This window comes from Streptopelia decaocto, assembly GCF_964273445.1.
Source record: "Streptopelia decaocto genome assembly, chromosome: Z".
In the NCBI taxonomy this organism is placed as follows: domain Eukaryota; kingdom Metazoa; phylum Chordata; class Aves; order Columbiformes; family Columbidae; genus Streptopelia; species Streptopelia decaocto.
In genome coordinates this window covers 46016333-46302193 of record NC_138657.1, presented here as the reverse complement: position 1 = coordinate 46302193, position 285861 = coordinate 46016333, and the positions used below count along the sequence as shown (strand labels likewise).

Here is a 285861-nt window from a genome sequence, read left to right as displayed (position 1 = left end):
TGCATCTGCACCAGGGTGTAGGTGGGAGATGCACAAGAAATTGCAAGAGGACACAACTGGGACAGCTGACCTCAACTGACCAAAGGTATATTCCATTCCAGATGGCATAATTCTCACCATATAAAGCTAAAGGAAGAAGAAGGAAGGGGGTAAATAGACAGTGATGGTGTTTGTCTCACCAAGTAACTGTTACATGTGATGATAGAGCCCGGCTGTCCTGGAGATGGCTGAACACCTGCCTGGCCATGGGAAGGAGTGAATGGATCTCTTGTTTTGCTTTGTGTGTGCAGCTTTTGCTTTACCTATGTGCTGCTTTGACTGAAAATGCGTTAACTTTCTTTGCGCAGTTAGAAACCTTTCTTTTTCGTAGCTAGCACAGTCATCATTTGGACTTAGTCTGAGAACACAAGATAACACCCCTGGACAGATCTAATGTTTTTAATTGCTCTGGTCTGAGAGCCAAGGACACTCTGATCACTCTGCCCACAGGTGTGAGCCATCAAGGAAGGGGGGCATGAATGGAGCAGAGCTTGACTGACATTCAGACTGATCAATAAGAGTATTCTATTCCATTGGCATCATGCTTCATATTTAAGGAGCGGGGAGATCTTCCAGTCTCTCTCTCTTGTGTGCTCTCACTCTTGCTCTGGCTCTCGAGCGCTTTCTCTTGCACGTCTTTTTTTTTTTCTTCACTCTTTTTTGCTGGAACTGGGGGAGTTTTGGTTCAGGGTGTTTAGTTTTACCATTTTGCAGAGGCCTCTGGGCTTTTCTGCCTTTTTCCTTTTTTTTTTTTTTTTTTTTTTTCCTCCCCCCCCCTTTTTTTTTTTCCTTCTCTTTTTGGGATCAGCTCTTGGGACCAGGGTACTGCTTCCTGGGACTGTCTGTGTGTGGACAGACTTCATGAGGAAATACACTGAGTATCTTTTATTTTATCTTCTATTTGTATTTTATATTTATTTTTACTAGCAGTGTATTAGTATTTTGTTATTTTATTAAACTGTGTTTATTTCAATCCAAGTTTCTCCCTTCTTTTTCGATTCTCTACCCTACGGGGAGGTGGGGGTGGGCGGGAGGGGATGTGTGAGCAGCTATCATGTTTGTATTGCTAGTTCAGGTTAAACCATGACAACCTATTAAATTGTCTTTATCTCAGCACATGAGTTTTCTCACTTTTACCGTTCCAGTTCTCTCCCCTATCCCACTGTGGGGGAAAGAGTGAGTGGTTGTGTGGGGCTTAGTTGCCAGCTGGAGTTAAACCATGACAGTCATAAAATTTAGCCCCTATAAAATCACATTTTTAACACTATCACAAAATTGGTTTAGCAATTCTTGAAATAAATATAACTTGTCTTTCTAAAATTTGTCTTACAAAAATTAAAAACCTGCAAATGGACAATCTAATACTCTAATATTTTCAAAAATCTGCAGAACATAGCAGGATCTTTCTAAATAAAATATACAGAAATAACTGATTTGTAGGATATACCTAACTGGACATATGTGCCAGGGCTTACAAACCTAGATATGCAAAAGATCTTCAAATTCTCTTGATACATGAGGAAAAATGATACACAATGCTCAAAATCAGGTTACACTTAACTCTACAGTACTTTAATATATTTTTCAGTGTTTGAGATGGGAAATTAAATGGAAACAAAAGTTCATTTTCATTTTACCTTATTTTCTAGCAGAGTGGTTCACTGTAATCTGAAAATGGTATTTACTATTGGCAACTGAACCACTTGATTTCAGTACCCCCCCCCCCTTTTTTTTCTCTGTTTCCCTAAAGCATTTTCATGTTTGTCTTGAAACAACAGAGCAATGAATATGTCTATGTCAGCACTTAGATATATGTTCAATCCTGCCAAAATACAGCAGATTGGAAAACACCATTACTTTATCTGTGTTTACAGTCAGGTGATACTCATGATGACTGTTAGATATTTAATGGCAGTTCCTCCAGAAAGTAAGGTGAAAACAAACATTGTACTTCACTGATGTAGTTTGAGGGATACCATTTGTCACTGGAAATCACAGATGGCTTACACCTTAATTTTGTACTGGTGTAAAATTTCTCTGGAGTGTGTTTTCCTATTGGTAATAGGGAATAGACACAGACTAGGCCTGTTGGTGTTGGTGAAGAAGGTTGCTGCCCATCAGCCTCTTCCAAGATGCTAGTTTCACCTGTCAGAACTGCTGGATGAACAACTTGTGTGCTTCCTAACCTGTCCCTGGTAAAGACCACTTAGGCAAACATGCAGGCGGGGAGGTGACACATTGCTGGAGGCAAAGCAGCGTGTGAGTTCTGGGAAAAGCGGTCCAGCTGCAGCCCTGGTGTGACAGCTGCTGACGGGGACATCGTTCTGCCAGCACGTGTAAGCTTCTGCTGCTAAAGCCTATGCTTCAGTGCAGAAATGGCATGGACGGAACTCAGCTTAAAATGAATTATTTCTTTGAAGATGAAGTGCCTGGATTGTACTGTTATTAAACCAATACAACTATGTGGCACACAAATTTGAAGGATTAACATGAGCATGCAATAGTAAATTAAGGAGACTAAGGCACATATTGAGTTTCAGTGTGTTGCAGGGGCTGAAAAAATGTGTAAAGTAAACTCATGTAGGGGGCCTACAAAGGAAAATAGTTCAACAGTGTAACAAAGGGGAAAGGAAATAATGGAGGAAGCAGAAAAGGCTGAAGCATTCAGCTATCTGTTTTGCTTCTCTCCTCACAGAAAAGCAATTAGGGTTTATTTATGATTGCTGCCTGAACAAAACATCGTTTTAACTAAGGGCTAAATAACTGGCAACAGAATGGAAGCACATTGAAAGAATACAGACATAAGTTAAGTGTATTCCAGTCAGCACTATATAAACCTCCGCAATTGTTTTAAAGATCTCTTCAAAGAAAAAGGAAGAGTAGGAGAAAGGCAACTGTGATACTTGTCTTTAAAAAAAGGCAAGTGGAAGGGGGAACACGAAGATTTGCAGAGCAGTCCCATAGTCATACCTGATACTGATTCTTGGGAAGATATAGGAACAAACTGTATGTTTCCATTTAAAAGCATTTGGATAATAGAGTAGTAAGACAGAGCCTGCATGGATTTATCAAGTACAAATGATGTAAAATCAATTGAATTTTATTCCAGACAGAGTGACAGTTATAGTAGACAAAATGGGAAACAGCTGTTGTGTATCTTGCCTTTTATGAAAAAGCTTTACTTCTGTAGCCTTTGACATTTTGTAAAGCACACTAGTAAAACATTTTCCAGATTGATTTACTAGCATGTTCATATACCACTAGTTGAAAGGCTGCTCTCAGAAATCAGCTATCAATGAGCTGCTGTTAGAGAGAGAGAATTTCAGGCTGGGCTGACAGGTTACTGTCCTGAATCATTTGCTTAACAATATTTCTACTAATAGTTGAATAAATATTTTACTTGTGCAGTTTCCAGATAATACTATGATAGGAAAGGTTGCAGTCATTCTGAGGGGCAGTATCAGATTTCAGACTTTAAACACTTTTTTGCATAGAAAAACTGAATGCCATTTTTTCTTATTTGTTTCAAACATTAGGCTGAAAAACACCAAATGTCTCGGCCAGTAGTACGGCAGTCATTCATAAAGTCATGGCTTAAATAAATTAACAACTCTTATTATAGTTGCATGAATCCTTATTTTATCAACTCAGACAGTAAATTGCTTTCTAACCCTGGCATACGTCTGATCCTTTCCTTTTAAAATCTAAAACATTGGGAACATGGGTGTAGTTGAGATTTTCCTATATTTCAGAGAAGGCTCAGATTATAATGGTATTAAAAGGCTGTCAGCTGCATGCAGCTGGTATTTTTTACTATTTCCCATTTTTGTTATCACTTACAATGCTGTAAACGAAAGCAAGAGAAGAAAACTAAAGAAAAAGTGTAAGCTTAAAAGCAGGCTTAGAAGACACAATTCATAATAAGGTCATTCCCTCAGTCTCAGTGTTGATATCACCCTTTGCTTTTATCTCATCCTTTTATTTCCCTCTCACTGCCCCCCCCCCCAGTTTTGCCTCAAAACAAAATCATCAAAATGGATATAAGTATTTCTATGTTGCAACCAATATTCATGAACAGAGAAGTGTGAAAAAATTCCTTTATATTTTTCCCCAATAATGTGTTTTCTGGGATATCAAAGGATCCCACAAAGTAAAGCAGGACCCCTTTTAATATGGTGGCTAACACATCAGGCACTTGTCTCCTCAGCATTTTTCATGCATGCTGTGTTTACTTTAAAAAACAAAACTAAACCAGAGGTAGTAAGATAGGTTGGATTTCATGGCAAGGACATGCTCAGTCAAAAGATCAAAGGTTAGAAATACCGTTTCAAAATCACTCTGTTCTAATATATTAACCCAATGGGATATAGAGGAAACTGTTGTATAATGATTCAATTGACTTAAGAAACAAGTAGTTTCATTTTTTTTCTACCTAGAGGGAATAGATGGAAGAGAATGGCAGCACAGTGGGGAGGAAAATTACAGTCTTCACAAGGTGGTATTGTAAGTCGCAGAGTCAGGACTTACTTGTTTTGATCTGTCACTGTTAAAACATCTAGGAATTTTGCAAGAGTTGATTTGCTTTTCCTAATAAGAGTTTTTTAGTGAGTCACAGTTTTTTTTCCTAAGCTACTACTGCTTTTGTAGAGAAACACATTGGAGTTGTAGATAGTTCAGACATATGATAGAATAATAAAATACCTGATATTCTATTCCTTTTTTTTCCGTGGTACTGTTGGCATATTAACATGCCTTCAAGCTCAAATCTTGCCTTCTCAGTGTATTGCTAAATTGGTGTATTTTGTTTTCCTCAAACTTCTCCACCTTTTCCTTTTTTTTTTTTTTTTTTTTTTTTTAAGATAAACTGATTTATAACTGAGTCAGATCAAAGCACTCAGAAAACTAAAAAGGTAATGGAACTATCCTAAGCTGAGGGTCATGGGGACACAGGTCTTAAGTATTCTGAGAAAGAACATTTTGAATGTGTATTTGCTACCTATAATCCTAAAATTCAATGTACCACTTCCTCCATATGAGCAGAGCTGAAAATTTTAGTAGCTTTGGGGAGGGTTGAGTAGGTGGACTGCTGTGTAATCTGCGAAAATCAAGCTAAACCCTGGTCTGCATGAGGATCCTCTTTTTCAGTATGACTGTCCTGGCATGTATTCCCAAGAGAAAGCACTCCTCTCTGGAGCCAGACATCACAGCTCTTCCCCATGTGACTGGAATCAAAATAAACTGAGTTTATTTGTGTGTCTTAATAAGGTTTGTTTGGCTGGGTCAAAGAAGAAACTACACAGCCTGAATTAGACAAAAAGGGAAAGTGGAGCTGAGCGTGATTACATGTATTAACAGAGCTGCAAAACGCGGTCCCACGTGGGATCTGCATCCACACCACGCAGAATCACAGTCCTGCAGTGACACAGAATCTAGCACAGGGGAGGCCTCTGACCTGAATTTCCTTTCCAGCTCTTCCCTTACTCACTCTCTGCCCCAAAAATGCCATTCAAAATAAAAGAGCTGTTGCCAGGTAACCTCTTGCCATATCTTGAAGCTGATTTTTCATATGAATGCTAGATGCTGGTGTCTGAGTGGATGTTTCAAGCACAAGATACCTGAACTGGTAACAAAAAAGAATGATCACACCTTTCCTAGTTATATGTGCACTAGATGACTAGTGTTCCCATCAACTTCTTTAATCTTTATAGAATATGAGTCTAAAGTGTAACAAATGAAATAAACTTTGTACTAATATGAGATCATATAACCATCCTGATGAATACTTAGAAAGGCAGAACAGCATTATAACTGAGATTTTTCACTGCAGTCTTCGGTCCTCCTGTTATTTGACTATCAACTGATAAGTATTTAAATAAGCTTACAGATATTTCCCCTTATAATGCATGTTTTAAACCAAATAGTTTTTTACAGTGCTATGGCTTTATTTCTTAATGTAAGTTTTTCATTTTAGTTCAATAATTTGATGTAACAGAGATCCCTGATTCCAGATGGAAATAGGAACTGATCCATGTAATTTCATTTTAATCTTGATAATGAGGAGTGGAGGGAAAAAAGAATAGGGAAGTCTAATTGATCACCCAGGGAGAAGGAGACTTTACTTCATTTCCTTTTTCCTCATTAAGTAATGTAATAATAGATGAGTTAAACATGTATATACTGGATACGGTCCTATCATCAGTGCAATATCAGTACAAAATTGATGTTTTCCTTCAGTTTAATTGCAAAATTGTGATGAGCACAGGAAGCATTTATTAAAACCTATATTAAACTGATCAGATTTGAAATAGCATGTTTATAAGTACTCTTTCATTTCACTTTTGATTTTGGTTTTGAAGGTGAAAACTGATGAAGACTTATGAAAAAGCTACTATTTAACCAGTTCTTCAGATTAAAGGTAAAATATATGGGAAAAGTGTTGCTTTGAGAATGTGACAGTGGTTGGACACATGGATATTCCATTCTATCAACATTTCTATTTTGGAAGCAGAAATGAGGAAAAAAGACCAGAAATATCACTGCATTGCCATAAACCGTCTACTTCTGTCACTGGTAATCTATTATACTTTTGTTGCTGGTTAAGACCCTGTATGAAGAAGTGAAATGGGTATTTAACAAGTCAGGAAGGAAAAAATTGGAAAGTTTTGTGAATTGTAACAAAGAACACTTTAACTTTTTCTTAGAAGCAGCAGTATGGTAGCAAAAATAAACAATGACCTGTTTCGAACAGCATTGAATTGCAAGCCAAGTCTCCTTGTAATTTGCTCATTCTCTTGTCTCTTAGATGCGTGTTCCTGGCTGTGTAGTGGCACTCTTCCAGCAGGGACAGCAGACAGTAAGTTTCTCAGGCACCTATGCAGGACAGTTTAGCCTTTAGCCTTATGACCAGCCACCAGTACTTAAAATACAACTGCATGAGAGGGGTTTAGCTAATGTTATAGCTTGTTGGCTAATTAGGCCTTCGTAAGACGATTTAATTCATTGACATGGTAAAAATAACCATAGGAAAAGGAGCTTGGGTGTTTGTTTTGATTTTTTTGTGTTGCCATGTCACTCACTTAAGGCATCTCTGTGAAGTCTGGCAAGTGCCAGGGCATATAAAAGGCCATGGGCAAGACCGTGTGGCAGGTGGAGAGAATGAGGTAGATGGTTGTCAGAGGGAATTTCACCTGCAGGTGGCATCAGAACTTTTGTAAAGCCACAGGCAAAACCCAGAGAGAATCGTTAGGATTTCCCTTGTACTCTAGGGTGCCACAAAGACAAACCTCCTGCTTCCTGCAGAACTCCTTTAGCAATTAGCCCGTTGCACAGAGGGTGACATCCTCTACCTCCTCTCTGACTGCACACAGACGGTGCTGTGACCAAGGCATGCCAACCTGGGCTGGAGGACCTGTGGCAGATGCTGGGGACTTGTTGCAGATGCACTCAAGCCCCCCCTAACCAAACCAGTAGCAGTTTGGTTCAGGCTCCAGAGGAGGTAAAAGCCTGAGCTGCAACCAGGACAAGAGCTCCTTTCAGGAAACCCACGAGGAAGCAGAATAGCAAATGAACACCGATAAGTTGTGGGTGCAGGTAGTCTCGTGCATACCTTTCCCACTGTATGCGATTTGACTACAAGTCAGCTACTTTGTTCTATAAATATGACAGCCTGGGTGAGCCTATTTTGAGCTGTCTCTGCTAAATAAGCTGGCTGTATGGCAATGGTTTTATTACTCACAGGTCTGTGGATGAGCCCAATTTGAGTTTCATATCAATCATTTAGCTTAAGTGAATGCATACTAAATATAATGAATCATCTAAAAGTATAAGGTTGTATGATTTTTAATATACTCTCTGCTGCATATTGCTTAGTAGGCTGGATTTGCTGAAATTTTAAGCTGTAAAATTCTGCTCATATTTACTAAAACAGCTACAGACTACACTGAACATCTGCAAGATAAGGTCCGGTTTGCACTTTGCTGAAAAGAATGGAATTGACTGGGGAGAAAATAATGACTTCAAGGCTAACACAAAGATGTCACAGGCATCTGCAAAATGGAGCCTGTTTTGCACCTTGCTGAGAACAAAAGGATTTTTTCAGACAAAACAGCACCTTCAAGGCTATGGACTATTAGCAATATCTACAACTAAGTAGAACAAAGGCCAGTCTGAGGTCAGTGAAAAGGATCCAGTGAGAAGCAAGAAGATCCCAAAGTCAAATATTGCTATTGGACTGAATCATGGTATGAATGGTCTGTGAAGATATGAAAGTCTGTGGTTTTCTATGCTTGACTGGACCTCTGCGCAGGTACCCAGCTCAAGCAAGCCCTACTGCTATTCTACTCCATTAAATTATTTATTTCTAACAAATTCTGTTGTCTGAAAGTTTGATGAGTGGATGGATATCGGGCCTCCGGAGAGAAGGAGAGCAGAACATTAAATCATTCCCCTGCAACAGGACCTACCTGCAGTGATACTGACCTACAGGGTGAGACCTGGGCTCAGTCAGAGAACAGGTGCCCAGATGACTAGGTGAGGTGGTGGTACCTGGTGGTACCAGTTGTATCTGAGAATGTTAAATGCACATAGGAGTAGCCTCCCTCCCTTCCTCCCTTCCTCCCATCCTCCCTTCCTCCCTTCCTCCCTTCCCTCCTTCCCTTTCCTCCCTTCCTCCCCCCAAAGAAAAATAGCTTTAGAGAGGATACTGAGGACACTGAGCCATCTCCCAATGATTGCAGAAGCATTTTGAATGCCTTCTTTTCAAAGAGATCGCTATACATTTAACAAGAAGATTATTAAGCAGTACTGTTCCGTCTAAAGTCTGAATTATGCATAGTAAAACAAATATATGCTGTGTGCTAAAATATCAATTTAATTTAGATAGAATTAGAGAGTATTTAACACTTTGAAATGTCTGTTACCATGTATTGTCAGTATTTGAAGTGATACCATGTTACACTGTGGCCAGTAACGTGATAAAATACGGAACTTCATGTCCAGCAGGCATTAAGCAACTTTAAAATAACTTAAGTAGCTGCTTGTGTTGCCACCCGTGTTGCTAGCACCAGGGGAACTGGATAAGAAATATTTGTAATGGTTTCTTTTGTTACCTCTGTCTCTCTCCATGTCTTTTTCCATTTGGTATAGGAGGCCCAGCCATCTTCTAAATTCTGTATATTTGCGAGCACTTTAATTCACCTTTAATCTTCACCTATATTCTGATCTGATCTTCAGTTTTGCCAGTATCCAAAGAACTGGAGCACACACGCATATACTTTGCACACTTTATAGAGGCACATATGTTTTCCTTACCTGCAGAACACGCACCCTCCAGTTCTCACAGCGGGGAAATTGGAGTGCGCTCTAGCTTTAGCTTACATTAGTAATGAATTTCTGCTTCTTTTTGCAACTGACATTGCATTCCACTGAGTCAAAGCACACATGCTTTTTTAGCTCTTTGTGGGTGACAGTGGTGAAGCATACACCTAGAAGGGATTGAAAAATTAATAGCCAGCTGCTTTAGTTCTAAAGCTCAGTACCTCTGAAAATCGGGTCTAAGTTACCACATCTTGAGATATCTTAATATGTTTTGTTATAGGCACTCCCAACTATATCACCCAACCTATTTCTCCTAAGGCTATGATTAGAGCCGTAACAAGGGTGAGGTACATGAATGCCTGACACAGGTGCAGCTATGTTTAATAAGGATCTGCACCGCTTTTATTTTGTGAAGACTCTATTCACATAACCCCTATCCCACTCAAGTTCCAGAACTTAGTGTTTCTTAGTGGGCAGCTGCCCTGCATTTGGTCAGTAGGAATGAAAGGAAAACAACAGAGTAGCGTAAGTAAACTTTTGACCCACAATATGATGTTAGTAATGCAATGATCATGGTTGAATAATATCTTACTTCAAGTATTGTGGGGCTGGATATCTGGATCACACCAAAATACAAGCATTTGTTGTAGACATATCAATCTCTGTAATAAAGCCCGTTACTCCCCACCCCACCCCACCTCATCCTGCCCCCCCGTCCCCCCTTTTTTTTTTTCAGGTTAACCTCTGGAGTTTGGTAGTTTTCTCTGTGATTGTTTACAAATCCACTTGTGATGTGGTACTCTTGTTTTATTTGATGTAAATTGTATTCTTGGCATCTCCTCCACTGAAGTTTCACTTTGAAAAAGAAGATACACAAAACATAAACAGCACACGTCTGTATGTGCTTAATAGTTTTCTTTAATCTTGTAAGAACAGGCCCAGAATAATACAAGGAGGAATTAAAGATGTTCTATACATCTGCTTGCTTTTTCTGTGTGTAAACGTATCTAAAATTCCAGTTCATTGGTTTCATTTTAAACAATGGGAATTGGAGAAGAAAGGCTAGCAGTGGAAAGGAAAGAACTAAGTGTTTTAAAGTGGACAGGCAGTAGGAAACACAATATATTGAAGTGTTACCACAGCCAGGCATAACTTCACAGATGATATGCACACAGACATCTGCTGCTGGATTTGTTGATGCATCAGTAAAATGTAGCATGTTGCATGGGAGATATGGGATGTTATAAAACCAAAATGCAGTAGCCTTACAATGAGCCTTAGACACTCCAGATGTTAGTGACAGAAGCAACAGAAACTCAGCAGAAGCAGAACATTTTCAGGAGCTGACCTGTCTTTTCAACTGTATCCCTGCAGTGGTGGTGATGGATGCAAAGTCTCTACAGGAACTCTATCAAGCTACTACAGTAATCTTCATGATAAGAAGGAATCATCCTTCCCCATCCACTGAAGGGACACTGATATACTCTCGTCCACCTCTCCAGCTAGTTCCTTCTTCTCTGGACTCTATGGCCTAGGTGTGTTTACAGTGATGCGTACCCTCACCAAAACATATTTCCCAGGATGAAACAGTATTTATCAGACTGAACAGGCACTGCTGCAGAAGAAGCACACTCTCTTTGCAGCACTGATAGGAACATGATTCTCTGCAAGAGATGGATCTTTCAGTGTTTAGTTACACAGTGTTAAAAATATTAAAAAATAAATATGTAGACAGCTACAAATGAAGAAATTGAATATTTAAGAGGGTGTGTTCCCTTGGTGTGTGAGATATATTGTGTATTTCCCCTTTAAGGAATGAAAATGCCGTTTCCATTTTGTGCCTGCCTTTTTCTTTTTCAAAGCTCTCTAACTTCTTCCCTCTTATCAATCAATTTAATCCACCATCTGTTCACTGAGGACTTAGTATTTTCAGCTGAGATATCAAAAGGAAGACCACATTAATCAAACATTAGTACTTTTGAAGCAAGTAGGTTCTAGAAGAAACAGACATATAAATCATGAAACCTAATTACTTATCACATTTTTCTTTAATGCTGCCTGTAGGAATGCATGTGCTTCACAGGTTTCTACATTATCCCAAGGTTTAAGGACTCAGGCTGCAGAGACAGGAGAATTAGATTTTCTTTTTGACATTAAGAGGATTCAGGTGTAACTCCTGCTCAAAGCTAATCAGCTGAAACCAGAATTAGTGCTGTGTCAGCACACTTGCAACAAATCCAAGTAAGGTTAATAAATACACACAGGGAATAGCAAAATCAGGTCAGAAAAGACATCACTGAGAGTCAAGCTATCAAAGAAAAAATGGCTATTGGTGAAAGTGTTGAGACAGTAGAGTTAATTATTGTCAAAAAAGGGCATTGTGAGATAACACAATAGGTCAGAATAGCTAAAGAATGACAAATACTAAACTGCAGATAAAAGAGATTATTGCATCCTGAGCAATTGTTTTTCACTGCAATTAACACAAACGTAATTTCTCTGACCTCGATGTTTCACTTGTCACCAAGAAGTTCAGAATCTTTTTCTGTAAAATGTCTAGCTAGGGGCTAGGTTGTACACGAGAGTTTTTGTCTAGCAAGAGGGTATAAAGAAAGTGCAATTTATGAAAAATTGCAGTTTAGTTTACTTTACACAGTTTTCTACATCTGCCACTCTTGGCCATGTGAGGAGCTGCCTTTACTGTTCACCACATCCTGAGTGCCCTTCACACCCTGAATCTAGTTCTGCTTTGTTGAGCTTTGCTGCTGCCTCCATTAAGCTTTGCATGAGTTTATGTGGCATGCTTGGCTCCCACTGAATCAGATGCTGAGGTCAGGACAGAATAGTTATTTGACTCTAGACAATGGTACCCCTATATTTACCCACTAAAAGACTTTAACTACAGACCTTGAAAATGGTGACTTGTCCAAAGCTTGTGACCTCTAGGTTCTCACTCTAATTTCAGTGGACTTGCTCCAGATTTATGTTGTTGTATGAGAGCAATTGCCTTTGTTGTCTGTCACCAGGACTGATCTCAGGTATTCTGTCCATGGTAAATACACTTCTAGGAAACAAACGTGGTAAGTCAGGCTTGCTGGCGGTTTGTTACTGTCTGCTGGCACTTAGAGACTGCAATTTGAGAATTTATTTCAAACATACTGTCATTTGCATAACAAACCCTTTAGTTTCTAGGGTCTGACTGGAGTTCATGCCTCACTGGATGTGCTGGCTGCCCAAGTACTTGCCTTTTACTCACATCCATTTTTCAGAAAATTATAACCATTTCTCAACTCATACTTGTCAAGAAACAACTTCAAACTGTGTCTTTTTTAGAACAAACTGAAAGGTGTATCATGCATGCAGGATCTTTGAGAATCCCCTGTGGCAGCATTAAGTTGGTACCACATTTAAATCTTGCACTGGTTAATGCAGAAATAAGCGTAAAGGATACACAGTAGTTTCTTTGTATGGGAACCTGGGACTTCTCAGCCAAAGCTGGGCTGTCTAGAAACCTCAGTCACACAGATGTCTCTTCTGAGCTGAGTCTCTTTGCAACGCAACACAATGTAATGTGACAGATTCATCTTTATGGGAGATGTTGGTTATGAAGGGAGATGTGTAATAATTTTCTGACTTCAAAGGCAAAGTGTAGGCCTTTTGAAATGGAAAAAAAAAAAACGGCTTTCATTCTGATGCAGTCAGAGGCAGTCTTGCTCAGACCAGCAAGAACCTGCGAATCCCACAGACCAGTTATGCATTTGACGCTCATCGAGGGGGTTAATTTATTAAAAAAAAAAGACTGCTCTCCATAGTTGCTAGGTAACAACCTAGTTCCCTCAGGCTTATGATCAGCAAATGGCTCTTTCAGATGATATACTGCTAGTAACTGCCTATCTTGCTGCTGGAACCAGCATAAAGGAGGACTTTTTCTGAAATTCTTCATAGTGGAACTAGTTTTATTGCCCTATGCATATAATTTTGACCCTAATGTAATTTGCAATGTTAATAAAAAGTTCATTTTCATAACTTACCCTGCATGCAATGTAGCTTTCCACTATTACATCTTGGACTAAACACCAGCAATTTTAAATTACAATTGCTGTGAAAGCTGAAACTTTCAATTTCTTGCCCCTTCTACATGTTAAATTTATATGTAAAACTGGTTCTATGTGTTATCCAATTAGCTTTCTAGCCAAGGGAAATAAAGAAAACAAGGAAGAAGATTACAAGTAGAAGTGAGTGGCAAAGAGAGAAGGCATAGCTGTAGTCAACAGATTTCATTTTCTTTGCAGTAGACATTGCACTGGAGCACAGGAGTGAAGGCTTTATCCTGTTTCTTAACAAGATGCACAGAATGAATTTCCACTATGGTCAAAAGATGACTGGGGAAGGTGCACAGGCTCATCCTCATGGCCTCATGAAGGATGCAAGCCTAGCAACAGACTCTGTAAAAGCAGAAAACAAAATTCTGCACCATACTCCATTTTCTAACTGTATGGAGTTCAGAATATTTAATCCCACCTGTCTTTACAATATCCTTCTTATCTTCTCCTTCTCATAATACCTATAATGAGCCATCATTTGAGTGAGAGGAAATAATGTTCAATTTTTGGGCCCAGCCATAAATTTTCACGTCTCTGAAGATGGCCTGCTTATACTAAGGCAATCTTCCTGCCCTGCAAGCCCATGCTGTGTTGTGCAGTGTAATGCAAATCAGTGAGTTCCTACTGTGTCACTGGATAAATTCTTCCTAGAAAGAAAAAATAACTGGCATGAAATTCTACAAACAGTTTCATTACAAGTTCCTGCTGTGTGGATTCCTTAATATTTTGTGTATTATTGGCACAAACTGGGTCTGCATGGGAAAAAAAAGCCTGTCAGTTGTATTTGTGTGAGAATTATTGCCTGTCCTGCAATAGCAATATCATTCTCTAAGAAAAGCTATTGTCAACTCAAACAAATGTTTTTCTATGAACAGACACTGTGAAAAAGTGGGTTGCTGTGTTACCATCAATGACAGCGAGGAGCAGTTCTAGAAGTAGTTTGAGGCTCTGGCGTTGTCATGGGTCTCTCTCCTAATAGCAGGTTACATCTGCTCATGCAGGGTGTGGTGGCTCTTTGACTGCCTTTCTCTGCAGCTGGCACTCAGTTACAGGATGAATGAAGGTGACATATATGCTCTGTGTTGAAGCTGCAAATAAAATTGTGCTAACATTAGGGGTTCAATAAGATGATACTCTGCAACATCTGCTGTCTATCAGTCACGGTTTGATTGTAATGGAGTAATTAATCCTTAAGAATTTGTATGCATCAAAGGAGAAAAATTACTCTAACCAGGAAGGGGGTATATTCAAATCTTTTGTCAGTTTGGGTAGAGGCAAACATTTTACTCAAAGAGAAGACACCCAAATTGACTTTATTCCACAAGTGTGTCAAGGGAGTGAGGGAGGGAGGGAGGGAGGGAGGAAGGAAGGGAGGAAGGGAGGAAGGAAGGAAAGGAGGAAGGGAGGAAGGAAGGGAGGAAGGAAGGAAGGGAGGAAGGAAGAGAGGGAGGAAGGGAGGAAGGGAGGAAGGGAGGAAGGGAGGAAGGGAGGAAAGGAGGGAGGAAGGGAGGAAGGGAGGAAGGGAGGAAGGGAGGAAGGGAGGAAGGAAGGGAGGAAGGGAGGAAGGAAGGGAGGAAGGGAGGAAGGAAGGGAGGAAGGGAGGAAGGGAGGAAGGGAGGAAGGGAGGAAGGGAGGAAGGGAGGAAGGGAGGGAGGAAGGGAGGGAGGAAGGAAGGGAGGAAGGGAGGAAGGAAGGGAGGAAGGGAGGAAGGAAGGGAGGAAGGAAGGGAGGAAGGAAGGGAGGAAGGAAGGGAGGAAGGAAGGGAGGAAGGAAGGGAGGAAGGAAGGGAGGAAGGGAGGAAGGGAGGAAGGGAGGAAGGGAGGAAGGGAGGAAGGGAGGAAGGGAGGAAGGGAGGAAGGGAGGAAGGGAGGAAGGAAGGAAGGAAGGAAGGAAGGAAGGAAGGAAGGAAGGAAGGAAGGAAGGAAGGAAGGAAGGAAGGAAGGAAGGAAGGAAGGAAGGAAGGAAGGAAGGAAGGAAGGAAGGAAGGAAGGAAGGAAGGAAGGAGGCAAAAAATGCCCAAGCTATTGAACAGTAATGTTGCGGTTGAGACGGACAAACAACATGGACCAAATTCTTTCAAGATGAAAGTAATAGGCGCCATTTATTGCTACAAGTGCATTTTTATACAATTCTACCAGTTCATGTGTCTTTTCACTATTGGTTACAAGTTCCAGCACTAACATCTCATTGGTTAATTTTTCTATCATCCATGTTATTCTTCTATTCCCTTCTCTCTCACGGGTACATCTCTCCTCTCTCCGGATACTCCTTTACTCCCATCCTTCTCAAGGGTAAATCTTAATATCTCAAGGCTGATCTCTACTCCCATATTTTCTGTCAAGGATTCCACAGACCCGCTGCAGTTTCCCACAATTCCCCCTTTTTTTATTTGTGCTAAAAATGCTGCCCTCATTGTCCACTGCAGGGCCCTTTGCAGCAGAGAAATCATGCATGGCAACATCAGTAACACAACCACAACAATCATCAAAATGATCAGTCCTGTTTTCACTACTGATAACAACCATCCTAAAAACCCTCAACCACTAAGCAATTTATTTAACAAATCCCATCAAAATCTTCACACCCATGTCCTTGAGCTAATAACAAAAAATCTATCGCAGCTCTACTCTGCCGTGTGGCATGTCTTACAGAATCTACATCTAAAAAAAGTCTACTTAAAGCCTTTGAAGTTCTGTTAGTTTGCTTAACTAGCCAGCATCCTAGTTTTCTAAAATATTTAAAGCTTTTAGCTGTGCCAACACCAGAGATCCTAAAACCCTTAACCTTGATCCCCAAAAATCTACATTGTCATCACATTTTGACTCATATACACGCAAAAAGTGTTTTTGTCGTCTTGCTCTTCTGTGATCTATTATCATAGATACATTGGGTGTTAAGAGAGTTAATAGTCCCAAAATACACAGTCCTCCAACAGCATTAGAAGGAATTCCTGGTCAGGCTCTATCTCCACAGATCAAGAATACACCATGCAGGAGGTTTTAGGGTCGCTGTCCCACATTATCAGTGACATCCCTTGGATTCTTCTATGAGGCATGACACCATCGAGTTTCATTTCTATAGTCACCAATGGTAGCATTAACATTTTGCAGTCTTATCCATTCATGCTTTAGCATATTGTCCTGGCACCTTTCACAAACCAGCTGGATACAAGCATCCATGGGCACAGATCCCAGCAATTCCAGTTCCTGTGGTTCAATGTCTATTTCCGGGAGGCAATTAATCCAAAGTGCCATGTTAGTGTTATTACAGTTTGTTGCAATGCCTTTGCATCGAACACTATTTGAAACAGTTGTGTGATGCTGCTGGAGTCATCAAGGGGGATGCCAACCAAGCATGTGTGGAACGGGTTTTCCGGAGGCATCGTCGTTAGACATAGAAAGTCCTGGTCAGTCATGTTGGCTAAAGTAATCCACATGTTAGTCTTTGTCTGTGTAGGCATCCAAAACACAGCAGCTGCAACAATCATTGTCAGGAGGATCACACAGGTTTCACGTTTCGTGCCAGCAACCATTGAGGCCCTTGATCTGTAAAGACACAAGCATAACCTCTCCCCCAGGTTATCAATTGATGTGGCCTTTTCCATTGACCATTAACTAGTGATTTGGCCATAACCAATGTAGGTTCTTTCTGATTTAGCATGGTTTTGGGTCACACTTGCAAAGTATTTCATCACATACAATGCTTTTGACAATTGGTTTTGTGGTGTTTTCCCTACTTCTCCCCCCTTTTTGTTTTAAAAAAGAACAAAACCAAAACAAAAACACAGTTCAGAATCAGATACGTGCATTGGACCTTGACTACATACTCAGAATCACAAATCAAATTTAGAGGTTCCTCCTTAAAAAGATCTAAGTAATGTAAAGCTGTGCCAAGTTCTGCTAATTGGGTTGAACCTTCAATAATTTTTACAGAATGATGCCAATTGTTATCTTCACACCAAACCACTACAGCTTTATGAGACTTCCCAGAACCATAAACAAAAACTTTGCAAGTATGTAGGATCAGACCAAATACAAGTATGGCCTATGACCTGATATTAAAGACTTGCAGGTTCTGCAGCAATTTACATTTTACATTTATGCATGCCAAAAGCTATGCTGTTAAGAAAACCAGCTAGCGCAATTTACAAAGACATAGATTACAAATAAAATAAAAAAATCAGAATTAAATTTCACAAATGGTACATATATGACAAAAGGATCATGGCCTATTGAAACTTAAATTCATTCCCTGCTTTTCTTGATCAGAGTAACAAGCAGTATATCAGTCTGCTAGCAATCTCATCATACTGTCCCACAATAGCCACAGGTTGTTTCGATGTTGTAGCTATAAATAGACAAATCTGCAAGTCCAATCGAATGCAGCCAGCCTGTAAGGTTGTCATAAATTTATTCCTCAAAGTTTCCAACTCCATTTTGGCTGTCATATTTATTGGATATTGTTTTCCCTTACCAGATCGAAGTCCTGTTTCAGATCAATCAGTGTAGTATTTGCTTTATCGAAACATTGGCTGTTAATACTAGTGGAGATACAGCATTTGAAATTTCCTTGGAGATTTCTCACTTGCAGCAAGCAGATCTGCACCATCCAAGCAGCTTCTTGTAGGCCATGCAACTAAACAGAATTCTCAGAAAACGTTATTTGAGCTTACAATTTACTTAACAAATCTTAACCTAAGAGAGGTATAGGAGTTTCTAACAACTATAAGAATTCATGTGTTTAAACTTTGTTCCAAATTTGTCATTCCATTGGTCTCAAAAAATGGCCTTTCTTTCGTTCTCTCCCCTGACCTCAAAAATTAGCATGGTGAATTTACTAAGAAGTCACTTACAACTAATTACCACAGAATAAGTCTATTAACAAATTTTTGGTTTAATTTTCCAGTTTCATTAGAACTATGGATCCACTGGTGATGCCTTTAAATTTCACCCTCAGACTCCTTCATGCAGTATTACAGCTCTCTAGCAGTAACATTGCTTGAGGGAGGGGCGCGGGGGGGAATAAAACTTCCCTCTCTCCCCCATCTGAGATGGCAAGACGTCCAGCCCAGCATGAAAACACATCAGTTCGAACTCCACATCAAACCAATCTGGCTCCACTCCACACTCAAATCAGTACCAGTCTGATCCAGAGAAGCACTGAACACTGTGACCCCCCAAAGCTGACCAGTGTGAAAAGACTGACTTCAGCGAGGAGGTAAAATTATGAGCTCTTTTCCCCAGATGTGCCAAAACCTAGGAAACAAGACAGAAGCAAAAATAAACAACACCAACAACCCCTGATTCAAAGCTGAAAAGCAACACAGTGCCACAACAAAAATGGATGACAATACTTCAGGGACAGAGGAGGGGGAGTAAAGCCCCCCTTTCTCTGCTTAGCAGTGGGAAAACAGTTTTTTTCCTTTTTTTTTTTTTCTTCTTCTTTCTCTTCTCGCCGCAGTTCAGATATAGTCAAGGCCATGCAGCTGGTATAATCACTGGTACGAAGCGGGAGGCTCTGGCAAACTCCTCAGTTACAATGAGCTGCACACAGGCCTGGGATATTTTGCTGTTTTGTTTTCCCATTTCATTCCAACTACACTTTATATGCAATTTCAAGTAGCTCAGAAATAGTTACATTCCTTAGCTCCATTTACCTTTTACAATTTAGAGATGTCAAAAAAACAGTATAAACCAGTATAATAAACATAAATCCATTAGTCTATTTTCCTAGATCCAAATCAGTTAATATTCTAGCAATTTTTAAATACAACCTCTTCCAAATTCACATCTATCATAGCATTTTAACAATTTAAATGCTTTTCTAACAATATAAGCTATTGGAGAATGGCCAAGAGAGAAAGGGCATGAGACCCTCTCTACGGAGAGGATCTCTTCTAGTTAGCATGAGTAGGCCTCAGTTAGCATGAGCTGAGCAAGGGTAAGTGAGAAGGTATTGCCTGGGAAAGGCCTGGACAAACAAGTCTCACAGTCTCAGGAGGCAGCTCCTGGGAAAAGGCCTGGATAAACAAGTACCAGGAGGCATCTCCGAGATAACGAGGGAATTCACATACCAGGGGGGCCACAGAAGGGGATGGACTCATTATGTATTTTGGGATGGGCTCATTACGTATGCTATCAAATCGGTGTTTGACAAGTAGGCATAATTAATAGAACCATTATAAAAGTCTGTGCTCTGTGTCAATAAAATGAAGCATGTTTATCATCCGCATCGGATGGCCGCATTTCTTCCTCCGTCGCCGCGGGCCAGAACCCATGCCGGGGTCTTGACCCCCGACAATAAGCAATTACCCTAATGTGTAAGGATGCATCCTAAGGGGAGGCAAGGTGTAATTTTAGCAGTGGAACCGGTTCCCATTTTGGAATTATCTCCCCAAACAAGATTCTTTTGGTACCAAATATGAATATGTAAACTAAAATACTGAGCTCAGATATGAAAACCATATACCAAGTTCAAATATGCAGATGGATCACAGTTACACTAATTTAAGACAATATCTCAATTTTTGCATTGCACCTTTGAACCACTTACTGCCCGGCCAGGCAGCAGTGCCTCTGGGTCTCCCTGACAAAACAGGTCAGTGCGCGCCGGAGCCCATCGGCACTCCCCCCCCGCCGTCGCAGTGAGCTGAACTAGGCAAGGCCTTTTTTTGTTTTGTTTTGGTTTGGTTTTTTTTTTAGTGTCTCATCTGGTGCGCTACAGCTGTTATTCCAAAACCAGGATTTTTTACATGATGTACATATGGAAAAACCAAATCCAGCACACCGAGATGAGACAGAGCCTGTCACAGAATTGCGCAAGTCTGAATGCCGGAATAAAGGTAGCATGCTAGAGAAAAAAAAAAAAATAACAGCTACTACACACAAAATTTTACCATCACATTTACGCACTAAAGAACTAAATTACTTATGATCTTCTGTATTATCACAAAACGCACATTTTGAGTCAACGGATTCTCATGATTTAACAGACTGTGAACTTATCGCACCATATAACAAAGATCTACCAAAATTGCAACATGCTTAAACCAATACCCACAAAGAAAACAGGTTAATGAGGAAAGCATCTTGCAGACTTTAGCAAGTTTACTGTCACCTGTGTGTTATCAGTTAACTCTCTCTCAGCTTGTTGACGTTCAAACCGTCCCAGCTGTAAAACTGTCTGAAATGATTTAATGATCTCTTGTAGAGATTTATTTTGTCCTGCTCTTCTCACCTTAAAAACAACATTAATTGCAACAAAATTCTGTTCTCCGGACAGTTTTCCCAATCATTTAACTTAAACAGCAGCAAACGCTGATTTCAATATTTAACAAGATCTTCCTTCCTTATAATTCTGAGTGCTTTCCTAAGTTTTAAAACGCCTCCCGATACTGATTTTTCAGGAACACAACTGAAAACAGTTATTCCTGACCCCATCTTGCCAGTAAAAACCTTGAGAAGGGGGAGGGAGGGGTAGAAAACACAGGCTGCTTGCAGCACGACTGGGAAAAATGGGGAGAGAGTTTTACGGCGCACTTAAAAACAACTAGTAAAACAATTAACTCACATTCCTGACAAGCTGCTTGATTTTTCAGAGAGGCAATACAGAGAAACACATAATATGTACTGTAAAACTCGCAGATAGCAAACATTAGCATTATCTACTGCTAATTTCAACACCAATGCTTCCTTAGCTTCTAAGTTTTCAACCTGCTTATTGATGGCCTCTTGAAGATGGTCAATAAATTGCATGTAATTCTCACTGGGACCCTGATTAATAGTTGCAAATGATTTGGCTGCATTGTTGGTTTCAGGCACTTTTATCATAGCTTGATATGTGAGGTCTGTTGACTGCCTCAGGATTTCAGAAAGTTATCATGCCTGTAGTTGTGGTGTGTCAACTAGTGTCTCTTCCAGAAATGCACAGGGTCCCGTGGTTTAACTGCAATCGAAACTGGGGGTAAATCCCAGCTTTTTGGTAAGTTCGGTTTATGCTCTGAAACTCTACGCTCACCCTCAGGAATTCAGTGTGGGAGGGAGGCGGGGGCAGGTTGGAGGGACCCAAATCTGTAGGAATTACCTTATTTGGCTCGGTCTGGCTCACCACGGGGGGGTCCTCCCCACCTAAATCTCCAGGCAAGGGGGGATAGGAAAAAAAAGTCCATTTTTTTCTTCCGTGACTGATAGCGGCGGGGCAGAGGGTTGAACTGTGATTAATGGCGGTGACGCAGACAGCGGAACCGTGGTTGATGACGGTAGAGGAGAGGTTCGAGCCGTGATCGATGACAGCGGAGCAGTCGGCCGAACGCACTGCTCTGACCGGTGCTCTGACCGGTGCTCTGAGGGCCCTTCCCAAGACCATGCATGACCCAATGCTGTTTTTTCATGTGAGTCTTTCATAGCTTTTGTCTGATCTCGGGACCACACATATGTATACGACTCTTTCATAGTTTTTTTCTGATCTCGGGGCCACACATATGTACGCTCCTCCTTTATTCCTTTTAACTTTCCAAGAAAGTGCCGCGGATCCTTATCCGTGTCAGATAATATGGACTTGGGCGGTTTTGACGAATCTTTAGTAACAGGGGGGATCGGAGTAGTACTTAATCTTGATTTTTTCTCCGAATCTGGCCCAGGAGAGCCAGGAAGACCATCCCCCTTCGCCGCCTCTGCCTGTTGCTGTTTTAACTCTTTCAGAGTATCTAATGACAAGCGCCACGTTGTTAACAGTTCAGTTGCTTCCTTGGACCCTTGGGTAGCACTATCAAACAGTTTATCTCCCAAGACCATCCATTGTGACACACTAAATGCTGTCACAGGATTAACCTCTAAACCTTGTGCTTTGCCCCATAGTAACATTTTTCTTAAAGTCAGTTCCGGGAGGCTAACACCCTGCTTCTTCAGAAGCAGCTTCCATGTGGATAATATAGTACCCTCTTCTTTAGATAAGTTTCACCCTCCCTGTTCCCGGTAGCTCACCTACTCCTTAGCGAGGTGTCTTTTCAACGATCCGGATCTTCGGCAGCTCTGCGCGGCTGCTCTCATCAGCTGTACCGGGCTCCTTCTCCACAGCTCTTCTTCGGCTCTTCACAGCTTTACACTGTCACCTTGTTAGGCGAGATCCTCTTCAGGCAGGATCACGTCGGGGTCACCATATGTCGCGGTTGAGACGGACAAACGACATGGACCAAATTCTTTCAAGATGAAAGTAATAGGCAGCATTTATTGCTACAAGTGCATTTTTATACAATTCTACCAGTTCATGTGTCTTTTCACTATTGGTTACAAGTTCCAGCACTAACATCTCATTGGTTAATTTTTCTGTCATCCATGTTATTCTTCTATTCCCTTCTCTCTCACGGGTACATTTCTCCTCTCTCCGGATACTCCTTTACTCCCATCCTTCTCAAGGGTAAATCTTAATATCTCAAGGCTGATCTCTACTCCCATATTTTCTGTCAAGGATTCCACAGACCCACTGCAGTTTCCCACACAGTAACAGCAGTAAAACAGCTTTTAAATGAAACATTGTGTTAGATGAATCTTGCTGTAACTAGCAACTAGGTCACATTGAAAGAATTATTCTACCAGCAAATGTTTTTTCCTGATTTGAGGTTAAACTGGCAGGTAAGCTCAGTAGGTCAGTAGGTTACTCTTGAGGGGGAATGCTGACCATCCAAAATGGTAATGGTCAACCTGATTTTCTAGAACTATGAAGAATAAATATCAAGGGATATTATTGAGAAAATCTGAAGGCTAGAGGTGACCAGAATTACTTCTAAGTTCACTGTTGATGTATTGACAGCTAGAGTCCACAGTCATAGAAATGCAGGGATAGGCTTCTTGCTGCTCCTAAGGATTTTCTTATGTCTGAAATTGCTTATATATCATTGATACTGTGACTGGATCTGCGTCAGCTCCAGCCCTATACCCAGCACATTTTAGATTATACTGCACAAAAATAGAGGGGCATAGTCAGAACTGTGTCAAAACAAAGACCATCCTGTAACTCATCTCAGGCAGTGTCCATTAGCAGTTAAAATTAGGAAATTATATTAAAATATTGAAAGTATGTAGTACTGAAGTAAGGAGTATCTGGCAATCAGTGATTAAGGAGCTTCCTGAACTGGAGGTTGAATCCTCTTTATTGTGTTTAATAGCCACCCTTGACTTTGTCTGCTGTTGATTTTTCTAATCTCACTTCAACTCTGACTGCTTGGTATTTGGGGATGATTAATTCCCCAGTTTAGCTGTATGCTATGTTCCTTTTACTTGTTTTAAGGTTGCTGTCCAATAATTTGATTTAAATTAATGAAATAATTAATTAAAATTTGATGAAATATAACAAGTGCAAATGTAGGGTCTTGCATCTGGGTAAGAACAACCCCAGGTTCCAGTATAAGTTGGGGAATGACCTGTTAGAGAGCAGGGTAGGGGAAAGGGACTTGGGGGTCCTGGTGGACAGCAGGATGACCATGAGCCAGTGCTGTGCCCTTGTGGCCAGGAAGGCCAATGGCATCCTAGGGTATATTAGAAGGGAGGTGGTTAGTAGGTCAAGGGAGGTTCTCCTTTCCCTCTACTCTGCCCTGGTGAGACCACATCTGGAATATTGTGTCCAGTTCTGGGCCCCTCAGTTCAAGAAGGACACGGAACTGCTGGAGAGAGTCCAGCGCAGGGCAACAAAGATGATGAAGGGAGTGGAGCATGTGCTTTACGACGAAAGGCTGAGGGAGCTGGGTCTCTTTAGCTTGGAGAAGAGGAGACTGAGGGGTGACCTCATGAGTGTTAATAAATATGTAAAGGGTGAGTGTCATGAGGATGGAGCCAGGCTCTTCTTGGTGACAACCGATGATAGGACAAGTGGCAGTGGGTACAAACTGGAACACAAGAGGTTCCACTTAAGTTTGAGAAGAAACTTCTTCTCGGTGAGGGTGAAAGAACACTGGAACAGACTGCCCAGGGACTTTGTGGAGTCTCCTTCTCTGGAGAATTTCAAAACCCGCCTGGACACCTTCCTGTGCACCCTCATCTAGGTGTTCCTGCTCCAGCATGGGGATTGGACTAGATGATCTTTCAAGGTCCCTTCCAATCCCTAACATTCTCTGATTCTGTAATTTATGATGTACTTGCACTGTGGGAAGACAGTAAGCAGCTGTCTCCTGCTCAGCTTCCCGTTGCCTTCTCTTCCAGTTTTTCAGACTGAAGGGTCCTGGTCTACTTGGATTAACCTCATATAAAAACATAAAGCTGTTGCACACTTTTGATCATGCCTGTTACCAAATCCTCTGTCTTTTGTACTTCCACTACATGCTTTAGGCCCACACACTATGCTCAAAACGTGTGAATGGCAGAGTTATATAATGTGATATAATGATATTTTCCGATTTATCCTCTATTCCTTTCTCAATATTGCTTAGATACCTATCCTTTTACATCCTGCTTACCTTTATAAGCACAACTGAACATGGTGCCGACGTTTTCAGAGAACAATGACACCAAGTTCTCTTTCACCTAGATGCTGTGATTTGGAGCCCACCACTGGGTATTTGTAACTATATTTCATTTTCCAGGACACTGGCACTGAATTTCACTTTGAATTTTATTACCCAGTCAACCAGCTTTAGATTGGACTACCCTGAATAGTTTAGTATCATCTGCAAATTTCCTTGTCTTTGTTTTTAATCTCTTTTTCAAATCCTTTTTGGGATTTATTTGAAAATATAGTCACCTGTGCCCAATGCTGGGGACCCTGCTTGTAATTTGCTTTCATTATGAAACTTTTTCACTTATAACTAGGGTGACAATCATAGAAAATAAATAAAACAATGCACCAGATTCTTTTTATGCTGTTTGAATTATTTCTGCTTGAGCCATTCCCTTTCTCCTTAAAAGAAAGAATCTATCTCCCTACAGTTGTTAGCTTAGTGTTTTTAGAGCACACTAAATTAATACATACAGAGACAAAGCTAGCTTTGAAGATTTTCATTATGCTTATTATCAGGAATAAAAATACTGAAGAAAGGGGCAGGTAAAAAGGATATGCCTGCAGCAGTTTTATAATGAATGACATTGCAGCAATGTCACTACAGCATGTCACATTTATTTATGGACTTGCAGCTATGTTTTTATGTCAGATAGAGGAGAACCAGCTCAGTGTAGGGAATTTGTTCTTCACTTCCTGAGTCAGACATCGGTGAAATGAATGCAACTCGCTCCAAATAGCCTTTTCAAAAAATTCCTTTTGATGCTCTCTTGTTACAATAAAAAAAAAAAAAAAAAAATTATTATAACCATGTACTTACAACATCACTGATAATTAAGACACTTTTAAAGTGTCTTTTAAAATTTATTTTTTAAAAGGTTTAAGTGAGAAAGTTCAGGCAAAATAAAGGTTGGCTTGGTAAGATCCTTCACAACAGTTCAAAGGCAGAAACAACAATCTTTCAATATAATTTCTTAACCAAACTGAAGAAGGTAGTCTAGAGTAGACTGGCTGGTAATAATTGAGCTTTATTCTATGCAAGTAAATGTAAGAAAAGAGAACTGAATTATATTTTCCAGAAAATTTACATATTTCTGAATGTAGTGATTCTATTAATGGCAACAGTAAAGAGAGAGACTTCTATGATGAGAATTGTTTTGAGTTTTCAAAAAGCAGTGAAAGATAATGTAGTTCAACAGCATTATATGAGAGAATGGAGAAACAAGAAGTAATGTCAGTTTGAGGAAGTCAAGTGTTATATTTTTAGAAAGAAACTTTCCTGAAGAAATTGAAGAGAGATGATGCAAATTGCTTTTGCCTGTGGACTTGGAACTTGCATTGCACGGATCAGACCAATAGTATTTTTGCTACTTCTCTTTACACGTTTATCATTATTTCTCTAAGACAAAACTGTTAAAGGAGGCACCCTTAAGTGTGTCCTAACCTTGGAAGGTGTTGAGATCCTGTTACTCTCTGTGAATCAGCAGAGGGTTACAGATGCTGTTTGCCACACTGGTCTTTATACAGAGTCAGTGCAACAGAGCCACTCATATACCGTGACTATTAGAATCTTTTACCTTTGTGTATATATAGCATTTTTTGAAAAGATATGGAGGTGAGTTGTCCAACTGGTCTAGAGAAGGCTATATAGATTTTCTTATTCTAGAAGTGCAGCTTAGTAAAATCAGGTAGTAAGATCAGCTATTCTTTACTGTGTCATGTGTCGAGCAATACAAATTGCTCTATAGGGGAACTGCCAAGTCCCAGAAGAGTATTAAGTCTGTAGGATTCTTTTTATTTTTTTTTTTACATCTACTTCAAATACCACTATTTCTTTTACAGTGTAGGATGTATCCCAATGCCATAGTAAATTAGGAGCGAACAAGACGGGCCCCAAAAATGAAGGTAAACGAACTTAATGCTGGCCTTCTGTTCTGCTGAGGAGTTGTTCTTTAACAGCAAAATTTCAAAAAGTTTCCGCATTATTTGGGAACCAAGCTTCTTTTATAAATAGATGTATAAACAGAGGTATGAAGGAGGTTGACTGTCACTATAGTCAAACTTCTAGACTTGCTGTCCTCTTGAAAGAGAGACATCTGTATTATACAATTTGGGTAGTTATGAGAACACCTTTTCCTCTTCAGGTCAGAGTAGTCTCCATGTAGAATAAGGCTCAAGAAGCTGTCCACTAGGAATGTCACAAAAAATTAAAGGTATACTTGCTGTGTATTTGATGAGCTAGACAGAGGCTGTAGCTGAATATGCTCTATCAAACAGGAGTTAGTGATTCGGAAAGTATTTGTAATCAGTTCCCTGTGGTTATAAAGTAATTTGGTTTGGCTTTAAAACCGGAGACTACTTTGTCAATCTATTTGAGAATGCCCTGCTAGCTCTTTATTTAGCAAATGCTTTAGCATTTGCTTAAAACATCTAGAATATTAATTACAGTCAGGGTTGGTGAAGTAATTTGAGCTGCAGATCTTTGGTAATTTCACTTGGCAGCTCTGCGTTACTATGGTAACTAGCAACTGTACGTTTTAGAGAAATGTTTTTTCACTGTGGCCGATGCTGCTCTGATGAGGTCTAGCAGGCACTGAACATGGCCTCGATACAGTGCAAACATGGCAGCTGCAGAGTGAGGTCTCTTAGCTCTCACAGGATCACCATCTTCAGAAAGCAGACCTTCCTTTCAGCCTTAAACTACATTTTATATCAAATACTAAGAGGAATCTTTGAAACTGTACACATCCAAGGAGCTGTGGAAAACAGTAGTTTGGGGGAAATCTGGGGAGAATAAGGATGTTTTGACAGCAATTGAGCTGACCGCTTTGACATCAAAAAAAAGTCTGTGTTTTCTGAGGCTGGACACCTTCAGATCACTATAGAGAAAAGGGAAAATTATAAGATTAATTTCTCATATCCTACCATGGCAAATGCTGATGTCTGTGCTTATGCTGAAGCAAATGACCCAGTAGGGGGACTTGAAATTACATATATGCACACGTGTGTCCATTTGTCCACAGCCCTGAGGCTGCAGATGGTGTATTTTATTCAGAGAAGGAGCATTGAAAAGTGAGTTTTCTGGCACTGTTTAAGAAGAAGCAATATTGTTGTTTTGGATTGGAAATAAAAATGGGAAAAAAAAACTGATTTCACAGTAAATAGCTTTGATTTAACCCTGGCACATATATTTTTACCATTTGATTTTAATGTCTTTTGAATCATAGAATCATAGAATGTCCTGAGTCAGAAGAGACTCACAAGGATCATAAAATTCAACTCCTGTCCCTGCATATGACAACCCCACAGTTCACACCATGTGTCTGAGGGTGTTGTCCAATCGCTTCTTGAACACTGGCAGGCTTGGGGTCATGACACCACCTTGGGGAGCTTGTTATATTTAACAAAATTCTTACTTAAATATAGTTTAATTATTAGAGGAAGGAATGAAAAGCAGTTTACCTATGAATTTTGTTGTTTTTCTTAATGGCAAATATTTGAAATAGTATTTCAAGTGACTAACAAATTCTGAAAAGGTTGAGAAACAGGCACATATTTAGTATCTATGCCATTTGATATAACTAACAAGATCTAGTCATTTGGGTTAGAATTATAAAAAAACGCTTAAAAATGTTGTTGCTGAAAGGCTGCCTGTCTCAGCCTTAGCTTCTAGAGGAAGCAAAACAAGGCCAAAACAAACAACTAATAAAATTGGTCCTAAATATTGTCTGGAAGTGTTCCAGTTACAAGCTCTGATGCTAAAGAAAGAATGTGAGTGAGATGCATAAATGATGTATTAGCTTGCTTAATTTACAATGAAATGAAAGTGGGAAGGACAGTGAGTAAGCTGGAGGATGGGTATAGAAATCAAAATTATTTTAGCAAATAAAATAATTAGGATGGCACTCAGAAGGAACAAGGGCAAGGTAGATAAATGTTATCACTAATAAAATATGATGGAAGGTGATAAGGCAGCAGTCCTTCAAAAAGAATATTTGAGAACACTGGACTACAAGATAAACTTCAGTAAAACAAAACAAAAAATAATGTTATTGTGAGAAAGGGAAACAGCATTCCAAGATGTGTACATGTGAGAATAGTAATGGGTGATAAATATGGCCAGTTGAGCAGCTCTGCACTATGGCAGCCAGTACCTGCACACACAGGTGTTACAGATACAATGCAGCTCTGCAGCACAGAGTTGTGAGCTACACAGCCTGAAGTTCTGGGAAGCTGAAGAGGGCCCATGCCAGAGGTCTGGGCACTACTGGAAGCATCTCCTTTAAGTTAAAGAGTCTATAAAGTGTTCACAGGTTCTTTGCAGTTTTCCAGTTCTTCATTTGCATGTCGTATTGCCTTCCCTCACCTCAGCTGCTCATTTATTTGGAGTCAGCTGGTGTTTTCCTTTCTGTACTCACCCATGGCCACTTTCTACAACTGTAGCGAATGAGGCACAGACTCTCTTTAAGGTGTGAAGAGAGACATTTATTAAAAATTCAGGCTTGCATTTATACTTGCTAAGATGCTTGCTCAAGCATTTGCTGATTTGCTACGTTAGGCATTACATAAGCAATATATTTCGCATTCCCATCAAAGCTGCTACCATAAAAACATTTTTTGGCCTATCACAAGTTACCCACCTGTCCTTGATGTATCAATCCTGTATCAATTCCTCTGTCCTTGATGTATCAATCAGTATACAGTCCTTGCTTCTTGTATTTTTCTGCCAACGCTTGTTCCCATGCAGTTGACTCTTGTAGTTTCTCACAGGCCTCATGTCAGAATACTGCCACATACAACCTTACTGATCTCTGTCAATTCTGCTTAGGTGCCAAATACTGTTCTCAGCCATGGGAGGGTGTTCAGCCACTGGGTACTCCTACTCACTGTTGCCCACGGCAACAATAGGATGTTTGGTGTATAATAGAACAATAATTTCTCTGCTCACCCTACCTTTGGTAAAGCTCAGCTGCAGTCTGTCCTGGGTTTAGGTATGGCCCTTAAAAAAGATAAGCAATTGGAGACAGTATGGAGAATACATGGAAAATTATAAAATATGACAAGGAAGATCAACGATCAGAGGATCTTGTGTTCTTTGGCCTGAGGAAGACTGATGTGGCGCATGATAATAATCTGCAGCTGAGTAAAAGGCTGCACAAAATCAAACACTACAATCAAACACTTTGCCATCTGTGCAAAGTGGGGAGGATAAAAAGTAAAGAGCTTAAATCAGAGCAAGAAAGATTTTAGCTGGATATTGGGGCAGATGTTCTAATGGGAAGCAAAGTACTGAGAGAGGGACTGTGAAAAGAGACAAGTATTTTTTACAGGCATGTGTTGCAGGGATTCCAAAGGATGAGATGATCTCTCAAGACGCCTCCCAATTGTGCTCTCTTTGATTCTGTGAATCTGCTGTTTGTGTTTCTCCTTATTTTACTTTATTTTAGAATAGTAACTTGTATTATAATATCATAAAGATTAGTGAGCTTTTTTTTAACAGCACATGTATATTTGTGATGATCCACGGGAAATTTCTTTTCCTATGGTCACTGTGTGGTGACATCTTTAAATAACGGAGAGGCTTGCTCCCAGTGAGACTTTCTTGCTGGAAAGTAGGATGGGTAATACCGTAATACATAACCAGGAGAAAACATAAAAACACATTGTGGCCTGCAGTCAAAGCTTCATTTTAAGCAAAGAGAAGGATGTTGGCTTGCAGCCATCTGGGTGAAACAGAGGCAGGAACAACACCTGGTGTTCAGAATTTCTTACAGAATTTCTTGGCTGGGATGGAGACCAGCCTGAGTAGGGAAGATGGGTACTAGGTTGTTGAAGAGAACAGGAGTATGACAAAAAACAAATGGTGGTTTAGGAATGCAACTTGGATAAATATACTTGAAGAAACAGAGAAGAGAATGTAAGGCCTGAGGGACAGAGAGCAGACAAATCTGTGTGTCCAAGTCCATGGCCCTGCCTAGTGTTGCACAGTTCCACCTCTGATACACATGAGCTTTGACAGATGTAAATGAGTTGACATGCACCTCTTGGCAGAATACTAGCTTGGATCTTGGAGCAGCAGCCACTTTGTTATGATGTTGCTCCTGGGCTGCTCAGTCCTGCATTGATGCAGCTAGACCTGGAACTAGTTCATACTGCTCGTGTGGGGATCTCTGTACCAGGTTGGACCACTTGTGCCCTGAATTTCACTATGCCTTTACAGCCAAAATACATCTGTGAACTCAAAGGCAAAACACTTTGTTCATTCCCTGGTCATATACTTTGTTTACCTTCTGTGGCAAGCAAGGCATCCTAATATTGAATGGATTAGTCAGTTAGCTCTGGTGACCGAGGTTTGTGCAATTGACTAAGAGCTTCCAGAAGTGCTACAGAGCTCTGTGGATTATCAGCAAGATAGTACTCACTTCACAAGTGCTTTAAGATTTTATTATTATTTGTGAAGTGACTGGATACTGTTGCAAGGAAACTCATAGAAAAGCCCATAATAATTCCCTTAAAGGAAGGGCTTTACAATTTGCAAAAAATCACCCTGAGGTCTATAGCCTGAACTTTTGACAGTGAGTAGAAAAAATAGCAATGTATTGAATGTTGCCTTTTCTATATGTTGCCTCAGGCATGGGGTTTGCAGAGACAAGGCAGATGTAACAGAAGTCTGTCTCAAACTAGGCATATACAAGCTAAACCTAATTCTGGCAGCTTCTGACATTCAAAAAATTCACAGCCTTAATCAAACAGAGACAGGGCTAACTCAAGGCAGCCACCAAGGACAACAGACTGCTGGGATAAACAAAATTGCCTTACCTTTTCAGCCTGTTCTGCAGACCAGTGTGGCAGTATACTGAGATCAGGCCTGTGAGAAACTACAAGGGTCAGCAAAGTGTGAGAAACAAGCACTGGGACTGTATGCTACGAGATACATCAAGGACAGAAGAATAATGTTTGATAGATAAAAAAGCATTTTTGGCAGTAACTTTGGTGGGAACACAAAACACATCGCTTATGTAATGACTAACTAAGCAAATCAGCAAATGCTTGAGCAAGCACTCTGGCAAGTATAAATGCAAGCCTGAGTTCGTAATAAATGTCTCTCATTACACCTTACTGAGAGTCTGTGCCTCATTCGCTATAAATGGTGCCCAAACAGGGACTTTCAGTGCGGTTGTAAAGGAAGCAGCTGTTCCAGTAGTGAAGCCCAATTGAACCAGGATGTAGAATTGGGAAACAGAACCAGAAAACAGGAATCACAGTGCACATGCATCACCAAGGAAAGGTGAGTGATTGGGAACCATGGGAAGGAAGTTAGCCCTTGAGCCAAAGCAAAGCTTAGATATCTTTCAACATTTGTTATGAGGGCAAAATCAGGACATACCAGGAGTCAGATTAGTGACTTTATTAGAATGGACTGATGATCATGTGCCAGACTTTCCTACAACTGGTACATTTCAGTTGGAGGCGTGGCACAAAGTTGGACGAGAATTATATGAACAGGCAGCGACTGGAGATAATGCTGCTTGTGAACATTTACCTACTTGGGGGAAAATTATGACTACTTTAAAAGTGGCTCAGAAGGAAGTAGCTGCGCGTGTGGCAGCTGACTATGAAACTTCTGCTCCTCCCTTGCCAGGGAAGGAGGGGCATCCTGTAAACGTATCGGACAAAAATGCACTAACCATGGATGCAGTAGCAGAGAAAGGGCTGGCTTATAACAAAGGCCCTGCTCATACGTTACACTGAACGCTTTTGACAGAAGATGGTTTGTGGAAGTTGCCCGACAACACCCTTGATCCTGGCCTGATGGACCTGAAGCGAGAGCCTGATTTATTCCCCCAAGATGATACTTCGCAACCGAAAGTGCACACTAATTTAACCATGTGGGATAAATGCAGAGAAGAGGCTCTGAAAGCAGGAGACTGGAAAGTGGTTATGGCATGCCCTGTGATCTATCGTGAACAGCAAACTCTGGGCTTTCGACAGCTATCGTATTATGTTGTAAAGGAATCATGGACATTAGCTGAAGAAAATGGAGTTATTTCATCATTTGTTATAAGTTTTTTTAGAAGCATTTATCTCCTCCTACATACTTACTTGGCATGACTGGCATTCTTTATTGAAAATGATTTTAACCACTACTCAATATACTGTATGGCTATCTGATTTTCAGGAGAACTGTACTATAGAGACATGCATGCTGTCGAAGAGGGATTGGTTACAGTGATTTAGCTGGGGAAGGTGCTCATGCTTTGCTGGAGAATCAAGTTGCATATCCCAGAGACATATATGGTGCAATAGCAAAACTAGCAACAAAAGCAATTTAGAAGTTACCGGAGACTGGGAGAGATGCTAATACGTCTTTTCCAAAAATCTTGCAGGGACCACAGGAACCTTATGAGCAGTTTTTAGACCACTTGCAAACTGTTTTGGAGTGACAAATTGATAACGATGCAGCTTGTGACAATTGGCTTTTGAGAATGTAATGCTGATTGTTGGTGGGCGTTACAGGGTGTTAGGAATAGAGAGAGGTGCAATTTAGTGGACATGGTGAGAGTGTGTCGAAACATAGGGCCAACTGAACATTATACTAGCTCACTAGCTGCCACTTTAGCATCACAGTTACAAGTAATGGGAGTAAAAATGAAATTGAGATGTTTTCATTGTGGAGCACTGGGTCATGTAAAGAAAGATTGCACGAAGTATCATGCCAGACTTCAGAGATTGTCCAAAATGTGGAAAAGGCAGGCACTGGACAAGTGAATGTCATTCAAGGGTTAATATAAAGGTGGAGTCAATTAACCCTTCCCAGGGAAACGGGGTGTGGGGGACACCGGAGCAGCCACTGTAATTATGCCAATGCTGGTGACAGTCATTTAGACTCTGGAAATAAATCAAGAGATGGTGAGCCCGTGTCAGCATCGGTTGCTGGTTGTAAGAGAGTCACAAAAAGGACTGCTCATGCTGCCGATGATGGCCAAGGGGCATAACCAACGCAAGAGACATCCTCATCAACACATGGAGGAGAGGAAGTGACCACTCAATCCTTATCTACAAGTGAGCTGAGAAATATGCGAAAATACTTCAGTCTTTGTGAAGGTGAGAATGTTGTAACCTGGCTGCCCAGACGCTGGGATAATGGAACTGATAGTCTGGAACTAGAAGGTGGGTAAGCCAAGCAGCTGTGGTCTCTGTCAAGGGATATCACCCTTGATAGGGCAATTTCAAGAGAGAATGACTCCTCCACCCTCTGCAGTAGACACCTGACAGCCATGAAGGCAAAGTTTCCCTTCAAAGAAGATGTTATATGTAATCCAGGGAAATGGAATACCATGAAGAGAGGTATCCAGTTCCTCAGAGAATTAGCTGTGTGGGAGATCATCTGTTTTGAGCCAAACAGCCAAGAGGGGACAGACCAGATAGAATCCTTTGTACATGACTTATGTAGTACAGGTTTGTACAAAGTACACCACCAGCATATTCTGAGTCATTGGCATCAATGACCTGGACAGCTGCAGCTGTACAAAACATTTCTGAAGTGATAAAGCAGCTTTGGGACTTTGAGGACAGCCTTGTTACCTCTCTGTGGGCTTGTGTCTTGACTCTGGAGAAACTGTGTGAAAAATCTGACAACTGTTTTGGAAAGCTGTTGCAAGAAATCAAAGCACTTAGTGAAGACAGGTTCCATTCACTATCTATACAAACCTATGTTTCGGCTATTAGGAGAAAGTGTTTCCAGTCTCAAGAGAGAGGACAAAAGAAGTCCACAAAGAGAGGCACACCGCAGTTTTTCCTACGTGACCAGGGAGAAAACATGAGGAGGTGGGATGGAAGACTTGCCTCAGAACTTCAGGAACGAGTACCTGAGTTAAAAGGAAAAACTCCTAGGAAAATGGCTACTCTAGTTTCCATAAGGGGCAGAAGAGATTCTGATCCTCTTGAAGGAAATTCTACTTCATACTTAGAGACTGTGCAAAACACAAATTAGAAAGGCCCTGTCTCCAGCCAGGAAGAGTAAAGTGACAGTATTGTTTACTGGACTGTGCAGATACAACACACTCCCAGGAGTACAAAGGTTTCGTAGATGCTGGTGCTCAGTGCACGATAATCCCTTCAAACTATAAAGGAACACAATCCATCAGTATTGTTGGAGTGACTGGGGGATCCCAGGAACTGACTCTAGTAGAGGCTGAAATGACCCTAACTGGGAAAGACTGGCAAAAGCATCCCGTTGTGACTGGCCCAGATGGTCCGTGCATCCTTAGAACAGAGTATCTCAGGAGAGAGTATTTTAAGTACTCAAAAGGGTAGCGGTGGGCATTTGGCATAGCAGCTGTGGACATTGAGAATATTGAATAGCTGTCTACTTTGCCTGGTCTTTCAGACAACCCTTCTGTTGTAGAACTGCTGATGGCTGACAACCAGCAGGTGCCAATTGCCACCATGGCATCACTGGCAATAGCACACTAATTGAGAGTCTTTGATTCCTATCCAGAAGTTGATTTGTCAACTGGAGAGCCAGGGTGTGATCAGTAAGACTCGCTCACCTTTTAACAGCCCAGTTTGGCCAGTGTGTAAGTCTAGTGAAGAGTGGAGACTAACAGTAGACTATCATGGCCTGAATGAAGTTACACCACCACTGAGTGCTGCTGTGCCTGATATGATAGAACTGCAATATGAACTGGAGTCAAAGGCAGCTGAGTGGTTTGCCACAACTGACAATACTAATGCATTTTTCTCTATTCCTTTAGCAACAGAGTGCAGGCCACAGTTCGCCTCCACCTGGAGGGGCATCCAGTACACATGGAATTGCTTGCCCCAGGGGTGGAAACAGAGCCCTATCATCCGCCATGGACTGATCCAAACCATACTGGAATAAGGTAAAGCTCCAGAACACTTGCAATATATTGATGGCATTAGCATGTGGCGTCACACAGCGAAAGAAGTCTTTGAGAAAGGTGAGAGAATAATTCCAATTCTTTTGAATGCCAGTTTTGCCATAAAACAAAGCAAGGTCAAGGGACCTGCATGAGACATCCATTTTTTAGGAATAAAATAGCAAGATGGGTGTCGTCAGATCCCAATGGATATGGTCAACAGAACTGCAGCTGTGTCTCCACCTACTAATAAAAAGGAGACACAGTCTTTCTTGGGCATTGTAGGCTTTTGGAGAATGCATATTCCTGACTACAGTCAAATTGTGAGCCCTTTCTACTGAGTGACTCAGAAAAAGAACCATTTTGAGTGGGGCACTGAACAACAACAAGCCTTTGAACAAACGAGGTGTGAGATTACTCATGCAGTGGCCTTTGGGCCAGTTTGGACCGGACTAGATATTAAAAATGTGCTCTATACCACAGCCGGAGACAATGGCCCTACTTGGAGCCTCTCTCAGAAAGCATCAGGAGAAACTGGAGGTCGACCCTTAGGTTTTTGGAGCCCAGGATACAAAGGACCCAGGGCCAACTATACTCCAGCTGAAAAAGAGATACTAGCAGCATACAAAGGGGTTGGATTGTTTTTGCCCAAGGACTTGGCAGCATTTGGTGGGTAATGTTGAAAGGATGGAGAAGTTCAGTGTGTACCTCAAGGGGATTTGATTTTAGGTGAGAATATTCAATGTTGAACTGCATGATGTTAATTGCTACATGATGCTATATGCTGTACTAACAGTGTTCAATAAGTGTCTTTCAGATCAATGCAGTGGTGATGACACCAGAGCTGACTTCTACAAGTGGCACCTGACAACTTTTTTGAAGTTGCTGTCTAACCCACAAACCATGGGCATGAGATGCACTTGATATACCATTTTTTCCTGCCCTGGGAGACTGTTGTGATAAATGAAGCTTAAAGTCATGAAGTTAATGAACTTTGCAAAAGGATGGCTCATGGATTAAGAGAATGATGTATTACATCTGTGTATATATGTACATATGTACATATATATGTAGTAGCAACAATTAACTAGAAGGTATTGGTAAGGCCTAAGCATGCCATGAATGGTATGGAATAAGGGGTGGAATGTCTTGTTTTTGTTAAAAACCAGACCAGTTTCTCTTTCAGTGAATTTTCCTTTCAGCTAAGTTCTTCTTAGTAACTGCACTTCTCTGAATTTGGCTGCATGTTTTTGCAGATGGCAGCTGATAATGTTAGCAATGGTATGCCAGAGAGACTCAGGTTTAGACTTATTGCTGTGGCAGCCAAGGTTGCTGATAGATTTCGCACATCCCGTAAGTGAGAGGGGCATATTTGCAAGGCGGGGCGAACAGAACAGGTGACTAAAACTGACCAACTAAGTATTCCCTCCCATCCATATCATACATCCTATAAAATGGGAGATCATGAGCGTCTCAGTCTCTTTGACCATGGCCAGCATCTGAAGAGGACACTGCCTGTTGTTCCTGTGATATGAGGCCTGGTTCCAGACCCTGCATCCCTGAATCCAGTTTTTGTTTGCTATGGAGTCCAGCCCAGGACTTTCAGGTGCCTGCCCTGCAGCTGCTGAAGCCATGCTGTCTCTGGCTCTGCTCTGGCAGCGACCTGCAAGTCTCTTTCTCTTTTACTCCTACTACCTTTCCTTGGCAGGGAAACCTTGCACCCAAGCTGCAGAAGCACCTGTACAACCACCTCCAACTGCTACTGTCACTCAGGGGTTATCTGTGCAGCTGCCTGTGCAGACTTTACCCACACCCCTGCCAATTAATCAGAGGATTTGCATATTCAGGCTAGTTTGAACCATGGTGAATTTCTTATAGAAGAGCCAGCACCTGTGGGAATGTGGAGAGAGAGTTCTTAAGAGGGAGAGAGGAGAAATGGTAGAGTGAGGAAAACTCTCGGAGCAAAGAGAGAAGGCAGAAAAAAGAGAGGTTAAGCTTGGAAGGGGGCAACTGAACCAAGAAAGAAGAACACAGCTACTGAGTCATGAAGCAAAAATTAACCTCATAAACAGACATATTCAGCAGCCTCCTCTAAATCAGTGAACTCATTAACTCAGCAAGAAGAATAACTCTGGGATTCTTATGCCATACAGCTTGAGTAATAACATCTCTGGAACTTGGATGCAAGGCGCAGTGGGCATCAGAATCTGCTCTGTGGATTATGCCTGACACAACTGGCCATAAACAAAGCAAGATGTAGCGAGGACTGTGTGGTTTTAAGGTATTATTTTACATCATGGAAAAGGCATGAAAGCTATTTCTGTTCCCTCAGGCTTGGGGTGCCTTTATAGGATGACCTAATAATTTTTTTTTTTTAATCTGGATTAAGTAGCTATAATTTCCTTCATTCAGTTCATTTTTTCAATTTGTAATAAGATTCCTCATGAATGGGTGGAAATGAGTTAGGTACAACCTGCCAGATCTATTCCAGGTAGCTAATCTATCCTTGCACTTGGAATCTACTTGTAAAGAAAACTAAACAATACTTATTTAGATTTTTAAAAATACGTAGGATTCAGTTTCTATATATTCTATGGTATTTCTTATATAAAACAGCCAAATGGCTTTTACTTTACAGACACTGTGGTTTGCTACATGGATCCTACTCCTGATGATCCATTTGAAATGAAAGTACATCACAACCTACTGCTTGTGTTCATTTTACTGAAATAATAGAAGCAGGGTAATATAATTTCTTATGCCCCTGTAGCTAATGAGGAAAGTAATATTAATGATGTATTACAAAGGCCACTGTGTTACACGCTACTGTATTGAATGTTTCATACTTATTTTTTCAACACCTCATATCAAAAGGTATCTGAAGTTTTCCATGCTAAGGAACAGACAAGGTACTTCAAATGAGAATCCATATAATAAAAATATACATCTAGCATTTGTAAAATTAATAGCATCATGAATGTCCTCTCATGCTTTGCTCAGAGAATTAGCTGCACAGGAAATACCAGAATTATTTACATATTTGTGCCACTATGTGTGGTAATATAACGAACTTTTTGCAGTCTTTCAAATAGGTCATAAAACATAAATTGTGAATATTGATTTTTGTGGCAGAGGTTACACATACCTCAGTCAAGTCAGACTTACATGGGAAATGCAGAGAACTGACTGTCATGGCAAGCATTTGCTTGCTACCTTTGAAGTCCTTCATGTGTCAGAGGACTTTAAACTTTTGAAAAATCCAAAAAAGAGAATCTGTCCTCCTTACTGGCTGGTTTCTTACTTATCGTGGTCTCTGTTTTATTTTTCTATGAACTCCAGAGGATGATATGTTTCTACCAACCTAGAATTCCATCCTTTTCTCTTCAGCAACTAACAATCTGCCTTTTACTCCATGACCAGTCAAGTTTGCTCTGAATCAACTAGTAACTGACCTTAATGACCGCTGGCATGTCTTCATTATCCTTCAGAAACACGTACTTATGCCTTTATCTGTGCCCTGTCTTGTTTGGGCTTCTGGGATATTGACTTTATTTTATTCATGTTCTCTGATTACTCCATTGGACTCAGCTCTAGATATATGACATCCCTTTTTGTATGACATTGTCAGCTTGCCATCTTTTATCTACTGATCCTCCAGATATGCTTGAGCATTTTCTGTGACTGCAAATTTTTATTATAATGACAATTACTGACTTGTTTTGGAGTGGGACAAACATGACAATTTGCACAAGCCAAAGGCAAAGTCACTGTCTTCAAGAGTTTCTAGTACAAGCAGTTCATTATTTGCTCCCCAAAAACCAGAAAAAAACATACTGCACACTCTCAAGTCTTCTATTGTATCAGTATTTTTCCCAGTAAAAGGAAATATTTGTATTTGTTCATTGACAAAAAACACTATATAATGAAGACCCACAAAGGTCTTGGATAACAGACTAGTTTCTATTTTATTCAGGCTGGGTTCCAATATGCTATTGGTCTGTGGTTCTGTTACATTAACACTATTACAACATAAAGGCTGTAGAATTTCTGTAATTGATTGCATGCCCAATCTGCTAACCGACCTTCCCCAGGCACTGTAAGAGTTGCCATAAAGACTCTGTCCCTTTTCCACGTTCTCTTGGCACAGTCTGAATTGAGAATACTCTTGGGAAAAGTAAATGAGGAGAGGTGCCTCTGCCGTTTTTGACAGGATGCTGCTAGCTCTTTTTAAAGAAATGCACAGAAGTAGCATGAAACTACCTCTGACCAGCTACCTCTGACCACTTCTTGCACTGCATATTCTCTTAAACTTACAAGCTAATAGTAGGTGTGTGTATTCATATTGGTGTGAGCCTGAAGAAGAGAAACAGGAGAATGTGACAAGAGAGAGAAAAAGGAAACTTTCAGTCATTCTCTCTGCTTTGCATTGTAATTAAGATCTTATTCTTTCTACTTTCAAACTGTGGCACCTATATTTTTAGATAAACTTTCCTTTCTGTACGAATTGATAAAGTAGGTTCAGATAGATGAAAAAGATTGATCTCAGAATGTCTGGCTGGTTTTTGTTCATTTGTTTAGGTTTGGGGTTTGTTTCATTTTGTTTCAGTTTGTTTCAGTTTGGTTTGGTTTGGTTTGGTTCGGTTCGGTTCGGTTCGGTTCGGTTCGGTTTGGTTTGGTTTGGTTTGGTTTGGTTTGGTTTGGTTTGGTTTGGTTTGGTTTGGAGGCTAGTCTATCAGTTCTTGGCTGTGTCAAGAGACATATGTACAGGGATAAGATGTGTATACATGCTTTGCACTTGTGTGTAGATAGTGGTTTGCTCCCATGTCCATAGACTTTTACTTTTCTTGCCATTTGTATGATTTCTTTTATCTCATTGGAACATTTCTGGGATATTTTGTGTAATATTTCACTTGAGAAGTCATACCATCCTCCCCTACAAAATTTCTGCATTCTATGGCACTGTAGAGAGAGAAATGCCCTTGAGCCAGATAACTTTGATGCTTTTCTGTTTCCAGATTCCCTTGAGGCACCAGTATCATTATTTAAGAATTCATTGAATAAAACATTAGGGTCTTCTGGGCACATAATGGCCTCCCTTAATCTACTACTAATGAGGTCAAGGAAACCCTGACAAGGCTGCGGTGGAATTTATGGCCCATGCTTTGATTGCCATCTAGTGGTGCAGAACTGCGTGCACCTGCAGCGCTTCGGCAGGGAAGGTCAGCAATTCCCTCTCACACATAACCGGGATTTGGGAATAACTGTGATGAACCGAGATGAACCCAGTGTGATGCATTGTTAGCATCAGCGGAAGAAAGTTAAGTGGCCCTAGGACCACTAGGAATAACACTTGGCCTGGCTCTTCTTTATTCAGTTCTTACAAGTATTCAAGAGTCTCTGCAGGAATATTAACGGGTTGTGGAAAATACTACACAACCAATTTTCTCTTCTGCTTGTACTTTATGGTGCACGTACAATATCCAGCTTTCTTACTAATCTGTAAAAATGTAATAGTGCACAGAAATTGGAATGAATCATGCTTTTATTTACAATGGACAAACCTGTACATTCGATTTGCACAGATGCTGAAGGCAGGTTGTTCTCCCCTTAATCTTTTGCACTGGCTGCCAAGATTAGGTTTTAGGACAAACCAGTGTATGGCTTTTTTTGGGACTGCTAGTCTTTTCTGCCTTGATCCTTCTGTCCCCTAAATGAGTGAAACTGCAGAAAGTGAGTGCAGCCCTATCTCCGTTTCAGCTGCTACAGTCTAAGCTGGCTAAGAACAATTGCACACCTGTAAAGAGTGAGTTTTCTTGGCAAACACTACTGAACTTGTGGGGCATAGGCTTGGGGGGTTTTTTTGCCCCTGTCATCCTATTTACTGTAATTGACTAGGCTGCTCAACCTTGCTCAGGTCTTGGCCCAGGTACCGAAGTGTGTTATGCTGGATCCTAGGCTGTTATGGTTTTGACTGTTTCTGATCTAAGTCTGCCTTGAACATGAAGTTGCTTTGGCTTGTTCATGGATGTAGAAGTTCCATAAATTTCTTTTGTAGTACTTATCTTTTACTGAAATTAAAGATCCTTTTCTGTCTGTGAGCCACCTACCAAAATCTTATCAGACCAAAATGAGAGATTACAGTAATGGTGGAAGATCCTGGAGATTCTAATTGATCCAAAGCTTATATCCCTGTTCAAAAACACTAACATATTTCATGTATACCATACAAATCTGTGTGTACCGTGTAAACTCATGTGTAGCACATGAAGCAACTGGACAATTAAATCTATTCTAAGTATTTCAAGGTTGCTCACCTTTATTTATGGAGCTACTGGTGACAGTCCAATGAAGGGTCACCAAGATGATGAAAGGACTGGAGCATCTCTCCTGTGAGAATAGGATAAGAGAGCTAGGACTGCTCAGACTGGAGAAGGCTCAGGGGGATCTGATGTGAGCAGCCATAAAGGCAGCCTGGTGAGAAGGGAAAAATTACTGAATAAAAGAATATGCCTGCCAGCATGGGAGCTGTGAGCCTGAGAACTAGGCCTTGGAACCAAAAACATCTTTGAAAAGTGCATCTGGCGTCTTTGAAGTACAGCTGAGGTGTCTAAAAAACAGAGATATCCTGAGACACCATTAGTAAGCACGAACACCCAAAGAAACTGTAACAGCAATGTATTATCTGAAAAACTGGAAACAGTCTGTGAGAATAAAATTGATCTGAAAAAACAGAAAACAGCATCATCTCTTGGCTGTTCTAGGTGAAAAATTGAAATTAATAGCACCTATTGGCTACTCACAGCGGTGATGTACTACACCTTCTTATGTCTCTATTATATCAAAATGACTTAATTTTTATCCGGAGTCTCTGTCTCTGAGAACTTCCTCTGCTGCATGCACTTGTCCTTCGATAAAGAGGTTGAATTCCTCACAAACTTCCTACAAGGACTCTCACTGGGGGTGCATAACTTGGCTTCATAATTTAGTAGGTCACTCACCCTCTCCATAGCTGCCTGATAAATCTAGGCAGTAAGTATGAGCTTGTGTACTTATTTGAAGGCACATTCCAGCTTTCATGGAAAAGGTGGAAAATATGTAATTCTTTGTTTTATTTTCTAATGGTATGAAGTGTGGTGGCATACTCTTTATTTTTATTAAATTGACTGTATATAGTAGCTGACTACTATATAAGAACTGGGAACAAGATGGAGAATGTAAGAAGAAGATTAGAAGGTTAGAAGAAGAAGGTTAGGGTTAGGGTTTAGCATTTAGGGTTAGGGTTAGGCTTAGGGTTTAGGGGTTAGGGTTAGGGTTCGGGTAAGGGTTAGGGTTTATGGTTAAGGTTAAGATAAAGGTTAGGGTTAGGGTTAGGAATAGGGTTAAGGTTTAGGGTTAGGGTTAGGGTTGGGGTTAGGGTTAGGGTCAGGGTTAGGGTTAGGCTTAGGGTTAGGGTTAGGGTTAGGGTTAGGGTAAGGGTTAGGTTAAGTTAGGGTTAGGGTTAGGGTTAGGGTTAGGGTTAGGGTGAGGATTAGGGTTAGGGTTAGCATTAGGGTTAGGGTTAGGGTTAGGGTTAGGTTTGGGGTTAGGGTTAGGGTTAGGGTTAGGGTTAGGGTTAGGGTTAGGGTTAGGGTAGGGTTAGGGTTAGGGTTACGGTTAGGGATAGGGTCATGGTTAGGGTTAGGGTTAGGGTTAGTTAGGGTCAGGGTTAGGGTTAGGGTTAGGGTTAGGGTTAGGGTTAGGGTTAGGGTTAGGGTTAGGGTTAGGGTTAGTTAGGGTCAGGGTTAGGGTTAGGGTTAGGGTTAGGGTTAGGGTTAGGGTTAGTTAGGGTCAGGGTTAGGGTTAGGGTTAGGGTTAGGGTTAGGGTTAGGGTTAGGGTTAGGGTTAGGGTAGGGTTAGGGTTAGGGTTACGGTTAGGGATAGGGTCATGGTTAGGGTTAGGGTTAGGGTTAGGGTTAGTTAGGGTCAGGGTTAGGGTTAGGGTTAGGGTTAGGGTTAGTTAGGGTCAGGGTTAGGGTTAGGGTTAGGGTTAGGGTTAGGGTTAGGGTTAGGGTTAGGGTTAGGGTTAGGTTAAGTTTGGGTAAGGGTTAGGGTTAGGGTTAGGGTTAGGGTTAGGGTTAGGGTTAGGGTTAGGTTAAGTTAGGGTTAGGGTTAGGGTTATTTAGGGTTAGGTTAAGTTTGGGTAAGGGTTAGGGTTAGGGTTAGGGTTAGGGTTAGGGTTAGGGTTAAGGTTAGGGTTAGGGTTAGGGTTAGGGTTAGGTTTAGGGTTAGGGTTAGGGTTAGGGTTAGGGTTAGGGTTAGGTTTAGGGATAGGGTTATGGTTAGGTTTAGGTTTAGGGTTAGGGTTAGGGTCAGGGTTAGTTAGGGTCAGGGTTAGGGTTAGGGTTAGGGTTAGCGTTAGGTTAAGTTAGGGTTAGGGTTAGGGTTAGGGTTAGGGTTAGGGTTAGGGTTAGGGTTAGGGTGAGGGCTAGGGTTAGTTTTAGTGTTAGTTAGGGTTAGGGTTAGGGTTAGGGTTAGGGTTAGGGTAGGGTTAGGGTTAGGGTTACGGTTAGGGATAGGGTCATGGTTAGGGTTAGGGTTAGGGTTAGGGTTAGGGTTAGGGTTAGGGTTAGGGTTAGTTAGGGTCAGGGTTAGGGTTAGGGTTAGGGTTAGGGTTAGGGTTAGGGTTATTTAGGGTTAGGTTAAGTTTGGGTTAGGGTTAGGGTTAGGGTTAGGGTTAGGGTTAGGGTTAGGGTGAGGGCTAGGGTTAGTTTTAGGGTTAGTTAGGGTTAGGGTTAGGGTTAGGGTTAGGGTTAGGGTTAGGGTTAAGTTTAGGGTTAGGTTTAGGGTTAGGGTTAGGTTTAGGGATAGGGTCATGGTTAGGTTTAGGTTTAGGATTAGGGTTAGGGTCAGGGTTAGTTAGGGTCAGGGTTAGGGTTAGGGTTAGGGTAAGGGTTAGGGTTAGGGTTAGCGTTAGGTTAAGTTAGGGTTAAGGTTAGGGTTAGGTTTAGGGTTAGGTTTGGGGTTAGGCTTAGGGATGCGTTTAGGATAAGATTTAGGAATAGAGTTAGGGCTTAGGGTTTGGGTTAGGGTTAGGGCTAGGGCTAGGGTTAGTGTTAATTAGGGTTAGTGTTAGTGTTACATAGGGTTAGGATTAGGGTTAGTGTTAGGGTTAAAGTTAGGGTTAAGGTTAGGCTTACGTTTAGGGTTATGGTTAGGGTTAGGTTTAGGTTGTAGGGTTAGGGTTAGGGTTAGTTTTTAGGGTTAGGGTTAGGGTTATGGTTAGTGTTGTTTAGGGTTAGCTTTAGGGTCGGGGTTAGGTTTAGGGTTAGCGTCAGGGTTAGGTTTAGAAATATGGTTAGGGTTATTTAGGGGTAGGGTCAGGGTTAGGTTTAGGGTTAGGGTTAGGGTTTGCGTTAGGACTATGGTTAGGGTTAGAGTTAGGGTTAGGGTTAGGTTTAGGGTTAGGGTTAGGGTTAGGGTTAGGATTAGGGTTAGGGTTAGTGCTAGGGATAGGGTTAGGGTTATTTAGGGTTAGGGTTAGTGTTATTGTTAGTTCGGGTTCAGGTTTGGGTTGGGGTTGGGGTTAGGGTTAGGGTTAGGGTTAGGGTTCGGATTTAACTTGTTACTAATATTATTAGAAAGCTATTTTAATGAAATCTGTTTCCAGAAGTACTAACGTAGTTTACTGGAGTTTACCATTCAGTTGTCTTACTCTAGTCCTCTGACTTTGGTGTATTTTAAGGTATTTAAAAGGTTTTCACAGTAAAATTTATCATAATGAAACTTCATGAATATTTTTATGACAGGTTTTTCGTTGCACAATATACCTGATAAGCCAGTAGTGCTCACTTTCCTCCTGGTTTTGTTAATTTTCTGCACCCGTATTTTGTTGCATTCAGAAACAATAGCACAGGAAAACACATTGCATTATCATACCCAGAAACAAGACTTGAGTTTTCATTGTGGATGTATAGCTTAACCACTATGGAGTGAAAAATGGCCTGTTCTTCAACAAAGAGGAGTAGCAGTATAATAAATTCAAACAATGTGATTGATTTTATGAAGCCTTAATTCTCTGGTTGTTTTTCTGGTATCAGGGAGCATGCAAGACTTTGCTGTGCACTTCAGTCTTATGGTTCTATCAAACTAATGTCATTGCCAGGAGCAAATGGAAAAACACTGCCCAGTTCTTAAACAAGAAGTTATAATTAAGAATGTGGGTCCTGTGGCACAGCAAAACAGGTAGGTATGAGTTGTATCTGCAGAAGGCTGAGACCCATAAGAAGAAGCTATCTTCTTACGCCCAAGTGGTTTCTCATGACAACATCAGCAAAACTCTTAAATATGCTGCTTTGTTGCTGGCTAGGCTGACTCAGTTCACATACCCTGCCCTCACTCTGTAGCCTAATTAGTGTCATAGAAGATAATTTCCAGACACTTAGAGCATAAGTTATATAGTGTATATAAATTATATACACTTTGTGCCCTGCTGATTGTCTTTATTCCAGTTGGCTTCCCTGAAGGAGAAAAACTGGGTTAATCCCAAGACTGTAGGTTAACACGACAAAGCAGGAACATATTATTCTGTCTTTGAGTAAGCTGACAAAAGAAAATGTTTGATTTCTTTACAGACACAGATTGACTCACACACAATCTCCGTACCATTTCTTCCACATTGAAGGAAACAAAATTCAAGACTGAATTTCAGATCTATAAGGATTCTTTCCTCAGGGAAAAACCATACTCATGTTATCCCTGTGAGCCTATAAGAAACTAAGTATTATCACAGGGCACACATAAGATGTTTTTTACTACAAAAAATAAAGTTAAAAATAATGGAACAAAAATATCAATAATGAACTTCAGCATACTGAGTTTTAACTGTTTCTGGTTTTGATGATCAGAGATTTGAAATCTGCCTTTCTTTTTAAAATATGGTTTATTACATATATATTCTTCTAATATTCTGGGCCTGTTAACACAACACTTCTACTCTCTTCAGAATTAATGAGTTACCATGTTCACTAGTAGTTTAATCATTGGTATTTTTTATGGAGGAGAAGAGGAAAAATGGCATGTCAAAAGGCAAACCAAACTTATTTACATGTAAGAGCCTGGCATTTGAGATGCAATTCTTACTCTTCCACTGACTCAGCATAACTCCCTGGTGAAATCACTGTCTATACCTCAGTTTTCTCAGCTATAGAAAAAGCATAGTAATGTTTGTCTTTCTTACTTGCTCCTCTTTTTGAGGATCTCTTTTTATGACAAGGTGTCTCACTTAGTGGATGAGGGAAAGGCTGTGGATGTTGTCTCCCTGGACTTCAGTAAAGCCATTGACACTGTGTCCCACAACATTCTCCTGGAGAAGCTGGCAGCTCATGGCCTGGATGGGTGTACTCTGCGATGGATAAAGAACTGGCTGGATGGCCGGACCCAAAGATTTGCATGAATGGAGTCATATCCAGTTCACAGGTGGTCACGAGTGGTGTTCCCCAGCGCTCAGTATTGGGGCCAGCTCTGTTTAATCTCCTTATCAATGATCCGGATAAGGTGATCAAGTGCACTCTCTGTAAGTTTGCAGATGACACCAAGTTGGGTGTTAGTGTTGATCTGCTGGAGGGTTGGGAGGCTCTACAGAGGGATTTGGACAGGCTGGGTGATTGGGCAGAGGCCAATGAGGTTCAACAAGGCCAAGTGCCAGGATCTGGGGATGTTCATCAACAGCCAGCTGAACATGAGTCAGCAGTGTCCTCAGGTGGCCAAAAAGGCCAACAGCATCCTGGCATGCATCAAGAATAGTGTGGCCAGTAGTACTAGGGAAGTGATGGTCCCCTTGCTTTCAATATTGGGTTCTGTTTGGAGCCCCCCACTACAAGAAAGACATTGCAGTGCTCGAGAGAGTTCAGAGAAGGGCAACAAAGCTGGTGAAGGGTCTGGAGAACAAGTCTTATGAGGAGCAGCTGATGGAACTGAGGTTCTTTAGACTGGAGAAAAGGAGGCTGAGGGGAGACCTTCTCACTCTTTACAACTACCTAAAAGGAGTTTGTAGGTCTCTTCTCCCAAGTATTGATAGTAGGTGATACGGCAAGAGGAAATGGCCCAAAGTTGCACCAAGGGGCGTGTTTTTTTGGATATCAGGAAAAAAAATCTTCCCCAAAAGGGCTGTCAGGCTTTGGAACAGGCTGCCCGGGGAAGTGATTGAGTCACCAGACCTGGAGGTGTTTAAAAGATGTATAGATGAGGGTCTTAGGATCATGGTTTGGAGGTGGACTTGACAGTGCTAGGTTAAAAAATAATTCCATGTTTTCACAGTGCTTTGAAATACTAAATTTTATCATCTATATTCCCCTAATGTTTTTTAAACCATGTTTGTTTTCGTTATAAGTAGATGTTAGAGTTTCCTACTACAGAGAATCAGAAATTGATGTCCTTTGATTTAATGTTATAAGGGGAAATAATGGATAGTGAAGGCAAACTAGTGTACAGCAAATGCTGTTTCTTGAGGCAATGATGACGGAGGCTGGATGTCAGAAGAAAATGGCCTGGTGGGAAACTCATCCTGTGAAGAAGACAACTGTTTTGATGGGCCATGGCTCACAGACTTCGCTGTGTAAATCAGTCAGTTAATCACTTTACTAACCATTCACACAAGTTGCTGGAGAGGGAAGAAGAGCAATAGGCACCTTGCTGCTCCTAGGGTCTTTTCTGACAGATGATTAACAACACTGCAGAAAAAGGGGAGTCTCTTTTCCAAATGCCAAATGAAAAACAAAAACTTTTGGTTCTCCTTCTAGGCTGCTGATCAATTAATACACCCAGAACACTGTTAATAAAGAATGTCCTTCATTCAGAATAGTTTTTGTTTGCAAGTAATTTTTATGTGCCCTGTTCAGATAAAGCAATGTGTGAGAGTGATCTGGAACAATATGTCATGCCCCAAGGTGGCATAGTTAGCAAAATACACTTTCACTAAATCTGCATTTCTAAGAGGGAAAAGCATAGGAATAGAAATTACCATTGTTCCTAATCAACCATGCTGCCACTGACACTGTGTCATAACATACCCTCTGCAAAATGAACAATTAATGTCCTAACTGTAGTTAGGTATGGAGCACATGCTGCCCTACAGAAGACAGAGCAATTACATATCAGGAGGTATAACAGACATTCATGCAAGATCAGCTGCAGGCATTAGAAATGGCTATAGATGTTAAAAACCAGTTCCACAGATAAAGAAGCATTGCCTTCTCTGGCCATGAGTTTAAACCCTGAAGTCATTATGGCTGGACCTGATGAGTGACTATTGGTGTATTTAAAACCAAACATGCATGGCAGCATTAGGCTGGCTTCAAGAATCGTGTCTTCTGGCTAGCTCTCATCTCAATCATAGTGGTCCTGCCAATGCATTCAGCCCCTGATGAAAAGCAAAACCAAAATGATTCTTCATTAAAGCAAGCTGTTCTGAGTGAGCTGATACCATGAAGCGACATCCTGGGGAAAAAAACAACCAACCAACCAAACAAACAAAAAACACAACCAAAACTTACATGGAGGAACATTTCTAAGTGTTGCTCCCAACGATCTGGAGATCCTGACTAACCACCAATCAAGCTCTTGACAAGGTTAAGAATTTAATTATAACTGAATAGCTTCCCAGTATTCTTTTACTTACTGTGTCTCTGGCTATGAAGAAATATACAGCATAATCCCACAAATGATGTGCAGAGTGTGGCTAACTCTGTAGGTGTTTGAATAATCTCTAAACCCAGCAACTTCTCAGTTGCTCAGATTTCCTCCATGAATTTAAAACTCACGCTCTCATAGAAGGTAAAATGGAAGTTCACACTGTTAATGTGTTTTCTTTGTGATTATGGCCCAGTTATTAATCTTGTATGAGACTTGCCTGAAGGGCATCAGGCATATCTGTGTTGAAGAAGCTGATGAAGTGAATGCTCTATGGTCAGAGAACCCTGGTATGTTCAAACACTCATGCAAACTAACATGGTCCCTGATTTGATGGCTGTCTTGTGTGTGTTTATACAGATGCAGTTGATAGTCTGCCTTGATAGCTGTCATTTACTTGTGTGGGAGTATAAAGCTGTGTGTGTCTCCATCCTTTGAGATTTTAAAAACCAGGCTGAATAATGTCCTGAGGCAACCTTGTCTGGCCTGATAGGTGATTGTGTTTTGAGCAGGAGTTTGACCCAGAAACCTCCTGAGACCCCTTCCAAGCGTATCCTTTTGATACCATGATGCTAAGGGTTCACTTCAACGTCAGCTGAATTATCATCAGTTCTGTGGTGGGCCAACCTTGACTGAATGCCAGATGCCCACCCAGCTGCAATTTCACTCACCCTCCTCAACTGGATAGGCACAGAAAAGGAGATGATAAGCTCATAGATCAAGATAAGGACAGAGAGATCTCTTACCAATTACTGTCATGGGCAAAACACACTTGACTAATGGAAAACTGATTTAGTTCCTTGCCAATTAAAAATACAGTAGGATGGTGAGAAACACGGATGAAACCTAAAAGACCTCCCCCCCTTCTTCCCAGGCTCACCTACTCTCCTTCACTCCCCACTCTTCTATCTCCTTCTCTCCCCAACCCCCAGCAGTGCAGAGGGATGAGGAATGGGAGCTGGCATCAGTCCATAACAGTTCCTCTCTGCTGCTCCTTCCTCCTGGCACTTTTCTTGTGCTCCGATGTGAGCCCTTCCCATGGATTGCAGTTCATCATGAACTGCTACAGTGGGTCCTTTCCATGGGGTGAAGTCCTTCAGAAATAGACTGATGCAACGTGGGTCCCCCATATAGTCACAGATCCTGCCACAAAAGCTGCTCCTGCGTGGGCTTTTCTTCATGATTCACAGCTTCTCCAGAGTGTGCTCTCTGTGGACTGCAGCTTCCTTCAGGGCACATCCACCTGCTGCAGTGTGGGGTCTTCCCAGGCTGCAGGTGGGTATCTGCTACAACCTCCATGTGCTGCAGGGGGACAGCCGGCCTCACCATGGTCTGCACCACGGGCTGCAGGGGAATCTCTGCTCTGGCACCTGGAGCATCTCCTGCCCTCCTTCTTCACTGACCTGGGTGTCTGCAGGGCTGTTTCTCAGATTTTTCTCAGTCCTCCCTCATAGCTGCTGTGCAGCATTCTTTCCCTTTCTTAAATATGTTATTATGGAGTCACCACAATCTTGGCTGAGGGGCTCAGCTGTGCCCTGAAGTGGGTCTATTGGACCTGGCTGGAACAGTCTCTGTGTGAGGCAGACCCATCCTCTCCCCACAGAGGCCACCCTTGCAGGCCCCTCTGCACAGACCTGGGCACCTGCACCCATTAAGATTTCTGCTCAACAGTATTCCACACTTGATTGCTCCATGGCTAGAACAGTTACATGGGATGGAACAAGAGGTCGGTGAGCTGCTTAAATTTGTTCCTGAAATGGGATCCTGGTCCTGAGACTTCAAGCTAAGTAGTGTTGTACTTTATTGAAAAACTTCAAAGTAGTAGTTGAAACAGCCACTTAAGAAGACCCAATTATTATTCTAAAAAGCTCAAAATTGTTTCAACCACATCTCTGCTAGTCCTGACACTTTTTGCAAAAAAAAAGTGAAGCATTACTAATGATTGGTATGCAGTCAATGTTGCCTTCTTGTTTTCTTCACACCTCTATAATGACAGTAGTATAAATAAAATACTTTTTCTTAGTTTTTATTTTTTTGTTATCTATTAATTAATTTTTTGATGCTACGGACAAAAGCAAGGAGAAGTACAACATAATTAGGCTTCAGTTTTAATTGGTAAACTTAGTAACATTCTAGTCTGTGCAAACATGTCTATAAATATGCAAAGAATGATATAGAACTTGGCTATAAACATCAGTTGGGTTAGCAGACTTTAAGGTATAAATAAGCAACCATTCAAAATGGTATTTCAAGTATGTCGTTCTGGCAATGAAATAAGATGCTAGGAATCCAGACCCTAACAAAACAGCATGAACGTGAAATAAAATGCATGCACAAGGAAATTAAGAATTCATTGTGATCATTCAGTACTAGCAGCAACAGAAACATCACTGGTGAACTTGGTATTATGAATATGGAAGACGATAAGGTAGTAGAGAATAAGCTTTCTGTAGAAGTATTAGTAGGGAAGGAATGGCTTAATCTCATTAATCTTCTCTTCACAGATGCTGTGTACAGAGCTCTTACATTCTTGTAGCACTGCTATATCAGTTCCTGGCAATCTGTGCTATTCTGTAATGTGGTGGGTTTGAAAATATGCATATATTAGAATAGTGTTGTGTTAACTGAGGAACGCTCTTACATTTGTGTCCTAGAAAATATATGAATGACCATCCTGTAGGCTACTTGTATATATTATATACAGTCTGCTATGCTTAGAGATGTACACTTTAACACTGAGATAGTCAGGATCATCTACCAACGTCTGATGTAGGATACATTGTTCTCCAAGACCATGAAAAAAATCCATTTTTATTTTCAAGGTATAGAAACATATTTTGCTTCATGTGCAATTGCTTCCTTTTGTAATTCATCTGCTAAAAAAGGAGCCTCGCAAATGTTGAAAAGAGTTTATGTGAGCAACTGGTATATATCTCGCTGCTTAACCCATGTGGTTAGGTGGAGTTACAGTGAGGTACATCATTAGCTCCCTGCCTGAAACACCAGAAGCACATGTTTAAAAATCATGTTACATCATGTAGCAAATGAAGAAGCCAGGCAAGGAGGTCAGCTTTGCATGGTGAGGACCACAGAAGGGCTGTGGAAGCGGCGCATGGGGAGGAACACACATGGTGCTCAGACCACACTCCAGTTGCCTCCAAGGCAAGGTATTGGAGGACAAGACCTCTGCAAGCAGCATTTGCACTTCAATTCCATCAAAGCTGTTTATACTTTCGTGACCCAGTCTGACCCTGTCTTTCTGTCTCTGTTTGGTAGGCTGATCTCCTACTGAAGCATTTCCTGCTTAAAGCATTTTCACTATATTTTTGTCCACTTCCTGTTTTTCAGTTTATATGCTTTTTTCCCTCCAGTTTTCTTCCTTCCGTTTCTCTCTTCTTCGATGGGCCTGTCCTTGTTTCTTTTGTTTTCCTAGCTTTCACCTCTGCATTGTATACTTTGCAGTTCCTGTCATCCCAACAACAAATAGATCAGTTTGTTTCTCCTCTATCCTCTTCTCTTGCCCTTTCTTTGTATTGTCTTCTCTCCTCTCACGTACTGGAAATTGAGCTTCTTTTCAGTGAGATTAATGTTAGTATGACCAAGTAATTTGAACTCAGAAATGGAGTGACAAGAAGTTAAGACTGTTAGCTATACAGAATGATGAGGAACAGTAAGTGTTGCTATACTCGTAAAGGACATGTCAGACTTACACTATGACAACATGACATGCAGCAGTACTGGGACTTTAAAAATACTGTGAATCTCATATTTACCTCATCCAGTTTCTTAAATAATTTCAGTGGCTGAGCTCTTTAATTTCTTTGGTTTATTAAGGGACTTCCTGTCGCATGTGGTTCTCATTTGCATTTTTTTATGTTATAAGGAAAGAATCAAAGCCTATCAAATAATGCACACACAAACATGTCAGTCCAGTGTAACCACTTACAAACAAAGTCCCAGAAAAGGGGCAAACTTTCCAGATCTTCCTGTTATTCAGCCTAACTTGGTAATTCCAGAAAATACGCTTTATCAGTGTGAGTTTCTGGGCTCTGCAGCACAAAATGTTCCCCATATTCAAGGGGATAAACAGGAAATCAATTAGGTGGTTTAGTGGTCCGCTCTGACTTTGACCTGCAGCAATCCCTCTGCAGGCTCAGCATCACTTAGATTCAGTGACAGGTGTAGAAACTTGAGGGAATCCTTCCCATCCTCCAACTACAGAAAGGAAACTGGGCAGGAAGTCACAGCAGGCCACATGTGACTTGCTTCAGTCTGTATTTTCACTTACTAAGTATCTGGGTCTACAAGATATGTGACAAGCTGGTTATTTGCTTGATCAGTTGCAGGTAGCTGCTGAAATCCTTTTCCTTGTGAAATCAACATAGATAAGCATAGTCACGAAATAAATTATTTATTTCTCCCAATTACCTACAACATCCTGCCACCATCCCATCTCATCATAGCTCATAATAGGTGATGTTCTCCAGAAAATGACTGCATTTTTTTGCATTCAAGCTACAGCTAAAGAGGACAGCTTTTCCAAGAAGGGCAACCCTTTGTACAAACTCTATTAGGAAAATCTCTAAATTTTCAGATTATCCAAAACTTGAAATGTTGCTGCATACTACAGCTGATATTATTTTAGCATAGATTTCACAATATTAGGAGTCAGGTTAGCTATACGAGAATGACAGCTTTAATTTAGAAACTATATTTTAGGTTAGCATTGAAGATCTCAATCACAAACGTGGCTGTATTATTCAGACATCAGAAGGCAAGCAGAATAACAATGTAACATCTGTAAAAAAATTTGGATCTAACTTTTTAAAAATTAAGGTTCACAGAGATTAGTTTAATAAACTTCATAAAAGTAGTCAGTAGTTTTCTCTATCAGAGCTTCTTACTGATGGTTTGTCTACATAAACACTGTCTTTTATGAGTGGGAGACACTCCCTGTTAAAATGCTCATCTTAATTGGCATCAATGTCACTTTAACTGGTTCTTGACTGGTTGCCTCCCTGAACTGCCTTGAAGTTCTGGCTGGAGGAATCCTCTCAGCCTGTGTTTGGCTTGTGTAAGTCTTCGTTTAGGTCTGCCATGTCCCTGGGTTTATATACGTGGCATGTAGAGGTCTAATAACCCTCTGGGAAACTGAACGGAGGTTCTCTTGGCAATGACACCCTCCAATCTTGCTTGCAGAGAGTGGGAGAGAAGAAAAGGAGAGGTGACAGTTACAGACATCGCTTCTGTTGTGTTTGAACCGTGCGAGGCTCAAACAATAGTGGGCTGACTGATTAGCTGAGTGCCTTGTAATTTGTCAGTCAGCATGGCCAGCTTAGCTTTGGGATAAAAGAGGCTTCACTACATGTATTCAGAACAACTGACTTTTAGAAGAATATCAGAGTATATCTAGTGCCTTGGAACAGATGTAGCACCACCTTCCTGGACATGAAGGTTTTGGCACATCATTACTCATTGACTTACCCCAAAGATATATTTCTGGAGTTCATCTAATGTGATAGGAAAGAGTTGCAACAGTTTGGAGACAACACTCTTCTATCTTCTGTGCTTGCGCATGGGTCTACTGAGTCCTGGTTTACTAAGGTAGGAAACAGTTTACCCATTAGGCAGTATTATTTGAAAAAGATGCTCTTCTCCACAGGAAGCTCACCTCCTAGATGTCCACAGTTCTTCACAGCCTCTATTTTTCTGCCAGCTGGGGCCAGAAGGTACCAATGTAAATTGTCAGAGCACTATTTAGAGTCCTGGAGAGATTTTTTTTTCTCTTGGTAGGTTAGACTGTTACATCTTGCTACCCAATTATGTTTACTATCAAAACATATTTGAGTTCTGCTGAGGAAGCTGAGCATAAGCAAAATAAAACAGGATCATCTGGTTCTTCTTTGCATAGGAGTAACTTGTCCAAATCTTGCCAGAGACTTTGTAAAACCACATCACACAAAAAATTAGGTTCAATGAACAGTAGCTAAAGAGAGAAAAATGTCTTGCTTTGATAGAAGCATACAGATATTGCAGCTTCTATTTGTAGCTCTATAGTTTACAACAAATATTCTGAAAGCTTTATTTTATATTTTTGTGTAGAGAAAGAACATTTAATGTCATATTTTCTTTATTAAAAAATCAGAAAGTGAGAGATGTTTATGATTTCCTTAATTATTGTGTCTTTGCAGTTCTGCAATCTTCTAGGGCATTGTTAAACAAGCAAACAAAAGGAACAATGGATTTTTACTCAGTATCATGTTGACTCAGAGGTTCTCAAGGTGTTTATTGCGATAGAAGTACTAATAAATTTAATCAGCTATTCAACTACACTTTGGTGCCTTTTTATCCCCTTCTGTTGTGACTGAGTTATAGATCTGAATATTGGCCTTAGTTTACCATTTCTCACATTTAAGTGTTTTTGACTGGCATGTCTTACTTTAAGGGTGCTCTAAGTGTATTCTATACAGTATAATGTAAAGTTACTAAATTTCTGGAAGAAATACAAAGCTGATAAATACGGGAATAATTTTTTTACAATGTTTTTGACCATGAATTGTTACTGTGCAGTGGATGCATATGTGTGTGATGTGTAGTAGTAACACAGAGTCCAGAGAAATCATTAGATAACAGCATCCATGAGTGTATTTTAAGTAAGAACTTCATTAGTGAGGTGGGAAATGTGAACTCATGCACATTTGTAACACTTCAGCCACTGAATGCTGTAAAATGTTATGTGGAAATGACACTTGTTCCACTACCTGCTTGGGTCCTCTTTTTGGGAGGAAGAGATACAAGCAAGCATAGCTCTCAATAGCATGTTGAACATCTGGAGAACCAATTTGGAAGAATGGCAGACACCTGGGGACAGTGACATAGGGGCAGGTGGGCATGTGTTGAACCAGAACAGCACAGTGCTGCTGCAGGAGTTGTACTTTCTTTTGCCCATAAACACCCCAGAACCTACTGGACAGTAACTACTGGACAGAACTTTAATGGAAGATGCATTCAGGGTTGTTCATTCAGTTGAGTGAGTATGTGGTGTTACTCTCTCTTTTTGTTTCGAACTTCTTGCATTCGACCACGGTGTTTTTCTTTGATCACTGTGTAAGCAGGGAGCTGAGTCCAGGAGGCTTGTCTTTACATGAGAAGGAAGAGGAAGAAGTTGCTCTGTGGCTTGCTTTAACTTTTCCCTTTGTGCTGGTTTGACTGAAAATAGGTTCATTTCCTTCATGTAGTTATAAACCTTTCTTATTCATAGCTAGCATGCTCATTATTTGGACTCAGTCTGAGAACAAGAGATAACACCCCAGCACAGAGCTAATGTTTTAATTGCTCTGGTCTGAGAGCCAAGGACATTCTGAGCACTCTGACCACAGGTGTGAGGCACCGAGGAAGGTGGGGCATGGATGGGGCAGAGCTTGACTGACATCCAGACTGATCAAAAAGAGTATTCCATCCCATTGGTGTCATGCTTCAGATATATAAGCGAGACCTTCCAGTTGGCTCTTCTGCTCTCTCTCTGGCTTCTCAGGTGCTTTCTCTTGCTTGCTCTTGCTATCAAGCTGGGGGATTTTGGTCGGGATGTTTAGTCCAACCTTTCGCCATCCTGCAGAGGACTCTGGGCTTTTCTGCCTTTTTTCTCTCTTTTCTCTCTCTGGGATTTGCTTTAGGACCAGGTGTGGCTTGCTAGGACTGGCTGCTCGGTTGTGAATGGAGTTTGTGGGGAATTGCCTTGACTATCTTTTATTTCTATTTTATATATATATATTTACTAGTAGTATATTAGTATTTTGTTATTTTATTAAACTGTGTTTATCTCAGTCCAAGTTTCTACCTTCCTGTCTCTCCTCTGCTGGGAGTGGGGAGGTGGGGGAGGGGATGAGTGAGTGAGTGGGTGAGTGGGTGAGTGAGTGAGTGGCTATCATGGTTGTACTGCTAGCTCGGGTTAAACCATGACACACTTGTCCTGTGGAAGCCGACATGGACAAGATATAGAAATAGCATTTCTGCAGATTTGTAAATAATAGTGATAGGTAAGTGATAGTGAAAATGGCTAAAACAGGTCATCATACCTCTTACTAACATGTTGAACTACTGGGAGCAAACGCGTTAAAATTAGTGAGAAATGATATATGCTAACTTCTTTCCTTTGGGCAGTTAGTCTCATTGCTTGTATGTTAGAATACAGATAGACAATCACTTCATATATAGAGGTCTTTGTGGTGTTCAGTGTCTTGTTTATACGACCTCATCGAAAATACTTCATGACATCTAAACTGTTCATTTTAATGACAGTGTACTGGATCACAGTGGCTGCAGTACATTGCACTGGATACCTCATCAAACAGGCAATGGACAAAAATGCCTTTATGCTCTGGTCCTGTACTAACATGCCTGAGTTGAACATGTCCATAAGTGTTTGTGTGATGAGTGCTTATGTCAGCAAGTTTTCCCTTGCAGTGCGTGACCTCTGTTTTTTCTTGCAGAAAGAATAAAAAGAAACTCAGTTTCCTAATGGATTTGGAAAACAGATCACCATCCTGTGTTTCTCACAAGTTGTGAGCTGGCCTGATACTTGAAATACTGAGGCAGGGCTGGTCTTATGTAGCAAAGAACTCCAAGCAAAGATTAGCCCCTATATGTTTGCACCTATAAGTAATAGTTGTTTTGCATTCCTGAGCTCCTCAGGGCTCATATTGGTTCCCAGCATATATCTCATCCCCACTTCCTCTGCTCTCCTGGCTAATTTTCTCACATCTTCAATCCAGGACCCTCTCTCAGGTTTTTACCTGAAAGAGTAGGTTCTGGTACTGCTGCTGAATCAGCGGCTAGCTATTGCAGTAGCTGTTTAGGAGACAAGTTCGTATGTCAATGGCTCTGTGCTCCAAACACTAGCATCAGCTGAACATGAGTGTATAATTTATATACTCTCTGTGGACCAACCAGCTTATGTGCAGTAGTGTGACATGGATCTTCAAAAACAGAAGACAATAAATAATCCACTTGAACTACGTATAACCAAGACTAGTCTTGATTTAAACTGCTCAGCTGTGGGATTGTGATGCCATTTTAAAATTATACTTAAAGGTTTTAAAACAGGTTTTGAGTTCACTGAGCCCTCCCTCTCACTTGATTAATCAGTGATTTATACATATATAATGACTTTAACTGATTTAGGGGGTAATTTATGTCATGATGTGCATGACATATGGATCTAAATAGACTAAAGAGAGGGGCAAAGGAACCATCTGTTCTCTAGAAAACTGTCCAGTGTCAGAAGGATTCAAGAACTGTGTTTGAAAAATGTGTTTAGAAAACTAGGAATAAATTTATCTAAATTTCTTATGCTGACTGGATGACATTCTCATCAGGTATATATTGCCCAGCAAAAAATGTTAGCAACCTGAATTTTTAAACTTTTGCAAGGCTTTATATTCCGTAAGTTGCTCAAAAGGCTGCATTTTATGAACTTTTTTTTTTTTTTTGGTCCTGATCTTCACTCATGGAACTCATGGAACACTGTTTTTTCCATCTACAGGATGGATGTAGAGATCCCAGTGCCCCACTGCCTGAGTTTAAACACTACCTGCACCAAACAAGAAAATGGAAGTGATATTTCCTGGGAGTAGCAGAGTTTTGTTTAGGACAAAGGTTTAAAAGCAGAGCTAACATTTTCTGTGCCACTTACCTACATACCTAGTAGGGTTTGTCAAGTGAGAAATCTCCTTATGCCTTTCTCTTCTGCAATGTGAGCATGTTAACTATCTTAAGAAAAACACATATGCATATTCTTAACTTTATATGATCTTCAATAGGGCAACACATGCATGAAAACTTAAGCAGGCGGAGGGATCAGGACTCAGCTTTCTGCCTGAGGGGGAAAAATCATAGAATATAGATGTGTACAGCAACGAATTCCAAAGGTGGACTGGTGTGTGCTCCAGACACTACAGACAGCAACTGCAAAGATGGTTGCAAGTTCTTCTGTGTTCTATATATATATTTTTTTTAATAATACAGGGCTGTTGGTTTTAAAATTAAATATATCTGTAGCAAGTTCAGTATTTAACAGCATATTGGAGGAAACATTTCGGGCCACGGCTGCTTTTAAAATCAGCCCCTCCATCGGTGTCTCCCGAAGCCGTAGCCGGGAAGCACCGGGACAAAACTCGCTCCCTCACCGGACACCCTTCGGGCAGCACCGCCGATCCCAGCGGGGCACCACCCAGACCACCCCGCCGCCGGTCCACGGGACAGCGCCGCCCCGCAGGGGTCAGTGTGGCTGCCGGGAAGGGGCAGCGGGGGCAGGGGCCGGCGGGGGAAGCCCGAGGAGGGCGGACGGCTCCAGGGCCAGGACCGGGACCATCGCCCCCGCCCCACTGCCGGCAACCGGCACGGCTGAGTCCCGGGAAAAGGCAGCGACGATCCGACTCCCGACCTGGGATGCCAGTGGGGTACCGTGAGATGCGGCACGGTGCCGCGGGCCGGTCCGCGTTCTGCGTCGCGAACGGTGTAGCTGTCGGGCGGGCGCGGAGCAGTCAGCTCATAGGCGGCGGAGGCTCCTCGCCGGGCAGGTGCCGTCTGCCGGCCTCCGTCTCAAAGCCGCCCCCCTCCGCCGCCGCCCGCCCGGGGGGAGCCCAGTGCGGCGGCCGGCAGGAGGCGGCCGGCGGCTGCCCGGCGGCTGGGTCGCTCCCAGCGCCCGGCGGTTCTCCCGCCATCCCTCCGCCCCCGCCAGGGGAGGAGGCGAGCGGCTGCCGGCGCCCTCCCTACATGGCCGAGGGCAGCCGGGGGACGCCAGCCCCGCGTCCGCCGGGCACTGCCGCCGCCCCACTCTGCTAGCAGGGTCCGCGGCCAGGGGTAACGCGGTCGCCGGGCGGGGAATCCCTCTCCGGCAGCGGCGGCGGAGAAAGCTCCCCGGCGCCCGCTCCTCCACACAAAGGGGAGGCGCGGAAACGTGCGCGGACGGGGCGGGGGACGGGACGGGGGCGGGTGAGAGGCTCGGTACCACCCCGAGGCGGCAGCAGCGGGGAGCTCTGTGACAGCCCGCCGCGGGCGAGGGCTGCGCCCTGAGCTCCTTCCTAAAAAGCCGCCGGTCTTTTTCCTCCCTCTTTCCCACAGGGAGCGCCCGGCACCTTCCGTCCAGGCTCTTCCGCGGGATGGCGGCGGAGGGCCGCACCGTGGGGCTGGGTGCTGCGCCCTAGCACACGCCGCTCTGCAACGCTGCGGCGGGGCGCGGAACCGGGTGCGGAGCCGGGCGCGGCCCAGACCCGGCTGCGCCTCAGCCCATCTCCGCCGCCGCTCGAGGCTCTTCCCGCCTCCTCGCCCCGTCCCCGGCTATCGCAGCAGGTATGGGCTGTTTCTGCGCGGTCCCGGAGGAATTTTACTGCGAAGTTTTGCTCCTGGACGAGTCCAAGCTCACCCTGACCACCCAGCAGCAGGGCATCAAGGTAAAGGTGGTGGGGCTCTGGGATGCGCTGCGGGAGAGCCCCCGGGGCCCGGCCCCTCGCTGTGCGGTGCGGTTGCCCGGCGGCGGCTGCCTCCCTATCGCGTTTCAGTAGCCGGGAAGGGAGCGGCGGTAGAGAAAAAGGGTTTTCGGGATCCCACAGGAGGTGAAAAAATGATTCCTTAACTTTCGTTGCGGTCGCGCAAGGGACAGATGAATCGGAAGACGCGTACCGGTGGGCTAGACGTGACTTTGGAGACTTTAAGATACTCAATAAAATGAGCAGGTGCCCACCACGCCGCAGCACGGGACGCTTGGTACAAGTGCTTTTCTGTACATTATACCAAAAAAAAAAAAAAAGTAAAAGGCGACTGTGTACACGGGCTGTTGCGCGTCCGTGTTGAGTCATTGCCCTCTCCCTCTGGCCGCCGCTCCCCGCCGTGCCCTCCCTGGGGTTGCTCGCCTCTCCGGGGGAAAGGGCACCGACACCGGGGCAGAGCCGGGCGTCGCCCCCGGCCCCCAGGGGTGGCGAGGCTGCCGCTCCCGAGCGGAGGGGTGAAGATCCAGCCTCCCCTCCAGCCTTGCGGCCGGCAGCCTGATCGGTGGGAAAAGCTCTTGTGCTGCTGCAGCCCGCTCGGCGCGGATGAACTCCTCAAAGTAGTCATCTGCCAAACGCTAATGAGCCCTGACAGAGCATGTGAAAACTGAGATTTTTCTAAAGGCCCTTAACTTGGTCCTGTTTGGTTAACCCTGATGACAGCAAGTGGCATGTCTCAGACACTTAAAGCCCTTGTCCGAAAAGCCAGGGACGTGAATTTATTTGCAACATAAGAGCATGGTTTCAGTGTTCAATCAGGAAAAAAAAAAAAAAAGAGAAAAAGAAAGACATCAGTTCTTCTAAAATTTATTGTTGGAAAGGGCTGATATATTGTACCTAAGACATTAAAAAAAAACCCAAACCACAAACCAAAAAACCGGTATGCCTGTATGTTTCAGCTTGAATGATTAAAGTTTTGTGAAGCAACTGTGGAAATAAAAACTCAAAGTGGAGGGGGGGGGGCGGTTAGGAAGTCTAAATTTGACAATATAGTTTTAACTATAATCTGTGGCATTACCAGCTCTACATATATTGAGAATTGTCAAGCTTTGCTGAATCAACTGCCAGCAGATAGGCTCATAAATCCATGCTTACCACAGAAAAGTAAGGAAATCACTGTGACACTGGAATTCAGTAGCTAAGTAGAATCATTAAGTCTGAGTTTAGATACTTATGAAAAACTTAACTTTGTGTCTGCAGATGTGGGTATGTATGTTTTGCATGCTTATATGCTTTAGTTTCCTCTAAATGTGCAGTCGCAGAAGTATATTAAAAGAATAATCTGCAAAGTCAGCTTTGTGAATCCAGACCTTGAAAGGTGATGTGTTTGTGCAGTGTGTAATAAAAATTAGTGTCCCATGGGAAAGAAAGGCTCTGAACATGTAACTTCTTTTTTTAAGAATGCATGACTTGCCCTGTTGAGAACCACCTAGTTTAAGACAAGGGTGTGGTTTCCTGCCATTTTTAGTGTGATCTGAATGTAGTAGGATGCTAAAGATTTCACCCCTTCCACCTGCCCCTTCTCTGCCTTGAATCTAACCAAGGAGCAGTCATAGAGTCAGTTGGAACAGTGTGCGAATCTGACAGAGAAGTAGTAGTTTTTGAACATTTTGAGGTAGACACTAACACTGCATGGCAGGGAACTTGAGGGAAAGGAGAATCTCCCTTTTTGTAGCAGCCTGTTTTTTTGTTGTTGTTGGTGGTGGTGGTTTTTTAAGATTAAATTTATATAATAAGAAATCACTCCCCAGTGATGTAACTCCATGAGCCTTTGAAAACCTACAGAGAAGAACGGCATAGTTCTCCCCTAGTCAGTGACTTCCACCATTGTATCCTCATTTGTCTTTATACTTGCACAAGTGTTTGTGCAGCTGTGTGTGAAGAGCAGCGCATGTCCAGCTGAAGGGTAACCACTGGTTTTCCTTTTACTGGGTAAATCTTCATCTGGATCAGTGCCCTGATCTTTTTCACAGCTGGAAGGGGGTAGAACTGGCTCTTTCAACTGAGTTCTGGCTTATGCCATTTTAAAGTGCTCAGGGAGTGTTTGTTTTTATTCTTACCGAATAACTGAAGTTATATGATGACTTCTTATTAAAACACGACTTAAAATGTGTTGTGTTCTGTCATTTGGCACTTTAACCTTGAAATATGAATGTTTTGTTTTAATTCTATTGCTAACATGTTCACATCTGAAAATGCAGTCTTGTATTTGCTTTTATAAAATTTCAGCTTTGACACCAAGGTATAGCTTATAAATATTATGTATTTTATTTGCAAACAAAGATTTTCTTAGAACTTCAGATACTGGAACTGACCTTTCTTTTGTCTTCATGCTTTTAACTGGATTCACATCTATACAGGAAACTTACGTTTTTGGTAGTTGCACAAATCTTGAACTGTAACAAGCACAGAGATTCTAAGTGATTATACAAGCAACTTTGTTCCCTTCTTTTTCCCCAAGCAGATGCATGTCTGCTAGAGATAAAAACCACAACTTAATAGCTATTTACTGCCTATGTAGTTACTTGATATTAGTGAATTTAGTCTTATTTGCTTTGAAGGGTGGAAGACAGATCTGTGGCTGTAGGAGTCTCAGGCAACTTCATTTCTTCAGTGAATCTGAAATGAAGGCATGAAGCAGATACTTGTTTCTGAACTGATTTGGAGTTTTGAAGATGCATTGCTTATTTTGCATTGTAGTTATTTCTGGCTTGCTGTACTTGACAGCCACTATATGCAGCAAAACATGACATTTTGAATTACCATTTTTATTAACACATTCTTGGTACTGCAGTGGGCTTTAAGTTGTACTTCAGATAAAAGAAAAAATAGCAGAATTGGCACAAGACTAAGACTTTGACTGCAATTTACAGATACTTGTCTCTTCTGTGTGGATTTCAAAGAGCTTGTTAGGGAAAGGATTGGGTTTTTTTCTGGTTCCAAGTGGGGAAGCTGAGGTGCAAAGAGGTCAAGTGACTTTTCCAAAATTGTGCAACAGGTCAACATCATAGCCAGGAAAAAAGTTCCTAGTCCTCTGCACTGGTAGCAGCTGACCAGCCTGCTGTGGCCCATGCTTTCTAGAGGGGTTTGTGATTATCTCTTCCTTGTAGTTGCTCAAATGGACTTTTGTTTCTCGTAGCTTGTTTCTGTTTTGTCACTGTTGCCCGTGCGGTCTTGCTGTTCTTTGTGGTTTAAGGTCAGAGCACTGCTGTGTGAAAATGTGGAAGCTGGCTCTCCAGCATTCAGGTTTACAGCAAGCTAATAATAACTAGATAATCAGGAAAGGGCATCAAATATCTCATAATTTCAATTCTTATGTTTCCACCTAGTACATTAACAGTAAGAGATATTTTGGATACTACATGTTTTGTGATAATAAAGTAATGGCAGTTGCTAGTTCAAGTAATTTGGATTAAAAGATGCTGTTCAACAGGTTCTGGTACAGCTTGTCTAATCAAGGTGTATGGTCTCAGATTGGGGCAACTTTTCCTCTACAAATGATGTTCAAGATGCCAATTAAGATGTGGGATTTTAACAGACTTTTGCTACAAATATGGTAAAGATCAGTTGTTAACTGAAAAATAATCACTTTTCCAGGACTGTTACTTTGACTAATTTTCACATAGATAAAAGAATATTTTAGGCATTTTTGTGGTACAGTGCTACCTTCTAAGAAAATGTAGCTTATTCATTGATGTCACAAGAAATGATACCTGACTGGTGGGTTGTGTATTAAGGATTGGAGTAATTGCCCTCGCAGAAGAGGATTGTTGTGCCTTATTGCATGAACTTGTTACTGGGTGTCAAGGAATCCTCTGTGGGCCATTAGGAAATACTGCTACAAAGCCTATTTGTGACTAGCTGTTTCAGAAAGAATGGTCAAGCTGTAATGTGTACGTAACAGGAATTTAGCAGCTCTTTTACTTATTTTTCTTGAAAACATTATTTAAGGTGAATGTTTGTTTTCTTCTCCCTGAAGAAGTTAAAAATATTATGAAGCCCCCCTATGTTTTTATCTCTTCGTTTGGAATAAAGTTATTAAAAAAATATTAGCTACTTGTCCAGTGAAGAAGTTCTCTGGTCTTAAGCCATCTCATCACTGCACTTTTTCAGTGTTTCTTGAAATTGCTCTCCGAGCACTATTTTTTTGCTAAGTCCCATTTAATTTGACATATATGATGGGCCAACAGCAAAGTTTCATCATAAGACAAGTGATGAATACGATAGATGCACTAATTCTTACTGGAAGACTCTGTGTGCAGTATATGTTCTGTAACATTATTTCATTTGGAAGTGCCATCTCACAGTGATATTCTGGCCACCATACCACTTACTTGGTACGTTAAGGTGTTAATTGGTACTTCTGTGATGTACAAGGCTGTCTGGCCCTCCATACAGAGATGCATTTCATGATGTATAAGCTACATTTACAGATTAAATCTCTGTATAAGGTACTCGGTCTCCAAATAAAGTGTGTGGTTTTTATCTGTGAAATAAGCATACAGATTTTTCTTCATGATGATTTACTGAGATTTTAACAAAATGAGGTCAATCAGTCTAAAAACAACCTTCAAAATGTCATCATGCTTTACAAAATAAACAAAAAACTGTTCACACAAAAATACCTGAAATAGTGGGCAACTGAGGTTAGGAACTGAGTTAAATTACTTGGTATGTAAAAAACGTGAGTAGGTTCATCAAAATAGGATACATGTTATTAAGCTACTTAGGGAATAATTGGCAATATGGTGTAGTATGATATGCAGAAATTGGGAAACATAAAATCTTTAGAAAGTTATCTGGGGATTATTCTGGCTTTCTTCTTTTTTCACTCCCCAGTTGAGGTATTTTTTATTTTTTTTTTTTTTCCTTTTTTGAGACGGGGGCGTGGAGTGTGTGTGTTGTGGGTTTTTTGTGTGGGGTTTGTTTTTTTTTTTGATGTGTGTTTGTTTGTTTTTAATCTGAGCCATTGAAAATATTCCAAATGTCATGCTTTAAAAAATTAGTATATAGAGAAATTGTGGGGTGCACTTGCAGATCAAGCTGGTTTAGCACTAGGGACTCCAAGGAGACAATATGGCTCCTGTTTTTTTCCCTCGTGAAGATGCTTGATGAATGCATGTCAGCAGGCAATCGAGCCCTATGAACAGAAAGATCTTACATTGTGCTAATTATTCTAATTTAGAGTTGGAATTAAAAGTCAAAGTGGTAGTCATTTGCTGTGTGAATATAAAACGTAGTCTTTGAGACAGTGATTTCTGCTGTTTCATTCATCTACTTTTTAAAAAAAATCCCATCTTTCTGTGAGAAATTTTCTTCCTTATGCAGGTACTCTGTTTCAGAAGTCGTAAAAATCTTTTTAATGGTAGATTGCAATTGCTTTCCACCTATGGTAATTTGCTTGCTACCTACAGTAATTACCAAACTGTAATATCAAAGCTCAAGCATATTAAATTGTATTTTTTCATTTGCCCTGTTTGATATTGATTAATAGATATTCTCAAGTCAGATTCTTCTAGATACTAAGAATATTGTTTTGAAAATAATAGTAAAAAGTTGATTGGTTAAAAGTACACAATCTTGAAATCCAGCTTTTTTATTTTAAAACACTGAAAATGGTATTTAGAAAAAAATGATACTATTATAAGTCTTGTTGACAACCTCGTAATTTCTTTTCTTTATGAAGCTACAGTTTTCTATGTATGCATATTTTGTACAGTAGCAGAGAAACTAAATAGATAATACTGTCAAGCTCCAAGTGTAAATAAATATGTTTTCTTCTTTAATGTAGTAGATACAGTACATGGAAGGATTATTTGTAACAAAAGCAACAAAAACAAATTTAACAAAAATGTAATTTAATGATACTCTGTTCCATTTCCATATTAGAAAGATGCTATTCCTTCTTAAATTTCTATTAGGAGTATAAAATAGTCATCTGATTGCACACTGAGTACAAGATGGTACCCGTGGAATTATGAACTATTTCAGTCCTCTAAAAATGGAGCAAAACAGTGCACAGTTCTAGTTAAAAAAGAATGAAAGGAACAAAAGGGCTCATGAACCTTGCTATTAACTACTTCTTGAAATTACTGTCACATATTTGAAACAGATTACTAATTTCACCAATATCTTGACAGATGAGACCAGCAATTTTGAATACCCCAGATAATAACCATTAAATAAGTGAACACTTAGATACATTTTCCCTAGGTGCATTTAACTAAATTAATGAAACCAGCATGACAGCAAGAAGGAAATCCATTAACTTTTAGATGAAGTTACCTCTTAGTCAGCCTGAGGTTTGAGGAATAATATTGTCAGAGGGGTCTGTTTGGATGGTTTCAATGAACAATAATTTCTTAATATAACCAGGACAAATGTAAACCATGTGAGGTGGCCTTTTTTTTAAATGCTTTTGGATTTCTGTAACTTGGATTGAGCATTTTTTATATTAGATTATTTAATAAAGTATCATCTATTGATATTTTATTAATTTTAGTTTATTAAGGTTCTAAACTAAAATTCAACTGCAGAATTGCAACCTTTCCCCTAGTAAAGAAAACTGCTAAAAATTACCATGTGATATGAGGGGAACTATTGAAGAGACTGAATAATTTGAAAGGTGCTTCAGAAAGATAATTTCATTAACAAACTATAGTTTTATGTCACTCCACACTGTAAAATATCTGTTGCCAAGTTAGTATTGGACATGTATTAGAAAACAAGACGTTACTTATTGGTCATGTTGCATCATTACTAGTATGTGTATTCCTGATAGAAACATGAGAGATTATTGAAGTATTCTCCTTTATTAATTCTTGTCAGTGCTTCTTTCACTTAAAATCTTATTTTCCTCAAGAGGATTTTGTTTTCCTGATGATAGAGCAGCTATATTAGATGCATTTTATTCAAAAGTGAGATCTTTGCAGGTAAATAATCATATTTCAATATATGGGTAGAAATTTGAAGACTGCATTTTTAGTACACATTTTAGATACTGCTTTTTTGATCAGATCTTGTATTTGCTGCATACCAATTTAATTTCATAGTTTAACATGAAGATTGTCATTTCAGTATTGATTGTGCTTTTGTTCCCTCTTCTTCCTTTGTGTCCTGCGTTGGGGATGGTTGAACACTGTAGGCAGTAAGGTCAAAGGGACATGCTTGAGGTCAACCCATGCTATTATTTAGAAGTGGAAAATCAATAGAAACATTGGAAAATGAGAGCTCTGCTCCCTTACTTTTGCTGCAGCATTAAGAGGAGAACCTGCCTGTTTTGCCAAGTGGGAAATGTGCTTGTCTCTGATAGAAGGATGTATTGGTTTGTTTGTGAACATAAATATTGATTTTTTTAAAGCTAAAATTTCAATAAACATACCTTGTTTTGCCTGTTCTTCCACTGATTAGAAGTAGAATGTGCTTAGTGAAATTTGGGAGGTAGGTGCTTACCTCTAAGAAAATGTAAAAAGGGACACAGGCAGCAATCACAACCAGTGGATTTGCATTCTTTATTTGAGGAAAGGAAAAGACAAACAGTAGTATTGGGGAGGTTAGAAATCGAGAGAGAGAAAAACAGTTTGGAATATGAGTGAGAGAGGAAAATAAATGCTGCGATGACAAGGGAAGAGACCTTTTGTGTAATGTAATTTGAATACTACCTTTCCACAGCTGGAAAAGAAACACACCTCAGTAGTTTCTTTGAATTGATAGTACAAATCAACATTATGGAAAATAACAACTAAAATTTAATATACCTATGTTAGGGATTTTTTGATCATTATTCATGGAAAACCAGTGAGTTGAATACATCATTAACCTATAGTACCAGGGGTGTTATGTTAAAGCTTGGTTGTTAGAAGTCTCCGAGGTATGTAAGGATTCCTTTTAAACATGCCCTTCTTTTTCATTGCCCCTGGTGAATTTTTTTATTCTGTCTTGGTGTGAAAGAAGTGCATAACAGTGGCAAACCCTCCTTCCTATCAGGTATCTGTATTAGTTAAGTTTAATAAGAGGAATCCTTTACCTTCTGTGAAGTCCAGCTGCTCCTTCTGACTACATTTAAAATGTATAATGAAGTAATTATAGTCATGGATAGTTACTGATGTGGAGGAAAAAGTGGGCTATATTTTGTTTGTTTCATGCACTTAAGTATTTGTCAGTATTTACCTTTTAAAATTTGCAGGGTTACAAACAGCTCTCTATAAGCCACACAAGCAGACAATCTGTCTTCCTGTAGTTCTTTAAGTTTTGGGTATGTTGGTAAAATCTGTTTGTGATTGAGTGAGCCAGTTTGATAGTAAGTGGCTTAGCACATTACTATCTTTCCTGTATTCTCAGGAAAATGAGAACTGAATGCACTGAGGGATACATGCTTGGCTATGTGAGACAAAATGCCTTTTAGTAATGGAAAAGGAGGGTCTTTTATTTCTCAATTGAATGAAAAGTATTTGGAAGGCAGAAAATGGCAATTTCTCTATGTAATAAGTGGTAAACTTTGGCCTGGCTGTTAATGTATGTAAGCACATGCTTTAACACTTTGTAGAACTAAGGGCCGTTGAGCATCTAGCAGGCTTGAGCCAGAAAAAAGATCATCCAGATAAAAAACACTGGACTTGACTCTTGTTTTCCACATATATATATTTCACTGTAAATTCTCATTTATGTCTGAGAATAGGTTACTTGTTGTGTCACCAAAAATATTTTCAGCTTCTTCAAATACATGGCAGGTAAAACTAACACTAGAGGCAATGTAGGCCCACTCATGAATGGGGTGGGTGCCCTGGTGACAGAAGATACAGGGAAGGCAGAGTTACTGAACACCTTCTTTGTCTCTGTCTACACTGCTGAAGGCTGTCCTGAGGAGCCCCGTACACCTGAGGCCTCAGAAGAAGGCAGGACAATGGAGGAGTTTGCCTTGGTTGATGAGGACAGGGTTAGGGAGCAATTAAGCAATCTGGATATCCATAAATCCATGGGTCCAGATGGGATACACCCATGGATGCTGAGGGAGCTGGTTGAAGTCTTTGCTAGGCCACTCTCCATCATCTTTGCTAAGTCTTGGGAAACAGGAGAGGTGCCTGAGGACTGGAGGAAAGCAAACGTCTCTCCAGTCTTCAAAAAGGGCAAGAAGGAGGACCCGGGACCGGTCAGCCTCAGCTCCATCCCTGGAAAGGTGATAGAACAACTTATCTTTGGCACCATCTCAAGGCATATGGAAGGTAAGAGGGTAGTTAGGGGCAGTCAACATGGCTTCACCAAGTGGAAGTCATGCTTAACCAACCTCATAACCTTTTATGAGGACATAACAAGGTAGATAGATGATGGCAAAGCAGTGGATGTGGTCTATCTTGATTTCAGTAAAGCATTTGACACAGTCTCCCACAGCATCCTCACAGTTAAACTGAGGAAGTGTGGACTGGATGATCAGGTAGTGAGGTGTACTGTGAACTGGCTGAAGGAAGGAAGCCAGAGAGTTGTGGTCAATGGGCAGGGTCTAGTTGGAGGCCTGTATCTCGTGGAGTGCCTCAAGGGTCGGTACTGGGACCAGTACTATTCAATATATTAATCAATAACTTGGATGAGGGAATAGAGTGCACTGTCAGCAAGTTTGCTGATGACACCAAGCTGGAAGGAGCAGCTGACATGTCAGAAGGCTGTGCTGCCATCCAGCGAGACCTGGACAGGCTGGAGAGTTGAGCAGGGAGAAATTTAATGAAATATAGCAAGGGCAAGTGTAGAGTCTTGCATCTGGGTAGGAACAACCCCAGGTTCCAGTATAAGTCGGGGAATGACCTGTTGGAGAGCAGTGTAGGGGAAAGGGACCTGGGAGTCCTGGTGGACAGCAGGATGGCCATGAGCCAGCACTGTGCCTTGGTGGCCAGGAAGGCCAATGGCATCCTGGGGTGCATTAGGAGGGGGCTGGTTAGTAGGTAGAGAGAGGTTCTTCTCCCCCTCTACTCTGCCCTGGTGAGACCGCATCTGGAATATTGTGTCCAGTTCTGGGTCCCTCAGTTCAAGAAGGACAGGGAACTGCAGGAGAGAGTCCAGCGCAGAGCCACAAAGATGATGGAGTGGAGCATCTCCCTTATAAGGAAAGGCTGAGGGAGCTGGGTCTCTTTAGCTTGGAGAAGAGGAGACTGAGGGGTGACCTCATTAATGTTTATAAATATGTAAAAGGTGAGTGTCACAAGGATAAAGCCAGGCTCTTCTCGGTGACAACCAATGATAGGACAAGGGGCAGTGGGTACAAATTGGAACACAGGAGGTTCCACTTAAATATTAGAAGAGACTTCTTCACAGTGAGGGTGACAGAGCACTGGAACAGGCTGCCCAGGGAGGTTGTGAAGTCTCCTTCTCTGGAGACATTCAAAACCCACCTGGACACGTTCCTGTGTAACCTCATCTAGATGTTCCTGCTCTGGCGGGAGGATTGGACGAAATGATCTTTTGAGATCCCTTCCAATCACTAATATTCTGTGATTTTCTTTTATGTATAGTAATACCCGCTTCTTAATTATTAGATATTGGAGATCTCATTTATTATGACTCTTTTAAATAAATCAAGTATGGAAAAACTACAGGTCTGGTTTTGGTTCATCAGTTTAACTCAGATTCTCAGTGTCACCGTGTAAAAAAATTGTGAGAAACTTATTTCCTGTTTGGTGGGTGAATGGTGGCTAGAAGGAATGTAGTGTTTAGTTCTTTTTCCCTTCAGAATACCAGAAGAAGAGTTGTTTTTATAAGCTGCTGCATTCAGAACCATAAGGGAAAAAAAATATTTTTTTTAATGCAATGTGTGAGTACCACCAGAAACTGGTGAAACTAGTTACTAAGCGTTAAAAAAATGAAGAACACTTAGGTGAGTAACGAGGGGTGAGTTCAGCACTGACTTAAACCTTGAAGCAAACGGTTAGATATCTTTTATGAAAAGAGATAATCTCTGAATATTAATATGACATGTAATTTGAAAGCAGTCTCTTCGTACTGGGTGCACCTTAAACTGTCCTTAAAAGTGGCTGGTGTTGGCCAACACCAAAGACAGAAAAATCCTGCATTGGGCCTTGCCTCTAATTCTGTTTCAGTAGCATTGCCTGTTTACCTGTGGTATAGAAGATGGCTATTGTTTATAAAGTAGTACGATCTTCTCATCAAGGCTGTTGAAGTTAAAGGACATCATGTGTCAGAAACAGAGGGGGCTGGAAAGCCAAAACTTTTTCAGTTTGGTTCATGCTGAGGAACCATCAGATTTTCGTTTCCCGTGGTTTTCTGTGGCCGTGTCTGTACTACCTGGAAAGACAGTATAAGGGAGGGCAAGGAGCCCGTTGCATCCTGGGCTAAGTGGTACAGCTGTCCACATCTGCACTGTGTAGCACACAGCCCAGACCATCCCCTTTGGAGGTCCTTTGGGGTCTGTTTGATGCTGATAGACAATCTTTTCTCTGTTTGCTTGGTGTGTTTATTCAATATGTCAGAATAAAAGAAAGCTGAGTCTTGGACTATCATAATTCTGATTGTCATAGCATGATTGTAAGGGGTCAGTGATATGTATTGGGGTGCTTTGACGGTGCATGCATTGCTGGGTGATGTTGAAGGTTGTCTTGAATGACTGAAATCAAGCTGTTTATATTGAGGACCATACAGTAAATGATCCTGACAACTATGCTCAGATATTTCTTCAGAGGAAATTAGGACACTTTAGAAGGTGTTATGGGAGAAAGATGGTATAAGGTCAGGAATGGTGATCAGGAGAAAAAGGTCCTGGGGAAATGAAGGAGAGAGGCAAATTGACAGCATGGTTGCACTTGCAAAAAACTTTTCTCTCTCCTTTTTTTTTTTTTTCCCCTCCTCTGTGAAAGAAGGGAAGAAAGCTACAAGACCTTGTAGTGGAACCTTTTGAAGAGGTGTGTGAATGTCCTGACTTGCCCTCAGCTGTTTAGGTTTAATTTGCATTGGCTGCTTTGGGTAGGGAAGGAGGCAGTTGGCTTAGAAGTGTTTTTTAATAATATTTTCAGGATGGAATAAAGCTCTTAAGTTCAAAAGATCAAATATTTTGCCTCTGTTTTGAAGTGATATCAGATTCTTTAGCCATATTCTTCCCCCTATTCTTTTTTTTCTCTCTAAAAGTCCCTCAGTAGGACCTGGATGTTCCAAAACACGTGCCCATGTGCCTGTTCTTTTTGTGTATAACATTTAAGTTGGCTGAACACTTCAGTTTTCTTTTCGGTGCATATGTTCTTCACCTGGAACACAGCAAGCTCTAAAGCCATGGTACTGCATTTATTCTGCATTGTTTTGAGTACATTTTTGTACTTCTGTGTTAAGACTTGAAAAGCTATAGTGCCTTTAAAATCACCTTACAAAATGCCTTTCTCCCAAAATGGGGCATATTCTTTGCTCTCCCAATGCTCCAGATAGGTATGGATGAGATTTACTACTAAGAAAATACCCTTGCCCTTGTGATTCTGTCAGCTGTTCCTTCAGTGTCCCTGGTTTGTTCCTGCAGAAGCCAATTCTCTTTCTCAGGCAACAATTCGATAATAATATTTGTTTTCCTTGTGAAAGCAGTGGCATGTTACCAAAGCCTTTCCTTGATTTGGGAATACTTGAAATTGTGGACTGGTTTCAATTCCAATAAAGACAATAGGTGTTTTGGTGTGCCTTGACAGCAGATTCAGGAGGAGACAAATTGGACCCAGTTATTCTGTGAGCAGGCTCAATTAGTAAATGATGATGCCTAAAATAAAATGTGTTAGATCTTGTATGAAGATGTTACATATTCTTCCCATAAAAGAAACGTATAAACTTTCTACCTCTTAAATAAAAGTTAAACCTTTTCTTAGTCGTCCTTGGCTTTTCATCAGTGTTCAGATCTTGTGTCTGACTGCTTAGAGCATGAAAGCTGTGTTTGTTGCTTTCATGACTGAATCTTTATTCCATGATCTTAGATCAGTTTTTTCCCATTTCCCACTTTCCTGAAAAAATTTTGGTCTAGGAGGAGGTTTCACAAACTCTCCTGAAGTCTTTGTTTAAAGACAAACTGCAGGGCAAACTATGTTTGTTTATGATGTTAGCTGCTTTGTGAACAGTGAACAAAATTCAGCATAGATGGTCAAAAAAATAATAGGTTTCTTTTTGATATTTTTGTGTGTCTGTCTGTACAGAAACTGGAGGGCTCAGGGTAAAATTACGATGTTTGTAAGAGCTCAAAATTTTTTCTTTATTATGCACAAACTCCAGAAGAAGGCAGAAGTCCTGCAGAAAAGCATGCTTCTGACTTGGTGTACTTCGTTCAGAGGAAGGTTTCGTTGGGAGGGAATTAAGCCGCCTGCATTGACTTCACTGAAAATTAATCAAACCCAGCTTTTTTGTTACTGATGTGTTTTTTTCCTTGTTGCATAATCTGTATCTGAGCCCATGCTATTCTCTGTTTTCTTGATTTTATTTGATTTTTTTTGTCCATGAGTATTACATAGGTAATATATAGGTTGATGCTTTGCAGTAGGGGAGAATACAGAAATACTTTTGTTGCTATGTGTGACATACATGTAGTGTAATTATAGAACTCTCCCTCCAAGAATATTAATCAAGAACTTTTCATAAGCAAGTAATGCACCCAAGGAAAGTTCAAAATCAAAAGGGTAAGTTAAATTTTCTTCAGTATTATTTAATCCTACCATGTATCTTCTCTTGATGATGATTCATTATTTCATGCCTGCTCTACTGAAGTTTAAGTATGCACTGAAAAGTCACAAAAGTACAGGCCGGTGTTCATTACTGCATTCACCTGTCTCTTGAAGTTATACAAATGTGTACAAAAATGTGAGTTTATGAAAAATGAAGTGAAAGAATTTATTGAAGCAGTAAATTGCAGAAGCTATCAGTGTACAGCACCTTTAAGAAGTAGGTTCCTTCTGTGGAGTTCATACAGTGTGTTTGCATTTTGAAATCAGTTAGAAACAGCTATGGGGGAGCAGGAAACCTGAATGGCCCGATAGAGGCTTTTTCTATTCAGCACAGGCTTGCAAAAAGGGAAAAAAATAATGTAGGGAAAAGCATGATTCTTCTTATTTCTTTTAATCTTGAAGCAAGAGGGAGGAACAGGAAGAACAATTTAAAAGAAATTGCAGTAGTGATTGTTTTAAGTATACACAAAGGAAGCCTTGTGCTATGTCAGGAGTGCTAGCCATTTTCAGTCTGGAAGAAAGGACTGAGCCTTTAGTTAAACAATGCCTCTGACTCTGTTAGTTTATGCTCCAGCACGCATGATACATGTAGATTTAGGTTATTTTCCATGTGTTCAGCTGTTTCCTCCTGCACAAAGTTGGGGATGGAGCTTTTGTAGGGTGAGACATTGTTTTAGTCGTGGTAGCACTTGAGCACTCTGCTAAAACGTCGAAGTTGATTTCTAGGCAAGCCTGAAGATTTTAAGCATCTCTAACACAAAGCTACAAAGGTAGCTTGTCTGCTAAAGGCCTAGCAGATAGTTCCACAGTAAGTACTGCCCTTACCAAAACACAATCTATCAAACCTGTTTGATCACCCCATTAGCCCTGCCAGCCTGTCAAACCCCCAAACCTCAAGATTTTATCTTCATGCAAAAATTGTCTTTCTGACTAACTGAATATGCTTTTGTGGAGAAAAAAAAATACAATTCTCCTGTAACCTGTTTGGCTACACGTTATGCTAGTGCTCATGTTATACAGGCTACTCACTTGTGAGAAAAGGAATATATTGGAGAAGGATGAAACACATTGAAACATATTTATATCTACCTATGCTAAGGATTAGAGCACAAAAACATATTTTGGTGAAATATTTTAGTGAAATATTTTGATTTGGTGGAAGAGATAATTTTAGTGATTCTCTTTTTTCCTTAAGCTAGTTCATTTAAATTGAAGGGTGGATCTGCTTAAAAGGTTTGTTCTGGCCTTGTGCTCTTGCGTCAGCTGGGAATTATAACCTCCAGTGGCACCTGATTAAGCCAAAGTAAGTCAAGTCAGTGTTTAGGCATTAGTCAGCTCACACACATTCTGATACAGGAAAAAAAAAATACTGTCCTTTGTTGGGTTATTTCAGATGTCATGTAAGCAATAATGTATCGAAGCAAACAAAAATCAAATCAAAATAGAAAAAAGATGCATATGAAAAATAAGAAATTGGAAGGGTCTGATCTTGGTGAGAAAGGTCCTGTTGGTTTCAGTGGGGGTTATCTGTTATCACATACTCACAGGCGGGATTGGAATTGTACACAAAGGCACAGGCATGATATTTATTTTCAAAAGTGTTCAAGTGCTTGCATAAGAACATTTCAAAAGTCTTTTCTAAAGATCATTCTCGGCACTTAGGTAATAACTGTCTCAAGGCCTGCACTACCAGTTACAGAGTAAATGTCAGTACAACAATATCACTTACCTTGAGTTGTCTTTAGGATGCCTGGTGTATGAGAGCAAGACTCATGAGCTGAAACTGGGAACCAGCATTTCAATGAGTTGGCATTTTCTTACTCAATGCCACAAACAGAAGGTAAAGGATTTTATGCTGTTGAGTCTGTATTTTTGATAAACAAACAATCCTAGATAATTCAATGTGGATTTAACAGTTTTAAGGAACAGCTGCTGCTGACACAAATGTTTGACTCTAAGCAATACTGTAATTCTTCATATAGAAACATATTAAAACTGTATTTCCAAAGGCAGGTTTGACTGTCACAGAATCATTTATATAGTGACATGGACCTATCTAAAATAAAGTTATGCAGTGAGTCTACGCTATCTAAATCTTTTACTTGCATGCAGTCTTTGTGGGCTTTGCTGATTCTCAGAAGTTTCTATTGAAAGGTTTGAGCACATGATCTGACTGGTAAGTGTTCAGCTGCAGTAGCTATCCACATGCATGAATAGCAAATATTTAGTAATTCAGTTTAGTTTAGATTGCAATAAGAGGAGTTAGTTGCATTACCTTTCATTTGCTGTTGCTAAGATGCTGCACAGGTTGTGGTAGTTCAGCTTACATAGGTATCTGATTTCTCTGTGACACTTCAAATCTGCAGTGCTACAGCCCGATTCTTATAGTGGATTTTACTTTGGTGTTTTTGTCAATGCAAAGTCTTGGAATTTCTTTCTTGCTCTCATTTAAAATAATTTAATTTTTTTGTTGTCACGGTTGCAGAGAGGAACTTAAAAGCATGAACCCTACTGACTCCCAAACCTGTAAACCTGTGTATTTCTATGAGGAAGCTCAAAATTTAAACAAGTGTTATGATTTTTTTTTTTTTTCCTTGAAGGTAAAGTCATCATTTTTCCATGGCTAGGATTGCTTCCATGGAGCAGTAGTGGTAGAAGGGAGTTCGATGAATGGGATATATAGTCAGTTTACAGTGAATAACATTACATGGGCATGGTCAAAAATGGCAGTTACAGGTTCTTTTGGTCTGATCTGTTTTTGAAAACTTCAACTAAAGGAGCCTCCCAGGAGCTCAGCTGCAGTCCTTTGTTACTCTTCTAGTTAGAAAGCTTTCCTTGACATCTAGCCAGGGTCACTTTTGTTTTCAGTTAAGCTACTTTCATTTTTTTCTAACTTCAGTGGGTCTGTGCATAAAGTACCTTTGATTCTTATCCTTTTTAACATATTTTTTTTTATAGAATGTTAGGAGATTTCATGCTAGGAAATGCTGAAAGTCTTGACTTTGGGCAGGAACGGGCACTCAGGCAGTTGTCTGGCACCCAAGATGAAGGATGTTGTGCATATATGGGGCATTAGGTTGTATCCATGTAACTTGTACTACCATCTCATATTCACGTACCAAGGGAAAATATCAGGACTGGTTTGCTTTACTTTGGCTGTTTCTCTTGCCCAATGTTTTTGTGTACCCCATAAAACTTAGTCTTTGTTTCTGCCGTGTGTCCTCACTGAAATCCTGCTTTGCAGTTCCCTTTTGTCTTTCTTGAATAGTTCTTCTTGTTCTATTTTTTCTTTCCTGGATGATAAGGAGAGAGGACTAAATTAATCTAAATAATCTTCTTAAACTCTCCTCACCTTCTTTTTTTTTTTTTTTTCTTTTTCCTAACCTGGTAAGGGAGAGGGAAACAGAAGCCTCCTAGCGAGTAGAAGACAGCATGTACCTTGCACTGTCAATGGTGCAAAAGGAAAAAACTTTGAGCAGCAATTTTATACAAGGGTAGATGGTTGTGGATAGATTCCCTTGCTTGCTGTGTGCAGGTAATCAACTGATGTTGGTAGCACATTTTAAACAGCATATACGTTTATGCTTCTGTATAGATAATCTCATTTGGGAGGCTGGTCCTTAGGCTGCTGCCTCTAAGGATTATTGTTCTGCTGTATTTGTCTCCACCCAAAGAAGACTTAACCTTGTGACTCTGCAAAGGCTTTGGCAGCTTCTCCTTCCCTACTCCAAACCACAACACACTTTCCAAATGTGTGTAATTCTCTCTGTGCTTCATGTTGGCTGTCTCTGGAGCTGTTTGCTTGGCAGAATGCTGCCCATTCCAAGGCAGCTTTAAACTGAGCCAGGCTGGGATCCTACAGATATCCAGAAGATGTGATAACAAACAGTCTTCTGAAGAAGGTGATGAGGAGAATGAAAACCGTCTGCTGGCCAAAGCCTTGAGATGGTGTGTAAATGGGCAGAATACAGTTCTTGCTTCTGCCCATCTAACACCATTGGGAGGGCCTGGACTTCAAGTCTTTGCACTAAAGAAAGGGGGAAATTATATATCCATATATCTATATATATATTTTTTTTTTTTCCTCTATTATTTTGACTTTAAACTTTGGGAGTTAGGGACTAGTAGATGTATTTTTTACAACCTCTACCACAGGAAACGGCAGTATTTTGGCAGTCTCTTTGTGTTTCATCTCTGTAAATGATGGTGGAGTTAATAGAGCAGAAGCAGCAAGTGATGTGAGGGGAAATAAGCTCTGTGGTGTGAAACAGCTACTTTATATTTTAATTAAGATTGGTCTTATCAGATATAAGTTATCCTACCAGATAAAAGTTCTTATACAGTTCTTTGTTAGGAGATCTGAAGGGACCTTGAAGACTGGAAATGTGTTCAGGCAAAAACCTCAAAGAAGAGGAGTTGACTTAAAACAAACCCACAGAACAGAAGCAGAGCAAAAAAAATGCAAACAAACCTCAGCCATAGGCAGATTTATTTCTCTCGGCAGACTTAATTTTTAAGTTTGTTGGGTTGGTTTTATGCATCTGATTTTTGACATCTCCATGACACTGTTGCATCCAGTGTCCTTCCTATTTGTAAAAGTTTGTATGAATGCAGTTCCAAACAGCAAACCTCATGATTTTGTAAGGCTCATCATGATTTCTAAAAGAGCCCTCTGCTTTTAGGAAATTCCTTGAAATGAATTCCTGTCATTCAAAGGCAAAGCTACTTGCAATTTGGTCTTAGGCTTTGAAGAATCTGAGTGTGGAATGGCTTTTTATAAAGCAGTTCTCATCTTTCATATTTGAAGAGCTCTCCAGTGTCTTTGTGGTCATGATGTTCTTCTGACAGTGTAACTTTAACCATCTTTCTTGCCAACTGCTACGCAGGCAGCAACGTTACAGAAGCAGGAAAACGGTGGTGGACCCATGTATTCGAGCATTGTTTCAGTTTGGGTTCAGTTTTACTGAAGTTCTTAAGAACAGTACTTTGTGTTTGTCTCCAGTTTGGCTCTTGGCTTGCTGAGAAGCTTGTCCTCAGGGACAGCCTATTTTGAGTTACCTACCTGGTGCATCTCCTGGGGAGGAGGCATATATTAATTCTCAGCACTGGCATTGCAGTTAATTTTTTGTCATCTGGCTGCTTCTTTTAGGATCCAAAAATAGTGAGTACAGTAGAAATAGAAATGACATGGCAGAGGTAACGTACCCTTCCATTCATGCTTCTTCCCACCTAGACTTGCTAGTAGTTTTGTCTGTGGCTGCAGAGATGGGAAGGACAGGAGGTATGCTACAAAAACCTTTGTAAAACTATTAATGCTCCACCGAATTGAGAGGAATAATGTTTTTGATTAAGAGAGTATGGGTTCCTTGAACTCTGTCTGAATTACGGCTTCATGTTTCTTCTCTCCTGACTTGGCCCAGCCTACCTAAGGTAGCCTGAGGTCTGCTCTAATTTAGTGCAAGTTGGCTGTGATTCCCCAGGAGTTGCATGCCACCTGGCTATGGCTGGAGTGAGGCTTATCCCAGCTGCTACCTGTCCCCACCTTGAGAAGGTGCTGTGGCAGGAGTCTGTGGGGGCTGCATCTCCTGGATCACAGCCCACCATGTCACCCTGAAGTAGGGAGCCCCTGCTGGGAAACGTGCCAAGAATTTCCACTGCAAGCTGTTTGGGGTGCAGAGAATGGAAGGGCTGCTGCCTTCCTTCAAATACTCCCATATCCCCACAATGAAAAGTGTGAATGCTGCTATCCAAAGCCCTGTAATTTTAAAGATAGGCATTACAACCTCTGCACTGAAGTCAATATGTTTTGGCAGGGACCTTCTTGACATAAAATCCTTCTTTAAACAACACTGTGGTTTGTAAGTCAAAGGTGCTAATATTTTGTCCCTGAAGCCTTTGCAAAACTGCTACTTGCACAATCAAAATAGGAATAACCCAAAGAGAAGTTAGTTGCCACAGTTAAATGGTATTGACTTCCATCTTTGTTGATGATGAAATTAAGGCAACCACACCCATAACGTAGTAGAAATTGGGATGTCATTACAACAGTTTACAAAAATAAACTGTTGCTTTAATGCATTGTAGCAGTTCTAAAAAACCTCATTTTTTAATACATGGGAAATTATTCTCTGCAACCTTCTCAATAGGCTCATGATTCTAGAAGGTATGTCTTAAAATGTGTAATATTGTTTTGCTGTAATGTTACCACAAAAACAGAGCAAAGTATGGTTTCTTCTTTTTCCCATCTTAACCTTTACCTTTTACTTCAACTTCATGTTGCAGTAGCCTGTTGTCAGTAAGAAGTTTCACTTTACAGTTCAGCAGGTTAATTAGTGGTGAAAAAAATTATCTGTGTGGTTTACAGAACCTGGGCTGGTTTAAGATTATACAGGATTTTAAGGTATGTAACTGGAAACCTGAAACTTTGAGTAAATATTATGAAAATGAATCTTCTGAATTTTCAAACATCTGGATGCTTTCTCTGCAAAATAGCTGCAGAGTTTTGTAATTTATTTGGTTTTATTGAGCAGTGAAAATATTACCCTGAAATTGAATAAAAAAATGTGAAGTGTAAAAATGCCCTTCAAAACTTTTCCCTGCCCTTTGTGTGATAGGAGATGTGGTGAAAACATGGGGGAAAAAAAAATTCATAATCTCAAAAAGTCTACTAATAATAGTCATCAAACAAACCCATAAGGTAACAGTTTTGACTGTTTATACTGTAGTACCAGCTTGTTCACAATATTATTTTTCATTCTTTCCCCAGAACTTTACTTTTCATCAGTAAACTTGCTATGGATTAATAGTATAAAGTAAAAATGGACAAATTATGCTGATGAAGTTTTGTAAAGTGAAATAATTGTTTTAGTTGGTATTGTAGTGAAGCTCTGTGCTTGACTGTGCAGTATTTGGTAAAAAAAAAGGTATAAAATATCCATTTTCTGAGTTTGTGAAAGGACTGACCTTTCACACAAAACAGAATCAAGCATTTTACTGTTATGCATAAAGTTGTTGAATTCTGTGTCCCTGTTTCTTTAATATTTCTTCCTTTGATCTGCAATTCAGTGGTTTGCTTGGTGGGCAGTTTAGAGTGGAGTTACAATAAAGTGTTGGCAGTTTGTAATTAAGGTTAGGCTTAATGGTGGCAGTTCACTCATGTTACATCATTTTTTCCGCATTTTACATTTTAAGAAATTAGTATCTGCGAAGTCTAGCAGTAGCTGTTGATAGTGTTATTTCCAAGTCATGTGTTAACAGTAGCAATTCTTGGTAGATAAACACATGGAACATGGCGGGGATACTGGAGAGGAGGGAGAGTAGATTATACATACATGCGTTTGTACACACATATATATAAAATATCTGGAAGAGTTTATAATATATATCAAAGTATAAATCTATCTATCTGTCTATCTATCTATCTGTCTGTCTATCTATCTATCTATCTATCTGAGTAATTGAAAGGCCAGAGCTCTTTTCCAGGAGACCAGTGGCTGAAGAGTGTGTGCTGAGGAAGTGGTGAGCTGCTGTAGCACATGTGCCATTCCTAAAAGTCTGAGGAAGTTTTTTGAACCCCTTGTAAAGGGACAGAGGGTGCTCAGTATTTTTGTGTGAGTGAGTTGATGATGTGTGAGTTACAGATGTGTTACCCATGTAACATGTGATATTAGTCATCTTTGCTGGCTAGAATGTTGTAAATGTAGAGAATTTGAGCTGTATCTTTATACACGTAGCTTAGTTAAATGTTAGCGTTGTGACAACCAAGTGAGTTACCAAAAAACTCCTAACCTCCACAGCTTCTAGCTTTATTCCCCACTTCTCTGTTGTGTGCATGAGAGCTTGTTTGTGAATAGCCATTTGTGTTTTTTTTTTCCCTCATACATTTAGTGATCTAGATTAGATGCACAATTGTTTTGTCAATGGAAGTTTTTCCACTGATTTTTCAAAAGGATGAGCGTTGCATTGTTGTCAGTTTATCATTTGTTGAAAAAGACTTTTGATAACATTGACAAGCGCCTGGAAAAAAGTGCGTGTGTGTGTTTCTCGAAATAAATTTAAAGAAATCTGTATTACAGAAATATTATTCTATCAGAACTAGAATTGGTGGAAAAAGCTTCAAAACATCAGTATTCTCTGGGATCTTTTAGATGCAATTGTGCACACATGCATACCTTAAAGATTGCTTCGTGTGTTAATCGCCTTTTTCAAGAGACTAATTTAATATGTAAAACCAGTATTTACATAAAAAACATTATTTCATGTAATACTATGTGAGTGAATTTTTAGGCACTTTAATCCTAAAAGCAGTGTATCGTTTCACATTTGCCAGTATCTTTTTCAGAAAACGTAAGGCCAGGATTTTCAGGTATAGTTTTCAAGTATAGTGACATATTTGGTATCTCACATAACTTCATAGATTTCCACTGACTCTGCATTAACCTTGTAAGCTATGGAGTTTGTAAATGTTCCAGAACAGATCTTTTGTATGGTTTATGTTATTCGTATATGTTTTATCTGGGATTTTTCTATCAGTTTCTTATCCAGTGTTTTTTTTCCTTGCAACCTTTTGTTTCTACCTACTGACCATTTCAAAATATCGTGAATCAATCTCTTCTCATTGCTTGCATTGAATACGAGAGATGAATCTAGCTGTATACTGTTAACACTGAGATGTATTTCCAGGTATTTCTGCCTATGACATGGTTAAACAAGGTATCAGAGGAATCAGTTCAGTGGAGACAGAATTGCTTGCCCCAGTGGCAATCCCTTCACAATAGCAGGGAGCATGAAAACTCCCTGGAAGCAAAGAGCTTATTTGTTTTTGGTTTTCTGAATGACATTTACAATGCATTGCCTGAGTAGGCCAGGTGTGGTTTTGTGCTTTGTTTGTGTGCGGCGGTGTGTTTCAAGTGGAAGAGGGGTCAGACTCGGTCGTCTTTGGGTATGATCTGAATAATTCCGAAGTTTCTGTTAGTATAATGTTTAGAAGTGGGTTTATAGCTGTTGTCTCTATTTTTTAATAGTTTGGAGGCTTGTGAAGAAAACAGCAGTATTACAGTTCCTGGTTCATGACAGGTTTTGTGGAGCATCATTGTGGAAGTAATCTGTCTTGACATGACTGCAGGGTGCCAGTCTTGGCTTGATAAAGTCAGGTATGCTTCTGATGGTGTCATGAACAAACACGGTCTTGGCCAGTTTTAAAGTGAATAAACAACAAATCTCAACAGATCTGGGTCTGTTTAAGAGAATTTTGTAGGTTATGTGTGGGGCTACCAACACTTTAGGAACGTTCTGGCAGAGCAATTAAAATGTTTCCTTCTTCCCTACTTGGACAAACAGAAACTGCCAAAAGGCCTGTTTCTAGAACACTTCTCACAAATTACTGTGTCCTGTATGCTGTTTGTGAAATAATATACCAGCTTATCCTTTCATCTGTGTAAGAGCAACAAACCATGGAGAAGGTAGGGATTGGAGAAGGCATGGGATTTTTGCCTTGTAGATGATCAATAGTATGATGGGAATATAAAGCACATCCAGGCTGTGTGCTGTATACTTCACCTGTATGGGAGTGCTCTGTGATTAGACTTACATGCAATACCCAAGGGGAAGTAAAAATTATGCTTTTAAAACCAGTTGCGGATAAACTGCACAATAAATTTATGCCTGACAAGCTCTTCTCTGTGCTTTTCATTGTGCAGTGCACTTTGGTTGCTGCTTGGTTCCTATTTTATCCCTGCTCTCTTCTTATCTTTTTTCTTCTAAGCTGTTTTTATTCAGTATTGTGAGTGTATGGGCTTTTTCTTTCTGTCTCCTTGGTTGCTTGCATGCGCTTGTTATGGTCTTTCTCACCTTTTCTGTGATCAGATGATGGTTCTGCAGAGCCAACAATTTCACAGCCAGGATCTGACAACAGTGTGAGAGTAAAAGCGCGTGGCACAGAGGACATGTAAACCATGAGTCCTGCTCCCTGAAGGCAGCCATTTGTGCTGTCTCTCTGTTAGGCAGGAGAAGCAGAGCTGAACAAGGTGCTTGTTCTTTCACGTGTGGGGCAGTGTTACAGTGGGAAGAAAGAAGGAGCTGATCTCTCACTGCCTCTCTGCTCTTTTGCTCAGCCTTCATTTAATGCATCTGTGGCTTTCTCCTTCCTGATGGCAGCTCCAGGGACACCCACACTTCCAGTTGCTACCTATGTTCTTTCAGGTCTGCAGCAGGAATAAAAAAATACTTACTGTAAGAAAACAGACTGTGGGGTTGCCATCTTTATTTGTTGCCTAGCTGTGTTGAATGTAGACCTCAGCTGCTGTGTGTTATATTTCTTATCAGTACATGAAGCCTAATGTGTGACTGCTTTCAGTACTGCTCAAGATCTTCTGGTCTCAGGCACATGGCTTTCAAGCAAGAGGCAAATTGTGTAAGGCCATGTTCTCATTTGCTCAGCCAAAGAGATCCCACAAGAGGGAACTCTTCATTTTAGTATTTTCAAAACACATCTGTGCCTGTTATTAAACTTCACATAAAAGAGTCATCGGTATAACCTGTTTGGTTGAAAACAGCTAATACAGGGTGCTTTGCTGGCATTGCTGGGGCTTTGCAGCTGAGCATGGCTTTACCTGCCAGGCGTGTGTGAGCTGTTTGGTCAGGCCTGTGTCTGCAGTGTGAAAGGTAGGATTGGTTTGTTTCATACCAGTGGTCAGAATTGCTTGGAAGAGCTTAGAGCTGATGGTAATTAACAAAGCCACCCCTTTTAATAAGTCAAATCAGCTTTTGTACAATTAGTTTCCATCAGTTTTTAAAACAAAATCCAGTCTCCTGGTTGTTTGCTTGTTTTTGAGGAGAGGCACTGAAGGGTGGTTTTCAAGAATCCGTTATCTGTTTTTGGTGTATATCAAATCAGTCACGACAAGTTAAGTTGTGTGCGTCTTGCATATATAAGTGTGACACTAAAAGCTCGGAGTACTTTATGTCTGGTTTATGAAGATAACTGGGAACATGGAGTTTGTGCTGTATGGTATTACATAGCTTGATAAATGTGAGTGAAATATAGATACAGAAACATGACAGAGAGGGTGAAGCCTGAACAGATCTGCTCAGAAATTGCTTCTGTTTATTTCATTTAAAAATGTCGTAATTCTTTACATTCTTAATAAGGCAGGATCCATAAAAAGGAAATACAGTATGGTTTTTTTATTGGCAGATTGTGTCAAATTGAAGCAAAAAAACCCCATCACTGTGAAAGAAAAGGATTGTGTTTCTGCTTTAAGTGCTAATTTCAATGCAGCCTCAAATTTGGAGCAATCATTGTATAAAACTGTCCATCCTTTAGCTCATTTTTGCTGGCTTATGTATAAGCCTACAGAGCCAGAGCTGACAGAACAGGCTGTCTGATAAAAGAACCCCAAGAAAACTAAGTTCTTAAAAATTAGCATTCATCTTCTTTCAGACAAAATGTGTTATAATATTCCTTTATACCTGACATGAAATTATTGTTTTCTTGAGCTACTGTCATGTTTGTTCGATTATTTTACCTTTCATAGAAGGAAACCGAGAGCCTCAGGATGTCTACCCACGCAGCAATTGCAAGAGAATATAGAAGTAATTTTTCCAGCCCTTTCACGTTATTCCTCTTTGTTGGAAGCACCTTTTATCCACCAGCACTTCACTGCAGTGCTGCGTTCTTGCTGAAAACGAAATGACTTTTCTGTGAATAGATCCTGAAGATTAGTTGAAGGGATGTAGTCTGTTGGAAATATGGAATGATATCTCGTACTGAAGTGGGAGAGGGGTATGAAATGACCTAGTGTATTTACCGAGTAAGTATCCGTATTCTTTTTATGATATTATGTAACATAGCTGTGACATAAAGCACAATGGGTGGTATATGGGAGTGGTAAGAAACAGGTGAATTGAAATAATACTTGGTGCATGGTGAAAGCCATTTATCTTGGTATGTGTGGAGCATGATACCGGCTGATAGAAAATGTACCTTGGGAAATGCCCTCAAACAAAGAATGTTTTTTAGCTTGGTGTAGTTGATGTCCATTAGTAGAACAGGAATTCAGGAGGTTTATTGTTACTGGTGCTGGCAGCTGGTTAGGTGGATGAATGCAGCTGGCAATGCTCTGAGGAAACTGGAAAGATGAACTCATGAATCAAGTGTCCAGGCTTTGGAATATACGTGCTTCTGATGTATTTGTTAAGAGCTACACATCCTTCACTGGAGCCGCAATCAGTAACTACAGCAAGTACATCCTTCGTTTCAGGTTGATGTCCTGTTAGCAATCCTGCCCCAGAAACCATTCTGTCTTCATTAGCTGGTGATAATTTAAATATATGCAATACTGCCTTTTCAGCAATTTGTGCTCAATTTTAAAAAGGCAGTGATGAGAATGTAAGGTTTCAAATTAAGAATTACCATATCACCTGCTAGGTTGTTTGACATATTTATTATGGTCACTATTGTTTTTTTAATGTTTAATGTAAATGTGTGTAGATATCTTTCAACCATTTGAAAGATCTGTCTTTTGTTGTTAAAAAGACATCTGTCAGGTATTGTCCTTATGTTGATACTGGGAGGCACTGACGAGGTCACCCATTTAATCTCTTTCTAGTAGACTGAATATTTCAGGTCTCTTTCCCCTCTTCCCAAATGACAAGCTTTCCAGAGTTTCTCTCTATTTTTAAGCCCCAGTCTGAACCATTTTTAATTGCTTGAAGTATAGATGCAAAAACTCGCTATGTTTCCTCGATTACATGAAAGTATTGCCACCTTCCTCTTCATAGGGTTGTTTGTATTCTCCCTCTGTCCCCACTCAACAACTGCATCCCTGTGATCTCACGTTGACTCACTTATTCCTGGTGATGCCCAAGACTCATTCAGAGCTGCAGCTTCTCAGGACGCAAAGCTTACTTCATAAAATTGGCATTTTCTTGTTATAAATGGTCTTGCCCTTTGCAGTTGTCAGAATACATGCTTTGAGAAGAGCTTGTCTTACCAAGTGACTCAGGTTATTTTTGCAAATAACTGGCTTGCCTTATTATTTGCCACTGTAGTTTCTGGGAGGTCTACAAATTTTACTAGGGTGGTTTTATATTATCTTACAGGTCGCAGATAAACTGTTGCAAAACCCTGCCTGAAACTGGAAGGCAGTTCTCTATTTAAATCTATATTTTGGGGTTCATAATTCATCCCATTTTTAGGTGGTTTTTTTTTTTTTTTTTTTTTTTAGTGTTACTTTTTAACATTGTCTAGGGTAAATTTAATTCTTATAACTGCTAGAGCTCTCCAGTACAGTGTTGCAGTTGTAATAGGCTCTAATTTTGAGTGCTTCTGGGGGAAAACAGATGCTTCTCATAGTGCCCATTTACTTTGTATAAAAGAAATTGCTGATTTTTTTTTTTTTTCCCCTGACTGTGTTTAATTATATTGTGGAAGGAGATGTTACATATGAAATGTTTCATCCTAGAGCTGAAATGTTGTGAAACCTCTATAAACAAAGCCTTCCCCTCTCCTGTCCTCCAGAATCACATCATTAATGAACTATATCATCAGCCTCTCAGAGGCTAATCCTATTATGTATTTACACAATTGCACTGGGTTTACATGACAAGGTTTTTGTAACATGGGTCTGCAGGGGTGGCCTCTGTAAGGGGTGGAGGAGGACGGTGGAAAGGAATGAGCAGCAGAGAGAATCTGTTGTGGACTGGTCACATTAATGAATAACAGAATTGGAAAAATGGAAATACAAAAATAAAATACAAGTCATACATACGCTTGACAGTAGTCATAGTTCTCCCTCCCCTGATGCAGCATTGAGTTGATACCTTGTTTTATTCTAAAACTGTATGTAGTTCAAAAATACTTCACTGTACTTAAAAAATGCTTTTAAAAATAAATTATTTAAAAGAGTTATTTATGCTTATTTTAATAATCTTTAATTTTATTTGGTGCATTTAATGCATTTTCAAATACAAATCACCTTAGTCTGACTGCAGAAGGAATAGCTTTTTGACACTTTCGCTAATTTCATTTTTTAGGGTTTTATATGGCATTATAGCCATGGTGTAAAATAACTACTCTTTTATGATTTTTAGTGCTGGTACATTGTATTACTATTCTTCCCTTAATGAAAATGTTAAAAAAAAAAAATGAAGAAAGGAGGAAAAAATGCCAACATTTATTGTTTATGGAAGATCTTTGTAATTTTTTCTTACTACAAGCTCCAGTCAGTGGAGTCTTCTCTAATTTCATGCCCCATATAGGCTTACCTCTTCACAGTAACTTTTATTTACTATATTTGAATTAACAGACGCAGATCTGTCATGGTGGGCTGTAAAGAGTATGCCTTCTGTCTGCTTCATTAGTCTGTCCATGGAAGCATGGGGGCTTTTTTCCAGTTATTTAATGTCATAGGAGTTGTGGGAACACAGAAGTCACCCATTCAGCTCTGTACCCTTTGTTGTCTTATGTTGAAGCTTTTTCCTATTACAATAGAATTTTTCATTGAGCTTAAAAGTAAAGTGCGCATGTTTAGATCTGTTCTGCTACCAAAGTGTTATTAATAATTTATGATGAAAAAGACTACTTTTATTATTACTGTATGGTTATATCTAGAGTAGCTGGCATGAAGACATCTCCAGGTCTTTCCACAAGGTTTGTGCTACATGTACTTGTGAAACTCAAGTACTTGTTTCGCGCTCCACAGAGCATGTTTTCTTTATGTATCTTCTTTAGTACCGTATATGTAATATCTCAGAGTGGAGGTTGTATTTTCAAATGCACTCCTAAAGACTGCGTTAGCAGAATGAGACCTGGTATTGTGACTTTGGTTTCATACACAGTCAAGATTTTGTTTCTGTTTGAGGTATTTTTGCACTGGTTGAAGGCCAGCAAATTAGGAATGAAGTTGGGTTGGAGTTTAGGTTTTTTTCATAAAAGCTGGAAGTTTCTAATTGGAATTATAAGAGGGTCCTGGAACCTCCTGTTGTGTCTTTATTTCAAAGAGATAAAATGGCCTAGGATTGATTCACCTGTCCTTCTGGATGGATGATGCCAGCACTGGCTGAAGTCAAACTTGACAAATTTTACATGTTAATCACGAAAATCAGTCTTTCCCTGCTTGTAAGACACTCCTCTGCTGGGATGCTCGCATCCCACACATCAACAGCTCTGCAGCTTCCCATGCCAGAGGCAGCTGTCAAGTGCTGGTGCCTGGCCACAGCCTTTTCAAGCCTGCAATAAGTTTGCTGCATATTCCTCAGCCTCAGAGTAGCTCGGTGGCCTGCTGGAATCATATGGTCTGGATGGAGGACATGGAGGACTTGTGCATCTGAAGATGCCACCAAGATGTGTCTGTATCACAGACGTTGTGGGCTGGATTTCAGAGAACTTAGGAGGTCTGAATGGGACAATAACATCTGAATAGTTAGGTGTGTTATCATATGGATGAATGAGCTAACAATGTTAATAGTCCTTGTTAGTGCCAGTTTACTGTATGCTTAAACTAGGTCATTTGAAACATTTGGAAATGTGTTTTCATGTTTAAAATGTGTTCCTTTTGTGAAACCTGCCCATGGAAAATGGTGTGATTCCAACCAACAGACCACCTCATCTATGGCATAATTTGTGAATTGTGAGACCCCATTCAATTCTCCTGTTTTATAGAGGAATTGGACCAATGCCTAATGCAACAACTTCAAATCAAGATTTGCTGGCATATCTGTGTGGGGTCCAATTATTTCAGTATTCCTTTCCAAAACACTGCCTGGGGCTGCGTACCACAGATTTGGGCTGAAATTTTTACTTAATTTATTTTCCTTCTAGCAGCTTTATAAAGATAAGAAAATGAAGGACTGGTAAGATAAATATCTTTCCTTGTGCTTTATTAACATAAATGTCTTACATGCTAATTGATTGCAACTATTTAAACCAGTGTACAGGTGTAACCTGATGAAGGCATCAGTTAGCTGCCTGTATAGCAGAGGTTGTGAAAGAGGTTATGAAATAGTATTTCACCCTGGGAGATCAGCTTGATGTTTTGGGTCATGAAATTACCTAAGTTCAGAATGTTTCCTTAGATTTTCTACATAAAATAGTAAATGAAGAAGTATGAGAAATGTTCCCTGAAAGGCATGTAAGTCTAAAGTTTTAAGGAGCACACTGGTTTGAAAGAAACTTTTCCTTTTAAATGTTAAACTTAGACAATTGTGATGATAGCCGGCACATTATTAGCTGAGATGGGATGTAAAAATTATCTAGCCTGTTACAACCAAGAACAGCTAAGCCTATACAACAATCAGCTTTTAACAAATTCAGACTTAAAAAAATACTAATTACTCTCAAGCATTGTTATGGAGATGACTTTTGAAGTGTGACGATTCTATATGGTCTGCCTGAGTTTTGCAGGCAGAGGGCACTTATTTCTCCCTTAGGAAAGAAAGAAAGGAAGGAAGGAAGGAAGGAAGGAAGGAAGGAAGGAAGGAAGGAAGGAAGGAAGGAAGGAAGGAAGGAAGGAAGGAAGGAAGGAAGGAAGGAAGGAAGGAAGGAAGGAAGGAAGGAAGGAAGGAAGGAAGGAAGGAAGGAAGGAAGGAAGGAAGGAAGGAAGGAAGGACACACAGAAAAAAGGAAGAGAAAAGATCCAGATGAAGATGCTTGGAATTTGATATTCAACTTAGTGTTTTTCAGTTACTGTCTTTCTCATTTCTCTGTATAAAGGAGGGGTGAAGAATAATCTTAGCTTTAAGAAGAAAAATTGATGTATCCACAGATTAGGTTGTGAAATGTTTGAGCTATAAAGCTATAGTAAGACAACTGTCTGTTAAACATGTAACAAAAGTTACATGTAAGAGAGATGTTTTTATTTATCAACAGAATGTTTCCAAAACATAGCAGATTTGGCTTTGTGACATAGATGGCACAAATCACGCCATTAACAGCTGCAGTTCAGTGCTAAGTTCTGACATATCTGCTGTATATAATGGCATGGCTCTTTTTAATTTTTGCCAGTTCATGAGCAGTAATTACTGAAGAGTGAAAGATTGATCTTCAGTTTCTGTTGGGACTGGTTTGCTTTTCTCATCAAGTTAGCAAGTGTAAGCAAATTCAGTGTTGCATTGCCTTTCCCCGAGGAAAGTCAAAGCATTGTTCTGTTACAATAGAGGTGATTATAGCGAGCCCTGCTTAAGCTGTCCAGTTTTCTCTTTTCAACAGTAATAGCTCATAGTATTATGTATAGCTAAATTGGTTGAACAAAAACATGAAATAACAAAAGTAAATGTAAGAATTTCAAAATCAGTCATCTATGTTATAATTAATGCTAAGCTATCAGATTGTACCCTGCTTGAAATTGCTTCTGTGTGGGTCACTGAGATGCTTGTGCCATTGTTTGAAAGTGGACTTGTTAGCAGCAGGGTAATTTATTGAAAGCAGGCTGCTTGAACTAAGAGACTTCTGTTAACAAATATTTAAAGGAACTAATGACAAGTATTGCTGGCCTAGAGTTTTCTAACTATTCTCTTTAGAAACTCCTCAGAGGTAACATTTCTAGAAGTTGTGCTAAAGGTAAACAGAGGTTAATGGTGTAATTGACTTTATGTATAACCTATTTTTTCATGTGTTTACTTGTAAAGTTAAGCAGACTTGATGGTTAACAGTGGATTATTACACAGTAGGTAAGAGTTGTTAATATCTAAGAGCTTTGCATAACTTTTTGAACACCTGCTCTCCTTTTATAAAAAAAGGAACAATATAAAAATTAATGAAAAGTATTTTTGAAGAGGTAGTCTTTATGTGTGCGCGTGCTGTGAATTAATTATATACTATCACACTTTAATAAAAATATTTTTCAGTTTGTATATTTATTCCTTCAAAATATTTTTTCAAAGTTAAAATTTATAGAATTTGGCTAAACAGTATTTTATTGTCTTGGAGAAAAAGTGTACTGTTTTTAAACTTTTCAGTAAAAAAGTACTGATGATGCCTGTTGACTACATGTCTCTATAGGCTCTTTTAAGAGTTGGGAGTTTTGCAAACCACTTTCCGATTTTTTTTTTCCCCCCAGTGTTTATAGTGATATCTGTTAAATATACTTATTGTAATATTTTCTGTATGAGGAAGAGGTTTCTTACAACATCCCTTAGAGCCAGGGATAGGCCTTACCCCAAACTACTATTTACATGAATTCATGTTCAAGTCAAGTCTAATTTCAGCCAGATGCAAGTAAAGTGATGCAGCATTACTCTCTTCTGCAAATTGTGTAATGTATGGCTGTTATGTCATAGTATCACTGAACCTGGAAGGAACCTTTGGAGGTCAGGTAGGCTAGCTGCCCACCCAGTTAGAGCAGATTGCTCAGGACCTTTCCCAGATTAGCTTTGACTATCTCTAATGGCAAAGGCTCCATAACCCGTGGGCAGTTTGTTCCTGCACTTACTCTCCAGTAAGGAATTTCCATTACTGCATCTTGTGATGATTTCCTCTTCTCACTGTGCATCTTCGATGAGAGTCTGTCTCTATTGTTTCTTACTGTGACTACGTCCTCCATTGGCGTCTTCTCTGCAATGCAGACAAACAAGTTTTCCTAGACACTTCCATGTTTGTGTGCCCCCTAGCCACCTTTGTGGCCCTCCGCAGAACTTCATCCCAGTTTGTCTTTGTACAGAACTTGGGCAAACTTACTATTGTTTCCTTTTGTCTCTACCAGTCTTTGTTTAATTTATGCCTGTAAGACTGCAAACATTCCTTACTTTTACATTAACACTAGTGTAGTATAAAAGAAGCTGCAAGTTGAGTGGAAAACACAGAAAGCGTGCTGATCTCGTGTTGGTGTGGGGGTCTCTATGGCTGGGGTACCAGCACACTTTACAGCATCCTGCCCTTCAGCCAAATATCAAAAGGGTGGTGAACTGCACCTGTGCTGAAGCTGCATTGGACCATTTTGTAAACTACTAACTTAGGGGGGTTCATGACAAGTGCTAGTGGTACTGTTTGATTAATACACCTTTGTCTTCTGTACCCCATTTATTTCTGCTTAGTGACGTTCCAGCTGTAACAGGAATGTACAATTTTGATCTGCAAGAGCATACCCTTGAAATGTTGGTCAAATTTAATCTAATTTCTATTGATCCTGTCCTCCAGGTAGTTTTCTTTCTGTAAGGTGTGTCTATCCTCTTCCTTTTTACTTCTTAATTTTAGACTGATATTTCTATTAATTGCAGAAATGCAAAAAAATCCTATGTGATGTATGTTCCACCTTCAACCTTAGAGTAACTTGTTTTGGTGATGTACCTTTAAAAAAAAAAAGTCTTCCAAATTTTGTATGGTAGAGAGGCCAGACTTACAACTTGTTGTTACAAAGAGGACGCTTAATCGGTGTAATGTAACTCAGGCAGCAAGTACAGAGCAAGGAATAGATGTGAACTTGTGAACTTTTTCATGACTGCCCATATGTAATATTCAAAAAAGCTATTTAAATTATTATGATAATACATTCTCAAGACTTTTGGTATGTAACTTCTGATCCTAATGAGCCTAGAACTCTTGCACAATGGTAGAGGTGTGAATATGTCAGATTGACTGCAACTGATTTTAGCTATTTGAGGTCTGTCTTATGAAGGCAGGCAAAGATAGGTATATAATATCTATAAAATGACTTGGAGGAAAATATTTATCCTCTTCATACTTCTAGTGATGGTCTACTCTGCTTGTTATTTTTAATGAGACATCTGTTTCTCAAGTAAATTACTACAAAATTAGACAGCAAAACAGTGTTTTCCATAAAACAGAGATCTTTGACTTTCCAGTCTAAGGTCATTAGGTCCTAAATTAGTGCTTAATTTGGTAAATGTTATCTGTTTAAATGCTTCTGTGAAATACAGTTTTTTTTAGCAGTATCTTGTTTGTGCAGTGAATGCAACGTTAGGACACAATGAGTTGAGTGTCTGCTGTCAGAGTGGCTGTGCTGCCAGCTGGCTTGTCAAACAGTGAAATATTTTGAAGCTTAGTTATGGCACTTGGTTTTGACAGCGCAGTTATGTACCTCTTCTCTTTCATGACAGATCTGAGAGCAAACATTGTATAGAAGAACACAGTAAGGCTTACAATATTCCTCTGTTTGGTATACAAACAATGTTTTTGACTTTTAAACAGCTGTGCATTTAAACTGTTCAAACATTTCCTTTAGATATGTCACCTGAACAGTGCAGCCAACTGCTTTGTAACAGTTGTTTGAACATTGGGTGTTTTCAGGTGTTGTGAATTGCTCTGTGGACCTAACTGGAGCTATTCTAATCTGTATCAGCTGAAAACCCTGCAAAGTCTTGACTCTCTGAGGATTTGTTTCACTAAAAAAATTAAACTTTGTTCAGTTAAACTCTGGCAATGCATTTACGATGCTTAAGGAAAGAACTTGTAATTTGCTTTCATGATCAGGAGTATATTTTTTTTCTTCTAACCCAACAGAAGCAATTGCAAAATAAATGTGAGGTTCACTTGTGTATATTTGAAGTGTAGACTTCCTTAGTATAATTTGGGTAATTAAACTATTTTAGCTACTTGGATTTTGGTATTGTGTGATTATATTATGTCTGGGAAGAAATGGCTGAATTCTCCTCTGACATAGCTCAGCTCTATTGACTTCAGTGGAATTATGCCAAAAAATAAGAAAGGGCCAGTGAAAACCCAAATAAGCATTTTGGTGAGAAGCATTTTGTTTCTTGTTACAGAAAGGATGAATGATCATGCTTGTAAATGTGGAGGTGAAAGATGGAAAAAAAAAAAATCTTACTGAGGGAAGAACTCCAGAGAAGGCTTTCCTGTCAGATCAGGAGGAGCTTTAATAATGATACTAAAAATACATGTGGACAAAAGGAAGTCAATACAAACATGCAAACATCTCAGTCTTTGAATACTAACATACTCTTGCCTTCTTACCTGTTAGGTGTACTCCAGTTTCAGTAAGAACACACAATGTTTTTGTTCTTCCTAGTTCTTTTTTTTTTCTTTCTTTCTTTTAAACCAAGATTTAGTCCTGTAATGACAGACTAAACCAGAGTGATATAAAGGGCATATGTTAAATCGTCACCTCGGGTATGTAGTGATGAGAAACGGTCCCTTTCACCTCCAGACAGTATTGTTAATCACATAATTTGGTCCAAGTGATAACTGTTGCCATGCCTAAGCTGAAAGGCCTAGTGTTTTTCCAGTTATTGCACCTCTGAACAGGAGAACAGATTTCATTTAGCAAGATGGTAGAATCAAATGTTATTTCTGCTTCAAAAATGTGAAGTCAAAACTAGCAACTCTGAATTCAGCAAAAGGTGAATCTTGGTCTCTGAGTACAGCAGCCTAGAAGGACCATTCCTAATGTAGCTGTGCAAGTGGAGGTGAAGCTTCCTCTTATTTTACTTGTTTTCCATTGTTTGCACTTGATTATCATACCGTGCTGCTTCTGTGCCAAAATGTGACATCCCCAAATCCATCAATTCCCTTTCTTGAGGAAATGTCAGCAGCTTATTTGAGGCTTTGATGATGTCTTCAAAGCATGGTGTCTGTGCTGCCTTTACTCACAGTGTTCCCAAGAGAAGTTTTTGCTCTCAGGGCAGGGAATGACAGCCAGGTAATAGCTGAATTATAAAAGCCTTCAGACAACACTGAAATGCATAGATGTGAACAGTATGAATGTAAAAACGTGAGAATTTCTTCATTCTGGGAGAATGTCTGAGTGTACCTAGGACAAGGCAAGCCTTCAGTGCCCAACCTGTGTATTTTCCATATTTTGTTAGTTAACGTGTGTGATCTTTGATCATCCTTCTATCAATGAGGGTTTTTATTTATTTATTAAAAAAAATTTAGAGTACAGAGTAGACACTGGGACAGTGTTGTCCCCTCATCCAGGAAAGAGAGCAATCACTGCCTATTGTGTGGTGTTGCATGGCAGTAGATCCAGGATTGGCCTTAGGAGTGTCAAAGCCATTGATAGTAGTTAATTAATTCCTCATTAATAACTGAATGAATGACAAGTACATCACTGGCATAGTGTTGTTTTTAACAGCATAGCTATGTCTAGGGGTTGTCTAACTTTCTGTTAAAATCTCATGTGTTTTGCATAACTTGCTATCCCATATGCCTTAGAGTCCTGTGCTGATAACTGATCACTGATAACTGATAGCTGATCACTACCCCAGTGTAACTCATACCATTTGGGGGACTTGTTCATTTTAGTACTGATTAGATACCTGTAGCCTAAAACTCCCAGCAGGTTTCTGACAGAGACATCATCCAGGCTATGGTAAGTCAAAATCCATTGGATTTGTGCAGTTTAACAGAGAGATCTGTGCTAGCCTGGTTTATTTTCAGTGAAATCAGATGAGATATGCTCCCAAGAGCAGCTCAGCGGAGTAGGAACAGCTGGGTAGGCTAGCATCCATCATCTTAGGAAGAAAAACTGAGAGAGCTGGGTCTATTCAGCCCGGAGAACAGCAGGCTGAGAGGGGAACTCATCAATGTTTATAAATATCTCAAGGGTGGGTGTCATAGGATGTGACCAGACTCTTTTCAGTGGTGCCCAACAATAGGATGAGGGGCAAAGGGCACAGACTGAAGCACAGGAGGTTCCATCTGAATATGAGGAGAAACTTCTTTACTTGGAGGGTTCCAGAGCACTGGAACAGGCTGCCCAGAGAGGTTGTGGAGTCTCCTTCTCTGGAAACATTCAAAGCCCACCTGGACACATTCCTGTGCAATCTGCTCTGGGTGAACCTGCTTTAGCAGGTGGGTTGGACTACATGATCTGCAGAGGTCCCTTCCAACCTCAACCATTCTGTGATTTTGAGATCTCTTAAGCACAGAGAAGGGGATGTGCATCTGGGTGAGCAGCGACTGGATTTGTTACAACTGGCAAGTTGAGTGAGACTCTCCTTAAGTATATTTGTTTTGTGGCATTTGCATTGCTGAAAATTGTTACAGGGCAAATAAATTAGTGCTTTGGTCCTTTTTTGTAGCTGAGGCATTGTGGCTCCACAGTGGCTTGGGAGCAGAGCCTGAGAGAGAAAGTGCTGGGATGAACCTTTCATGTGATGTAGGTGGATAGTGGGCTAGCACCTGTTAGGAAGTAAAATGTTTGATTTAGGCTTCTATGGTGGAAAAATTTTACTGAAACTACCTGGGAGGTTTTGACTCATGTAAAACTACACCTTTTAGTGGGAGGACAGTCTGCTTGAAGTCTTACTGTCTGTCCTCCTTTTATTAGCTACTTGGGATGAAGTTTCATATCTCACTCTGGCTGGAAAGCATCAGTATTTTGGGCACTGCTGTAAATAATAAAACAGCTGCCTCAACTTTTAAACAAGAAGTTGTTTAAAAATAATTTTAGGTATACATGGTAACTGTGTACAATGAGTGATACAGATATCCTAAAGTTCTGATTTTGCATGTTGTCTTACGTAACAGTCCTGATGTGGTTGTTGTCAGCAGCGAAGTTTTGTGAGTAAGAGTTTATATCAGCAGAATATATTTACAGAAGAATTAAAAATCTTTATTTAACAAGGAAGGGTGCTTAGTAATACTTCATTCTGGAATATCACTGTAACTGACTTCGTAATAGCACTTCAAGAATCACAACCTGGGCATATCTCATTGGCCCATTGCCAAAATGATGGATCAAGATCTACATGAAGTGGCATGCCTTAAAAACTTGCAGCAAACGTGCCTCTTAACTACAATGCAAGGAGGAAACTAGAAATTATTACCTTATTCACTTGTTATGAATATGCTGCTAGTTTTACTCTAAGTAAACCATATTATTTTATTGTCAACCAATCAGATGAAAACTGAAGGGTGTGAGCCTCCTTTGTCTTCACACAAAAGGATTTTTTTTGCCTTTGGATTTTAGTGTGAATAGGATCATGCCCAAATCACACAGCAAGCTATATTTAATGTAAAAAAAAACGCAATGCTGCTAAAAGTCTTGTGTTCAGCACAGACCAGAGATTAATAATTTTAGCTTCGAAAACCAGATATAACCAAGTACATTTTAAGCAAGCTAGAAATGCAAGTAATGATTTTCTATTTGAAATTAATGGTCTAGTCTGCAGAACATGCTATGATTTGCCTGTAGTGGTACACTACACTGGGTACATCCAGTACTGCAATTCACTTTAAAGCATGATTGTCTGAGTTTTATCTAGTGACCTGTGGCCAGGTACAGCTGCAACAGAACTGGAGATACTTTTATGGAGACTCCTGACAATGCACTAGTGGCTTACCTGCAAGCTTATGATTTGAACAGAAAAGTTGTTCCAATCAGTCTTCAGTTTCATAGTTTATTTTGCTTTAGTTACAATCATCAGTTATTACTCGTCAGTTTATTGGGAGGGAACTGAGCACTGTTTATTGCTTGGGTCCATCAAAGGTGTGTCCCCATTTAATGTAGGGCCACAATAAACCATGGCAGATGCTTTGTTAGCCCCCTCAGTGTCCCCCCCTTCACCCCCAAGGAAAGGCAATAGGAGGCCAAAAGATGCAAAGAGAGAGAGGACTTGCAAACTGGGAAAAGTTAAAAATGTTTTACTAATGCTACTAATAAAATAGAGAAAATAAAACAAAATATACAAAACCAATATTGAAATTCCTCGCAGCTCAGCAGTGGCTGCTCTGGCAGCTGCAGGGCAGGCACCTGGAAGTCCTGGGTTGGACTCTGCAGCAAACTGGAACTAGATTTAGGGATGCAGTGTCTGTCACTACGCCTCAGATTTCAGGGATGGTAGACAGGGTCCTCTCCAGATGCCGGCCATAGTCGAGGAGAGCGAGACCCTTGTGATCTCCCACCTTTATATGATGTATGACGTGGATGGGATGGAATACTTTGTTGGTCAATTTTAGTCACCTGTTCAGTTCGCTCCGCCTTGCAAAATACGCGGTGTGCATTATCAGCGACCTTGTATTCCATTGCTATGTCTACCAAAACATGCAGCCAACTTCAGAAAAGTGCAGTTACTTAGAAGAATTTAGCTGAAAGGAAAGTTCTCTAGAAGAGAAACTGGTATGGTTTTTAACAAAACCGGGAGAGGTGATAAAGCTCATGACTCCAGTAGTTCTGTTGTAAGCAATTGTTGGCCTTACACAGAGTTTAGGTTAAAGGCTTGAAATCTAGTATTAATCCAAAATCCTCTGCCTTGAAAGTCAGTAATAAAATTCATATTGATTTATTGATTTCACCCTAACTATTGAAAATCCCTCTGCATGCAAAAGCTGAACAAGTTATTTTCACATCGTGAGTAGATTCTAAACAGACTCTTTTTTTCTTCTGGTATTCATCAATATTTTTTGTAATGTGAAATATGTTTTCAATTTCATGTCTGTACTCAGAAAGCTGTTTTAAAAAATGTTTTCCTTCTTGCATGAGATGTGTGAGCAGACTCATGGAGTACAGCAGATAGCCACCGCCATTAGCAAAGGATATCATGCCTGAGGCATTTTATTAATTAACCTCTTGAGTCTGATACTGAAGATGCTGCAAAGATGCTTTTTTCATTAGAGTCACATAATTTAGACTACGAGCAATGAGGGGTTATCTACTCACATCTTTGTGAACGCTTTTGCTAATGAACAGACATATTCATTGGTTTTGCACTAAATGTAGAGAAATAAGGGTCTAGTTCTGCAAAATTCTGTGTGCTCAACTATATATAGATTTTTATGCTAAGTTTATCACTAATCTATCTGTCAGCTGTGAGTGAAGAAATTAATCCAACGTTGCACATTTATATAATATCTTTATTCACCTTCATGGAGTTGTATTATAGATGGGCTGATTAAGCAAGGGTTTTATTTTATTTTGTTTCTTCAGTATGTGGAAGATTTTCATTAGCACAAGTAGGCAGTCACCACATATATCTATATATATATTATATATCATACATATGATATTATGCCATCTATAAGATGATAAGTTTCTTGTAGGTTCCACATCAACCTTCTGTAGGAATAGATTTCAAAGCCAAGCTAGAACAGTTCTTTGGTTTGTATGCTCATGTTAAAAACAGCTTTCCTCAACAACCTCGATATATTAAACATTAATTAGACATAAGGAGATTATGGTAATTTTATTTTTGTTGATGAGTGTACAAGTTAATCATCACAGGTTGTACATACAGTTCTAGAAAAATAATTTTGAATTACATTAAAAGATACACAGTGCATATGAAATCTGATTTCCTATGCATAATCAAAACTGTGATATATCTGAAATTTTTACAGGTCAATAAAAATATTTTTCAGAAGTCTGTCTATAATGATATATGCTATAAACTTTCAAGACAAATTTGGTATTGATGGTCAAGTAGCTACTGTTGACTGGCTGAACTGGGAGTGACCTATCATTCCTTTTATGTGAACGTACAGAATTATGTTCTTATCTATATGCAGTTTTCACATAGCACATAAAGGCACTTCAAAATATACTACCCATTTAGGGAACAGTTGAAGACTAAGCATTGAGAAAGTACTGTCCTTGTCTGAATCACTGAGATTAACATCAAGTTGCCATTTGAAAGTTTTAATTACTGAAAGGGGAAAGGAAAACAGGAAAAAAAATACTGGCTAAAATATGCCATAGTTTCCCTTAAAACTACACAGAATATTTTGTGCATTACTTTTTCAGAGGAGGAAAGCTGGGTTATCACTACAGCTCCATGCCCAAGAACTAGTTCAGAATAATGCTGGCTTTTAAATAAAATCTTTGAGGAAATAGCTATAAATTCAGTCTGAAAAGCTGGTGGGATCTTCCTGAATAGAAGGTGCTAGGGAGAGGGTTGCTGCCACTACTGAGGTTGCTCAGTCTGTTTGTAGGTTTGCCAGTCAGCAAGTTTTGAACTCTGTGATGAGTTATGCTATTTCACAAAGTTTCATTCAAAACAGTTTAGTTATTTGCAAGAGTGAAGCAAGGAAGAAAATAGGCTGTCAAACAAAAAGAAACTCAAGACAACTTCTGTCTGAGAAACTTTTGAAGCAAAGACTTGACAATTTCTATCAGCAGGTTCATCATGCCAAATGTGTTTTTCTTTGTTATTTTAAAGATATGCCCACAATAAGCCCATTTGTGATGCTGATGTATCTCACAGGAGAGATTTCCTCAAACTTTATCACTTCTGTCTTGTAAAGATGCTATATCAGGTCCTGCTGGCAGCTGCATCATCTCTGTGACTGGTGTTTCTGGTGCTTGAGTTCAGGCATCAGAACTGAAAAGAATTTTCTTGCATCTGTAGCTGTCAGATGTGTTTCTGTGTTATCTGTCCCACAATACAACATCATGGAGGTGTTTCCTGGCTTAATTCGTGGGGGAACAAGGGCCAAACTGGTGGGAGGCAGTGGAAAAGTAGATAGGAGAAGGGTTAGAGCAGAGGAGGGAGGAAGGGTCCGTGACTTAGTGCACAGGGAGTTCAAGGAATATGTGGAAACCAGTGGGAATGACAGGCTGAGGGAAGTGGCAATGTATGTGACAAGGGAGGATGAGGATTGAGGGTTCTGTCTGGAAAGAGGTGGTAGGAAAGGACAAGGAACTAGGAAGTGGTTGGGGAAAACAGGAAAAAAAAACCCAAACAACCAAAAAACCTGACATGGTAGGTAGATCTAATTAAGGAGCTCAGGAATGGCAGCCAGGGATGAGTAATGATGCCAAGAAGATGACATTAGTCCTGTGTGAGTTCCATGCAGGGGGAACAATTAATGGTAATACAGTACATAAATGCAAGAGGACAAATTAGCAGTTTGCAGTTTGCTTTAATGCATTTAATTTTTACTTTCTGTGTCGTTATCTGAACTTAACACTTGCCTTGTGTGTTTGCTTATGTGCAGGGGTGTCATTCTTCAAAAAACCCTGGCTCAGATCTGTTTTATCTGAATATACAGTGCTAAAATCTGCAGTGATCCAGGAATTGATTGACAGCTGAATGATTTAGCAATTGACTGACAGATGAATGAGGCACCCTTGCTGTGAGCATGGGGGTGAGAGAGCAGTCAGCATTAGTTAAAGGGTGAAAGGCAGCTGGGAGCTGTGACAGATAAGTCCTTTTCATCCCCTTCTGCTGCTCCCATGGCGGGGCACTTTTTTTTCTTTTTTTCCAGTCAAGGTTGTTAAAGTTGAATGCAGCCCAGTACCAGTAAAATGGTAATATGACCCTATGCAGTGTGTGGCACTGGATAGCAGCTCTTGAGGGCAGCCAGAAACTCTAGAAGGGGCAGGAGACAGTGCAGGTGTATAGAATTCCCCATTAACAGCCATTACAGGCTACTAATGGATAACTTATTCCTGTCCTGGTGCAAACATGTTGACTGGGTTTTTTGTGTGTAGGGTTTGCTAATGAGCATATGTAGAAAACTACTTTTAGAACAAAAATGCTCACAGTGTATCTTCCATTGCTCTCATGAGGAATGTCTATTAAGAAAAAGGCATTTAAAATAATTGAAATATTTAATTTTTTCAAATGAAATTCCATTTGGTTATGATGAGAAATTTTAATGGGAATTACATTTCCAGTAGAATCGTATCAGTTTTATGGGAAGCACTGGGGCAAGTGAGTTATCAAAACTGTACAGAAAAAGTGTGTACATTTTTTAGGATAACAAATGTGTCCCCTTGACTTCTGTCAATATTGCAGGAGCAAGTAATTTTCTATCATTATTCAAAATGAGAAGTTAAACTCCATCAAACTGGAAATAAAACTAATATGATATAGCATTTCGGAAAAGTTTTTTGGGGATGCAGCAAATCATCATTACATAGACTGTAAAAGGACAGCATATGTTTCAGCAAGCATGTTTAAATGTGAGTCTTAAACAGAAAATAAGCAGTCTCATATACAAACTACAAATTTATATATAAAATGTTGTTGACTGGTTGCAGTATAGACTCCATTGAATTCAGTACCAAAATATCCAGTTTGCAGTTGACAGGTGGAAAGAAATAGCTTGACTAGCCTGTAGGAGAGCAGCAAATGAAAATATCATGGTGCATCTTCTTGGCAGGAAGGGGCTCTGCACATCCTGATTACGGGTGCTCCAGAAACAGACCACAAGCTCCTGCTGAGGCAGAATACAAGTCCATGCGGATTTATAATGCACGCCCTTCTATTGCACTCTCACAGATTTATTTTAAATAGTTCCCTGTGAACATGAAAGACGCATCCCTTTGGATGCACCAAAGGCCACGTAGCTACCAGACAGGAGGGGGCCCTTTTCTCTCGGAAGCTGTGAGCAGCTCCATGATCAAGCAGGGCTCTCACAGTTGCTTGGAGAAAGAGCAGAGCTTAGGTCCAGCACTGGGCTGCCGGGCAGCAGGCAGCGGGTGCCTGCTGGGAGTGCGCAGGTCGAGACACCAGCTGCTCCACAGGAAGCCCCTATGCGGGCAGCTGGCTGCAGAAGCACTGCCCTGGGGCCAGGCCCAGCAAGGCTCACACTGCGCACCTGGCAGCAGCAGGAGCCCACTGAGCCTGCTGCACCCTGTCCTTATCCTCCTACCCCGCACCACAGTCCCGCACAGGCACATCCCATCAGCAGGAATGGCAGTGAGGCTCTGCGGTTCTTCCCCGAGGACAGTGCACAAAAACCCAGGGGCACGTGAAACCCTGCAAGTGTAGAGGTGGTGGGCTTTGGGTTGTTTCTGCAGAACAAAGCTCAGTGCATCCCAAGCTCTTTATTCTGACTCGCACCATCTCCAGAGTACAGCTCTAGTTCACAACCTGCCTCAGCTGCCTTCAGATGTACTTGCTTGTGGCACATTCATTCCAAATAAAGGAAGCATTCTATGTTTTAGAGCTAATTTTCTTGACATGGTTTCTGCAAACCCTTTTTCCATTCATCGAAGCCTTCTTCTAGCTGTGTGCTGCTTTTGTACATGATTTTAATCTCTCCTTTGTAACACTTAACGCTGTGTAAAGTTTATGTCACCTCAGTATACTGGTGCTATCTGGCCAGTCGGTGCAGATGCAGCGGTGCTGACATATGTGTCACGAGCTGTGCTTGGTCTCTGCCTTTCCCAGCACACCAGTGGGGTGGTACCAGTGCCCATGCTCCATCACATCAGGCACCACACGGGCACCATCTGCTGACAGGCACATGGGCAGCAGATCAAACGCGCTTCCCACTTGGACAGCTTGTTAGCAGCATCACTCACGCAGCCCTGTGCTTGGCAGGGAAATGTGGGTATGTTGCACAGGTCTTTCTGAATGTCTCAACATGATTCTGTGTCATCCTCTGTAGCATCCTGCTGCTTGTTCTGTACTCAGATATATAAACTCCCTTGTTCAGCATTAGAAATCTGCTCTTGTTCTGTGTTGTTAGCTTTTGCCAGTATGTAAGCAGAATAAATGATTCAGCATCAGGTGTGACTTTCTAATAGACTTTCACAATGGTCATGATGGGATGAGGCCTCTCAAAAAGCAACAGTTATGTTCAAAGTTTTAAGCCTGTTTTTGTGTGAAGGCTCATGAATTCATCTGCATCTTCCTTAGCATTTACGAGGTTGTAAGAGGTAGTCTGTGGATTGAGTTGCTTCCAGGAGAAGGGTTTCATGATGAGTGTTTAAACTAGAAGAGGCAATGTGTTTTTTATTTTGTTTTAATAAAAAGGGGCTTCAGTACCTACAACACTCTCTTTTTTCAAGAGAGGAACTAGCATTCTACTGAGGCAGACATTGCTGCATGTCTTGTTTTGTGTTTAAATTCAGTTAACATCAGTCATGGATCTGATTTGGCCTGCACTGTTGTGTACAATACAGAAGAGAAAATTAAAAAATATCCAGCTAGAAAAACCATGCTGGAGCTAAAAGCAATAAGCAGTGCAGAAGATAAGAATCCTTGGTGACTAATTATTCAGTACTGTGGATATGTTAAAATATAGTACTGCATGTATGATTTTTAGGAGAAGTATTTATTTTCAGTTTAAAAAGTACAATTAAATCAGATCTCTCCTGAATGTTCTGGCTTTAGCCAGTAGAAACCTGCCTTTCTGGTTTATGAAACCATGGTGCTAACATGTAAAGCAAGATGTTATGACTCATTCAAATGATTCTTTGTTCTCTCTTGAAAGCATTGTTGATGCTATTTTCAAATATACTTGTGTATATTTGAATGCAAGCCTCTAGCACAGGGGTGTCAATCTCATTTTCAGTGGGGGCCACATCAGCCTGATGGTTGCCTTCAAAGGGCCGAATGTAATTGTAGGACTGTACAAATGTGCTCTAGCAAGTCTGAGCTTAATGCAAGGAAGATTATATAATTTTACAGTGCTATAAGATGTGAGTGTAATCGTGCTAACACCTTTGATAGTTTTAGTTTGCAGTTTTGCTCAGTTTTGGTGTCATTTTATCAGGGGAAGTAAGGTTGCTCTTCTTAGTTTGCAAAACTTTCTTCAAATGCAGTAAAAATGTATTGCAGACTGAGAAGTAGCCACTTAGAGATTAATCAACAAAAATGCTTCCTTAACTCCATTTGAGGAGCCAATTTACTTGCATGAAACCCTGAAATCATGTGCCTTAAAATGGGAACTTTAATTGAAAATGAGGTGGCAGTGGTTTCAGCAAGGGTCAGTGTTTTACCTGAAGAGTGCTCCTCAGTGCTGGGAAAACACGATGTTAAGGAAAGTGAGGTCAGAGGGGTGTGGGGATTCCTGCTGGTTCTCACCCAGACAGTTGCCTTGTGAAACACCAACTGGTGTACATAGAGGCATTGCTGAAGGGTATGAAAGGTGTTGGTGAGGGCGGCTACAGAAACAGCTGCACACAGTCTGTCTTGGCTGAGGATGACCCAAGTGTTGAGCATCTTGCTGCTGTAGAGGTGGAGAACCCCCAGCCATTGGAAGCTGGATGGTTTTGCTCAGCATTTCCCCACAGCTGGATCACTTGTTCCTGCAGTACCAGCAGCAATAAAAGTGTTAACTGAACTGCATGAAGAGAATAAATTAAGAGGCATTTATGTTTTCTCTGAGCACAGCAATATAGGTAAAAAGCAGTTTAAAAGCTTTTTATACATTGTTACCATTTATCTCTGAAAGGAAAGAAGGGAGTCTTTAATTTCAGCCACACCATGCCTGAAACGTGTGTGTTCCTGGGAATAACATGCTAGCTTTATTCTACAAGTGTCTCCATCATTTAACCAGGTGGTACAATTGGAGTCAGGTCTGCCTGTTTATTTTGAGCTTTTCCTGTCCATTCCCAGGTTCCCAAGACATCATTGTGCTGTTTATGTGGTAATGGAAATGGTTCCAATGGTGAAGGTAATTTGACATACATGATGGATGAAGATAATTATGTGCTTTTTAGTGGGACATCTCTCCTGCTTCCTTCAATAACAACTGATTTAAAGATAAAATGGGGCAGGACAATTACTGCTTCAGTCTTGAATGCCTTCTGTCTAACAGTCTAACCTTTTTTAAAAAAATAAAGGAAGGGTTATTTGGTTTTGGTTTTGTTTTCCCTGTCTTTTTGCTGCAGTGCTCCTCATAGACACTACATCTAAGAGGGGTTGATTCTTGTCTTGAATTGTTCTTACAACCCAAGTTCAGTTTCTTGTTGAGGAATCTGATGATAAAATCACTGCATTGCTCTGCTTTATTCAAAATTCTAAAATGAGATTTAATGCATTTCTACTTACCTTAATAATGTTTTCCGCCAAAGTGTTTTTTGTCTTGTGACTGATCAAGCCTCACTCTATGTGCTGAGAGAATATGTAGTTACAGTTGCTTTGTGTAAACAGCCTGTATGATGGCATTAGACTGTTTTGCGCTGAGAACTTTTCAAGAACATCTCCTGGTTTAAGCAAATACATAGTAAATCTGAGGAACAGCATGGATACACAATCCCCAGCCGACCAAAGAAGTTTACCTTGTCGTGGCTTGCTTGGAGTGTGAGTGGCCATCTGAAGTTGTTGCACTGGCCCTGCCCATGTGACTATGTACAAATCCTGACCAAATGCATCCGCTGAAAAGACTGGATGCATCTTCAGTATTGTTATGTGATATATACTTCACCAGATAAATTAAATGATTTTTTAAATCAATATTATTTGCCATTTTAATTTTGAAATTATTTGTTTGTAGACTAAAAAGTGAAATAGCACAAACAGTATCTCACACCTTTCTGTTTCGCTTTCTCTCTGGTGACTTTAGTGCAATCTAGCAGTTTATACAATATGAAGTGTTAACCAAAACCTAATTATGACTTCTGTTCATGTTTTCTTGTGGAATTTGGGACTGCCATAGTAAAATGCTATAACTGATTTTGAGGGGGGGATCATTCTGCATAATGATTCTTGGTCTTCCTGGTCTGTACATTGTTGACTGCCAGGGGAACCAACAAATAAGAGGCATTCAGTTGGAAATGAGCTTTTTATAATTAATTCTCAACAGTACAATGTTGTTTGAAGTATTGTCCCCAGCATTGTTTGCAAATACTGGCATAGACTCTTAATGAGGTACTGTTCAAGAAAACAATGGGATTATTTCAATTCAAGGTGTTGGATTGCTCCCATTTCTACTACAAAAAATATTTTAAAAGAAAACAAATAAAACATAACCTTTATGAAGAATAGTACCAGAGCAGCTAATGATTTAGATCTGAAGGGCAAAGTTTTGTCTCCTGATCTTTGTTGTCAAAGTTTGAGTGACAGGCTCATCCTGGACAAGAGTATGATTTTAGAATTAAAATACGTCGTAGAGATTCAAATTGATGAGAGAACAAAAATTTTCTAGAAAAATCTAGGTTCACCACCATCATGCTTATGCAAGTACCCTTCAGTGTTTTGTTTTGTTTTGTATTTTGTAACTACTAACCTGCCACCTACCTAATAGTATTTACAGAATAATTGAATAAACTTGTAGTAGGACAAAATATTTTCTTCTGTACAACGGAAATTTTTGTTAAAGGCACTGGGAACTGTTTCCTTTTTTTTTTTTTTTTTTGACAAAGCTAACTGAATGCATGAATGCCACTGCACATAGCTGACAAAGGCAGAGCATTTTTGTGAAAAGGCTCTGTAAATTCTTTCCCACAGAAGTCAACGAAAGGGTCAGTTGTCCTGGGCTACGTATTTCGTCACTTAAACCTAGTGGAGATAGATTACTTTGGACTGCGCTACTGTGACCGAAGTCATCAAACGGTAAGTAAAAGATACAGCAGATTGGATTTTCCATATGTAAAATGTACCCTGTTTGTACCGTTTGCCTGTGGAGCATTGGATTGTCACACTTTCACTTGTTTTCACTAGTTCATGACTCAGGTTTACAGTAATAATTCCTTTGTGACTACTTGCATTAAAATCTTGGAATAGCCCTTAATATGTTCGGAATAGAATCAAATGCAAAATGTTCTTGAAAACTGAATAGAGGATAAATAGTACAAAATTATTATATGAAAGCAGGATTAATATTTTTTCCTTTTAAATACTGTTCCCCAAAGCCAGTGCTTGGTGTACTATGCTGTCTGTCTCTCCTTGGCCCTGTGGTGGCTGGGAAGCAATGTCCCTGAGTGTGCCACAGGCTGCGTCACTTGGTCCATTTGCTGAACACCTGATTCAGACTGTATCTTGTGGTTGATGTGGTGGCTGCCAGTTCACTGGTGGAGCCCCAGGAGTCAGGGTGTGGCCAGTGACGTTTTCATTACACCTGAGCCATCTCTGTGTCCTGGAGCCCATGGTCTCTTGAGTCTTCTTAACAGGGACTCACCAAATGTCCAAGAGCTTTTTCCACCAGGAGATTACAGTCCTAAATAGGCATGAAAATGGAAACCAGGCTGAGATGTTTAAGCCAAAACAGGCAGTAGCTTGGGGCAGTGCTGTCTGGAGTCACCCCCAAAATGGTCTGTGCAGGGTTACTGCAGTCAGAGGTGAAGAGCAGGGGTTGCTCAGCAGGTGGGACCAGCGGGGTCGTCATTCATAGGATGGTCTTCACTGAAAGAAATGAAGGCCTGAATAATGGCCTGTGGTTAAATTAAGTCAAGCAGTTATGCTTTCCGTCACTGCTCTGTGCTGAGAGTACTGTACAAGACCCTGATCTCAAGAGATGCCATGTTTCATCTAAAAATAAGTTGTTGGATTGGCCATGTATTTGCCAATTTCTTCTGTTTAGTGAAGCTGACCATGTTAGAGACTGAAGTCAGAACAGCATTAGCAGAAGATTATTGATTGCTGGTGAGGGCTACAGACTACCTTGCTTAGTATGTCATTATTTTTGTGTCATAGTCTAGGGTTTTATGAATTCCATTTTTTGAAAAGCTTCTAACCAAGTTTTGTACCATGGGGTTGAAAGTAAAATTCAGCTGTGAACTAAGGGTAGACTGTTAAAAATAGTATTTTTTATTTCCCGAGGAAATTGAAGTGTGAAGGAAGAGCAAGTAGGTATTTTTTCCTCTCTGAAGTGTTTCCTCTTTTTTCTGTAGAGTCAAATAAAATAGAAATGGCTATTACTGGGAACATTTCCAGAGGCGTACACACTTTGTATTTAATGGTGTATATGGCATTAGGAAAATAAGAGAAGATTACATCTCTTCTGTGAAAGCCTTAACACATAAAGGCACATTTTAGGACATGTCATGAGCTGCAGGCCATAACCCCATTTACTCAGCCTCTCTGAATGTCAATACAGCCTTTCTGTCTTTTTGTCTCACATGATCCGCCAGTGGTGCAAATTTAATGTTGGCCTTTGTCTTAATTCTCTGGCCAGCCCAAGGTCAGGAAGCTGCTGTGCTCCTCGATTTTCCCATGGATTAGGAAAGCATTACTCCCACTCCCCTCATTTGCCTGCTCTTGCACCGGCACTGGTCACGTTGTGGGATGCAGTCTGCGCAAGCACAGACATGGAGCTCCATCCTCTCTGCGTGGAGGTCCACCGACCAGTGTTTTCCTTAGCTTCTGCACTGGTGGCCAGGCACCTCTGCCATGTGCTTGTGTTTTGGTCCCTTGATGGGAGCACTGCGTATGTGTGTGTGTTCCCCTGGCCTGCAGGTTTTCTTTGCAGGGAAGTCCCAGGTGTGTGGGGAGTGATGCACACACCAGCTCTGTCCTGACACTCAGATGAGAAGCAGCCAGGTGATGCAACCAGAGACCTCAACAGGGGCCACATTATGGAGCGCACCTGCCTGGCCATGTGGGTACTGCCGCAGCGACCAACTGAGACTGTGCTGCAGGCTTTGCACCTGGGCTGTGTGGTAGCAAAATATTGTGAAATGCCTCTTCCTGTTGCTTGTCTGTGGATAGATAATTAAAAGTTGATGCTGTTTTGTCTGGAAAATTCATAAATGAGTAAACCTGTGCTACTGTGCTTAGTTTTATGTGTTTTATGACAATTGTTACTCTTGCTATTTTAGTGAAATCTTGTAAGCTCTTAAGAATGGGCAGTATGAAGGGAAAACTTCCAGGCTTCCATAGGACAAACAATACCTTGTGCTTTAGCTGTAACTTAGGTGCAATTGCACACTGAATATGGCAAAAACTCTCTAGGCTGTTGTGGGAATTAGTCCTGTGATGGCTGGCAAGAAGCCTAGATTTGAATGTTGGATTGGATGTGTTTTGGATTGGCCACAGTAGATTTCCTAAGGGAAGGGGAAAAAGGTTACCTTGCTAATTAGTTTTAAAACTAGGCTTCTGAGTTAGTCTAAGACAAAGAAACATGTTCTGAGGTTTGGCTACCTATTAGGACATTGGTCATGGTGGGAAATATTTTATTATTTACTCTGTCAGATTTTTTGTCCCACTGTCCATTTAACTGAATGATGAATTAAGCAGCCTAGTCAGAAAAGAAGTATTTTTTTTTATTAAGGGTTTGAAAGAACTTGTTTAGTTATTTTCCCCATTACTTTTGCATGCCTCAGCACTTCAAGGTGGTCTTTCAAATGCTGTGTTGGTGTGCTACCTCTTATGTGGGTGGTATCATAATTATTTTAGTAGTACCAGTAGGGCTCTAATCAGCAAACAAGGTTTCACTATGCTGTGTAGTGTGTGAACACATAACATTAAAATGGTCTCTTCCTGAACAGCTGACGAACTAATTAGCATGTGAGAGAGAATAGCTGGATGTGACAAACAGATTGATAGAACTGGATGGCACTGGGAAGACCATGAACAGTAGAATGAAGCACAAATTGGATAAAACCAGGACACACTGTCTCTAGTGTAGTAATTTGGTCATATTACACAAATTTAGTGTTATTTGACATACCATGTTCCCCCAAAGTCTCCATGGTAAAAGGACAGTATTGGCAAAATTAAGCTCTCTAGTATTATGGGTTGCCAGAACAGCATAAACTATATCTATTTTAGAACAGCATAAGCTATATCTGTTTTGTCCTTTGAACAAGACAGGACTCCTAAGGAAAAAAATATAAAAGTGTGTTAGTACGTTGAAATATAACAATAGTTAATTAAAAATCTTCTAACATAAAACTACACCCAAATGAGCAGATGCGTTGTAGGAGTTGTTACATTTATACAGTCTTAAAATTACATTCAGCCCTTTGAAAGCAAGCACCAGGCTGATGTGGCCCCTGCTGAAAATGAGTTTGGCACCCCTGCTTTAAAAGGAAGATGAGTTTTCTTTGAGTGCCACTAGATATCTCAGTGTGCTCCATCATCAGCCCTTCACCTGAGTCTTTTGCATTGCTGCAGAGACTGCTGACAGTCAAGTTAGGCTAAGCTGAGGCCAGATATAGTCTTCATGCTTCTTAATGTGAATGGTCAACTGGGTCCTGATTGACAGGGTATTTTTGTCTTCTGCCTCATCTGTCCAAAGTGCAGGACCTTGTGGCTCATGTGGTATTTTGAGGTGAAACATGACCACCAGAATCTGTGTTGCAGTAGCTGAAGGTGGCTGAGGAAACTGTCCTGCCTTTGAGTCTCTCATTGCTTTAGGACATGGGGAAAACAGCAGCGCAGTGATGTACACCTTCATTAGTGCAGGAGAGGCCAAATGCTGAGTAAGCTGGTGCTGGAATGGCGACGCATGTCCCTTGCCCCTCTCACCTCTTGTTCCCACTGTGCTGCAGCTCCCAGGTCCTCCACACATCTTCCCTTTGCTTCTGCCTTTGTGGCATCTCCAGTCTCCCTTAGGATAGTCATGCTAATTACTCTTCTGGCAGGAGGCAAATATTTTCTTGAGGCACACAAAAGAGAGAATGGAAATGGTAATTTTAATGCATAATACCTCAAGAAAAGCTGAGCAGAATTTGATGAGGGAAAGGGTACTTTTGAAGCCCAAAGGCATTCTCTTGTCAAATCACAAAAGCAAGCTGAAAAGAGTCATGCTATTAGAGGTTTTCTTACAAAAAAGACTTTGAGACTCCCTTATTGCAGAAAACTAGACAACCAAAATGATTTTAAAGTCTGTTCATAATAAATACTTTTTTTTTTTTTCTTTTTTTACTTCCAGAAACCTGGCTGCACTTCACAATTTCACGTTGGTCAGGTTGCCCCCTCACCATTCCTAACTGAACTCTCATGCTAAAACTGCTTAACCTAAAGCTTCAGGACACGTGTCTTCATTGTACAGCAGGATGTGATGCAAATATCCTTCTTCTCTCATATAATGCTAATCTGAGCTATTATATTCACCCTGTACACAATACTGATGCTCTCTTAGGGCTTATTTCTCTTAGGGAAAATACAAAAACAGAAAGCTGTATCATCATGTTAATTCAGTTAATTCAGTAGCTGAGCTCATTCCCCCAGCCCCGGCTAGTTCAGGTGCAGTGCTGTGCAAACATGAGTGTCCTGCTCCAGGATCCAGAGATAACATGAGATGGGCAGCACCTTGTCTCTGTACCATGCCGCCATTCGGTAGCACAGATATGTTTTTTCTCTCCTGCTATGGGCAAGCTGTGTTTTGAATATACAGAGCTGGGAGAACAGCAGGTAGGAGGGAGCCCGTGGCAATATATTTCACAGCTGTGTATCCCAGAGGTCTTATAGGGACAGAGGGGAGATGTAGGTCTCAGTTTCTGGTGAAGCTGAACTTTCTACTGCAAGTCGCTGTGCTGCAGTGATAGATCAGGTCAGCTGTGGCAAAGCTGAGCACAGAATCCTGTGCCATGAATTGCACATCCCTGCCATCCAAACTCATATATCGGAAAGTTGTTCCTTGATCCATCCAGTGTGATTAATAAAGTAAATGCAGTGTGCTCAGATTCCAGGTTACTAAACCAAATTGCTTAGGGTAACAGATTGAACAGGCTGTGTGTAGCTAAACTAGGGCATGATTTTAACAAAAGGTTTGTTTAAAATAAAAAATGTCTGTTCTGCAGGGAATTACTGTCATATAATGTAGTGTGTATTTTGATCTTAAGATCTTAGAAAAACAGATGAACTGTACTTAGCTTATATTTTGTTTTTGTATGGATTTGACATTTGCCTACAGGCATGGTATACTAAATTATCTAGAAAGAAAAAGACTTGTTCTGCTTGTTAAAATAGATAGCATAACCAGTGGAAAGAAAATGGAGACTGATAATACTGATTAGAAGCTAGAAATTTTAGAAAAATGTTAATGGATTAAAACAACCTAGACATAGGTTATGGTCAGGTGAGTTAAAGGCTGTAAGAGTAAGCTTTTGGAGTGTAGTGGGATCAACAGGATACACACACTGGAGATCTAATACTAAATATAATCAATACAACTTTGGAGTCTACTAAAGAAAAGACAGAAGTATCAAATACATATTTGAATTTAGGAATTGCCTGATGATTTCTACATTTCTTATGTAATGAGGGAGTCTTGAGGGTGTGAATCAGTTTTAGATTCTTTGCACTGAACATTTGATGAAAAAAACTGACAAATTAATTCTAATAATTAATCTTGTCTTAAATTGTGGTTTATAATTGAAAAAAAATACTGGCTTTTCTCTTGAAAGTTGGTTTTTTTTCCTGTTGTAAATTTGAACAAAAACTAGCATGTGTGGCATGATGGGTACAGCTTTGTAAGAATCTAGTTAAGATGGCCCAGGATTTAGTTTGAAGTTGATAGATTTTTCTCTACCAGACACTTCATTGATTGATACCACAGCAAACATTTCAACCTAGTTAATATTTTGTTTCAAACAGGTTCATGGAATTTGACCCAGGTTTAACCCTATGCAGATACAAGGAACGAAGAATCCAGATTTGTGGAAAAATGCTTGCAGTCATTTAAAAGGGCTAAATATGAAATACTGCATGGTGCTTTGGTGCATACTGCTCATACATCTGGCTCGTATGGGAGCCAGATTTGTAAAAGTGCAAAGGACAATACAGCCCATTTATTCTTAGAGAGGCTGTACTTTAAATTTTTTTTTCCTACCTAAAAATTAAAAGGGAATTATTTTCTTACATAACATTGTACATTTATAATCAGTCTTAGTAAATTAAATGAACACTATATGTTCTTTGTAAATAACAATTAGTAAACTAGTGACCATCACTTTAGTAATTGTATAGTTGCATTGACTAGGACTATTTAGAAATTATTATTTTTTTTTCCCATTTCTTCTGTAAATGTTAAATTCCCCCTTTAGATTCACAAAATTTATCCCAGGCAGTTGAATGGGTATATGCAGGTATATGCCCTCCACCTCTTTGCAGTAGTGGTGAGCTGTTTACAAGTCAGATAACCCTTGTTGTCTGTGCAGGGGAGATACAGGTGGGAAATCACTGAGAAGTGGTGTGCTGGCTGCCAAACAGATAAGAGCTGTGATGCTGTGTGTTGGAGCGACTTTGGCATTCACAAATGCAGGGTTTGATGTCAGCACCTGCTGTGCAAGTGTATTGGATTAATAAGACACTCTGCTTTTTTGTTCCATTTCTCTTGGTGCTTTAACATGTGAGCTGAAAACTGTAACTATACTCAACACTATTTGTATGTATATGCAAACATTTAACAGCTATCTAATACGCATTATATATGCATGCGTATGTATGCTTAGAGAGCTCTGTTTTAGGGGTTCTTGGTTTTGTAAATGTTCTCATCTTTATTGTCTAACGTTGGTTTGAAAAATGTCTTTTCATTATCCATGAAATTCCATTCATCTTTGGCTTACATATAAAATGTTAGAAATCTCCCTTTCCTCCCCTCACCCTTTGCATTCTTCAGGAAAATTTTGGCATCCTTTGAAGTAATAAATAGCTATGCAATTATTTATAAGTGTGTGTTTATAGCATTTCCACAATGTTAAATGCTTACTGCAGAAACAAGAAGGCAGAGGAGATTCTTGCCCCTTCCCCACCACTCTCTGTCCCAGCAGTAAAATGGTCTGAGCTAAAGCAATCTGTCTTACAGGGTTGAGGGCTGGGAGTGCAGTTCCTCCTGCTGGCTCAGCTTGGAGCAAGGAAAGGAAATATTTAGTGATATGAATAACCAGATTTATTCCCTCTCCTCTCTTCAGATTCCCTCTGAATCTGAACTTGCAGTTTTCCCTCTGAATTTTGCCCCAAGCTTAGGAATTGCCTTCAGAAGACCATGCAAGGAAGATTATTTGACTTTCCAGACAATTATAGCCTAGTGAGAACTAAAGAGTTGCAATGCAACTTGGTTTTGATTGTATTGTCTACATGTGTCCTCACAGTCTTGTCCAGATCTTGATTTGTCTCATGGCAGCCAGTGAACCACAAGATACAGAACGATACAACAGGTAGTGGTGTTCAGGTTGCAGAGACAACCACAAATCTAATTGTTCTGTGCTCGACTTGCAAACTTGAAGGACAATCCATCATTATCCATTATTTTTTTAAAAATAGTCTACCTATGCATGCAAAGATGAACTGTGAATAGGATTATAAGGCAACATATCTTGAAGCCAGTTTCAGTTCAGCAGAACTTAATGAAAGAGCAATTCTGTGATAGATTTTGATCTGATTTTGAAACACGATCGTTTTGATCTCTTACAGTGTAACAAAAAGCTGTCAGTGATAAGGAAGTTAGCTTGATGACGTGTTGTTCATATTGTGATTTCAGTTTTGAGCAGAGTTCAGACCACATTCTGACCACATTGCATAGCCAGAATGTACACTGCAGAGTCATTTTGCCTTTTTTCTGCCTGTTAACTGTAAAATCTTCATATCGGCCTATTGTGCTAGCTCAGATTATTGCTCATTTGGAGTTCTAACACAAGAGTAACAGGTTTCATTCTTTCATTCTCACTTTCTGTTGAGGGTAAGAGGGTGTATATTTGAATTGCTACTGGATGTATTTGATACAAGCAAGTACTAAATATTTTTTTGTCCTTTGAAATTTCGGAATTTTTTTTAACAAACATTCCAGGATTTGAAATAGCAATGTCCAAGAACAAGTCATACAGCTGTTTCTATTGATCAACAGCTAATGGAAGTAATTTGTTTTTTGTTTTGTTTTGTTTTGTTTTTTAATAATGGTAGTTGTTTACAAACACAAAATTATTTGCTTGAGATTTTCAACTAAAGTGTTTTGTAGTGTTTTTCCTTCTAATAGTGATTTTTTTTTAGTTCAGGGAAGTTTTCTGCATAGAAAGGGGAGACTTGTTGGTTAGTCATTTTATTCTTATTCTCTGTAGGGTTAGTTCAGGATTGCAGGTGAGGAGTTTCCTTGTTCATTGGTGTCTGTAGTTTCTCAGTTAAAGAAGGTGTGGGTATTAAGGGAGCAGATTTGGTCTGCCTTAATTTGTTCTTTCTAGCAGCTGTGTTGAACAGCCTTTTTGTTTCCAGTGTTTTAAGAAGGGGTGCCAACCTCAGCTGGTCCAAAAACTTTGTGTATGAGGGAAGAGAACTGAAGAAAAGGACGACAAGAATGGTTTTGGCAGCTCCCTCTGCACTTAATTCCAAAACTGAATCATAGAAAAGTCAAGCTAAGGAAGAAATAAGTAGCTGGAGGGATTACAAGAGCAGGATTCTGTTGACCAGTGTAGACATAATGTGAAGTATGCAGCTGGTCTGCCTTCACCAGTAACATCAGGATAACTTTTGCTAGAAGTTTGATAAAGGCAGGTCAGAGTAATCAGTGAGAAATTATGCTGCAGATTGTCCTTTGGTCTAATAATATGGGAAACCATCTAACAGTTCATCCCTCTGCAGTGTACTAAGCACACCTCGATCATCTCTGACACTTTTTGCCAACTAGCCCTGTAAACTGAAGAGTCCGTGCCCTCGTTACATTGGTGCCAGTTTACAGTCATCCTCTCCCCCTGCTTCTAGAAACTGTTTCTGAAAATCTATGTTTTTTTGCTTCTAGGTAAGCAAATTTCTTCATGCTCAGTGGACATGAAGAAAAATTGATCACTGTGTTCTCACAGCAATTTCTCAGGTGTTGGGACAATGCTGTTATGCCTATTCCTCCCTACAATACTTTGTTTTTCAGGAAGCGAGTGAAGGCCCTTCATTCTTTCCTTGTAGACCCTGTCTCACATGCTTTCATGTTGCTGTTAAATAGAATTATCCTGCTTAGATTAATCTCACGGGAAGAAAATAGCAAGGTTGCACATCCAGATACTAGCTGCAGCAGATGAGGTAGACACCAGCAGGTACTTAGTGTGATAACTCTGTAGAGCCAGCTTGTCATGAATCTGAAATGTGGTGGCTCTTACCAAGCAGATTTCCTTTTAGGAAGACCCTTACCCCCAGAGAAGATATGCAGCACTAGATTTGTACAGACAGTGTTTCTCTGATCAGAAGCTGACACGAGTGTCGTTAGCAGACTGGAGTGTGTCAGTCTGCTAATAAATATAGGAATAAATATAGAATTGCAATTGTTCTGTATTATTTTTCCATGTTAAGTGACTAATTTCCACAATTATCTGTCTCACAGTACTGGCTGGATCCTGCAAAGACCCTTGGTGAACATAAAGAGTTGATAAACAGTATGTATTTAACTTGAACTTAAAGTACCTATCTAAAGATTTTTTTTTTTTCCTCACCTTGTGTAATAAGTGTAGATGTATAGGTCTGCTGTGTGGGTGTAAGATTTTTTCTGAAACTTTCAAGTTTCATTAAGTATTACGATAGCCATCTTAGTAGCTTTTTTGTACTCAACTAGTAACAATTTGTAACAATTAACAGTTCATAACAACTAACTTTTACACCAAATATTTTTTTCCTTCAGCTGGACCACCATACACTCTGTATTTTGGCATTAAGTTTTATGCAGAGGATCCGTGTAAACTTAAAGAAGAAATAACAAGGTACAGTATTCACTAAGAGTGTAGTTTGTTGATTTCAGGGTGGTAATCTGTTCCAGCCAGGTGCATATTGTTGTGATGTAACTGGGTTGTGGGATTTTTTTTTTCTCGAACAGCTGAATATTTTTTGCTTAAACATGTATGGGCAGGAAGAGAATTGTGACTAGCTTCATGGTGGTCAGTATAGACAACGAACTGGAAGCCCAAGATGAAAAGGTGATCTCTGGTGCATCAAAAACCAAAGGGACTTTATGTGCATTTGTGGTGGTTTTTTTTTTTTTTTTTTTTTTTTAATTTTATTTTAAGGAATGCATTGTCACATTTGCAGTTATATTGTGCTATAATCAAGTTTAGAGTTTACTTGGATATCAAATATAAATATAGGGGATTTTCTTCTTTATTTGCCATAGCTTAAATTCCAGAACTGCTTTTCAAGAGGATTTCTTTTGGTCTTTCTGAAAATATGTGAAGGAGATTGAAGAGTTGCATACTTTTGATTCTTTTAACTGAGCTTGGCCTCTGCAGAAATGAAGGTGCACACACTGACACATGCACACACATGTGCACAGACACATACACACACGCTTGCTTGAACTCTCACGCTCAGGTTTTTCTTTTTGCTTTATTCATGAAAGGTCTCAGACAATTATTTTTAGGTTCAAAAGGAAATTTGAGAATTTGCATAGGTAGGTGGACAAAACTGTTGTGCTGGCTTGCATTAATAAATGCTAAAATATTTCTTTTGATGTCCTAGGAACATGACACAAGAGAATTCATCAGAACGCACACAGGGTTTTTCATTTTCTTTAATCAAAGCTCGCAATTGTTGCAGCACAGGCAGAATATTCTTGTAGCAGAGTGAGAAAATTCTTTTGTTTCCATGCTGGCACAGCAGGAACGGAGGTGTGCAATACCACAAGATTTAGGCTGGCCTGGTAAAAATAATAAATATAGTGACTTTGTAGGTAAAGGAGTGTAAGCTGGCCTCAATGGGATGGCCCTGTACCATGAATGTTTGAGGAAGTTTCCTGTATTTTTCCAGAAGCACTTTCAACCCTGCTCACAGGGGAAGAGAGGTGGCCCTGGGAATTGAGCTTTGGCCACCGAATGTGTTATGACCCGGGAGGCAGGGTGGATTACTGTCTGGGAAATTACTGGACAGGGGTGAAATTTTCAGAAGCTGTTTCTCTTTGCTGTGTCATAAGGTCAGTCAGTGATTTGCACTGCTGATCAGGTGTGTGAACCTAGTCAAGAAGCATTTTAGTATAATTAGTAAGCCTCTGTTCATCTCTGTGCCATGTTTGGTCAGGCAGAATTTGCACCTTAGAAAGTACAGAGGGAGGGCACAAGAATGTGATGTGCTTGTATTGACAGTCTTCAACTAAACAAATTGAATAATCAAATGCCATCAACATTTGTGGGCATTTATTCATGTAGCCTCTTAAACCTTGGAAGGAAGGTATAGCTTTTCAGAAAAAAATACAGTAATAATAAAGCCTTCTTCATCTTAGGAGGGATTAGAGGCCTGATTTTTTTAAAGAATAATATTTTTTTGGCCAAATGTAACAGTAACATATAAACCAGTTTGTGCTAACCAGTGTGTTTATTTGGAGCATGTGTTTGTTATTTTAATGGCTATGAGAGTGGAGTCTCTGCTTATTAGATGCTGATGATCTCTGGCATTACATAATTGCTATTTACAACTTATGAAAACCTGTCAAATTTGTAATTGCTTCACAGCAAAATCTATCTGGCTTGTAGGCAGAGGCTAACACTGAGGTGATTCTCATTTACATTTTCTGAATGTATAGTGAGATTGTTCACGTTAAAGGAGTCACTTAAACACTTAACAGTTGGCTCTGACTGTTCTTTGCAGGAAGGTAGTGTTTTTCAGTTTCCTATCCTGTTTTATTTTGAGACTACAGTATAAGAATGCAGGAATATAGATACCTGCCACATGGAAAATACATTTGTAGCATCATCTGGTATGAAGCTCTGCACTGTAGAGATGGAGGAGTGCTAACAGAAAGATGGGCACATATCAGAAATGCATTTCATGTTAAAAAGAAGATGCTATGTACTCCACAGTAGATGTGAAATCATCTTTGTCATTATCACCATTCATACAGGGAAGATTTATCTAGGTAGGACTGGCAAGCATAAGCTAGAAGCACTACTGAGATACTGCTTTGTGTGAAGAAACATTCAGTGTATGTGCTTTGTATTGCCTAATGACATTCCCAGAAAAATTCCTCTGCAGTGCCATGGTTCTCTAAGGCAGAGAATATTAGCCATTTCTTTAAAGTGTGGACATTCTTCCTAGAATATCTGTCACAGCACAAAATCTTTGAGATCATTAAGCAGGAACTCACTGGTGTACTTATTCAGAGGCTCATCTGGGCTAATAAAGTCTCATAAATTTGATTTGATCTTACATAATTTGTGGATCAGCTATCATGTAACCTGCAGTTTGCAAACTTCCTTGAAATCAGTGTAGATGCACTTTGAACATGCAGATCATTCCAAGGTGCTTTCATAAGTAACTTGTACTAACACAAAATAAATTATTTGCAGTGTAGCTGAATGGCTTTACATAGATAAAGTTGAATTAATGGATAATGAAAAAACTGTGTGCTTGAATGGATGACTGTTTTTTTTTAAAAAAAGTTACCTTCTCAGTATTGTCATCTTTTTATAAACTTGGTGCAATAAACTTGTTTAGGATGATGTGAAACACTGCATAGATCTGTTGTAATAAAACAGACAAAATCTAAACAGTGTTTAAAAGATTTCCTATAAATTAGTATGGGGAGTTGCAAAACCAAGCACATCCTTTTTATGATGGCTTGTTTTCTTTCTTTACTTTTCCATGTGTTTTGTCCATATTGTTTCAGTGTAAGTGGCCTCAGTATGTGCTTCATCGAGAGTAGAAGCAGGTTATGACTTTGAAAATTACATTATCATCCCTGCTATCTCTATTCCAATAAGGAAAGTATCCTCTGCTATGACAGATACAGTTAGCTGCTAGTGGTATACCCATCCATCTTTTTCATGGGGGTATGGACTCCATCAAATCAGGTTGCTGCTCTAGAGTTGATACTCTGGTGTGTGGAAGGGAAGCCTTTGAGTAAAGAAGTATCCAATACTGAGTTATCCCTTATGTTGATCCACTTTGGCCCTTTGACAGGTTTCTTAACAAATTTTCAGATTCCTCACCTTTTCTCTGCTTCCTGACTACCCTATGACAGTCAAAGGAGAGAAATCACATTTTTAGGAGAAAAATGAATTGTATCTGCACAATGTAAGTGGAAGGGAAAACTAGAGTGCTCCTCTACCTAGATTCTTTCACTAGATTAATCTTAGTTGTTACTTCAGCGTCAGCAGTGGAAAAGTCATTTAGAGAGAAATACAGTTTGTTACTGTCTCATAGTTACGGTACATGTTATGTCTTCAGTAAAGTGGAAGATGTTGGAACATTACTTGGTGCATCAGACTCAATACGGAAGTAATAAATTTGTTTTCTCTCTGTGTTTTAGGTATCAGTTTTTCTTGCAGGTCAAGCAAGATGTTTTACAGGGCCGATTACCTTGTCCAATCGATACTGCAGCACAGTTGGGAGCATATATAATTCAGTGTAAGTTCTTCTGGCCAACTGAAAACTAATTTCTTTTAATATCCTGCATTATGATTAATTTTAAGTGATGACTGAAGTATTCACTAACACTTTACACATTCATTTCAAAACAGAACAAAACTAGTATGACTGATTCATCTAAAGAACTGTAAGTAGATGACAATTCCGAACAGATAATATAGAAGCAATATAGAAGTCAATGTAAAGAAGAAACTGAAAAGTCAATCTGAAGACTCTTTGCCTTGCTGAGAAATATCATATACTTAGGACTTCATGACTTTGGATTGCATGGAGAGTATGACAAAAACTTTTATCAGGAGGTTTACAGATTTGATGATCTATTGGCAGCCTCCAGCCAACAAAGTCTGTCAAATAGAAGACTCTTTGAAAAATTACATTATGTCAATATGAATGTGCCTGTGCTTGAAGGGAGGATGTGTTTTGACTTGAAGTGAAGAATTTTAATTCTGTCTGTCATTTATCTGCATTTACCCACCAGTAGTTAGCTTTTCAGAAGGGGATGTTACATCCTGCATACTTGATAGAACTAGCAATCAATTAGAAAGGAGCTGTCTATAAGGTAGTTATTCCTTTCACCCGACAGCTCAAACTCTGTATTCAAACACACTCGGCAATCAAAAATCATATGCTAATCCATGCTGGGACCTGTATCTGTAATTTGTTTTATGTTAAATTTGGATTTCTCATGAGTGATCTGTATTAAGCAAAGATTATTTGTATTAGTGGAGTTCCAAGTGTGACTCAACAACACAATACAACATTAAAAATAATCTTTTCATTTCCATTTTACACAAGGCAGCATGACTTGTCTATGAAATGGGAGTGGACATTATACAGAATTTCATGGTGTGTTATATGTGTTTCTGGAAAGATAAAATTTCAGGCAGTTTTTATTTTTGTACAATTGTTTTTTAACTTCATTTTGGTGTCTAAGAAATATGACATCATACTCTGAAAAACTGTTTGCAATGTGCACTTCACTTCACTGACATACGTGCCTTCCCTGAAAAAATATGGCAAGTATGAAGCAGGAAAATATGTAATGGTGGTGACATCTTCATTGTATTATGAGACATGAGTAAAAAGAATGAATTCTTGGCCTTCAGTAATTTTGTAAGGTGGCTAGAGTATGGGGAGCTGATGTTTTGGTATAAAGCCCTGTTCCTTTGATTCTAATCTCAGATATTCTGTTGAAAAACAATGAGGAAGCCCATGTGAGAGAGAAGAGTTAAAGCATTGCAAAGATTTTATTCAGTGGGTTAAAGTTAGTCCTACCACCAGCAAGCATACATTTCCCTTGACTCTATAAAATAAGCACAGTCCTTTTATTTAGGGCCTGCAGTTGTTCAAAGTGTATAAAGACACCTCAGCAATGTCTGTGCAGTTACTGAAAATATGAACCCAAAGCATCAGTACCGCCATCAATGGCCTTTCCAAGGGTGCTGTGCAGACTGTGCTTTTTTCTTTTCCAAACTGAAATGAAATGTGTTTGTGGGAAATCAGTAATAGCCAAGAAGCTCTGCTTCTGCAGTAGTATCAGTGGTGTATCGTGGTGGAACTGGCAGCTGCCGAGATCTGGAGTAGCAGGCAAGGCCACCTGTTCTCCCGGAGCTTCTGCCCATGTCCTTCTCCAGCCACAGTCCCTGCTTTCGCCATTCAGATTGTGCCTGGGTGTCACCCGTCATCTCCAGGCAGATCCTGTTGTGAATTATTTTCCTCCTTTTTTGGTCAGTTCAGCAGACTATTATAGTGGTGATGGTGGAAAAATCAGTACGCATGGCACATTTTACAGAATATACCAGTTTTCCTATTGGGAATGCTGGAGTTGTTGCTGTTGTAGTTATTCATACTCATTTCTGCTGTGGGCATGAACCACATTGTTTTTATGGAGGTTTTCTACAAAAACTTCTGAACATCTCTACTGAGCAGATTATTGTCTTGTTCTAGAAATGTAATTAAATTTTGGAAAGAAACATGAGTTACTTGATGAGTCTTTTTCTTCCTGGCTCTTGAAGCCTCCTTTAGCTATGTGTTTTGGCTTGTGCATTGGATAGAAACCATCCATGGAACTTTTCTCAGAGAAGCCTATGTAGGTTTTGTGTAGTGTTACTAAAAAATTGAAGTATTTTTGCAGAGTTTCTCAGATAGATGCAGTTATAGTTAAGATCAGTAGAAGTGAGTTCTGACCAAGGTGTGTATTTATTTTATAATTGGATTGTGACAATGTAAACTGACATGACTAATGTATGCAAATTCATGGTTGTTTCAAATAAAATTATTTCAGCTATTCATTACATTATTTTATTTAAGAAATGATTTTTAAAAATTGTTTTGATTTTGATAGTGAATTTAATATTCAGGAATTATAATGATATTTTATTGAAAATGAAGTTTTGTGTTTCCTCACAAGACACTTAGGAGGACATACATCTAGATGTCTCAGGATATTTGTATCCATTTGCATTCCCACACTGACATTTGTGTTAGGATTCTCAGCAAGAATATGGATCAGCTCTATCTATAATATTACAACTTATTGTGAGGGCATAGATAATCTAAAAACTAGACTTTTCTTCTACACTTGTTATACATATGCTGCCAAAAAATATAGGTCATCAAATTTCAACTTTACTGGCTTGGAAAAAATTATATCTACCCCTTATAGAAGTGGTAGATTTTCTATCAAAACCTCTAGCTCTTTGAACCTTCCATTTCTCTTTTAAAGTGACTGAAGGCATTTTTTCTTGGTTTTATGTGTGCTAACATGAACAGTTCTATACTGCCTTTGCATTTTTTAACTGACTACATGGTTAGTTGCAAAGAGGTGGCTTGGCACCAATAGGTGGATTACTTAAAATATTTTTTGTTTAAAATAAAGCATTGAAAATGGGTAACCTATCTTTTCTTCTTGTGTCCTGTAGCTGAGCTGGGGGACTATGACCCATATAAGCACACTGCAGGTTATGTCTCGGAGTACCGCTTTGTTCCAGACCAGAAGGAAGAGCTGGAGGATGCCATAGAGCGGATACACAAAACTCTGATGTAAGAATTCAGTACTATTGGGAACTTGGCAGGTAAAATCAAATTTGTAGGTGCTTGGTAGTAAGGGAGCAGCTCGTGGTGCAGAGTGGAGGTCTCTAGACCCAAGAAAAGAATACAGGGCATCCCGCATGTCCCGCATAAACAGAAAACATTTTACATAATTGGAGTTGTTGGCTTAGGAACTGAGCAGGACAATAACTGGAAATACAATGTCTGTCATACCTAGGTATGGGTGTCTCAGAACCAGCAGTTTTAATTGTACTCCAGTTTCCTTTTGTTTTTTTAGTTAAAAAGAATAAAATAAAAATCTGTGATTTCAGTTCCCTGTTCCAGGACAGATGTTTTGCAAGTTGCTTTTTATGTTCATGCCTCAGTTTACTGTCTGTAAGACAAGATTAATAACATTTCATTTCTTCATAATGCCCTGTGTATTCAAATGAACTGTTAGGACAAAACCACTTTTAATCTAATAATGTACAACAGCACTTGGTACAGTGAAGCCTCTATTTTCTTGCAAGATCATTAGCTGTGGTAATGAGGAGTTCTTGTATCAACCTGCATGAATCTTTGTGGGAGCAGCTCACATCTCAGGAGGTACCAGGAAAGTAGTTTGTATGTCCATGGATTAAGTGATAACCTCAGTTGCGACATCTGCATGAATTAAAGAGAGTTTGGTTCTACAGTCATGAAGTTCTTTCATTTTATGAACAAACATATCTTACATAAGACGTATTGGCAGTGGTCAATACAAAGGATTCCACTGTAAGGAAGAACATGTGATTTGTAAGAAAAAAAGTGGCAGCTAGAAACAGGCAGCACTGAATAAAAGTGCTGGTCTCTGGACAAAAACCAAACAAATTCCAAAACTTTGCATTTGACCTTAAAGCAGTGGAAACACAGGGTATCTTGTGGCCCTCAAAATAGTTTGGGTTTAAACTGAGCATGGCACTACAGAAGTTCACAGACATTGAAACTGTACCTGATAACATTTCTCATGTATGAGAAGGCACTGAGAAGGTGCAAATAAGCAAGAGTTATGGTACTTGGCAGGGGCAACTGTTGAAGAGGTTGTGGGAGGAGAATATTGCACTGCAGACAGGACAAAGGAGAACTGCAGAGATCCAAAACATGTCTGTCAGTAGACCTGGGAGATTCATGCACTACCAACTTAACCTTCATCAAAGTTGGAAAGGACAGATACATTTTATAATAGAGATTGCAAAACTGCAATTCTCCATCCAGTTGTTGGAATACTAATCACCTTGGACACAAAACATGTGACTTGTATATGTATCATTGACATTCTGGGTAATCTCTGCCTGATGGTGGATCTCAAGATGCTGCTTTTGGAGCCTGTTGGTTTTCTGTCATACTGCAATTTGTACATACATTGCCTTCCCTTGATTACTTGTCAACAGAGTGAGAAGCAAAACTGCAACAAGGGTAGCCAGGAGACAAGAACTAGTAACCACTGGCACAATTGATTCTGTCAGTATTTGAGAGAGGAACAACAGCAGCAACATAGAGAGGAAAAGCATATTAGTCTCATAGGGAAGTTGGAGCAAAGAACATAATTTCCAGTAAAGAAGGCAGAGTCAGAAAGTGATCCTGTGTAAATAATAGCTTAAATACTGGATGCATTTGCAGCAGCTGTTTATGTAGCCTTCTTAAAGGCTACATTTCTTCTTCTTAAAGGCGTTTTAACTCTAACGTGGCCATACAAAAAATATAAAAATCTCCCCAGCAATTCAGAGCCACTGTTTGTACCTCCTACTCATCTTTAGAAATGAACTTCTATGTATGAAATACTTGCAGTGAGATTAGTTTTAGACTGATGTACTCTTCATGTATGAATAGCAGAGGCCGAACTACCACTCACTATGTGAAAGCCCTGCAAATCAGAGATATTTGGCTTCCCGATGTGCTGTTCCAAATATTAGACCATAGTGCCTTCAAAAATGCAAAACATGAAATTGGTTTTGAAAATAAAATACATGCCAGAAGTTCAACTGTATATAAAGCCAAAGTAAACATTTACTCGCTTATCTCCAAGTTCATGTTCCTGGTAAGTATAAAGAAGCTTGTTCTAACAAATCCAAGTTAGGTGCAATTGTGATATAACCATTTATTAAGATGAGAACAGTAAAGAACATTTTATGAGTATGTTCATCATACGCTTTGTCAAATTAATATAGAGATAATCAGAGCTAGCAATCTTCTATGTAGATCTAGATTTCTTGATTCTCTTGCTATAATGAAGCCACAGTCTGGATAGTTTTGCATGTTAGTGCTATTTGTGCCTTGTTTAATGAGAATAGGTATTAACTGAGACACAGCTCTTCAATCTGTAATTGAACTCTGTGCCAGCGGCCACATTGACCTGAGCTTTCTCTTTCAGGGAAGAGAGTCTGTTGTTCAATAATTATTTCTGTGTGGTTGCCTGATGGTCTTATACTAATTGATGCATTACAGAGAACCTTACTACAGGTCCTTTTATGAAGTAAAAAAGTGTTGGCTTTTTTCTGTTCCAGAGATTGGAAACTTAGTCAAAGAGTGTTTGTTTGGTTCAACATCACAGAGATTGTGTTTGAGAAATGAAACTTGAGAGGAAGTGCTATGTACCAGGGCACTGATACTAAGCAACCTTCATTCCTCTCTCTCAGGTTTCTGTTGTCTTTAGTGTAGTAAATCAGATTAAGACCCATTTGTCTCCGAAAGTTTATAACCTTGAAGATTAAATACAGAAGCCAGGGGAGCAGTGGTTGTGAAGAGGAGTGATAACTGTTGTAACACTGTCTCTAGTGTTTTTATACACTTATTGATCTAGAACTCTGATACTCTTATGCTGCCTGGCTGCAGTTAGCTGTCAGGGATTTAGCAGCATCAGAAAAGATAGTGAAACTAAGGTGTACGCATTGCTACTTCTGCCTGACAGTCATCAGTACTGCCAGCATTGACTTCTCCACACTTTAGTTAAGAAGTTTGAATCTAGAATGGCTGAGAGCATATCCCAAATTATCTCACCTACCAGAGACATTTGTAGGGACAGGTTTGTGATATGGTTTGGAAGAACTTTTTTATCCTTTCTGGAGTTCAGCATGGAAGTTCAGGGCTTTTTTTTGCAAGACAGCTGTGGCACTACATGTACCTTGCTTCTACTAGTTATGTCCAGATTAACTGTTTTTGGTTGCAGGTTATCTCTCAGACTTTTACATGGCAAAACAGCTATTCAGAGATTCATTCAGGATCCAGTTTTTTGAGAAAGTTTTGAAATCAAGTAAGGTGAGGGAAGTCAGAGGTGGGGGGCAGTTTCTGATTGCATAGATTCTCTGCAGCCTGCCTACTGTGATTGTTGTCCCATCTGGAAACCAGCATGACAATCCCAAGGTCAGATATCAGGGTGTGGTGACCTCATGTTGTCATGCACATCTGGAGGTGCAAACAGTGGCTTCAGGACTTGCAAGTGAGGAAGCAGATGCTCATGATGCTGGAGAAGGGATGTGATTCCTCAGTGCAAATGGAAGAGCTTGTCTTGGCCCTCTGACATTGCCTGTTACAGTCTGCAGCAGATCTGGGACTAACTGGTGCTTGCCATGTCAGCTGTTCCTGTGTTTTGAATTGATATTACATGCTGTCAGTGGGGCATAAGGAAAGCTAAAGTATCCCTGATATTATAGTTAGTTTTCAGAGTAGTCTTCAATATTGTTTAAGGCCATCAGTGGCACTGATGTCCATCTAAATGAGTGGTGCATGTCAGCTGCATGGCTATTACATTGCCTGCTCTGTCATTACCAACTGCAAAAACTGTTGTAGTTTTGGAGTGTATTGTCAGGCTGTATGATGCTGAGAAGAGTTTGTGTTTTCATACATGGTAAGAATGAAAAATGAAACACCCTTTGTAATGATGAGAATTGTTTCAGTCCCTGACATTCCCCTCTCTCCTTCGCATTCTATCTTTTCCATCCGCATTTGCGAGGACCTCTTCCTCTGGCTTCCACCTGCTTCTCTCAGAAGATCTAGGTCACATCTTTACTTCTTTTAGTATTTTTGCAATTACACTTTCTTATAAAGTATGTACCATTATGAAAAGATTTATACATGCACACACACTTATTTGACATTTGGGCCTTTTGGTACTTTCAGAGGTAGGTGAGAATAGGGATAAGCATATCAGCAGTTTTCTAAGCATGGTCAGTAAGGAAACACTAACAGCGGTATTTAAATTGATGTTGCATTCTAGCACTAATTCATTAAGGAGGTAATCCATTTAACTCAGGACTGAGACTTAGCCTGCCTGGGTACTCAGTAAGTCAATACTGCTCCAGTGAACGTTTTGCTTGCATTTCTGAGAGCCACTACCAAGATTTAAACAAAAACAAAAACTCAAAAGCTGTGCAGTAAATTTTTATAGCAGAAGTGGATAAAAGATGTCACATGTGAGAGCACTGGCATGCTGAATAGCCAGTGTTCTGCATATTGTGAATACAGAGGTGAATCACAAATCTACTGGGAAATCCAGGTCTTGAAGAAAGGGATTTTTCTTACAGGCCTTAGTTCTAGTGCTTTTCCAGGCGTCTTTGGAAAGAAGGGCTAACACCTGAAACAGTACCAGTGCTGCTGTGTGGATAAGATACGCTGAAGCAGCCCATCTCCCAGATACAAAGAAGGTATTTTAAATACCTGTACAACTGCATTCATGCTAGCACTGCTGTTTCACATCTTTCACATTGAATGTGTTTTTTGCCTCATCAGGCATAACACAAAGTTGGGAAAACCTGGAAGGTAGCTTCTAGGCTGGAGAGAATGGGGAGACAAGAAGGAAGAATGTGCATATGGTAGGACTTTTCCAGGCCTTGAGTCAAGATGTTGAGCTTTGTTTCACACCCTGAATTTGAAAGCAAATGCAGTGAAGTGTTTCCCCAAGTGAATAGTCAAAGGATGAAGCAGGAGATGCATCTTTTTGAGTTTATATTTTTACAAGATGTGCTGTACTTTCCTGATAAAAGTCCGGTAGCTTTCACAGAAGTATTAAAAAGGAGTGAAGATGAAAATGCAGCTTCAATTATTTCAGGCTTGCAGCAGAGGGTCTTACACTTGAACAATGGCAGTTATGAAGGGAAGAACAAATTAAATTTTGAGGCTGTCTGTTGAAGTCTTTAAATTTATTTAGTCTTTTTGCTCTTTTTGAAAGTAAATCCTTCATCAGTGGTGTCAGATATGTTCTTAATAGCCAGGGTTTCTTTCTCACCAGTTTTCCCCTATCGTTTCCTACCAGCGTGCAACTGATGGTAGTTTTTAGCTGATGAATTGATACTTGCAGATAGGAAGGTAAACCAGATCTTTGAAACTGGTAATCTCATGAGACAGATTCCAGACACTGTTTTCACAGTAGCAGACTTGGGTGTTACCAGTTGGTGTGGCTTGCTGTAGGCACGATTTTATGAAGACAGGAATATTTTATCTGAAGTAATGAAATCTACTTTCAAACAGACATCCTTTGTATCTTCGGCACTGCTATGGGTAAATAGCAGCCCAGTCAATCATTCCATTCCTGCTTTATTAATAATAATGTAGTCAGTGGGAAAAAAAAAGTTTTTTTGCATATTCAAACCTAAAATTGAATGTCTGAAGTGTGTTTCTGACAACAAGGAAAAGATTAGCCACCGTAGTGTCATGCATTGTATATATGATAGAATATATCTGTGGTAGGATCTTATAGCAGGGGGGTTACTAAAAGTTTGTGCCTGCTGTCCAGTCTCAGTTGGAGTGAGTAGAAGTACAGTGCTGAAAGGATAATAACAGTCTAAACAAATGGTAGGAAGGGTTATATGCCTGTCCAGCAAACTGCATTTATTAGTATGATCTATTTTAGTATGTTGACTGGAAGTGCAAATTTCTTACACAGACTTTTGTTCACAGGGGTCAGGTTCCTGCTGAAGCAGAAGCAAACTTCTTAGGGGTGGCTAAATCCCTGGAAATGTATGGAGTGGATCTCCATCCTGTTTATGTAAGTATTGTTTGAATATTTTAAACTTGGTAACAACAACAACAACAACAAAAAAATGTTGTACTAATATGGGGAAGGGTGTTTATGCAGTTTAGTTGCAACAGGATAACTTGAAAGAAAACCCTGTACTTAAGAAATGCAAAGGAAGACACATTTACAGACTAAGGGGATTCATTTAGTTATACATACAGAGGCCTAATGGTTTTCAAATGCAAGGCTGTGATTCTGTTTCACCTATAAAAAACAATCAGTTATACTCTGGAAGAAAAAAAATCACCTAAATACATAATCAGTCCAAGTGTCAGGAGAGATGAGAGAGGGTTATAACTTCTGTCTTTGGCACAAGAATTTGCACATTATTCTTGTGTAAATGACAGCAAGTGTGTCCTTAAACCTTTTCAGTACTATTGCAAAACCTAGGGTGAAGTAGCAGCAGCATGTCTGGCTTTTAAAATATTTGTTGTGAAGGTTTTGCTAAAGATCCAGAATACCTTTCCACCTTTTCTATGCTGCATTGTGCAGCATTGGAAGTTGCCTCAGCAAAACCCTCCACTTCTTTTGTAGAACAGCATGGATGTTGGGATTGGATCCAAGTCATCACCTGGAGGCTATGTGCTCCTGGTGGAAACATAGTTCTGTCTTGTTTGAATTATTGTGCTTGTGGCAGGTTTCTTTTGAATAAAAGAAAATCAGAAGTTCAAATGGGGAGATATAATGTAGATACTTCAGTGAGTTAGATGTCAGTAGTTTATAAAAGTCCTGATATCCTCAGTCAGACAGGAGAGGTGCCTGAGGACTGGAGGAAAGCAAATGTCTCTCCAGTCTTCAAAAAGGGCAAGAAGGCAGACCCAGGTAACTATAGACTGGTCAGCCTCACCTCCATCCCTGGAAAGGTGATGGAACAATTTATCTTTGGCACCATCTCAAGGCATATCAAGGATAAGAGGGTCATTAGGGGCAGTCAACGTGGCTTCACCAAGGGGAAGCCATGCTTAACCAACCTCATAGCCTTTTATGAGGACATAATGAGGTAGATAGATGCTGGCAAAGCAGTGGATGTGGTCTGTCTTGATTTCAGTAAAGCATTTGACACAGACTCCCACAGCATCCTCACAGCTAAACTGAGGAAGTGTGGACTGGACGATCGGGCAGTGAGGTGGACTGTGAACTGGCTGAAGGAAAGAAGCCAGAGAGTTGTGGTCAATGGGCAGGGTCTAGTTGGAGGCCTGTATCTCGTGGAGTGCCTCAAGGGTCGGTACTGGGACCAGTACTATTCAATATGTTAATCAATAACTTGGATGAGGGAATAGAGTGCACTGTCAGCAAGTTTGCTGATGACACCAAGCTGGGAGGAGTGGCTGAGATGCCAGAAGGCTGTGCTGCCATCCAGCGAGACCTGGACAGGCTGGAGAGTTGAGTGGGAAGAAATTTAATGAAATATAGCAAGGGCAAGTGCAGAGTCTTGCATCTGGGCAGGAACAACCCCAGGTTATAGTATAAGTTGGGAAATGACCTATTAGAGAGCAGTGTAGGGGAAAGGGACCTGGGAGTCCTAAGTGGACAGCAGGATGACCAGCACTGTGCCCTTGTGGCCAGGAAGGCCAATGGCATCCTGGGGTGTATTAGAAGGGGGGTGGTTAGTAGGTAAAGAGAAGTCCTCCTTCCCCTCTACTCTGCCCTGGTGAGACCGCATCTGGAATGTTGTGTCCAGTTCTGGGCCCCTCAGTTCAAGAAGTTCAAGAAGGAACTGCTGGAGAGAGTCCAGCGCAGAGCCACAAAGATGATGAAGGGAGTGGAGCATCTCCCATATGAGAAAAGCTGAGAGCTGGGTGCAGCTTGGAGAAGACTGAGGGGTGACCTCATGAGTGTTAATAAATATGTAAAGGGTGAGTGTCATGAGGATGGAGCCAGGCTCTTCTTGGTGACAACCAATGATAGGACAAGTGGCAATGGGTACAAACTGGAACACAGGAGGTCTTTTCTCTGGAGACATTCAAAACCCGCCCGGACACATTCCTGTGTAACCTCATCTAGGTGTTCCTGCTCTGGCAAGGGGATTGCACTAGATGATCTTTTGAGGTCCCTTGCTATCCCTAACATTCTGTGATTCTGTGTGTGAAAGAAAATAAAGAAATCAAGATACTACCAGAAAGTTAAGTATGTATTTCCTGATGAAAATTGCAGAGCCTGCAATATGAAGTGTTTTTTTACTGCACCCTGTGGCTTAATTGTGTTCATGTACCATGCTCTGTGAGCCTCCCACCCACAAAAACTGGGGGAGTTACTGGAACAAGATTCAACATGATGCAACAAATTCATTTTACATTAGCAGAGCCTGGAATTTTTTTTTTTTCTCATAGCTTTGCTTTGCTGTGCAATAAGAACCCTGCCTGAATATTGAAGCAAGACTTGTAATATGCCCGAGTCTAACCCATTAATTCTATTTATATTACAACAGCAATAAAAGCCCTCATTTGAGACTGAAGGCGCACACATGAAGAGATGCAGTTCTTTTCCTCATTTGGTCGTATTAAAAGAAAAGTTGCTTTTAGCTCTTAGTTGACTGAGGAGCACAGGCAGAGCTCTCCAGTTATGCTGGAGCTTTGGCACATCAGTAGTCACGCAGAGGACACTTTCTACAGTCCGTCCATCTCACAGTTTATATTTTTTGCAGTTCCTGTTCTGCTGTTTTAGAGCTTGCAGGGCTCTTTCTCCTTACCTCAAGTAGGCAGGTGGTTGAGCTTTTGCAGCTGACTTTCTTTTAAACTCATGCACAAAGGTTTTCACTCTTTCAAGTTTAGCATTCATCTGAGTTTGGTTACTGACTGTAAATGGGGTAGGCGGGGCCTTCTGCCACTTGGCAGTCGGGTTTTCACCCTGTTCTTTCCCAACACAGCTTATGATTTGGATACTGACTTCAGGAGCGGTTTCCTTTGGAGGAGATGATGCATGTGACTGTTCCTTGCATGTCAGTACCCATTCCGAACAAACAAATGTTCTGAATCTCTCAAAGGAGCTACGTCACTTGGTAGCAATATGCAGGTTATACTATTTTAAGAGGGAGAAGGCAGCTATGAGGTTATATTATAGCAGAACAGGTTGGAAAATCACTATTTGCCTTCAGCTTAAAGTCATGATATCTATTGTATTTGTGCCTGAATAAAGAGTTTACTAAATAGACAAAAGTAATTCCCTAAAAAAAAATAGTTATTTTTCTTTTTCACCATGGCATGTGCAATCTCCCATACTTTCCCTCATTGCCATTTTTTCTTGCCCATTTGCACAGAAACAGTATGTTCAAAGTCAGTCATCAGACTGACTTCTTCACTGGACTTACTGCTACAGTGATACAACTTTTAACTGTATAAATGTAATATGTTTTTATTTTCTAGGGTGAAAACAAGTCTGAATATTTTTTAGGACTGACACCTACAGGAGTTGTTGTCTACAAGAATAAAAAACAAGTAGGAAAATATTTTTGGTATGTATAATCTAAATGTGCAGTTTGTGCTAAAACAGTAACAGTGGTGCTGTGATTTGTGATACCTATTTGAAAGGCTAATAGTATCAATTTAAAAAATGTATACTTAGAATTCCTAATCTTTGTCTGGGCTATACAGATTATAAATTCTTTGATAATCCAAGTATTGAAAGAAATAGTTCACCTTTACCATATCATGCTGAAATGTTTAAATACCGCTAATCTTCTGCTGTTATCTGGTGCATATCTGAAAATAAAATCTACTACTGAATTCCTTTTTGTCTTTGTTTGAAAGTATATAGAACTTCATATTTTGTTATGCTTGAAATTAAAATCCGATGAAGTCCTGTCTGTCTTTTTTTCCAATGTTACAGGCCTAGAATCACAAAAGTTCACTTCAAGGAAACACAGTTTGAACTTAGAGTCCTGGGAAAAGATGTAAGTTTTCATTTAAGCCTGAAAAAAAAAAAGGTAATCTCAGGTCTAATGAAGTGAGAAATTTTGTGTGTCCATCAAAGTCTAATTTATTTTATTGACATTTACTACAAGAAATAATCAATGTGAAATTAACTTTATTGATAGTTACTGCAAGAAAATTGCCTTATCCTCAAATGTAGTATGTTCCTGATAGCGACTGCAGTTTTATTAAAGAATGAGGAGCAAGAAAGATTTTCTATGTTTTGCAGGCAAGGAGAGAGAACTCCAGCAGAACAGTACTGAATTAGGAATTCTGTAACAAACCTTTATCATTTTATATCATGCTCTGCAAATTAGAGTAGACTATTTCTGCAATGCCTTGTTTATGGTGTTACAAAGTGCTTTTAAACTAGGCTAAATCCACAGTGAAGGCTAATCTTAACCAAAATGTGAATGGAGGAAATCTCACAAAGATGTTACTCACAAGTAATTTTGTAGCTTGGAAACAGAAGCAGCCACATAATGTAGCTCGAAATCCATTTGTCAGAGTTTAACTTCATTGTGCTATTAGAACATTTGAGAGAAAACAATATTGGTTCCAGTGGAGCAAGGATAGCAAGTTAATAGCAAGAGAAGAGGCTTTAAGATAGAGTCAGTTGAAAAAAAAAAAAGATAAATCTCTTTATCATCTATGAAGCATGTGTGGCACAGGGAGGAAGAGTAGAGTGTTGAGGATATAGGTAAAATTATGAAGTGTAAAAAAAAAATAGTTGCAGTCAGTCCATGATTTTTGGTATCTGATTGAGTTGTAACTTTAGTTTGCTGAGTTATTTTTTGGAAGTACTTTGTAGGTCTCTTTGGAATATCAAGGTTGAAAGTTTATAGTATTAAATAAGTATTATCTTGCTGGCAATATTCTCATTTGCTGATTATCTACCTATCTTCAGTCATCTATGTAGTGATTGTTATTCTCATCCATGACTTTTTCCAAGAGGCCATTTGGTACATTCTGGCAAATGTAAATGTAGCCCTGACTAGTTGTCTTGCTTTTTGCATAGGCAGCATTTCTTGTGCCTCTGCAGATGTATTGACAAGTTTTGCTTTTGTTATCCCAGTGATTTGTTTCTACTTGGTGTGGTGATCTATGAGAATTTTGTTTCTGTTGGTGTATTTGTTGAAATCAGAGAGTTGTTTAAAGGCTGGAGGAATGTTGGGAAAACTTCTCTCTATGTTTCATGTGAAGGGTGAATGACTGTTCATGTATAAACAAGTCCAAGTTTGACTTAGAGTGAATTGCATAGAAGTGATTCTGTAGTTTCTGTTTGATGTCACATATGTATAGTGTTTGTCTGAATGATGTGGAACTGCAGACATCTAACATGCTGAGCAGAAAACCTGGAAGCTTTGGAAAGCATGCTGAAGTTGAGACTGTGAATGTTGATGGCTGGTGAACACTGTTGTGATCATAAAGCAAACACTTTGACAGCAACTTGGTAACTGCAAGTCTTGACAGGTACTTTTAGGAAATTGTTCAAGAGAATAGTAAGTACAAGGGTGTGTACCATCATTAAAATCTCCTTTGCAACTAATACTCATTGGAAGTGTTTCTACAGTGTTTCATATCCTAACAAGATCAGGAATGGTGAAAATGGCCCACAAAAACCTTCCTCTCCTTTTTTTTTTTTTTTTTTTTTAACATTCAGGTGGTGTTACTTTGAAGAAAATTATTTATTAGAATGAGTAAACACTAGCCTTAGTCTCTGAATTAAAACCAATTTATGCTGTTCTGCACCCAGAGGAGGGAAAGCTCATCAGTTTATTTATCCAACTGTATGCTCTAATACTGGTCAAAAAATTCACAGATTTCTTCTGTCCCTCTGTTTTTTGGAATAAATGTTGTAACTTTGTCCTTCCATGTGGTACATGAGCTTGCAGTATAGAATAGGAGAGTAAACATGCCATTTTCACTTCATCTTGCCTCCTGGCATATCACTTTATGGCCCAGGGAGCTAATACTTTCCTTGTTTCAGATGTGGTCTACCAAGTCTGGAACATGTGATGTGTTTCCCGTTAGCTGGAGAGAAAAACAGAAAAGATTCAGGAGGAGGAGAAATAATGGAAAATTTCCTGTGCCTTAGATGGAGCTTTATGGCATATAATGAAGGAATTAACGTCATGTAGTAAGAAGAGCAGCTTATTTCTGAGTACACTGAGTGCTTTGTGTGAATCATGTTTTCCATATTGTAGTGAAAGCTCTGTGCAGGCTGGATTTTGCTTTGTGTTTCCAGACACTAGTTATTTTTATTCACACTTGGGGGTACACCTGCTCATCAAGAGGGAGCTGTTGGTGTGTTCAGTCTGATGAAGTGTTGCTCTTCCCCTGCACGAGGTTACTTGTGGTAAATTCTTTGTTCTCTATTTCAATAAATTCATCTGAGATTTTTTCAAACCTACCAAAAGACTTTGAATGTGTACTTCCCACTAAAGGGGCCCAAGTAGACACACTGATTTTCTTGACAGATGGCTGACATGGCAGTCTAAATGTACAGGTCCATGTCCTTAGGCTACCTAAAAATACATTGCGGGGTGCCTGTGTCAGCCATATTTATGGCTGCTGAGTTTGTTTTACAGTGTTTTACTGAGGAAGAGACATTTGTGCTTACTGTCTTACAACAAAGTAAGGTGCTCTCACCTTTCCTGTTTTGTAGTGTAATCTCTTCATATCTCTTCCATTAGAACATTTCCTGTATATTTAACTGTTTTATATTTTTCCTGCTTACCTGTTGCTATTGTATGCAAGCATGACCATAAGCATTTTGGTTTTATTTTTCAGTACTTTGCTTATATGTTTTCTCCCTGAGGCTACTGCTATTGCCATTTCATGAACAAAATACTGTCCTTAATACTTGGCCATCCATGACTTATTCTGACATGGGAGACTAATGACCTGGACTAGCTGACAGAAACTCTTTTTTCTGTACTGTTAATCATTGAATTAGTATTTTATCGTCCCCTGAGTGGACCCACACTGTGAATTCTGAGCTTGAAATATAGTAGGCTTTTTGTGAAACGTCTAAGTAACAGCATAAAATTAGGAATCCTCCCACTGCAACGACTGCATAGAAGGCCTCCATGAACATGGCAAACAATCACAAAGAATTTTTGAAGATGCGGAAAGTGTATTTTTGTGCAGTTTCCTTTAAGAAGGAGAGATCCATCTGATGCCTGTGCACAGTTCCTGGTAGCATAGATGTCTGTTGAGCAACCTTTCTGGAAACGATCCAGCAATACAGGTGGCTGCCAAAAGCTGTCCCCCACCCCCGTCAAATGCAGTAAAACAGAGCCTAATCACAATGGAGGCACTGTGTGGAAGTGAGTAATCGGAGGGGTGCACAGCACCCCTCCTGTGCTTTCCCCGTGTGAGGAACACAACTTGCTTCCTAGATTTCTCTCTTAACTAAGGATGTGAAACAAAATAGAGAAAAACATGCTTTGATAGACCGTGTAGGCTGGGAACGTAAATGTAACAATATGCAGGAGTGAGAGATGTGGAGCTTTTTTGCATTTAGGTACCAAGTACTTCTGTGCTCTTACACACAACCACTTACTGTTTTCTGTAACTGCACCTTTTACTTTGGCTGCACTGTCTGAACATGCAAGTGAATGATTTCACTCCTTTGCAGAGTTTATGCAAAGCTTCTGTACTTGTTACTTTTTATGTTTCTCTTTCACCAAACTAGAAACTGTCGAATGTGTAAAACACCTTTTTTTTTTTTTTCTTAATTTTTATTCTGAGAGAAGGGTTTTTCGGAAGTCTGAAATTTGTATTTTGAGGGATTTTGAAAATGGGTTTCTTTCAAGTCAGAATAAACCCCCCAACAGTGCCATTAAAAATGGTTTACATATTTTCAGGACATGCCTTCCTCTGCAGTCTTGCTTAGTCAGATAATGGGGCCCAGCTCAGCTGAATTAATAAGGTGAAATTGGTAAAGACTGTATTCAGGAGCAATACCAACACTGACGTGAGGCAATTCCAAAGCGCATAATGCTCCCCATTCTGTTGGCTAAAACTTATCTGAATACAATATTTTTGTATTCTTTTAAATAGCCTCAAAAAAAACCCTGGAAATTTACTTTATTTTTTTAATCTGCTTTGTATAAGTGTCAGAAGTTTGAAAAATAATTACATTAATAAGGTGGTTCAGCTGTACCCCTTCCTACCCTATCACACACTATATTCCATCTTGAGTTACAAGTTCTAGGCAAGAATTTTAAATTTTGTTTATTCCTCTCACAGTTTCTTGGGAAGTTTAAAAGATTTTGGAGAGATGTTCCTCCCATTCTACAGTCCAATTTAGCTTAGATTTGAATGGTTTAAGAAGTACAAATGACTTTTGTATAATTTGCATTTGCACCCATTTAAGGCAGAACGGTAGTGGAGGGTGGAGATGAGCAAATGGTTTTAATACTTCATATAGAACAGTTTTGGATTGTTTTAGTTAGTTGGGGTTTTCTTGGCTTTTCTTAACAACATTCTTAGCCATGTTAGAAGGATTCTAAGATTGGTTCAAGGCTTGATAGCAAAATCATCAGTAATGAATGTTTTTGAAGGACAACTAGGATTAAGATTCCTGCATAAACTTAAATTAATTGCCACTGTATTACTGTCAGCATTTTATAAGTTCTTTAGTCTTTTTTTAAATTGGATGAGGCTGAGACATACTTGTTTCAATCTTGACATGCTTCATGCAAACTGGGATAGCATTAGTAATTTTAATTCCTGACTTGTGTAATGTTCTTAAAGATTGACCTTGTGTAACCAATGATAATACATTGTCTGTTACATAAGCTATGATTGGTATGCATTATGTAAATATATAAAGACAGCATATTTCCTACTGGAGTTAACAACTGGTAGTATCAAGGTATGTGCCTAACCTGGCAAAAAATAATGTTGGGAAGCAGTTGCTTCAAAGCTAGTGTTAATATTTCTGTTACATGTACATGCATGTGTATTACTTGTGCATTCAGTGTGTTCTGTAATGGGGGTAATTGGGCAAGATCTCTTCTTATGCTATATTAATATTCAGTGCAACTAGGAAGAGTGGTCCGTGTGCTGGCAGGCTTCCTACTGTGGTTTTGGGTTTTTCTTCTGAATTTTCTGAGCCTGGATTGGTGGAAACATGTCTTGTCATGAATTATGGCAGCTAAAGCCTGCTCTGAATCATAGGTTTTCAAAACGTTTTTGATCTGTGGATGGGGGCAGTGCTCCATGGAACAGGTGTTAAGTCTACTGCCTGTGGCCCTCTTATCTTTGGAGAAATCCATTAACTTCACAAACAAGTGATCTTATGGCCCCCAGAGGGAAGAACTTTAATTTTAGATTTGTGTCTTCTCTTCTAGGTGGACCTGAGCTTGCCTTGCATAGGCACTGAGCTAGCTGGGCATAAAGCAGCTCTGAGCTTGAAAGCTGCGTAATTGTGCTGTCACGGCCAAGCAAGCTGGGAGCTGTTTGGAAGTGTAGTATGGGCCCCTGAGCTAGTATGTCAGCTCCAGCAGCTCCAGAGTCATTTTGTGGTTAGGTAGAGCAATGACCTCTCTGACTTGTCTCCTTTGAAGGCATTAATAACACACTTTCAGTCTTTCAGTTAAGCGTGGGGGGGTTATGGTGAGTATTGTACCAATTACCAGCTGTTTAGTGGAGATCTCAAAGGCCCTGCCAGATCAGTCTTCTGGCTGATTTGAGAGGCAGCATAAAATAGATAAGGGCTGTAGCTACCTGTCTGAATGTCCGTCTATTTATAACCTGGTAGTATTAGTCAAGCTATCTACATCTGACTGGAAGTTGGCTAACATGACACCCAGCTACAAGAAGGGCTGGAAGGAGGATCCAGGGAACTACAGACCTATCAGTCTGACCTTGGTGCTGGGTAAGGTCTTGGAGCAGATGATGTTAAGTAAAATCACACGGCACATACAAGACAGCCAAGTGATCAGGCCCAGTCAACACAGGTTTATAAAAGGCAGGTCCTGCTTGACCAACCTGATCTCTTGCTATGACAAGTTGACCCAACTTGTAGATGAGGGAAAGGCTGTGGATGTTGTGTACTTAGACTTCAGTAAAGCCTTTGACACCGTATCCCACAGCATTCTCCTGGAGAAGCTGGCAGCTCATGATCTGGATGGATGTACTCTGTGATGGATAAAGAACTGGCTGGATGGCCAGGCCCAAAGAGTTGTGGGGAACGGAGCCGAATCCAGGTGGTGGCTGATCACAAGTGGTGTTCCCCAGGGCTCGGTATTGGGGCCAGTTCTGTTTAATCTCTTTATCAATGATCTGGTTGAAGGGATTGAGTGCACCCTCAGTAAATTTGCAGATGACACCAAACTGGGTGTGAGTGTTGATCTGCTGGGGGGCAGGAAGGCCATACAGAGGGATCTGGACAGGGTGGGTGGTTGGGCTGAGGCCAATTGTCTGAGATTCAACAAGGCCAAGTGCCAGGTCCTGCCCTTGGGTCACAACAACCCCAGGCAGTGCCACAGGCTTGGGGAAGAGTGGCTGGGAAGCTGCCTGGTGGAAGGGGATCTGGGTGTGTTGATTAACAGCCAGCTGAACATGAGCCAGCAGTGTGCCCAGGTGGCCAAAAAGGCCAACAGCATCCTGGCTTGTGTCAGAAATAGTGTCACCAGCAGGACTAGGGAAGTGATTGTGGCAGTCTACTTGGCACTGGTGAGGCCCCACCTTGGACACTGTGTTCAGTTTTGAGCCCCTCATGATAAGGTACTAGATAGAGTGCAGAGGAGGGTGTCGAAGCTGGTGGAGGATCTGGAGCACAAGTCTTGTGAGGGAACTGGGGCTGTTTAGCCTGAAGAAGAGGAGGCTGAGGGGAGACCTAATCACTTTCTACAACTACCTGAAAGGAGGTTGTAGCATGGAGGGTGTTGGTCTCTTCTCCCAAGTAGCAAGTGATAGGATGAGAGGAAATGGTCTCAAGTTGTGCCAGGGGAGGTTTAGATTGGATATTAGGAAAAAATTCTTCATGGAAAGGGTTGTCAGGCATTGGAACAGGCTGCCCGGGAAGTGGTAGAGTCACCATCCCTGGAGGTGTAGATGAGGTTCTTAGGGACATGGTTTAGTGCTAGAGTTAGATTAGGTTATGGTTGGACTTGATGATCCTGAGGGTCTCTTCCAACTGAAATGATTCTGTGATTCTGTGCATCACTTGTGCTAGTCTTATCCCTCCTCCCCTGGGTGAAAATGGTGATGAGGCTATGGCAATATGAGCTTTAGCATGTTTTGGAGGCTGCAGGACAAGCTTTTAAAGCATTTGAAATGAGAGGAATATTTTATATTTGTCCTCATCGTTTTTTAGCGTCTTACCTTTTCCCAGAGTAGGAGAAGATAATCCAGTAGCTCAACAACTAGGTACCACCACAATGGTTATGCCTGTCCTTTTGCAGCCTCTAGCTGTGTTGTCCTGCCCCGCCCCCCCCCCCCCCCGATGGTGCAAGTCACAGCTGTGATCAAAAATCAGCACACAAATATGAGCAGTTTTCTGCTTGTTTGGTGAACACAACTGCCTTCCGAAAGGAACGAACACTAAAGCTGGTTGAAAGGAAAGGGGAGGTCTCCAGAGTGTGCAGAGGACCAGGACCGCTCTGGAAGCAGCAGTAAAACTACAATAGGTCTTTGTTTCTTTTGGTTCAGATATATAAGAATAATATTTTTTTAAAAAAACAACTAACTGTCAGTACCTGTAAGAGAATAAAATTTCTCAAGATGCTAAAAATATTACTTTTTAATGGCAACAAAAGTTCATGATGTTAACAGGTAAGGTCCTCTTTGCTTTACTTATAAAAATCAATTTATTCCTTTACAGCAAAAAGATTACATCTGGAAGATTATACTACCTCCAGTACTGCTTAATTTTTATATATGCATTTATAGATTGAGAGTTTAATCACAATGCTCTTGAAAGGCTTAAATAGTCTTAAAAAGTAAACGGAGGAAGTCCTAAACTTAGATGTGCTGTGTGCAGTGTCATGTTGGACTTAGTTGCAGTAGTTACTGAATCCTTCACAAAAAAACATGAAAAATGGTGGAAGAATTATGAATTGTCTCCTCTGTGTTGGTGAAGTATCTTCTAAATGAACGTTTTAGGCTTTATTTCTCCCTCTTTTAGCTGCTATTTAACTTATTGCAGGCATCCATTCTGAGGCAATAATTTTCAGACATGTGCTTTTCCTTCAAATTCAAATAATCAAACCTCAGTGTGTAATCAGAAAGCTTGTTGATCCATCTGCTGATTTTTAGGCATCTGTTTCATTTTCCACATCTGAATTCCATAACTTGTTGATAAATTTGATCTATAGAGTTATTTCCTTAGAGCCTTTGATTGCTGCATACTAAGTATAGATGTTTCAGCACTTAGTTAATCATCAACATTTTTTCCTTACCAGCTGAGCTTTCTTCCACCTTAGAAAATAATGCTTTCAAATGATGGAATCAATAGTGATTGCTTTAATGTTAACTTAAAAATTAGAAAAAATGGACAAGTAGAACTTTTTCCTTGATGGGAATCTTTCCCCGAATTCCAGTGGCATTCGAACTGGGCTAATAATAAGATAAGATGTTATAGAAATACCTTATTTTAAAAAGACTCTTTCAAACAAAGCTGAAACATCCCTGGCTTCTCTCCGCCCCTGTTACTGCTACATTTATACAGTCATAGATTTATACAGTCCTACAATTACATTCGACCATTGAAGGCAAGCGCCAGTCTGATGTGGCCCCTGTTGAAAATGAGTTTGACAGCCCTGTACTGTATAATAATTTAATGCTACACATAGCAATCTCAGATAAATTCTAGTTTTCAGCATTCTCAGTGGCTGTGTATTGTACTGTACTCCTCTTTCTTTCTGTGATGCCATAGAGAGGAAAATGTGCTTTTTGGAGAAGGCTAGATGATGTTTACCTTTTCTTGGATATTTCATGGGGCTGTTCCAACCAGCCATTACATGAACTAAATTAATCCATGTGAGAAAATAAGCCCCGTGTGTATGTCCCTTATTTATTTATTTATTTATTTATTTATTTATTTGGGAATGAAACCCCAATTGTTCTAATCACAGGTTCTGTCTTATTTACTGATATTTGTTTCAAGGTGGAGGAGAGGCTGCTTGAGCAGGTAATTTGTGATTTTGTGAGGCTGACTGACAGCTGTTAATAGAAATATAACTGGTTTTGGTTTTTTTTGTTAGAGGTGAAATTTTGAATTCTGGAGAACATATTGAATTAGTTCATAGTTTGCAAGGTGCTTGCAGGTCACTATTCTTCATTAAATGATGAGTAGGAGGAACTTGCCAGAACTCTTTACCTATGTATGTGTGGCACTACCCAAGTATGACTAAAGCAAGGGCATCCATTTCCTAAAATCAGCTGCCGAAAGTGGTATGAATCATACTCCCTTTGTAACTGACATATTGGAGAAATGGTTTTAGGACTCAGTTTTCTTACAGATTGTATCCTACCACGCCACGTATTCACACAGGAGTCAGTGGAACTAGTCATTCTTTGTGCAAATCACAGATACAAAACTGAGTGCTGAAGTTTACTGACTGATAGATATATGGAATTGTATTTTATGTGAACGTATTTGAGTGTTTAGGTTGTTGGATATAAGAACTGTTGTGTAGCTGTTGCTTCATCTTGCCTGTTGCTAGTATTTTGTAATTTGTGTATGTCTGACTTCTCTTTCATCCTTCCTGCCTGTTTCTCATGTCTACTGTACTGACTGCCAGTTTCCAGTGATTAGTTTTTAACCTTTGAGTATTCTTTTTTTGTTGTCTCCCTGAAGAGATTTTAAGGTAGATTTTATGGTTTTTACCTTTGACCTTTTTCCTAGTATTTGGAATTATTCTGAAATCAGCTAGTTTTTTATTTTTTTAATCTTCTCTTCCTCTCATGTTGTTGTTGTTGTTGTTGTTGTTGTTGTTGTTGTTGTTGTTGTTGTTGTTGTTGGGTTTGTTTTTTTTTTTTTATTTCCAGATTTACCTTGGTTCTTCTCTACATATATGTTTGGTGAATTTTCTCTGTGTTGTTGCCTCATATTAGCTCATCACAAATGTTGAGTTTATTTCTTTCACTTATTCTTGCCTTTTTGCATAATATTAAATAGAGCCTTGGGAAAGTATTTTTGCTTGACATCTGAGGTGTGGTTTCAGAAAACATCAGAAACATTATTTGAAAAAAAACTTTATACTTTTAAAGTAGGAAAAAGCTGATATCTGTGAACAAGAGTGAAGAAACAGAAGTATTTCAATAATCTCCTTTCTCTTCTGTTTTTCTCTGGCTAAGGAATTGATTCTTTAAATAATTATTTATTATTTTTCATGCAATGAGAAGCCAAAAAGGAAACCTCTTTTAAATGAAGAATTCTACAGACTTATAGAACCTGCTTTTCTTCATACTTACATCTTTTTTTATATACATGCATATGAGATGGTTCTTGAGTTCAGTACATGAAGATTCACTTCACTGATGCAATCCTTCCTGACAATATTGATTTGTTTTCAGTGCAATGAAACTTCCTTCTTTTTTGAAGCACATGACAAGACTACATGCAAACATCTCTGGAAATGCTGTGTAGAACATCATATGTTTTTCAGGTGAGTGATGCAGAAGTTGTGGTTTCATTATCAAAAGGAGGGAGACTATATTGAGAAAGAAACTTCTTTATATGTACAGAGTGGTGTAGCACAGGCTTACTTCCTGGAAACACATTATTGCTCTTGGTTCTAGAATGTTTTAAAAAGACTTTGCCTTCCCCTTTCTTACAATGACGTGAAATAATTTTAAAATTTAGTAGTCTGGTGATTTCTTTTGTTTTAGAATTCTTTTAAAAATAGTATCTCAGGTTGCATAAAGTACGCTTTAACAGAAATAGCCACAAATGCATATGTAAGGATTTAAACTGCGATATAAATTTTTACATATTTAACCATCACATTTTCTGTAGCAGCATTGACTGGAGTGAGGCCTTTGGATTTCAGGCGTTACTATCTCCTACAATGCACAGAAATTTTCTTTTTTGATAGAAAGACTCCCTGAATTTCCATAATGTTTTGCTTACTTATTGAAGTGTGTAAAATGTTTCCAATATTACACATCTCAAACCAGTTTATTTTAACTGTCACAAAAACACTAGCAGTAATGTGCAAAGATATCTAGCTAGGAACTGGTCAATGGGTTGCTTGGGGCTGGCTTTAGCAGTGCTGTAATTAAGTAAGCTCAGAATCCCTCTTGCAGTCTCATTGCTGTGGCATGATATTTTTGCCTGCTCCTGTGAAATAATAAGCAAAAGGCTGCTGTTGCCAACAGTTTACAGTAGACCTTGAAATAAAGTTGTGTGTAGTCAAAAGAGGAGGGCATAAACATGTGGTATTGTGGAGTTCCCAATCCCGTAACAGTCTGCCTGGAGGTAGGGATGAAGAGGGACTAGCAGAAAGTTGTTTTTTTTGGAACCCGAAGTTTGTATTTCTCTTTAATTTTCTCGGGAAGGGGACTGTAGTTGTGTGACCTATCTATGTAACTTACTCTGTTGTTCTATTTTTCAAACTACATAGAGTGCCAGAGAATGAATCAAACTCTCTGTCAAGAAAATTCAGCAAGTTTGGGTCCATAGGTTATAAACATCGGTACAGGTGAGTTTATTTCATGGGTTAAACTTCAACTAATTCCTTCTTTATTCCTTCTTTTCTCTTACAATGAAAGAAAAACCCCACCCAGGCTGACTCAGAGCAGTTCTACTGACAAAGCATGAATAGAGGCCATTTTAACAGATTCCCTTTGGGAGTCTGGCTGTTTTGGGACAAATGTGAGTTATTTCACATTCTCTAGATCCTCAGAGTTGGTTAGGGCCTGCTGTAGCCCGTAGTGAACGTGAGAGCAGCCTTGGCAATGCTCGCAGTCAAAATCTCCTTACAAGTCCTGAAATTATGTTAATGTCCTAAAGGGTTTTTTCCTGGCAACTGAGGAATACCAAAGCAAGGAGGCACCTTGGCTGCTGCCTTTCTTCTGAGAATTAGCAAAGGATTGGTGCAAAGACTTCTATGAAGTCTGTAACTGTGATGCCCTTTATGGCTGCAAATGAGCTGTGGCAAGGGCTCTTCATCCAAATGGTTATGTCTAATCCTGTAGCAGTACTACTGGTACAGTGCTGTTGTTCAAGAGTAACCATGAGGGCAGAACTAAAGGGAGAAGGGGAGCTGGCAAAATTGGATATGTGTTAAAGGCTGCAAGCCTTGAAAGATGCAGTAAAATTCAGAGTAAGGGTGTATAGGAGGCACTTACTCTTGATTTTAGCCTGAGTTAAGCAAGCAGACAGTGTGATATGAAGGACAGTTAATACTGTGATACAGAGGAAGATGTGGCAGAGAGAGTGGATTTAAGATCCTCTGGCTGCTGTGCCACAAAGGACTAGCAGGATACAAGATGTGGTTAAAACTGTAAGCTGTCAAAAATCCAATAGTTTTAACTGAGTTTTATTGAGACTTCATGTTTTTAAGTCTGTTGAAATGACAGGGTCTTTGTCTAATGAGTAAGGCACTTGGTTTGGAAATTGGCAACCACTGTTATAAATCCAATTCTGTCACGTTGGCTGAACAATTTTGAGCCATATCATTTATGGTCTGATTTTCAGACTTGCTTTAGAGTTGTGTATTCAGTGAACCTGAAAGGGAGGATGGAAAGCAGCAAATCAAAACCACATCTGAAAGCCAAGCCCCTGTTTCCATTTTCATTTTCCCTATTGGTCAACTGGGCATAAAAATAGTTTTAAATCTTTTGTAGTTATTTTGAAGCTGATGGGTGAAAAGTCCATGTTTACTATTGAAGGAAAATTCTAGAGTTTTTTTTCATGGCCTGCAAGTATACCAGGTTTGTTTAGGTTTAGTTTTGGCCTGTCTGTCTATCTCTTCTTCCTGTCTGTATTTCTACCATCACTCAGGAAATACACGGATCATAATGAGTAAGGCCAACAGTCATTAGGCAGTTCCTTGTCACTGCCTCTTTGGAACACTTTTCTAAAAGCAAGAAAACCATAATACCCAATTCCTTGAGCAGCTCTGGGATTAGAGTTAATATCTGTTGTAGGTACTAACAGCATTGTGTAAAGGTAGCACTTGTCCTCAGTCAGTCGCAATTCATAGTCAACTGTCTGTTACCCTTGGATGCAAGATCTTGCCTGTAAGGAAGGAGTTACTCATGGAAAGATGACTAGGCCAGGTCTGAGCCTGAGCTCACGTGACTGAATCTGGATTGTCTGCAGCCAGGATCACTGGTGTGTTTCTATGTCATTTTTACCAAAGTATTCAATAATAACACAGATTATTTGGCTTATCACATTATCTGGCATGATCCAGCTTCTCCTTAGTGTATATGATAGGGGAATGATAGTACTGCCTTTTGAGTTTCTAGTTAGATCCTGATCCATGTTAACCTGTCTGCAAAAATGGAGAGGAGTTTGGTGGGTTCCTGGCAGAGTACTGGGGGTGAGAGTTTCCTCTGTTGGACCATTTCAGCAGACTGGAACAGGGCACTGGTGCTGAGGAGGAGAAAGCTTTGTACTTAGCACGACCTTCCAATCAATTAAAAAAAAATAGCACAAAGCAGTTAACTATGTTTGAGTTATTCCTACTGGTGGTGCATTTATGTTCATCTTCCTTTTTTAATAAGTTTCAAGGATGATCTGTGGTATGGCTTGCCTTGTTAAGATGATGGTCACTGCGGACAGCTATGTTTATAATTTTAATTTTGTCTAGAAAACATGAAAGTATGTATTGCCCTTCTAGTATGAAGTGTTCCCTGTTTTGCTGTAGTGATACTTGAGGACTCCCCATGACCTGAGTGGATGTTCTTGTAAATGTAGGTTGTGATATCTAGTTGCACCATATTGATTATACAGTGCTAATGATAAATAGTGATAATCAATTGGTGATTGACATGTGAACTCTTCTTGGAATTCAGAACAGCACTATCAGCATTTTCAAGTGCTTCAAGAATCTTTGCTTTGCTTATCTATCAGCTTTGATTGTCTTCCCTCTTTGTTTTGGTCCCTGTTGTATCACCAAAAGCAATAACGGTGTTGTGTATCTATATATATTTTCAGGTCAAAACAGAATTAATAATCCCACCATTGACTGTGTATGTGTAGGAACAATAATAATATCTTTGGGCTTTTTTTTTTTTCTTCTAGGCGCTTCTCATTAGGTGACAGGCAGTTTTCAGGAAAACAATTTTCTTGTCTTAAGCTCAGATGCTTTGGTTAATATGTGGAGGTGTTAATGTGCATGGAAGGTCTTATCCCCAGATGATTTGTTAAAACTACTTATAAAAGTTGCAAGACAGGCATGGTTGACAAACTTGAAAGTTGAGCTGAAATGTTTTCTGTTTGCTTGGGAATAGAAAAACCATTGAACTGAATATCAAACCCCAGCATTACTGTGATGTAATGTTAGATTTTTTTTTTTTTGTCCTTTAATTCTTTTACAAATTTTGAGAAGATAAAAATTCTGTAGTGCTGACTACCCATATGGGGTTATTGGTGAATATGCAATTAGTATTTAGTGTATGCTATTAGCATAACTTAGAAAATCTACAAACGTAATGCGTGTGTAGTTGCTTGGCACTTGCTGGTATGATACCTGTTTACTTCTAAGTCATTGAACTGCAGGTATTTAAGCAACTGGGATTTAAAGGTAACAATTACTTCTCCTGTGTAGTAAGTTTCCAGAAGCAAACATGGAGTTTTGGGGAAGAATATGAGGCCTGTTTTACATTTTGTAATGAACACTATATTCTGCTTAGTCATATGGGGAGGAGTATTAAGATGAGCATAAAATAATTTATTTAAACTTAATTACTTATTTAAATTGCACAATTTAAATTGTGCCTTACTGTAAATGGTATCAGGACTTCTGTTTATTATCATTTGTGCCTGTGTTAGTGAGAGCACTTTATTACGCTTTGCTCTTCACGGGCTTTTCCATGCCCCTAAGGTTGTCATTCTACATGGCTCCTTACTGACTGGAACTGAACAATGTTAAAGATGTGTTTTCCTGAGATGAAAACATGTAGAAAGAGTTCAGGAAGTAATCAAATTACTTAGGAAAGTCATATGTTAGAATATTCGAGGTTACAAAATCTCACACTATCTTGGCCTATTGCAAATAAACTAGCATTTTGTTGTGTTTGCTTAGCTCCTCTTGAAAATGCCAAATACAGAAAAAGTTGGCACAATCCATTGGTGGTTCTGCCAGTGACTGATTCAAAACAAAAGTCAGGGTAGTGCTTCTTCACAGGAAAGCCAGAGTTGGGATGAGAAGTAAATAGCTAACAAAACATGCTGCCCAAACTCTAAGCATTTTTTTCAGTCTAAAGACCCTCCATTTCTTTCATCCTTTTCTGAAGTGTTTTCCAATGATTTTGTTGCATTTTCAAGTGGCAGGACATCTTTGCAAATGACCAGAGACCCTTCTGTGCAGCTTCCGCGGCCAAACCAGTGCATTGAAAGAAGTCGCAGCAAGACTTACCCCAAAAGAACACAACAGACAGGTAAGTCCTTCTTTGCTGGGCTTGTGGACAAATGTTTCTTTGGTTCATTTCACTTTCAAGAGGTGACTCAGAACTGCCACAGTGTCCTCAAACGATCTCTCAGAATGGATTTTTTCTTTTACCTCAGGTCAATATCTATACCTAACCTTAACTGGATCTAAAAACTCCAGCTTTGTGCATAAAAGAAAGAGATGGTGTGGATCAAATGTGATAAAACCACATGTTTGTAGGTCTATTGTATAATATGAAAAAGAAGTGAGAACATGTATTTTTGTCAAGAGTCTTGTCTCTTGCCAAAAATTTTATACCTGTATGTCTTGGTTGATATCCCATTGTTCCAGCTGATTGACCCTAGGTGCTTCTCTTTTACATCCTTTTCCCAGTTCAAGGGCAGCGTCCCTTTATTCTGATATTATGTGGAAAAGAAGTTTATGCCATGCCCTCTTCAATTTTTAACATGCTCAGATGTGTGAACTGAAAATCTGTTCTACATGCTGAAGATGTCAGGGGAAGCTGCAAGTTTTTACAGCTGTTAGAGGAAACAAATAAGATTAATGAATCCCACGAATTATGCCCAAAATAATGGATGTTTCCTGCAATTTAGTAGTAGGAGCAAAAAGCTTTTCTAATGTCAAGCTCCGGTTCTACATGTGATTATGCGTGTATGGTTAGCTTCATCTATCACAGCAGTCACCTTGGGTTAAGTCGAACTCATGCATGAAGTATGCGTGTATGTGTGTTAGCAGTTTGAGAAAAAACTTGTCTGGGCTTTAAAACATAAGCAAGATTATCTTTATCATGGGTTAGTAGGGCATTATAAACTTTTGAGAGTCACCATTTTTAACAAGAGAACAGGTATATGTCTCTGGAAACCTCCCATGTTTATTCTGGATGGTGACTTTTGACTCAGAAGTAAAACTGGTGTGTTCTGCCCTTCAGCTGCCACAGATTTTGAAGTGCAGTGTAATTAAAAGTATTGCCCCTGGAATATGCGAGCAGTTTACAACACATTTTTTAAAATTTTATTTTATTTAGCTAAGTGTAAGAAGAGAAGGATCACTTTGCTTTCTGATTATGTTATCTTTTTGTTGTGTCTACAGTTGTCAGTGGGAGCCTAAGAGGACAAAAAGCTGTTCACTCTTGAACCTAGTGACTTAGACTTTTGTCTGGCTGGGCCAACCCATTTTTAGGGTGGTAGTTCCCACCTCATTAATCCCCAGTTCAGTTATGCAGAAAATTGTGTGGGTATTCAGAGCTAAACTTGTCGGTTGAAACTTGGCCCATAGTTGAAAACAGTGTTTGCTGTAGCACAGGCAGTGAAAATCAGTCTATATTGCTGCAGGGTGTGTGTTGTACTTGTTAAATTTTGATCTCTTTGACTGGAATTGTGAGGAAAACTGAAACCTCCCTGTGGCCTGGTCTGCTGATGTAACCTGATGCAGGATTCTCTGGGCAACATCTATTTGTTGTTTTGGTGGATTTAAATAGTTGGTTTTACTTTAAAAGGCTGCTTTTTCGCCATCTTACTGATATATATTTTTGTAATCTGTATCACCCATCTGGGTTGGTTTGCTGTTAATTAAATATAATTGATACCCATGTGTTCTCAGTGAGCAGTTATTTTACACTGGGGCAGGTGTATTACTTCAAATGATTTTTAAGTTACATGAATTTGTTTTGTTTCCCACTTAAAATAAGGGCTAAAGGAAGAAAACTGTGTCATTCAAATTCCGTCTTACCATATAATGAGCATGTTTTTTACTCTTTATTTTTTCATTTTGTATTTGGGTATTCACAATGATAAACATCTAGTACTGTTTCTCCATTTAAATAGGCTTTCAGATGCTGAAGGCAGACTAACACTACTCCATGTGTTAAACACTGCCTGACAGTCTATTGCATGTCACTAGGAAAAATCCACCCCTTTTCACCTAAACTGATTCTTGGATATAGCAAAGTCCATTTCACACAATAAATCAAGTCTGTTTGATATATTTTATGCATCGATGTTTAAAAATACTAACCCAATGTAGATTTTACTTTTAGGAAATAATTTTTATCTCGGAAATGTGCCTGCTGGTGTAAACAGTTTTATGGGTTACTTAAAACTTTCCCTGACTGAAATGTTTGAGAGAACAATATGACATTTCTTCTTAAAATAAATATTCGTTTTGCATAGTGAGGTTATGCTGATGGTTGTAATTGATCACTACTCCTTTGTTCTTGCATTTGTGTTTCTAGTATAGTATAATAAGATCAAGTATGCCTTGTTCAGGATTTTAAACGGTGATTTCAGTTGTCATGTACTACATATTTCTTAAGGTGTTTTCTGCCAAATGCCACTTAAAGTGAGATCCAAGTGGTTATGGCTTATAATTTAGCTTTTTAGAATGAAAATCGGAGTTCCATTTACTCTCTCAAAACCCGAACTCTGTAACAACTCTAAAATGGTTCTTATGCAGTAACTTCCTTCTGCTTTCTCGGAGGTCAGTGTCTTTCTTCACCTGCTTCTTTACTTTTTTCCTTTTCTTAAGAATGCAAAATTAAGTGCATGAAGGCCTTCTTTTCTACAGCCCGTTCAATTAGCCATTCTGTTTTTTGGGTTTTTTCTTTGTTCTATTTTCTTCCATTTATTTATTTATTTATTTATTTATTTATTTATTTATTTATTTATTTATTTATTTTTAATCTGTTGGTGTCAGTAATCAGAGCAGCCACAGGGTTTTGGGAGCAGTTAGTAGAACCAGTAACTACAATGCATGGCTGTAGCCTGTGGAGTCTGCACTGCCTCTATCACAGAGGTGTGTGTGAAGTGCTAAAGCCTCCAGCCTCTGACATCTCATTAAAATGTTTTCCTTCTTTTTTGTGTACATGTTCTGGTGTTATAAGGAGTTACACAGTATCTGTTTTTTATACACAGTATGTGTTTTAAATTTTTTTTTTTTTTTCTGTTACCTGAAACCCGTTTCTGTTACCTGTTAGCTATCATTCGCAGAGCTAAGCGACTAATAATGTTTCTTCATCTCACTGGTCCCTTAAAGTATGCTGAAGTCATCAGGACTGCAGCCAGTTGGTAAACGCTTAGTTAAGAGCTTCAGTTGGTGCCAAGACAATGATAGAAAATATTTACTTTTTATGTTTTCAGTAAAAATATTTGTATTTTAAGAGAGAAATTGAAGGAGATGATACTGTGAACGGAGAGAAACTAGGTTTCTTATATAAAAGCCGCTGCCATTGACTGATTCCCATAACAGAATGGACAGTGCAGACGGTTTCACTTTAGCATGGCAGAATATTTTTCTTAGAATCTAGATTACAGTGGTTTAAAATGCGGTAACCCCCCTTTTGTCACTTGCTTAGTACCTTCCATACCTCAGTTGTTCTAGGGTTAGTGGAAAAATCAGACCAGGAAACTTCAATGGCTGTGCAATTAGTGTTTTTATATTAGTGCATTTTGTGTGTGTGTGTGTGTTTAGGTTGGCATTCAAGTTGGTGTTCAGTTGGAGAAGGGCTTTTTCATTTTGTGCTGTAAAGTCTTACGTCTATAAAGTCTTTGTGCTGTAAAGTCTTAGATATATGGAAGTCCATTCATTTTTATAGGCTCTTATTAGTACACAGTGCAAAGCATGAGCTCTTATCACGTTTTCTTTTTGATCACACTGTCTTCTGCTCTTATTATAATAGATTTAAATACAAATACTACTTCCAGATAAGGTCAGTAACATGGCTTTAGTTGTTAAGAAACAGGCACAACAAGCTAATTAGCTTGCCAGGCTCCTGAGGTTTTGAACACTTGAGTTTTTTAAATGTAATAGTCTATTTAAATTGAATGCACAAATCAGCATCAAGCTGGCTGTAAAAGGGAGTCAAAGTGTGTGCATATGCCTTGTTGGAAAAGTTCAGTGCAGTGAATGCTGACAATATCTTATCTGACAAAAGGTAAACAACCAGGAAAACTTGCAATAAGTGAGATGTTTGAGATTTCCAGCTATCTAAGATATTTTTGAGAGGCCTATTACCTTGGCATGTGAGAAACAGTGGTATAGATAAGTTAATGCAATGGGGTTCATGTTTGTACAGTCATTCTGGAGTCTGTTCTTTTATATTAGGGATACTGTATCATACAGAGGTGTATATTGATAGAACAGTACTGTAGTTAGTAGAAGTTCTTATGTGTTCTTATGTGCTCTCATCTCTATTTGTGATTTTTGACTGTAGAGGTCGGAGGAAGAATTTTTGTAGCAGTATTTTATGGCCTTAATGGAGATCAGTGATTAGTTTTCTGATCATTTTCACATTAATTCAATAAAATTTTTAATGCAGTAATTCTGTCTTTTTACCAAGCAGGTCGTAGTGGCAGTGTAGCTATTGTTTCATTCTTCAAAACAGAAAATAACTGTATGGGCAAATATGCAGTGCTTCAGAGAGTTGGTTGTCTCTTATTGCCTAAAACAGAGGATTTATTGAGAATGCCAAAAATTTACTTTCCTTTCTGTCTCTGAATCTGTGCACATTCCGAATTCTTCCTAGTGCTTATGCTTGCATAAACAACAAAAAGTAGCTTGAAGGAGCAAATATTGTACAAGACAGGACCCAGGCTGCTCCCATCCCCTGCCAGGCATTAGTCTGAAAAACTAAGTAGGAAAAGGAGTAAACTACGTCATTAAAAGTGGTGAAGTCAAACACATAAAGGGCTTGCCTGAGTTGCTTAAGCAAAGGTGACTAATGCCACTTGAGACCCTCTGCAGTGTATGAGGCATCTGCAGAAGACCAGCAGATTTAACCTGTAGGAGAGGCAATTGATGGGCAGACAAGATGTCTCAGGATATCTCAAATTTTTGTGTTGAAGTAGAGGAGAGTCCTGAGACTTTGTGTGTCAAAGGGGCAGCATAGAAAATTGAAGGAGATGGCAGAGGAATACTTTCTCTGAGACTGTGGAGAAAGCTTGTAATGCCAAATCTTGCCACAGCTTAATTTAAGATATGGCATTTTTGGTTTAGCCAAACAAAAAGGCTTTGAGTTTGTACCACTTGATTAACAACACAGATGCAGTTGCTTGTGGCCAGATGACACAGTATTAATATTTCCTTATAGACTTCAGTCAGTCTGTGTCATTATCTTCAATGAACATGCTCAGAATCCTGTCCAGATTCTGTCCTGTACATCATCAGTGATGTTGCCTTGTTGTTTTACTTAACATCTGTTTCTGGAGGAGGTAACAGTTTTTAAGAAATGACTGAAATTGCCAGTTAGGTGGAAAGAGAATATGTGAACTGAAGAAATATTACTGATGAATATTAATAGCACAGCATGGAAACTAAAATTATAGTACCCGTAGGAACAAATGTGTCTTGATTAATATATAACTACATAGCAACCTGAATAGGACAGTTCCTTTTTTGTTCATGATACCGAGCTGTATACATCTGTGGAGCATCTTATCACTCCACTTTGACGTTAACCCTGTATGAAATATACAGATTCCCTTGGCCCTCAGTGCTCCTAATCATGAATACACAAATCAGTTTCTTTGAAGCCTGTTACATGGGAGCTCAGAAAGAAAGTGCATGTATCTTCTAATTCTTCAGGTTGCTTTTCATGGCTCAGGTGGGGACTTACGTGCCAACAGTGTGAAAAGTGCAAGATCAAAATGGAAAGACTATTGGGCATGAAATTGGAAACTAGGCAGATATCTTTCAAATATGGGCCAAAAGTTTCTGACTTACCAAAACTGATCCTTACCTGTCTCTATCAGAGTATTACTCCTTATTGTCTCTATTTACATTATTATTTTTCTAATCCATTGATTTACAGTTATTATTTTCCTGGTCATATCTTAGGTTATTTTAGTGTTGTGTTACACTGTGTTGCTACATCAGCTTGAAGTGGTTTCTTAGAACAAAAAAATTAATCTTGCTTTACCATCTATTCTAATGATTGTTTTAGAGGCCATAGTTATTACATTGGAGATTCCCAAGCTTTTTCCTACCCTGTATTTTCTTCACACTTGTCTTCTCATTGGTAACTGATAAGGGCATTTCCTTCTGGTGTCAATGGCATAGTATCTCTCTGAGAACAACAGCTTTGAACTAGCTGTCTCATGTGGAAGAGTAATGAATGTGCCTCGTGTTAAATTTTCTTGTGATGTTGTATAACTAGAAATAAGGATAAGACAAAAAAGTGTGATCCTTATACCCCCTTAAAGAGTAGAACATGCACCACATGTCTTGTGTATCATTTTATTTCTCATGCTGCACTGTCTTCAGTGGGTGATTATGCTGAAAGGTGTGCAAGGATATATGCTACAGGCCTGTTCTGTTTGAGTGTTTTGTGTGGGGTTTTGTTTTGTTTTGTTTTAATTGTTTTGTTTTGTTGTTGTTGTTTTTTTTCCAGGATCTAAGAACATGAACCAGATTACAAAAAATGGGGAAAATGAAGGAACTACAAAAATTATTGCACCTTCCCCTGTGAAAAAGTATGTAGACCAGTAGTTCTCTTCTAGCTTTTAAGAGATTGTGTATTGCATTGGACAGAGGAACATATTTAGTAATCATTAGTAATAGTTTATCTTGCCCTTAAGCTTAGGACTGTCTGATGTTCTGTGGACAAAGGTCAGAGAGTGTTGCCCAGTAATTAATTTTAACAAAGCCATATCTTCTTGGCACGGAACCTGGAAACCCACAAATTGGGTCAAATTATTGGAAAGGTAAACAGCCTCAGTTTTAAATATGAAAAAACACGCATTGACCCAAGGGGAATTGGTCATGCTTAGTCCTGCGAAGTCTTATGTGTCTCTCCCCTGGGAGCTGTGGACTGACTGGCAGGCCCTCAGGGGAAGGTTCTTCTGCCTAAGCACAAGGCAAGCTCTGCGTGGGATGTATGGGCAGAGAAGAGCTGGGCGTGGCCTCTCTTCGAGCAGTGCTGTTAACCTTGCAGTCTCTTTACAGTGGTAAATCTAGAACAAAACTCATGAGTGTTTGTGTTCATCCTTCAGAGCAGTGAATTGCCAGGGCTCCTCTGGACTTGCATGGTCTGTTGTGTTTAATTATCAGTGCTGAAGTGCACGTCTCTGATTAGTACGCATATTTGAGAGAAAGGGGTGAGGCTCTGATTTAGAAGGGGGCTTATGTCCCCACCCTTAATTTTAGGTGGAATTTCACAGAACATTGACACCGTCTTTTCACAGAATGGTTAGGGTTGGAAGGGACCTCTGCAGATTATCTAGTCCAACCCACCTGCTAACACAGGTTCACCTAGAGTGTATTGCACAGGAATGTGTCCAGGCGGGTCTTGAAGGTCTCCAGAGAAGGAGACTCCACAACCTCTCTGGGCAGCCTGTTCCAGTGCTCTGGCACCCTCAAAGTAAATAACTTTTTCCTCATATTCAGATGGAACCTCCTGTGCTTCAGTCTGTGCTCGTTGCCCCTCATCCTGTCGTTGGGCATCACTGAAATGAGTCTGGTCCCATCCTCTTGACATCCACCCTTGAGATATTTATAAACATTGATGAGATTCCCTCTCAGCCTGTGCTTCTCCAGCCTGAACAGACCCAGCTCTCTCACTCTCTTTTCATAAGAAAGGTACTCTAGGCCCCTAATCATCTTCATAGCCCCCCGCTGGATTTGGAATTTGGATGCCTGAATCAAAAAGGAGTGATCTGACAGAACGATGGGTCAAAAATTCAGCACCTAACTTTTTTGCTTAGTTGCCTGAATGTTTGTCTCTGCATGCCCAGTAACCTTGACAGGTTTTTTTGAGCTAAGCATTTCTGGCATTATTTTTCCATTGAAGCTGTGGGCTTCACATACTAGGTATATGGACTGACCTTTGAAGAAGGGTCTAAAAGATTTATTGTAAATACTTCATGGGTAGCATTTGTTATTGCCTAATATTTAGAACAGTTGCCCAAAAAAGAAGATCTGAGTTTATTTGCTTTCTCAGTTTAAGGGAAATTGAATCAAACAATTAGAAAACAATGCTAATCATGGGTTAAAAGAGCATTTGTGGTTTTGTCACTAGGTTATGCTGAAGCTAGACTATTGAGCAGAAAAAAAATACAAAAATATATACATACTTGCAGGGAGGGTGCAAAGAGGATGGTGCCAGGCTCTTCTCAGTGGTGCGCAGCGACAGGACTAGTTTCCTACCCTCTGAACATCAGGAAACACTTTTTCACTGTGAGAGTAGCTGAGCAGTGACATGGATTGCCCAGAGAAGTGGTGGAGTCTTGATCATTGGAGATACTCAAGATCTGTCTGGGAATGGTCCTGAGCAACTGGGTCTAGGTGGCCCTGCTTGAGTATGAATTTGGACCAGGTGACCTCTAGAGATTCCTGCCAACCTCAACTATTCTGTCACTCTGTGACTTGTTAGGAGAGGTACAAAGGTACCCTTATTCCATATTGCAGAGATGATTGTATTGGGAAGAGACAGGAGGCCTTCTATACAGCTTGTGCTCAAAATGCTGTGTATGAATTTTAGCAATGAACTGCTAAAAAAAATATGGATAGGCAGGTCATAGAGCAAGAGACAAAGATAAGGGGCTCTCAACATGGCAGCTTCAACATTTCTGAGTTTAGTTTTGTACCCTGACAGTTTAAAAGCCATTCACAGGCAGATTCTCACTGAGTCACAGTTTTAGAGTTAAGTCACTTCCAGCAAAAAGTGCTGGAAGTTGTTTTTCTTGCATGATTTCTATTTAGAAATTGATTTGTTTTTCTCTGTGTCTCTGTCTGCACATGTAAAACACCTTTCAGCTCTGCCAGGCTTAGTATGTGTGACAGGCAGCACACATACTTTGTGAAGCATTTACAGTTTGGCAGTTTACTCCATCCTACATAATTCTCACATTAATTGTCAGTCATGCTTGGAAAGCATCATTCAGCAGCTCTTACAAGCTGAGTTTTCATAGCTTAACATCTCGTTCACTGTTGAGATGCATAGCTGGTCACATCTGTGTAAGTGGTATGAATTCAAGGTAAACTATAAAAACTTCTAACAATGGTAATCTCACATGAAATTCAGATCCTAACCTTTTAGAATCATAGAATCATTTCAGTTGGAAGAGACCCTCAGGATCATTGACTCCAACCATAACCTAACTCTAGCACTAAACCATGTCCCCAAGAACCTCATCTAAAGACCTTTTAAACACCTCCAGGGATGGTGACTCCACCACTTCCCTGGGCAGCCTGTTCCAATGCCTGACAACCCTTTCCATGAAGAATTTTTTCCTAATACCCAATCTGAACCTCCCCTGGTGCAGCGTGGGGCCATTTCCTCTTGTCCTATCCGTTGTTACTTGGGAGCAGAGAACAGCACCCTCCATGCTACAACCTCCTTTCAGGTAGCTGTAGAGAGCAATAAGGTCTCCCCTCAGCCTCCTTTTCTCCAGGCTAAACAGCCTCAGCTCTCTCAACCACTCCTCATCAGACTTGTGCTCCAGACCCCTCACCACCTTCATCACCCTCCTCTGCACTCTCTCTTTTTAAATACTTCGAAATAACTCACTCCATTTTGAAACTACATTCCTGAAGATAACACCAGGATCTGAAGAGCTGCCATGCTATAGCTCTCTAGCTGTAAAATCATAGAATGGTTTTGGTTGGAAGGGACCTTAAAGACCATCTAGCCTAATCCTCCTTCCATGACCAGGGACCTTCTACTAGACCAGATTGCTTAAAGCCCTCTGGCCTTGAACAGTTTCAGGGATGGGGCAACCACAGCTTCTGTGGGCAGCCTGTTCCAGTGCCTCACCACCCTCATGGGGAAGAATTTCTTTGTTATATCTAATCTAAATCCACCTTCTCTCAGTTTAAATCCACTATCCCCTGTCCTATCAGTACAGGCCCTTGTAAAAAAGTCCCTCTCCAGCTTTCTTGTAAATCCCCTTTTGGTACAGGAAGGCTGCTATAAGGTCTCCCTGGAGCCTTGTCTTTCCCAGGATGAACAACCCCAACTCTCTCAGGCTGTCTTCATAGGAGAGGTGCTCCAGCCCTCTGATCATCTTCATGGCTCTTCTCTGGACTCGATCCAACAGGTCCATGTCCTTCTTATGTTGGGGCCCGCAGAGCTGGACACAGAACTCCAGGTGGAGTTTCACAAGAGCAGAGTAGAAAGGAACGATCACCTCCCTTCTTTTGATGCAGCCCAGGACACTGTTTGCTTTTTGAGCTGCACATACACATTACCAGCTCATATGGAGCTTCTCATCAACTAACAACCCCAAGTCCTTTTCCTCAGGCTGCCCTCAATCCATTCTCCATCCAGCCTGTATATGTGCTTGGAATTGCCTTGACCCTTGTGCAGGACCTTATTCTTGGCCTTGTTGAACTTCATGAGGTTTGCATGGGCCCACAGCCTGTCTGTGGCCCTCTGGTTGGTGTCCCTTCCTTCCAGCGTGTTGACTGCATCACCCAGCTTGGTGTCATCAGCAAACTTGGTGAGGGTGCACTCAATCCCACTGTCCATGTCACCGACAAAGATGTTAAATACTTCCAGTCCCAATACCGACCCATGAGAAACACCTATCATCACTGGTCTCCATTTGGACATCAAGCCATTGACCACAACTCTTCTGAGTGCAACCATCCAGCCAATTTCTTATCCACTGAGTGGTCCATCCATCAAAACCATGTCTCTCCAATTTAGAGACAAGGATATTGTGTGGGACACCATCAAATACTCTGAACAAATCCAGGAAGATGACATCAGTTGCTCCTTGCTTGTCCACCAGTGCTGTAACTTCATTGTAGAAGGCCACCAAATTTGTCAGGCACTATTTGCCCTTGGTGAAATCATGTCAACTGTCACCAATCACCTCCCTATTTTCCACGTGCCTTAGCATAGTTTACAGGAAGATCAGTTCCATGATCTTGCTAGGGACAGAGGTGAGGCTGACTGAGGCTCGGAATGAAAAATGACTTAGGGGTCTAATGCAGTGAATTTGCCTCCCAGGATCAATTCTCTCTCTCTTTTTAAGATTTGAGAACCCTATTCAAATTTCTTTAAGCCCAACTTCAATCTAAATATTGTTCAGTAGTCTATGCTGTGCAAAAACAATTGCTTTTTGCAATACAGGACCGAAGCATATTTACCTGAGTTACTTAGTCTGTAGTAAGCACATATTTTTAAGCCTGGGAATAGACTGTATGCACTTGAGTCAATAATTAATGGGTACAATATCAAGAAAATTATTTACCTGATAAAGTCAACTTAATTTCTTTTCCTGCTGACTTACTGTAGCTTTTCATTTTGTTCACTCTATAAGAATTAAATTATTAACTCGGTGACTTGTAGTAACCAAAGGCTGAGGTTAAAAGTGGATCAGTGAGTTAAGTAGCTATGATTCCTTCATAAAGCCAAGTCTGTCACCTCCTGCTCAGGGCAAAGAACTCTGGCCTAGGTCCTCCTCTCTGTAAGCAACTCTAAAGCTTTTCTTTTGCCACTAAAGTTGCACTTTGGAAAGATAGGTGGTATTAATGCTTGTAGTGGGTTGCTGTCAGGAATACTTCTTGAAGAGCTTAGTGGAAATCAATGTGGTTGTCTAGTTCTCTATCAGCTTGTTCATGCAGAAGTGAGCTTTAGAGATGACGATACAGGAGAGGCATGATTAGCCATTGGTGAGATGATGGGTGCAAAAGCATTCTCCAGCTTCCTTCCAACACTCAGAGTGGCAATGAGCAGGCTATCTAGGAGCATTAATAGGTTGGAAGTTGTAAAATTTGACACTGTGAGAATGGTAGGAAAAGGAAGAATTGGAGTATCCTGCTATTTTTCATGCTGTGTCCCATAGGTACGAGGGGAGACTGGTGACAAACACTGATATATCTCTTAAGTCAAGCAACTATTTTGACTGTCCTGGTACTTGTCCTTGCAGCACTCAATGAAGACAGCTCTTTCACATTGTCAGATCTGTGGTCGGTGTCCATCAAAAAGAAAACATAAAGAGTTACTGGGGAAGTAATTAAAAGAATATGCTAGTCTATGACCCTGTGGTCTGTCATGTTTTGAATAGTTTATCACCCATGCCTTTGCTCCTATCTTCAGGAAGGTACCATAGACCTAGAAAAATGATAGAGAAATATGATAAAGACACTCAGAGGTACCTGGTGACTCCTGTACTGGGAGAGATTAAATAGTCTGTGATTCTTTCACTAGGAAAAGACATGAGACAGCTGTTAAAAATGTATTAAAAAAAAAATAAAATTGATGGAGTTTGTGATCATGGAACCACCATTCATAGAGCTTTTTTTCTTTCTATACGCACAGAACTAGTGAGGAACACAAGATGGAAGTTTTGAACCAGGTGGAAGTTTTGAAATTAAATAATTGTTTGTGCCATAGTTGAATACTGGAGCATACTGCTATTTATGCCAAAAATTCAAAAATGTTCAAGAGATGTTTAAATAAATCATGGAAGAAAGTTCCCTCAAGAGCTATGTAGAATAAAAAGCAGATAAAGCCTCCAGTTCAATAATTTGTTAACTGCGTATTGTGGAAGACTATGAGAGCATATTGTATATTTGCCTTATTGTTAGATTTTTTTTTCCCTGTCTGTTCTTATTTATTCTGAGACAAGACTGATCTTTTTTCTGACTCAGTGCAGCCATAATTGAGCTTGTAGAGCTGATTTTCAAGCCTTGGGTTTTCTTCCTTCCAATTGCTCTTTCTAGGAGAGATTCTTAACACAGCAGCTGTTTGCCCTCTTTCACATAGCAGGCAAATAACCGTATGCCCAGGTGTGTCTCTGTAATGACTATATGCCTTTAAAAGTAATTTTGTAAGAGGTCAGGGTGCGAGAAAATGTGATCTGTACGCTATGGGTTTAAGTATAAACATATATATATACACACATATCTGTACTTTTATTTAGCTTTAAAAAGATGAAAAATGAAAACAGTCCAGAAACCCAAAGAAGTAAGACAAGCGCACCATGGGAGGAAGGTGGCCCACAGAGGTAAGGTGACGCATGATGTCCTAGGTATTGTGCAATGGTAAATATGATGTCATGGCAATAGGCTGAAGGATATTGATATATGAATGTATTAACAGGGTCACAATAAATCCATATTGCATGTGAGAATATAGGTCCTGTCATGGATAAATAATCATTTAAATATTAGGAAAGTAGGTGTAGGAGGAAGTGGTCAGTGAAGGAGAGTCACCGGTGGCTTTCCACAGAGATTGTTCATAGACCTCTGTTATTGGGTATCTTAGTCAAGGACCTGGAAAAGGGATGATAAGGTTTAGTAATGGAACAGAATTTTTAGGATAGTGAGAGTGAAAGCTGTCTGTGGGGAGTGGCAGAGTTGTTGGCTTGGCAATGCTAAAAGGTCTCTCGTACATTTTCAGGCTTCGGTGTAAAATATTTATTGCTGGGTAACAGTACCATTTGTATTTATGTAGCATGGACACATACATACATGCACAGCTGAATATGTATATAAGTGTGTGTGTGCCTCCTTATTTTTGTAGGCTGAATCCTACCTGGCCTAACTCTCATCGAAGTTTTAAAGCTGACTGGTTGCTCTTCCTTTTTAACCCTAGTGGGCTGTATAATTCTCCCAGTGACCGCAATAGATCTCCGAAGTTTCCTTACTCTCGGCGACGGAACCCATCAGGCGGCAGTGAGAATGAGTCCGGGCAGCCAGTCCGGAGGAGGTAAAAGCCCCTGGGTTAATTATTGTTCGCTTCTCACAGTAGGAAGCTTGAGGTCCTTCATACTCTGTTCAGTAAGGGCTCTTGGAAATGCAATGGGGTCCTCCGTAAAGGGATACTCTAGGGTCCAGCTGTTAGTCCAAAAAAAAAACCTGAACAAGAATACCAGATCTGCTTTTGGAAAGGAACCTTTGGTTAGGCTTAAGTGCAATGAAGATTAAACAAATGACCCATAAAGCTGCCTTCAGCAGACCCATGTGTGAATTACTCTGCATTAGAGAATGTGAGCAAAAATACAAATATGAGATACTTAATGTGTTTTTAATGGGTACATGATGAATTGCGTAACTTAGACATGTTAAATTAAATGGATGGAGATTCTGTGCTGTGTGTCCTGGAGTATGTCCAAAATGCGAATTACAGGGAAAGCTCTGAAGTGATATTGTATTGAGAGACTACATGTTACCTTGGGTGATTCATCTTGCTGAGAAGCTGCTTTCATCACTAAGTTGTCCTGGTGCTGTGATCTACTGTAAAATATAGACAAGAATAGCTACTGTGCCATATTCCTCATAGTCTTCTAGACTGCCTTATGAGCCAACACTTTGGAGTAATGTCTCCTTCTGACATCTCTGAAGTGATTACCCATTTCGTGTTCAAATGCAAAGGAATTTCTGAAGATGCAGCTGTATCTGTGAGGAAATGTAGACATGGAGCTTTTTTATTTGTCAGACAACACCCTCAGACACATGGTGTGAACTGTGGGGTTGCTATAAGCAGAGACAGGAGTTGGACTTGATCATCCTTGTGGGTCCCTTCCAACTCAGGACATTCTATGATTCTAGGTTTCTGAGCTGCTGTAGACCTTTTGTCTGCCATTATCTTTCTAGAACAGGAGTGAAGAAACTCACCCAAGGCATATGCTTAGTGACCTTGTGCCTGGATTAAAGTAACGCAGTGTAGCTCTAAGTCAGTACAGTTATGTCAATTTATCCTGTTAGCTAGAGCTCTTGTAATTGTTAACAGCAATGTTTTTCCTGAATGCGTTTTCTGGTTCATTGCTAGCTTAGTTGTCAGAAGGACTTGTTTGGCTCTGAAAAAACACAGCAATAGAGATGTGCAGTGCAAAACTGTCTTGTACCAAGAAAAGAACAGTGTTTGTGTATTATGCAGTAGGAAATTTTTCAAGATGCAAAGTATTTATCATCTGCGATTTGCATTTGGCTGATCTACCTGATGGACAGGTGGTCATGCCAATAGCAAGTTTAATTTTTGGCCATCACACCAACAAAATATTTTAAAAAGTCTTATCTCATATGTGACACTGTGAAGACTGACAATAGTAGGTAGATTCTAACCTAATTATGTCTTCCTGAATCTTGATTTTATTCATGCTCTTTCCTTTTAAAACCATTTAATAACAATAGCTGTGTTGTTCATGCATTCTTAAATTAAGAGGAAAACATCAGGCTTTGCTGGAAACAGTAGGAAACACTAAAGGATAGGATACCATGCTTAACCTTGCAAGTCAGGGGGTTGCAATGAGAGCTTGAATGGGATAATGCCTTTGCAACTTATTGCAGAGGTGTCCTGAAAAGTTTAAAACAAGCACATGTCATTTTGCTCTGCCTTAAATCATATTGAAAAAAAACACTTTATAAAGCGTAGGGGGGGGTGTTTGTTTTGGTTTGTTTGTTTGTATTGTTGTTTTTGTTTGTTTGGTTTGTTTGTTTGTTTTTTAATATAGGATTTTTTTGTTTTGTTTTGTGTTAAGTGACCTCTTAATGGTATTTCATTAAAACTTTCTTAATGTCACAGGAAAAATCAGAACAGTGGCGAAGATTCAGATTTAAAGCACAGGAGAAGGTAAATATATAATGTATAGCAGCCATGAAATGATAGCAAAGGTACTGATCATATTTTAGTTCCCTGCATCCTCTCCTTTCCATCCTTCTTCCTCATCTTCTTAAATGTTTAAAAGACTTATTGTGTTCTACCCATTCATTTTTTTTTCTTTCCTGTCTTACTTTTGCTAAAATGCTCTGTAGCATTTTTTTTTCTTCCCCCCACTGCACAGTCTTGACTAGTTGTTACATTTCCAAATAAACTGCTACTCTGAATTCAGCTGTGCCCATCAACAACTCCAGTTTTTGACAGATTTTTGTCTCTGGAGTTTTCTAGTGCCACATCTGCCTACCATGACTGTCACGGGTGAGTTATTTAGGGTTCTGCTTACTGCAGAAAAAGTTTAGATTTTTCAAAGAGAAGTGCAACTTTAAAGAGTTTGGTGGCAGGTTCACTCTATTATTTACTGCATGGGGGAAATATGCCAAGCCGAATGCTGCTGACCTTCTCTCCAGGAGCCGGCATCTGTTCACAAAGCAAACTTTCAGGTGTCTTCCCTCCCTGATAACCATTCACTCTGGAGTCTGTGTCTTGGAGCTCTGGAGGCAAACTTTCAGGTGAAACCTGATAACCATATGCAGAGCAAACTTTCAGGAAACAAAATTCTCATAAATAAATAAATTTTAAAAATTAATGGAGTAGAATATCAGGACGACTGTCTCAAGCTGGGTACCTGTGCAGAGGTCCAACCGGTACACAGAAAACCACAGCCTTTTATATCTTTAGAGACCATTCATACCATGGTTCAGTCCAATAGCAATATTTCAGTCTAGGGTCTTCTTTCTTCTCAGTGGATCTTTTACACTGTTTTACGTGTTCCTTTGTTTTGTTTAGCTGCAGATACTGTTTATAGTCCATAGTCTTGCAGATGCTGTTTTGTCTGAATAAATCCTTTCTTTCTCAGCAAAGTGCAAAATAGGCCCCTGCAGATGTATGTAGTGTCTTCGTGTTAGCCTTGAAGCTGTCATTTTTTTCCCAGTCAATTCTGTTCTTCCCAGCAAAGTGTGAACTAGACCTTATCTTGCAGGTGTTCAGCGTAGCTTGTAGCTGCTTTTGGTAAATATGAGCAGAACTTTTCAGCTTAAGGTTTTAGCAAATCCAACTTACTAAGTAACATGAAGCAGATAGTATATTAAAAATCACACAACCTTATACTTTTAGATGATTCATTATATTCAGCGTGCATTCACTTAAGCTTAATGATTGATATGAAACTAAAATTGGGCTCATCCACTGACATGTGAGTGAAAGCCATTGCCATACAGCCAGCTTATTTAGCAGAGAGAGTTCAAAGTAGGCTCACCTAGGCTGTCATATTTATAGAACAAAGTGGTTGACTCGTAGTCAAATCGCATACAGTGGGAAAGGTATGCACGAGACTACCTGCACCCACAACTTATTGGTGTTCTATTGCTGTTCTGCTTCCTTGTGGGTTTCCTAAAAAGAGCTCTGGTCCTAGTTGCAGCTCAGGCTGCAGCTCAGGCTCCTCTGGAGCCTGGACCAAACTGCTGCTGGTTTGGCTGGGGGAGGTCAAGTGTATCTGCCACAATGACTGTGCTGTGCTTCTCCCTGCTCCTGTGCTCCTGTCCTGTCTGCAATGCATTTTGGTGTCAGAATCTCTTGAAGCTTGCAAAGGAGAGGAGGCACACCCAGGATCTGATTCACTGCCACAGCACAGGAAAGGAGCTTTGGCAGAGATACATCTCAGGGACAATCACAGGAAGTCAGGGAAAGTGCTAACATACTTTGCACCTATTATAAGATAAGGGATTGTTTTTCTGAAGGATTTTACTGTTACAAGCTCCCAGTGTCAGTCCCATGGTGGATGTCGAGCACATAAACCAGAGGATTTAGTTAGGCATCACAGGTGGAAAACAACAGTGCTCCAAAGCGATGTCTTCCTGAAGTCTGTGCCTGCTGTATTATGTTACAAATGTATAGGTTTGTTATTGTATATTGGAAGTGATCTTCTCCACTTCCTCACAGTTTTGCTGCTTTTCTCTCATTTTAATAGGAAAATGACGGCATCAGAATATGAGCCATCTCTGTCAACTGTTTATCTGAAATACCAAATCCTGCAACTCAACCCACTGCCCTACCCCACCCCCAAAGCTCCTTCCTGGCCTGTATTTCTTCGGTCTCTCTTACCAAACTGACTATGTCTTCTTTCTTGCTTCTTGTATCAGACCATATAGATACCACCTGCAAAATTTCAAATATATTTAATGACCAAGGAAACATGAGAAAAGGATGAAGGGTGCTTTGTAATTGTCAGAGATCAAAATTACCTCATGTGTTCTTGCACCCAACTTAGAAAACAATCTTTGTTTCAATTTTTGGTATTTTATTCAGTTCAGTAAAAACTGATGTTTAATATTCAGTGAAAGATAATTTTCTGACAGCCAGCAGGAGCAACTGGCACTAAGCTGACAGATCAGCAGCTCTGCTGTCTCCCTGCAAGTGCTTTCGTGACAGGGAACACAAGGTGATTTGATGTGCTATATCCAAAAGGTGGATCAGATTTCTATTCCTGAAAAGCTAGAGGAAGGATTATTTTGAATTTTAGCAAATAGGATGTTTTATCTTGCACTTCTGCTATAGTGTGATTATTGCTGCCTTAGTACCTTATGGGATAAATTACTTAGATCAGAGAAGGAAAATACTCAAGTGCTGAGAAATACAAAGGAACAGAGCCACTCCAATGGAAGTGTGGAAGAACAGCATTGCTTGGATGACCTAGTAATGTGGAGATTCAATATCAATGGGATATTTACTATACATCTGATAAGATTTTTGGGAAACAAGGGTATTCTTTTCAGCACATAAAGCCTGCTTCAGTTTTGGAGCATTTATTGCTCTAAACTCTCTGAGTATGCTTGAGCCAATGTCTTGGACACCATCTTTTAATCTTCCTTCAGGGTTACATTTTTCTGTACTAACATATATCTTTCTTATCCCCACTTTCAGCCTCACACTAAAATGTGTATTTTTATCTGGTAAACTGGCTATCCTGAGTCTCTCAATGGTCTAAATTATGAGCCATGAAATTTGGGGATGGGAAGAGATTTCTGTTTCTCCACTGGGGAAATTTCACCTGTCCAAGTTGATTCTCTGTAGACAAGATGGGTTGCACTGATTTTCTTAGGCTTTGGTTGTCCTATTATTCTAAAACTTTTCTGTTTAAATGGGAGCTATTTGAGTTAATGATTTCCTAATCTGGGAGAGAGGGGAGACCTGAGTCCATAGACTCTGAGGCATTTATTGACATAGCAATCTGATAAAACCAACCGTAATGCACTGGTATTATGGGCAAATTTGTGAGGCTCTCAGCTGTGTCAGAGGACATCTATAACAATGTCCCAGTTTCAGAGACACAGGGTAGGGTGATGTGTCCCTGACCAGTCAGGACACTCAAAGGAGGTCCATGCTGCAGCTATTCTGTTCCCTAGGAAGTCTCTCTTGTCTGCTCTCTTTCTGTTTGGACTCTTCTCCCTGAACTGGATATTCAGTGAGCAGGTGCTTGTCAGTAGCCTTAAACCTTGTCATGAAATGCTTCTCCTTATACGTTACCTACACCTAGTGAATGGCATTCACTGTTCAGCTTGTTTGAGGTGTAGTTTAACAAATCTATTATCTTATGAAACAGTCTCATCAAAGAGCAAAAGAAAAGCCAGGAGCCATGAGAAAATATGTGTCTCTGCCAGCAGCATCAGGAGTCATCCACTTATATCTCCCATTTCATGACCAGAGACCTCAGAAAAAAATGTCTGGTTTCCATTGCAGAAAAATGGTCGCTGATTCTAACTCCTGATACCCTAAATGCTTCAAGGCCAGCTCATGTTAATGTTGGTCAACTTCCCCCATTAATCAGCTGGGCCATCAGTGCTGCAGAGAAATGTGTCTTTCTTTAGAGGCATTCAAAGACCATTATCACACTAAAAGAATGGTCCAAACCAGGCTTTGATCAGAATGCCATTTTTTAGAACTTAACCCAGTGGTACAGTAACAAGAGTCTTGGTTTCTAGGACCAGAGCCCTGACAGTTGTTCTGTGTGCTCCAAAACACTGATCAGTGGCAATCACAGATTTAAGGGTCTCAGACAGTAGTGGCTAAGCACTTCCCTCTACTGAGAGAAGGTTGCATGTAGGTAGACATATGCCCATTTTCTTATTGAAGTTCAACATCAGCCTATTCCACTAGTCTTTTTCAGTCATAGTTAATCAGAGCCTTACCATCTGAAGCTTTGCCGTCAGAGGTGATATTAAAGAACTGCTTTATTTCTTTTTCCTCACATGATGTGCCATCTTTGTAGCTGTGCCTCACGTCATCCCAAAGCTGTGCTGATATACACACCTGCCAATCTGTGCCCTTCAATCTTTCTGTATTTGTAAAGATCAGCAGAATCACACTGTTAGTGTTGTTTCTTCCATACTGCCTGACACCTGCAAAAATAATATGAACTTAGTAGAAGCCATATGGAAGTTGACGTGAATAGAAAAAGACAGATCTGGTGAGCATTTTGTTTTACCTGCAAAACCAGAATTACCATGTTGTTTCTGTTGGATGTCCCACAGTATGCAGTATGGAAAGAGCCAGAATATATACAGTTTAAAGATAAACCATTTCACACCTCAAAGGAACATTTCACTGTGGCACATACACAAAGAAAACTGAGAGATAAAATCAATCAAACAAACAAAAATGCAGTGAGATGATTCAAAAGGAAAATGGCACTCACATGACACTGCACTGTGGGTACGCTGCCTTCAAAGCAATTATTCCCAATCAATTAATGAGAAAAAGAATATGACTTCCAAGTGTAGGCAAGTCCTCTAGAGTATTTTAATTCCCATTTTCCTAGTAATTTCTCTGCAGTCTTCTTCATTCCTTGGTTAGTACTTCAGTACTTCTTACAAGATGGTAGTAGATAAATTCATCATGAGATGTTGTTTTTCTCCTCTCCAGATCAAGGTCTCGCTGTAACACCAGCAGTGGCAGTGAATCAGAAAATTCCAACAGAGAGCATCGGAAGAAGAGAAACAGGTGACCATTATGTATTTTAGACATAGAGGCACAAAACACAAACAAGTGGAGATGAACTTTTCTGAGACAGACCCAGTAAGAAGGAATATAACGTTTTATATGTACTCAGTCCTCGTGAGGCAGCTTAAAGTCCTTTTTTTTAATAAGAAGAGAGATAATTGCCGAAACAAGTATACATCATAGGTGTATGTCATGAATGAACACCCTCCTATTACTCAGGAAGAATCCATTAATAAACTGCAAAATCAAATAAGGGGCACATTTACAAAACACCTGTAATATTAATGCAAATAAAGTGGATGATGGTGTTGACAAGATATTCACAGTATATACTTAAATACCTCAAAAATTTCAAGTAAAAAATAAATGTTTAAGGAGAATAATCAAAATATTTAATGGATCTGAAACTCAGTGTTGTTTTTAAATGCAAATCTTTCTAATAGTATAAATATTTGGATTTTTCAAAATGTAAAGTATGGGCCTAAACACAAAATGTCTACAGTGTCGACTTTTAATAAGACAACAGCAGATTATATTATGATATGCTAAAAAGTTTTGAATTTTGTATTCTATTTTTCTTGTTGCCGATAAGAAAAAGCTGGCATAAAAACTCATTTATTGTAGCAAAAAAAATCCTTTAAACCTGCAACTTTTATGTTGCACTTGAGATAATAACATTTGAGAGTTATTTATGAAAATGTATTTTTTAAAAGCACATGGAATTTATTCATCTTCCATAAACAGAGGGTAAAAGTACTGTCACTGGACAAAAGAGGAATTGTTTAAGGCAAATTTTCTACAAAGCTGTCTGCACAAGCTGCCATAGTGTATCCCGTTGTCTCACATGCAGGACTATAAGTGGTAAATGATTTTCAGATATTTTGAAGCTCTTAGAAATAATCATGTGCTACATAGTGCTGTGGAAGTAGGCTGTATAATTGTATTTTAACCATGATTTGCAACAGCTAGATAGATGCTAAAAAATCATTGTGACATTCAAATGGGTGGGTATAAAGTGTAGCTGAGCCATGAAATTTCTTTGGAGTTTATTTAAATCAGATCAAAGTCTTGTGGGATACTTGGCTGACAATAACCTAGTATGCATGGAAGATTCGTTTCCCAGGTGAGGTCTGAAGTTCAAATGAAGTGTTGAGTTTTCAGTGATGGTATTTTTGCATCCCTTTCTCTTAGAAGACTCTTGCCAGGATTTTTTCTTTTCTGAAAGTTGTTGTTCAGGGAGCTCCACAAGCAAGTGAAGGAAATCAGAGACTGATCACAAGAATGTTTTTTAAGAGCTTCTTGCAATATAAAGATTGGATTGTAAGAAGGTTTAAGTGCTGCTTATGATTTTCTGAAGAATAAAATGGCCTTTGCCTACCCTTCCTCACCTCATGAAAATGTTCATAAAATTAAAAAGAAAAAAATTAGTTTGTGCTGATTGTTTTTATATTTTTCACATTTTCAGAAATGTGAAACTTAAAACATGTTGATGTTGCAGTATCTCTTACTCATAGGCAATAACCTGAAATCAGACCAGATCAAAAGTCATTACCAGTGTTAAACTAAACAAGCACTAAATGAGCTGGAGGTCTGAGACTTGTTTCTTATCATCAGGTGCAGGAAAACTGGCATTCATAATCAATTTCTGGATTTTGTTAGCAGCCACAGCAGGAATATAAGAAGTTGAAAGGCCACAGTCACTGAATAGCTTTCCCATTAGCAGAGGTGAGCCAGCCCTACCGGGGTTAAATGGAACAATATAGTGAGGTTTGCAGCTGCTGCTACTCAAGATTTACCTGTTGCATAGATTAATACTAATTTTTTACCCAGTGCAGTAATCAGATCCCTGGTACAAGCAGGCACAAAGTTGTATTGTTTTATTGGAATAAAATGACTGAATACTTACATTGCCCAAAAGAATCTGCTTATGCTCATAGAAGGGTGGAATACATTGTTCACATGAGAAGGGATCACTGTGAACTATTTATCAGATTAAAACAAATTATCAGAGAAAACAGAAATGTGAGTGAGAACTTCTGAAGGTGAAGTACTGCAAAAAGGTTAGGGAGAAACTCTTTACTTATGTCAATCAATCTTTGAGGTTTCACTCCATCATGTGAATGTTTTATCCTAAGCAGATGTTCACAGAAATTGAGGAAGAAGCTATTATAAGCATATTTTATTTCAGTCAAAGAAGAAATGCTTTTTTTTTTTTTTTTTTAATGCTGTGGTCAAAATGTATTGTGTGGATACAAATATATTAAACTAGTGGACAATGCATACTAGAGCATAGTCTTCTACTTGATTATGCTTAGAAGATCCATCGGAATTGCAGAATGATTCAATGGTTGAGGTTGGAAGTGACCTCTGAATGTCATCTCATCCAACACCCTCTGCTCAAGCAGGGCCACCAAGAGCCAGTTGCCCAGGACCATTCCCACATGGCTTTTGCATATCTCCAAGGATGCAGACTCCACCACTGCCCTGGACAACCTGTGCCAGTGTTTGGTCACTCAGACAAAAAAAACAAAACCAATGTCTTTTCCTGATGTTCGTGATGAACCTCTTGTGTTTCACTGTGTGCCCATTTCCTCCGGTCCTTTCACTAGGCACTAGTGGAAAAAGCCTGGCTCTGGCCTCTTTGCGTCCTCCCTTGCAGTATGTATATACATTGATGAGATCCCCCTGGGCCTTCTTGAGGCTGACAATCCCAGCTCTCTCAGCCTTTCCTCCTAGGAGAGATGCTCTGGTCCCTTCATCATCTTGGTGGTCCTTTGCTGGACTCTCTCCAGTATGTCCATGTCTGTTGTGTACTGGGGAGCCCAGCACTGGAAGCAGTACTCCAGTTGTGATCTTACCATTGTTGAGTAGAGAGGAAGGGATCACCTTCCCTGACCTGCTGGCAAGACCTTGCCTAATGCAGTCCAGAATACTGTTAGCCCATTTTGCAGCAAGGACATGTTGCTGGTCATATTCAACTTGGTGTCTACTGGGATGCCCAGGTCTTTTTCTACAAAGCTACTTTCCAGCCAGGTGGTTTCCAGCGTGTGCCTGGTGTTGTTCCTCCCCAAGCACAGGACTTTGCACTTCTTGAAGACATGGGTGACATTTGCTTTCCTTCAGTGTTTGGGCACTTCTGCCAATCACCATGATCACATAAAAGATCATTAAGGCCTTGCATTGACATCAGCCAGCTCCCTCAGCACTTGTAAATTACGTCAGAGACCATGGACTTACCTGTGCCCAGTTTGCTTAAGTCTTCCCTGACCTGATCCTCTTCCACCAAGGATACATCTTCCTTGTTCCAGCCTTTCCCTCTGGTTTCTGGGGCCTGGGATTCTTCAAGGCTGGTCCTGCTAGTAGGTGAAGAAGGCATTCAGTACTTAGGCTTTTCCATGTCCTGTGTCACCAGGTCCCCTGCCTCATTCAGCAGCAGGCCCTAGCCTTCCTTTTGTCACCTGTCCTTGTTGCCTTTAACATCCCTGGCCAGATTCAATTACATTGGAGCTTTGGCTTTCTTAACCTCATCCCTACATGGTTGGACAATGTCTCTATTCCTCCTACATTATCTGCCCCTGCCTTCCCCCTCTGTATGCTTCCTTTTCGGGTTCAAGTTTTGCCAGGAGTTCCTTATTCATCCACGCAGGCCTTCTGGCATTTTTACCTGACTTCCTACTCAGTGGGATGGACTTCTCTTGAGCTTGGAGGAGGTGATTCTTGAATATTAACCAGCTTTCTTTGGCCTCCTTCCCTCCAGGGTCTTATACCACTGGACTTTTTCAAGGGGATCTTTGAAGAGGCCAAAGTCTTCTCTGTTTAAATCCAGGGTTGTGATCCTGTCACTCTTCTCAGGGTTCTGAATTCCACCCTCTCATGTCACTGCAACCAAGGCTACCTTCAACCTTTGCATCCCCAATGAGCCCCTCATTGTTGTATATTGTACCTAAATGATAACTATTGCTCAAATATTTTCAATGACATTTCAGGGATCGAGTTTTCTGATTTTTTTTTTTTTTTTTTAAAGAATTTATCATGGCATAAACATAGCTCTCTATCTTACAAGCTGAAATGGGGAAAAAATATCTCTGAGTCAACAGATGAAGGAAGATAGTCTTATGACTTCCCATTTTACCATCAAGTCTTCCTGAAAACAATGCCAAACTGTGGTAGCTGTTAATCTCAATTGGATGGCAGTAACAAGGATTTTTTTTTATAAGACATAAATCAACTTGTTCCCTTGTGGGAGCAAAAAGTGAAAAGAATGGAAGTTGTAATGGACTTAGAGTACAAGGGCAACACTCTTTTGTCAAAAGTATCTTTAAATAGAAACCAAGATTTTTTTTTTTTTAGTTTGTTTTTTTTTTTTTTTTAGTTTTTATTGCTATTATCATAATCTCTTGTGTCAAAGAGCCAAAGTTTTTGCTCCCAAATTGTTATGATTTGATCATTGCATCTAAATAATGTATTCTATATAGAGATTGTGTTATGTTGGTCATCCTTTACATTGTTAAACATGAGCATAACACCTTTTTTTGCAGCTTCAAAATGAATGGTTTATTGCTTCATATCTCCATCTGGTAGAGTTCTCCTGTGGTGCAGCAGTACTTTGGGTGTGCTGACGCTGCTTGGTTTAATAGCTGCCATCCTAAATTATATGTTTAGATTGTTGGTATTTTGCTTAAATTAAAGTGATAGATAACAGTGATGAACACTGCTGTATGCTACAAATAGAAGAAGGGAGGCACAGTAGAAGTATAAAGTACCTGGAAATAAATGAATGTGTTCCTAAGAACTGTGCTTGCCATGCAGCAGTAGATACATTAAAAAAGTCAAAAGTGTTATTAACAATGACAAGCAAATAATAATTACGTTTAATAGAAAGAATATATGAGGAAGAAAGCGTAAGTGATGGAAGATGGCTGAGCATGTGACTAAATGAGAATAGGAATGTGTGGAAACAAAAAAGTAAGGTGTAGATGGAAAATAAATAAACTGAATAAATATATAAGAAGGTAAATAAGACATCTTTCAGTGAGATATGTAGCGGAAGTCATTGTAGGGAACAGAGACGAATGAAGGAGAAAATCTGGAAACTAAATTATTTTTTCACATCAGTTCTTTCAAATAAAACAAGTGAACATATGTGTAAGACTGAATTTAGTTAGGAGGGAGAAGAAATACTGAAGTGGAATGGGAATACAATGTGGGAATGTGATGAAAAATAAAGCATATTGATGCTGGAACAGAATCAATACCAGCAAGACTTATTTTGACAGTCAAAAATTATGTACAATTCCTGACTCCAACTTCTGCTTTCTCTTGACTAAAGTTAGGACATTATGCTCTTTTAATAAATCATATAAAAACTTTTCAGTGGCCTTTTACAAGAAGCAAAAGCTGTAGTGTCCACAGTTGCAGACACTAACATTTAGTTTCAGTTTTTTTCTTCAGGTTGTGTAAGAGGTAATGCAAGGGAAATACATTGTAGTGTAACAGAATGGAGAAAATATCAGGGAAATAAAATCTTATCTTACAGTGGTCTCAGATTTGGCAGAAGAGCTGTTTCCTTCTCTACGTTCCTATCAAAGAGCAGGTCCGTGCTGTAGCATTGTTCTTCATCACTTATCTTCTGTATCTGTGGGGGAAAAGGTCTACATGTAGTCCTGTATGACATCTGTGCGCTGAAGTCACTCTTGGAAATGACTGAACCCAAGTGTCCAAAGTGGAATAGAGTGCTACTAGCATGCAAGTATACATATCATCTAAGATTGTGACCACACCATAGGAAAACACGGACTCCTGCAGTCACGCTGTTTGGCAAAAGAGTTGGTGAAGCACATTTTAAGAAGGAACCTAAGGAAGGCTTAAAACCTTTGCATGATGGGGTCAGTGTGGTCTAATCAGAGGCACATTTCCTAAGGCACTTATTCCAGCATGAACAAGCTAGGAGTTTTTTGCTGTGACCATGTCATAGTAATGCTGCTGAGGAATTAGGTTTTTTTTTTTCTATATTTTCTTTTAAAAATGGTCTTTGAGTGATGCTGAACAATGTTTGAATTTTTGTTGGAAACCATAAGTTATTGGCAACTATTATGTTATGTGAAGTCTTGAAATCTTCCATTCTTTAGTTTTGTCCTTCTTTACCTTTAAAACAGGGAGACTTTTATTTGTGTAGAAGAACAATTTTCTGTTGTCACTGGAGTTTTATTCCATGTTAGGCCCAAGGATTTCCGCTAGTAGAATGGACCAGAGTGGAAATTATGTGTTTACTCATCTAATGAGAAGTCATTCATGGTCATTGTGGAAGTGTGGTTTCAAACACGGAGGTGCAGGATCTCATGTGCTCTGTGCTGGAGTACAGACCTCATGGTCCACTGCGTTGTACGGGTTTCCCGAGAAGGATGGATGAGTAGCACTCGGTTATTTTATGGCAAGCCTCTGAATGCCTCCTTCAGAGCATAGTGTTCTACTTGATCTGTTAGGGGTTGCTGTTAGGGACAGATGGGGCGAGGTACTCGCAAGTGGGCAAACCCACCACTTACTGTAGCGGTGCTGGTCTGGCAGCTGCGTGTCATCCTTTTGTGCAACTGTCTACCTTCTGTGCAAGGCAGTTGATAGAGTTTATGCTGTGTGGAGTGATTGCAGTTTCCACAAATTGGATTATTCAGGATGAAAGTCACAATTCGTTACTCATTGTCGAGTGAGTTCTTCTACTAAATCCTTAGACAGAAGTTTATTTTAATCCCTGTCACCAGATTACAGGTTTAAAAAGACTTGCTTAGAAATCAAAACCTGATGTTACCATCTTCTTCAGATGCTCAGTGCCATTTGGTGGAGATGTGGCCGTTTACAGTAGCTGGAGATCCAGTTCAAAATTCATTACACATGTGAGAGAAGATCTGATTAAAGGAAAAGCACCACCCTGTGTAGCCAGTTTAGCCTGATACAATTCAAAACTCAAGGAGAAAGCTGCATATGTAGTGAAGAGCAACAACAACAGCATGTTTTGCATTTCCTAGGCTGTCATGTCTCTAGTGTAATCCTTTTATCTCTGTTGGCTTGCTTGTTTGTTTTACCTGTCAGTCTTCATGTTTTTTATTAAGCTCCTCTGGTTTCCTTAGTATGCCAGTGGTAACAGAGAACCCACTCTTGGAGTGGTATTTTCCAGGGTTGTTTCTGAACACCTGCTGAATTTTAAATTCACTGCTGTGACCAAGCACATCTGTTTGTTCCACCTTCGCATTTCATCACACCCCAATACTGTGAAGCATTTGTAGAACTTTGAATGGCCAAACACTGACGCGCTGGTTGGCCTGGCTGAATGTGTCATGGTGAAGTTACTTCAGCCTGTTAAGAAACATGCTGAATGTATAGTATTCTGACATTTGGTTTAATCTGTACTACATTCCAATATGGATTAATGGATTTTTTAAAAAGTTTATTTTTAAAAAGAAGAAATAAAAGGCGTATTGTTTAGAAGCATACAAGCAGAGATAGGGGCTGCAGCCACAGGGGATGGTGTGGAAGGAGTGACGATGGCAGGATTATATGTGTCTGGGGCAGCCAGGGAGATCTGCCTGCATCCTTGGCAAGGTGAAGGGACTGCTTCCTCTGAGTTGGAACTCAGCAAGGGCATCCCTAGGGGATTTTCCCTGGATCCTAGGAACACGCATGCTGCAACAAAGGATTTGGAAAAGTTGTAGTAGTGGAGCGTTGTATCATGATGTGGGGTTTATGCTTGCTGCAGATGATGTGGGCTGGAATATGTAAACAGGAAAAAATTCTACATGTTTGGCTTGAGTTCAAGTTGTGTTCTTAAAGGCCTGGGTTGTTTCATTTTTGTCTTTTGCTGTTTCTGTGTAACAAAACAACGAGTTTTCATTGACACATGTTCTTGCATTTTCATTTAGTTTGGGATTAATAATTAAAATTTAGCAAGATGAAAAGCTGAAGTATTGCATTGCAGGAGCTGGATTTTTATGAGGAAAAAAAATACCTCATAGCTTCTCAGAGCATCCTGCATCAGAGATCTCAGACTAAGCTCCCCATACTTCTTTTTCAGATTACGGCAGGAGAATGACATGGTTGACTCAGCTCCTCAATGGGAAGCTGTGCTACGGCGACAAAAGGAGAAAAACCAGGCGGATCCAAACTACCGGAGATCCAGGCACAGATCTCGATCGTATGTAACCCTTGACCTCTTTGATGTGAAAATTGAAGCTGCTGTTTCATTTTAAAAAGCAGGAGGAGTATCTCCAGCCTGGTGTTGCCCCTCAGCTGTTGAGGAACACAGACTTTCCCACGGCATGTTCTCAACATTAGCAGATTTACCTTTGTGGTCAAACTCTGTTCCTGTAGTGATCTGAATTTCAGGGCACAAATGACACAGGAAGGGCTTTGTAACAAAGCTGGTGAGGAGCTCTCTCCATCACTTGGATGGGTTCCTGGGTGGTTTTGTGGCTTGTTGAACACTAGTTGTGTAATGAGGATGGTGATTTCCCTCTTCTGGGCAGCAAGTCTGTGAAAACATTCATATTTTCTGTGATAGGTGCAGGCATTTTTGTGAAATCCATGCAGACCTGTTTAATTGCATAATGTCTGCAGTGTTGTTCCAGATTAGACCAACTACTGATGTCTCCATGTCAAATTACTATTGTGAAGGAGAAGTCAGTGATGTATTGCATCCTGGTGGCAGGATTTCCATAATGGAGCCATGCTGCTAGGCAGTGCCGTTCCTCCTGACAGCTGTTTTTGACATGGTGGAGTTATCAGCTTCTAAAATCAGTTTTCTCAAACTGATGAAAATGATGTTTTATTTTAATTCTTTTTTCTTTTAATGGCTTATTTTTGAGGTATAGACACACTGTTCTGTATTGTGTTTGTGTCCAAACTAATCTGCTATCCAAACAACCATCCAAAGCAGTGCCAGCAGCAGCAGGCCCAGAAGGCAGGGCAGGGCAGGGCAGGGCCGGGGGTTCTGGAGGATGCCAGGAGAGCACTGGAAGGCACTGGGAGAGAAGGCACGGGAGACCAGTCTTTGAAACAGTATCCCCACCCTCACTGCCTGGCTAGCATGGACGAGTTATCCAGGCCTGATGCTGATGGTGCAGCTCGTGAGTAGCTTACATAGCTACTTCCTGCCAATGTCTTTTTTTAAAAAAATTACCTTTCATGTTTAGACTTACAAGTTAAACTGTATAATGCCTAAAGTGATTGTTTCATTCATACTGATTCAAATCGTAATCTACACTGAAGTTTCCAGTATTAAAATGCACCTGAGCTCTGTTTTCAGTTGCATGTGTTGCTAGAACTCGTTACTGTCTCCAGTTTCATAGTGTAGAGCTTTCATTCTTTTATGAGCAATAGAATTTGCCATTAAAATTCCAAATGTTGGAATTTCTACTTTAACTGGCTTTGTGCAGACTTGCTCACTTTCAGCTGCACGAAAGTCATATGCTATTAGGTGAAATTATACAGTGATATATTACTAAAAATCAGGAATATTAACTTCTATGGAATGCACAAAATATAGATGATTAAGTTTGATTTACATTTTTTTTACTATATACAGAAAGTGCTGTAAACTTGGAAATGTGCTCAGTTGGTAATGGTTAGATTGAATTTACAGCCAACTTTTTTTTTTTCCCATAGGCCAAGTAAATTTCATTGCTTGGGCAGCACGGGCTCCCCCTTGTGGCTAACTTAACTAATGAAATTGCTTTTATTTTCCAGCACAGTGCCATTCTGAGTTATGTTTTATTTAAACTACTATTGGAAAAACCCGTAGATGTGTAGCATCTTACTTAACAAGGAAAGGTCCTAGAGGAAGCAAAGAAATGAGGAAATCTTGAAGATCTTGGATAGCTTGTCATTTATTTTCCCTATTGTGTTAGTGATTAATATATTCCTCCTTTTTTTTCACACTTCAGTTTAAAAAAACAAAAACCGAAATCAAAACAGCAAAATAAGCCCAAACCTCCCAAGTATGGCAGAGGTCCTTAATATATGCAAATATGAACTAAAAAGGTGAAATTAGATTTCCTTTCAAGGTGCTTTAAAAAACATTTAGTAAAAGGCATTTGACTGTTAACATGCAGTAGGTTATAACAGCATTTATTTAATTTAGTTTGGCTCAGCTGTTTGCTTACATGACTGAATGCAGGTCAGAGGAAAGGGAGATGTGATTCTCTTGGGTATAGGGTATGGTTGGGTTTTATTTTGTTTTATTTTATCTTATTTTATTTGGTCGTATAGTAATTGCAATTTGCACATTTAACACTTAATACAAATTCTTCATTTTAGTAGATCTTTCACATTTAGTTCCTTATGGCAGTCAGTTTCACTAGAGGTTTACTTTGGAAGCATGAAGTAATTGCTGAAATATTTGTTACTGTGCCTGGCACAATGCATTTCTTTTGTTTGATAATGAGTCTTATTAATAATTCGTTGTGGTGGAGTGGTGTCTCCTTGGTCTCAGGAATAAAAATATTTGACAAGAATTTGACCTTTTTTTCTCCTAAAGGAACAGAGAGTGCTCCGATTCTAGTTCTACAGGATTTATTTTCAAGAGTTCATGTAAAACATCTGTGTAGCCAAAGGGCTTTTTTTAATTAAGAAAAATGGCCATTAAAATTCCATGGCTATTTAAATTTACTATTTGTGACTCAAACTGAAATATTAATAAGGGTGCAGATGCAGACACAAAAAATAATGTAGACCTTATTAATGTGTGCAGTTGTTTGAGCTTGTGAAAACGAAAGAAAAATAAACACGCCCTGGAGACCCATCACTTAGTGGGAATTCCCATTAGGTTTCTTGTGCATTAGAGAATCTGATTAGCATACAAATTGTCCAGAATCTATTGATTCAGATACTGCAATAGGACAATATGAATGTGCATTATATGTCAAAACTGCAAGTTCTAAACCAATTCACAATAAAAAGACGAAAACAGAGTGAAAGAGGGATTATGATCTGGCTTCAAAGATTTAATAGACGGATTGCTTTGTTGTGGACTGTTAAGAGCTAAACAAACATGAATTTCCTATTCAGTGTATGCAATACCTACATTTCACCTTAACAAGACCTTTATTTTTGTAAGCTTTTCTTCATTTTACCTTCAAAGGAAGTACAGGAGCAGGCCTTTGGAAGGAAAAATGCATTTATTAACATACTTTTTCTATGTCATATTTCTGGATATTCTTTTGTGGGGAGTTGAATAAATGCTGTGATGTTATCCCAGTATGGTAACACTTCTTAAACAGATGGAACATAAATAACGTCAGCATGGGAATTCATAAAAGCAGTTTGCTCTGAGGAATCACTCTGTTTAGCTGTTCCCTCCCCCTCCCCCCTACCCGCACCCTGGGATGCCATATTGTTAAACCGGTATTTTACAGCAGTGGCTTCCGTGCTAGTATAGTTGCAGCAGTAGAAGGAGGGAGAATGACAGAGATCATAGAATTAAATGCCTGGAGTTGGCCACAGAAAGCAGAAGGCACAGTTCCTACACAATGGAGAAATGAAGATGACTCCTTATTTAACCACTCTCTTTCCATGTTGCCCCACAAATTAATATTTCTTACTGTAGGTGAGGCTTCACATGATGTTTGGTGATAGGTGAGATTTAAAGCCACATCCTGAACTGTTGTATTTTCATGGATAAGTAAAAGCCCTGAGCTGATTAGATGGGCTGGGGGTGTGCACAATACTCTGCTTTGTGGGGATCCAGGTTTGGGAGCGACCTTGAGGCTTTGCTTCCTCAGGCAAACTAAGGCTTGTAAGCATTACAAAGCCTCCCGGGAGAAGCTGGCATTTTTCAGGGAGCTTTCACATTCCCCATTGGCTGATTATTCAGCCTTGGAGGAGAATGCCTATCTTCATAGCCCCAGGGTGATGCAGGGTTTGCAGCTGCCACGTTATGAATAGGGGGTTGCATTGAAGGAGAAATCACTTCAAAACCAAGGGGTGAAAAAGGCTGTTAAATGCCACTGCATACCAAGGTACTGCATCAGGGAGTTAAAACCAGCATGGACGGATGTAGGAAGGAGAAGTAAATGCAAGAAGGGAGAAGAAGAAATAGGAGAAGTGAAAATCAGAGAAAATTAAATGCAACATAATAAAAAAACCCACATAAAGCCACAAAAAGCTCTGAACGCTGAGAATAGCCAGACTGCAAGCTACTTGTGGCCTTTGCTGTTGGCATCATGAGGACCTGAGCAGCTGGAACTGGCAGCAGAGCAGTCTGTCAGGGACAGGAATAGTCTGGGCTGTTGTTGTCATGCTGCCTTTGCTGCCTGGGAAGCCATCGCCACCTTGGAGCCTGAGGAGGTTAGGGGTTACTTCATAATAGTCCCACTAGGGAATCACAAATGTGAGGTTGTTTCTTACCCTTCTGTCTCTCTCTGGTATTTATAAAGCCATAAACTAGTATCTCCCAGTACTTCTGCACCTGTGAAATAAAAACAAACACACAAACAAAAAAAGCCCAGAACATTGCCATCCCTAAATAATCTGCCTTTACATCAACTGTAAAGCATTTACTGCAATATAGCTGTCTCTGAACATTATTCCTGGGCTGAAGCATGGAAATGAGCCAAACACAGTAATGGTGAAATAAGTGAACAGCGAAAACAGTGCTTGAGAACAGTTCGGAATTATTTCTGATACAGCTCTGTCACTGGGCAAGGGAGAGTCAATGTAACAGATGCTAAAATGCAGAACTCTGCTGTGCTACTTGATCTTCATTTAAATTTGGATTATATCTATCCAAAAGCATTTTTGATTATAATAGGCCCTTTAGTTTAAGGAGAAAAAAAAAAATAAGGCAAGCTGTATCTCTGATGTACAATCTTTGAGAAACTTTGGACTTCAGTGACACCATTTATGCATGTTGAATCTGCCTAAAAGTTGCATCCCTCACAATTGAGATGGTGTGGAACAGTCTAGCTGTAGACACTGAGTTTATATAATCCCCATGAAAAGAGTTACCTGATCTGTCCATGCAAATGTAGTCTCTACCACTGTGTAAAACACTAATTTATTAAACTGCATGCATTTTGGTGAATTCTAGGTGCAACTTTAGCAACAGCTGGGGTTTTGCACTAATTCTGTGTCCTGGTTTCAGCTGGGATAGGGTTAATTTTCTTCATAGTAGCTGGTATAATGCTGTGTTTTGGATATAGAATAAGGATAATGTTGATAACACAGTGATGTTTCAGTTGTTGTTAAGTGGTCAAGCACTTCTCAGCTTCTCCTACTGGCCTACTAGCAAGAAGGCAGAGGGGGTACTGGAAGCTGGGAGGGGACACAGCCAGGACAGCTGACCCAAACTGACCAAAGGGATATTCCATACCATACAATGCCATGTATATAAACTTGGGAGAAGCTGGCCAGGGGCAGTCACTGCCTGGGGATGGCCTGAACATCGGTCAGTGGGTGGTGAGCAATTGCATTGTGCATCACTTATTTTGTATATTCTATTATTTTATTACTTAATTTATTATTCTTTTAGTTGATAATTATTGCTTATTATTATTCTCTCTGCTATCCTATTGAACTGTATTCATCTCAACCTGTGATTAGTTTTTCAATTCTCTCACTCATCACATTAAAAGGGGATGGGGTGAGTGAGCTTCTGTGTGGTGCTTGGTTGCCAGCTGGGGTTAAACCATGGCACTCTGCAATAAAATAGGATAAGAAAAATAAAAATAAAGGGGATCCAGTTGGAGATAGTATCTTCTGTAATTCAGTAGAAAATGTGAGGCATGCTATTCAAGCTACATTTCTTGTATCTGCAAAAGGGAAATTACCATTTTGGCTAAGTAGTTTCTCTGTGAATGGAATTCTTGCTGAAATATTTGTGTGCATGAGTATGCATTGTTACTGGTTTGGTTAGTTTGTTGGGTTTTTTTAATCCTGGACATCACAAAGGTAAATGAAGTGAGCGGAAAGCCTTCTTGGAAATGAACAGAAAGCAAGCAGCTGTACTGTGATCACAGATGAGCAACGACTGTATACTAGTGCTCACTGGGAATGGCCAGGGATTGGTGTGAGCCTGGTGTGTCCTGTCCCTCCTGGCCACAAAGGGCTGTGTGGGCTCCAGGACATTTCTGAGGACCTTCTACAAAAGTGTTATTCCAAAACATATTGTACTCAGCCAGATAAGAGGTGGCAGTAGCTGGGCACTGCTTTGGCTTGCAATGGGAAGTTCTACTGTTGTTTATATTTTATGCATACTCTCGCTGAATTCTAGTGGAATAGGAATTGTGATTCAGAGCTTGTCATTCAAGAAATTACTTTTCAGTTGAAAAAAGCCTTAAAATTGAAGTCACTGGTGGATTACATTTACCATTATTTCTGTACAGGGTCTGTCTTGTTAAAAGTTATCTGAACAACAGCATGTCAGACAATAGTTTTTACAGTTCTGCCTTTGTTGTCTTTATTGGTATTTATAGGAGAAGCCCAGATGTACAAGCTAAAGAAGAACTGTGGAAACATATTCAGTAAGTACAGACCTCGCAGGGAGCTGCTCGGACTGCTCAGTTTTCCTCTAATGTAGTTATTCATATCCCCTACACTGTGACTATGAGGCATTATGTTCTGAGTTAGTTATGTGCTGCAGTAAATTATACAAATATAAATGACCTGATATGTGTAGAAGATACTGCAGACCACTGAATGCACTGAGTACAGGTTACTATTGTATGGTGGTGAATTATTGAAGAAGAATACAGCATTTTAGAGACTGATTCTTCTGTGGCTTCCAAAATGTCCTTGTTTGTAATACTGAGACTTTTAGGATGATACCATGTATGACACAAAACTACCAGTAAGGAAATTACTTAGCTATTCCACAGTATATTTCATGTTCAGCACAAACAATATTCATATATATTGCGAAGCAAGATGATCAGATTTACAGGAAGGTGAGAGGAGGGTGGAACAGGATGCGGCATGCAGTTGAAGCAGTCAAGGTAAATTTAGACACCTTAATAGGCTTCCTATTTTGATGTCAAGATAGCTTCAGGGCTGACAACAGCTTGTTTCAGTAAATCTTTTCAGCCTAATATAATAAAAAAAAAAAACAACTAACTGTTTTGCGCTTGGTAGCTACTGTTACATTTTTTACTTTGCCTAATCCTTTCTAGGAAGGAGCTTGTGGATCCATCTGGCCTGTCTGAGGAGCAATTGAAAGAAATCCCATACACTAAAATAGAGTGAGTTTATGTTGGGATTTTTCTTTGTGAATATAAAAGCCTGCTTTTCTTCTTTCACTGTGAACTCTGTCATACTGAAATAGGAGTAGTTTTTCACATAATCTCTCAGCTTTTATCTGTTACAAATGCTCGTCTATCATGGGTTTGGTGAGGGTACTTAATAATTTTAAAACCTAATATTTTGTCCTTTCAAAATATGAAAAAAATCATCTCTCCCTATCTCTCCCACACACTCACGAACCTGCCATATGTCTTTATGTTCTGTATCAGTCCCTATGCCATCCATCAGTCTATTTTATGTTATATGCCACAGAATCAGGGAGAACTGAATGCAAACAAGCAAATCCATTTATTTCCTAAACCTCTGTTTCCTTTAACATTTTTATTGCAATCATCTAAGGCACCATCTGAGCTGTTCAGCCCACTTACCTTGCTTGTCATGGTCAACTGCCAGGGCATAGCTGTTTCCTTAAGAACAGACACTTATTTCACTGTGATAATTGCCCATTTGGGATGCCATGTGTCAGTGCAAGCAGCTGCATGTGGCAGAAATGGGATGCCGGTTTGCATTATAATGTGCTTCCCCAACACCACCAAACAGGAAAAGCTGATGTTAAAGCTGTATATATTAATGCATTCTTCATTAAGTAGTTTCATCTTCAAATACGGGCATGCCAGCTAGTGACCTTTTTACTTTTAAAGCATTGAATTCCGAATACAGAATTCTAAGAAAAGCATCAACCTCTTAATTGCAGCCAGTGCAAGAAGTCATTTTCCATTTTTCATACTTTAATAAGAAATGGGAGGATCTCTCAGTCTGCAGTTGAATCTATTTTTTGTGTCAAAGGTCTGGTTTGCTAACCATTGTGAATTCTGTGTCTCTCTTAGGACTCAAGGTGACCCGATCCGCATTAGACATTCACATTCCCCTCGAAGTTACCGTCAGTACCGGCGGTCCCAGTGCTCTGATGGTGAAAGATCTGTCTTGTCTGAAGTGAAGTATGTGAATATGCTTATTAGCAATGAACTGGTTTAGTGTGGCTTAGAAGTTATTCAAAGATCATGGTTAGATTAGAAGTGACACAAAACATGGGTGGTTGCTGGCACAGGATTCAGGCAACCCTAACATAGTAGGTCTTCAGACCTAAATGACTCAAACAAATACAAAACCATTTGTGGTCTATTTTGGGCCACAGAGCCTTGCTTGATCCACTCCGAAGGGGAAAAACTGAAAAAGTTGAAATAAACTTGTATTGCTTTTCATTAGTAAGTCACGAAGTTGCATAACAGATAAGAACTCATGACTTGCTTTCCAGACACCTTCATACTTAATAGAGTTAAAATATCATTTCTATTAACGCCGTAATTTGTTTAATGAGAACTCCAGTACAACCCTCTTCAGCAACTGGTGGATCAGTCTTTCCTAGAAGACTGATTTATAAAGGGTGTACTTATGAATGTAAAAGCGACAGTCCCATTCTCAAGTTTTATTAAGGCCTTAATAGCAAAAGCAGATGATGTCACGCACCTGGGAGGCTAGTTCTAGCTGGGTGGCACCCTGAAGGAGGTGTGGCATACGTATGATTTCAGGTGAGACTCATCTCCCATGAAGTTGGGCTGCCTCTGTAGACCAGGAGACAGGCACCTTTAGAAGGGGTGAGATTACGTGTATGCCACAAAGGCGCGCACTGACTATTGAGTATCTGTGTGATAGCTTTTGGGTGTCTAAAGTCAGGTGATAAGCCTTTTGGATTTTGCCTTTCAGATCTCTGTAGCTCTCTGGGTCAGTTTCATTATTCTTACTGTGCACAGTTATAGTCTACTTCGTTATAGCAATATCCATTCTGTAATGTTGTAATTTCAGTGCAAAAACTGATCTGGTGCCTCCACTGCCTATTACACGATCTTCAGATCCCAGAGGTTCCGACATCCAGTTGACTCAACAGGTTAGTAATTTTGCATCCTTTGCAATTATTCTTTTTTAGGAGGGAAGGGGCGGGGACTAGTGCTTTATTTAGATTAGATCTTTGTTTTTCAGTGAAAATTAAAGCTGGCTTAGATTTTTTTCAGCAGCAGTGTGACTTCAAATTTCACATTTTGCAGTCTGACTACTTTGTTTATATTTCCAAATATATGTGGTTCTGTAGCATATGCCTCTGCAAACACTTGCTTCTGCTACTGAAGGACTCTTTCCCGGTTTGAGTTTGACGCTTCCTTAAGATGATACCCTGTTCTCCACAAGAGGAGAATCAACTTTCACAGTTTCTTAAAATATGCAAGTGTGTTTAGGATGTAGTTGTAATCACAGCCTAGTATCATTTCTTCACCTCATTAGAGCTTTTCATAGAGTTTTGTTGCTTGGACTTGAAGCATTGCTTGCCTATTTTTTTTTCCCAAGTTCTGCATAGTTTTTTACATTACTCACATCTTAAAAGGATAAAATTTGTCTTTTAAAATGTAATCACTGTCTTTCAACATAAATGATAATACTATATCTCTCACCTTTCATAGTTGTATTAAGCTCAAAATGTGAGAAGCAAATTATATTCAAAAAGTACTTGCAGGTCTGTTGTACAAGCACACAAAAGGAAAATCAAAACGTGGAATAGAGAATTCCAGACACATTTCTACCTAACTTCCCACACCAGTCCTCATGTCTCTTAATCTGACATGTGGATATACCAAAACTACAGGGTTACCCTGTATGTAGTATGGAAACTCCACAGAATACAAACAGCAAAACATGTCATATCTTACATTATCGTATCTTAAGAAACTTAAGTAACTTAAGCTTTAACAATTTTAAAACAATAAACAGATATTTTTCACTTTAAGGCTAGCTAACACACTACCTGTTCTTTGATAGGCATTAAATTATAGGATATTTGTGTTCCTGTATATGAGGAAAATGGAAAAAGATCAGCTGTTCTTGATGTTTCTGTAAGGACTTGTTCCAACAGTGAAGTTGGTATCTTTATGGCTAAGCACATTTACGTGTTTTGTAGAATTAGGTAACTTGTGTGATTGAGTTCTGTTCAGAATTCACATTGTCTTATTTCCATTGTTATCCAATGTAATGTGGCGTAAATTCATGCCCTGGAAGAAATTATTGTTACAGCGTTAAGTGTCCACAAACACGTCTCCTTTCCTTCTGCCCCAGACCCAGTCACAACAGTAGCCATCAATTTCTTGTGAGCACTTGCTTGCAACATTTTGCTAAATATTAAATAATTAGTTCTGGCATTTTCTGAATATGGGATGTGAACCCAGCTAGCACAGAGGGGCAGCAGCTGGCTGGAGAGAAGAAAGTCAAGATGGGGGGAAGAGTTCTGTTTGATCAAATAAATGTAGGGACTTCAATATTTCTGGTGTGTGTATGTGTGTGTATATATATATATATATATATATAAAAAATATATAAAATGCTATATCCTTAGCCTAAGGCTGTCATAACAGCAGTTATCAAAATACAGGTTTTAAATTCTGCTATACTTTTTCAACAACGTTTTAATTTGTTCCCTTCAGAGACAAAATGGATCTAAAGACAGCCTAATAGAAGAAACATCTCAGCTATCCACTAACGACATCGATGGAAAATCCATCACTAAGATAATAAAAACTGTACAGGTGTCACGCTTCAAGGTGGAGACTTGACTGCTGTAACTGAAGATAGTGAATGGATTTTATTCTTTGGAAACTGAGATTTGTGTATGTGTGCAAGGGAAGGAGCAGAAGTCGATGTGGTAGCAATTTCTTCAGGACACTCTGAAGCGCAGCCTGATTGCTGGGAAGGCCAAGCAATGCTTTCATCACTGACACCATTCTAGTGGTGTGACTGATTGAAGAGAAGCTGCCTGATTAGACAACAAAAAAGAAAAGTCATGGTAAAACTGAATGATCAGCAGTTACATTTCCAAAAAATGAGCAAAAAAAATTTGCTGCAAGAAGACAGACTTTATGGTCTGCTCTGTAACTGAATACCCTTTTTCCAAAAGATGACTGTTAACTGACATGATCAGGACCAGATGCTTCAAGAGAAGCAAAATAGTCATATTTTTGGCCAATTGTGCAATACAGTGTGATATGGGGAGAATTATCTTCACAATTTTATATGGGGATCAACTTGTGTCCTGAGACATAAGGACTGATAGCTCTTAAAAGGTTTATTTTAACCTAGCACAACAACAAATGCTCACGTTGCTAATAAAAACGTTGACTCAACTTGTTTTATCTCAAAAAATAGTAGACTTGGTAACACCCTGTAGCAGAGAGTTCCAGAGGTGATTCAGATTTACTTTACCTTGGTTGTTTTAAGCATCCTCAATTTTGAATGTACTTTTATAGAATGTTCAAATAAATAGTCCCTCTACATACCATAGAAATACATCTATCACCTTATCGTAAACCACACTGGAAAAAAACCCTGGAGAATATGTACTGACCCACTACATTAACACTGCTTAGCAAGGCACTTAAGTACTGGTTAAATTAAACTTGTAGAGTAGGATTCTTTTTTTTTAAGCTAGATTAGCAAAGTCTGCCTTAATCTCTTTCCATATGAAATAATCAATGCTAGTACCTTCTGATACATTTCTCTGAGCCATTTCTATGATGATAAAACGACAAAGGCAGTATTTCAGGTATAATAATAGCAATTTTTTTATGTTGTCACAGTAGGAATAGTAAGATTTAATTATGCTGCACATTGAGTGGGTTATCTCCTAGTAGGTATCTGAAGTGATGCCTAGCTCTTCTGTCCTATTATTTTGTACAAATAGCTGAAGTTATTTCTCTGCCTCCCATTTGTCCACAGTCAGCACATGGATGAGCCTTCTGGTGTTGCCAATTTCCTAAGCTTATCAAAATCTTTGTGTTGTGAAAGTAACTTGTGCTAAGTGTAATCCCCAAACTAAATATTGAATTTGTTGAACAGCATTGGAAGTGGCTATAGTAGCTCATGTGCCTTCTTACATCTGTCCTGTTTAAACTCAACCCCTACCACCTTCAGTGACTGGCAGTGATCCTGTGTCTTCTACCCTGAACACCACCACACCAGGGGACTGCAGCCCTGACAGAAAAGCAATACTGTGTGAGGTACATAAGGCATCTGAGTTATGCTTTACAAGAGGCGTACTAGTACACATTTTAAGTAACAAAACTGAGAAGTGAAACTTTGTATGATGTATTCTTTTTTCCATTCTATTTTGAATCTTTCTTGTCTTAACATCTGAGGTGGGCAACAGGATGCTACTGGTCTGGGTGGCAGCCATACAGTTTGTATATTCCTGTTACAGCATGGATTGGTCTGCAGGTTGGGAAATGCTGCATCGTGCTAGGGAAGGCAAATTTACTTCATAAATATTTTTCTTTCATAACTTATTTTGGACAGTTCTGCTTCTTCAGTCTCAATGAACAAATCTAAGGGAAGGAAAGAGTTTCAGACCCCTCTGTGGTAAGAAGTCTGTTTTCATGGAGCTTCTTCAGCATTTTCTGAATTTTCTATGTATTTCATCCTAGGACATTTTTGAGCTTGGCTTAAAGTATTTGCTCAAACTGTTTTGTAAGTCTGTTAAATGGTTTCATTGTCATTACTCTGATTTAAAATCATCCTTTAGGATGTATTTGTGAAGTTGTGTAGTATTCTCACAAGCACCAGTTAAACAAACAAAACCAAAAAAAAGAAAAACAAGCAAAAAACCAACAACACTGAACACAATAAAAAAATCACTGGGGCAACGACAGTAGTGATACAGATTAATCTAGAGCACCAGTGTCTTTTGGAAGACTACTGAAATACGACAAACCACACAAGAATTGCTTACAGTGTCTGCAATGAAGCCACTCCTTACTTCTTCAAGATGTTCCAAGTTGGAGCATATGCACTTGCTTGCAGTTTGTTGCTTTCTAAGTCATTACCATTATTCTGCATTCCTTACTCAGGCACAGGCAAGTAGAACATATTTACCACTTTAGGAGGATTTGCGTTGTTACTGTTTGACAATTGTCTGTACATAGTGTCCGTATCTTGCCAATCCTTAAGTACTGATCAAGAAGAAAATAACTTGTAAAGTTTATATCCAACCTCATGTTTTCCTGTATGTTGTCATTTATTTGCCTGTGGGCTTTTGTGTATTGTTGCTGGATGTCATCAGGCAAGTGTGTTGTGTTTTTCTTATCCCACTGCATCAGAAGCTAGGCTTCTATCTAGCTTCCTAGTGATAGCTTTCAAATCTTAATCACATAAATGCCAACTTTTTTGCATTTAAATGAGAAATTTACAGAAAGAACCCTGGATTTGGGTTAGTGGTTTTATCTCCAATGAGACAATGTAGGAAGCAGGTTTTAGAAAGTCTAATGCTCAGTGTGGGGCACTACAATACAGTTCTGTAGCTGCAAAAGACTAAGCTTAATGCCTGTATTACTTATCAAGTGTTAGTGGCGGAGCAAGGCAAGGCTTGGACAAGCATGTCACTGTCAGCTAATAGTACAGAAAAAGAAACTTCTACCATGAATGTAAGCCTCCTTTCTCTTCAGGCTTCTTTTTCTCAGTCGTTTGAGGAAAGGCACCTTTTCTTGTGATCTTATTTTTTTTTCCAAGAGATACCTGCAAGTGGTCAATCACTGAAAGCACTTACTGTGCCACAGCAATGCTCTGTAGGCCTAAACCAGCCCTACACCATCTCTAAGTGGCTAGTCTCTTACACCTCTGAGCTACACCTTGACCTTTCCACAGTTCCACCCTTCCTCAGATTTCTTGGGGTTTTCACTGCCCAGAGGCAGTTATGATTTCAGAAGTGGAGTTCAGATGTCAGTCCAAAATGCCTGTACTTCCTGATGAGTCAGGCAAAAGACTTGCAGATGTGCAACCACGTCAGGTGGTTCACCCTGCAGTTGCATAGCATACAGACCTGTCCTCCTGTGGACAAAGGACTGATATTTGAGACATTTTCATCCTAATTCTGCTTCTAGTCTGCTGAATTGATCTCAGGCCAACAATTTTAACATTGTGCCACTGCATATACCTCTTCTGAGACTTCTGTAAGTGCTAAGAGGCATGAACTCTCACTTATTAATTAGCAACACCTACAACATAGATATACCTCTTTGCAAAACATGTATTTCATGCAATAAAGAGGGCTTGCTAACCACACAATAGCATTTTTGTATATTCCATACTGATCCCCTTGCTTGTTAGCTGGTGTCTTTCATTAGGAGCTAGCCTTGACTTGCTGTTTTCTACTCTGCACTTCTTAACACTGTTCATAACCTTGCAACTCATATTCTGATCAGGCTCACTTCTTAACACTGTTCATAACCTTGCAACTCATATTCTGATCAGGCTCATTATATTGAAGATGCTGGAAAAAAAAATCACTACTATTTAAGTTGCCAAATCAATCATCTTTATACAGGTGAATATTGAACTGAGTAGATAGCACAGTTTCTTTTGGGAAAGCCTATTTAATTCAAAGCTCCACAGAAAGATGTTTGAAAACATACATAAACATATCAATGTGATGCATATGTTCTATGTACATTAAGTATTCATGAAGCAACTGTGTGCTGTTTTAAATTGAGTTTGATAGATGGCTGTGTCAATACTTGTGTCCAAGTTATTGAAAAGTAAAGTAAAACTTGAATTTTTAGGACATTCCATGGTTGCCTCTGTGTCTTATTTACATTACACAAAGGAGCAAAGCCTTCAGAAACACAGATTCATTGGACAACACCATCTGGTAAAAACAGGTGTAGTACCAATTAAAATCCACTTGAGGATACAGCTTCTCCAGATTAAGTACTTTTCCTGGTAGCAGAAAGTCACAGCAGACAAAATAAACTGTCAAACCAGGTACACAGATGCAGAGCCAGTGTGGAAGATGCTTTACACTTAATTTATCCTTTATATATGTCTCCTTGATAAGAGTTAAGGTGGTTGGCCTTGGCTGGATGCCAGATGCCCACCAAGCTGCTTTATCAATCCCCTCATCAGCAGGACAGGGGGCAGAAAAAATAAGATGGAAAAAAACCAACAACCTTGTGGGTCAAGATAAAGGTGTTTTCCTAAAGCAAAGGCCATGTGCAGAAGCAAAGGGAAAACTAAAAGATTCACTCTCTTCTCCCCATCAGCAGGTGCTGTCCAGCCACTTCCCGGGAAATGAGGCTTCAGTACATGTAGTGGTTCCCCTGGAAAACAAATGTAGTAACACTTGTCCCTTTCTCTTTATTGCTGAGCAGACACCATATCGTATGGACTAACGCTTTGGTCAGTTTAGGTCAGCTGTCCCAGCTGTGTTCGCTCCCAAGATCTTGCCCACTCCCAGCCCACTAGGCATGGGAGGTGTTAGAGAGATAGCCCTGATGCTGTACCAGAGATGCTCAGCTGTAGCCCCACTGGTATGTTATCAACACCCTTAGAGCTGCCAGTACAAAGCACAGTGCTATGAGGGCTGCTGTTGGGAAAATTAACACCATTCCAGCCAGACCCAACATAAGAGGGAAGAAAACCACTGCCCTCCCAGCTGGTCACAATTTAAAAGATACACTTTACTCCCTGCATCATTAAGATCTCAGAAATAGCTAAGAGTATGCATTTATTTCCTAAAAGAGGTTAGCAGAATGTCCTCAACGTTCTTCATAGATTATTACCATTAAATTTAGTAAAAATGAGCAAGGCAAGAGATAGCAGATTTGAGTTCAAGAATTCCCCCACAGGTCACCAACTGATAGATGGTTTCCATTCAATAGAGCTAGCCTTAGTCAACTCAGATGCAGTGTGCTAAAAGGTCAAAGCCAGTTTTCTCTCTGTGAATCTCTTGAGGGTTCTGATTTGCAGCCTTAATAGTGAGCCCTCTTCCGCACAGCACTGGAGGCAAGTATTATAGACAGCCATCATTAAAACTGTTTAAAAACAATTAAAATTGTTGCTTTCAAGAGTTTTTTTAATAAGTCTTAAAAGCTACTCCTGCCAGTCTTGCACTTTAAGAACAAAGACCCATGAGCAAAACTCCTGAACAGATGGTATCTTCAGGGAATATAATCCCTAACAGAAACCCTAGGCTTTCAAGTGCATCCAATAATTACATATTGGATCACTAAAAATTAATTACTCTTGTCTAAGCCTCCTTCCCTCTTGACAATCCAAACACCCAGACTTTGCATTAGTAATGGGCTTACACTTATTACTGAAAAAGTATAGACATTGCAAGATATGTAATTTCAGCATTTGCTCTTCTGATAAAATTAATTTATGATAAGTCCTCCTGAAAAAAAGAAGCAGGACTTCCAGTTGTTATCCTTACAGTATTTAACCACTTCATGTTTAGTTGAAGTACCGTATGATGCAGCTGACTGAGGTAATAAACCAAGCTTGCAGTTTTCCATGTTGGAGAAATACCTTTTCTCCTATCTTGAAACCCAGGTTTGATGAATTTGAATTTCTACTTTTCCTCATCACAAGACAAATCTCAGCTAACCCAGTCTCCAAGTACTACAGAAGACCATGGTTTCAGAGATCACCTCCCATCCACTTAATAGCTCCCAGGTTTTATTTAGTCCAAAAGGATGAATCACTATCCCCAAAACAACATAGAGGAGATGAGAACTGTCAAACAGAAGCAACTGCAGTTATAGATTGGGAAAGGCAGACATTCTGAGAAAATAAAACTTTATTCCATCTTTTTAACAGTTTTTTGTTTCTTATGGAGCAGACTGCCATTGGTCTCCACGTTGGTTCCAACAATTCTTCCTAGGGGAAAAAGTAAACACAATGGGAGATTGGTTCCATGTAGCACACAGCTGTTTTCAGTAGTAACATCCTCTAGATCCCTGAGACTGATACGACATTACAATGGACAGTTTCTCATTCCTTTGGAAAAAAGTCAAAAGCTAAAATCTGCAAATCTTATTTTTAAAGAGCCTACAAAGGTCTTTGCCCTTCTAAGCAAGATTTCAGATCCTAACTACAAGTTGGTGACAGTTCTAACACATTCTAACTGGTGGGAATCAACAGAAAGATTTGTAGTAGTAACTCATGTACACATATGCCTGTGCACTACACAACAGTTTAAATGAATAGTAAGCCAGTAATAGACAGATGAGATTTAGTAATTTTATACTGAAAATCAAGTAGCAGCCCTGTTATTAGATACATTACTCATAGTGGATTACACATACAGTTCTTTTCCCAGTGCCTACACAGGCTAACATGAAAAGAGTGCCTATCTTACTCTTTAGCCTTGCAAACATTCCCAGTGCCTATGGTCTTGGATAGTTTTCACTAGTTCATTTTCTGTATCAACTGCACTAGCAATGCATTAAGTCTGTGTTTTTCACATTGCTCAAGTAGATTTTCACATTTCAATGCACAAAACTTTCTGATTCTAGTATTTTCGCAAGCATTGTGACAAACTTGAAGGGCTTATTCATCACTGCACTGAAGATTTCTGTAACATTCTTTCTTGCAAGAAAACCAACAGTGATGTAGTGGATCTTCTATCATTGAAGTCGGCTTTCATATGAACATCTGCATGTTCATGCAAAATACTGAATCACTTTCAGTTTATTTTTTTCCAAAAAGTTACTTGAGCAATTTATCATCAGAAAATAGCATATATTCTTTAAACAACTCAGGATTAACCAGTCGGGTAGCTGCTGGGAAATCACTTTCTGAGTATCTGTCTTCAGCATGGACAACTACTGGATCACAAACTTCCTTCAGAACTTGACTCAGATCAGTTTGAACAGCTTGGCTAAAGAGCTTGTCATGTTGTCCAAATACTCAGTCTGCCTTCCCAGAGCTGCAATCACATTTTGAAAGCTGCTACTGCAAACATCACACAACTATACAATCTATATTCCTCTTCTGTAGTACTTTGTACAGTATTAACAATTTCTAGCACAGTGAAAAAAAAGAAGAAAAAAAAGAAGGCAACAGAAGTGCTTATCACTCAAAAGCCCAAATAATCCAAGAGACTCATTAATGGGTACCACATGCCACTCCGATCCTTCCTGAAATGTCTCCATAACTTTCATCACTTCCAAGACTTAATGAAAAATATATATATTTCTTCCCTGTATATATCACTGTGCAGCACTGTCTCAGCACTCTCCTGTTCACTATGTCTCTAGGACAGCAGGATGCATCAGTCCAAAAACAAAAACAAGAAGGCAAACAAATATGCAAAAGATACTTTTGCTTCATTTCATGTCCTGAAACACAGCTCCTGTATGAGGTTTAAATAAGGCATAATTACACAAAATCTGTGAGGAGGACATCTTTTATTAGTTTTCTACTCCATTCAATCTACCTTTCATCACTGCTTTATCTTTATTCTTTGAGCAACTCTGTTCAGTCACACAAGTCATCTGCCTCTAAGAAAACCTCGAGCATTTTTTTTCTTTCACCAAGTACTGCACAAAGTATTCAACAGGAACACTCTGTAGCATGTGGTGTAATATTTTAATGCTTTGTAATTTACAAGGCAACCAGTCATTTCTTCAGGTTGATTTGAAAGTTAAGTTTGCACTATCTCACCTTTGATTTAGTCTCTATGAATTTAGAAGAGGCCGTCTAATAGTTTACTCAGTATGGTTCACATCCCCTGAAATGCAGGTAAGTTATCATGATGATTTCTCAGTACTTCATCATTCTTCCATCACATTTCCAATACTGACCAACAAGTTCCTCATTTCAAAGATTTGTTTTACTTGCCATGTCTTTGGGTATGTAGGTTACACAAAACATAGTTCCACCACTAAAGAAATCTTTTACAAGATATAAAATTTTTGTAAGTGCCTTGTTTGTACCACTGAATTTCATGCTGACTTGTACTATTCAGCTTTTCAACAGTGTTGGCTTTTCCAAGACTTTACAGTGAAAGAGCATTTTGCATACAAGATTCTGAGCTTTCATGTTTCACCAGTCTTTGAATATTTTTGGTTCTTGTGTTCTGAACTGCTCCACAGTATCACCCAAAAAAACCAAACACTGGAAAAGCACAGACTTCTCTTGGACACGCTGGTAGCCATGCACTGTTTTTAATAAGACGCATCAAAACTTTGCCTTTAGGGTTTCAACTTGGCTTTTGTTGAAAACATAGTCATCAGGCTGATCTCACTCTCAATGTTGAGTTTTAATTTCTGACCTAAACTCATTCTGACAAATTTCTTTCTCCAGAAACAGAAAGTCTGTTTCATTGTAAGACAAGGCTGAAGGACATAGCTGCATAAGAAATTATAGTCACGCACCTCATGAAGGAAGTTGCAGGACAACTGGGCAATCAGGACTTTGTAACTTTTTCCTGCATGCCGTTCTCATGCCCAAAGGCTTCCACCAGATAGGACTATCTCTGTGAGCTTCTGAACTTCCAGCATAATAAGCTAGAACTCTGTAAGAAGCATTCATAGCATTAGCAATTCTGGTAGGAACAGACCCTCCCATGCCCAAGGTAGGAGCTGCTGCTAGAAATATTAAAGTACACTTTACATTTTCAAAAGTGCACCAAGGAAAGACTGTTCTACATTACACAGGAGAGAAGAAGACATTATTATCCAATACTGAACAATCCTACAGAGGGATTCACTTTATACCTGACACCAGACATAAATAATGAAAAAGCAAATGCACAAAAGTTGCACATTTTTCCCCATTAAAGAATATTTTCATCTTTTCTGTGGCTGAGTATTCTGAAGCTATAGATATCTTTTTGCAACAGAAAAACTAGAGGCTACTGCAGCAGTCTGAACTGTTACGTACTAATTATTTGCAGAACAGATATCAGAAATTATCATCAGACAGGACAGCTAAACAATGCTAAAAGTGGCCATTATCATTTTAGTTTTTCCTCTTTTAGTATCTGCCAGATTCTTCATTTTAAAAGACTGAAGCATAAAATCTACAATGCTAATTGCTCAACCATACGATTTCTACAGATTTATTTTTTGTCCTTGCAAAAACAGGGAGGAGAAAGGTAAGTAACCAGCTCCTTAAACAGTTTGAGCAAGAATTCCTGTTTGCCTTTTCTGACACCACATTCATTCTGGACAGGAATGAATGGGCAACACAAAGGCAAAAAATTAAGTATTATTATTTGCATTAATTATTATTTGCATCTCTGTAAAATAAACAGCATATGGAAAAATTAATTCATTAATAAGGAAATACTTAAAAATTCACAAGTAAATTATGTTTTAGACAGAGAAAGCATCTATTAAGAAAAGTCAAGCACACCATGGTCTTCGGACACCTTGTGGTCATGTTGGTGCTTCGGCCATCAATAGTCTTCCATTGCTTTCATCTGAAAGAAAATGGAGAGCAAACTTTCACTTGGAAGACTGACAGATACACGAACAGTGCAAGAAGTGTAACAACACTTGAAATAATTGCCAGATTTTAAAGGGCAGCAGACTCTGTGCTTCCCCGCCCTCTATCAGCACCCTGTAAGATTAAGGGCTACTCTGTTACACGAGTTCAAGTGGCCTGCTACAGCAACCAGGAATTCTGTGGAAACCCATCAACTTCTCAGAAATCCAGGCACAGGCAACTGTGTATGACAGCCCCACTCATCTTTTCCGAGTTACTGAAAAAGTATTGCTTGAAAATGGGCGGTCTTTCTACTGAGCGATACGGTGCAAAAACCTGCCCGAAAGAGTTCAACATAAACCAACTATATAAAGGAACAAGAAAACTCGCTTTTCCAGAAGCGAACTTTTGGTGAGTTCTCCCAAAGAGCAGTGAGAAGCCTATATAGAAACCTTCCAAACCAGAAATTCCCGAGTGTGAAAGGCCACCCGTTCACTCAATTGTCTGTTTCGTGGAGACAACAGAGCATGGGGGAAGGAAAAATCGTTCCGTGCTAAAGTGGAACGTCTGCTTCCCTTACAAACCGGCACTCCAGTCCCGGCCAGGTCCTCCCAGCCCCGAGCCTTCCCAGCTCCCGTGCCCGCTGCACCTCCCGCACCGCGCCGGCCAGCACGGGGCTGTCGGGGAGGCTGTCTCAAGGCCGCCGCTGCCGCGGCCGCTTCCTCCCTGTACGGGCTCAACGCGGCCCGGCCGCCCGCCCGCTGCAGCGTGGCCTACCTCTTCAGCCAGCGCCCTGACCCTGCGGCCGCCGCTAGCAGGGACCAGCCAAGCTCAGGGCCGCTGAGGCGCCTCGGTTTCCCCCCGCGCCCGACGACGGGCGGTCTCGCCCCACCCCACGGCCACCGCGTGCCAGCCCCGCGCCGCCAACAGCTGCCCAACCGCCTCCGCGCACGACCAGGAAGAGACGAGGGTCCGCTGCTGCTCCCAGCGTGCCTCAAGAGGGGTGAACCAATATTCCCGCAAGGGGGGGGAGACGCACGTAATGCGCAGCGCTCTCCTGCAGCGCAGAGGCCGCGTACCGGGTCTTCCGGAGAAGCGAGGCTACAGCCTCCGTCTCTGAGCAGGCGGTGTCCCGAGCAGGCGAATCCGCCGCGAGCGAAGCAGCAAAGTCTGGGGCAACAACGCCCCTAACCACCTGCGCGAACACAGCGATGAAGGTGTCCTGGGGAGAAGGGACGGGGCGCCTCCCCAACTCTACGGACTTGCGCCTGCGCAGTGACGGGTCCCGGCCCAGCGTCGCGTTCATGTGGGGGCCGCCCGAAGTGTGTGTTCGCTGCTCCGGGAGTGGCGTGGGCGATGCTCCAGCGCTGCGGCGCAGCTCGTGCGGGCTTTGGTGCGGAAGTGGCTGCGGTGGGAAATTTACCGATGTAGCCAAGGGCCGCCGTCTGCGCGGCGTATTTACGCCAGCGAGCGGGGCGCGCTGTGGGGTCTTCAACATGGCGCCTGTCCGGGCTGGGCCCGCCATGGCGCAGTTATGCTACCACAGAAAACGCCACTTGTGCCTGAAGCTGCCGCTCCGTTAAGCTTCTCTGGTGCCGGTGCGGGGTGCTGCTTTCTCGCATGGAGGGGCATGCTTGTTAGGCTCACAGGCCGCATTAGGTTTCCCTCTGAGCTCACTGGGTCTGTGTTCTGAGGTTCATTGTGAGACCACTGCACATAAACATGCTGATCTTACACATTAATCATTTGTGATCATATGAGTAATGCCCTGCTGTTTGCTTCTCAGCTGAAGGAGCACATGCAAAGTAACCAACCTCAGTTCAAGTAGGCAAAATGTGCAGTAGCTTGTGACATTTAATGCCTGAATCATAGAATATCCTGGCTTGGAAGGGACCCACAAGGATCATCGAGTCCAACTCCTGTGCCTGCATATAACAACCCCACAGTTCACACCATGTGTCCGAGGGTGCGTCCAGTCTCTTTGTGAACGCTGTCAGTGCTCATGAATTGTGCTTTGGCAGGTTAAGACATTTAGTGTCCCAGCAGTCTGCCTTTTTGTTCTGCCACAGATTACTATCCATGTTGTGTGCCTAGCAGAAGTGAATTAGCTGCTCTGATACAAAGCCGTGTTGTAGCTTTTCAGGCCTCTTACAAGGAATCTGAGCTGAACCACTGGCCTGTGGCATGCAATGGCTGAGGTATTCCACTTTGTCAATTTAGCCACAGGGCACAAAGGGGACCGTGCAGGGATTATGACAGGAAAGTTTACCAAGCTAGTGAAAGACTGGAGACTTGAGACATTCAGTGTTTTGGCTTTGAAGTTAATAGTGAGATATTATTTTGTTTGTTTTCCTAGAGATGTGATTAATCATTTAATCACTGAAATTATTTTACTTTGTCTGATATTTGGTGAAATTTTTAAGCTGGTTTGAGCCAAGTTTTTCAGTGGGCTAGAGAAATATTAAGTTCTTGAAGGTTTTGTGAAAAATAATCATCTGGCTAGCCAGATGACCTGTTAAATTTTGCATGCACTACTTGTCATCCCACCAAATGGAGAAAGCATGGGAGGAAGCGTCAGTAATGTCTACACTCACTGATGTATAGTTCTCCACAATTTTCTTTTAAATCCATATACCCAGCTTGTGAGTGGCACTGCAGTCTTCAGTGGCAAGATGCCTGTGTCTCTAAGTAGGTGTGGACAGGAATTGTGTTTCCCAGCTGCACTGAGCTACTTAAAACCCAGCACTGAAGTGAGTCTTACCAGCTACCTAAACGGAGGTATTCCATTTCTGTTTAAATATTTTTGAGCAATTCCTGAGCATACACAGAAGGCTTCGTCTTATCACTAAAGTATTTTATCAGACCTGAGTATATTTCTGACAAGTTAGGACTGAAAGAGCCTATTTAGACTTTCAATCACATTGACTTTAGTTCTAGAAAGTACTGCAAAGCAACAATGATCACTTCTCTTCCTATTTTCCAAGTATAATTCAACAGCTGGCAACTGATAACCTCAGATGAGGGCTTTCCCACCCCCCTCCTGGATATATCATGTCAGATTAGGTTAGTTTCTTATAAATTTACCACTACATGCAAGTGAGAATGAAGTTAATAATCTGACCCATTTCAGTTTTCAGTCTCACTCTGCAAGGACAGTGCAGTAGAAACAGTTTTGGCTCCTTGTCCCCTTTCAGTAGTGATTGGTTTCCTGGGGTAATAAGCAGTCAAAATCTGAATCTGTAATCAACGTCTTGTTTTGTTCCACTCTGTCTGGGTGTGTCCTTAGTTTTCCTGAGTGAATTCCAACACTAACTTGTAAGGGTTATGCTTGCTTCAGGAATAAAACCCAATTCCTGCCCTTCCTGGCTTGTGGCCTCTTGTTCCTGCTTCCAGCACCAATTATCTGCTTCATGAGTTTTGTCAGTGCCAGTATTTGTGGCAGCATGCCACAAAACAGATCTATGAAACTATCAGCACTCCTAAAAAAAACCCTGATTTGGCTTCAGGCACAACTAAAATGTGCAATGGAAGGGCATAAAATAAACAAAGGTAGTTAAATACAACCTTAGTAGAGCTAAGAAAGGTTAGAGTTTAATGTATGCACTCTAGTTTGGGATGTGTGTTGCATAGAAAGCTTGCAGATCCACCTATTCATGTCTTCCTTTTCTTCATGTAGGATAAGGAGCTGCTGTGTACGCAATATTTTAGTGATGTTATAGGAAATCCTAACATAGGCTGGTAAAGAGAATATCTCAAGGGAGCACTGTGAATAAAAACTGAAATATCTCTAGATTGCTTTGTGAGCAACGAGTCATTAGTGTGATACTGCTTCTGCCCTGTTGTCTTGTGTGATTTGGAGCACTTTCAATGCCAGGCTTTCTGCATGCCCTTGTTGAATTCCCACTAACGTTGCAGGATGTGATTTACCTTTTATCTACTTTTTATCTACTTCATTTTTCTACTTTTTTCTTTTGCCCTGCAGTCCACCAGAGGTCAGTGTAATGCCGAGAATGCCGAGGAATATGTACATGTCAAAAATGCCAAGTTTCTGGTAGTAGTTGCTAGGATCATAGGAATTACTTGAGTGCAGCAGTGCTCCATCTTGCAGTGTACCTTTTCTTTTTCATACCAGTTGAATTAGGGGAAGAGTATGAAGCTGGCAATAGGTCAATGCAAAGTCACTTGTAGATGGTGAGACTGTCAGAGGTTGACAAAACTGCGTAGGCATTTAGCTTGCTGTATCTTTCAAAGGCTGTTAACATCAGTTAGCAGCATTCCAGATATTCTGAAGAGCCAAAGAAATGGCCAAGTCTTGCTAAGCTCTTGTCACAGTGCGTTCTTGTGCTAACACAGGTTACAGTGTATTTGCAGTTTGATTCAGAAAATATTTCATTTGATATTCAGTTCTATGTTCTTGTATAATGAGGCAGGATGAGCAAGTTCCCCTCATTATTTTCCATGTTTTTACCAGTTTTCTGTGGCAGAAAGGCACTTTGTCTTTGAGGCTCTCTTTTTCATCTGGTTTTAGGCTGAATGCCTGGTAATGGCATACAAAATTGTCTGAATTTGCACTACTAGTTTCTACAGAAGCACTGTATTATTTTTATTATTGTCCCATCTCCCATTCATTAACAGACTTCAGTGTTTCCCTTTTCCAAACAGCATGTGTTCATTGAATGAAGGTCTTCAATGGGCTACAGTGACATGTCAGTTTCCCTCAGAACTGATAGTATTAATTGGAAACATTTTACTACTCCTAGCCATTAAGATCTTTCACCAAAGTACTTTATTTTTTAGTTATTGCTGCTGAATTTGTTTGCCATGGTGTTTGCCTATTCAGCTGACTGTGGAGGCTCTTCTGAGGTTCCTCTTAGCTTCTATTGGTAGACTGAATTAAAGTATGTTTAATTGTAAAACCCAGTAAAATACTGGTGCTTTAAAAATTCTGTTAAATGTGTGATACTTTTTCTCTCAGGAATTTCTGTAGCCACTCTGTATCACAAGTCTTCATCTGGAGGATTGCATTTGGAGCTTGTTTCCTCAGGGTGAAGGGTTTTTCTTGTTCTATGATTTCTTTCACTATGAACAAGGCAATAGACTATGTTATCCTGGAGGAAGAAAAGATTTTGAGTGATTGTCTTTCCCCCCACCCTGGTGATGTGAATCCACTGATGAACTCTTGTGGCATTCCTGGGGCTGAAAGTTTGGTAGAAACAAATACAGGAAGTACCTAGTCCAGACTCAGGCAAATCACATAGTAAAGCAGATTTTCAGACACTCTGAGCATCCCCAAGAAGGGGCTTGTTTACAAATGTGTGAACCTAGATGCCATGGCCAAATCACAGACTGCTCCTTTAAATGTACTTTTAGGCTAACGTGTTTCCACAGGTAGATATAAATTCTTACACTTATTGAAATATGCCACAGGAAGTCAGTATGGGAATTGTGTGGTGCAGAGATCTCCACAGTACCCTATATCTATTTACTCTAGGGTTAAGAAGAAAACCTGAAACTGGTGCAGGAAAATGATGTGTTAGTCCCTGGTGTGAAGTGTCCACAATTCTGCTCAGCAGCATGGTGTGCTCAGCTGCTTTTTGGAGCTCGTAGGTGAACATGTCCCAGCTTCTGCTTGTGAGAACCTGGCCTTTGTGAAGCCAAAGGATTGATAATTTTTGTGTAGGAGGGCTGATACAGAGCAAGACATTTTGTGTGTATATTTGCTCTCTTTTGGTCTGTATATGGCATATACACTACACTTGTTTTGGAAAACTTAGCTCAAATTCCTCATGCATCCACACATTCTAGAAATAGCTTCTATTTTCAAAACATTAGTTAATGTAAACATACACACACTTATCCTTGCCGGCACTGTTTTGTCTTTGAACTGTTTGTTGTTGAGAAGCTCACTCAAGGTGGGCACCGAGTAAACATAGTAACTATTTGTCTAAGTTGCTGCTGTGTAGTAATAGTAGTAATGGTAGATTTTCAGGGTGGTTTGTGAAAGTTGTTTTTTTCTTCCTACAGAAGTTCAGTTTTATTATGGCAATTTGCATGCTAGCCAGGAGTAAGGTGTTCAGTTCACCTGGCACTTAGCACATTTGAACTATGGCTGCTAGGTTTTACTTGACTCCTTTTTCCTGTTTTCTTGGAATAAGGTTCTTCTTCTTGCCCTGTAAAATAGGCGGGAAACCAGCAAGAAATATTACCTAATCTTGGCTTTCCTTCAGGGGATGTTCTGTTGGCAGAGTCCCTTGGACAGGTCCAGGGTTACCTACATATTTTTTCCATGTTCTTCACTTCCTTGTGAAAAGCAGTGAAAGAGATCCTGGGTTTATTGTACAGAAAGGGGCTTGCTTATTCTTGTCCCCATAATCAGGAGAGGGCATCTGGGTACTCAAAATACCACCAGGTTTTCTTGGCAAATGTGTCCCATAATCACTGCTCCTCTGGCTTTGTCAGAATGGAGCCCAAAGTTGTGTTGCAGAGCGATGCATCAGTGTTCTGCCTTTTGGTTCTATGTAGGTTTAAGAGGTGGTCACAATTCTCTCTGCGCTTACTGCGCTGTCAGCATTTCTCACCTTGTGAAGTGTCCTGGCATATCATTACTGTAAGAGCTGCTGTCTTTATACAAGTGACTTATAGCTCACTGTATCTCTGGGTCACTGGGAAGCAGGGGAAATGGAAGCATAGGGATGTGCAGAATAGACACACACAGTTTCTGGTGAGAGGAGTATTTAAAAATGGCCACTGCAAAAAGGTTAACAAATTACACTTGCATCTTGCCTTTCCTGTAGTGTTCTGACATTTTCATTGCTGGTCCTCCTGTAGCCCTGCTAGATGTTCCTAGTCCTGGTGTGCTTAGGAATTGCCTAATTTGGACAAATAAGGAAAGAAGTGGTGCCTTTTTAAATCCAGAAAATTTTGACACACACTTATGTTTGTCTGGTAGCCAGTTTTTCTAGTCAGTGAGCAGTGTTATTTTTCCTAGCGGTAGCAGTGACCCGTGCTTCTCAGCCCCTGACCATAAAAAAACAGTTATGCATATAGTACAGTTCTCTCTGCTAATATGGTAGATCTGATGCTTCTTGGAAATCTGGAAAAAATCAATGACAATTCTTGAGGGATCCTTCTAAAGGAGGCAGCTAGGTGCAGGCTGCAGCTGCCATAACAATTTGTGCATCTTGTGACCTCCTTTCACTAAGCCCTCAGGAAAGAGGGCAGCTGGGAGGAAATTACAAGCTGGAGAATGGTGCTGATGTTTAGTGCTGGGTTGGCAGCTAAACCGTGAAGCAGTTGTCCATTCACCTTTCCTTCTCTGGAAGGAAGGAAGAGAAGCAGGAGGAAAGACTCATGGGTTGAAATGGAAACAGATTAAATAAAATAGTAGTAAAAGAAAAATTATGCAAGGCAAATATTTAGCCATTAGAACACGTGCTCCCAGCAATGAATGCCAGAAGGCAGACACTGCCAGCACAGTGAGTCCAGTAAAGGTGCAGAGAGCAGCAGCAGGGCACTGGGAAGGTTCTGGAACCAGGCCCCAGGAGCAGGAAAGAGAACAAGACCTCCTCAGGGATGGCAGCCATTGAGGAAAGAGGCCATTCTCAGCAACTTCCCACTGAAACATGGAATGTCACGTTCAAGGTATAGAATACTTCTGTTGGCCAGCTTAAGTCAGCTGTTCTGGATCCACTCCTCCCCGCATCACACACCTGCTTACTTGCAAAACATGAGAAACCAAGGGACAACCTTGGCTTCCCTATCAGTAAGTGTCAATACCAGTGAGATCTTACATTCTTTCATGCTAAGTCCCAGACACTGGAGAGTTACTGGAAGAAAATATTAACTTTCTCCTGGGGTGCTATCTTATTATTCTCAAACTACATTCAAAACAAAGGACCATGTGAACTATCAACAAGAAAATTAACTAACCTCATGGAAAATTACCTCAGTTCAGCCAAACCAGCACAGTTGGCTTGCTGCAAATAGCCCATGGGACTGGAAATCAGTTTAATCCATGCATTTTTCTTCCTTCTTTCTCCCTTCCCTTTTTCTTCCATGCATCTCCATAATATTCTTTGATGACCATTGATCTTTGGTGTATTTAAGTCTATTTTAATATACTCTTTCAGAGTAGGATGTAAAATCCCAGATAATTTTTCTTGTTAATTGGCAGCAGTCTGTGGTTCAGAGAATGAAATATTCACTTGTGAGACTATGCAATAGTTGAGAAATAATGCTATCTGCTGGTGGTAAAATGCAGCATTAACATTATTTTACACTAACACTTCTCATTAACCCTCGCCATTCTGGTTTCACTGGAAAAATGTTTTGCCCTGACACAGGCTAAGATAATGAGAGCTTTTCTTTCATTCTGTGATTGCACGTCCTGTTTAATTAGGAAATTGCAGACTAGAAGGTCCTTTCAGGCTGCAATAAGAAAAATGTCAGTATTAGTCTACAATATTTGTTCTATTCACTGAGAGCAATTATGAGCTATGAATTACAAATTACACATTATGCACTATGGTATTCATCTATACTGCAACATAAAGAGGTTTTCAGTTCTTGTCCTGTGTATATGAAAGGAAAAACTATTCACCAGGAAAGTGGGATACAAGTTTTCACTTGTCCTTGAGAGCTGTTGGATTTAACTACAACAGCCACTGGTCACAGGTGTCTATTCCATAGAAAATGTTTGTGTTCAGGGCCTGTTAAGTACATACCCAGCTGCCATGCAGGCATACTCATCAATTTCATACCAAGCCAGAACAACTGAGGGGCTAGATCTCTCAAATACCCATGCCTCCTTGCAGGTATACCTTCTTGCTGGGGTCAATACAATGCCAGAAATCCAAAAAGAGAAGCCTAAGTCTTTTGTTGTAGCCATTCTGTTGACCGTTATAGGTAGTATTTGTTCAAAATATTTCTGGTGCTCATTCTGAAGCATTTAACTCTTCCTTTGCAGGGTAGAGACAGAGTTCAAAGCCAAGGGCTATGCGGTATCAGTGTAGTACACTCAGCATTCTGGAGCCTGCATTCCTCTGTGGACCTGACCCCTGGTCAGCCAAGTCCTGATTCTGCACTGGGAGGCACTGAGGTCTATGCATATAACTTGGTACAGACATGAAAGTGGAAACCCTTCAGAGCACCCTGATATCCATATGAAAACAGTTTTCAAACATAGATATCAGTATTTCACCGTGTTTGTTGGCCTATTTATCACTAGCGCTGGCTTTGCTTACCAATGTGTACTTGACTTCTCAATGAAGGACTCTGCTCTCCTGTTCAGGTTCAAGTTTGTCATTTAAATGTTTGGAATAAATGCAGTTTTCCAGACTTGACATGTAATTCCCTACTGGTGTTGCATTAACCATCTCACCTGGTTAAAATCTAGAATATATGCAGCTGCTCTGTAAGTTTGCCTCTGAACTGGCAACCAAATATGGCATTTTGAGATAGTATTTTGTCCAAAGTTACATTTACTTTGAACTTTAAAAGTCTGCTCCATCCCAGGAACTACCACAGGAAAGGCTTTTATTTTTCAGCAGATCTGGTCACTGGATTTAGGGTTGATAGGATAAACAAGCATTAACCAGCTTTTCCTCCTGTTAACCTTAGGGTCAGCTCATCTAAAAGGAATACATTGAATCCTCTTTGTGTACATTCTTCATGGAGTTGCTTATTGAATGTCAACTTATGTAAGTCATTTGAAAACAATAGGTTTCCCTGTTCATCCACAAAGGCAAAATCTCTCTTGATGAATGTTTGTTATCATGATCATATGCAAACAGGAATTAGCTCAGCTTGCCTTTCAAATCTCATGCTAAATTTGGGCTTGTCAGAAATTACTTCATTTTAATGTGGACATACTGACATGAAGGTTCCAGGAGAATAATAAACACAGAATGCTCAAAACACCTGCCTAAGCCACACAAGTTAAAACATTGTTTTACATTATTATTTCAATATGGAGTTGGAGGAGACAAGTTGGAATATCTCAGTTACAATTGCTACACCTCAGAGATGAATGCTTTTACCAGCCACAGATACCAGTTGTGCTTCCTTGTGACATGTTTGGACACCACATGTTGTCTTAGTGTCCTTCTCAGGTTTCCACTGCTATATACAGTCTGTCATCCTGGCAGTCTTCCTTTCTCCTTCCACTGAAGTTTGGCACAAGTGTCATACTAGGTGTTGTGTGAAAGAAGCATATGGTACTGCTGTGACTGAGGAGGGATTCCTTGTGGAAGTATGAGTGCTGGAAGTATTACGTCAGCTGGAAGCTGTTTTCTTTAATTAGTATTTTTGCTTTATTGAAACTAACATGTCAGTCTAGAAGCAGGCACCTTGCCACTCCAGCAGATGGACAGGAACATAAGTAGCCAAGAGAATGGATCTGTATGTGTCTCAAATGTCTGATGGTCTGATTATCAGAAAGAGCTGTAACTGTAGTTCTTCATAGAGAACTTCCTTGGCATATGGCTATAAGGGAGATGATATATTATCTCTCAGTTACTTCCAAAAAACAAGCTGTCAAAAGTAGTGTGCAGTAAAGTTGCTGTGGTTTTCACTTTAATGAATAGTAGGCAGAATGTCAGGAATTAACTAGAACTCTTTGGGTTTATATGTTTATGTGAAGGAAAGACAACCATGAAAAGCTTAAGACAGGTAGCATGCCATGCCTGAAATGCAACTGAGTAGCTTAAAGGAATGACAGATTTACTTCATCAGCACTGCTTTTAAAATTTTATTTAGTATTTCAAGCTAGTAATACTTCTAAGGACCAACAAGGCTTGAAAGCTCTGTTCAGTGTGCTGATACGTGGTAAATGATAGTTTATAGTCGTGTTTCCCATGGTGTGTTTACAAACCAGAAACAGACATTAGATAACTGCTGCTGGAGCAATCAAGCAGCTGGAAGACAAGCATAGTTAACACAGAGACTGACTACCACAAATATATGTAATAATATGTTTTCTTTAAACATGGTACTAGAGATTTTACATTCCAAATATAATTTTTAGAACTTTTCGCTTGCCAGAAATTCTTTAAACCTCGCAGCTGTTCTGGTCAGTGAAGTAGAGCGTTAAAAAGTCTACAGTTTATACCTTTGCTTAAGTGAAAGATCTAATCACTTCTCCAGTTTTTGTCCAGAAGGAAGAACATAAGTTCTTTTTTATTATTATTACAATTGTTCTTTGTTAGCCTGTTTTCCTGAGGAAACTAAACCTTTGTGATCAGGCTTTCTGGCTGCCAGGCCTTTCCATAGTTATTAAGTCTTTCTGGACATTTTAAACTGATTTCAAGGGGAAGGAAAAAAAAAATCTTAGAATGAAGTGTACTCCTACACAGAGCTAGTGAAAACTAGTGGCTTTGTAGAAGCAGAAGCCCTCACTGAGAAAAAAAGGCAGGGAACTCAGCTGTTAGATGTTCTATTTGGCAGCCCATTAACCAGCCAGCAGTCCACATACAGTTGCACGTTAGCGGCTGTGTGTTCTGTTTCTTGCCTTGTGAGGGTGTTGTCTAAGGGTGCAGAGAACAAAGGGCACATGCCCATAGGAAGCCCTCTTGTTAATTCTACTATCCACAGAATACACTGTAATACTTACACTCTTACATGATGAGAAAATCAATATTTTCAAAACAGAAATTGATCCAATGTGAAATAGAAAATAACCTGTTTCTTCAGGACTGCTGATGTATTGGGCGGGCCAGATCTACATGGGTAACAGTAGAGAATATTAAATCAGAGCAATTAATAATATTCAGCCAGAACAAGCAAAAACAGCCTTTAATGTTGTAGAAGGGTAGGAGGTTGGGTCTAAGTCTTGACTTTATTCTTCCCTACACATGTAGAGAAATGCATAACTTTGCAGATATCTGCAAGGTACTGTTAAATTGGGCCGTTTGGGCATTAACAGTAACATAGCCTTAGCAGTGAGCAGTGTGCAGTGCTGCAGAAACTACCTGCACAAGTGTTTATTTGTAGGGTCAGATGGTACAGAATTTGCAATTGCAGTTACCTGTATGAAGTCTGCTTGGATCATCTCCAGGAAAATCTCCAGCTGCCGGGTAGATAATATCATTGCCCACTGCACACAGCCCCGGAGGTGAGGATCAGTTATTTCACTTGTCCTTCAAATTGAGGGAATCGGAGAGTGTGTGCGGCAGCCCCAGCAATCGATAAGCATTGATACTTAAAACTAACCAGACATGTACTCTAGCACCACCTAGTGCTCATTCTGGATGCTCTTCAAATCCCAAGTTGCTCATGGACACACTTGTCTATTTTTGGAGCTGATCTCCTTTTTCATTCTTTATCGATAAAGCAAGAAACATGCAGGGTTCAAATTGAAATAACTTGTTAAATCTAGGCTGTTTTTTCATATATCTCTAGCCATTACCTCTCAATTTTCAGCAGTGCTCAGTTAAGTCAGATAAGAATGCAGCCCTGCTGTCCTAGATGTGATTAAAATCTTTAAAAATGCTATTTCCAGCCTTGAGAACTTGTTGTCTGAAGGCCTTATCTGTGGTGAAGAGCTAATGAAAACAGTGTCATTAGATTATCTGCATTCTTGCAGGGTAACAGCGCTGTTGTATGCTTAAGTTTAAATGTGCATAAATACAAGATGTGGGCCTAAGAAAGATAAGTGATGTGAAAATAAAAAGAGGAGGGATACAGTTAAGTCTGCATATTAAAAGTAATCTTAAAACAGGTCCACATACTTTACATTATTTACATTGCTACTACATAGTTACTTAAAAATTGAAAGTAAAAGCAGATACCAGTTAGCTTAGGTATGAAAAGCATTTGGATAAAAGACAACTTGGTTACTGAAGGAAAAACAAAATACACGTAATTTTTTTTTAAATTTTAAATAAAGAGTACAGTAGCTTCTAAAGAAACAACATAATGCACCACATAACCAAGCTGGTTTCTGTCCATCTCTAGAAAAATGCTCTTGAAGGTTGGACCGGGACATTGTTTTATTAGTTCTTAGGCATCTTATTTTTTTTTCTTTTTTTTTTTTTTTCTTTTTTTTTTTTTTTTTTTTCTTTTTGGTAGAGCTTTCTACATGCCATGTATCTGAGCTAACATGAAAGCCATAACTTAGAATATTTTAGAGGGATAGGTGTATTTTAGTCGTAGGTTAAAAAACTGTCAGAGAAAGCACCATTTCTAGTACAGGTGTACCCACAAACTTATATCATTTTGCCCCTGGAATAACTCCACTGAAATCAGATGCAAAGCTGCAGATTTACACAAATGTAACTGAGCTCAGAAACTAGGCATTTGTCTTATTATCATTATCAGATCTTAGAAAGATAAACAGTTAAAAAGAGGCTGCAGCAGGTCAGGATTGCAGAAAGTTTAATTTATTTGACTCAAAAAAGCAAGGACTAGCCACATAAAGAATCATGTGATTAAGATGACTCACTCTTGGCAGCAGCATTCCACACTAGAAAGGAGAATAATTTTGACTCCAGTGCTGTAGTGCTAAACAGAAGCTCATGTATACCGTTAAGAAGATAAGGATGACTTAGGTGTATGGGTTCAAGTGAATTGAAAATTTGGCCATAACTTTGTGTTTTCTTTGAAGTGACCTTGGAGAAGTTCCAAAAAGTTTGCTATGTTGCATCAAAAAACAAATTGTATTTTTGAATGACAGAATCATGTCCTTGCATATTCTTTTTTATGCAAAGTCATTCCATTGTAGTGTGTTGTGATTTAAGTGAAGCATAACAGCTTTACAAAATGATTCTTGTTCTAAGAAGAAGACACAACTTCATTAACTTCATTTTACAGAACAAGTACCTTCTTGGTCATATAATCTAACAGGTGATGGAGATGCTTAAGATCATCTGGAAGGCTTGATACAACTTTGGGCAGGTTAAGGGTGTGGGGGAGTGATGGAGTTTCTTTCGTAAGTGGTAGAATCCTTAATATAATCATTATGATTCTACTCCTTTATTTTTGTTTTTATCTCTATGCAAGGGCTAACAGCTTTGAATATATTTTTAGAGTAGCTTGTGAAGTAGGTTCTTATGTCATTGTTGGTTTTATTTGTTTGTTTGATTGTTAATGTAAGACTTACTGTATCTAGAGGGTAAGAAAATTAAAGAGGTGCAGAGCCAGGCCTTGTCACTCTCATGCTGAATATAGCCTCTATTTAGGCAAAATTTCCAAGCAGTCATGGTGCCAAGGCTTGTTGTGTATAATTTGCAACCATATTAAGTCAGCTGTTTCTGACCGGTTTAAATGCTGTATCTTCTTTTGAGGGTAGGAGAGGGTTATAATTGTTTCCACCACTGCAGAACCAATCTTTAGTTTTCTAACTTTGGGCTTGATGCTTGGGTTCCCAAACACCTTCACAGTTATTTCCCTCTGAGTCAGAGAGAGGTGCAGTACTTCACCGTGAGAGAACATGCTCTGCACAGAGGTCGAGCCCACCTCATCCCTAGACAGTTAACACAGTTACCTTCCAAAGATCAGGGCCAGCGGGCCACACAACATGCACAGCTTGTGCAGCTCAACACATCAAGCCGTACGAGTGAGTAGCACAAAGCTCCATGTCAGCTGCTGCACATGGTGTGCAGTGTTAAGCGGGGGCTGTGCAGGGTCCCCAGAGCCCCTCACTGGGGCCCTGGGCTGGGAAGCAGATGGAGAGGAGAGCGAGCAGATTTTTCCTCCTGGCTGAAGTAAGACTTTCTAGTATGTGTATTCTTGTAGAGAACGACAGTTCAACATGGTTATGCAAGGCCCTTGATCTGCTCAGCAATCAGAATTGTACTTCACATGGCTGCCGTGAAAACATAAACTCTTTGTTTCCGCTGAGTTTCGCTAGCCCCCTTTTGCAGACGTATACACGCCCAGAAATTCACCATGGGGTGAATACAAGGAATGCTACTTGATGCACTCTGTGAATTAACTCCCAGATCAAGGTACTGGGCTGAAAATATTTGCTGCTTCATTGCTATGTTTCAGTATTGTTCACCAATCTATTTTTACAAAATAGAGCTGATGGAGCACTTATGACTTTTTACTGAAGTTTAAGTTTTTTTATGTGCTTTGTTGCATGGATAACCTAATGCACCAAAATCAACCCTTTGTTTAGAGAAAGGTAGTCACCAGGTGTTTATTTCATTATGGTGTTGATAGAAAAGGTCACTAGTAGGAAGTAAGTTTAGCTCTGAAAGATCCCACTTACAGGTTATGAAAATTAGGAATATTCTCTGGATTTTAAATATTCGTATGCACATAGGGATTTGTTGTTGTTGTTAATTTGGGTTTTTGTGGTTTTTGTTTGTTTCTTTTTTTTTATAAACGTGTGCAATGTCATATAATTTAGACTGGCCATTACATTGTGCGAGAGAATATCATTCTGTGATTCTTTATCTTGGACCTGTCAAGTTTTGTGTGGTGTTGCAATACTGAAGTATTTTCCAGGTAAAACCTCAACAGAGACACTTATCCATGCTTCATTCAGTCTGCCCTACCTGTAAGTTTATATAAATGCAGAACTATTGATCTGATAGGCTAATCCCCTACAATTTATCTGGTGACTTCAATGCCCAGTAATGCCCAGTTCCCATTAATTTATCACCCATGAGATTTATTCCAACTTTTGAAACCTCTAAATAAAACAGATGACTAGGGGAAAAAAGGAGCATGACAAATAAATGTTTCCTTCTCTTTCTCAGTAAGATATAATTATGTAGTTTTTTTATTCAACATAATCTCTATTAATGAGACATTTTTAATATAATTTCATCCAGTATTTGTTCTAGCTTTGGAATTTTAAGGGGAAATATGCTTTTAAACTGCAATGTTCAGTATGATTGAAAACTATAATGTTTAAAAAGATTTAACACATCAAATCTGCATTTTTTTAATAAAAGCTAGCATATGTAATTTATTGATGGCTTTATGATTCCTCTGTAGCACAGTCATTTGAATACATGATACATAAGAAAAAAATGCTATAAGCAGAGAAAAAAAATTGCAGATCCTATACAATATGGTCATATCTTACTATAGTGTTCATAGATAACAGAAGGTGGTTAAGAGTGCCTAAAAATATGTTTTTTCACAAGTAAGTGAAAAGCAATGGGCAAATGAGTGCCTTAGGCAAGCACTCTGAAACACTTGAAATCACCATTTCTCTCTAACAGACTGAAGTAGTGCTTGGTGACAATCTTTGTGATGATTCATTAGCACAGGGTGACAGAAAACAGATGCCCTGTGCAGATAAAAACTGCTAAGTAACAATGCTATGTACAGTACTTTAGTCATAGAGGAAAATGTTACTGACAAATAGAGGGCAGAAAAATTTCTGCACAGGAGCTGCATTTTCAGCGACTCAGTGGGATGAGAAGCCTCAGTACAGTCTGTGGGAGATGAGGAGTGATGCTCCATGGCAGTGAGCAGTGTACCTTCCTGGCTAGTGCTGCTGGGATTTTCACCTTGCAGATTCTCTAAAAAGCACTCTGGCAGATGCACCTTTTATTCTTAACCTGTTGAGAATAGGCCTGGTTTTCATGGTTAGAAATAATGCGTAAGTCCTCAGCTTGAAAATTGCTGACCATAGCCAGTCTTTTCAAATGTGGCCAGTAAACTGAGATGAACAGCTCTGTTCCTGGAGATTAGCGTAGCAGATGCCTAAATGTGCATGGTGCTTAACATCTCTAAAATTCACTCTTTGTGTATGTCATGCTGAGCTTCTAATAATGGGGACAAGCAGAATGAATACCTGAAGCTCAGATATTGGCTGAGAGAACATTTTTATGGACAAATACGAAACCTGAATACAGTAGCTCTGACTGCGCTTGAAGTTGCCTGGAGGTGGGCCAGCTTTGGCCTGCAGATCATATAGCTTCATTACCACAGCTCTGAGCCCCTGTTAGTAAGCTATGCTGAGCAAGCTCATGTGTCTCTGCACCTGTTTCCAGAGCTACTTTGGAGACAGAAAAAAGGACGTGTCGTTTGTTGAAGCCAGACACTATTTTTGTGATAATTGCAAATGCTTTCCCCTATTAATTCAAGGAAGTTTTCAAATTGATGAGCTCGGTTAGAGAATGGAGCTTGTGTAAGAAGAATTTATCCTGAAAAAGAAGTCCCACTCATTTGTTTATATTGCAAAGCTCCTTGCCTCATGTTTTATCAACTTCATCTTTTTTAATACTGTCATCCTCAAAAGTTTGGGTGTTTTGGGATGCAAAGGTAGTAAATGCCCCCAAATCATATGTTTATTTAAAGAAATTTCCATGTGATGACACCATGGTCAGCTGAAGGACAAAAAAGCTACTTTTACCATAAACATTTTGCTTTTCATTTAAGAGTAATTTCATATAATGAGAATGGAATAGCCTGTTGTCCTTTCTGGTACTTTATGTACTGCTGGTCATTCACTTACTGATACTTTGAAGTTAAAAGGAGTTTCAGTTCCTTTGCAGTTTTCAAGATTAGACCTACTACATACGGAGATAATTTAAGTCACAAGCAACACTTGGTGAGATTTGAAAGAAATTTGACTGGCCTCATTTATATTTTGTAATATATTTTGTAAATATAGGCTTGATTTGGAATGATGGCCCTCTACTAATAAAAAATTTTGCTTTTTCAGTATTTGTCACTATTGGCAGCAGTCAGGGGTTTAAATTGAAATAATTACTTTCACATCACAGTTGTATCTTTTGTAATGCACGCTGATGTACTTTGTAAAATGAATGTTGTAAGGGTGTTATTTCTATTCTGACTGAGGCTCTTACTTTATAACTCAAATAAAACACGGAGTGCATCTGAATCATACTACTTCATATCCTGGTATTCATGAGCAAAAAAAGTTGTCATGGAAACTTGAACTGGGAGATGCAAGACAATAATTTGATTCAAATCCTTTATTCAATGAATATGTTCTCTTTCTGTTAATTAATTGTGAAGGATTTGTAGTTTCCTTGTATTTGTCTATTATTTGAACTAAGTTGCTAAGCAATTTCTATTAATATAATTTCTGAGTACTTCTTTGCACATATTTAATATGTGACACTGAAAAGGCATATTAGATTTGGTTGAAAAGAGTGGTCACATGATACCATGTCGTGCTTTTCCCTGTGCATCAGGTATGCTTCTCTTCCCTTAGGAAATTTCCTTCTTTCTTAGGTTCATGGTTTTGATGTGAATACTCCTAATTTTTGGATATTCACTAAACAGGTTATGTTCTGGTGGACATTCTTGTCTGCACACTCATTTATTACAGTATATATTGAATAGAAGAAGACAAAAGGAATTAAATTTGCTACTTGAGCATATTGTAATAGGATTTCTTGGAGGATTTTTTTCACAAACTGATTGATTAATTAGGAAGCAATTTATTTGACAATAAATAACCTCAGTGTTTGAAAGAGGATCTATTCTGTGAAATGCATTTCTATCATGAGTGTAATACTGTAAATTTGAGAAGACTCATTTGGTTAGGATTTGGTTTTTACATACTCTATTTAGGAATTGTAAGCAATTTTTACAGTATATTTTGTTGATTAGTTTCTTGTCAGGTGAGTGCAAATGTTTTTCTAGTAGATGAATAAGTAACTTTTTATAAAGGCTAAAACTGAAGTACAGCTGGGTATTTTTCTGTGAATTAATCAAATGTGGACAATTCAGCCTACTTTACTTTGTATTCTAGCTTCTCTTAAATATCCCTCTTCATCATGATAACCACAGTTTTTTACTTAATATTATATTTTAAAAGGGATTGTGGTTTTTTTCACTAATGGTAAGTGAGCATTAAATATTCTGGTCTGACAGCCATGGAAACTAAATTCCCCTGTGAATTCACGGTTTTAATCTAGGCTGCGCAGTTTCTCCATGTGATTTTTTTTCACTGAACTGTTCTCATGAGCAAATTATGTTTCAATGTGGAAAATGCCTGTTTTAGCTCCATAGGCCTCTGTAGTTACTTCTGTGTTCTGACTTTTTATGTAACTTTGTGCTCTTTTTTCTCCCCAATCATACTCGTTCTTCCCCTATATCTGCTGTGCTAATCTACATGAATTTTAAAAATGTGTTTTCCACCAGGGTTGTTCCCAGGGTGTGGGCAATGAGTGTATGCAGGCACTGGTGTTAAGCATGGTGTAATTTATTTCTACTCTGAAGAAGTATGGCTGGCACAGTAGCTGAGTGTTTTTTCCGCCAGTAGCCTGACTGCCTTGTCAGCAGTTTCAGACTCCTTGGAGATGGGTTCGCTTTAGTAGTTTCTATTCCTGTAAAAGGTATCCTGGAATAAGGACTCATGTCCAGTAGAAAGATTTTGCCATTATAGTGTTTGTGAGTTTAACTGAACCAAGAGATTTTCCTAACAGAGCTGCAACTTATATGCCAATTTGCTAATGTAGACCAACAAAAGCCTTTTTGTTTTTCTTTTTTTTTTTTCTGAATGAAATATGTGTTTGACTTTTTTTTGACACTATGACCCAAACCAACATTTCTAGACATGTGGCTGCAGTATGCTAGCAGCAGAGGACTTGAAGAGTTAAATGTCAAGAGATAGACACGGAAATGCTGATTGAGAAACAAGAGAAGTGAATGGTGGAGACTGTCTTTGCTCTTCCTGATGTGCCTTTCAGTGATACAGGCTTTATCTGCATAGGTGGACAGCTGCTCACTTTTTCCTTCTCCAAGGCTGAGACAATTAATCCTGTAGTTTCAGTGACACAAATGTAGTTTCAGTGACACAAAGAAGCATTTGCCTTCTTATGCAGACATCTTGCCTATCCTTCATTTTTTGATTCTGCTTTCTCACAATAGCAAGATCTGATTTGGCTTACAGGAATTGCATATTGATTCTCTCCATTCTTTTGGCAGGTGACCTGAGAAACTATTAGTTCAATCCCTACAGTATTGTAAGCTTTATCAGAATGACTGCTTATGCATAGATAGACTTTGAAAAATCATTGCATGGAAAAGATCTCATTCAGGCAGCATTTTAAATCCTTCCTGAAAACTGTCATAGCAAACAAAATAAATCATCTTCCTTTTTCATACCTTGTGTTTGACATACTTTGCTTAGCAGACAAGTAGTTCATGCTTAGGAAAGACAGTGTGAAGCAGGTTAAAGAAAATTATCTTTTGCAATGCCATCACTTACTTAGAAGACTACTAACTACATGTTTAAATAGACTGCACATAAAACAATCTAGGAAGCTCTGTTTAGTAGGAAGAATCCAGTGCAAATGTAAGAGAAGAAATGAAGAATTAGTTCTGCATTGCTTCTCAGTTACTTGTCCAACTTATTTGTGCAAACAAGTGAATAACTTTAGGAAATATCTCCAAGTTTGTATACAGAGAAGTACTCAACATGACTCTAGCTCTTCTTATAAAGAAAAGAAATTACCATACTGACTGATATGTACACTTATCAGAATAAAACAGAAGAAATGTTCCATAGTGTGTCACACCTTTCAAATTGTTAGCAAAAATCTGTCTCCAGCTACTAGCAGTTGTTCAGTGACTGGCAACTTGAGGTTTGAAGAGCTTTCGAAATAATAGGACTTCCATGTTACATTGTCTAAGAGTTTCTGATCTCAGATTTTGACATCTATATTTATCATTACATAATATTATGTTAAATATTTATTGAATAGTTCCTTAAAGAAATAATATGATAGAATCATATCATCATAGAATAGTTTGGGTTGGAAGGAACCTTCAAAGGTCATCTAGTCCAACTCCCCTGCAATAAGCAGGGACATCTTCAACCAGATTAGGTTGCCTTGATTGTTTCCAGGGATGGGGCATCTACCATCTTTCTGGGCAGTCTGTTCCAGATTTTATTTCACCTGGGTTTTACACAAGTATATTTTTTGGGGTCTTGGGATCCTGTGTGCCTGTAGAAACAAATATTAAGTACTAGCAGCACTGTAAGATGGACACTGTTTATGAAAGATGGGCTGCATTAGCAAGAATGCAACCACCAGTGATTAATCCCTTCTGTTTATGCACTTATGAGGCCATGTCTGGAGTATCCAGTTTTTGGAATCCAGTAGAGGAAGGATACTGCCAAGATTGAGAAAAGTCAGCAGAAGATGCCTGGAGCACATAACATATGCCAAGACTGAGGAAGATGGGTTTGTTTGGCTTAATTTTCAGAAAACTCGGGGGGGATCTTATTGCAGTCTTCAGCTGCAAAATGAGGGCTGTTTAGAAGATGAAGCCATACTGCTCTGAGGGATGTATGTTTGAGGGACAAAAGACAACAGTCCCAACTTGCAGCAAAAGACATTCAAACCTGTTCACTGCAGGAGTGATAAATGCTGGCATGGATGCCCCAAGAAGATGTTTAATGTTTATCCCTGAAGATACCATGTCCTAGGCCAGGCCCTGAGCAACCTAATCCAACTTGGATGCTGGCCCTGCTTTGGATAAGAGGTTGTACCAAGTGACATCCAGGGACAACTTAAGTGACTCAACTTGAATAAAGAGTATACATAAACAAAACAAGGAGAAAGAAGAATCTATAAATTCCCAGTGAAATTTCCTCAGCAGTACTCCCTTTCTATGGGCTTTGTATTTTCATCGTTCTTGCATTTATTAAGTGGTAAAAACAAAGTAATGTAAATAGTATTTTGGATGAAGCTTAATTGCAGCTGTAATAGGTCTTTTTGAAGAAAAGCTTGAATGTTTGAGATTTTAAGTGGGTTTGGTTTTGTTTTGGATTTTGTTTGTTTGTTTTAAATTTAAAAAAGGGTACGAGTTATTGAAGTAGAATTTTAAGTTCATTGGTGTAACATTTTCATGTCTTGTCTTTTATGGCATCTATTTCTTGCACTTCTGACCATCCATTGCAATTTTCACAACATCTGAGTCTTGGAACATTAGCAATAAACAATTAAATTTCTTATTAGCTAGCTAGTTAGCTCTATCAGTCAACAACACCTGTGATGGAATTTGAGTTTCATTTGCCCCTTTAAATGCAGAAACCATGAAATTACCCAGAAGAATAAGATACAGAAAGTCTACCATGAAAAATAAATAAAAACTGGAAAGTATTAGTGTGTTCCATGCACCATCCATAATGATTAATCTTGGCTCTTCCCATCTGTAAGAAAGGAAGAGGCTGTCTAACATGTGTTTTTGCTAATACTTGGTTGAAAATCTCCCTTCTGTAAGAATTACACTTCAGTGAGCTCTAAACATGTAGCCAACCCACCACATGTGGAGAAAAGAATGACAGGGAGGAATCAAAGCTTCATTTCAATAATGAGAATTATCTTTATTTTTAAACAAAGATGTTTAATTTGATACAGGTCATGTATGAGCCAGTATTAGTTTAGAAAGCTAAGAAGGTTTTCAAGCTTTTTTCTGTAAAGCTTTCTTAATTACGCTTGATTTATTTTTTCTTTGAATTTGGACCCTGACTTTATTTACAAAACCGGCTCATGGGGAGATGTATTGAAGAGAGAAAGTTTTTGATCTTCTGTGTGGGGTATAAAACATGGTTTCTCTTGCTCATTTTTTCTCCTGCATTTATTTTAGGAAAAGCTTCCAGCTGTCCCCAGGTAATGATTAGATGTTAGTTATAGTATGAGAAAGGGAAATGTCAGATAACTGGAAGAAAGGTATAACTGGGGTCAAGTTATGGAATACCAGCTATCCTCCTGAGAGATGGGCAAAAGAGAGGAAGATAATGGGAGAAAAGTAAAATACCTGACTGAAAGTGTTCCATGGGCAGCTATATGGTTTCTTTTTTTTCTAGCTGTTTACAGATCTAGACCCTACAATTACTTAACAATTAAATAATTTAGCAATTATTTAAATAAGTAATTATGTAAAGTTTAATTAACCAGAATATATTAGTCAGAATCGTGAACAAATGTAAAACAGCAGGGAATAGATCTACTCACACAAATTCTCCTTCTTCCCAAAAGGTATAACACAAATAATTGCTTTCCTTTTGGTCCAAGTACCTAGAAAACAAATGGAGCATTTTTGGGTATTCCAGTGAGGAGAAGAGAGTGAACATCAAACTGAGTTAGTTTGTGCTGGTTTGTTTATTTGCAATGACAAAGAATATTTGGATTTTTTGAGCAAAAGAGGAATCCAGTAATTTCTTCCTCACAACCTTTTAGTTTGGGACCAAACCTGTCTTTGTACTGCTTTCTGAGCCCCAAGAAAAATTAATTTTTTTGTCTTTTATCAGCATCTCACTTCTTTTCTGCTTGAAGTACCCAGCATCAATTCAAGCTTTGAGTCAAAACATATAAAATCCCTTTTACCTAGAGCTTGTTTTCAGCAGGAAAATGTACTCAATATTTGCTTCAGCTGGCTTCAGTGAAGGAAAATGGGTGAACTTCCCAGGCTCAACAATACCCTTTGCAGTGGTTCAAAAAATCCCAAGCAGTTTCAGTAGAAAGATTAACATATCCTGGACCTTAGGCCCTAGAATAAAACATCTGTCATCGTTCCTTTTCCTTTATTTTCCAGGGCTCCAGGTGGAGCAGCACCTTTGGCAGAAGCAGTAACAGTATATCATGAGAAAAGTAATTTTTTTCCAAACAGGCAGCTCTCCCTCTATTCAGGTCAGAGATTACGCTGTTAAATGTCATCTAAAACCAAACAGACGACTAATTAAAGTCAAAGAATGCCAGTCCCATGCACTATTAGGAAGTGATAGTGATTAGAAAGCAAATCCCTTGTCACCTTTTCAAGTTTGGAGGAAGAAACATCATTATGGCCACAGTGCAGTACAATAAGGTAGGTAAAGAGTAAGGTGTGGATAATGTCAAATAGCTAAAAATCTTTGCTACAGGACCAGGAAATACATGAGAAGGAGCTGCCGTGGTCATTGAAGTAATATGGTTATCTTAATCCACCAGGAATCTAGCAAAGGTCTTCTAAATAAGACAAAGCAGCATAAAAACAAATTGTTAATAAAATAACATTAAAATAATAAATAATAACAATAACAATAATAATAATAAAAGTAATTTGTTAATGTGTGATAAAGTATTTTTTTTTACTAAATTAGAGTAGACATCAAATGAACAGTTGACTTGTATGGACAATCATATAGTTTTACACGGAGGGCTGAAGCAGTAGGTGAAAGTTCCAGTGGTGAAGGCATACTGCCCCCAGCTGTTTCCCAGCCCCATCCTGGGTATCACCACCTTTATAGCAAAGAACATCTGGATGATGACCAGTGAAGCCACTTGGTCCCAGTTCAACCAGTATTCCAATTTGTGAACTGCAGTGATCTGAGAGTCGTTTCACTGAGAGTTCAGATGTCACTGTTTTGTGTTGGTGACCTCCAGGAGAGCCGGGCAGACAACTGGAAACCAAAACTGCTGTAGCCACCTAACAGCAGCATCCTCTCTTCAAGAATCCACACAATAAAGTTGTTGTGCCAGAACTGTTAGTTGTGTGGGCTGAAAAGAATAGTATCAGATTTGGAGACAGCGCAGAATTCCTGTTGAAGCAGCTGCATCTGATCTGAAAATCCATACCCACATCAGACAGAGGATGGTTGAGCAGATAGAGGATGAAGCAGGGCTGCAGTGGAATAATAGCTCCCAGCAACACTGAGTTTAGCTGTCAAAAAGCCATGCAAATTCTATCAAATTTTGGAAAGATGAAATAGATGCCTGCCAGGACATAACCTGTCAAGACGCCTAGGGCCTGGAGTACTCAAATGATTTGTTTTTACAAACCTGCATAGTCACTAGGCAAGTTTCTGTGAAATGCCCCCAAGCTGGAAATGACTTTTCCATTACCTTCACCCATATATTTATGGAGATGGTATTTGTCATGATATCTACATCATGAGAAATGTTCTTTGAGAATGCTGCACTGATGGGACCAGGATTAAAAATGTGTTTTAAATCAAATAGAAGGGAAAGCAAAAAGGCTGAAATACAGACTGTAAAGAAAGTAGATGGCATCTGATACGATCTAGTTCAAATCTGTAGTTCCTTCACCTCTATTCCTAGCTTAACAGAGGCCTTCAGGACTAATACCAGCTCAAAGGCTGACATTTTTATTGTCTTAATAATCTTATTTTCAAATGATGGTTGAAACCCTCAGTATACATGAACAAAAATGTTTACATTGTGTTCTGTTGGTGTAAATACACTTATCTACTATTTTTGCACAGCTATGGTAACTGTGAGGGAAAATTGACTAAAACCACCTTTTTTTTTTGTTGATGTTGTGCTTGGTGTGGTTTGGTTTTGTTTGTTTGTTTGTTTGGGTTGGGTTGGGCTTTTTGTTTTGTTTTTAAGACGCTTGCTGTTTCACAGGTCAGATTTCAGTCTATGTACAGTAATAGTCCCACAGAAAATCCACACTGTGGGTTTGTGTTCAGTGTACTAGAAACAGAAGTTAGGAACATACATGTTGGAAAGATGTGCTTAATTATGTGTACATTCCTTGCAGATGTTTTAAGGTGATACCAATGTGTTTGCCTGCAAACCAGACCATGCAATGCTCTCAAATGGGTCAGACAATAGAAACATGGCTATCTGAGCTCTTGCTCAGGCCTCTTTCGGTTTTAGCTGGGCTAGATGCAGCAGTTTCCACCCGAAGTCTTGTCAGAGACTGTGGTGTACCCCAGCTGCTGGCTCCACCATATTCACCTCAGGTCAAGTCAACATTCTGGCTGTGAACTGCTGCTGCTGGAGGGGGACACACTGCCTCTCTTGCCAATGCTGCTTTGTAGGTGATAGATAGTGATCAATTTTTAATCTGTGACATATGCCATCTAACTTGGACGACAGGCATGAGTCAGAGTATTCAGCAGGGCACAGCACACAGGGCACAGGGCGCAACACAGTGTCAGTGTGTTCTTATGGCTTCTAGAGAGGACTTGCCAAGTCACAATGTGGGCAGATCAAGTCCTGGAGTACTGTCACTGAGCTACTCAGGTAGGTCCTATACCTTATATGTATATTGCAAATGTTTATCCTCCTGTTTTTGGAGTTAGATCTAATGCCTAAGTAAATCAATATGCTTAGCTCACCTCAGAGCACAACGATGGCATTGCTTAGACCAGCTAATGTCTTGCACATGCACAGTGAATGAAGAAGGCCGGATAAAGTGACTGTATGCATGAAAATGCCCCAGCAAAAGCAAAGAGCTCTGGCAACCCAGACTTGATAATTTATCTGTTGCAACACTTCTGTTGGTAGTGCAGCTCTGACTCTGCTAGAGGTGTGTTGTCATCAACACCCTTGTCCATATCATCGTTACTAACATTATAAAAGCCCCATGAAGCCCCAGTCATGCTTCAGGCTCCACAGTCCTCAGCGCTCTGCCCACACCACCCTACAGTCAAGAGCCCTGTCCCGAAGAGTGGTCTGGGGCTGTGGGGTACGATACTTGCCCTGTCCAGCTTCCATAGCACAGCAGAACCACAGAGATCCACATGTGTCTGTGTGTGTGAGAGAAGATCCAGGGGCTGGTCACAGCCAGTTTGCTGTGTTTTTTAGTCCTCTTTTTTTGCCTGCTCTGTTTTGACTTGTTTTACAGGTGCAACTCAAGCAGGATTGAATTTTCATGTCTGAAATGAATGATCTGTTTTACATTCACACTAAAAAAATACATGTACATCCTGTTGTAAACAACATTTTTTTATATCTTACAGAAATGTGTGAAACCACTTGCTTTGTTGGCACTTGTTTTCCCTACAATAAAATCCATATGCACTTGGAGAAAAGAGATAAGGCTTGGCTTTATCTTTGTAAATTCTTATTCTCTTTCCAGGAATGCTGTTTGCCTTTGCCTATTATCTTGTCTTTGTGGCCTGGAGAAGTTGATGGAGTGTAAGAACTCAGTGAACGTTAACTTTGTACCTCTGCTTTCCTCAGTTTAAGACTGTTTCTGTGGCAGCAGGAAATTAATTTTTTGAGGAAAAGTATTTGGCTCTGAAGGTTTTTTTGTAGATCTAGTATTGTTATCTTCAAGAAGAGGAAAACAAATAGAGTCAACTACATTGTTGAATATTTCTGTACTGTAAACCTGTTCATGTATGTGAATTTACTGTTCGATTGGATATGTACTCGTCCACCAGATAACTGGGATCAGACAGGTCAAGCAATGCATTGCTATGTTCACAAATGAAGCATTATTTCATATCAGTTATGTGCATCAATAAGCAGCTAATCATATAAAGGTGTATTTAAAAATACAGAAATTAACTCTTTCCCAGATGTATTAGAAGAGGGGATGAAGTCTCCCAAGATCTCTGATAAATTGTGTTTAGCAGCAGCTAATACTGCAGCGTAAATGTTAGAGTAAATTTCTCTGTCGCTGCAGTCCACCCTGCTCTAGATGAGACAGCGTTGATCACAGAGCAGAAAACAGATCCCATAGTCTGTTTCTTAAGTACAGCTCTGCAGTGAATGATATAGGATTATTTGGCCATGGCTAATATGGATATTTGAGTAGCTGAAGTACTCATAGCACTGTGTATAATTCAGTGATAAATACTGTAACACAATACACATGAATGGCTGCTGTTCAAATATTAAGGCGTCCTCAGGCTAGACCAGTGATATCAACAAATATTTTTGTCCTCATCTAACAGATTCTGAAATTTAAGGAATGGGTGACTATCTCACCTCAAATCATACAGCAAGTTAGAAACTACCCATGAGTGTTTAACATATATAATATTCTGCATAATTTAAAATATATATTTAATATATATACTAAATACTCATGCATACTTTCAAACTTGCTGTGTGAATCCCTCCTTCAGTTTCTGAACATATAAATAATAGACTCATCAGTCTTTATATTTTAATAATTTGTCCTTCTCTTATTTTTATCTCATTCTACCCTCTCGCTGTTCTTTCCTGGTTAGCAGTAGACATGCATGTGGTAGCTGCCATGTTTAAGAAGTGCTTTCTTTAGCTCTGTCAACTAATGTGTTGTGGGCACTCAGAAACCAGCAGTCTGCTAAGTGCATTTCTGAAAATCTTCTGTAAGTTGTACTTGAAACTGCCAGTAATTTTAGATTTGATCTATGAATTTAGTAAAACTTTTAAATCTGTAATTTAATTAAAAGCCTGTTGTCCCTGACAATTTTGTGTGTCTAATATTTTCTTTTGGGATATATAACCAGAAAGCCACTAAAACCAAACAGCTAGAAAATGATCTGGTACTCATTCTTCCTGCAAAAATTATACCATAAATGTAAGTAGATCAGAGGATATTTAATTATTTAGGTTCAGATTTCAGGTGGGACATATCCAAAACAATATATGAACGTAAGAATAAATTGCTTGCTTCTGTGAAAACAAAGGCTGTGGAGTCAGACCTATACATTGATTTACCACGCAGAGAAAATATTTACTTCTAACTTATTTATAGACTTCTTCCCTTCCAGTGATATATAGCAGTTTTGTGGTCAGTGGGATCTGCTGAATGTCCTTTCCTAGTTCAAGTATTAGATATTGTACATGAGGCATGCAGTCCTGTGTATAATGTACTCCATCTGTTACAAGACTGAAAGGAACATTTGGTGCACACGCCTGCCAAATGAACTGCTGCGAGCTGCCAAAGTGTAACATGTTAAAAGGGAGAACAGGTTGAATTTCCCAATTCTCAGATGCCTGAGAATGTGGCAATTGGAAAATAATTTCTAGAGTGGCATACAACGGAAAAATACAAAATTATTTATATTCCCCTTCTTGTGTTTCCAGTCATTTTCCCACCTTCCACCCATGTCCACAGTTGTCTGTCTCAGCAGTGAGCGGAGGTTTGCTGCCACCTGGCATTACTCAGTCTCTCCCTGAGGTGCACAATCAGGCATCCTGTTTTTTCCCTTGGAATCTCCTTGCCTTCTATTTCAAAAATATCACTTCTCTGCTAGAAGTCATGGCTACCAGCAGAGCTAGGGTTTTTTAAGCCTAGGAACCAGACCAATGAGAACATTTGGGGTACATACTGCATTCAGTTGGTGTTTCATTAAAGAAACAGAGACTTGAAATAGTTCCCAAGGGGGAGCTCGAGACCCCTGTTAAGTTAGGAAGCATGCCCGCTGTCAAAGAAGAACGTGATATTCCACTATTTCCTTCTGCTCAGCGCAAGGGTGGCTTGAGGCAGACTGCAGGATGTGGCACTCAGACAACTGCAAGCTGCTGGTACATTTGCCAAGGTGTATTCTTCCTGCTCAGCTTAGAGCCCTCTTCTTTCTGCTCCTCAGATTTGCTTTGTGAGGGGTTAGTCCTTGGTGAGTGGAGAAATGAGGGGGAGGACAGAAGGATTTGAGGAGATGGCTTGGCCTCAACTTTTTCCTGTGGCAGAAAAAAGAAAGTCGTCCTCAGTGCATAGTAGTTCCCCCCTTCTGCTCCCCAGCAATCAAGAGAGAGAAGTGGAATTTTTTTAACCTCTGAAGTGCGCAGGCTGGGCACTGCCTGCACCAGCACTGTGCGGGACTGACAACATCAGCTTGAATTCAACACAGATAGACTGACCCAAAGCCCCATGTTCCCATGGTTTGTGGAAAAGCCATCTAAAACTTGAGTGAAAATCTGCATCTATTTGGTTGTGAGGACACGCACCTAATGAGAGTGTGTGCTGTACAAGGGACAGACCATTTGGAAATCTGAATACCTGATAGTCAGCATATATTGCTGTTTGATTCCCTGAGGATCATGTGTGTGAACAGGGGACATATGGTGATGGATATAGATGCAAGAGGACAAAACACACTGATGTAAGCAAAAGAGAAACAATAAGTGGTTGAGTGGGTGTACAATGAAATCTGCAACAGCCAGATCATCTCTCTTTCTTGCTCTCCCCTTGTCTTCCATGAATAAAAGATAAACCTGTCAAGGCTACTGTCTAGACCATGTACTGAAGAAATTTCTGCAGAAACAATGGGACCACAAAGCAGATTGCATTGAAACTTTAAGGTTTCAACAGGTTTTAAATTCTGGTTTCTCTTTTGGGAATGTTTGCTTTTAGAACATTCTGCTTGAATAGGTACTTCTTGGTTGTTTTGAAAGGGTTGAGGTTTCCCTTTGCCTGTGCAAACAAAGCTGAAAGCTCTGATTTAGACAGAACTATTCTGTGCCTTAATTTAATTGAATAAACACAATCAGCTATAATGAAAACGAAGCATTTCTGTGCTGTACTGTGGGTGGGTGTCGCACTTCTCTGGGATGGATTACAAGGCTGACAGGATCTGCCCTAGCACAGTTTGGTATTGTCTTTCTTTTTAGTGCTTCTAATGGGTCTTCATGTTGAAAAAACCCCACCAAAAAAAAAAAAAGTATATATATATATGTATATATATATGTATATATATACATATACACATCTATTACAAAAAACAGGGAAAGTAATTATGCATAAAATATAATAACAGCAGAATTGCATCTGGCACAGAACTCTTTCTAAATGGTCAGTGAGGTCACTGTGAATAATCATGGCAAAGCACAGCTATATGCTTACCAGACCAGGAATTGTTGTAGGTGGTCCAGTACAAATGAAATTCTCAGTACCTGTTCTGTCCCTGACTACCCAGTTTTCTGCTTGGCTGGTAGCACATAGTTTCCCCTGGGTCCTGTCTCCTGACTACTTCAGGATGGAAGGCATACCATGGGAAATGTGCATGGCTGCATCATTGCAGCAGTTCCCTGCTGCTTGCAAACCTGTGCAGCAGCCATTGAAATTGGATATAATTTAAGGTCAGCAGTAATGCTGACCTGTCTTGGGCAAACAACTAGCATGGCTTCAGGGTTAGGTGGCTCCACCTCTAACTCAGGTCCTGGGACATACTGAGTAAACCCAAGGATCCTGAGATAACTGTGGCCACTTGAGGATATAGGTACTTATTTTCAGGGTTTAGTGATGACTCAAACTTTTATGCCCTAACTAAGAAATTTAAGGCCGTGGTGTCATTAGCTCCTCTTCTTATCATAGGTCTGTGCATGTGTGGGAGAAGCAGGATGGCACATACATGCGTCTTACACAAGGACCCAACAGCAAAAATGACAGATAAAGCCAAGGACGGATTTTACCAGTTGATAAAACAGGCTGTTATTCACATAAGTTCAGGCAGTGACTGAAGGCACAACTACTTTCATAAAATCAGACAAAGTAAGAACTTGCCTAAACCCAAAGCTTTAGCAAAAGCCATGAAAGCAAACCAACAGGAACAGTTTGAGAATTTGTCTACATTTCAGATTGTACAAGCACAAGGCATCACATCACTTATTCCTTAGTCTCAACTCTTAAGAGATTTACTGAGGACTCCAAGGCGATTCAGTGGGAGCTAACCTCCTGGATAGGCTACTAGAACTAGATGCCAAGCTTCGCACATTGAAATAACTGCAATTGCCTGGGCAACTATGTGGTCTGAGACAGATCTTTGATGGTATGCTGCCCTGGGACAAGAATGATTAATACTGCAGTAAGCAGGGGTACAATATTCTGCAGCGCATCACACACACACACACACACATACACACAGACAAAAGACTTTAAAGTGAAGTGGATTTCACTTTAAGCTGAAAGAAATCAGTTATGTTTGAGATTACTGGTGTAGTCAGTGATAGGTGAGTTGAACAAGCTGGAAGAGGAGACAACTGTACAAATGGAAAGGCTCCTCATTTGCAACACCCTGAAAACTGAAGCCATACACAGACTTCTTTGCAGCTGCCTAGTATAAACAAAGAGATTGCTTATCTGTCTCATTGAAGTGTACATGCTGAGGTGTAGAGATGTGTACGTTTCTTCAGTTCAGAAAGCACTGAAAAGGGTGAAAAGAGAAAAGCCTCAGGCAATTAATTGTTAGGTGCCCCAGAAGCACTTCTAGATGTTCTGAGATTAATAAAGAATCCATGATCATGGCCACTAGAACACAGTAGTGTGAAGGATGATTAAAGCACTGGATAGCCTCAGAAAAATTAATTCCAGAAAGAAAAACAGACATGAGTGAAAGAAAGCCAGAGGCAGAATGTGGTTGCAAACACTTTCATGAACACCTCTGTGTAGAAGTCACTGGAGACAGCAGCAGATCCAAGACCACTGGGAGCCACTGGCTGAGTGAGAAAAAGGCTCAGCCAGTCAGCACAGGCTGTTCGTGCAGCTCGCTGCCTGCAGCCCACTCCCTCTCCCCCAGGACCATGAGCTCACAGCAGATACTCTTCCACTTGGCTGTGTCCACATGCTGAAGTGGATTTGGAATGTGATCTGTATTAGCAACGAGCTTGTGCTATATTGAGGCAATTCTTATTATATTGGTTTTGCTGTAATGCCCCTCATATAATTATGACTTAAAATGTGATACAGTCATTCAGGCTCACCTATGGCTGCATTATCTCGTGCTTTTCTGTGGGCAGATTTTACTCAGCCTGTTTGGCAACTCTCAGCAACAGGCCGGGGAAGGATTCTTCTTCTGCTTGTGTATAAACATTATATTTCTGTTTGATAGTGTAACGTTACACAGGATTCTCTAAAGGTCACACTAGCCTTTTGGCCCTATAATTTCTGTAATTCTACCTGCTTCCATCTCAAGCAATGCTGAAGCACACCTACCTCCGTTGCAGCTAATCACATACCTCAGCGTGCCCAAAATCTCTAGTAATTTCCTTCCCTTTTGCCTTTCAAAATGGTGTTGCAGGTACTGCAGATAAAATGCAGACTGAAAGAAAAACAGAGACGCAAAGAAGAGGAAGAAAAGTGAAAAATTAATTAACTCCTTATTCCTTAGGAAGATGCTTTGCACATTGTAGAAGGCTACAGGTGTGATTGTCCTGGGGCCAGGGTGTGGACTGTTCTGGTACTTCAGTGGCCTGCAAACATCAACATAGTCTCACTCCTGTTTCCACACTTCGACTGCAGCAAGGACTGCAGAGAATCTCAAGGTAACAGATGCACATTAAAAAAAAAAAAAAAAATTAAGAACAGCAATGTTTCCAAACCTCACCAATTTGAGATGAGCAGTAATCACTGCTGGTTACATTTGTAAGAGGGACATAGGACAGATCCTGTCCATGCCTGTGGTTACAGTTGTATAGGTATGCAAATATGCCTGCAGATGTTTGCTCTCAACTAGGAACGCTGTTGGCAAGAGCAGGACTTTTGAAAGTAGGCTGTGAGATGCATTTTGTGCAGAGATTGCTGCTGCCAACTTAGTGGAGTACATGCTGAGTGGTGCTTAAAATGCCTTCTGATCAATATTACAATATTTGGCCACATTTTTAAGTGCCAGTGCGAACAAATGAGTAATGCAGGTGTAGATTAGACACTTTATTGAAGCAATAACCTGTGGCAATCTAGGCTGCATCAACAAAACCACAAATGGTAAGGTAGAAACCACTGGCTTTATATCGGCTGCAGTGGTAAGTAACAGGAGAAGTCTTCCTGCATTCTCTCTGCATTAGTTTCCATCCTAGATTAAATTTTGTCCTCTACTGTTCTGATTATTTAAATTATGATCCACCAGAAAGGTCATCTTATATATCTATGGATTTAGTATGTGCAATAATGTCCAAGGACAGCCTGTGTGTGTCACAGCAGCATCTCATGCTGTAGTTCCAGTACAATGGTGAACTGCAAATCTGGAAAAGGTAAACCAGAGGGAGATGTATTGTCATTTGCTATGGCCCAGTTAAGGGGTAAGGAAACAACCGCTTTTAGGAAAACTTGTCAAAAAAAAGTTCCAAGTACTTCATTCATTTTCTAGGGCATTTTTTCAAATATTTTGCTTTCCTTCATCTCAAATGAAGCATCTTCGGAGAGAAGATATCTTTGCCTCAAATCAGATAATGGGGGAAAACCAGATACATTTTCTATAATTCTCTAAAAGCTAATCTGAAATGGTCTTTAAGTTCTGTTTCACTTATTCAAGGCCCAAGGAGATGAGCAGGAAGTATATTGCCATCAGGGGGACCTAAACTTTTGCAAGATTTTTTGTATTTTAACTAGAAAGATGCTTTCACCAGTCTCCCTGAGTCAAATGTTAACAGTTAACATTTCAACACCTCAGCTTAAATCACTGTAATGGGCGCAGGGCTTTACTTTGAGAATATGCAAGATACTTGTTTAGTGAATGCAATTAGCAATGAGTCTTTGGTCACAGGAGATCTTGGATATGGCCACCAACTGGAAAGTGCACCTGATGCTTTCCTTCCCTCATTTGCTTTTTCAAGTTATTAATTTATTCCTGATTTGGATTCCACAGCTTTCCCTTTGTATTGTCCCTCTGATTCTGCTTTTGTCATTTCTCAGACTTGCTACTGGAGGAGGTAGTTGTAATAAGAGAAAGAGTAGAAGAGGACTATCCACAGGTTGTCTTTTAATTTCTAATCAGCATTAGATAAACTAGCGATGTACTTGCAGACTGCAGTGAAACTGAATCTTATTACTTGTATTTATTTTCCTTCATTCAGAAGTCAATGTAAGTCACAAGCAGTCCTGAAACCTAAGTACACACAGCAGTAAATAAAACCAGAGCGTGTCAGGAACATCTCTTAGGACTTTACAATCATATTCAATCTACTCACATCAGGTGTATCCAACTGGAATTAAAAAGAACATGTCAAGGAAGAGGGTAAAGTCTTTATAGACGGAATGTTTTAATAACTGTTTGCGAGATGCACAGCACAGATTTCCTGACTTAGAAGAGCCAGATTTCAGAAGGTCATGACTTGCATATGAAGGGACAGCTAGAACTGATGTGAAGAGAAAGAGAGAAACCTGATGCTCCAGCTACTTCTTAGGAATGTCAATGGACAGACTGAATGAGAAGAGGAAAGGTCAACATAAAAATGTGGTTGGATTAATTGCAGGGATCTAGGGCCAAGGGAGACATCTAGACACCATAGGTGACTTCTGAAAACATGTGAAATGTTATGTGGAGAAGGAGGAAGAGAAGCATGAATATAGAAGTGAGGTTTGAGTGGGAAGCCATGGAAAGGCAGAGGTGGTAATGAGGTGGGAAAGAGTGCCAAGGTTGAGCAAGACAAAGGACAAGGAGCAAGCAAGAAAGGCTTTGTTTGAACAGACAGGAAGAGCAGGAGAAATGGTGGAAACAGTGCTGTGAGAAAAAGGAATTAGACAAGGAATTAGAGCAGGCATGAGGCTAGGAGGAAGAAGGGAAAGACAGAAGACAAAAGTACAAGCTATTAGGAGGAAGAAGGAGGAGGCAAAGTGGCACAAGTATGGTGAGACAGTGGAGAAGTGACACCAAACAAGCACTGAATCACATGGGGAAGAATCAATAGCCCAGGGGAGTAATCACCGAAAACAGGTGGTGAGCAGTGTGCTGGTAGAACACCTAGGCACACAGCTCATGAGTGAGTCACTCATGAGGTGCAGGTTCATGAACAAGACACAGTGGAGGAACGGCTAGTCTGCCTTCTCCCTGGTTGTCCTTGTGACTCTGACAAATGCTGGCCAAAAAGTGGGGTATCAGCAAGCCTCTCATCAGTGTTTCTATGAACAAGACAGAGTATGGCTACGTGTTAACACTTTAGAGGATGTGAGCTGAAGTGGTCAGGAATGAGTAATGTGTGGACCAGGATCCTGGTCTGTCCAATGGTGTGGGGAAAATCAGGGAAGTGGAAGGGCGAACTGTCTATTCAGCTGTCGCTGAGTCTCTAAGTGTTGGAAGATCCTGGTGTGCAAGGTGGGTATGCTGGTAGCAGAGGCTCATTGGGGACTGTTCTGCTAACCCTGATCACTAGAAGACAGCAGTCTTCAGCTATGTCGTCCTGTCCCCATTTGCCAAGTGCCTCTCTTAGAAATGAAGAGCTCAGTGTGGGTACCACTTTACTTCTCTAAGGAATGACAGTCTTCATCTTCTTGCCTAGGGCAGCTCTCTTAGTATTTTGCTTGTGCAGAGATCCCACATTTCTGGTCTCATAAATGATTTAGCTTTCAGTGGCAGTGTAACATGAGCAACAGATTCAGAAGAAGATTTAACTGAAGGAGACGTTATTTAGATATAACCCTAAATTTAAACTGACCTACAAACTATTTGCACTTACTTATCAGCACAAAACGTCAAATTAGGGATTCATTTACCTTCATTATGATGTTTATGGAAACTTTATTAGAAAAGATAGCTGTAAAATGAAAATATTAATTTTGGAATTTCATAACATGAACCTAATATACTTCTGAATTATTCAGTGGGACACTGCAGTATTGGTAGATGATATTTGAATTATTAACAGCATAGCTTTCCATTTCATTGGCAAGACAGTTTTTACAGGAACCTTCTCATTTGATGTGATCAGACTGATTATGTTTGTTAAGAATTCCAATCAGTACACTATAGTACAGTGTGTACTGCTAACAACAATGAAGTAATATACAGAGGTTTTATTCCACAATTTATACAGGAAGTTCTGTTTCCTGGGTTTTGTTTTCTTAAAAGAAATAAAACATATTTTTTGTGTGATTTTTCTTTGTTTCAGTTAGTGGTTATTGCCTGAAGTGTGTTACTTACACAGTACCATAAATGCACATGGTGCTTTACAGACAAGCATGCCAGATCCTTTGCTGAAGGATGTGTCATTCAACCAAAACAGATAGGCGTAATGTTTTGCATTTTAAAATCCACATATCTGTCTGCCTGCCTCTGTTTAATTACTTGATTTATCACACATTTTTAATACTTGTATGACTGTAGTATCTGGCCAGCCTACAAATGGATGAAATTCTACATTTCTTTGTCATTTTAGACCCAAAATAGATCAGGCCCTGTAGTGGTAGTGACAATCGTTGGACAACATGTCAGCTTGATTACAGCATGCAGAGTGGATACTTCATACTGCTTTTCACAGCAAATGTCAGTTCCAGCAGAAAATGTCCTGCCTCACCTTCCAGACACTTCTCCCAAGAGTCCTCAGCCGCAGCCAGTATTTGGCACCGGGATGGGCTTCAAAGGTGTGTCATCTCCTGGGTAAATTTTTCTGATACAGACCCGAAGTCTCAAATAGTTGACTGGTGTGAAGTACGAACTGGTATGATAATGTGCTCTGTCAGGCAGCGTTGGGACACCCACTCATGGCATCAGCAAGAAGCTTTATGTAGTTCACCCATCACTGACCAGTGAACAATACCTCATCCACCTGGATGCAGCCCAGGAGCATGCTGCGAGATGACTTCACCAGGTTGAAATTACAGCTTCAAATACAGTTGAGGTCGTCAGTGACAGAAAGCCCCACACAATCTGGCATCTACCGGGTAATCTGAAGAAAGCTGAATTTCAGCCCTTCACAGTGAGAAGTGTTTCATGCTATAAGATCCACCTTTAGTGCTTCGTCAGCTGCCTACTTGGAAATGAGAGATGTGAGACCAAAAGTCACAGTCCTGGTCCTGAAAATGCTTCCTAATCCAAATATGCCCACTGAGGTAATTCCTGTGGGGTTTTTCTGGTCAGGCATGTGTTGGCCCAGATCTTCAGATGCTAGAGATTGCCCTCCCAGCTAGAAGGCCAAGTTACATTTGAGAGAGGAAGGCTGAGCAACCTCTATGACTTTTGCCCTTCTGGGTCTGAGCAATGGCTTTCAGCCGCTAACATTAACAGCTGATCGTAATGAATTCATTTGAAAATCCTGATTTGTGCCCATTCACTGTGCCTTTAACAAAATCAAACCCATTGTGCCAAGTAGGATGGTGCATAAATAAATAAATAACTGATAGCAGCTGTGAAGCCAGTGCTTGCCAGAACTGTATATAGCAGTTCCCAGAGATCACTGGGAAGTTGTAGAGGAAAAACAGTTTTAAAATAACGTTTTAAAGTACAATTTTAAAGCCAACTAATAATTTAGAATGTAACTGCATCTGTGGATTTGTTTAAGTAGAATAAATGGAATATTGACATCAAGCAAATATTTAAAAGGATTTATCAGAAATATACTCTTCCTTCACACTACCCATCTTCTGAGCACTATGAATCTGGGGAAGTGATTCAGACATCATCCTGCATCTTGAAATTTGATAAAAATCTATTCCCACTCCATTCCTGATTTATAACCTGAAGGACTGTGAGTCAAAGGATCGTGAGTCTTCCTAAAGCAAGAGAAAATGCTGACTCCTAAGTATGATGTGTGTGATCTTTTGAAGAAAGTGAGATGTAATGCTAAGTGTCTTCAATTCCTCTTGTAACTACCAGTTTAGGACTACCTTTTTATTTTTCTTCTTCTTTTTTAAAATGGTCATTGCTTAGCAGTTCCCATTGTAACACTAAGGACTGGACTGTCAAGAACTTTGTGCTTGATATATATAACTCTTCTGAAAATCTGGCCTCAATTATGGAAGCTAAAAAGTTTTGAAAACGAGTTCTTCTTAAACTCAGTCTATTTTTAAGCTCAGCTCATAACTGAATATGAAATTATGCAAGGGTTAGAGATCTCGTTAACAACACAATGAGAAATTGAAGAACTCTTACCCTGTACTCCCAGTCTGGCCTTGTGCACATGGAAGAATGTCCAGTTGGAACTGTAAGCTTTGGAAAGGTTTCCTAACAGGTCGCATTGCACAGATCAGATGTAGAATGACTTTTGTTTTTGAACACTTGAAGAGTTACAAGATGTACGGCCTTGTTCTCTGCCTACAGGGGTGCTTTGCACCCAAATGCCTGGTTTGAATCAACCTGGAACAGGCTTCTGGAGATTTGTTTTGCATTGCTACATGAGAAACATCCATTTAAACCACGCAGAATTGTGGATGTGCTTACTCCTGTATGTTAGTTTAAACTGAGTTTAATAGATTTTCTCAATAAGTATGTAAATTTGTTTGTTCTAGGGAAGAACAGTAATACTCTGTTGAATAAAGGTGATCTGACTTCCTCTGTATCAAGGGATGATCAGCTTCAAGATTCTTGTGAAGTCTTCACTGGGACAGGGCTTTGAAGCTGAAAGCTTCAACTTTAGCGTCTGGCATGAATGCAAAAACTTGCAGTGAGTATTGCTGGCTATTGGAAATACAGAACTGGATAGATAAACACTCGTAGATCAAACAGTTTTTATCCAAAGGAAATTGATGAAAGACGAATTGATTTAAACTGTATCAAATAAGATGGTAAACATGGTTACAGAAAGAAGAAAATTTTATTTTCCAGAGCAACTGGTAGGTCTGAATTGTGGATTCAAACTCAGGGTGTCCAGCCTTGGATACTGTTAAAGATTTTTTTTAGGGATTGAGGTCCTCTTAATGCACCTAAACTCGATGCACTAAAAACGTAGTTAAATTTGAAAATCTGTACCACTTCATTTGGTGGAGCAGTACCCAGAATGCTCATGAATTGGCAAAACATTTAAATACTCTGGACAAATTTCATTTAAGAGAAAAAGAAGTCTAAATTTTAGTGCTAATTCCATATAAATTTTCAACCCTTGGGGTACATAGCCATTAAAATGTGAATGTGATATAGGATGCTTCTGAAGCTTAGAAAGAATATATTGTTGCAAAGAGACATATCTTGTAGTATATGAAACCAGTGACTAAGTAGGGGACCTCAGGTTGTTACGTAAAGATACAAGAGTTCTTGGAAAGGACTAACAGTGACAGGTAAATGATCTCCTTTTTTCTTCTTTCCTTGGGACTGTACAAATTAATTAAAAAAATGTTTTGACTCACTGGATCAAATTATACCATGAGTTATAATTTTGCTGTTCCTGATGATAATTATGCAGCTCCTCAGATTAGCTGATGTTATGGAAAACAGGACTGACCTGTCGTTTCTGATTTAATGGTCCTGTTTTTAATATGAGTGAAGACTCAAGGTCTGTATTACTTGTTACATTAATCATGGGATAAGCTATAGATGTGCTTTTCATTAGCACTGTAGAACATTAGTTATTCAGTACACTCTGTTACATATACTAGTCATTCCTTAGTGACTAATTGCATTGATGATTCCTGTGGTATTTCAAATGTGATGACTTTGGTCTCTGTTGCCATGAAATGCAGATAACTTCATGTACAGGCTGTATGATGGTATTGCTTGCTATACAATGAAAACTTGTATTTGCCAGTAAACTTGTCGGGGATGTCTTCAAAGCTAAGTTCATAAGATCACACCACAGTTAAGTTAATAAGATCACATCATAAATAGGTCACTCCAGACAGTAATATACACCCCATCATTATTTATTTTGTATATGCCTCGTACATAAAAGCGAGACAATTTAAAATTTATTGAAGATTTACAAAAATAACACTATAATTGATGATTTTCTTTTTTTTGAATCAGTCAGGCAGCACTGTTGTCATGTGCAAGAGGTCTTACTAGAAAAAAATTCTAATTACTGTTAGTAAAATAGCTATAGAATGATTTTAAAAAATTCTCTACGTAGCAACATTTCAGTCTTTACTAGCCTCGAAGCAGGTGCTGAGGGCGTGATTTTTTTTTTTTTTAATGCTTTTTATTCCAGTGGTTTTGGTATAATTGTCTGTAAATCTGTCCTTGATTATCAGTGACTATTCCTCATCTCACTGTTTAGTTCACTAATTCATTTGTATAATTTGTAGGTAGGGTCAGGGGAAGACAATACTTTTCCATGAACAGCTGTGATAGCTGCTGAAAATCTGAGAGAGAGGAACAAAGATTCAGATGGTGAGAAGTGTTAGAGAGCAGTTTTGGGGGAAGGGACCTGGGGTTCCTGGTGGACAGCAGGATGACCATGAGCCAGCACTGTGCCCTTGTGGCCAAGAAGGCCAATGACATCCTGGGGTGTATTTAGGTGGAGAGAGGTTCTCCTTCCCCTCTACTCTGCCCTGGTGAGACCACATCTGGAATATTGTGTCCAGTTCTGGGCCCCTCAGTTCAAGAAGGACACGGAACTGCTGGAGAGAGTCCAGCGCGGAGCCACGAAGATGATTAAGGGAGTGGAGCATCTCCCTTATGAGGAAAGGCTGAGGGAGCTGGGTCTCTTTAGCTTGGAGAAGAGGAGACTGAGGGGTGACCTCATTAATGTTTATAAATATATAAAGTGTGAGTGTCAGGAGGATGGAGCCAGGCTCTTCTCAGTGACAACCAGTGATAGGACACAGGGCAATGGGTACAAACTGGAACACAGGAGGTTCCATTTAAACATGAGAAGAAACTTCTTCACAGTGAGGGTAAGAGAGCACTGGAACAGGCTGCCCAGGGTTGTTGTGGAGTCTCCTTCTCTGGAGACATTCAAAACCTGCCTGGACACATTCCTGTGTAACCTCATCTAGGTGTTCCTGCTCCAGCAGGGGGATTGGACTAGATGATCTTTCAAGGTCCCTTCCAATTCCGAACATTCTGTGATTCTGTGATTCTGTGAAGTCTACAGGTGAGAAAAGCAGAACCTGATTTTTGAAGAACCAGATTTATGATTTCTTTCAGAATTTAATTTTGAAAGACAAAACTTCTGGCTGATCCTTCTGACACCAACCAAAATAATTTAGTGTATTGTAAAAGAGTGTTGTGAATTACTCTTTTTAGGAGGTACATATCCTAATGTTGGCACGTGGCGTCAAAATATGCCAGCAGACACCTAGTCAGTATGCTGTCATTAGATATGCACACCATCACCAGCTTTCTCTTGGCTGACCATAGTTTTGAACACAATCATAATCATTGCTCTTGTGTTTGATGTAGAGCCTGATGTTGATGAGCTGTGTTGGGTGTGATTTGAGCATGCCTGCTAAGCTCTGCACCTCAGGACTGAGGCATGGAGCATCTGTGGGCTTTGATGGACATAACTGGTGGGGGCCAGACAGGGTACTCAGTAATGCCATTTCTGAGTCGTGTCTGTAGAGATGCTGAGCTGAAGCAGAAGCACTCTTTAAACTGCCTGTCTCCAGCCTTAGGTGTCTGTAAGATTTGCTTAGCCATGAGTTTAGACAGAGGGCCTGAGGGCTGCATCTGACTGAAGCTCTGCTTATGCCTTACTTCAGAGATCTAAATCCTTTTATGTGTCTGAGTCACAGGCTTAGATCTCTAACATGAAAATTGTGAGCAGATAGCAGCATCTTTATGGGTACATGGTTCTGCAATGACAGTCATCAACAGATTCATGGATTTAGAGGACTAGATGACTCGTCAGTCTCTGATGAGAAGGATTAAATATCAGCTTCGTGCTAGCTCCTGGTAGACCCTATTCCATGGACTAAAATGATGCATCAGTCTGGGGCAGATCCTTCTTTCCCCTCCTCCCCACCCCCGAAGATGAATTTCACCTACAGGGAGTGGGAACTCACAAGAATTGCGATACTGAGTATTGGCATTACTCATTTTCTAATGTGAGGTAAGACTAAGATATCTTCTGTGTTAAAAAAAAGGAAAGAAGGCTATTTCTAGTGAATGTGAGGGTGAATCAAATGCCATGAGTATAAATAAAATAAATAGTAATTTAAAAAGGCAAGGATTTTAACATTTGAAACAAATATGGAGAAATTAGTCAGAGATTTGTGATCCACTCTGTATTCTGCAGATCATTTTGTTGTTGTTTAGGTGGTGAAGTTTACTCACAAGTTTATCCAGCTGGTCACACGGCATTCATGAGTCATTAGTCTTAATGTGATATTAGGAGTGAAAACCTAATGCTTCTGGGCACCTATCTTCAAGTAAGAAAAGGGAGTAGCCAAGGTAGATGGTTTTACTTGTATTTGAGTAAGTGATAATAAGGAAAACGATAATGCAGAACCTAATAGAGCAACTATGGGAAAAGATACACATGGAGAAACATGGATCATAGAACATCTGCTATGTTGGAATTGCTGTGTACCATCAAAGACCTAGCCAGTGGGCTGCAGGTCAGGCTATAGCATGTGCCCTATTTTGAAAAAAAACGTGATGGAATGACACAGGAAAAAGAGGAAAATCTCTTCTATCCAAATATTGCACAGTCTATACAAAACAGAATGTTCACATGGCCCTTTGGGCTGGTCAGAAAGAAAGGGGCTTCTTTATCTACTATCTCATATGCCCATGGCAGCGTATTGTGTCTGTGATCATGCCAGTCTCTTCCTTTCATCTTCATGGTGGTTGTCTCACTTGTGGATTCATTTGTAAGTCACACTCCTTTCATAGTCCATTGCTCTGAACTAGTGTGCTTTGGGTAGAAGGAGCCAAAGTGGAAGGAAAAGGTGAAAATTTCTACATTTTGGTCCTCCTTGCTCAGTGGAATTGCAGTCACATTGATCTTGAATCCTAAGGCTTTTTCTATGTCATGCTTTGCGAGTGGTGTCTGAAAAAAATATGAACACCCCCATCAGGATTGCCTTCTCTTCCTAATCCACATTACTGCTGTTCTGGCTGTGTACAGGCAGCACATGTACAGGCAGCACATATGCAGCACATGCATATTAAGACGTCCAGTAACTTACCAAGGTATTGGACATGCCTGGACATGTCGTGTGCTTCATTAAGTGGCCTCTGGCTGCACCTGGGCTATACTTTCTCTCTGTATGAACTGTGTGTTTGATCTTGAACCTTGCCTTGAGGCATCCTTTATGTATGCAAGACACATTCATCTTCTGTGCCTGTAGACGGAAGGGAAGAACCTTTGCCACAGAGCAGCACAGGTTTGCTTTTTGCATGGCTGTATTATCAATAATGTTTAAATATAGTTAGAATTTCATTTGAAACTAGAACATTCTTCATGAAGGATGCCTAAAGTCTTGTAGAGTTTTTTTCTGTCCTGTAAGTAATTTGGTGGAAGAAATCAGAATCTACTATGAAAAGCCCTCATGATCACAATTGCTTAAGATGATCTGCAGGACTGTTGTGGTATGGAAATATATTATTTATACTTCCTTTTTGGTTTTGCTCCTTTTTTATTACAGTGTTTTTAACTGACTGTATCTTGGCCCAGGATCAGTGTTTCTAGTACATCCAGAATTACATATTTGTGGAACTTAAGTACTAAAGATGTACAATTTGTTCTTTACAATTTGGCTCCTCTTGTAACTTTCACTTATAAACCCAGATAAATAAAAGAACACATGTCTGGCTGAAATGTAGAACCCTTGCAGTTCTGTGTAATTGCTTCCTCATTGCAGTTCTCTTTCAACCCTTACCCCCCCAGTTTTGTTTCAAGAATGTTGAAGACATTCCTGCTTGGCTTCGTGTTTGTCAGATGACTGAAGGCAATTGCTGATAAAACTTGGTCACCATTCAGGGGGCCTGTAAGACAGTAGCTACACAGCCTTCTGCATGATGCCAAGCCAAAATTTGACCATGATAAATCTTGTTCCATTTAAGCCTAATATTTTATATGGAACATTTTTATAAGTCGGCAGAAAAAAAGTTTTTTGCATTTTAGATAACATGCTCGAAGTACCCTGACCAAGAGCCCAGGGAGTAATTTGTTTTAGCTCAAATGACAGGCTTGTGCAGGTAGGCTAGCATACTTACCAGAGGAGGAATGTCCTTAACTACCAGTTTCAGGCAGCAGCAGAGTATGTCAGCACTGGGATTATTTTTATATGAAGATATATTGCAATTATCAGACTCTTCCAAGAGGTGGGAATCAGTCTTATTATAATAACTATGAGAGAACATGGTCAATTGGTTTCTTATAGTTTTCATTTGCTAATTTTTACTCTGAAGATTATGAACCTGAACAAGCAACAGGTTTAAGTTGCTTACGTGTTAGCATTTCCTATGCAGTAAATTATATATATCCTACTTGCATTTGAAGAATGAAACAGATAAACTTTTTCTATAATATCGCCTTCAAGATGTCATGCCTTGGCAGTGATGAAATAATTTTTTTGCATGACAGCTTCAGAAATTCTCAGAAACTACCCGATTTTATCTGAAAGGTGCATTTTAAAACATCAACGTCTAGAGAATTTAACAAGAAAAAGTTAACCTTTAACCTGTGTTTGTGTAAGGAGTGCTTTACTGGAATAAAAAGCTGTAGGTGTTATATATTAGCACTAGAGCTATAAGAACAAAAATTTGCAATTTATGCAGATAGCAAAGCCACTGTGGCCTTCCATTCACCTTCCCCCAGGGAAAACAAGCTATTCTTTAGAAAAAATATTGTTTTTCCTGAAAGGTCTTTTGTCAGTATAGCTGTGTTGGGTAGGGCTTCATACTCTTCATACATTTGTACTCTTCCCAAGCAAATTCCTTGTAGTGTAAACCTAGATGGGTGCTGGATTTTTAATTCTAATATCTGCACTTGGAGGTCATTTGCTTGTGTCATACCTTCCTCCTAGTTTCCTAGCAAATACCCACCCTTGGGTAAGATACTTTGGCTCAAATTGCCTTCTGAAGTGTTCCATTCAAGATGATTCATCTTCTTAGTACCTTCATCTAGTCAATTCCAAATTTTCAGAAGCCCCCTGACATAGATTAGATCATATTGTGAAGAGGAGCTGCCTACAATATTTCATCAATATGATATGATTCATCATTTGTTTGCTACTGCATCTGTTGCTATACAACTGCCTGTTAGAATGAACCCTTGGCCACTTCCAATAGTCTGTTTCATCACTTGCTAACCATGGTACTTATGTTAAATTTTACCTGTATGCTGAGTTGAGCACCATGGCATGCTACAGGGAAAGAGAAACCCAGACTGGGAGCTGAAACAAAGCTCTTTAGCAAACCTCTGAAGAACAGTAGAAGTGAAAGGTTAGATTTCTACAGAGAACATCATACCCAAGGTCCTGATAAATTATATATCCAAGAAAAGCTAGCTCTTTTTATACTAGCAAACAGTCCCAAGTCATTGTCTTAAGTGCTGGACTGTGGTTGCCCATGCTTCCTGTGTTAGGAGACTCCTTGACACAATTTTGGTAAACGTTGTCTTTTCTTGACAACTTCTGGAAGCACTTCAGGAGTGTGGTCTAGGAATTGTTCCAAGTACACAGTATGGCTGAGATCTGGCTTTTTAAAAGGGAGGAGGAGGAGAAAGGGAGAGGAAGAGCTCTGCACTGACATATTTAGCAGTATAGAGGAAGTCAGTACAATATTTGTCTAGGGAAGACAGGAGAAAAGACCTTTTATTGCCTTAAGGACTCTGATTGCTAATGATGTTTCATCTCTCCTGAGGAAGCTATTTGTATACGGTGATGTTCCGCACCTGCAGCCTCATGGCATATGATCAATGTGTCTGTGCTAGCAGAACTGGGTAGACCTGGCCCAAGTGGCATTTCAACCTAGCACTTTTTGTTCAGTGAATGATATCTTGGATATATGTGCTGGTAGCATGAGCCGGTCAATTTGCTGAGTAACCATGAGTGGTGCCTGGCCAAACTGGTTTTGGGCAAAGCCACTGCTAGTGTGGGGGTGGCAACACCAGCTCCTTGTTCTCCTGGCCTGAACTACAAGTTCAACAAAGTTGTTCTAGTCCTCAAGGCAACAAAATTTGTTTTGTCTAGCCAGCTGAAAAAATGTGAACTGGCTGTGGTCAGAAGAGAAGCTGGGTCTGGTAGATAGTGTAGTGTGCTTTGGACATTATGAAGTTTCATGTGCTTTGCTGCCTGGTTCGTAAAATTTTGGTAAGGATAGATGTTAAAATCAAAGTGACATAGAAAAATTATTTTAAACATTTTTGAAGAGTCTTTATGTAGAAAATGTTAACTTCATTAAAAAAAATCATTTTGAGCATGACCTCTGGAGATCATCTTGTCCAGCCTCATACTCAAGTTGGATCAGGTAGCTCAGGGCTTGGCCCGTCTGAGGACAAGACATCTCGAGGATGGATATTCTATATCTTCTTGGTGCACCTGTGTTGGTGCTTAACCACTCTCACAGTGAACATTCTCTCCTTATATCCAGTTAGAATTTCTTTTGATGCAAGCTGTGACAGTTACCTCTTGTCTCCTCACCGTACATCTGAGATGAACCTATCTAAATATTTTCTGTAATCCCCTCTATTTCAATGACAAAAATTCTCTCTACACAACTACCCTGGTTTGATCTAGTTGTTCCCAGAATGCAGGTTATCAGTTATGTAGATCCAACTGCATATTTGCCCACTGTGGCTGTAATTTTTCTACAGCTTTTTTCAATTGAATGGATGGCAAAATCAGAGCTCAGTAGAATGCAACTTAGCTCATGCTGTTCCCCAGCTTCTACAGACTCATATCCAGGCACTCTGATGATATGTAATTAGTATTTCTATAAGGCAAATATACTTCTATTGCTTCAGTAGTGAGGTATCCTCTTCCAAGTGACTAAATTACTATTTTTAACTGATACTGCACTGTAGAAAAGTTACTACTTCAGCATCCATTTATTATGTGCCTTTATGCTGTTTCCAGTTCCATTCTCCATGCTGGTGGGGCTCAATAAGTTCTCATGCATATGTCTGGATAGGAGTGGGGCAGGTCTAAGAACTAGCTGCTTTGTTCACCATTTTCCTTGCAAAACCTAGTGGAAGCCAATACAGTATGTCTGCAAGGCTTCTTATTATGGATTGTGTTTTGTGGTTTCCCTATTGAAAACATAAGGCTGGAAAGGAGAAATTGGTCAGGCTTGTGCTGGTTTTGGCTGGGATAGAGTTAATTCTCCTTGTAGTAGCTTGTATGGGGCTATGTTTTGGATTTGTGCTGGAAACACTGTTGGTAATACAGGGATGTTTTAATTATTGCTGAGCAGGGCTTACACAGAGTCAAGGCTGTTTCTGCTCCTCACACAACCTCACCAGTGAGTAGGTGGGGGGTACACAAGAAGTTGGGAGGAGATACAGCTGGAACAGTTGACCCCAACTGACCAGAGAGGTATTCCATACCATATGATATCATGCTTAGTATATGAACTTGGGGGAAAAAGAAGGAACGGGGAGATATTCAGAGTTATGGTGTTTGTCTTCCCAAGTAAACATGACGCATAATGGAGCCTGGCTTTCCTAGAAATGGCTGAACACCTGCCTGTCTGTGGGAAGTGGTGGATGAATCCGTTGGTTTGCTTTGCTGGCGTGTGCGGCTTTTGCTTTACCTATTAAACTGCCTTTATCTCAACCCATGAGTTTTCTCAGTTTTACTCTTCTGATTCTCTCCCTGTTCCCACAGGGGAGTGTGAGCGAGTGGCTGCGTGGGGCTTAGTTGCTCGCTGGGGTTAAACCATGACAAGGCTGCAGAATGTCTTGTGTCAAAGCTCTAGAATTAAAAGAATTTGGGAGTCTGGTTTTCTCACATAGATCCATATGAACTCTTCAAAAGAAAAGCAGCAGAAAGGAGAGGCTGTTTGTCATAGCCTGGGGCTGTTATCTCCTTTATCCACTATTTGCTGTGGAAAGTTATAACACAGCCTTAAGTTATTGTAAAGGTTATTTTAGTCATCTCACTGGAAGAGATGGAAGGGGAGGTGAGAAACAGGAGGGAGAGAAAGGCAGTGAGTCCTCCTACTAAGTGCAATTACTAGTCCATCGGCAATGCTGCCATCTTTCCACTAGATTCTACTGAGAGCAAAGCAAAGGATGGTATAGTTTTATCTTGTTTAATGGCATGGGATTTGTTAGCAACGTAACCATCCCACAGAAACCTTCAGCAGTGATAGGTGAATAGTGATGATGAGGAGAAATTTTGACTATAAGTGACACACTCCACTCTTTCACATTGTAGTTCCTAATGGTACTCCTAGCAGACTTCAGTGACTCCCAGTACCTGCTGCTTTTATTTGGGTTAGGAGATTATATCCCACTGTTGCAACCTTTTCTAGTATTCTTGGAGTTTTCAGTGCCTTTTCATGAGAAAGGAATTGCTATAGAGTGTGAATGTGATAATGAAAACTTCAATGTGAATGTATTCTATTTTGTAAACAAAATATTTTTTTAAATTGTGAAATCATGAAATTCAGGTCAGAAAATATGACATTTTCATTTTTTTATATGAATTGCTGTACATTGAGGTAACAAAGGATTGAAGAGAAAAACCTGGAAATAATTTATCTCACAATTAAATTATAATTGTTATTCTGATAATGTTTGAAAGTTGAAGTGAACATTTGCACTTGGTCTATGAATTCTTCTGCAAATGCTGAATTCTGTACTCTAGAAAACTCAAATTGTCTAAGAACATGACTGACATTTACAAATAGCAAATACTAGGATTTCAAAATGCAGTCTTCAAAGAGAAGCACATACTTGGATTAGCAGGACATCATGATTCTTTCACTGTGGTTCTGAGCTTCAGCAAGATATCTCCTTGGGTGTTGGTAACCAGCAACTGCAGATGGGATGGAACAGCTGAAGATGGAAAGTCTGAAGTGACTTTTACACACAGATGTAAATTACTCTTTTGTTTTAAATTAGTAAGATCTAAAAAATCATGGTAGCAGATATTCATGTCTGAGGCTAAACATTTCAGAATGGAAATCTCTCTGCATACATGATATTAACAACACACAAACATGTCTTGTTCTGAGAAATGATTTCACATACAATTATTTGCTGGCTTATTTAGAGGAATGTGAATAGTATTTACAGCATTAATAATCCTCTCGTGCCTGAGTGGTGTAAATACTAAGGGCCCACGAATATGTCTGACAAAGAATCATTCCTTATCTTTTTGTTTTGCTACTTAAAATTAGGGCGATATAGAGGATCATGACTTATCCTTTGGACAAAAGTTTTTCATTTTTTGTGTGAAAACCTATGTTACCCAAACCATGGGCCCATGCAGGGGAAGTGAATGATGGAAGATATACACATTAAAATAATTAGGATTTCAGCTTGAGGTCTATTGCAGAAAAGATATTTTCCCAAAGAGCTTTCAAAGGTTCAAAAGGTATTGATTTTTAGATTATTTGAGAAGATTACTTCTATTTCAACAGCACACTAGATTTCTTTTATAAATGAATTGTCTTTCTTCATTTATCATTGGCATTGAAAACAATCCCTTTCTCCTACTGCCAAATGTAACATATTTTGTGTAGGATCAGATAAAAATACTTTGAGTTTCCATAAAATTTCTACTCCTCTCAGGTAAGGTAAGTTTAGAGTGGATATTTTTAAGGCCAGTGCCTAGTACTGGTGTTTAGTAGTAATTAAAAATGGTAAGTGATTAAACTTGTCACAAGATGAAGTTTCTCATTTTCCAGTTTACAAATTAATCAGAAACATTAATCAGACTCATGATCTTAATTTTCTCAGTCTGTTCTGGAAACAGAGCACAGATCTTGTGTTTTCAAAGATGGAGAAAGAACACAGAAAACAGAATTCAGAAGCATACATGGATTGCTTGCATTTTTAGCAAAATATATATTTTAAATATGGCAGTTTTATTATTTACTTTAGACAATACTAAAATTCAGGATACTTGAGAAAAATTACTCTCTTAGAACTGAAGCTCAGGAACTGAAGTTCAGACAGTGGCCTGAAAAACCTATGTAAACTCACAGATCTATATTTTTTATTTTCATTTGTAGGAGCATTCATCAGTAAGAGATGCCTAAGTGAAGTAAGCTATTTTTGAGGAGTCCCCATAGCTAGTATTAGTTTGCTGTTCCCGTTCAAACCCAGGTGTTTAGTTGGTGGGTGGAATCCTGAGGGCTCCTGGTAGCAAAAGAGATGCCTTCAGTTAGTCACAGAACTTGAGACTTTTTTTTCTTTTTTAAATTAGAACAAAGTTCCAGTTTTGTGTCTTTGTGTCTCTATTCACAGAAGAAACAGAAGGAAGTCAGAAAAATTCATCCATGAAGAAGAATCCATTCTTGGGAGGTTGTATATTTTTTTTAATCTCTCTGAATAACTTATTATACTTTTTTTTTTTTTTTTTGACATTTTATCCACGTTTTTATCTCTTCTGGGACTAGAGGAATTGTACTGGAGACTGAGTCCCCCCATCTCTTTCCTAGTCCTCTGCAGTTTTGCATAAGTGTCTTTGAGTCATTCCAGGAAGAGTATGGCAGTGTCATGCCTCCCATTGCCTTCTCTTCCACTTTTGTGATGTTCTCTTTCAGAGACATGCCCACATTTTTCATCCTGGCAGACAGCCCACTCTCCCATTCTCTGAATCTACTCTGGGAATGGCCAATCAAGTTCTCCTAAGGAGTTATGTAAACCTACTTCTTCTGCCATTCATAAGAAATTCCTCCCCTGCATGTTCTTCCTTCTGTTTGCATATAATTCTGTATTTGGCCCTCTTTCTTGTGATTCTCTGTCTATCATCCTCATGCCACCTTCTGTTTCATCCCTAGTTGATTTTTATTATTTCTTGTCTCCATCCTCTTCTGGGAAGAGCTACTTCATAGTACTCATTTTCTGCTTCTCCTCATCAGTGATATCTTTCCTTTGGTAGCTTTCGTCCTCCTTTTCTTCTGTCCTTATATTCTTTCAGAGGTAACCCATCTAAGCCAGTGTATTCTTCTGCTTCTCTTTTCCAGCAGATACCTCTCAGTCTTGGGTTACCTACCAGTTTTCTGATCCATCACGATGACAAAAGTCTATTGAACTCTGTTATTCTCTCAAGGTGCATTTAAGTCTTGGGTCCCATCACGTGCTACCTTGGTTAAGCCAAACTATTCACAGTAACGGTTTGTGTGAGATACCCCTGCAGAGACAATAGATATCCCTTTGCCTCTGCAACCTCTCATTATTGTCATGCTAAGCCTCAGGGCATCTCCACTTCTCTCTGTCTTTGTTTTATCACAGCCAACTTCTTCCTTTTCATTTGCCTTAAAAAAGGAAGAACAATATCCCCCAACCTTTCTTTTATACTTTTTGCTTCACTAGCTGCATTTCATGAAACAGAGAATGAATGTCATAATTATGAAAGTTGTGCTTCTTTCCTCATGCATAACAAAAGTGGATGAATTCCTGCTTTAAATGCAAAATTCAGCTCTGTGTTAACTGTGGAAACTCGAGCTGTCTAATTAGTTGGCAACTTTTGCAAAATTAAAAGGAAATGTAGGGGATTGTATGCAAATGTCATTTATCAGCATCTGATTCAATATTATACTATAGGGGAACAAAAGGAGAAGGATGGATTCAGGAAGATCCTCACCTAGCTAGTACTGATCAATACAACTCCATTGCTATGGAAACTTTCCTTTACTCAGGACTTTGCCATTAGGATTGGAAAGATTTTTTGAGAAACAGTTTTGGTCATCAGCAATATCTGAACATTGCCAAATGCAAACACCTGTATCCATTAAATCAATGAGACTCAGAAGAGTATTAACTGGACAGTCTACAGCTTTTCAGGAGCTCCAGTATCTGTCATTCAAACACCAAATAATGTTTAGATTTTGAGGAGGCACATGCATGCTCAGTATCTGACAGCCGTGCATTGCCCCCAGTCACAGGACACTGTTCAGGCCCCACTGAATCTGCATTTCAGAAGCTGCATATCAGGCCAGACAAAAATTGGTGTTCCAGAAGTGATGCTTTCACCACAAGTTTGTATATCTGTCTGGCTTGGTGACACATAGTCCCTGTCATTTGAAAATAATCTCAAGATGGCAATTTCAAGAGTCAGTCCTCATAATGCTTATCCTAAATGTTAAATCAGATAATCCAAAAAGATCACTCTTAGAAGGAAACTGAAATATCTGGTTTTTCCTGTTAAGTATTAGAATTGACCTGCTTGATTCATTTCAAATGACCAAATCTATAAATGCTTAATAAAAGCAGCATTTGCAACAGATCAATTTGTTAAACTGCATTCTGCCTACCAACCAACACAAATTTTTGCACTCCTTTTATTGAAACTCATAGAGTTCATTGCTTTGAAAATTCTTTCATTTTGATTCTACTGCAGTGAAACATGCAGATCTCTTTGTAGGAGATATAGAAATTGCACTTTTATGACTGACTATGAAAATTCTTATCACTCTCTATTTTGCCTTACTATGCCTTTTGTCTTACTGAGCAACCTGCTCCTGCTGCTGCAGGGAGAAATCTGAGGCAGCAAATTTGAATTTGACCTTTCTTATAGTGCAGGTTGTTCATGCCAATTAGGAGTGCTTCTAAGGATGGCACTTTGTGTGGCCATTTAAACTGTAGATTAATTCTGCTTCTTGAAGCATCTTACAAAGATTCCTCCATGCACGAGAGAGGGGGTGTACATTTGCTGGTGAGTAAGCAGAACAATAAGGCCTCTGACACAGTAGCGCTGCTCACAGGAAGGAGAAGTGGAGTTGCAGGATGAGGTGCCGACCTGGGTAACCAGGCATAATTTTCAGATCAGATCACATGTTTGCTCCTTCCTTCCCTTTTCTATTGTAGCATTTCCACCCGCTTTGTCCAGGGAAGAAATTCAGACATTTTCTGGATTGCTACACAAGGAGTTTCATGTTTATTATCTTCTCATCCATGTGCTTCTTACTGTGCAATACAATTTTGAGGAGAATACAGAGGAGAGAGTGTTGCTGTGGAGCAAGCTGCCAAATGGCATGAGCACTGATGACAAAATGAGGTCTTTCAGTGAGATTTCTGGTTTGTTCAAACACAGAGTCTTAAACTTCATAACAGAGTAATAGGAACTTCTCTAGGATTCACGTGTGTTACAAATAGAAAAGTCATATTGTGTCATGTGGTTCATCCTCTGAGAGCACAGGGTTATTCAGCAGGACATACGTTTCTAATATTTTGTCTGACTGATTTTTACAGGCTAGGTGATGAGTCATGGGGCTTACATTATCCCCAAAGGAACAATATTCTACAAATAATCAAATTTCAATGCTTGGAAGATTTTTTTTTTCCTGCTATAGATTTTCCATTTCTTAATTTTATTTCATTATACTTACTTATCTCTTCTAAGCACTTCCTCTCAGCTTTCATATTTAAGCTCTTTAGCTGTATCTTTGCTTCTATCACATCATCGTGTCTTAAACAGGGCAAGTTATTGAAGCCTGTCTTTATTTTTGCTTGGTGTGTTGCCCTATAAAACCCCCTGTTCATTAGTGTATCATTTAATCTTCAGACTTAAACATTTTAGAAAGTTCAGATGTATCTGAAAACTACCTGAGGCAAAAATACTCATGTTCCCCTTCATGTTAATATAAACAGCACAGTCACTCAGTTGAAGCTCTGCACGCCCATGCTTTGAAGCAGGGCTGTGAAATCTCGCAGGAAAGGTGGGTGCTTACCACCAAAACGTGCCTTTTGCCATCACTGCAAAATGTATTTTAGAGAAAAGATAAATATAAACCCATAAGCCAGTTCTCAGGAGTGCAGTGAGGATTAGTTAGGCCATCGGCTACTGAGTGTGGAAGATGCTGTGTCCAGCTGTGGCTGCCGCGCGGTGAGTGGAGGGTGGCTGCTCCAGCTGTCTGCCCCAGCCGTGGGACACGGAGCCCCCGGCACACAGCCACCCACCCTGACTGTGACACAGGGCACCCTGCTAGAGACTGGCACAGAGCAGGCACCAGAAAAGCAGGAGAGGAGAGGAGAGGAGAGGAGAGGAGAGGAGAGGAGAGGAGAGGAGAGGAGAGGAGAGGAGAGGAGAGGAGAGGAGAGGAGAGGAGAGGAGAGGAGAGGAGAGGAGAGGAGAGGAGAGGAGAGGAGAGGAGAGGAGAGGAGAGGAGAGGAGAGGAGAGGAGAGGAGAGGAGAGGAGAGGAGAGGAGAGGAGAGGAGAGGAGAGGAGAGGAGAGGAGAGGAGAGGAGAGGAGAGGAGAGGAGAGGAGAGGAGAGGAGAGGAGAGGAGAGGAGAGGAGAGGAGAGGAGAGGAGAGGAAGAAAAAAATGAGCAATGAGGGGGAGGGAAAATGAAGGGCAGAGGAATGTGATCCAAAGCAGGGAGAAGGAATACATTGACAGAAAGAATAGCAGGCCAGAACTGAAAGAGAAGGAGAAAGAGAGGTCTTGGATGGGAAGGGGAGGAGATAAGAGCAGTCAAGGAAAACAGAATAGGCTGGAAACAGGAATGAATACAAAACTCGATGTTATATAGTCCCCTCCAGAACTGGGCATATGATAACCAATACAAAGGCATGTTCTTCTGTATCCAGTGGAGATGGGCATCTGTATTTTGCATCTCTGGTTTTAAAGACCTAGTTTTTAGTTCCAGATTTTTCTTGCTTTTTCCTTATGTAGCTCCATTCCCAACTCCCACCTCCTGTCTCATGTTCTGCTGGACATCTTTCTACCCAAAAGCAGTTCCCTGTTTTCCCCATCTCCTAGCTCCCCATCTGTATCTGCAACCTGTACATTTGTTAACTCTGCCACAGCTTGTATTCCTCTTCCTTTCCACAGCAACAAATTGTGTATGTAAAAAAATTTAGGGCTGTATTCTTTTATTAGGTACTGTGAAGTACAGTGAAATGTCCAGAATGACTAATAAGTACATAGGGATAGGAATCATGACTACTATCATTTCAGTAATTATCAATGTGGCATGAAGAATCTCTCAACAAAAAACATTGTCTAACACTTCTCATTTCAAAGGCCATTTCAGTATTACATTTAGGAGTAGTTCTGTTTTTTGAAAAAAATCAAGTTTTTATCAAAATATATAAAGAAATAGTTCTCTTGACCAAGGTGAGATGAAGTCAAATTGAAATTGCTTTTATGCTTTAAAGGAAAATACAATTTGCTGTAGTAATGCCCTATTTGTAAAAAAGGTAAGCAAGTTGGTGATGCATCTCCATGGATTTTCCTTCAGGAAAGGCTAAAAGGCTGCCAGATACCAAGGGTAAGGTTGTGTAATACTGGAGTATCTTTCACTGCTTCCAACATTACCATGCCAGTCATAAACCAATATAAAGTTGTGTTTATTAGTCTCCTTGCTGTCAGTATTAAAGCTACTTTTTAAGATCATGACTTGAGAACTGAGATCCCTGTAAATTCAGTTATTGTGTCATAAAGATGTTTTTTATTGTTGAACTAGGGATGTTTATGCTATGGCATTAGGAATGGCATGTACAGAAATGGACTTGATGCTTTTAGATTTCTTAATGGTTTATCATCTAATTCCTAGTGTATGGTTTTATTCTACTGTGATTTCTTTTGTAATACTTGTATTCTTTCATGCTTTTGCAAGCACTCATTTCAAGGAACAAATATTGCTACATCACCACTGAAAGAAAAGATAAACCAGTTGCTACTGGTTTCCCAGTTCCCAAATCCAAGGCATACATCTCCTTGGGTATTACTCATTTTTGTTTTCTGAATATAATCCTGGATTTGGAGTCTTGTTAATGAATAAAAAGAGACCTCTCCTTCCCTAAAAGTATTGTATATAACCAGCTGTGTTTCAGGATTTAATGTGCCAGGATTTATTATGACCTACCACTAAGCTAGTTGGAATTGTATAAAATACAAAGAGTGCACTTAGAGAAAAACTGTGTGCAGTGATCTGATGTTAAGGAATAATTTGAATCCTTTAAAATATCAGAGATCATTCTGTTCAAGATGTACTCATTGGTAAGAAAATATTAAAGAAGCCTTTTATCACCGAGGTGATAGTTTCTTTACATTGTCAACTTGAAAACAGTAAGTCTTTTAAATTAAACTCTCAAAATCACATTTGTCAAAAACAAGGCTATACTATCAGCTATCTTTGTGAATTTCTTTTGCTATTGTGATAGATAATTTAGCTACCGTTATATTAGTGTTGAAGAAGTAAATAAATTTTAAAAGGGATTAATCTATTGTATGATATTTATGAGAACTATACAAACTTGTTCTTGCTGAAATTAAAAACAGATAAACTTCTTCACCTCTGTTTACTCTTGACTGCATTGAAGTATTGCAGTTAATTGTCATCACATGCACACCGCTACATGTTATACTCTGTTATTTACTGAAACAATCTAATATTTGAGTGTATGCATAAATAAAAGAGAGACCTCTACAGGGAGCTGGAATTTAGACTGGCAATTCCTTCCTCCTCACACAGCCCAGCAATCTCTGTAGCACAGGGGTTCCAGCCCTTCATGCTTTGAGTCACTGCCATGGGAGGGGTGCTGAAAGCTGTCCACCAAGGAATAAGCTGGCCAGAGTGCATGACTGAATCACTCATTTCTGTGGGCACAAAGATTCCCACGAAAGACTACAGCTTCTTTAAGCAAACTTTCCTTGGTGCTCCTCCTTACTCCTCCTTGCACAGAGTAATGAAATGAAAGCCACCATCTAATCCTAATCACACAGGCTGAGTCATTCCAACCACACAAACCTACCCATGCTTTCTTGTCTTCCATCCCAGTTCTCTCTGCTTGTGATTTGCTTGAAATACACAAACAGCATCTCTGGACAAAGACTGCTTGCTGCTCTGCATTATTACATTATCTAGTGCAATATGGTTCAGACTTCATTTGGGATACAGGTCAGCACTGGCAAAATAATATGCCACTGGCAATGTGACTGCATTACAGTGCAGTGTATGTTACCTGAGACAGGACCTGGTCACATTATAAACTTCTGTGTGGGAAAGTGTAATTTGGCTAACAAACTGGTGAGGGATTAATATACATGTGTAAACCTCAGTAAGTTTGCAGATGGCATCATATTTGGTGTGAGTGTTGATCTGCTGAAGGGTAGAAAGGCTCTACAGAGAGGTCTGGACTTGCTGGATCGATGGGTGAGGCCAATTGTATGAGGTTGAATAAGGCCAAGTGCCAGGTCCTGCACTTGGGTCACAACAACCCCAGGCAGCGCTACAGGCTCCAGGAAGAGTGGCTGGAAAGCTGCCTGGAAGAAAGGGATCTGGGGGTGTTGATTGACAGCCAGCTGAACATGAGCCAGCAGTGTGCCCAGGTGGCCAAAAAGGCCAACAGTACCCTGGCTTGTATCAGGAATAGTGCGGGCAGCAGGACTGGGGAAGTGATTGTTCCTCTGTACTCAGTGCTGGTGATGCCGCACCATGAATACTGTGTTCATTTTTAGGTCTGTCACTACAAGAAAGACATTGAGATGCTGCAGAGAGTGCAGAAGAGGGTGAAGAAGTGCTGAGGGGCCTGGAGCACAAGTCTGATGAGGAGCAGCTGAGGGAACTGGGGCTGTTTAGCCTGGAGAAAAGGAGGCTGAGGGGAGACCTTATTGCTGTCTACAACCACCTGAAAGGAGGTTGTAAGATGGAGGGTGTTGGTCTCTTCTCCCAAGTAGCAAGTGACAGAACAAGAGGAAATGGCCTCAAGCTGCATCATGGGAAGTTTAAATTGGATATTGGAAAAAAAAAATACGTAAAGGGTTGTCAGGCATTGGAACAGGCTGCCCAGGGAAGTGGTTGAGTTGCCATCCCTGGAGGTGTTTAGAAGATGTGTAGATGTGGTGCTTAGGAATGTGGTTTAGAGGTGGCCTTGCCAGTGTTAGGTTGGTTAACAGATTCTATTATCTAAAAGGTTTCTTCCAACCAAAATGATGCTATGATTCAACTATTGGTATATTTCTCTGGTGATATGTAGATACCTTTATATTTTGTGAGTATTTTCTTGCCTCTAAAACATTGTCCAGAATAAACTCTTTTTGTCACTATATCTTTCTTCTTGAACAGGGAGTAGAAACCACCAGGAAAAGTACTTGTTTCATCTAAGGGTTAAGCAGGGACAGCATCATGCCATTTTAGCTCTGGTGATCTCTCATTCCTGTGGAAGTGCAACAGAACTTTGCTCTGGCTGTAGTGCAAATAAATAAGTTTCCAACTTTGGATTTCAAGAGTGCAGTCTAAGAGTAGATGAACTGTTTAGATATTACTTGTCAGAGGGAATGAGAAAATCAGTCTAGAAATTAAGACTGGAGAAAAGGAATCAGAAGACCCTGGAAGGTCATTAAGAGACATTCACAGGAGAGGTCAGAGGTCAGGAAAGGGTTTGGTCACACTCAGGAAGCTTGAAAGCTGCTACGTCCCAAGAGCAGGGACCAGAAAAGTACTTGATAGATTTTCTTGATGGGAAGGCCAGACTGTTCAGTTCAGTGTAACAACACTGTTCAGTTCATTAGTTCCTCAGAACTTAAACCAAATCTTTAATAATGATTCTTCTGTCCGGATATCCTGCAGAAGATAACGTAACTAGTGCAACTAGGGAAAAATGTAGGCACTGAAGTCCAAAACTACACTTCTATAAACCCTCCTCTGTTGGTCTCTAACTGCTGTACGTACTGTAATCTGCCACCTTGGAGTTCTATAAGCCCCTCGTAACAGTTGGTGGCTGTACACCTACACAGGAAATTCAGGTTTTTTAGGGCAGAGAAACTTGGTGCTCAGCCCATAGTTTTGGATTTTTGAATGAACTAATGTGCCCAAATCTCCTGAAATCTTGGTCCCTGACATGTCTGAGAACACACTTCTGCACATACCAGTGCCCAAACGTGATTACCTTAGACAAAGACAGTAACATACATGACAGCTGTCCTGTTGTAGTTTCTAATCAGAGCTGCCAAGAACATCACCCTGAACAGAGACAAAAGTGGGCACTTCCTGACCGAGATATTGCATTCACTGATAAGAAGTTTTTTGGAAATGCCTACAATTCAACTGAGTGTAGAAGAATATTAATTTTGAACCTGATATCTTTAATAGAAAAGGAAGAACAGATTGTGAAGGCATTTAGTGTCATGAGTTCTGTGCCTCTGGACCCAGGAGGAACTGCATCCCAGCAGACTTTTAGGCTTTTTTATTAAAGGTGCTAAATTATTGGCACAATACTAGTCAGCTTCTTTTGATGATCTGAACAAATGTGGCATTTAACACACCAGTTAGTAGATAGTCAAGACAGGGATAAACCAGATCACCAAGTAACTGACTAATATGCAGACAAGTAGTATTTTTGAAGTCTCTGTTACCTCAGGTTTCCTGACATATTCTTCAGCTGCTACTTAAAGATTTTGCTTGTGTTATTATCAAATAGCATATTTTAAAAAGTCATCATGTAACAGCTGGCTGATTGAAAGCAAGTTACTCATCAAACTCATTACAGCTTTCGTAAGTATCTAGTCTCATAGCTGCCGGAAGAGTTATTTTGCTATAGCGGCATTTTTGTTAAATCTATTTTAGTTTCTGTTTATCAAGCCTCATTTCTCTGATGGTTAGTTGTTTTACAAATGTATCCAGCATCTTTTTGATTTAGCCAGGCAATTTCTTTGAGCGAAGAAGTCTGGCTTGAAAACTGTATTCAAGACCATCAACTTGTCCCTTTAAAACTCTCACTTCTTGCTGCATAGAGTTGCTTTATTTCTGATCAATGAAACCTCACCTTTGTACCTGCTCTGATTATCCATTAATTCCTTAAGCAAAACTCAATTCGATCTGTTCCTGCTTACATTTGTATCTTCTAATGTCTTCAGAGCAAGCTGAATTTGATGCTTCCTTACCCGGGTCATTACTATTTTTTCAGCTTATAAACTATAGAACTGTTAAGATAATTTCACAGAGCTTGTATTGGAAGGCATTAATCTTCCTCTTGTTGAATTCAGGCTTTTTCTTGACCTTAGTGCTGAGGTGATAGTACAGCAATGATACATTTAGCCTCTGATTTCTGTTTTCATCTTCTTTTCTTCACCATCTTCAGACAAATTCTCATGGGCTTCCTGCTTATGCAGTAGTGGAGAAAGGCATATTTTTTGGGTATGAGAGATAGTAAAAATGTTCTAAACTGCTTTTTTTGTTTGTTTGTTTGCTTCTGTGGCAACACTTTTAATGAAAAAAAAAAAAAAAAAAGAAAAGGCTTTGGTGTGAGAATGTTCTTTGTTCCCAGGTAACTTCAACTAAGTGGCTTGAGATAGTGCCAAAGTTCACTTAACTGAAAAAAAAAAAAAAAAGTGTATTAGCTTGTTGTTTCTACTACAAGTGCTTAGCTGAGATGCTTGGACTAGATGACTTCTTGGACATGTCTTGGAGGCAACATCAGAATTTCAGGAGACACTCGTTTTATCTCTTGGCAAGAGCTTCACCATCAGTGTGGGCAGCACTTCTGTTGAGGACTATCCTCTTTTACTTGCATTCACATTATGTTTGTGAGGACTTCTGGCAGCTTAGAAGTAGTTTTATTTATATGACTGACATCATCTAGGGCATGAGTGGTGACAGAACGATGAGAGCTTGCAGATGCTGAGTGTAGATAAACTTATACTTTGGTGTCAGCTAGAGGGGAACGTAACCCTTAGTGCTGAAAATCTGGTAACTCTGAGCCACAAAGCTGTAGCAGTGACATAAGCATGAAGGGAAAAGAAAAAGAAGAAAAAACATAGCTTAGAAGATCTGGATGCTGAAACTGCTTCTGCTAGAGGAACTAAAACTTTTAAACAGGATAGTGAAGGTAAACCCATCTAAGGTTGCTTGATGAAAGACAAGAACAATTTGCTGTCAGTTACCTTCTTATAACAGCCCTGTCTTTAACCAGCCATGGGTGAAACAAGCAGCAACTTCACACACAGAAAAAGGGTTTTCCACAGAGTTTCAAGAAGTTTCATCATTCTACTACTGTCAGAGGAGGATGAAAGGGGTGCTTTGGTAACACCAAAGCAAAGACCAAAGTTTGGCATGTGACAGGAAGCCAGAGCAATTCATTCTCTCTAAATGAATTGCTGCTTCACTTTTTTTCCTTTCTGTTCCACCTATCTATGCTTATGGAAAAGCCTTTAGTGGTTCAGGAGAAAAGAATAGTGTAGTGTTGGTTTGTGAAGCCGATGTTCAGAACTTCCATGCTTACTGTTCAGGATGAAATACAGCATATAGATCTCTGTCACCCCTGCTATGTGAATTGTGGAGGGTTCAATCCAGTCTGGGGACTTCAGAAGCCTTTTGAAAGCCCAGGTACTACTGACACTGCCCTTTTTTCCTGAGAATTCACCATCAATGAAAACCACAAACAGAAAATTGTCTTGCTACAGCTCCACAATAACATCTTCTTAGTATCAGTAATGTGAGATATTTTTAGATTTTTATAGCACCTATAAAATTAAACTCTTATCAACTCCAATTGTCAGCCTGGTATTTTGAACAACAATGTGATAATTTTTGCAGAGAAGAATGGCACGATGGTGCCAAAACTTTATTAAATATCGAGGTGTGTAGTGTCTTCAGTATTGTGAAGATCAGAGACTCTATAAGTGATCACAATAAATGAAAATATTAGTTACTATTTAGTTTGTTATACAAGTCTTTGAGAAACAGATAAGAGCTTTATTAGCAAACAAGTCTAATCTGTATTTTAGCACAGCTGCCTGGGACAGACTGTTTGAAGTGAGCTATGGATATAACTGCAATAATGTTGTTCTACCTGCCTTTTAAACTTTTTCTAAATGAGAACTTTTTCTTTAAACCTAAACCCATCTTAAAAAACTGTCAGTGAGTATTTTCAACTGGAAAATAGCATCTTGTACCTCTTGCATTCAGCAAAGTCCAAAAGTAAAACAACCATCTCCCAAGAAGCAGGCCTAGACACAACAAAAACTCTGATAGCAACTGGGGAATTATTTTCACTCCCAAATACTTTCATTTCCAGATTATTAGCAAAAGCAGTCAGCATCCAGTTTTCCTGTAGGAAGTAGAAGCCCGTTTTCATGAAGGGAATCCACCTTTTCTCTTAAAACAAAATTATGAATACAAGTGATGCAATGACATTTTGTGTTTTATGAACAAGCTAGCAAGAGGCTAAGAAAAGTGGTCTGCTACTATTGCATATCTGCTTGCCTTTTGGATCCGTTGCAGCTAGAGGCAATGAGACAAAGATATAGAAACAGCTCTTTAAGAAGATTTTTTATTTCTATAGAAAAAAGAATATTGATTCTTTTGGGTCTCTCTTATGTATGGCAAAACTGTTCCTCAGCCCTTTTCTGTTTCCAGCAGACTGTGGGATACAGTGGAAGTGCTAGAATAGCATAGGTCTCCGCACTCAAACAGAGGCAAGAATAAGTAGACGTGAAAAACTGTGCTACTTCCTTTCAACTCTGAATGCTGAGTCCTCAGTCATGCAGTCTTCTCTATTGTGGAGATCATGGTCACTACATATATGCTAGGAGAGCTACTGTGTCAACGTAGGTAAATGGTAATGCAAGTAATAAGCAGCTCCAGCAGGGATAAAATATATCCTTTCCATTCAATTCAGTCCAAACAAAGGCAGTGGTGTCAGAAACATCAGAAGTGCTTCTGAATTTCTGGCACCAATAATTTCTCACATTTTTAGTCATACCTAGACTCCAATTACTTAATAAAAACTATACAAAATGAAAACAATGCCCACCTTCTATTCACTTGGTGGCTGACATGGCTCCTGTTACCACAAGATGCTCAACGAGAGCACTCGTTGAGGCTTTTCATTGACCCTGGTTGTCATCCCAGACCATAAATTCAAAGTATATTCCAGGGAGCATAATGCAACTAATGCAAAACTGGTGGAAGAGAGAAGGCAGTTGGCCTTTATATCCAGTAATAATGCTATGGACTTTGATAAAGCTCCGGCAAGTATGAAATGCAACAGCCTGTTTTCTTTGCAGTAAAAATACTGTGATTACATTATGCTGGTGTTTTATTTTCTGTTGGCTATTTTCTATTCACTTCATTTTGAAAATAACGGTTGTGTAGGGTAATGTTCCCAGTTATTTCACGAGATTAACAATCAGAAATAGCCCTTGACAGTGGTGTTGCAGTATGCTTGATCAATAAAATAGGGGTAGGCTTAAAAGCGATGAAGGCAGAATTTGCATAGCAGCTGAACATGTATTAGATTACTCATTTCTCATACAAATAAATGTAAAAGCATTTATTTGCCTTTTCCTTAAAATTATTTTTCAGACTCAAACCCTCAACTCAGACAAACATAGGCAAAATGCTTAAGCATAGAGGGGAAAACAGGAGAGAGATTGAGAAAGAGACTGGTATGGTCATTCTGTTCTTTCTGTTCTGCAAAATCTTCTATGGCTTCTTTCTGTTGCTCTCTCTCTCTTTTTTTTTTTTTTTTTTTTTTAATTTTTCCCTTGGATTTTTATGTGCATGTTTGTGCAGTCACCCTGTGTCTATATAAAATGTAATAATTGCTGTCCATAAAGGGAAAAAGGAATCATAGATTCAAAGTTTGGGCTCCTTTTCTACACTGAAACAAGGTTATTGAGCTTAAGACTAATTAAATCATATCTAACTTGACTCTTTCTTGCTGTTACACTGCTTTTGTGCCTTTACTAAGATTGATCTCTTCAATTGAAGCATGCAACAGACGAAACATTTTTAGTCAATAAAGCTCCAGCATGAAGAAGATGTGGATGCTTTTCTCTAGCTTAATCTTTCCAAATGGGTCCCCAAATGCAGGTAACCAGCTTCTTAGAAGGAAACAATACGTGGTGTCCCAAACCAATAAAATAAACAAAATTCTTCAGTCTGACAAGTGTACATAAAATTTCTCCCATTCACAACTTCCTCATAATCTTTTTACAAGGGCATTGGGACCATTCTATCTGGAAAAAAAAAAAAAAAAAAAAAAAAAAAAAAAAAAAGAGTTGCATGTGACTTAGAACTGTTTCTGGATTAAAATCTGTCCAGATCAGTCCAACAAGCTGCTGTGCCTATGGCATGTCCTGTTTCAGAGTCAGTTACAGGCATATGCAAAAAAAGCAGAGAATTTTCATGTGGAAGCTGAATGCCCAGGGATCTGCTGTGTAGCCTGTTCCAGGGCTCTGGAAGGGCTGCCCACCCCACTGCTGATGTGCAGGAGTGATGCTGCAGCCACTGTGGTGACTGCCAGCCCTGCTGAGGCAAGTCAAGGCAACTGGAGAGTGCTTGGCTCTCACTCTCCCAATGTCTGTCCCAGACAGACAGCTGCCCTGCTCCACAGTGAGCTGGCAAAATTCAGTTTTACCTACACTGCTGGGAAGTCGAATGATGCTTTTGTCTTAATTTGATGTCAAATTTCTGTACAGAAGCACAGGAGATTTAGAAGGATCTATCTGCTCTCCTTAGCTATGCTGAGTTATAATGAATTAGTGTGAAACTAATTAGGTGTATTTAGGTGGCACCACATTCACCTGTGGAAACACTTGGGATATCTGAGCTACAGAAAAAAAAAAAAAAACAGCAAGAAGTATATTTCATTATTAAATAATAATACTTATAAATAATACTTATAAATAATAATAATACAAATAACTTTGTAAGAAAAAAAAAAAAGTGAGAATTAAAAAGGAAGGAAGGTTAAACGATTATAAAAACATTGTTTGGAAGAGTAGTATTCCAGATAGAGAGTGTCTTTTCATACTAGCTTTTATGATTTTTAATATTAGTCTCACAATACTTCGTATCTTCCTTACTGTGCCAGTTGCTGGGGTCAATGTAATATTTTTTTCATAAGGCATTTTTTAATGAAGTAGATATGGAGGGTGCATGACTGAGGTGTACCCATGAGGTTTCAAAATTGTCTGTTAATGTCTTTACAGACTAAAAAAAAATCAGTCTGTGGAACAGAATTTTGTTTTCTCAGGGAATCAAAGTCTTCAGTTTACAAGTCAAAACTGTCATACAGCATTTCTTTTTTATTGGTTCAAAATGAAAACATTGCTATCTATGTTTGGTGAGCCACTTAGAAGGCACTAACTAGAGAATAATGGAAAACCCTTTTATTCTGAATTCATCTTGACCAAACTAAGGTCCACAGACAACTTGTCTTCCTAGGCCTCCTATGAGTATTTCATTCACACAGGATGTATGATCACATGTCAAAGTAATTTTACAACTGAAAAATACGTAGAGAAAAATATAATTTCAGTTTATATTTCCTTGTTCCTCCAGTGAGATATTTAGCAAGTGCTTCTGGGGCACAGTGCCATGACACCATGTTGCAGTTTTTCTAACTAATGGCTTTTCTTCCTTTAACAGCATAAATCACATAAATTTATTTGTCATTTACTGCATGACATTAGAATTTTGCCTTGTAACCAAAGCATCACAGTAACTGTGAGCTGAAGTGGTGTGACCTTTTTTATTTAAAAAAATGCTGGCAGATTGCTATAGTAATAAGTAGACGCTACAAAGGAATTACAGTATGTCTTGTTACAGTTATACCAAAGATGGCAAAAAAAAGGTGAATGGTTTGAGAGGACACCCTTTAGGGCTTGTAAAAGGGTGGTGTCTGTCTTTGTGCTGTCTCCTGTTTTTCATCAAGTTGTCACCTTTTTCTTTTTCTTTTTTTCTTTTTCTTTTTTTTTGGCCACAGTACTGCCTGGACAACATGAAACACAGTTTAAAAGATTAAGTTAATTCATTTGCTACTTTATGCAGTGCTTATCTGTGCCTTTAGAACATTCTTAAAACAGTAGTAAGCAATATGCTAGTATGATTTTCAGAAGTGTGTGCACTTCACAAGTGCTTCAGTTCAGAGCCATGTTTCCTTTTCATGTTAGCAGGTAATTAATAAATGAAAATAAAATGATAAAATGAAAATAATATTCTATTTTTTTATAGAACCAGATGGTGATATATCTCTCTATGGCTTCACGAATAAGCATTCAGGATGTCACTAAAAAGGTTCTAATTATTCCATCTGCACTTACACTTATGTAACCTTCATTTGTAATTAAAATCTATTTCTGTCCTAATTGTGGACTTGATTTTCTTAACTGGTGATATCAATATAAATGCCATTTTATGCACTCATAGCCACATGTTATTAAAACCGTACATGCGTACATGACTAAACACACATAGACACAAATCAGCAGGAGTTTGGTGTGGTATTTTTTATTCTCATAACTTCAAGACAACATTATGCAAATCTCTCCATGAATCCATTTTATATATTCTGATAGTATACTTGCAATTACTGGCTTCCAAGATTCATTGGATGCCATGTTAGGCCAGCTTTCATTTAAATTCAGCAAAAATAGTTTACGGTGGGAGGAAAAATGTTCCTTATATATTGAGCTGTATTTTCTTGTGTACCTCAGAAATGTAGAACCTAATTTTGAAAACAACTGTTCAGAATGAAAATTAACTAGTAACCAGCCCCATCCAAAAGTTTAATTATTTCAGTTCATCCATCACTTGACAAGATTACATTTAGGATAACTAACACCTGAACACAGAATATACCATTTAGCCAGTACATTTACATTTCCGTGGTGGCTGTGTTGAATAAACGGGGTTTAACGTCATTGAGTACCTTGATGGACTAGATCAAGTGTCTGCTGAGAACACTTATAATTTATGTGTTGTAGATCTGGGACAAAAGCTATTTTGAAAAAACTTGGGCTTTCAAAACTTCTTGCTGTCATGCACAGCTGCACAGCCATAGCTGATTCTTCAACTTGCCGTTTGGTCAATGGCAAAGTTTGGCACACATGTGCTCTTTTTGCACTTGTAATGATTATTTCTGTAGAGGCAGCTGATACGTAAAAAATTATTTTTCCATATTCTCCTGCTTATTTTAGAATCACTGCTGCTGTTTGCTCAGAATGTATGTCAGTACAGGCATTATTTAGAATGTTGAAAAAATCAGAAAGTAGCAGATTTTCTGAAACTGACTTCCTGAGACAACATGTGGGCATGGTGGAAAAGGAATCTCTTACCTGTTTTTCCCTTATCAGATATATAGTGCAGACATTTATTGAGCTTCCTTCAAACTAAGTATTTTGCCATCATCCCCTGCAGAAGATACACAGTTGTGCCACCCTGTTTTTGGTCATGCTGACACTGAGTAGGCAGAGGCACTAATGTTACAGAAGGAGAGGACTGTCCTTCAGTCTACCAAATGCAAGCCCAGTAGCCAGCCTGCCACTTTTAAGTGTGCTATTACACCTCTTCAAGGTAGTCTTTATTTATTGCTACAGTTTCACATGTTATTAGAAGGTACATGTTGTTTTCTAAAATGTGGGAGAGGGCAGATATCCCAGTGGCAACTGTGTTATGTGAAATAAATAAGAGCTTTACCTCTCCAAAGATGTAAATGGATAATCTCTGCCCTATCTTGATCCCTTGCATATAGGTGAATCTATCTTTGCAATCAGTGGTCTGCAGGACATTGGACTTCTTTACATTGTGGTTCCTGTGTTTCGTGTGATAATGAGAATACAGAGAAGTTCACTGATGCACCTGGTGGTCCACAGCAGTGGATAAAGCCACTCTTGAGCCAGTTTTCATCTCAGCCGTGCTACTATTGCTCTTCGCTGTTGAGTAGACCTCATAACTGACTGCCTGGTAGATCCCCACCACTGCTAGCACTAGCAGTTGATTTTCCAACAGCAAAGTGACAAGCTATAGGCATGTACTTATTTGGGTTGCCCAGTGTTGGAAAGCAGTTACAAACTGTGTCTGAAGGATTGTTACTTCTGTCATTTTCTCATCTTGGTACAGAAGGATCAGAGTGAGCTTTTCATATGTAAGTTTTTCAGCTATTGGTCATAGATTCAGATGTTTAGAGAGTATGATCTTCCTCCAAAGAACCAGTTATATTGGTTATATTAGTGTAAGTCATTCTGAAATGAGGAGGTGGCTTTGCTGTACACCTGGGGACCAGCCTTACGAGCCATACCACAGCATATGGCTGCCTTGTCATGTCAGCAGCCACTGTGTCTGAGTGGGCAGAGGGTGGCCAGGTCATGTGTGGGAGTCCAGATTAGGTCCCCTCTGTGCTATAGTAATAGGTTCAGACAAAGCTGACAGGTTGCCCTTTTAAAGAAAAGGTTGACTGATGTAATCAATGACTAATGCAACTGGGTTTGAATTCCAAATTGAGATGAGTGGAGCAGTGGGTATAAAACATTAAGTCATCCATGTTTCTTATGTCCACGCTTACGATGAAGAAAACATCTTCCCACAAAGATTTCTTGACTGATATTGGTGATTGGAGGCATCCTGAGGTCATGCGTGAAGAGGCTAATAGTTTTCCACTTGTTTCAGAACAATGTCCCTTTGCTCAGTCTGCAGGAAAACCCATGACTTGTTAGTGCAAAACAGCTCTGGGCTGAGGCAGGTGTCAGCCTAGAGCTCTTGCAAGGAGTGACTGAATGTGCTGGTATTATGACTGTTGTGCTGAAAGATACAAAAAGGAATAATCCTGAGCTGTTTGTGACTCATGGAAGCTGTAGTGTGAGCATCTTTTCCAAGCTATGTTGCTGAAATATTTTCTTCTGTTGCAATGCTGTGTGCTGGTCTGTGCTTTTTGGTCCCTGTTTACATCAGAGCATGACCCATGACTCAGCTCTGGAAGATCTATTTTTAGAGAAAAACTGAAAGACATCTAGCAACAAACTCTTCACGAATGAAGAAGTTTTCATTTTCAGTAGCCCAGTTGTGCAGATCCAAGAAAAAAGAAAACATCTAAAAGATATATGACATGAGCCACTGTCTTTTCCATACTTACAGAAGCTTCCAGAGAAAACAAAAAGTACAAGGAAGGTGTCTAATTCGTAAACAAAACAAATATGTTTGAAAAGCACTCCCAGCTACTCTGGCACATTACTACAGATGCAGATATTAAGAAACCTCTTCAGAAACACAAATGCAATCATAGCTTTGAACTGAACATGAGAATAATGATGTAAAGGCACACAACTTCCTTTATTCACTGTAGAGCTCTCAAGAAACCAGTAAATAATTAGGTTCTAGCTTTTTTTTTTCCCCAGAGATCTGCATACTTCGATACTATTACATAGTGTGTAGTGTGTCTTTGCTTCCTAGCAATTCTTCTTGTTTTTCAGTCTGGAGGCATTTGTGAAAAAACTTAGATATTGAAAAAAAATTTTGAGGGTTCACAACATTGCATTTGGAACAAGTACTTTTGAGAAGACAGGAAAAAAAGAAAGAAACAGGATCAAAACTAGGTATTAATTTTCTGAGAGAACTTTGTTGTAAGTCTGTGCTCTTTCCATATGTACATATAAAGGAAACTGCACAGAAAACAGAGGTACAACTGGAAATTTTTGGAAACACATTCAATTTTTCAGTGTCTCCTTCAAAAATGTGCTCTGCTTCTCCAATAATTAAAATATTTCAGAGGGGAAATCAACAGAGTTAAGAATAGAGTGAAAATCTCAGTGGGAAAAAAAAAAAAAGGATCATTTTATCACTCTTTCTTTAACAGTGCTCTAGAGTTCTTTCATCAAGTTCTTTGTAATATCAGCCAACATTCTGACTTTATTTTTAGACTGGACTTGAAAAGCTACACAGTCTAAGGCAAAAACAAATATATAGCAAACGAGATTCAGTCTCCCATTCCTTCATCATTGCTATAAGTCCAGTAAGCTTGTTCCTTGTCCTATTTCAAGCAGGCAGTAAGGTGATGAAGAGGTTCTCTGTCCGATGTTGCAGATGAATCGGAGCACCACCACAGACTGCTTGTGCTAAGCCCCTTGCAACAGCTTGGATTAGTCTTGCTTCTGGCAAAACTGAAAGTTTGTCTGGCTAAATGACAGGATAGAGATGATGGGATGGCTTGCAGGACAGAATCTTCTCAGCAAACTGTTACACCCAAGTGGGTCAGAAATTCAAAGTGCTGCAGTGTGTGCAGAAAAAAAAGCAAGCCTTGGCTGTCTTCCAAGACTGGGGCCAAGCAGTCAGGGGGCCACCTTCTCTCCACTAGCTCCTGCCACTTTGCTCATGTTAAGGAATTGATTTAAACTTCAGACTGCTTATTGTCAAGCAGCATTGGCTGTTTTTATATCATGTCTTGCATTTTTTCTTCCTCAATATAAACGTTATGCATTAAACCTTAATGACTATGTTTTCCTGGGAGAGGTTTCTGCTACTTCTGCCATCAAAAACACATGCATTTATTTTCCATGGCTCCCTCTACTATGAATTTTCACAGTTGCAGCTTCTTCGTCTGCATCTGTCATATCCTCTTCTCTTGAATTTAAGTATTATTAGAGGGTGCTAACAACCGAATGGTGCAGATTACTAGAGGAGAAATAGAAGTCATATATGTATTTTTATTATCTTGTCTGCCACACTTAGCCAGCAAAAACAAACCTTAGGATAACAAACCAATTAACTGATTATCACAAGGCAACTACTTTACCTTATTTCAGGCTTAGGCACATTTGCTCATTTTAGAAATATCTCTGGGTGAGCCTTTTTTTCCCAAATAGCACATAGAGCCCAAGATGGTTCAGTAGCACCAAGAGGGAAGGATTGCTGCAGTCTCTTTCATCCCATCCAGTCTGTGACTAAGGGCTGAAGCTTGTGAAGGGGAAATCAGCTTCACCCATACCAGACCTGAATGCTGGGGCCGTGGGTGGGCAGAATGTGGAATGACTGATGAAGTGACATTTCCTGCCCCAGCATTAAAGCATAGGATTGTTGGGTAGCTCCTTTGTGGCTTGTATTTTGGTCTATAGGAGGTATGGGACTCTGCAGTCTCTGCAGGAGTTGCCCATGATATCTGAAAAACTGTCATTGGATAAAAATGGTTCAGTGGCTTTTCTCTTGGCTGACTCCTGTATTCCTATGTGGGTTTTGTCAGGACGAAGTTTTCACACCAGCACACTGGCTGTCCAGTACAGGTGGCTTCTGTTTTCTTTTTCCAGCATTAAAAAGGTGTTAGGAGACTCAGAAGAATTTAGAAATTTTGTTCAGACAGAGCAGAAACTTAATCTCCCCATTGCAACCAGTTTCTCATTTGTCGATATTTTACACAGCAACAACTCCAGGCCTACAATGTGCCTCAAAGTACTCTGCTGAAGAGACTAGCAGCTAACTTCTAATCAGGCATATTTACTGGCAGTAAAGGCAGATACATGCACATCTGGTTCTGAGCACATCACCCATCAGAGGCAGTCACTGATGAAGGTGCATGGCCATATTTGTGTGCCTGTTTGGTTGGGTTTTTTTGTTGCTTTTGTTCTGTTTGCAACCTATTTGCTTGGCTGTATCATGCTTTAGAATAAGACCACACCTCTGATATTATGGTATATGTGTTTTTCTTTTACTTATCTTGTATGTTTGAAGTAAACAGTGTCATGTTACTCCCATCATCCTGGAGCACCTCATTATGAAGCTGAGTCAAATCCCTTCATGCTGCTGTCCGGCAGGATCAAATTTTGCAACAAATCAGCAGAAAAGCACCAACTGTGTCTGTTCAGCTGCAGTCTCAAATGTGTTGGGGAGGCAGAGCCAAGTTTTTACCCTGACCTTACACAACTGCTTTTGTGGGGAAAACAAGTGTTAAGCATACAGTGCACATTTTTTTTTGTATCTCTTAACCTAGCCTGTAGTAATTCAGGGATTTAAATGTGATTCTTATTTCTGTTGGCAAATACTCCAGTTATATCTAATTGCTTAATTATGCATACTGTCTGACTAATGCTTAGGTGTGTATGATTGGTGGGGCAATAACACTGGGACAGTAAAATATTCATTTGACTGGGAAGACATGAAGTGAGATGGCTGTGACATGACCTGTCAGACCCATGAAATGGTAGAATGACAGTTTTACTGATGGGAATGAAATGAGCAGTATTATAGTAATGCCTTTTCATTATGAGCCATAAAACAGATTTTAAACGATGACCATAACTCAGTTCATTCAACCTTCTCAGTCTTGAATGGCCAACATTTCCAGGGTTACCCATAGGACGTGCACATAACCACAAACAGAAGGACGTATTTCACGCAGCAGTAGACTTGGATTTCTTCAGTATGTGTAAGATTATTTTTTTAGCTCAGTTTCAGTCTTTCTATTGTCAGCAGTATATTCATCAGCTTTGTGGCGACCTAAATCAATTTGGGTCTAATATAAACGGTGTCCCTCATATTGCCTGAGGCAAGCTGGCCTAGTAACTACTACAGTGAGGAAAGAAAGTAATTTTCTTCTGTGTGATAACTCACTGACAACATGTTCCATATTGGCAGGGGAAAGTCAATGCTAAGAATGGCCAGTCAGAAAATCATCGCTCTTTCTTGGAAATTGACTTTCTACAAAAAGTTAAGCTGGAAGAATTTACCACTGGCAAGATATTTTCTGCTGAAATGTTTCTGTTTTAAAACTCAAATAAATAAATCCAAAGAAACAAAACCAGTTTATTCAACACACAGTACCTGAGCAAAATTTTTTATTTTCTATGGTTTCACTGGAATAAAAAACTCCAGGCAATGCTGACTAAATGAAAACTTTTGCACAAGCAATTCTCTCAACACCTCCCCACTCCCATCATTTGATGGATGCTTTGACTAGGTATGTTTTTGAGGACCTCCTTGAGCAAATAGAAGGAAAAAAAAAAAAAAGAAGGAATGTAAGTATTCCTTCCAGATATATAGTAGTTATATACTGTAATTTTTAAACTTTCTTTTATATTCATTTTATTTAAAACTTTAGCTACTATTTTCCCCAGCTGCAGGGAAAAAAAAAAAAAAAAGCCTCATGCACCAGGGACTCAGAACAAAGGTATTCATAAGACACATCTTTGTTTTCAGTAGGACAATAGAGCCTGTCTGTGGGAGATACATGTCATCTCCACAACATAACAAACCTGAAAGTTGTGTAAGAGTTGAGTTTTGGAATAAGAATACTAATCAAAGTAAAGAAGCTTTAACACTTAAAGTTTTCAGGAATTTTGCTATGTTAGACATCACTCTCTGGGAAAATCTGCCATGCATACAGTTCTATGATCTGATTACCTCTCCTTACCTATCCTAACAGTTTCTCTAAATATTAATTTTATATTTAGATTGATAGGATATTTTCTGCTCTCAGTAACATGAATCAAAATCAAAGATGTACAAAATTGCCTGTTTCCCAGCCTGCTACAAGGTGCAGAATCATAGTATCATAGTATCACAGTATCATAGTATCATAGAATCATAGAATCATTTCAGTTGGAAGAGACCCTCAGGATCATTGAGTCCAACCATAATGAAACCTAACTCTAGCACTAAACCATGTCCCCTGGAACCTTGTCCAAATGCTTTTTAAACACCTCCAGGGATGGTGACTCCACCACTTCCCCGGGCAGCCTGTTCCAATGCCTGACAACCCTTTCTGTGAATAAATTTTTCCTAATATCCAATCTGAACCTTCCCTGGTGCAACCTGAGGCCATTTCCTCTTGTCCTGTTACTTGCTACTTGCAAGTTTAGACTTTGTCCAGATGGCGCCTTCACCAGCCAGAAAAAGCAATGCCTTGTTCCTATGCTGAGGGAGGTGGTGTATCATCTGTTTAATGGTGAAACAATAGACGATGGACACCCTGTGTTGCAGTCGTAGTATTATGCACCAATGAAGGGACCTTTGAGCCTGGAATATTGTTCAGATAGATGATAACTGAATATTCAGGAAAGGCTTGTTTGCCAAGGTAAAGAAGGGAGTAGCAATTGCCCCAAAATTTCTTTAAGGATGCCCTAGTGGACACCTTGCTTTAATACAGGTGCTTGGACAGTTCCTTGGAGGGGCAAGAAAGTGCCAAAAATGAGTCTGTTGTTGGTTTTGTTGTTTTGCTTTTTTATTTTCACTCAGCAACTATTGCAGGATTAAAACTACTCAGGCTGAAGGAAGCCTCAGTATCAGGACAGCAACCAGCTAATAAACTAACTTGTAAAGTAACCATTGCTCAAAGTATGCAAGCAAAGGTGCTTATTGTACATAGCCTGGATGGATATCTCACACCCACTATGCTTGTCTTGCTCATAATCACCACAGCACGCTCATCTTAAAAAAAGGAGAGATTCACCATAGCAACAGAGAGGTCTCACCAGGATTTGCCATGGCCCCAGGGCCTCCTTACTACTTCTGTTCTTTATGGTTGATGTTCCCCCTATTTGATTGACAGTATGAGCAGGGAAAAATATACCGTGAAACCCAGAATTCAGGCTAGCCAAGAAAAAGCCAAGAGGAAATAAGCTGAAGGTATTGGAGGCATGGTACTTCTCTGTTTAAAGAATATTGATTTTCTTTATAAAGATTATTACAACAGCAGTACAGTTGGCCTCAATCCACAAGTACAGCCTGCGGGCTGTCAGAGAGCAGTGCTAGAGCTTGTGACCTGAAGCTTATTTCTGGATTAGCTGTTTGAAAATGGGACATTGTATAAGAGTGCTTCACATACAAGAACGGGGGAAGAAAATGGGTAGAGTGAAGTCTGAGGAATGAACAACTTTGTGTTAGAACTTGGCCCTGAGCTGCACCAGCACATCTAAAGCTGCTTCTTCCATAAGACTCACCAAAGGAACTTTATAATACAGCCCTGTTGATATTTAGGTATCTTTCTTCTTAGTAGCAGTGAGGTAGTAGTGAGACAGCACTTTGGAAGATATCCACTGTTTTGCTTAAAATTAGAAAGTCGTGATTAGAGGCTTGAGATTAGGTGCTTGATCCTTTTGTAAATTTATGTCAAGGTGTTCGCCCTGTGGCTAGGGAGTTGAGTGGGAAGGAAAGTACTTACAAATTAGGTGTTAGACAATTAATGCAGTGAGCTGGGGGCATACAACCCATTTTTTAAAAAATGCCTCGGCATTTGGGAACCTAGACCTAGACTCAACACTTCTGAAGATTTTACCCAAGGTCTGCCAGTAGTATGACTTGTTATTTTGATGTGAATTTAAGCTAGATTAAATACAGATTTCTTCCTTCCTTCCTTCCTTCCTTCCTTCCTTCCTTCCTTCCTTCCTTCCTTCCTTCCTTCCTTCCTTCCTTCCTTCCTTCCTTCCTTCCTTCCTTCCTTCCTTCCTTCCTTCCTTCCTTCCTTCCTTCCTTCCTTCCTTCCTTCCTCCCTTCCTTCCTCCCTTCCTTCCTCCCTTCCTTCCTCCCTTCCTTCCTCCCTTCCTTCCTCCCTTCCTCCCTTCCTCCCTTCCTCCCTTCCTCCCTTCCTTCCTTCCTTCCTTCCTCCCTTCCTTCCTCCCTTCCTCCCTTCCTCCCTTCCTCCCTTCCTCCCTTCCTCCCTTCCTCCCTTCCTCCCTTCCTCCCTTCCTCCCTTCCTCCCTCCCTCCCTCCCTCCCTCCCTCCCTTCCTTCCTTCCTTCCTTCCTTCCTTCCTTCCTTCCTTCCTTCCTTCCTTCCTTCCTTCCTTCCTTCCTTCCTTCCTTCCTTCCTTCCTTCCTTCCTTCCTTCCTTCCTTCCTTCCTTCCTTCCTTCCTTCCTTCCTTCCTTCCTTCCTTCCTTCCTTCCTTCCTTCCTTCCTTCCTTCCTTCCTTCCTTCCTTCCTTCCTTCCTTCCTTTTCTCTTATGTACATACAAATACATCCACTTTGCATCATCAGCTACTGCTACAGGTGCCATGGTAATTTGTCCGTTTATAACTATCTTGAGCAGCTTCAAGTTTTGCAAGGTGAAGTTGTGGGACATTTTTGTAGGCTTTCCTGGAAATAACAGAAAGCAGCAAGGGCTATGGCTGTGCCTCAGAAGTGTTTTTGACTGGATCACACTGCCTGATATACAGAGGTTCTCCTAAAGTTACTGTATTTTTGAAAATGCTCTGATGGAAAACAGAAATAAAATTTCTATAATGCATTATAGATTAAGTTTGTTACAAAATTCTGTTCTTACAGAGGATACAGCACTGAGCAAAATGAAAGAAACTTTTGAATGTTTATTAGGAAGTGGAAATATTTGATCTAGAGCAATTCCTTATACTGTGACAATTATCTGCCTCAATTCTGTGTCTAAGTGAGAAGAGCTGAGCACCTAGATCCTACATGTTGTATAAATGTCCTAAAATTACATTCTGTCTTTTGAAGGCAACCACAATGCTGATGTGGCCCCTGGTGAAAATGAGTTTGACACCCTTGACCTAGATCTTCTGTATAGTCAGTGAAGCCACATATACTTCTGCAGAGAGATTTGTTTATATCTTTCCATTACTATGTGCCAGTGGCTGATCTCAATAACTGGAGATGGGTATGCTCCTGAATTTAAAAAGATGTTAGAGGTAAAACACATACTGTGTGAAATGAGGCATGGTAATAATCATTCTAGAAAATCACACCATAAAGAATACTGTATCTCACCTGATTAATAATTAGATATATTTTAAAATATGAACATAATTGGTACCACATGAAAATGACAGGAAGTGTGATCAGTTTGCCTAGAAGGCATTGCTTGTTTTGGAATAGACTGTACTCAGTGTTCTCCTTTGAAGAACTGGACATTACTTCAGCTTTCTTGTTAAGTCTTCTGTCAGGTTCTAGGTGACTAACCCTGCTCCACTGCCTCAGAAAACCCCTGCACCCTTTATTTGATATTGTTGCTGAATCAACTTGTGTCCAAAGAATGGAAACTGGGTGACTCTGAAGTCAAGTGAGGAAAGCTGGTAGTGATTCATGGGGCTGATAAAATTCACATTTCCACAGTCTGGAAAGAGACTCAGCTGGATTCAGACACACCAGATGAGTCAAAGGCATCAGAATCCAAAATAATTTTTCTTAACTGAATTTATTGTTTATGGGAAAAATGAGCACCTTAAGCTCTAAAGGCTACGTAAGCAATGCAGACTCCTTTGTATGAGATGAACAGATTTCTTTCACCTGTCTGCACTGTTCTCAATTGAATATCTAGACAATGGATGTAAACTTGAGAGTAGTATTAAATACGTTCACCCGTTCTGTGAATGAGTTGGTCGCTGACATGAAAAACCCTCCCTTGACTTCTTCCATTATTCCATTATGACCTGCACAATAAAAATCGGCCAGGCTATTATCAAAACTTTGTTTGAAATGGTACTTTCAGTGTACCAAGATGAGTCTCACTCTGGTGTTATAGGCGAAGGCATTCCTCAGTCAAGATTCTCATGAACATGACTGTTTCTTCAGCTTTTTATTCTGCATCTGTGTAGCTCAAGGTGCAGTGGCTTGTACTAACCAAGCAGAGCTGAGTGTGAATCATGGTAGCAAGGCTCTGGTCCAAAAGGAAAGGACACAGATTTTTTGGCTTAAATATGGAAAAGGCATTTCTTGCCACTGTTGCTATTGGAGTGTTCATGTGCTGTAGCTAGTCTGACACACACATGCTACTTATTGGCACATAAACTAGATAAAGGGCAAGTTCAGTTTCCTGGTTAGCTCCCTGATGTTTCTTCTCTTCATACCAGCACCATTTCTGGCCTGTTTGAGTGAAGCTTGAGGCAGCTGCTTGATATGTACATGCAGTCACTCCAGCACTCTGGTGATGATTCTGACTGAGTCCACCATGAAGAAGCTGTTATTACTGATGATGTTCCAGTCTAATGCTGAATTCCTGCTAGAGTGCACTATACTATGAAGTGCCTAGTGGATGATGTTTTGATGTAACTTATGGGTGTGAAGTAAGTCCTTCAGTCTGAGTAAACATATATCACGAGTAATTTATGGTTTTTCAGTGTAAGAGAGATCACACTCTTCACTGCAAATGTGGAATTACTATACTATTTACTGGGCTCCCCCACAGAGACTGTTGGATGTGGAGAGTTCTGGGAACTGAACTTAATGGTTGGAAAGAAAAATGATGTGCTGTACTTTCACCCTGGATAGCAGTTAAGAGAGTGCTTGTCATGATTTCATAGATTTAAAGAATTTGATTCCATGTACATGAAATCACAATTTGTTACATCATAGCACGATGGGCTTTTGTCTTATAACTGCTACCTGCTGTAAATATTTTAGTGCAAACATTCTGAATAGTTTAGAAACACTGCTGACGTTAGGCAGAAATAAGAGTTATTCTTCTCCTATACAAAAAACAAACAAACAAACAAACAAAATTGACAGTATTATCTGCTATCATAAACTTTGGTTGCCACCGCATTACAAGAGGTGCTTCTAGCAATCTCAAGCCAGCCAAGAACTCTATGAGGAAAAGAGATACTTAATACAACAGCTGCCCTCTGATTCAATGCACTGGTTCTCATTTATTTCCCTCACAGTGTGACTCCTGGATGGCATATCACAGGAAAAATATAAGGAAGAAGGTTTGAGTGACATTGCCTTTTATCACTCTTATATCACAGACACATAGAGAAGGGATGCTTGAGAGCTGTCAGGTGCAGATGGGAAGAAAGTGCTAAGTAAACTACTTTTAGTGACATAAAACAGCAGAGTCAATGCAGAACACTCGTGAGGTAGTTCCTGGACCATCTCACTTCTGTTTCATTTGTTGAAACTTCTCAGTACCAGGACATTGTGGTGGAGGATGGTAATTTTTCTCTGCAGGAAAGAGCTCTCAGCTTTCATGAAGCTCACAGAGCACAAAGATAAGCAAATATAAGTACTGGCCATTTGATATTTGTGGAATTATATGATAGCACATCTCTAACAAAGCTTTTGACAACACAGGAAGACAACCTCCAGACCTATCTACCAGCACCTTTAATCCTCTCCAACATGCTGCAGATAATGTACAGCACTTAATCTACTGTACAAATGATTCCTATCCCTAAGGAACTGCAGTCACCCTCAACTTGCTGACCGTCTTTTGTGGATTATTGATGGCTTCAAATCAATGGAAAGAAAATAAACCAGGAATTAAAAATACTTAACATCCCATTCAGAGACCCAGTGGGCAGCTTCTGTCAGGGTATATTAGGGATGGCTCCATCCTAGCTCCAAGTAAGGGCAAAAACTCCAGTGATTTTGATGGAACGCTAAGATAGTCACTTAACTAAACAAGAGATTCTGTCCTGATTAAGGAACAACAGAAGGCAGAGGGTATCTACTGGACAGGAACTGCAGATTGCTTGTGGACTAGTGCTATATTATTAGCTTGAAGAAAAAGAGCAGAAAAGAGACAATCTTCATACTGCTTCCTACATACTAAATTTGTAGTGCTTACTCTATTACTGTAAAATAGGTATCTCCTTGCACTATTGAAATTTAAAATGGCTTAAAATTGTTTTCAAAGGCTTGCGAAGAAAGGAATAATGAAAGAAAGATTGCTTGCTTGCGCTTTTCCAAAATCTGCTGTAATAGGACTTAACCGAGAGCAAATTTATCAGTTGAATAATAACAGCTTAAAAATGGGGGTTAAATGGGGAAGCTGACAGGCCATGAACTGCACAGTCTGACTGAAACAGTCTGTAATTTTATATATTTTCTCAGTGTGTTGGGAGACTTGTTCTCTTTTCTCCCTAACCCAAAATGACGGGTCTGTTGTACATATGTATGCAAAGTGCCTTAATTGATTTGGACAGCCTCTCCCTGATTTCTAAGATGCAGTCATTAGGTGGTTCTTGGAAGCAGGTGCTATTTATGGGTTGAGCTCTAGTTCTCTGTCCCTCCCCTGCTAACCTTTTCATCTCTGCTAATGATTAACAATGATAGGGTTTGTGTGACACTAGGGCAGCAGCCTCAGCCACATTGCCAGGGAGATTTGTTTCAATCTTGCTTATTTTTCCCCTGGGCTTTTGAAAAGAAGGGAGAAATATATGTTTATATAGACATTAAGTCAATAAAGTCAACATAAGTCAATTAAGTCATGACGCTCTTGTGTTTCCCTCTGGTACGAAGGGACCAGTGGCTGAAGCAGGTGATCTGGAGAGTCCAAAAAGGTGCTGCACCAACCCACTACTGTCAGCCATTTTCTTTGCAGCTCAGGTCCTGATGTTCCTAAACGACCAAGAACAGACACTACTAGATAATTGCAACCTAGCATGCAAATGATTCTGCTACACCTGTAGTGTTTCCTAACAACTCTGGCTAAGGACTGGGAGAGGATGCCCAGCTGTGTGCTACCTTGTGGAGTGCTGCTTGGCTGGGCAAAGCATGCACTGATGCAGGGAGGAGTGAACCCTGAGAGGCACCTGCTTTAGCATATCCCAAACCCCTGCCTATGCCAGCACCTTCTGAACAAACAATAGGAGATATGCCTGGTGGAGCAGGAGGTGTGTTTGCAGGTCTGTATTGGACAGGTGTTGATGTGAGGGCACCATATGTTACCTCACTGCCTACCAAATTGGATGCCTTGCAGCAGTCCTCCTGCACCTGACGTGCACAAGCAGATGGCCAGACTGTATTGCCAGGCAAGGTTGCCTGCATTTGTCCTTTCCTGGTGGTCAGGACCAGGGTAAGGAAATGGTTTGATTCACAGCACTGGTTAGTCAATGCATGCTGCTGAGTGCCTTCTGCTTCTGTGTCCATTTGAGTCTGGTTTTGAGCTTTTGAGTGTATTTAAGGTGTTTTCCTCAGAAGTAGTTAAATCAGAAATTAATTTTGCTCCTCCTTTAAAATTTACTAATATTTTTGTAGGAAAACATTGTCCCCAGCACCAAGAAACTGATTTACACCTCTTAACCTTTTGGGATACTTAAAATAGACATGTTGACCACTCAGTCTTGTCATTCAATCTTTCTGAAGTAAAAATAGGTAGAAGTGAAAATATCCATGAGGGAAAATAAGTATGTTTACAATATTCTTACAAAAATAACTTATTTACTTGTAGTACAGATAAAAAGTGAATTACTAAAGCAATGATTAGGGCCATGTATATAGCAAATGAGTAATCAAGGTATGTGAAACATTTAGGATATCATTAGCAGAGAAATAATAGAATAAAACCATCTTCCAACTACCTTAATTGGAAATCTTCTTGGTCAATAATTCTTTGCTTTTCATTTTTCATCAAGGACAATGAAATAGCTGAGAAACATTAGGTAGTAAAGATGCAAAGTCCTAGTGGTAGTAGAGGGAAGACTTGCAGAATCTGTGGATTGCATGATGAAGTTACCATATCACATGTTTTTATTTGGTGCATTTGTAAGACTGTTTGGGAGAACTCACATCAACCATCAAGCTAAGAGGATTCCAGTAAAATTTCAGATGAGGAGTGACTTTATTTGGAGTGGTGTTTTACAAAGAATAGTATAGAAAATTGACTCTTGAAGCAAGACTTATGGGGAGTACACATTTAAAACATTGTATGACACCACAGAAGAAAGATCATATGGTTTTGCCAGTATGTCCTCTGGTATAATAATCTGATATAGCTGCTCTTACTGCTACTGTATTATAATAGCATAGTAATTTTAACAAGATGCTAACATATCCTGTCATTTCCCCTCCGCATCCACCATTGGTCGGAGCATTTTCACCAGGAACAATAATGTAATCGCAACCAGGAAATGGAAAACACTTGGAGAAATATGTACTGTTTCTCAGTTTTGGCTCATAGCCATTTCACAGCAGCATTATTGGTGAGAACAGCCTTTAGAAGGAGAATATTAAAAAGAAAGCAGAATTGAGAGCTATGGACACAGCACATTCCAAATAAAGTCTTTTAACACCTTCCCGCTGCCTCAGCTGTAGATGTAAAACAACCTGGTTTTGTGTTAAAGCACCCTTTGAAATGTGCTGCACTCAAGGAGGGCTCAGAGTGAGAATATATTCAGCTCTGGTGGGTGATGAATACTTTTTTCTAAAGCCCCCAAGAAAGAATGTGGAAAACAATATCTTCCACGTGCCTGTTGAGACAAGAAAAACAGAGGCATACCATATTAAAATGAATACTGTCATCTATATCCAAAACCTGTTGTTTTAGAAAAAACAGACTGGTGAGTGCAGCCATCTTTTTACATACTCTGTGTATTTCTGCAGGCTGGCTCATTTTTCTGTGGAATAGCCAGTAATAATTTGGAAATGGAACATTTCTCCCTACAAAGTTCATTCTCGGTGAAGACATGATAAGAAAATTTGGCTTCCTGTTATTTTTATGAGCCTATCTTTTAGATTAAAAGCTTGCTGCTATATGTAGTGAAAAGTGTTGTTATTTATATAGGTATACATATAATGAGCCAGGGCCCAGTTATACTATATGCTATTGAAAATAATATCCCTGACATTTATAAGGGCCTGGAGACAGTTGGAACTCAAGATGATGTTCACTGGGAAGATCTTGCTGAACTTTTTGTTTGGCTAGAATGAGACCGTTCTAGGCTAAGGGTGTAAAATTATGATTTGCCTACAGCCCAGGATGATTCTTAGGCTTGCATTTGCAAGCAAGACAACTGGGAAACAGAGCAGTAAAGGAGGATAGAATAGGACCTGTGTCAGTCCCCTGTGAGTAATATGGAATGTCAGGCAAAGGAATCAGACTACAAGAATGTCAGAGAACCAGGAGAGCAAAGAGCCGCAAAAGTTAAGGGAAAACAAGATTTCTAGGAGAAGAACATGGCTGATTTTCACAAAGATTGCTGACAACTGAATGAAGATGAACTAAGCTCAAGTAGCAAAACCTTGAAGAGGACACATGTCCTGCTTCATTTTAGATATCCTTGTTGTGTGTGTCTGCTTGGTCCATGGAGACCAGAATGATTCACCTGATCCTGAAGCACACATCTGTCACTGATCAGCCTGATTGCTTGCTGCAGTCTACTGACTGAATTGAAATGGGTACCTAGACACCTTGCTCACAGGTAGATGCCTCTGTGAACAGCATTTAAAGATAGGGTCATGAATCCCACTCTGGTTATCTCTTGTGTACATGCTCTGTGCATAATAAGGTCTTGTACTAAAATCAATTTCTAGAGGAATTCTGCAAACTCATTGTCATGTACACTGCAAAGACAGAGAACAGGCAATATATGCAAGATCCATGGGAATGAGCAAATGGAAATTTACTTGCACTAGAATACATTTAGATCTTTACTGCCCATGAGCCTAACAAAATATGGGTTATTCAGGGATCCAGATTATCATGTGTGTTATGTGAAGCTATAAATTCTGATCCTTCCTCTCCTGCCATTTATTGAGCTCCTGCTTTCTCTTGCATTTTCTCTGACACATCACTTCTGCTGAGTGAAGACAGGAAGAACAGAGAATGATGGGTATATGCATATACACATGTTCATCTGTATACCGCATGTGTAACTATATACAAATCAGCTGCTTGATTTTCTAGGATGCTTAATAGCAACAGCTGTATGAGAACTTTCAAACACCCAATTCATTTGAAAAACAAGGCACTCATTTGGGTTCCTAAGTATAATTTTAGGCCTTCTATTTTGAAATAGTCATACTTCTTTTTAAGTGCCACTGAAAGAGAATGGTGTGACTATATTTTTACTGACATATAGCAGCATTACTGCTGTCCTCAATGGCACTACATCAGTGCAGAAATTAGCCTGACTGATTCAAAATGCACAGAAAAGGTAAGTAGATCTCATGGTCATAATTCAGATGCATGGTTTCAGGTATCATAAACGTCCCTCCGTTCATGCTTTTATGTTATGCCCATTACAATGGGCATCCAAGTAGATCATGCAATGAACTGAACTGGAATGTCACTGTTGAGGGTTTAGATTGCGGGGTGACAATAAAACCCTGGCAGATGTATTGTTAACCTCCTCTCCCCACCACTTCCCCCTTTTTTCCCCTCCCTCTCCCCCCTTCCCACTAAGGACAGGCGATTGGGAGGGAAAGAAGGACAGAGAGAAGAGAGTTGGAAAAAATTAAATATGTTTTACTAATGCTACTAATAAGAATAGAGAAAATAATACAAAATATACAAAACCAATCTTGAAAGTCTCAGCAACTGCAGAGCTGGCACCTGAAGTCTTGGATTGGACTCCGCAGCCAACCGGAGCTGGATTCAGTCTCTCACTAGGCCTCAGTTCGCAAGGACGACTAGCAAGGTCCTCTCCTAATGTCGGCCATAAGCAGAAGAAAAGAGGGAAAAAGGGCCGAGATCCTTGTGATCTCCCACTTTTATATGAAGTATTCATGTGAATGGAATGTTATACACAGTTGGTCAGTTTCTTGGTCACCGGTTTCTCGTTGGCCCTCTCGCGAGATGCCCATCCATGCTTATCAATAAGTTTGCATTCCATTGCTAGGTTTACCAAAACATGTGTCTGGTTCTCCAGGAAAATGCAGCTAATATGACGGCTTTAGCTGACAGGCAAATTCACTAAAAGAGAAACTTGTTTTTAACAAAACCAGGACAGTCACCAAGACACCTGTTACATGAGTGAAATGGGAACTAAGTTCTCTCACAGCACTTAAACTAATTTTTTTTACATCCAAAATTCTTATATATACTTTCTTTCATCATCTACTACTTCTGTCACTCATATGGACCAGTGAAGTTGAAGTGTGTTAGGTTAATCTCAGCCAATTTATTTTTGTCTGGTTCTGCCCTGAGCAAATGGTGGCATTAGACATGAAAATAACACACAGTGCAGTGCCTCCAACAGAGGGTAAACACAATCTGTGTAATTCATTTGTGAGAAATAATAATGAGAATTTACCCAGAATCAGTAAAATCCAGGTCAGGACACTTTCAAGGTCCTGCACTGTTCCAAAACAATAAAGCTTATGGATGTATTGTTCAAACAGTGTTGATAAGGAAGACCAGTAATTTGAAGACGCATGATAATACTCTTATTTATATTGTAGTACTTCATTGCAGGAGTAGACCCACAGAAAAGCTTCCTGTCAGAGGGCAAGTAAGAACATCAGAAACCTGCCTTTGTTTTTCAAATTAAAAAACAAAACAAAACAAAAAAGCCCATGGACTACATATGTCAACACCTTTGGCACTCTTTGGCACTTAAAAGGAAATAATAAAAAGGAAATAATAAAAGTTAGCAATGGTTTTCAGCTTTCTGATCCAGAAAATCTAAAGGGATGCCTCTAAGGGATCCATTAAAGGTAGATAAGGAAAGCAAAGTTAGTGTCAACAGTATTCTCTTTTTAGGAGAACCACAAGTCAAAAAAAGGTCAATAGATTAAAAAAAAAAAAAGTATTTGTATTGTTACCTAGCACACAAATGATGGAAAATAATGATGCACAAACTAGAGGTGTCCAGAGGGCAAACACAAATTTGACTAGTGTACTGTACATATTGCAAATATTTGTTGACCAGTGAATTCCCAGGCTAAACAAATGGACCAGCCTGTAAAAATGTAAAACCTCTGTGGCTTTTTCCACTTTGTTGGATTCAATGAGAACAGGTAGCAATATCATGACAACAAGTCCTTCTGTGCCAGGCTCATAGAGTTAACTTCAAAAGAACT

At 39.8% G+C, this 285861-nt stretch overlaps 1 protein-coding gene and 1 long non-coding RNA gene across 4 annotated transcripts; one reads left to right on the top strand and one right to left on the bottom strand.

Annotated features, from left to right (window-relative positions):
• The first annotated feature begins 59906 nt into the window (after positions 1-59906).
• On the top strand, positions 59907-190569 carry EPB41L4A (erythrocyte membrane protein band 4.1 like 4A). The gene is made up of 24 exons (XM_082074820.1): positions 59907-59941; positions 60611-60939; positions 108756-108860; positions 118495-118546; positions 118789-118867; positions 122401-122498; positions 125441-125561; positions 131481-131568; positions 134961-135049; positions 135424-135487; positions 146043-146134; positions 147092-147169; positions 150967-151079; positions 157473-157554; positions 163954-164037; positions 164628-164741; positions 166557-166604; positions 171609-171686; positions 179749-179868; positions 186143-186190; positions 186836-186904; positions 187793-187903; positions 188769-188850; positions 190430-190569. The coding sequence occupies exons 2-24, from the start codon at positions 60841-60843 to the stop codon at positions 190556-190558; spliced, it is 2043 nt and encodes a 680-aa protein (XP_081930946.1). The 5' UTR covers positions 59907-59941; positions 60611-60840; the 3' UTR covers positions 190559-190569.
• Positions 190570-196551: 5982 nt separating this feature from the next.
• Positions 196552-201262, bottom strand: LOC309451176. Of its 3 annotated transcripts, none has more exons than XR_014186194.1 (4): positions 201244-201262; positions 200133-200199; positions 199151-199290; positions 196552-196649 (listed from the first exon to the last, which is right to left on the bottom strand). It is a non-coding gene; the product is annotated as an uncharacterized lncRNA (long non-coding RNA). The 3 variants fall into 3 exon arrangements; XR_014186195.1 differs by having other exon boundaries at positions 201240-201258; XR_014186196.1 differs by lacking the exon at positions 201244-201262 and adding an exon at positions 200982-201160.
• Between the last annotated feature and the right edge of the window lie 84599 nt (positions 201263-285861).

What these genes read in the sequence shown, in the direction of transcription:
- EPB41L4A (XM_082074820.1), top strand. Translation starts at nt 60,841, where the DNA reads ATGGGCTGTTTCTGCGCGGTCCCGGAGGAATTTTACTGCGAAGTTTTG. An exon ending in GGTTATAAACATCGGTACAG is followed by an intron (nt 147,170 to 150,966) that starts GTGAGTTTATTT and finishes TGCATTTTCAAG; the next exon opens with TGGCAGGACATCTTTGCAAA. An exon ending in TCTGTCTTGTCTGAAGTGAA is followed by an intron (nt 187,904 to 188,768) that starts GTATGTGAATAT and finishes TTGTAATTTCAG; the next exon opens with TGCAAAAACTGATCTGGTGC.